Genomic DNA, 288,358 nt, shown 5'->3' on the forward strand with positions numbered 1-288,358 from the left:
GTAAGCATATTCCTTCCCTTGACAGGCCCCTCTTGGCAAATATTTCAAATTCCTGTCTTTCTCTTTTTACATTTTAGCTTTTCTCAGGATTTTTAGCTGCAGCTCTCTATTATTTGTAAGGGTGGCTCTACTTGTTAGTACATGATGCAGAATTTCTAGGGTTTATACAGAATTCCTCCTCTTCCTTCAGGATATAGAGGGGTTTGTGGCTAAGAGTAATGAAGTAAGGAGTCTGAAAAAAATCCTAAAGGGAAACAAGCAAAAGTCAGACTGGTTATAACTAAGTGGGAAGGTAAATTTTTGTAGGAACTGAAATTCAACATTTTTAAAATTATTTTTTTGTAGGTCCTAAATCAGGGCTACAAATAAAATACACATTTCATTTCAACACTGAAATTTTGTAATATTAAACTGGTAACATTGAAGCATTCATGCAGTATGAATATCTTAAGGTTTCCAAAATTAATTTTGATCTCTTCAGTCCTTAGACCTTGGAGTCCCATCTACACCAGTCACCTGTAAGGAGGTGTTCACCACCAGAAGCTTTGGGAGTTCAGCATACGTCTGGGGAGCAAGCTGGGTAAATCAGGGCCACAGCTACTACCAAACTTGTTGGGCTTCCACCTATATAATCTCTGTGTGAAGTGTCAGTGGAAAACCGTTTCATCCCAAAAGTTCTAATCAACTCTAGCCAAGAGTTTGGTGCAGAAGCTGTGATTAAGAAGTAGACCAGTAAGAGGACTGATAATACTGGAAGGAGTAGAGCTAAGAAAAGGAACCAGGCGAAAATCGGCTGATATAGGTACCTGAAGAGATGGGGCCAAGAGTCACGGAATGGATGGGTGGGAGGGAAGGATAACTAAAGGTCAGAATATAAGTCACAGAGGCACCGCGGCATGCATGGAAACAAGAATGCGTGATCATTTTCCTATAGATGAGTATCTATATGCGTCCATTGATTTTTAGGCAGAGAATGCTTTGCTGCACAAGTAAGCATCTGGGGCTGAAAATCAGATCTAATCTATTGACGTAACTTTTGGCAAAAGAAAAGTGGTTTTGTTTGAGGTAAGCCCAAACCATGACAAAAAGGTAAACAAAATAATTTGAATTTTGCTGAGATATTAGCATGGTCTGATTCTGATTTTTTAGGTTCTGATCTTGGCTATATCACCTTAAAATGGCTTGTGTGAGGATAAAGAAGGGGTTGATCCAGAAATGTAGTGGAGAGACAAACAGGGATAGAGAGCTTATCAAATTTAGTTTAAAATATTACTCTTTTGATTTATTTCACCAGAAACAAAAAAGAAGTTGGAGGGAACTGAAAACAAGATTTTACCATAGAGGAGCAGATTAAATGAAGAATATCAACTAGTTCTAGCTGCTGTCTGTCTTTTATATAAAAAGTGGTAGTTAATATTTGTGATGTAGTTCAGAGAATAATTGGGGAGGCTGTTATAAAAATACTTAAGTGTAATTTTTTTTTTATTATAAAATAAAGTGGCAACTATAGAAGTATCTTCCTATTTCTTTTACTAGATTTGTTGTGCAACTTTGAGCAAATCAGTGAAACAGCTAATGCCTCAGTTTCCCCTTTTTGACAGGGGATGGTAGTAAAATTAATTCTTTGGAGTGCCATGTGATTTAAATCAGTGTATTTCTGTCTAAAAAAAGTGTGAGCTTTAAAAAAAAAAATCTGTTATTTTAACAAGTAGATCTTAGCTTTCCTTCAAAAATTTCTATCTGAAGCCTGTTTTATTTTTCTTAAATGTTTGAATTATTAACACTTGTTCTGGCTTTGATTCTTCTTTAAGTGTGCAGGTCGCTGAGAACAGTAATATCTTCTCTCTGTTTGCTGAAGCGCGTTGACTTGTTTCCACTTGTTCCTAGCTGGCTGGTGTTAGGACCCAGAAAAGAGACAGCAGCAACGTGATATAAATAGAGTACCAGAATGGGACAAAGTTTGAGAAGAAAGCATGACATCACTCAGACTTGCTCTCCACCCAAAAAGATCTGGGATGGAGGTGCAAACGTGAGCTGGACAAGCAAGGAGTTAGCAAATCTCTTCAGCTCTGTTTCTGAAGAAAGAGAGAGAGTTTTATGCCCTATGTGCTATAAGGAAATGCACTTTTTTTTTTTTGCTAGCAAAACCAAAACTGGCTTCAGATCTCTGACAACGTGAAAGTAATTGAAAGGAAAAGACAACCATAGGAAGAAAGTTGAAAACAAGATCTTTTCTTTTTGGCACAGATTGTAACAGAAATACTTGACTTCTTTCCATGGAACAGTACAACTTTCGGATCTGATGCACGTTTCTTTTAATTTTCCTCCAATCGTGGTAATTTATTTATAGTTAAATGAAGAGATCAAAGTGTGAAGCAAGCAAATACTACTCAAAGGGTCTGGAAGGATATTTTGCCATCACTGAAGGAACAGACTTCTTGAATCTGCATGGAATATGTCCCTTTTAATACAAAAAGTAACAAAGAAAAACTTATGATTGAAATCTTACAGGAATTTGAGTTCAGCTGTACTTTTAACCTTAAATAGACCATGGAGAATTTATTATCTCTGCTCTGTTGTCGTTATTCTTTGCTGATTTTATTTCAGTACAAATATCAGGTAATATTCTGAATATGGTCAGTATTGAGATATATTTGGATTCCTCTTAGCAAGTTTTGCCTCACTATGTCTCATTCTGTACTGTTTTATGTGCAGGTGTATGGAAACTATTCCCAGCTACCCAAACACCCAGGTAAGGAATATTCTATTTACATGTGCTTAAATATTTATTTGCTTTTTCAGTTCGTATTTTTCATTTTCTTAGTAGCTCTGAAGAAACTGTGGTCCTACATTTGAATGTCAGCTCTGTATTAAAAATGTAATAAAGTCTAAAGTGTCAGGCTGTCCCAGTCACTTTAATTTCAGTAACATACCTACTCAATATTCTGCATAGAAATATATCTGGAGAAAAATGGCTTGTATTTGATACATAGAAAAATCCTATACACACAGTTTGTTTAGTTTTACTTTTTTTGAGCCCGAGTTTCTGAATCAGACCTCTACACAGACTGTTTTCTTTTTTTCCTCTCGATGTCTTAGCGTTCAGCATTTTCAGTTCAATGATTTACAGTTAGATATGCCAGCTTGTATACTTTGTAGTACTTTGGCGTGGCTTCAAGTGATCTACCCTCCTCCCAGCCTTCATGCTTAAGTTTAAATCAGTTATAGAGCATATTAAGGATCTCTCATCTGTTTTCAATGTAGAAAATCTTGCTCAAAGCTTATTTGGAGTCTGTGTGTGTAACTGCAGAATTCTTCCATTTATATAAATAGTTTAACCTCAAGCCTCATGGTGGTGTACAAGCACAATTTTAGTGCTTTACCAATTCATGTATGGCTTTTGCTTTTAAGCTTTAACCATATGTAATTATTTTCAAAATAAAATATAGAGTGATGTGGAAAAGCCGTGTTGTCTGCTATTGCAGTAGCTTCAGCCCATTTAGGTTTTTTTTTTGTTCTACCTTCACTCAAAAATAAAGAAATACAGTCTCATTTCCTATAGATGAGCGTGACTGGCTTCTAGTTGATGGAACAACGGGGGGGGAAAAAAACCCTCCCGTAATGAGGGGGCAAGTTCCACAACATTTATTTTGCAGTACAGTGTATGTGAGGAAGCATAACTGCAAACAATGCTTTCCAGATTTGAACTAGGCTGTAAACACGTCCTGTGATTTTCTTCTAAATGCAGAGTAGTTACCTATTGAAAGGATATTACAAGTTGAATTTTAGGCAACAGGTATTTGTTTTCAGAGCTCTTCTCGGGGGTGACTGGCTAGAAGTAGGGTAACAGCATGGCTTTACATAGTTCAGAACTGGGAGTTGGGTAAAGCCACTGACATGCAGCGTGGCTCTAGGCAATTCGCTTAGATATATATCTATTCCCCTTCCCAGCTTTTAAATGTAAGCTCCTTAGAATATAGCTGCTTCTTATGAGTCCGATGCTAGACATAGCAATGCCTTTGTTGTGATGCTACTACTACTGCTAAAATACTTGTGCCACATTTTAACACAGGTTTTTGCATCAAATAATTTTCTCTTGGGATTTTTCTATTTTCTCTTTTTTTCTTTTCTACCACCTCTCTTAACATTAGTCCCTTTTTCTTTACCTGATACAAAAGGGAGATGTTAATGGGAGCAAGATATTTGCATATAAGCACATGGTGAAACAGCAGGCATGTTCCGTGCTCTGCAAAACAGAACTGGTAGTTTGATGAGAGTTGGATAGAGGTACGTTAGCACAGGTAGCCTATGTGGACGCTCTTAATATCATAGACGTTTATAGCTTCCATTTCTTTTGCAGCAGCCAGAATATGTTCTTTGAAGATAGAACTAAGGACATACTGAGGCAAAAAACCTTGTCCCTGTATCCTGTTTCCTCAGCGTGCTTTGCCATGCTCAGCTTAGTTGAATTTGTGTTGCCTGGAACTTTCAGATTGGGTTTTGTATGTGCTTATTCTGTGTCATTATTCTGTTATGTTGGCGGTAGCTTTCTCCTTCTGTTAGCAGTTGTGCCTTTCTCTGTATCTTCCCAATATTCAAAGGAAACGTGTTGCCTTAGAATCTCATCCATTTCTCTAGACACATGCCTATCTTATCTAGTTATACCAATTTTTCTGTGGGAAAACCTCTATGACTGCAAACATTTCTAGTTAGGCAGGCCAATAATAATAGATCCTGGTCAATTGTAAACAATTTGTTAGATATCTTTGGTATAGTTCAGTTTGGAACCAAGTTTGAGTAGTTGATGTATCCTCACAAGATGCAGACCTGCTTTTAGTTCTATGCTCTCAATCTACCATTGCTTGTTTTGCTGCTTAGCAATTTTACCAGCTTTGCACTCTTATTAAAAATGTCTTAGGATCTTCTCTGTGTTACAGCTCTGAAACTGTACCATGAGGATGGAGGACATCAAACTGATCTCCACAGTGTGGGCTAGGCAGTTTATGGATGCAAATAAAATTTTTGCACCTTCATCCATGCAGGATATTAAAATGATAGAATAATTATCAAATAGGCAAGCTGTTTTGATCTCAAGAGTGAAGAAAGGTGTGGGATAAATTGTCCATGTCAAAGGATACTGCTTGTGATTTGTTTTGATTTGCACACTAGGTGTGGGGAGCTTTTGTATGGTGTATGACAGCTGAAGTGGTTTCTAACAAACTTATCTCTATCAGCTTTGCACCTCAGGTTCTTGAAAGATTGCTTGGGAATGAAAGATTATTTTAGGGCAAAGCCCTGCAGATGTGGTATAATATAAATACTTGCTCTCTCTGTACCTGTTTTCTGTTGTGCCATTCCCCTCCCACTCCCAAAAGAAAAGATTAACTCTAATAGGATGATATGCTGTGATGGTGAACAAAACATGTTCTCATTTATGTTCACAGAAAAATTTCTATGTATCTGTATCAACCTTCTAAAACTTTCTTAGATATAGGAGATTATAAATTGATTTCGGCACAGCTGGTTAAATTAATTATTTTGAGAAAAATGGGTTTCTTGCAGCTAACAAGATAATAAATTACAATTCATGTTTTCGTACTTATTAATGCTCTACCCTGAAAATAGAATTGTTATCTTAATGCAAAATTTGATTGTTTTGGGCAGCCCACTTCTAGTCAGGTTGAATAGTCACATCTAAAATCTGTTCAAACTCATCATTTAGTCTGTGCAGATAAATCTGCCAATGGAAACCAGCAGATGTTTTGCTTTTGTCAGCTTGTCCACCTCTTGCTAAGGAGGACATTCAGGAAAACAAAATGTTCTCATTAGCCACAAGGTGTTGTTCTGGTTTTAGTGTAGTGGAGAAGGTTCTGAAGGAATGGCTAATGCCATATAGGGAGGAGTGAACCCTTTTTCCATAGGTTCCTTAATATTCTGGACCCCCTTCTCTTGAGGAACATCAAATTCCTTCTGTTAAAGTTAGTTCTGCTGTATCAGTCTAAGGTGAGAGTTATCTGGAGACATTGGGAAGGCTAAACTCTGCAGTAACAACCATGCAGGCACCTATACTCTCATCCGTGTTGCAGCTTCTCCACTGTTGAGCACTGCTCCTTGCTAGTGTCTTTCCATAGAAAAGCAAAGGTGAAAAATGCTTGGATTAATATAACCTGAAGGTGTTGCACTTGTTTTCCAGTGGGTTTTGGAGAGAGGATAAGATTCCTGGGAACTTTTTAGCATCTTCTCCTACTCCCTTAACTGCACAGAGCTGAGTTACCTATGGAGGAGGCAGGAGCAGAAGTAGTATGCTGTAGAGGCTAAACATTCCCCCATGCATTCCCTTCTCAGTGCTTTATACTATCCACTGTGCATTTAAAATTTTGCTAAAATCTTGTATGACTGATCAGCTGTTACTTCAATGAATGCTGCCTGATACGCTAGCAGAGATTTAGTCAGAGATTTTAAGTTACACATTTTAAGTGCAATTAAAATAAAAATCAGTTGAGTTTATTTAAAACAGGTTTCCTGCAGTGGTCAATCAGATATATGCCTTTAATCTACTCTGCCATTTTGATTTATGATCTTGATTGTGTGCGATTTACATACAATAAATATCTTGTTTCACTTAACCTCTTGACCTCCTTTATTGTTCTCTTCTGTGGAAATGTGTTACACTCCTTGGTCCTTACTTTAACCTTTTCATCTGTGTTTCTTGAAAGGGTTCAAAGTTCTCGCATCGGCTTCCCATTACTGGCCGCTGGAAGATGTGGATGGAATTCATGAGTTTCGGGATACAAATGGAGGTAGACAAAGCATTCATTGACAATGGCAATAACATAAGTATTTGTGGCAGTCTGTAAGTAGAAAGGGAACAGGAGAAATGGAAGGGGTTAGCTTTTGTACCACAGCAGTTGAAGATATTTTTTTCCCAGTTAATGTTTTTGCAGTGCTCCGATGTCCAAATGATATTGTATTTGTGAACTGATTTTTATAGAGTATTCTCAGCTATTTTATGGGCTGTCTACACATTGTTAAGGTTATAAAGAGAAAAGGTTTATGATCCAAAGAGTCATTGAAATTGTATTGTTATTAGCTGGTTTGGTACATGCATAGCATGAACTAGTGCAGTCAGTGGCTGACATCTCTGGCTATGCCAGCAGTGAAGATGCCTGCTTCTTTTTGCTTTTTGGAAGGAATTAAATGCCCAAGTTCTTCAGGCACTTTTCAAAATTGCACGTAGTATCAATAGTAAGAGAAGTGTTAGCTCTTATCTGATTACTTCTTACTCATTTTTATATCTGCTTTTCGATATTTCCTAAAAAGCAGTATTGCAGCATTAGATCAAACGTTTTTTCCAATTGGGCAAACCCAAGAAAGGTTTGGTAAGGCACAATTCTCACTGATTTGAAAGAGTCAGCTGTCGGGACTGTAGGATCCCAGAGGGAATGGTATTAAAAGGCAGACTGATTGGATTCAGCAGTTTTCTGGTTCTGACCTTTTTCATCAGGAACAAAAAGGGTGACTGGGCATCCTGGGGATGTGCAGGTGATGTAGTTAATGGAGCTTCGACTGAACTACTGTATCCCATCGCAGCATCATGGGCTTGCAGGGCCATTCCTTTGACACGAAATTTTCAGCTACGCTCTGCCTCCTTGAGACCAAAAGGTCCCTTAGTAATTTTCACATGAATTTTCTCTCTTCTGACGCTTTAGCCAATTCCAAGTTGGGCTGATGTATATTTCCCAGTACTTCTCTCGCTACGGCTGACCACATTGGCAGTTGAGCTCAACTGTTTTGTACTAGTGCAAGGGGTAGCTGCTGTGTTCCTACTGGTGACTGGATTATCTTTACCCAGCAAGATCACTGCAGAAGATGAAATCAGGAGTTGGAGGCCTTTACAACCTTATGTGAAAAATGTTACAGAAGTGCAAAGTTGTTGCTCTTTATTACACAAAAATGGCAACATCAATCTCTGTTCCTATTGTGAAAAAGACCCATAAATATATAAAACCTTTTATTCCAGAGGTGTTCAAGTATTTTAAGCTTAAACTTTGATCCATCTTTCCACAGTTTCTTGAAGGAATGAAATCGGCTGACCAGAAATAAATATGGGCAATGTTCCTTTCCTATTAGAGGCTAATGGCAACATTCCCATTGACTTCAATAGAATCATAATTTGGCTTACAAAGAGTTACCAGATGAGTTCTCTGACACTGTGTTAATTTTCTGACACTGGACTTTATGTGGTTCAAGAGGACTAAAGCATTCCATATCTAGCACATTTTTGGCACTCGTGTTACAAAGATGTTGTTTTGAAAGTGCTTTGAAAGGGATATATCAAATATAGCTCTTGGAAAAATGACAACTGATGTTAGATTGTTTTTCAAATTATGTTAAATTACATTATTTCAGCAAAATTCAGGAATCTTTTCAGTGGTATCTTGGAAGAGATAAAGCAGAATATAAAAAGTTTCCGATCCTACAAAGCTTCACTTACAGGAATAGGACTGGCTCACATGAGCAATCTCCTTTGACTCCTATTATGACATTGTGTTAAATAACTATAAATGAGCCAGCTGCATGACTTCGCTGAAAAAAGTTTGGAGGGCTTTGTCTCACTATTATTTTCAGATGGTGTTGATAGCCAAAAGTCTTTTTCTCTGCAGTGCAATTCTGACAGTGTTAAATTCTTTCCTTAATGTTGTAGTGGATAATTCAAATTCTTCTCAGTTGCTTGTATTGTGTCTTACAATACACAAATATTATTTCAACTGCCTCCAGCAGAAGTTTTATGTAGCTATCTGATATTGGAGCTTGATATACAAGAAAAGCTTTCTTTATTGTGGTAATCTAATGCAGGTGACAATTTGCTTGTTTTTTATTCCATTCTGATTACACAACTCTTCTGTTTATTGCTAGAGTCTTTCTTGTTTTTCCACTCAACATATCATGCAATTAGTTTCATTCCATGTTTCTCCTCTTAAATCCTTGAAGCATCATAATCTGTCCGTCATGTTAATCCATTTTATTTGTTGAAGTCATTGTGTGTGAAGCCAGATTTATATCTCTCAATGTATTTGTGTTGTGAGAGAGTGTCAGCAAATTAATTTTTTGGTTACCTCATCAGTAGAAGCAACTGAAGGAAAACAATCAACTTATCAACTTAAAATACAGCAAATTAAAAAAAATATAGTCATGTTGAAGGAAAACAATCAACTTATCAACTTAAAGTATAGCAAATAAAAAAAAAAAAGTGGTCATCTGGCCCCCCATGCGTGGTTTTTGGTGCATGTGGCCTTTTTTTTTTTTTGAGCATTTGCCTTTCCCTTCTGTGAGCTCAGTTGGTCTAAAGCACAAATCAATGTGTGTCTATTTACTTTCATGGGCTTTCCATCAAGCTCTATTTGCCTGCCCAGGGTAAATAATTACAATGTGCAAGATACTTGTAAATTATCAAAATAAGAAAAAAATAATTAGGGAATAAAATTGTGTTGTCAGCTATAAAAAATGTTGAGGTTTTATCTTATGTTTAGATGGAGAATTTTAATTTGTGCCAATTGCCTCTTATCTGTTCACTGGATACAACTGCGGAGAGTCTGGCACTACCTTTACACCTCCCCTTGGGTGTTTATACATATTGATAAGATCCCTGAGCCCTCTCTTCTCCAGGCTGAGCAGTCCCGGTATTCCCAGCCTTTGCTGGACTTGCTCCAGTACGTCCATGGCTCTTCAGTACGTAGCAGTTGAACTGCCCATAATATTTGCGCCACTATAATGATTTTTGCTATAATTCTGGAGTTTCTTACCAGCATGATTATATTTCAGAGCCCTTTATCTGCAGTTGTATTTTTTTAGTTTTTTCTCCTCAGTTACTGTAAGGAAAAAAAATGTTTTAGTGATACAGTACTTCTGTAGTTAAAGAATGTAAAAGTCACATTGCATACAAGTCCTTGGGAGAAGTGGTGTGTGATAATTTTAAAGGCCGCTGACCAACACCCGTGACTTGTGCTATGTTGAGAGATATGAACTGGCCGATTCATTACTGATTGTGTTTATTCATTGTTTTGCTCATTTGCTTATTTTCTTTTGTTGTTCCACCCAGCTCTAAGAATCCACAACTTCACTGTGCTTCCTTCCCATAACTCTACCTTTGTATATACCAATGACTCTGCCTACTCTAACTTCTCTGCAACTGTAGGTGAGGATTTACATATTTTTTGTTCTGCATTTGTCAGGCTTGGATGGTTCTTGTAACGTTGGATTCAAAATTAACACTGAGTTTTGGTTCAAATGGTCACGTGTTAAAGGTCTATTTATGCTTACACCGGCATACATCATCGAAAAAGTATTCCTACAATATTACCTGAATGACTCTGAACTACTGGGAGAGGCATCTCCGTGCTAAGCAGCCTGCGGGAGGATGAGCCCCAGCAGTCCTCCAAAACCTAAAATATTTGTATTAAGCGTAAAAGAAACAGAGATGACACTTCAGAGAATATATAAGAACAAATAGGTTGGGTTTTTTTCTTCCTTGTCTTTCAAGGCTAAAAGGAAAGAGAAGCCATCTGTTTTTCACCATTTCATAGTAATTTTTGAAGGACGCATTAAGACAAATTGCAAGTAAATTTGCAAAGCCTGGAAGAAGTAAGATCCTGTCAATCGTGACATCTTTGATTAACATAGTTTTTTGGGGGAGTGGGGCAGGTTGGTGTTTGTTTGTGTGTTTTTTGTTTATTGTTTTTTTCTTTAAAGCAAGCAAAAATCTCCATATATTTGTCCCTTTAGTGATTTTTTTTTTGTTTTGTTTTGCTTTTACATCAACACACCAGGAGATAAAAAGAAGAACAGAAAATGACAATTCTCCAGGCGGAAACCTGACAGATCGGAAACTAGTTACATCTACATCAGCATAAGCTTAAATTCATTTAATTTAAGTCACTAGGATTTATACTTGTGTAGGTGCAATTGAAATATGACCTCTTGTCCACTTTACAATTAGGTATTAACTCATATCTAGTTGTTGGAAAATCTGACCTATGGAGAAAGATGGAAATGGTAGAACTGTCATTTGGGCTGCTCATATACTAGGAGGTTTATATTAGAATACTTAAACCCGCTATTTTTCTACTCTCTAACAGTAAAAGTATGCTGGCAAATGTGAACTCTATTAATAATGAACTTCAAATGACCCTAATTCTCTTCAGTCCTTGCTTATCTGCTTTATATACCATTTGCATAGTTCTCACATAATAAGATATATTCAATATGAACATTAAGAGGAGTGACAACTCTGGAAAACATAAGGTTTATTCAGATGACTTTGAAATAATAATTTTGGGGTATATGGGTTTTGTCAAACAGTCTTAGTTAATCAAGAATCTGAGTGATGGATATGAGTATAATTGTATGGTTCTTTAAAAAAAAAAAAAGGAAGGGAAAAAAAACACAAACAAAAACCCAAACCACCAACAAACCCCTGCCAAACTCAAATAAAAACCAAAAAGAAAAACAACAACAAAAAAACCCAACAAAAGCAAACCTATAGTTGGGACAAGATAAACATATGAGGTGTCTGAGTCTGTTAAAATCACATCTCAGGAAGTATTGATTTACATAAATGTTAAACTATATTTTGCTTTTCGTTTAGATATTGTAGAAGGAATGGTAAACAAAGGAATTTATGTCACTGAAAAGAAAGGAGTTACCTTTCTCTTCTTTGGAAGCTATCAAAATTCTTGCATTAGTAATCCCGAAGTTTGTGGACCTGAAGGTTAGTAAATTCATTAATTACTACTTGCTTTTCTTTTGCTGTCAAATTATGTAATTCAATAATCATTGTTTCTTTCCTCATTGGAATGAACTCTCTAAAATTCTAGATTGACACTTTTTTTATTGACTTTTAAAACAATTATGTGTTGCTGAAAACTTAGTCTTTTTCTAACTGAAATTTAAATTAGAATTAATCCCCAATTGCACGTATCAATGATCTACAGTAAATTAATTCAAACAAAAACAGAAATAAGCTTACAGTGCCCAAAATTTTACCTATGGCACCAAGATTAATTCCTACAAGAACTGTAGTTCGACAGACAAAGAAGTTGTCCTACGGGTTTCAAATTTAGGAGACAGTTTTTCGGTGTGGCCCCTTAGCAGGAATGATTTGTTTGTTGTGTTGTGGTTTTTTTTTTATTTTGAATTTATCTTTGGTGATAACAAAACTTTTAAGTTTCTGGTGTTTTGGAATCCATTTGTTCTCATAGGTACTTAAATCTCTTTGTTCTATTTCTCTTCCTTTTCTTTTCTTGGGCTAGGGCCACAAAATGACAAGTGGAATGCCAGGAGAAAAGGTTTCATAATGTGTTGATTACAGAAGACAACTAAAACTGTGTATGACTGTCAAACCAAACATACAACTAGTCACTAGCATAAAACATTCACTAGAGATATAAAATTCAGTAGAAATGGAAGGATCAGTCAAAACGATGGCTTTCTATGCATAAACTCCAGCAGTCTCTCTAAGCTTACGTAGTATTGTTAATATTGAATTTTTTCTTGTTTTTTATTGATTTTAGGCCATTCTTCAAATGGGTAACATTACCTGAAATAGGATTTTTTTTTTTTTAGCTGCTATAGCAAAAGCTGCATATTAACTTTTTAAGAAAGTAGGAGAAACTTGGAGAGCAGATGGTATGCGGCTATTACCTGAGGGTTTTGGAAAAAGTAATTCAGTATCCCACTGTAGGCATATTTTCTGATACATGCTGTATCTTCTCATACTTTTTTCATACCACTGGGAAATAAAAATAATCAGTAAGTCATATTATTTCTACATCTATAGCATAACATAATAATCAGAATAAATTATTTTTATGGTACTAGAGCACTCCCAGTATCTCACAAACAAGAACATTAAAAACATAAAACACTGAAATGTTCAGCAGATAAAATGTGAAGAGAAGAAATCATATAAACAATAAATACTAAATCACTGTAGCAAGTATAAAAAAAAAAGGGGGGGAAAAAGCCAGCACTCCTTTATCTAAAGAGAATGACTTTGTTTTTGTCTGAATCAGATAAAACCTGTGTCAATGATAAGATGTGATTTTATTCAGGCCTACCATTGCTTAAACATCCCTTGATGTTCGTTGGTTGCATTTGAGTGAAACTGGTGTTAAGTACACTTAAGCAGGGAATGATTCCTGAAAGGGTCTTGAGATCTTTTCAGATGAAATATTACAACCTATGAAACAAAAATACCCGTATTTTTTCCTAGCCTAAATTGAATAACTTTTCAGAACTGTTATTTTGACTTGATTAGAACAATTCCCCCATCTTTCTTTCTCAAGTAACTTTTAAATGATGGTTTTCTCTAAGTAGTTTTGGGCTCATTAAAGTGATATTTTTGGGCAAAAGAAACCTTTGTGAAAGATGCAAGAGAATGTTCTCTGAATCGTTAGTTTGAACACAGTAGGAGAAGCTGGATTTAGTCAACAGCTGTGAAGCCAAAATTTAAAAAAAGATAAAAAAATAAAAAGCAGCCCTATGCACAACATAACATTTCATGAAGCTGTGTGTTTTCTATGTGCCTTACTTTAATTTTTATTTTTAGTTTCGGCATTTTGTGAACCAAAGTGTACATAAAGAGGACTTAGATCCACAGTTTTCTTGTGGCTACAGGACGATCAGTAGCTACAGGGTAGAACAGACAGTCAAAGACAGGGGAAACCGGCTCCACTGCAGACATGCTGCATAACTCAAACTTCATCTTTCAGCCTGTAAAGAAGGAATAACAGCACTTCCATACCTTTCAGAAGTGTGGCGGAGTGCTGGAAAAAGATTGTGAGACACTTTGACAGAGGAATCACATGAAAAGCAGTAACAGATTAACATGATCAACCTTGGTGGCCCTTTCACCAGGGTGGTGAAGATTGGTGTCCAGATCCAAGGGCAATGCATGGCTTTCTGGAAAGAGGGTTGGGTCAGTGTTTCAACCTGTTACTGGTGCGGTAAAGAAGCCGAAATATGAACTCGGGCTTATCTGCTGATGAAGGTATTGCAACTTGCTTACAACAGACCTCAAATTCTTCAGTTGGCAGTTCACAGCATTTATAGCTTTAAACACGTATCCATTAAGATCTAGCAAACTGAGATTGATGATGTTCATACACTGATTGATTTCTAAGAGGCCGATAATTGATTATCATTTCCATGGTGGTTACTTTATCATGTATAAAGCATTTAGGGAATGATGTGTAGATTATGTAAATTGATGGGTGCTGTCATAAGGATAAACAGAAAGATCAGTTGAATGGGAGGATACTACATAGTTAAATTATTTATTGTGTGGTAATATAACTTTTAACTTTTGTTCTAAGTTAATATGACAAAAAGAATATGTGAAATATAAAAATATATGTTCCGGAGAGTAGTGGGGGGGAATATTTCTGATAACTGTAGTGACCTGTCTGAGGCTTTTCCATCTTTCATAATTTTATGATTAAACATATAAAAAATTAATCTATGGTTTTAACAAGAAATGTACATAATAGTTTGAGAGCTTCATTAACTTGTGCTGGGCTATCTGGTAGCAAATTGGCAAAGTTCGTGCTGCCTGGGCGGCCTGCAGAACTACTAACTACAAAATCATCCAAACAGATATTTTGACTACATGTCAAAAGAGCAGAGTCAGCAGGTTAAGGGCAGTGATTATTCCCCTCTGTTCAGAGTTCATGAGAGTCTATCTGGCATACTATGTCCCTGCACATGGCAGGGGAGTTGGAACTAGATGATCTTCAAGGTCCCTTCCAACGCTAACTGTTCTATGATCTATTCTATATTTTTTTGTCCCCTGATACAAAAGAGATGCTGACAAGCCAGAGTAAGTCCAGCAGACGACTCCAGGGACTGGACAGTGTGACATGGGAGGGGAGGCTGAGGCTCTGCCTTGCACCATGAAGAGAATGTTAAGGGCTGTCTTCAACTACCTGACGGGTAGTTATAGAAGCAGATATATAAACAGTCTTAGAGATGCACAATGAAAGTGTGACGGGCAGCGCAGGCACATTATAGCACAGGAAATACTGATTAGATCTAAGGAAAAAAGTTTTTTGCAATGTGGATGGCCAAGCACCAGGATGGCTTACAGAGAGAGGCTGTGCAATCTGCTTCTGTGCTGACAGTAAAGTCTCATTTGAGCTCTGAGCAACCAGATCTAGCTCTGAAATTGACCCTGCTTTGAGCAGGCAGTTTAGACAAGGTGATCTTCAGGGCCGTTGCCAACTTAATTCATTATGATTCTTTGTGGCAAAACCTTTTCCATTTCTGTACTTCATAAACTTTTTCTCAACCTGCTCTGAACTCAAATTTTACTGTTAGCACTTTGTACTATAAATTCTGAGATGAACATTTTTAGGAGCTGTTTAGTCTTTGTAAATGCTTTTGACTGTGGAACCTCTACAGCAGAGCCACTGTGAACTTCTGAAGTGCAAGGGAGGTTTGATTTGCTACTTGTGTTTCAGTGAAGCCTTTTGAGGTAACTGTTATTAAAGAAACAAGCCAACTTACATAAACCATCTTTCTTCACCAATGTGCAATCTGAAGAGTGCTTCAATTTTACAGTATAATAGTAAATTTTACTGTGAATTGAACAGGATTATTTGTGGATAAAGTTAATCGTGTGTTTGCTTGCAGGATTGCACTTGCATTTTGGGAAGAATTCTTTGATTTTTGTGTAAGTGGTGACCTCAAAATCTTGACTGTGGCTCTGCATATGTCGCCATGCCTGTCTTTTACATTGGTTCTTTGCTTTCAGCGATTATTGGAGTGCTGAAGTGTGAAAACACAGGTAGTAACATGCTCAGAAGAATTAAAGTGTAGTTAGCAATGGACACTACTCTATAAGCATGGGCATGCTGGCAGCCAGTTAGCACATCAGTTGCTTGGAAGCAGTCAATGTACTATTTCTGGCTCTGATGGCATTTAGGGAACATCAAGAAAAGATGTAGATGCTGGTGGAGGATATGGAGATATGAGAGCAACTTGTGTTTTGAAATAAGCAAGGATCACAGGAGGAAAAGGGGGTCATCACAGGAGGGTGAGGAGGCTGCAGAGATGAGGCCAAGGGAATGGAAGCAAAACTCTGTAAGAAAAAAGGCTTCATTACATTTGGTGCTCAAAGAACTTTAGTTTTAATTGATAGAAGCTGCTCAGGAAGCAATGATTACTGCTGTGGCCTGGGTATGCACGTGTGATGTGAAACCAAGGAAGAGATGTTTATTTGGTTTAAACTGTTAGAACATTGTTGATCTTAAAAATGCTGTCCTTGTTTATGCTAGCAGATGATCTGTCCTCAAAAGCATTCCCACTCTCTGTATTCTACAGTATTGGAAATTTTTAATTGCACTTGGGTTTTTTTTCATTAAAATCTCCTCTCACTTGCTTTCATCAGGAGTAACATTTTCCTTTTTCTGGAAGACTCAAGACCAGCAGGCTAAGTTTCTGCCTGCCTCTGGTGGACAAGTAATTTCCAGTGGTTTCAAAATCTGTTCAAATGAAGGTGAAGGCTCAGTGGAATTTTACACCCGGGGGAATGCAATGATGAAGTGGAAAGCAAGCTTTAGTCCACCAGGTAAATTTTATAATTTTTTAAAATTAATTTATTTGTTATATTTTACTTTATTCTTGCAGAGAGATGTAGTGGTAAGAGAACAACTTCAGGAAAGAGAAGTGGATATATAAAAATAGCTACAGACCTCTGTGCTTAAAAACTCTCTTGATGTGGGGGGAGAGAGAGAGAAACTATGAACTGAAAAAACAGTGATACTGTATTATAGAACACTTGTCATTCAGTAACAGTCCTTGGACCCAATTTCCAGTTGTTTCTGCAGTGGAATTCTTATTGACATCAATAGATTAATGAGTGCTTAGATGGAAACACAAGTGAAGAATGCAGGTCAATCCTTGATAGTTCTCAGTATATTCTAAAACTGGATATGTGTGCTGTCCTCTGCTGCCTCCTAAATTAAGACTTTATTTGGTAACTATCTAACTGGGTGTTTAGTCCTTTGGTCATTTTGTTATCTGTTGAGTGTCAAGTTTTGTATGCCATGGCATAGTATTAATAAACATTTTGGTATATCACATATCTTACTGCTTCTATCTAAACTGTGTATTGTTCGGGAGAGGTATTACCTAGTGACGGGAACAAATTCCTGTCTTTAGTAGTGACAGTGACTAAATCTTTTCCTGCCTTAATTTGACTACCTCTACATTGGTAAAATAGGACTTTCTCACCTTGTAGTAGCAGAGTTTTATAAAGCTTAATAAATCAGTTTAGAACTCTTATTTTAAGAGAAAAGCTGCTAAATTGTAAGAATAATTCATACATTTGTAGATTATCCAATCCAAGTGAAAAGTAGTATTATTTTTTCAGCCTCTCAAGTATAACAAAGGAACTGTGGCAACTTTTAATTAGTCTATTTGCTTGTTTTCCAGTTCTTGCTGTCTTTATGCAGTTCTTGCTGAACTGAGTTTTGAGAAAGTATTGAAGAGACTTCAAATCTTGGCCAATAATACTTGGCAAGTGTAATATATGAAACTGCAGTGAGCCCAAGGAAGAGTTCAGACAAAAGCTAACAGGCATTCTGCCAAAGTATGGGCTTCCCCATGGGTATAAAGACTAATATACATGACATCAGCATTCCATAATTCACTCTTAGCACTTCCTATACAGCTCTATAACATTGCACAAGTCAGCAAAAACTTACTGAACAGGAAAGACTCTAAATGGAATTGATTAATGGATTTTGCTATGAATTTTAATGTTTTGCAGGTCCTTATTGGACTCATATTCTCTTTACTTGGAAATCAAGAGAAGGACTAAAAGTCTATGTCAATGGAACTCTAAACACAACTGATCCGGATGGGAAAGTTTTCTATGATTACGGAGACCCCAGTGCAAATCTACTGACTGGGACAGAGGGAGATCAAACTAAGCGCTACGTGAATGGGGCATTTGACGAATTCATTATATGGGAAAGGGCTCTCACCCCCAATGAAATTGAGCAGTACTTTACTGCTGCCATTGGTGAGTATATTCAGTGTTGTCATAATTCATCTTCTGTAAAGATGCTGACTTAAAAATATTTAATGTGTAGGATTTGTTAATTTTACCTCTTTTGGCTATGGAATGTCATTTTTAGAGGCAGAAGTCAGGTATGAATGTCACCAAAATGCTCAGCTGTCTTTTGATGTGCAGTCTTTTCATCCTGGGTTCTAGCTCTGTAAAAATGTCATTAAAAAATTAACCAAGATCTGAGTTATCCAGCCTTTGTTAGATCCCCTAGAAGGGTCAAGAGAAGACATAATTAGACGTAAGGCAGAGAACAGCATTAGGCAAGACTGACTCCGGATTTCTAACTTGCGCTCTGGCTGTTGTGTAACTTTGAGCCAAGTCACTTAGTGTATTCCAGCAGATGTGGATAATAATGGTTATCTCTCCAGTTCCTGGAACGATAATGACGTATTAACTCATGTATGCTTGTGAACTAACAAAAAATAAGCGGCTGAAACGTAACATAAAAGGCAGAGAATCAGGATGAGAGCAAAGACTTTAGAATACTGGCCAGTAACCCCTGTCAGGTATTCTATGGATCCTTATAATAAAATTTTCACTACAAGAAAGACTGTTGCTATTAAGTGCTTGTGTGTAAGTAGCAATTAGAAAACATCCATCTTGGGGAATAAAGCTATGGGGCACCTGGAATATTTGGCTTTGCCGGTGGTTTTCCTGCTTTAATTTATTCTTACTAGGTTACTGAGAGCTAAAGCAGTTACGCCCATAATTTCTTGTGCTTTTAAACCCATGGGAACCACTTTCACAATGGAAACTGTGTGAATAACATAGAACTTCTGATGCATGCCTGGAAATGAGAATGTATATGTTTGATTATAGGAATCAACTATATACAAAATATATTTTATCAAAAGTAAAATATAAACTAGTTTATGTAGAATTGAAGTAGCTGAAAAAGAAAATTCTCCATCTGGTATATAATGAACAATCTATTTGCTTTGCCACACAAATAACAGTAATTGTCCTCAACTCTTTTAAAGTAAAACCTTCTTATTTTAAAAGATGACTCTTAAGAAAGTCTTCAAAAATTCTGATTGGGAGACTCTTCATTTGATACAGAAAATAGTTTTAAAATCTTAAAAAGTTTAACTTCATAATGTTCTGGTCTTGTTAGAAAAATGCTTTTGTATTTGGCTGTTGTATCTTTCACAACAATCTAGAGTTACTATAACACTATCCAGCTCAAAGCTACCATAAATCACATTCTTTGATTTGGTGTAACTCGAGAAGAATGTTATGTTGCTAAACTCAAGAGCAGTAGATTTTCAAATTGACCTGATCCATCTATATGTGTGCCCTGTTTCACTGTCAGAGAAGTATGACTTGTATAAATACAAAGAGAACTCTGTTTTTTTTTTTTTTTTTTTAACCCCTTGAGTTCTTGTGAACTCGCAGCAACTGTCCTCTGAAGCCCTCTACCCTCCCATCTTCACTCTAACAAATAATCAAGGCATCGTGGAAAGCTCTTTCTATGAATGCAAATCCTGTTCAGGACTTAAGTTTCTACTTCTTTCCTCTATATTTTGGTTTGGAAAGAGCCTTACTGGGGTTCAAAATATCTGATTGCTAGACGTTAATATTTGTAGCTAGCTTTTGATGGATGAAGTTAAACATTCTCATAGGATATTGGATAGTACAATGCTAATCAACATAATAAACAAAAGTTGTTCTTGGTATCTATTTATTGACCTTGGAGGGGTTGAAGCTGGGCTAATGTGGTTTGACGTAAGGAACTTAATAGGACAGCCTGTTTTATAATAGAATGAATAATCATGTTCCTTTTGGATCCATGTGTAAAATGTGTCCTATGTATGCAAGTACTCTTTGATTGTGCTGAAATACCACACTCCTCACAAATATAAATTCTTGGTAAGACACAGATGAGAGGAAAATGTTATTTCTTTATCATAAATGGCCAATAAATCCCCTTGCACAGAAAGGAACCAATATTTTTGAAATGGAGCAACTGGAAACTATCCAAAATTGAGTTTCTTCTTTCTGTCTGGACAAATCACTTATGACATGCTCATACGGTAATTTTCAATGGATACAGTGCTAGTGGGTGACTTTTATTAGTAAAGCCCATCTGATTAATACCAACCTCACTTTGCTTGAGATCAGCCTACTAACAGCTAATAGAGGCATTATCTATAGTATACTCAAACTGCTAATGGAGGCTGTGTTCTGACTCTTTAACCCCTGTTATTTGTTTTAGGCAAAACTAGCATGTCCCAAAAGCCTTAGTATAGCACCGTTTCTACTGATGTTCTTTTATTTGAGGGTGATGCCTTATTTTTGCGGCAAGCAACAAAAGTATTTCCATTGGCTGTGAATATTTCTTACAGAGGCTTTTAATATGGAAAAGTGTTTCTGAATTTGCCTTCATGGGTGTGATTTTTATTTGGCACACAAGCAATTTGGGCTCAAGATAGAAGTAAACATTAGCATTTGGAGATCATAGTTGAGACTTCAGTCTCACTTTTTCCAGTGTCTTTATGTTCCCAGTCATAGTTTATCACGTATACAGAAATACAGCAAGGTCATACATGAAATTGTCAGAAGTGCCTACAGATTATTTATTTCTGATAAGACATAGGATTTTCTTTTAAATTTTCCATAAATGCTTTGCATAAATGCTGGGGGAAGAGCTACAGAAGGAAAATGGATGCCAACGTTTTAATTGTACAGTTGTCCTTTATTTATTGGGATATAACACTTGGAATTTCCTGTTTGCAAACAAAGGTTTAATTTTAAGTGTTTAAGACTTAAACTAAATTGCATGGCTCATGTATTTAATGATGATGAAGTAAAATCAATGAGAAAATTAGTAAATGAAATGCTTTAAACAAGCCTGTGTAGCTTGTAAGTGAACAAGTAAAATGCATAGAACAGCAAATATGTTACTTTTTGTTAGAACGGATTCAACCTGCAGTGGGAATATCAGATTTGTTAACACTATCATTCTTATATGTATTTTCCCTAGGTGTGCAAGTTTTGCTTTCTTCAACGCTTCCATGGTCTGTGATGACAACCACCACAAAACCTGTGGTAGGACAGTCCTCTTTAGACAGTAACTCTTTTCTATAATGCCAGAATGTGTATATATTAGAGTTACGGACCCTGCTCACTTCAGAGTTTTCATTGGTGGCACTTATTTTAGTGCCCCAATTATAAAAACTTTCAGATATGCATAGGGAGAATTTTTAACCACTATGGGAAGATGACAATACTACAGAACTCTTAATGTAGGACAGATAAAGGGAATTCATTGTTAAATAAAAATATTTTCTACATTATAAAAAAGGGAAAAAAAAATGTAGAAACTTCTGAAATATGTCAATGAACTCTGAAGATGCAGGACATTTAAAAACATTTTGCTAACTTTTCCACTTGTTTCCTTTAAAATTAGAGAAAAAATCCAACCACAGTAATGAAACTAGTTCTAATCTCTTTAGTAAATGCTTAATGAAAAAGGTTTAAAATAACTTTTTCATATGCAGAATACATACAATTAGCTTTAGTCAGCCTACATGCCATTAGCTGTGGCAGTGTGTTTTCACTTTCTTGCTATCTGCAGTGTCAAGGTTTTATTAGTTTTTCTTGTTCACAGAGACTTTCAGAAAACCGTGGCAGATAGGACCTGAATAGCTAATGAAAAAAATGAAGCTGTGCCTGATATTCTGTTTATGCTATTTATCTGTCCATGTGCTTTCCTTTTCCCTTGGCTTTTGTAGCCTCTTGTGTGTAACCACAGCAGTCTGCTGTGCCTCAAACTCCCTTCTGGGCTAAAGCAAGAAATATTGACTGCTGTTTGGAATAATTTCTGATGGGTTGTATCTCTCTTCCTTAGCTCTCTACAAACGCCTATCGTCCCATCATAACTAATCTGACTGAGGAGAGAGGGAACTTCCACTCCCCTGACACCATGCTGGGCTACCTGGAGAACGTGTCCTCCAGCTTGCCCAACAAATCCTTGTCAGAAAATACTGCTCTAAGCCTGACAGAGGTAAGCACCCTTCACATCTGTGTGGGGAGCCAGATGACCTTGAAATTTCTCCAGAAGCTGGAATATCGAATGTAGCTTTGAAAGCTTTTGCTGATTGCAAAAAATACATAAGGAAAAAGCAGTAGCTATTTTACAGAGTAGCAGAAGGTGAGCTTCAACCAGAGAAAATAGTTTAAGGGTCTCATTAGTTCTTGGGGTTATTATTTAATGCATAAATTATAAATACCTGGAACCATGACCACACATCAAAAGTAATTATTTAGTGGAGCAGGAAATAGAGTAGGAGAAAATAATTTGTTAATTTTTTCAGCTGCAAGTGTATCCAATGCAGAATATATAATTCTTAAAAAAAATTTTCAGCATTTCTCTGCATGGCCCAGCTGATTCAAAATGCAACAGATTGACAGTCACCTGACAGGTGCAGGACATGATGATGCTGTAATCAGAGTAGTGACAGCAGCAAAATGCATGAGTTAATAGCAAACTAACTAACTTGGATGCTGGGAGCACTCTAGTTGTGGCTCTATGCGTCTGGCCCTGAGTACCTGCCCAAGGTTATCAATTACTGCTGTCTGCCTGACCTTTCGTTAGCATTTATTGCTCCTGTAGTAAGCTGAGGGTAAGCTGTGCTATGGGTTATTCTTGCTGGACTCTGAAGTGGCAGAGGCACACATCCCACTCTGCTGTGGGAGGTAGAAAGCTGTGGGAGAGGGTCTGTCTGTGATGAGGGGTGTCCTTGGCTTTTGTGAGTTGATAGCTTTATCTTGCACTGGATTCCAACCACAGCCAGGACTCCTGTGTAGACATATCACAAATTGCCACTGAAACCAGTTCATGGTAAGATCTGGTCCAAAGTTTAACAGAGTAATTTATTTTTGTTTAAGCTAAACCACAAATTAAAAAAAAAAAAAAAAGTGTTTTCTGCAGTCTGAGCTGAAGACAAGGGGTCACGTTCTGCTAACATAAAGTTAGCCTTCTGTAAAATGATGGGCACCTAATTCCCTGATTTCAGCAGGCTAGAAAGCTATTATTACAGTAATCAGCTCTGGTCTCGCTAGTGATTGTTTCTTTAAGCCTACGGGTAACACCAGGGTGACAAGGATTATTTACTCAGACAAACAGTATAAATAAATGCTTCTGAAAGCTACATGGACAGCAATTGGTGGTTTATGTTAAAAGCTTAGCATTTGCAAACTGTAAAGCTTTGATTTCATGAATCACATTTTAATATGTAGCAAAAACCCTTCTAAAAAGCTCTAATACAACATTTTCTTTGTTTTCCTGAAAATTTTGTGTGGGCTCTGAATCGAAAATGGAACATCAACCCGTCAGCTATTGTACCTGTTTCCCACATCATTTCAGTTGCCATTTGGTTGCTCATTCATGCTATCTGATGCTGCTTTGTGTGCCATGAAAGTGATTTGCAGACAGAAATGTGGGACATGATTATCTTTAGCAAAGCTATTTTAGGAAGTAAACACAAGAGAGTCCTGATCATACATGCAGACTCTGTCATTTGTCTGATTGATGATTAAGCTTTGTATTGTCTGCAGCTAATTCCCTGAGAGACAGGCACTGAGCATGCACACTATTTTCTGTAAAGTTATCTCTGTCCTGATTGTCACATGCCTCACAGCACAAGAAAATTTGATTTAAGTGATATGCAATAAACTTTCTGATTACTGGCACGCATTTATAATGCGTTGCTTCTCTCAAATCTGACTTGTGTTTTCTGTTATAATGCTGCTCTGCTCAGTAGCTACAGCATTTCTGCTTTCCATCCTTTTCCAGCAGTCTAACACATCCTTTTTGGAGTAACTCTGGAGTGATGCTGTGACCTGAAAAGTGATGCTCGCTGAACGCTCAGGGCATATGTGAGGTCCTGGGTTTAGGATAAGGTCTGTGCATGCCAGGTAGAATTCTGCACTGAATGTTTGACAGGGGCTGCGAGGTGTGTGCTACCCAAAAGTAGGGTCATATAGCAAAGCTCTGGGATTACCCTCTGTATTACGGCTTGAAAAATTATGCTCAGAAAAGTATTGCAGCTTTCTTCCATGTTTCTCAGTGGAACTTTTCTGTATTCAGTTGATGCTTTTAAGGCATTTTAACAGAGGAGTTTGAGCAGGAGATGTGGGGTTTTTTGGTTTTGGGTTTTTGTTTGTTTGTTTTTTTTAATTTTCTGTGCTCCCTTTTCTACTCCTTCTATTGTCTTTATCAGCAAGACTCCTTAGGACAGGGACTGTATCAGGCTGAGAACTTGAACAGTTCCCACCATGACAGATCTTGACCTCAAAATCAACATTTAAGTGCAAAAGTTAAGCAGATAACAAATGGTACTAGTGATGGGACCCAGACATTTATTTAGTGCTGTTGAAATACCGTCATCTAAGAATAAAAGAGGTATTAATGTCATATGAGTTTAGATAAAATGGGAGAATAAGTTCACTCTAGTCTTAGTTCCAGTGCTCTCACCTCAGCTGTAGTATAATGATTGCACTTCAGAAGTTTCACGGTGGTGTTACTTTTAATAAATAAACTATTACTTTAAAGTGTCACCATACAGAACAAGATGAGAGTGCTGGCAGGTAGAGATGAATCTGTGACCCAAATGAAAATGGGCTTGTCATCTAAAAATAAACCTAAGAAAATCGTAGCAGAGATCTGCCTTGGATCCTTACCAGGAGATGTAGCTGATTAATAAATAATCAAATAACATAGTGTTATTTATCTTTTAGGCATTTTTAAAAGCTATTGAAGACTTTCTGTTATTGCCCAACTGGATGGATATACCAGAGGTAAGACAAATGGGCTCAGATTTGAAGATTACTTTGGTTGCATAATTCCACATAGATAGTAACGAAACTGGTTGCCTCTATTCTTCTTGTTAGGACTTTTTGGCAGAATGGCTATTTACTTTCTCATATGCCACTTTCATATTTACAGTAAAGATCCACAGACAAAACAATTATGTCACTTTCTTTTAGGATGTATTTTTGAGGGTTAAAATAAGGGAACTTTATCTGCTGCTATTTCCACATATTTCAGGATGAATAAGACAAAACTGTATTTATAAAATAACAGATACTTTCACTAAAGTTAGTGTTTAATCACTACCATTTTAGCACTGAACTTTGATATTTAAAAGCTTATATTTGATTTGTAGATTGATGTCTTTCAATGCTCATGCAATATGCAGTAGTGCTTACCTGTTTAGTGAACTGAAGCTTTGAGAGAGATTAAACCTAACATAGGGAAAAGTAACCTGTATCAATATTCTTTCTCTTATAGTCTACCTTCTAGAGAGCAGAGAAATACTTGCAGGAGGAGCCAAGATTTTTGTTTTAAGTCTTAAGGGAGCACAGATTTCAGAGCAGAAAGCTTTTAAAAACTGAGAGAAAGAGAGGCTAAAGTAAATTAAGGTCTCACTGAAGCCTAAAAAACCTTTAAGACAAAAAGATGTCTAATTAATTAAAGTTTTGAGCCTAAAATTCTTGATGATCTCTGATAAAAATAGATCCCAGATAAAATAGATTCATTTTTCACTGAACCATGCATTCACTCTGAGATTTCATAGATCAAGTTTCAACATGGAGGGTTGTTTTCCAGGGGACATATAAATGCTTTGAAAGTAGCTTTGTACTCGGGACCATTTTAATAAAGATGATAGAAAGGCCAAACAGTAGTGTCTCAGCTTATATTCCGATAAAGATCTGATACCAGTCTTTATATATTGTCAAAATTATTTGCTCAGTTCTTGTCCTCATTCTGCTGAATCCTGAGTATAATTGACTGTCAAATTCTGGTGGGAGCAGAGAGTCATTTGGAGACATTCTATAAAACCTTATTTTATAAGGTCAGGCTCTGGGTGGCATCAATTTGTGTAACACGTTATCCGCTATATGTGGAAAAGGTTGTGGAGAAAGTCATATTTGACTTTGGACGATGGTGAGTTGAATGATGAGTCACACAGGAATTTAACATGGCACCTTGGCATTTTGTGCTATGAAGTGCCATTTCTTTTGTTGTAGAGCCTTCTCTTTCTTCTTCCCTCAGACTGCTCACGTATTTGGAAGTTTAATTCAAACTATTGACAGTGTGATGGCTCACATGACACGCAACCTGGACGAAAGCTCGTTACCTTTATCTGTTGAGGGCACGTCATCTGTGGCAGGTAGGATTTAGCAGAAATGTTCTTTCTGGACTGTCTGGGTGTCCTAAATGCTTCTGAGCTTGCAGCCCCTCCTTTGCCAACATGGAGGAAATCAAACCAGTGTTTCAGTTGTAGAAGGACGACTGTGCAGTTAATTCAGAGGTAATCAACTCTGACTGTACTTGAACCTCCCTGAGGTTATTTGGAGAAGGTTTTAGAATATGAATTCTATGAAATGAATCTAGTAATACTATACTAATAGGCAGTTAAAGGGCACAGAGCTCTTATGCAGCACTTTAAAGTTGCAGATCTCTGGATGCTACAAACTGTAATTTTGCAAGGTTTTTGCAAGAGATTGCAAATAATAGGAATAGTTTTGACCTTTTAGGAGAATTTTATTTTACTATTGTTTAGCAGCCTAGCACCCTAATTGCATCTGTGCCTTTGGATGCTACAGGTAGCAAAGGTAATTTATCTGTTCTGGCATTCTGCTCTGCTTTGAGATCCATGCGAGGTGACAAATAACGTGAGCAGTCACCAGTGCCATTAATCACTGCATGTGCTCTCTTGGCCACTGGCATTCTCAAATAAAGCACTGGAGGTCTGAAATAATGCCTTCAAATGTCAGTGGAAGTGTGTGTTATCAATCTGTCTTGCTTGCCCTGGTAAGCTCAGTATTTGAGCATGGGTGAAGTGATCCATGGTATACTAGCAGTAAGGAGTCAGATATAAAAGGCAATTTTATACTCAGGGAATTTACTATATTTTCTGCAAACATCAGGGGTTTTAAACTTGAGACTTGCAGTAGCTATTAGGGAAGTCTAGTTACGTAGTCAAGTAGGATGTAGAGGCTATGGATTTTATCATATTTTTGTTTGGGTTATCACACAGATTACACCTTGGTCAAAATGCATCCTCAGACTCTGAATTTGTCCCACTATCGATTCCCATCTCGAGGACAGAGTTATATTTCCATTCCTAGTGAAGCTTTTCATGAAAAAGGTAAGAAAACATTTAAAGGGAGGAGCAGAGTCATGTAAACAGGGTATCCAAAAATTATTTTGCTTGAAAACAGTTTTGGTTTGCTTTATTTTTCCAAGAAACTAGATTGATCATCACTGATCGTACTGGCTCTAAAGAACCAGCAGTTGTCCTGTCGTACTAATAAATGATTAATGTGGTGGAATTTTCATATTACTTGAATTAATTTTGAATAATACAGCTGGGCCACAGAGAGTGAAGCCATTTAAATTTGACATCTTTTTATACCAGAGAAGCCATACTGTCATAAATTATTCTTAATCATGTGAACTGGTTATTTTTAAGAAATTCCAGGATGCCAGATCAGGTATTACTTATCCCTTCACGGAAAATAACTCTTAAAATGTTGTATGAAATTAAACTATAAAATGTCAGTTTTAAGCAATAGCAACTACAGAAACAGAATGAAGATATAAACTACAGTCAAGGCAAAAAGGCAGAACTCAGAAATCCATACCTAGGCTAAAATTTTAATAATCTCAAAAGCAAGGTACGGCAAAAATCTGAAGCTTTAGTAAGGACTCTAAAATAACATTGTTTGAAGTTAATTATCCATGTTTTAATCAGGGATTGAAGGAACCTATTTACAGAAACATTTCCCTGCATCTTCAAATCTGACCTATGTGCCCTGAATTGCAACCCGTGGAATTTACACACCTGGAGACCTTTCCGCAGTCACCTCTGTTGAAGGAGGGTCGGTCCCTTATTCATAAAGTGCGAAGTCAGCTGCAGATAACCTGCAGTGAGAAAGACTCTAATAATTACTGAACCGTCTACCTGATTTGTGGTGACAGCTTTGTTTCTTTGCACTGGCAGGGGGCTCTGTCTGGAGACTTCACTGCAAGTGCTCTGAGGCTTGAATAACTGAATTGCAAACCAACTTATAATGCCAAAAATAGCATGTGGGGGGACTTTTTTCCTTTCCCACTTATAAAGTCTCTCACCATGCAGATTGTTTTTTTTTTTTTTTCTTCAGAACATTATTATGGTTGGTATCCTGAAATGATCCAGCCCATTAAATGTTTAACTCTTTTTTCCAGCTAAAGTTCGCTTCTGAGTAATTTCATCCTTCAGGCCACACTTGTTGCTGTCCAAATGAGCTTACCTAAAAATTTATTATTCCACCTCAAACAGTTGACACTATAAATACTTGGAACCCAGCAAAAGGGATAGTGAAAGACATCTGTGTGGCTGACACTTAGAAAATACGCATCTCTCTCTTCACTCAGATGATGGAGAACCCATAAATACTTGGAATGCAGGCAGCAAACAGACAACCAAAGTGGAAAATGGTTGCCTGTGTCGGAGTTTCACAAATTGCCAGTTAACAGAGGTGGTGAAATAGCCTTGAGATTACTGTAGCTACCATTGAGATATTGACTCTGGTATGTCATATGACCCTTTCTGATGCTAGGTGGGGGATTTATAGCTGACAACTGATTACTTTAACAACTTATTTTGGAACTACAGGTGCACAGGGCAGGCATCCTTACTCTTCATATCTGTCTCCTGTGCCTTACTGCAAGGTGTTCATACTTTTTCACATACTTGAAAGAATAATCAGAAATCTGTGAAAGCAAAAAAATGAAAGTTTACAGAAGTCAAGGCTCTTAATTAACACAGAGTTTCCAGTCTAGGATAGAAGTGTCTCTTGCTTACAACTATTGCTCTGAGCAATAACTCCTGTTCCCTTTTCACAGCTTGGATTACCATTGTTGGCCTGCTTTACCATAACATGCATTATTTCTTTCATAATATCAACCCTGTGGATACCAAGTAAGTATCTCAGACCTCTAATGCTCTAACAGCTTGTTTATTACCTTAGTGATATACTTTACCACAGACATGTCATTATCGACTGTAAATAAATTGTGAGCCATAATCCTGATTCTGCAATATTGAGGACATGTAGTCATTAACTAGAGAGAGATTAGAGCTTACATTAGATGTTTTACTTTATGTTGTAGTAAAATAGATTTCCGTAGCGACATGTTTATCTTTCTTTGTCTTCTCTTTCCATTCATCATATCTGGTATTAAATTTCATAATTTTAATCTCTCATAAAAGGAAATCACATCTTTTTCTCCTGACACATATAAAGATAAAGCTTGTGCTTAAATGAAACAAGTAAGAAAACATAACATCCCTCTTTAGATAAAATCTGAATCCTAATCCTAGAAACCAGCAAGGTAATTTTACAACAGGAGACAAGGCAATGCTTAAAAGACTTTTTGTTTTATATGCTGCATCAATGAAATCATTAGCAGATAAGATAAAGTAAATGCAGAGCTGTATTCCTCTCAGCAATACAGTTCCCCAGGGAATTTTGCAAGGCCATTCACGTAAATCATTACACTTTCCTTTTAATCTAGTATGACTTTATGTTTTTATTTCATCTATACTGGGGTACATAGATTAGTTTACACTTTTTCTCAGTCTTTTCCAATCTGATTTTCAGTGTGTTGTTTATGACAGCAGAAGGAAAGATGCAGCATCTCAGCTGTCATGAATGTCAGGGATTGCCTCCCGTTCTTTACATACAGCTACACGGAAGGTCACGATTGCAGGAACTCACTTGTGATCTTCAGGGTAAAAAATCATGGTTTATGACCAGACTAATCACACTGAGATATTCACACAGCTATTATTAAATAGCATTTTTTAAATCAAGTAGCAACTTGTACTGTTGTTTACCTTGCTTTCAAAAAAAGGGAACTTAGTAGGTGGCTGTAAAGGAACCATCTCATTAATGTGCAATAGTTCTTACCGACATGAAGAAATAGAGGCAATAATTTATGACAGCTTATGTTTTTCAAACAGGAGGATCAGTGCAATTTATTAAGATAATAAGATATAATCTCAAATTCTCGGAGAGAGAATGAGAATTAATGTGGTCTTGACTTAGTTCAAAGTTTAGCAAACACAATATGATTAAAGACGCTGCATGTCAAAACACTGTTCTAACGCATTGTCATGGAGTCCACGCTTCTAGGAGTCTGATACAGCAAAATAAAAGTTATGTCAACTTCGTGAACATTCTCTGAACTTTGTGGAATAGGAAAACCTGGAGACTCATTCCTGTTCCACCAAGTTGTATGTATTTTTATCCCTCATTTTTGAGACGGATGGATCTTTAGAAGGATTTTGAGAAGGGAGGATCTGGCCCTGCTGTAATGCGAAACACAAAGACACTGAAGAAGATACATCTCGTAGAGTTCTATAACTAATCTAAACTACTTGAACTGTTGGCAGTCTGTAATGCACTACAGAATCACATCTATAAAATTCTAGATGCAGATCTGTCCAAAAAGCAATCTAAAAAACTAGTAATACAAGGAATGCTTGCTTAGTGATTTTCCTCTGCGGAATCAAACCCCAGGTATTCAAAAAATGTTTTAAAAATAAGTATCCAGTTCTCTCCTGCTTGGTTTTCTTTTTTATGCTGTACTGCTGTAACTTTTTTGCTTATATTTCAGTAGAATAACAGCACTTTCCCAGAGTAGTTTGTTTTAAAGACCTTCTTTTATGTTCCTTCTAGCACTGGGATACTTGAACACCTGTAATTTGAAGCCTGTCCATTTTCTTTTTAAGAGCATTTTTTTTCCTTTGTGGTGGAAAGCTAAAACCAAAACTCATGGAGCTTTTGTGCTGTACAGACAGATGACTTCTATTTTCAGACTACATAAATAGCAGTTTCTAAGGGGAGTTAGTTTTGATTCTTTAAAAAAAAAAATCAAAACAAAAGGTTTTGAGCCCAGTTCTGCTCCCGCTTATTCACAGTTTGTGTAAAGCTGTAGTAATCTCACTGAAGGTAATCGGCTGACAGACTCACTGCCATCTAACATCCAGGCCACAGTGAAGAAAGGCTTGTGTATGCAAGCACGAAACACAAAACACTGTTTCTTGCTCGTGGTGAGGTTTTTTCACACCTCAAAATTCATCTACCTATTTAAAGTTAAAATGGCAGATTATAGGCATGGAAAAAACGTCCATCCTGTTAATTTGTGTAGGAGAAATCTCAAAATGTCAGATAGCAGTCTTAATGTTACAAGTCCTTCTCTAAACTTTTCATATAAGAGTAGCAAAATCCGCCCTAAGATTAACAAATTCGAATCACATGCTGGTTACTGGGAGCAGAAGTAATCTCCAATACTGATGTTTTTCCATGGTTAGCACTAAGGACTGGTGCTTGGGCTTGTGCTCTATGAGTTCTGTTTTATTTGACCTTGCTGAGGGACCGAACAAAGTTATTTTAATGTCTGATGCTTTTTTTTTCTTTTCCCTGAAAGAAAAACAAGAAACCATTGCAAACAGGTGGCAGATGTAAATAAGATGGGTTTTTTAATGTGCTTTGTAAATTGGCTCTTTCCAATGGTGTGCTATGTTTGGAAACCCACACTGATGGTTAATTTGCCATGGCTCATGTTTCTCATAGTGAATGCCATTCTTTCACAGAGTGAAGAGGTGGATGACAGAGACCACTTCACTCCTGCGCAGTTTCTTACTGATGGTGTAAAAAACTTTACCCTACAGCCAAATAGATCTTAGTTACTCCTAAATGTGCAAAAATGCCAAAGTCATAAGTTTTAGCTGAAAGCAGAAATAAAAGGGTTCTTACGTATTGCAGAGTTACTTCAGCCTAGAAAAAAAACATTACCTGGACTAATCAGACGTTTAGTCAGGTTCTGCTGTTTGTATTGTGACCTGAGTTACTCTCTAACAAACCTAACTGGACATAATCCATTTTTCAAAGTAAAGCTATAAGTTACTTCTAAATATATTCCTACGTATATTTTTATAGCATTATATCTATGTGTCTTACACACCAATATGTATGTTTAATTAAACATCCTGAAATCCCCCAAGTTTTCTCCTCACTTAGATTGCTTTGCTTAGTTTATTTTTAGATCCCTTACTTCGTAGGATTCTCATTATCTAAAGCACTTTCAGCAAGGTTTATAAACATTTGCAAAAGAGGAGCAGAACGAAGGCATACTTATGATACCAAGTCTCCTAACGTCCCTATACTTTGTAGCTGTTGTTTCTAGTCCTGTAGGATCCTTTGGGGCCAGATCTTGCTCCCCTATAGAAATTAATTGACTTGAATAGCAAAAGGAGTTCCTGTGTTCCTGTTGGTGTGGGCGTTGTGGGTAAACAAAAAAATGTTGTTCTACTTCCTTAATATATTTGTTTCTTTCCAAGGATTACTGAAGCTGCTGCCTACAAGGGTTATATGATCTCAGCAACCAGTTATCTTATCTCTATCAAAGTGGAACCTCTGCCCAAGCTGTCCCACAATCTGTCAGGATCTCCTCTTATTACTATCCAGCTCACCCACAAATTGGTAAGTGAAATGGAAACTACCAGTTTAGGCTATTGTCAGGGCTGTTCAGAACTTCAGCGTATATGACTACTTTGGGCTTGTCTTATAATTTTTGTAGGTATTTTTAGTAGCAATTCAGATGGCATTTGTGACTACAATATTATGTTTTTCTAACCATTACGCTTCAATGACTTCTGTTTCCATCACTGCAAAAGTCTGATTAGTGCACATGTTGAAAAAGAAGGTGAAATGACAAGTATAGCTTTAGGCATTTCTGTATGTATTGTTCTATGGATGTGTTTGTGCAATCTAGAATAGGATGGTATGAATTACTGCTTTCTCATTAGAGCTGTCAAAAACAAGAACTCACTCATGGTTTTTGCTTTTTGGTCTTAATCCACACTGAGATAACTGAGGTGTTTTGAATGTTCTCATGTAAAAACCCAGAGAAGGAACTCCTCCAAGGGCAGATACAAGTACGATGGGCAGAACATCTTCTGGGGTAGGAGTGGAGCAGGTTCAAATCCCTATCCTAGTGTGAACTGCCCTTTCTAGAGAGCAGAGCATTCTGAATCTGAGAAACAAGAGACAAGAAATATGAAAATCTGAGAAAACTTGGAGACAAGTTTTATTCAAATTGATCGATTACTGTAAGACATTTCAGTTTCACCAAATTAGTGTATTTCAGGAAGAAACTGGGAAAATATCTGGTTTTGTTTGCTCTTGGAGAAAAAGGCAAGGCATCTCTCTGTCTTGTCAGTGGAATGGAGAATAGTTGGGTTTCCTAGAAATCATCTTAGATGTTCTTCTGAATATTTTATCATATTTTTCTTTTAACGGCTGTTTTCAAACCAGTTTATCTTTCTCCTGTTGGGCTTCTGATAAAGATAGAGTAGGCTACAGAAAACAAATATATGAAAAAACCCTAAGGCATAGAAATGAAAAGTGTTGTTTTGCTGACAGTTTTTCAAACTAAGGACTCTCCTGAATGTCCCTAGTGGCCTCTTAGAAGACTATATTTTGTGTAGATCATTTATAAAATGTACTTTGCTTTCTTTATTCAGGTACCTCCTCATGCTTCAATATGATGATTTACTAGCAGGCTGTTAAACAAACCTGTGTCTTTTCCTTTATGCCTGTTGACTTTCACTGTGAAGATCACTGTGATCTTGGTGTATACAGATAGAAATTCTACGTTTATCACCTGTCTCTCTCTCTGTTTCAGTTAGCAGAATCCATGCGAAAGTGGTATGAACACATCTGTCTAACATACTGTATGACAGATACAGGTTGATTGGGAGTTTCAGGCTCTACCTAGAGCAGTGTGTGCTTTATACTGTGCTCTTCCAGAGCTCTTATTGCTAATTGGCAATGCATTCACAGCTGGCCATCTATTATGTACCATAATATTTTTACAGTTACTTCTATTTTAGGGAGTGTTCAGGTCTTACTAATCCTCCTAACCCCTGTTCAGATGTGACTTGGTTTTGGTGTTTGAGATTTTTTTTGTGTGTGTCTGTGTTTTTGTTTGGTTTTTTAAATTTATTTTATTTTTTCAGATCCTCGCAGGAAATGGGGAAATTTATCCCATTGTGTTAACAGCATTGAAAAAGTAGCTTAGTGCTGTCTGAAATCAGTCCATAAATACACGTCAATGCATTTGTGTTTAAAGTGCTGATAATTTTAATTGCAAGGGGGGAAATATTAGAAATATTTCTAAATGTGCAGTGAGCATGGTCTTAAACTCTGCTCACTAAACTGTACTGGGATAATAAATGTGCTAGATCTTGCTGTTACCCATACAAGCCTGAAAGGAGACGGATAAAGCACAAGCCGCCGCCCTCTGAAAGGCTAAAAGACTCTTTACCCGCTTGGTTACTCGCTCCAGTAATAATCTGTGTCTGGCTTTTACATCTTATTAACTGGTACCGTCCTGTTACTTTGAGAAGTTTGAGATATAATGAAGTTTTCCTCTACAAGTATATTTAGAAAATTCATAATCTCATTGTGTTTTTTAACCATGAACAATTTGTGGACTTGAATTAGAAACTGGCCCCATGCTGGACTAAATACCTATTTCTCCAATGTTTTTCAAATCAAAATTCAATTCAACTGTGTGAGATACTTCTATCCTTCTTCCAGAACCTAATTTCAGTATTATCTGATGATGAAGCAGTTTGTATATCTCCTACCTTGGCTTCTAAACTTCCTTTTAAAATTCCAAATCACACGTAAAAAATGTAAATGCTAAAAACTTTCAAATACCAAAACTTTCTGGAATCAGAAAATCTGTTTTGACGTGATAAAATTTTTTTTATTGAAATTTTTTGTTTGCCATATTTCATTTATATTGTTTTCCCAGTGGAAGGGTGTAATCTAGAGTCAGAATAAGTGTTCAAAAGGAGAAATAGGTGTAAAAGTTTGTAAAGAGAATTAGCTTGAGATCTGGGCAATGGGGAATACATCTAGTTATCTGCTCTGCCTTTCTTGGACTTTTTGTGTTGTTGGTTTGAATTTGCTAAGAAAAGCTATTAATCAGTGAGCAACAGAACCAACACAAATGACACTGGGTATCTTACACATGGACTCCAAATTCTGTGAGTAATCTTTAGAAATAAAGATGTAGTGTAGATGGAAATACACTGAATATTTGTCTGTGGGGAAGGTGCATAGTAAGGAGTTGAGTTGAATGTGTGCAGCTCTGCTGAAGTGGTATATATGTTGAATTTGATAGGAATATACATTACATTCACTTGCTTATGGCACCCATGGCTTTGGGAATATAATTTCTCTTCTGGCTGTTAATTAGTGGATATGTTTTATATCAGGGAAAGGATTGATAGATGATACCTTCCAGTTAAGCACAGGTAAGGCAACAGTGGGCCAAAAGTGTTCTCTTTTACACTGCTGTAGATTTTTAAAAGGCTCCAATAAATTCCATGGAATAATTTTAAACAATATAAATTTAGACAATTTACTTGTGAATTTATTTAGATATATTACTTAAGCAAATTCACACAAGTAAATTTAAGTGAAGTTACTTAAGCAGATCGGGAAATGACTGCATGTCTGAAACCTTTCATAGGATAGCAGCACAGGTCCTTTCTATCATATTACGTATTACTTGACTCTGTCATTCGGTTGAGTATGATCGCTCATGAAATAAAAGCAGAATTTAAAATGTGTAAGAATTTCTGTCTGCAAGATCACTGTGTTAAGTATGTAATTTAAAATAAAGAATAACAGTCAAGCTATTTATGTAACTTTATGATTGAATATAATGACTAAGCCAAGAGCATAAAATCTGGCTTAGAAACCTGTTTCATCCATTAAAATACTGCTTGCTTGCTTATAATAATGAGAGAAACATTTGAAGCGGATACCAATTTCATTCTTATAGCTGCCTGTTTGTTCCACATAATGTTCTCAGTTTAACAGAGAGGGAAGTAATAAGAAAAAGTAAAAAATAAAACGTCCAAACAAATAGTTTTTCTCTAAAATTTAAATTTGAGTCTGAATTTTTTCATAGTATCATAGAATCATTCAGTTGATCTGATTTAGTTGTAGCTACTCCAGTGGAATCTACTGGATTGCACAAGTAGAAAAATGAGGTGAGAAAGGAGAATATGATTTCATGTACTGATTGTAGTGATACTTGGCACAGCGTAATAAAACTTCAATTCATTTTCTCCTCATGTACATAGGAAAAATGCCAATCATTGAGCAACAGGAAAAAAAAAGGGAATAAAATAAAACATGTCTATTTTAGGAAATAGTTACAGTGAGAATGTCTATGAACTGAATATCACCTCTTGATAAATGCTCTGTGAAGTTTTGATTCATTCCACAGCCGAAGTCACTGTTAGTTAAATCTTCTCTTAGGCAAGGATTCTCTGGGTTTCTCTGGAATTGTCTGCATTTTTTATGTAGCTTTTAGGAGCTTGTGAGATGATTAAATTTCTCTTTCTTTTTGAAACATAAGACAATACAAACTGATGCTAATATTTAATCAATTATATGTGCATGCAGGGAATATTTATAAATGACGTGATAATGCTTCCTTTTCTAGAGAGCACTATGGGGCAGTGGGCACCGAGGGCACAGAATAGATGGCTGCCCGCCCTGGGGGATGGGCTGGAGACTAAACTGGTGCTGTGGAGCACAGGAGTTAAGTCCCCGTATACGTACACTCTTAATTTCATGGGTACAAGGACTAGGGAGACTAGACTGCAGACTCACCTCCATCAGAGAGGACATAAGAAGAGGGCATCAGTAATTACAGCCATTGGATCTTGATGTTCAGGCTGGCAGCTGGATTCTTATAGGACCAATATTGCTGGTTGACATTCTTTCTACCAACAGAGCAGGCAGAAAATTTTCTGGTCAAGCTCCTGTTAGTGGAAAATAGTTTTCTGACTTAAAATAGAAATTCTCATGAATCAGGACGAATAAGTCATCCCAATTTTTCACAGGATACAAATATTACTTGCTTAATTCTTTTTAAGTAGTAAATACTCCCTGTGGATAGGATAGACATGTATGTTTTACTACTTACAGTATTTTTGTTTTGTCACTATTTTAATAACAGTTTTGGTTGTACAATCCCTGAAACCGTTTCTTTCTGTTACTCTTTCTTTTATCTTACGAAAATATTAACAGCTTTAGAAAGATTGCTTTGCAAGAAGACTTCATCAAGGACTTAAAATTAACTTCTTTGTATAAGAACATAAAATGATTGTGTTATTCTTTCTGCCATTCTGACGCTCTGCTCTTTCTGCCACTGCTCTTTCCATCCATAGTGTGCACTTTTATAATACAGTGACATAGCCAGGAGTGAAAAGCAATTCTCATTTTCCTTCTCTGTAGATAGAAGATAGCTTTCTAGTGATGTTTGGGGATCACTGAGGGCCTCGTTGCTTGAGACTTGTTACATATTGAAGAATTACATTCATGGATCTTTTTAATGACTGTCCCTTCTCACTGCTTAGAGTATAAGATGAAGATGAGAGAGAAACAGTAGTATTTTGTGACACTGTAGACTCAGATCTATTGCCACTCTGTTAAGCTGTTTTATGAATAGTGGGATTTTAAATGTCATTAAATATTTTATACTGTTGATTCAATGTTTGTCCTAATGTAGTTTTCCCAGTCAACATACACATGTTCAAAGAACGTGAAGAGCTTGCTCTCTGTATACTTATTCTTTCTATAGCTCACCTGAAAAACTATCAGACAAAGGCTGTAATACAAGAAAATTATGTTCATTGAGAGCTAGTATTGCCTGTAATTGCAGCACATTCAGTGTGAACACACATTTTCCTCTAAACTTACCAGCTCCCTCGATATGCCTGCTGATTGCGTCAGGTTGTAGCATGTAGTAGTCTCTATTGGTCTGGAGACTGCAACGCTTCCAGCCCTTCAAGGAGGATCAGAGTGAGAATAAGGGAAACAGTAAGAGGATCAACAGTGTTAACCATGGCTTATCTCTAGAAAATGTGTCTTATGGCTGAGAATCTGACAGCATGGTATTTATGGGAGCCCTTGATGAACTTGAACCAAAAGAAAAGGCTATGTTCCTACTGGATAGCTACGCACATCAAACTCACTGTTACAGCTTGGTGACCTGTCCAGATGTTTTGTAATGAAGCAACGGTACACTTCGTAAAATCATTATCCTCACAAAAATTCTGCTTCTGGCAAGATGTTTTTCATAGCAGGAGCAACTACAGAAGAACTTCTATGATCCAAGAAATTACAGTACATGGTGGAAATTTAGAAGACCTGAATGTCAAGGCTGAAATGCATACACAACATGCCCTGGCAAGTGTCAGAAGAGGCAATGGGGCAGAAATGGTGGAAAACTGCATCAATATTTTGTAAAATCCATGTGGCTATGTAGCATGTACCTTGATATTTGACCACACTGAAGTCACTTTGTCACTGTTGTGGGGAAAATGTAGCTATAAATTCTTGTCTTTCCTGACAAGGCAGCTGACCATCTTTCAGCACGTAGAAATACCAGCTTGGTGTAAATCCAGGCATATTTGGTGCAGGGAGGGTAAAGGACTGGCTAAGGTGACGAGACGAAAGGGGAACATTCATACCCTGGATGATGCATCAGAGCACACTGTGCTCACTGCTCTGTCGATCCCTTACTGTTGACTGGTCCCATCTCGTATTCTGTTGTATGAGTTTCTTAAATCTCCAGAACCAGGAGTCATGTGAGAGCCTCAGCATTCATTATTGTAAGTGCATCCTGCGCGTCTGGGAAGTGCTCTCTTGGGGAACTCCTTTTGGAGATGGTAACGCACAGGGAAAAGATGGACCTCCTCTTCTCTTAACTGTGCTCCCATTATAAAAAAGTGCTGGCTTCTCTTGCAGTTCAGGCGGATAGAGGTAAGGTTAAGGAACACTTTCATTGAGCTTTTAATGAGGCAAAGGGACTTTTGCCTCTAAAAGGTACCGAAACAACAGCCTTCTCTCTGTTGTCTTTTGCCTGGCTAGCAGTGTGCCGTATCGCCAGGTTTGTTTAACATCATTACTGATAGGAAAATAAAATGGGAGAAGAACCAATTTCCATTTGTACACAAATATTAGTGCTACTATGAGAGAGACAAATCAATGTGGAGCCAATTTATTTTTATGGCAAGTTAAGTGTTGACTAATTCATATATCGATCGAGGAAAAACAATGACTTTTGCCCACATCTGCAGAACAAAGGTATAATTTTTTGATGGATGGACTTTGCCAGAAAAAGTTGAATAAAATACAATTAAAGCTGTGACTCTTACAGAGTGCACCACAATGAAGCAAAAGGAGAAAATAATAATAAAACTTGTAATTTAAAAATCAATACAAAGTTCTGCACTTTGTTACGGAAGTTAAATCCTTGCTATAAAGAATACAGAAAATCCATTGAGTTCAAATGAGAAATGAACATAGTTGCAGCTAATTTTTTTGACCCTGGGCAACCTTAAAATACCAATATTCAGTAAGATGATATACAGCTTCTCTTAAAAATACAATAGTGCTGTATTGTTAATATTAATGGAAACATCCCAGGACATATTTTCTCATAGAAATCCATTCTAAAAGCCTAGAAAGGCACAGTAACCAAAAAAAAAAAAAAAAAAATGTAGATTTTCATTAAGCCCATTGACGATTATGAATTGTAAGAATCAGGATTTCATTGGAATAAGTTGTAATTCATAGAAGGTTTCATTTCCATGTCAGAGCAGACTTAAGCCTTTGGAGGCACAATACTTTCCATGTGTTATCACTCATTTGTCATGAAACAATTCCTCTTTATAAATGAGTCCTTTGCCTTTGAGGTGGCTATTGTAACAGGACCGAGAGTATCATGAAGTGGTTGAATGTTTTTGGAAGTGTAGAAGTAAAGGTTGCTTTCAATTTTAAGTTTAGTTGCTGACTTTTATTCTTTGGGTATGTGGGTAACTTTATATGTTGGGTTCCACTTAGTATCTATAAAATTACCTCTTTCCTAAAGAAAATAACCACTGGTGACTGGAACCAAGTGTTATCAATCTACAGCAAAAAGCTTCTGCTTTTTCTCTTTCAAATTTCTGCTTGCAAGTGACAGTGCACCAGCAGTTGGAGGTTAGTCAATACCATGCAATAAACTTTGAGAAAATCTTGCTGACTTATAAACCCAGAACTGAATTCCAGAGTTATCCTATTTTACTGAACTGAGGCATCTTGTGCTACTTCGCACTCTGCCTTTGATTGAACACTTGTCACAGGAGGAGAAGAGAAAATTACGGGGTTTATATTTGACATGATCAAATCTGGTACAGTGATGTAGAGTTCTGTCCCAGCCGTGAACGCAGTTTCTAAATTCAATTCAGTTCCTCTTGTTTAAGTTCCTCATCAGTGACTACATCCTCAAAACATCCTTGCATGTGGTGCTGGCTTATTGCAGCAGTTCCAGCTGCTTGTGCTACATTTAATGAAATGTCAGGGTTTCTGCTATAAAACATTGTTTCTCTGCACAATGTTAATACAAATATATACGTATTTCAATTTTATGAAAAAAAGTTACTGCAGAGGGGAAGTAGCCAATATGCAGATGTTAATAACCTCGATGTTTAAAATTTTAAATAGAAAAGTAATACCACCAGCCCTTAATCCCCACTGTGAGAATGGATCCTGTAAAATCTCTCTTGATGGCGTCAAGCTGTTTTGAAGTGGCAGAGGCAAACTGTAGAATCTGAAATCCCAAAAAGCTGCGTTTAGCTTCAAAATGCCGAAATTATTATTTTTAAAAAAGGTCAGAAATAGTTTTGATGATTTGAGAATTTCAAATTCATGGGAGTCAGATACTTGGAGAGACTGTGTTTTCAAAACTGTTTTGTAAAGAGATATATTAAATACAAAGGGTAAGGTTCTGGTTTAATTACAATCCTTGGTAGAACTGCTGACTCCCATTGGGCCAAGCCTTCAGTCCTCACTCTAACGGTGATCTAATGTTGTGTTCAGACTGGTACAACTCCATTCTTCATTATTCATAACAATTTGAAGAGAAAGCAATGTATTTGTTTCAGGTAGTTTGTCTGTTGATTGTACTCACAGCCAGTGTTTTTTAGTGAGTAGAAATCTAATGTTAATGCATTCCTGTCTCTCCATTAGTAATATATTGAACAATCCATGTAATAGCAAAAAGAGAAAGGACTTTCCGGATCCTGTGGATGCATTGACTTAACCCTAGGCAGGTTCAACTCAGTTTGTCTTCCAGATCAGTGTAATTAGGTTCCAGATAAGTTACTGTGGTGGAGAGAAGTTTAAGGAATGTGTTCTCTGTTTTCCTTGGTTTGTTACAGTTTGATCCTTTGCATATCAGCTGTGTCACATTGTACATTGTCTGGGTTCTTACTGAAAGTCTCACACTGGCAAGCTTTTAGTACCTAGGTTTTCCTAAACTACTTGCAATCCTGTTGTTTTTACTATATTCTCCCATATGGTGGGAATTAAATCAGAATAGACCATGTGCCTAAGTGCTGAGAATTGCTCTTAAGCCAGTTTTCTGTCTCTATCATCCTATGTGTATATGTGAGAGGCAGAATTGCCATGATACCACTTGTTGCACGGGATCAATCCTAGCAGTTAAGTGGGCCTGTATTTGAGGAATACAGCAAAGGCCCTCTGTACAAATAATTTCTGAAAATGCAAAGTTCTGTCAGCAGTTATATTAAGTAAATAACAAGTAGAAAGTTCACTAGAAAATTTCTTACTAGTTATTTCAGCTGAAGTGCCATCTGCAACTCTATGTTTATTTAATCTAATTTATTTTTTTATTGCATTCAGTAGTGTGGGATCTGAATAACCTGTTGCACATTCTCCCTGAGATACTTTGCTGTAGCAGTTGCAGTGGTGGTGACTTCAAAACATTAGCATTAAGTATTTTGGGAGTTAAGCTACTTTTATTAATTGTGTGTAGTTTGAACTCTTTGCTTATGCTCTTTTGCCTATTACATTGTGGGTTTGTTTCTTTCTTGCCAATCCAAGACATTATCACATGCTTGTATTCGAGTTCTTTAGACTTCTGGCATGTCTGCCCATGTCTCTGTAAAACCTCTTAAGCTCTAAGGAATGATTTATGTGGCATGAATGACCAATATTTAAATGTGTATAGACAAATGATGGTCCAGAAAATGGTAAATACAGTAAATCTATTTTTGTCTTCCTGATGCTGCCTTGGAAACATACGCAAAAATGTACTGAAAATGATAAGGTAATGAAAGGCTAACTGTTGTGAAGATGGAACATGATTTAGAAAGAATAAGGTCTCTGCACGTACTCTGGTTTAGAACATTGCTGTGGAAAGACCACACCATATTTATTTTTTTTTCAGTCCCTTGAATCACTTGTTAAATTTTTTGGAGGGGTGTGTGTCCAAAAGAGCGTAAGATCTAGAAGGGCATGGATGGTAACTTATTTATATGGATGTACTTCTAAATCATAGAACACTTAAGGCTTTTGAACATGAAGCTCATCTATGTTGGCCTGCAGTGAAGAGGGATCTGACTAGGAATTTTGGTAAGCTGCATATTGGCACATTGCACACATCAGACGTTACCGATGCAAAGGAATTCAGTATGGTTTTATGGAACTGAAAGAGCTTAGTTTGTGATAATAAGGGTTGAAAAGTTGTCTTCAGCTTTTCTGGTGTTCTGAAAAACAGAACACCAGTTTCCAAATAGAATGAATTTATAGTTAGTAAGAAGAAGAATTGCAAAACTCTACAAGTCCACTGCATGCAAATTGAATTTTTTCCCTTCAAATCATAGAATCATAGGGTTGGAAGGGACCTCTGGAGATCATCTAGTCCAACCCCCAGCATTTCTGCAGAAAAATGCTGTGAATATTGCCTTGGACCACTGAATGAGAAAACTAGAATATGATCCACATCCAGAGTGGAGCCTTACAACCATAATAGAAAAGTGGGTAAGGTTGGGGGAGAGATACCACTTATACAGTCTAATAGAGGCAGAGATAATTGCTCTGCTGCTGGTGATTAATGGCATTAGTACAGAAATAAATGCACAGATTTTGGAAGGAAGTGTGCTCTTTTTATTATGCTCCTGAGTTGCTGCATTTAACCAGCAACTGAAGAATAAAGCACCTGCTCAGCAGTGGTGAGAGTGATCTGCCGTTGCCTTTCCGCGGTGGTGTTTCTTCTAAAGCAAACCCGAAGTCACCTGATATCGCACTGTGGCTGTGAGCGTGCTTATTATAGGGCAGCAGTATGGCTAAGTATAGGCTCTCTTACAGTAACATTGCCACTCTAAAACAATGCTTGTATTTGGTTTGCACAATATAAATAAAAAGTTTGGCTTAGAAAACGGTGTTAATTTTAGCTCGGAAATAACAGAGGAGTCATACTTTAGAGAAATCTGTGGATGGTAAATTTCTGGTTTTGCTTGTTTCAGTCAGCATTTTAACTCGACTCCTTCTGCTTTGCAATGGAGCTGGTAGATAATGATATTAACAGCTAGTAATAGAAACTTGGAGTTGTTTTTCTAGCAGAAAATGTGCAGCTGCTAAGGAGGGATTTTCCCTTTTTTTTTTTTTTTTGTTTAAAAAAAAAAAAGTAAAGTCCTTCCCAATTTAAGACGCTAACACAAGCTGGGTCAGCAACAAGATTCCTATCGGACAGGGCCAGCCAAGAGGAACTGCATTTCAGTGACTCACCCTGAAGCTGGCTCTGCATACCTTCCTCCTCTGCAGCGACTCGCAATAAATTTCAGTAATCTTGATCTGTTCAAGCTATCATTTAATGACTAACATATGCTTTGGAGGGGAAAGTGCACTCCAGACGAAGGCAGGGCTTATACGATAACACTTCCAGTATGATAGCCAGGGCATCACAGTTAGGAGAGAGAGCAAAGAATGTAGCAACGTGTTTTACAGGGATTACTCGTGATTTGAATCAAGCACATAGCTGAGTGCTTTGCTGGAGCTGGGTATTAGACAGTGCTAAGCAAGGACAGAGAGAAGATGTGAAAGTTGTAAATAAACAAATCCCATGAACAAATAAAATGAAATAGAAAGAAATGTAATTAATTTGCAGTAAACGAAGGTTGGATAAGTTTAAAGTTCTAATTCAGAATATTAATCTCTTCTTTTAAAAGAAATAATTCCTTACATTCTCCTCTTTAATTTCTTTCTGTTTTCCTCAGGTTTTTAATGTTCTAAGCACTTTTTCCTTTGAGAATTATTTTCCTCAGATTATTGGATTTTGATGTTTTGCTTTTATTTGTTCTTACAGGGTTGAGCATAGAGATGTTTCCTGCTTATAACTAACGCAGTGGGCTATAGAATATGCTTTATATAGAGATCAGTTTGGAAATCCTTATAAAGACAAGTGTAGAAAGTAATATTCAGAGGCACAGATATTTTTAGTAAAAAAGCTAGTGGTTGATTTCAGAGAAAGAAAATAGATAAGTATTTCCAATATTGGTTGAAATAAATTCTCAGGTTTAGTTACAGCAAGTCTAATCTGGTCAACTGGTAATTATTTTTTTGTCTTGCTATATCTGTATCTATATATCTATGTCTGTCATAATTTAGTCATCTTATAGCCTGCTATTCATATGTATGCTTAATGTTAATATTAAACTCCATATTGCTGAAAAATAGGCAAGAGCTGGAGTGCTGCGCCAGGTAATGCGGGGCTTTAACAAAGTCTGAGTACTCTGCTAGAAGGAAATATAATGCTTTCATCCTAGAATTAAACCACTCCTTGTATTTATATTATATATGGTGCACTGTAGAAAGAACTTAGGTGGTTAGGCTGATGAAATGTACTTTGACAGATCATGTTAGGATTTAGGGTGGAATTAATCCCTAGATGCACAGTTTATCATCTAGTGAAAAGTCATTAACTACATTATTTTGCATTCATGCTAACCGAAGAGCTGTGAAATAAATTAAACCTCTAGAGTATCTTTTTGTTCAGTGTAATGATGTAATAACTGGTGAGACTACCAAAAGTTTGGAGATTCTGCTGTGAGCTACCTCAGGACTCCCACTCTGTGTAAATAGGAGGAAGGGGAGAGGTGGTGTAAAGCGTCAGAAGGCCTATTCTCCGTGCATTGGAGAGATTGTTATGCCATGAGTTACAGATTGGTACAAAAAGCATCCATAAGATCTAACGTTTTTTTCCAATGCACCTGGGCACTGTGGATGCTTTCCTTTCATAGTCTGTGGCTATAAGGCAGAGAATTGTATGAACTGGATGCTCAAGGAGATTTCTAATTAATAGTTACAAAGGAAAAAATATGCTGTGGTACTTAAGAAATTGATTGGTCCATGTAAGACTGTGCATGAATTGTGCTGCTCTTTGGCAACAATTTTTACAATAGACATCTTATTACCCTAAAGACGTTTTAAATAATTTCAGTGGAGATAATTTCAGGAGTACTGCTGTCTGTATTTTCATTCCTTGTTTCTGTCTGCTGTGATAATTGATGTCAAATACAGCTTGAATAGCCAGCGAAATAATAAATTTGGAGAAAGCACCAGACACAGCAGGGAATCTGGTTTTCCTGAGCGATGTTTGTAATTATTTAGCTATGCTGATGAAATATTACCGGTTTCCACTTGTTATTAGAGATGACAATTCTGCCCTCAACAAGTTGGGGAATTTCAGATTTGGGAGAAAGATTTGTGTGGTTTTTTGGTGGTTTTTTTCTCGTCAACCTAAAAAGAAATTTTCTTGATTTTTGCATATGACAGGCAACTGATAATTTTTCTAGGAGTATTAAAGGCCCGCAGGACTGGATTGATTTTTCTTTGTCAAGAAAGTTAGCCTTGCAATGTAATGGCATTAATTATGCACTCCAACTAATTGAAAAGCTAGAACAGTATTGAATTTTTATTCTAATCTGATTTCTCAGTTTCACTGTCTATGTAATGGTTGTGTTGTGATTCACACAAAACTTTTCCCCTAGACTTAAGTCATTGTTAAAGTCCTGATTTCCATTGATTTCAATATATGAAACTTTTTTGTGATGTGGTGATGATCTGTTTTCTAGTCCAGTCCTAGTCTTGTTTGTTGGTGAAACTGGGGAGAAAACATGGTTATAGAAACTGGCTAAACATTTAGTGGGACCGGGTTCTCAGATGGAGTCAATGAGCAGGCGTTCACAGACATTAATAAAATGATGCCAGTTTGTACTAACTTAGGGCATCTCGTCCAGGAAAGACATTTTCAGACTCAGCCATAGTGGCCCCCGGAGCATTATTGTACAGCTATCGTACTTCCAAAAACTGGTAAAATTTGCACCAATGTGACTACTACAAGCCTGTTGAACACTATTAGTAAAAATGTGTTTCAGACCATTATTTCAGAGTGGCGTATAAAAGCTTTGAAACTTAAAACTAACTCTTAAACTGACATTGTTTGGTGAATGGCAGAGCACACTTAGAGAGGAGGTGAAAATGTTCTCTTGGTCCTGAGAATGCAGTGTTGAGTCGTCCTAAACTGTCACCAAGCAGCTGTGACAACTTCATGCATTTCTCCTTTGCAAAGCAGGTGGGCTTTATCTAAATTCCTTCATTGACCAGAAATATTTACATTGGAAATCTGCCAAGAGTTAGACAAAGTGTTAGTGGGGGTAAAGGAGGTGTGGGCGAAAGAAGAAAATCATCCAGGGAATAATTTAAGATAGCAGAAGAAAATATAGCACAAACACCATTTCTGTTTCAGAGAAGCATTACTTTGCTCTTGGGAACAGTTGCCAGCGTAAGAAAAATAGGCATAAATTCAGCATCCTCTGCGGGACTGAGTTCTCTTGCAAAACGGCCGAGTGCTGTCAACTCATTCACTTCAGAGCTCGGCATGTGATAAGGTTAGATTAACTCTTAATCTTTCGGGTCAAAGCTTTTACTAAGTGAGGTTCACTTAGATGCGCAAGGCCCATTTATTACTGAATTCATAGCTCAGCTGGCAGGAGCAAGGAAGGTTTGTACCCACACAGGCTGCATTCGTACAGCGCTGCGAGGGGGTGCTTCTCCGTCCAGCCACCCACCTGGCACGCGCATGTTTCTGCTTGGAGCAGTCGGAGCAAGTGTGCACAGGTCTGGGTCTGACAATGAAATTCCCACCCTTAAATCCTAGCTAGAGGTACGTAACTTGTCTATCAGCAAATTTTCTGCCTTATTGTCTTTTTGTAGATTTGTCTTTAGCACTAAAGCATACAGGGATGAAAAAGCAGCATGGGAATGATGAGTTGAGAGGGGTGAAATGGCATGCTGTGTGCAAATCATTCAGTGTAAAAGTCCTGCACAATCCCTTGAAGGCAGCACGGAGGGAACAAGCTCCTTATAAATGTGGTACTACACCTCATTATATATTTTAAGAAACGTGTAACCTCACACTTATCTGACCACCTTGGAGTATGTGATGCTGCTTTAAATCACGTGTTTCTCAGCGAACCACGGAAACATCAAACCCACGTATATCCTGCGAACGTCAAACCTGATGGAACGATAGAAATATTTCCAGTAGAATTTATAAAAAGAATTGCAGGGACTTAGTGCTTTATTGTGGTAAAGCCTGTACCCAAGGGAAGAAAAGCACAGCTTCAGTACATGGTATTTTTCTTTATTGTATATTTCCATTCTTCTGGCATAGTCTGCAGACTGTTGATTAGCTTTTTACTTCCCTCAACATGAATATTTTGTATATCCCACAACAGACTTTACATGTTTTAACTCATTCTTTGGCTTTCTCTGGAGGAAAGTTAGAGCTCAGTAAATATTATTAAAAAAAAAATAAATCCATAAATATTCTTCCACTTAAGAAAAAAAGAAAATAAAGTTTGCTTCCTGCAACTATCAACTAGCCAGCAGAAAATAAATGTACTGGCAAGCATATTTAGCAGAGCAGCAAATTTTGAGTAGTTACTGCAGACTGTTTCTGGAAGGCAGACTTGAAAAAGCCAAATTTTTAACTGTGGCTCTTGATGTAATGTTGTGCTGCCTCAAGAAAGAGAGAAAGAATAATCCATGACTTTGGGGATCATCAAAGGTACTGCTGAAATTCTCAAAACAGTTGTATATTCTGAAAACCCGTACAGTAAAAAAAAAAATAAAAATACCAGAAAACCTAGCCAAATCCTGAATATAGAAAGAAAGTTACTGGGTAACTTGCTCATTGCTTCTTTGAAAGTCTATGAAACATCTCAAATTGGTTCTCTTATTATGCCTTAAGATCAAAGGTGGCGGCTGACCAAGCCACAATTCTCTCATGTTGTTTGGACCTTATGCTGCCAGCCTGCAATCTTCTGTCTCAGTGGGATCAGAGTCCATGGAGACTCCTCATTCAGTCTGAGGTCTAACAAGATTTTCTCCCCTGGTGTTAAAGATATTATGTATAATAACGTTCTTAACCAATGCATAAGTATTTTTTTAAAGCAGAGGTACGATGTGTTACCGAAAGGCAGCTTTTCTAGTAGGCACACATATCTAAACTCAGTGTAACATCTTCAAGTTGTGAGTAAGTAGAAATGCTGAATTTTGTATTTCTTGCAAGCTGTGACATTTCTTCCTAGGTATCTACTATTTCTTGATGTCTTACACGTATTTGCATGAATCTGTCTTCACTAATAACATGTCAAAAGCCCCAGAGGTTTACTGGATTACAGATAGTGATCAGTTGTATAAAAGCAAGTAATCAATACAGTGACTGTGTACCTGTGCTACTTCTAAAAGAGATGTTTTTAGCTTATGCTTTCTTACATTTCATCACTATCTTTGGTGTGCAAGTCTTGTACAACATAATATTATTACTTGATATTTAAGCTTCTATGTCTTGTCTTATGTTCTTTCAGATCACCAGGGAATTTTACTTTCATGCCCCAGCTTTTTGGGACTGACTTTCGCAGTGTGCATCCTAATGCTAGCAAAGGGTTAGTTAGCTTCTGAATTGTAGAATATTAAGCCAAAATGTTAGACGTATATTTGCTGCCCTTCACACCAGATGAAGAGCAGACAAAACTCTTATTGGAACTTGCAAGGGTCAAGAGATAGGAAGAACAATCCCGTGACTGTTCACTGACTGGTATTCCAGCAGGTCCCTCTAGCAGTTCACAAAACGCACAGGGCTAGATCCATACAAGTATTTGGATATCCACTTACCTTCTATTTGAATGAAGCTTACACCCTGTTTGCATTTGAAGCCCTGGGTCTGAGTGTGTTTAAGTAAGACTTTTGTATTTTAAGATTCTGTATAATTGACACCTCCATGTTTGCTCACCAGCACAGACTATCTGTGCAGTCAAGAAGAGGTGTTAGTTCTTCCAGGATATGATCCATTTCATGCCAAAGTATTTGTTTAAAATGTATTGGCTGAATTACTCCTATTTGTCTCCACTGATATGAAGGGAACCTGGAGGGATAAACATGTAGAGCAGCTTAGCTAAAGCCCACCCTATGTGTCTTACTTCACTGCAAAGTTAATCAGATCAGCACTCACCGGGGAGTTCCCTGCTGTGGGCAATATGGTGAGGGGGGCAACAGAGACACGTTAAGGAATTAGAGGTACCATTTGTGCTTAGTAAAGACTGTACAGATGAGATATGGAGATTTAGATTTGTAATGACTGAAGACTAAGTTTCTTGCTGAGAAGAACTTGCCCCATTTTGGATTTTCTGTAGTGTGCAATTTTTAAGCCTATGAATGCATTTGGAAAGATAGAGAAAAAAAATTTAAAAGGTACTGAGACTATAAAAGTCTTTTATTTTTCCTTATATTCTTTCTTGCATGACTGAACCAGATTTTATATGTTTTGATGACACCACAAATGTGACATTTCCGCCCAGAGCTATAGAGCCCTGAAAATAAAAATGTGTCTTGAAAAACCACTGATGGATCACTGACAAGGCTGGAGCTTCCAAACTAATGGGAAATGATGCCAACCCCTGCATACAAATTAATTGTTTCAGTCTGAGCTGCAGTCTTTCTCATTTGTCTGACAGTATTCTTTATACGACATTGCCTCGTAGCGCTGGGTTTCTGAACAGGGGATAAAGATGCATCATCTAGCTGTAGTTTGTTCTGAGTTACAGGATCCAAAATTTGGTATTAGTTGAGTTACATAACTCCTGATGAATGGATCAGGGCTTGGATGCTGTTTTTTTCCCCCAAAGTAAAGGACTGGATAGGAAGCAGACTGTACCTATGCTCTCAATTGGCTTCTCCTTTTGCACCGGCTGAGTGTGGGTTGGCACGGATTGTGTTTGTGTTATCTTAAGGGTTTATGGCATGTGCCTGCCCGCACCCCTCGGCTCCCTGCAGAGGGGGAAGGCTCTGCCCCCTGCCTGGTGCCACCTCCCCACACTCCTGCTGTTTCTGTGTACCAACTTGGCTGGGAGATGGCCCCGGCACGTTCAGTTTAGGAATACGAGGGACAGTACAGATATTAATATTTTCCATTTTGTACACAATATCTCCTTCTGTCACAGAATGTCTGCCAACTTCAGGAAAACATTGGCTAAAAATAAGAGTAAGTTTCAGAGTGCTTGAAAAGAAAATTATGCAGCGGAAATATATGGCTTGGTGAGGATCTAAGTATCTCATATTTTTAATAACTAAGAATATTCAAGTATACTGTACTTAATTTACTCCAAGCTTGAGAGTAAGGCAAAACTAACTTTGGCTAGGCTTTGGTATCTACTGATGAAAAATGGCATTACATTTTTGTTCTTATTGTCAGCAAGACAAATGTGATCAAAACATTGTCTGCCTCTGCAGTTGTATTATGATCAATATGTGACGCAAGAGCTTTCTGCTCTGCCCCTCTCTGTCTCCTGCTTTGGATCCATCCCTCGTGAGGAGGGACACCCCAGGTGACACTGAAGATGAAGGTTGCAAAGGGAAGCAGTTGCCCATGCAGCTCTTTCAGAGCAGAGAGATGATTCTGGCTGCCATCCTAGCTGACCCGTAGCTGACATGCAGATCAGTAATTTATACCACAGTGATAATACGTTGTAGTGCCAGTAACTTTTTATAACACTTATAAAATTCCTTATTCCTGCGGGGAAACATTCCTCCAGTGTGGGCAGTAAAACGATCAATTTCAGATGTCAGTGTGGACTCTTACATTGATATGTTGCCAACTGTATATTAAGGTGACCAGAGTTTCTAGGCACCAAGTCAAGAAGAGGTAGTTTGGAGCAATGGAAGGGGGAGGAATGTAGACCCCACCTGGGATCATACAAGCCTTCAGCCAGGCCAAGAGTCCCCTCCTCTTTTTCACATCTACCACCTACTCCTCTGCATATCTTGAAAGTCAGGTACTAAATGACCATATCAAATGGTCATCACAACCTGCTGTGTTATTTCATTTAACATCACTTCAGTTTATTATTTAATCCTTGCCCTACATTCCTTTCGTATAATCTGCGTAAGTATTTTCCAGGGTTCATTCTGTCCTGCTCATGCCAGCTACAAAAACTCCAGACTTTAAGAAAATGTTAGCAATGAGGCAGTGCCTTCCAACACCACCGTGCCGGGCAGTGCCGTGTCAGGCCAGGCTGGGGAAGGAATGTGCTTGATGGAGCACTGGGCAATGGAGATGATTTGTCTCCTGAAAATGTTATCACTGGAGATGTGATATTTGAGCTGCGTTTCGTTTATTCGACACACATCTGCTTAACTGTTGCAATTCCGCAGTAATGGTCGCCTTCAGCAAAAGATACTGGCACATCTAACCCTTTAGTACCCTGGTTGGTGTGTTGTTTTTGTTTTTTGTTTTTGTTTTTTTTTTCCACTTTCTTTATGAACAGAAAGTCTCTTTTGAAATCCTTTTTGTTTCCTAGAGTAACAGAGTAAAACCTATTTGTGAAAACTCTAGGTTTTGTGCATGGAGGTTATAGAAGCACAGGAATCTGCCTGCTCTTAAGATTCCACAGTCAGATAGTGCTTTGAAGTTTGCTCTTGTGCTCTCATTTTATGATATTTTTAAGGTGTTTGTAAGCTTTTTTCTAACATTCTGCTAAGTGATTTCCTGTCTCTTCCACCTGAAAAATAAACTACTATGATATTATTATAATAACAGATGTGCTTGTTCCTACAATTAAAAATTGCAAATAAAGAAGCAATTTTTACACGGAAAGCCTACAACTACCTATATGTTATTTCTTCTAGATAACTGATACCTTGGAGGGTTATGGTCTTGATTCCAAGCTCCAACCAATAATATCATTCCTTCTGCTGGGTTTGATCAAAGATGGTGGGTGGGCTGAGGTTGACTTCAGATGATTTGATTTAAGCTGTTATGGATACATAGTTTTGGAAACTGATGGGAATAAGATCCATGAAAGAGAATTGTGATCTATACGTAAACTATAGTACAGATTATGGAATTAAGAAAGGGCTTTTGCAGTGTCATTTGAGTAGACCAATACACAAATAATGCAGCTAGTGTTCCTGTCTATTACTATACGTGTCAATTCCTCACAGATGATTACAGGTTACGCACATTTCCTTAGTGTTCCTCTCTGTTAATGGCATTTGAAAAAGCAGAGTGTCCTTGTGAAAAATCTTGTAATATACTGTGCTTTGGTTTTAATTAAACTTTGAGTAACCTTTATCTTCTGAAAATCACAAGTCAGACATACATGATGTTTAATTTTAAATAGAACTAGCATAATTTTAGCATCATCTGTTTAAAGATGGATGTACGTAATTCTTTATGGGGATAAAAATCTAAGTTAGTAGTTTGTTGGATTTTTTTTCAGATGAAATCTACGTAACGTAACTACTATCAGACATCAGTTAGCATGCTTTCTGAAAGTTAAGGACAGAAATAGATTGAGGAGTACAGCTCTGAACTGGCTTTATTTTCATTCATATATATATAATGTTTCTTGCAAGCCATTATGTCGGAATCTCTAAGCAAAGAAAAACTTGACAAAGGAGACAAGAACTTGATTTGTTAATAAGTCTTTATATTCCAGTACAACTGGCATTAAATTTCTTTTAGACAACAAAAGCAAGTTAAAAAAAAAAGTCTTTTTCTACAAATGCTATAGAATGGAACTAATCTCAGGAAACAGCACATCATATGGCTCTTAAGTTTATTGGACGTGTTCATCATGAATGGCCATTGTGCAGTGGCAGTCACTCAAATGTAAATTAAAACCAGATCTTCTGAAAGAAGTGCCTTGCCTAAAATACAGCGTGAACAGAAACAAGATGCTTTTGTAAAAGCAATGAATATCTCAAAAGGAATAACATAGGTATATACTTAAACATGTCAAAAATTTCCTGAAGTTGGGGGTACTATATTTGTGGCTGGAAAATATTTCCATCTGTTTGTTGATGGAAAATACAGCAGAGGGTGGAAATAGGGCTGAAAATGTGGATGGGGTGGTATTTTCAGCCCAACTTTAGAGCAACCATGTAAAGAGACCATTTCACTGTATCCGTTTTCCATGTTAACAGAAGAACTGCATGAGAGACTCAATGGCTCTTAATCCTATAAATTCTTGTTTAAGGTACAGGAAGATTTTCTCTGGTTGTGTGTGGCCGAAACATTGGCTGAAGGTCTTTGTTCTGTGGGCACATTCCATAAAATGCAGAGCCTCTTCTCATCAAACAGCTGTTGCTTGTGAAGAAACAAGAGCCTTGTAAAATCTGTTTTAGGAAAAAAAAAAAATGAAATGCAGATGCTAAAACAGAAAAATACCTTTAAAGTTATATCAGTTGCAAAAGAGAGAGAGAAACTCCCTTCCAGGAATGTTCTGTCTTTGTGGCGGGTGGTAGCATACGCTGCATGCTATCAAAATATGCTCTTGGAGCAGGAGGTGTAAACACGGACTGGTGAGTCAGCCCTGAATCTGATGGTCTGAATCTGCTCCCTCCAGCTAGAGGTGGAGGCAGGCAGCCGTGCTCTGGTACCACTTAGAAAATATGTCAGCTATTGTTTGTCATTTGCCATGGTATAGTAGGAGACCAAGGTCAGCTCCAACTCTTTTCTATTTTTGGCTGCTTTAAAAATTAGATTGTTTCCCTAATTTAGAGAAAAGATCAGTTCGGATGTTGTTTTCTGAAGGGATACTCATTAATGGTTGTGTCTCACCTTACATGGATATATTACAACTCTAACATGAAGATGTATTTTCCCAAATTTAATGTGACCTAAAGCAGGTTGGTGAAAGCTTTTCTTCTTATGAACTTTGGCAGTGGACAGGTTGCATGAGAGCTAGGTCTTTCCAATTAGTTATGCAAAGAGATATGGCTTGCTGGGGATGAAGCTATAAAACAAAGCACTTTTCACTGTGATATAATCCTGCCTTTTTACAGGTTTCTTGGACCACCCACTGTGGCTAGAGAGAGTCTTAGATGGTGTATTGGAACTGCAGTCAGATTGGGCTAAAACATCTGGAAAAAAAAAGGCCCCTGGATAATTATTGAATTTTAAATAATTACCCATTCCATATTCCACCCGCTTGAACTGTAACAAGAGATCATCTCAAAGGTACAAAGGATTTTAAGATTTCCAGTGGTTCAGACATTGCAGGATGTTTCCAGGATGCTAGGTCTCAGGAGGTACTTGGTTGAATGTGGGATGGCAACAAAAATTGTAAGATTTTTTTTTTTTTAATCGGTTTAGGAAGGACAGGGAAGGCAAGTACTTAAATAGGAACCTGGGAAAATAAGGGGGAGCATGCAGCCTGGATGATGGTGTGGAAGCATTAAGTCATAAGTACTGCAGTTGTTAGTTAGTCTCTTAGGGTATATGAATCTCTTGACTTTCCAAATGGGCACTAAAACATCTGTCGCTTCCTTGTTTATCATCTGTATTGTTCATCCTTCAGGTCAGAAAGAAAAACAAAGAGGGCAGTTTTTCTCAGCCTGTTTTCATTTTGGCCAAATTCTGCCTTTTCTAGCCCTTGCAATGAGAGACTTCTCAACTTTCTTTGAGAAGGAAATCCTAAGAAGTATTACTCTGAGATGTCACAGAAATGCACCCTGACTGGCAGTAACTTAAACATCTGACACTCAGGCATGCACTTCACCTTTTTGTAAAATTGGCACTGGCTCTACTCCAAGTTCTTTTATTGCTTGGGTTTTTTTATCCAGGTGCCAAAAAACTGGCAGTTTTGTGTAATATACAGATATATCCACTCTAGTTCACCTGCAGATGGGAGGACATCCATCATCTTTCCTTTTACTTCAGGCCAAAACAATCTAAGTAGGTGTGGCAGAAATTCACAAAATACCAGTCCCTGTTTCCACTTAGGTAAGAAGAAGTATTTAGGAAGGAAGGCCTGTCTGCATCTCCCAAAATGTGCCGTCATGGAGGCTGTGGGACCAAGCTCCAGGAACTGGAGAAACCAGTTTTGTGATGAAGGTGTTCGGGCCCGGTGCAAGGAAAGAATTGGAAATATTTGCAAATAAAGATGTCAGTTGTTCACTCAGTCAACTATTTGCTTGTGGCAGAACAGAATGCAATCTGTTTCGTACATTAAAGCGCCTGTTCCCAAGGCGCCTCACTCATTGTTTATAAGGCAGAGCACATCTGCAGAGCTATACTGGCCCCTGGATAGCATGATTTCATCAGGAGCGGTGGAGGAAGGCCAAATGGGCGCTCTTGTTCTGCAGTCAGCCTGCGACTGTCCTCTTGCAGATGAGTGAATTCAGCTCTCCCAAGTAAGCTATAGGTTAGCTCTTTCAGGTTTCTCATGAAATCTTTCTCATTTGATGTAACCAGCCACTTTCAATTACATCTGCACCTGCTGTGTAGAGCTCAACAGCAAATATACTTCAGACAAAAAGACAAGAAATTACTCAGAAGAGCAATAGCCTGTCATGTGCAAAGTATATTTGCTTCTTTACATCTCTCCATGCGCTAAAACATTTTGGGGGGGATGGTTTCTGTCATTACAAATTATAAATATTTTCAGGGTATTTCTTAGGAACAATTCTTTAGAGAAAGGGGTTGCTTGCTTATGCTAAAGTAATTTGCTATGTCCAGAATACATTTGTTCTATTAAGAGCGTTTCCATAAAAACCTTTGCAGCACAATTTTGATGGAGATTGATGATATATTTTGTCTTTCATGAATTTTACCTCAGTGTACTAACAACTTAGCTATTTGTAACTTCTGTTTTCCCTGTTGTCATATGTGGACATAGTGATAAAGAAGGACAAAAAAAAATCCACAATACCCAATTCAGTACTGCCTGCAGGACTCATTTATATTTGTGAAGAAGGGATGTAAAACATAGTACCCTGATTTGCGCAAATGCTCCATCTGTTTTTTGCAGGTGTAAACAATGGCACGTAGAGTAAGATTTTCAGAAATGTTCTATACTGGTCTGACTCTTCTCAGTATTTGGCTTCTACTGACAAATATAGAAAATCTCTTTTTTGGTGCAAGGTAGAGAATTTGGACCATGTCTCTGCCCCAGACAACGCGAGGTTTTTTCTTCCATTCCTCCCTCTGGAAAAAGTAAGCTGGAGAAATATTTGAGAGTAGTCACTGGGGAATGGTATGGGCCAGGTAACCAGCTCTTCTGTCTCTGTGCCGCTTCCCTGGCAGGAAAGTTACGGTAGAGTTAGCATGCAGGTTTATTGTAGGGGAGAGAGGTGCGTTCCCTTTATACCCGTTTGCCTCTGAGTCCACAATTCATCGTACAAACTGTACAGCAAGTCAGCAAAATGAACGTGTGGCATTAATTCACGCGGACTGATTCTTTTCGAAGAAACTGGATTGCGCTTTAATGCTTCCTTAAGAATTATCCAAAAATGTTAGTGGAACTGGCCAAAGTCCAGCTCTGACTAAAGTGTGAAGTTAACTGAATCACAGACCATTTCCAATAAATTCTAGAGCACAGAAGATGTGCTTGGTTCTCAGAAATGTTTGGGCCAGCACCCCCCTACCATCATTTGCTCTTTACCCCAAACAATAACGCTTGTGCAGGCAAGCCTGCCTGTGTCAGTGCAAAAACAGTCTATGTCACTCAGGGACCTGGGTTTGCCTGACTGACAAATAATTTGGCTGGTATAAATGATATCCCTTGTCTACTAAGAAGTTCTTCTGCTGTCAGCGTGTTGGCAAAGCCTTTCCAGTGTGAATGAAGTTGTCATCCCCAAATTTGTGTTTACTGTGCTGTTCTTCATGCCCTGAAGCCCCTGGGGTGAAGTAGTTGACAGAAGTATTTAAGAAATCTCCCGGAATTATGTTTCTCTGTTTCTGTTGAGGCTGAACTAAGATCCCTTACTTAAGTTGCTCAGATGAAAGTAGCTGCCTTCTTAAAAATTTTTTTAAAGGAGTAGTGGACTTGCAGCTGCACTGTTTTAACAGACTCCAGAGATCTTTTCCTGTCCCCTCTCTTTAATAACAGAAATGGTATTCCTGACCTGAGAGGGTGGGTTTTGGAGCCAGATGGTGCTGCACTGCCCTGTGCTACCTTGCACGGGAGGGGAGTCAAAGCAGCAGGACCAGGGTTGGCCATGCAGCACAGGGCTCCTGAGACAGGCAGGGTGATGCAGAATTAACCGTGCTGTGTGCTGAGGAATGTTTTCCTTAACTACTCCTTTATTCACTAAACTCGTAACTTTGGATGGGCTGCATTAGGTGTCACATGTGCTGAAAGTATTGAACAGCTTTGGCTAAGAATTTGTAAACCTGTGTAGTATTTTTAAGGTGGAAACATTTTATTTCAGTATTTAAACATGGAATATATATTCTCGTTTTAACATGACATTGAATTTGAATTTTTTCAGATTGTTTTCTGTTTCAAAGATGAAACAAGATTAAATGTTTTGTTACGTTATGTTTGTTAAATGGATTTTTTTGACAGCCCAGATTATGTCAGCACAACTCTCCGGCCTGTTTGCCACTTTGATTGCTGTAACCAAACTCCTCAGCTCCTTGCTACACTTTGGTCAACGCCTGAGGTACCTTCTACTGGTCTTCAGGAGTTCCTGCTACTTTTCTGTTTCTTGTTGCATGAGTAGCAACCAGAGAGTGCTTGCTGCCTTTAGAAACCAAACGCGGGCAAACATCTCTGAAGGGCAAAGTTTTCAGGGTGCGTTTTGTATTGTGATACCCAACTTTATAAGGATGAAATTCAGTAGGTATCTTTTTAGATTACTTTTGAAGTGTTCTTTGTCAGTTTCTGACACTTTTGGGTCTGTTTTTTTCTTCCGTTTTCTGGGAATTATGATGAATTTAACTGAAAGCTCTACTGAAACAAACAGTTTAGTAAAGTGTTTCCATAGCATTTTTTATCCACCTCCAATTCTTCTTGTCAACCCTGGGACAGCATGTTTGAAAAGACAAAATTAGTCTATTTGTATTCTCTCTCTTGCTGTTCTATATAGAAAATCAGTGTTTTCTGATTTTCTTAATAGGTCTCTGAAAAACAAACTTCAGTTTCTGTACTGCATACCAGGATCTAGTCTGTATCAACAATGGCAAATGTATAACATAACTTGATTCTTGAATTAGAAGGCAGAACATAGAAACAGTATCTATATAGGTAAATAGTGAGAACATAAATACTGAAAGTCTGTTCATAACTCTCTGTAGGACATACACCAAATCTACAGTCTGAGTTGTTTATCTTACTAGAATGTTTGCGCAGAAAGATACTAACCCTCTTTTGTCTGACAAGTACATTTGACATCTGATTTCATACTAGCAAGAAGAGATTCCACACTTGGAATGCAAACTAAATGAACTGAGCAGTTATTGTCTTATAGTCCTCGTTGGACGTAGCAGACCATTACACAGTTAGAGGGATAAAGTGGCAATTCCGTTGTGGGAGAATTCTTTGGGAACATTTAAGTAAGCCAGATAATTCAGGAGAAACAGGGGGTATTGTAATCAGTCCCTGCTGTCAAGAAAGGAGTAGGTTGATTAACTATGAGGTGGATCAATCTATTCAATGCCATGTGTATGAAGTTACAAGATGGATAGGACTGAAAGAATAATAGAATGGAAAATAAAACCCGGTAAGGTGCAGCAACTGTACAAGGCCAAAACTTTGTGAAAAGATACATAATAAAGAGAAATGTACGTGGAGGCCAGCAGTTTAATATATTTCCACAGATCAGTTCTCATATTTCTGTCTGGAGTTTGCAGGTGTCAGCAACTTCAAATGTATTCACCTTCCTGTACCCTCTTTAACAGGCTGAAACCTGTATGTATGCCTTCCTTTGGAGGCAAACAGGATATTTAAGATGTCATCCCAGAACTGACAAGCAGGTCTAAGGTGTTTTAAGGCACCAAAATGAAAGCTAAAAAATTTGCTGTTTACTAAATGCATAAATAAAAGGGTGAATATTAAGTGGATATTTAAGGAGTAAAATAATTTAGGACTTTATGAAAAGAAAACTGTCTATCAGAGCTGGCAGATGGAATAAACCAGGCAAGTTGAAAGCTGGGAAGAAACTAGGCACTACCTAAGGTGTATAGAACAGCAGGCTATCATAGAAGGTGACCTGCTAGATCAGGTAAAGGTATGTGGACCATACCCTTAGAAGGCTATTTTAGAAATTAAAAGCTGGTGAGAAATCTCGTGTAAAAGACATAGTGGGCCTGTTTCTTCCTAGGAATAATCCAGTTTCTCTTAAAGTATTATGCTGGGGTTGGTTTTGTCTCTTCCTCTGTATCTTAATGGATATGGATTCATAAACTGCTTTGAAACGTGATTTAAAAGAAGAGCAAAGAACAGTTACTGACAATTTTCTGGGCCCCATCAACCTTCTCCTTTTCTGTCTGTGTCATCTATCCCCGAGACGCCCTGCTATTACTCCAGCAGAATTGCTTTGTGTCTCCTCTTATGAACAGTTCAGTTAATAGCATAGCTTTAATTTTAAACAACACTTCCTTATTGTCATCAATGTTTTTTTCATCAGAAATTGGTCATGTCAACTGTTAATTTTTCAGGCAATCATCAAGAGTTTTTAACTTTCGGTTCCCTCTTTGAGACTTCAATTCATATGTAGGAGTAAGTGTCTGACATGGGGGTTGCTAACAGAGCACCGGCTATCACTACTATCCCCTAACAATTTCTGTTGTTAATAGTTGTTCGTTTAATTGAGGTGGTGTTCTCTGTGTCTGGATGGTTATCAGCCTTATTTATCCACATAAAGAAGATAACCAAACTAACCTTTTTAATTATCATTCTCTTTCACTCCTTTCCACCTTGTCCAAGACTTTAGCACAAATCGTGCATGGGCAGTGGTAATTATAACGTACTTGTGGCTGTCAAGCACATTTTCTGCCTTTCTGCTTTATAACCCCTGAGTTCCGCAAGGGCCATCAGAGACTTTTCAGTGAGCCCTTTCTCCTAAAATGCCAAACATTTCAGTCAGGTTTATCAGTGAACGATTTTCAGACCTAAACACAGCAAAAGCATTTAGCCTATGCTCACAATATTCAGGTTTTGAGGGACTTTTGTGGTTTTTTTGTTGTTGGGCTGGGGTTTTCTAGGGCGGAAGTGTTGCATATCCTGTGAAAGATTCTTGGATCTGTACTTTTCTGCAAGAGAAATGACTGTTGTTGTGCTTTGCTGTTACGCTGACTCCTGAATCCACTGTCCAAGTTTGATGAGAAGCAGGCAGTGGCCCTTGTTTGGGTGTGTTCAAAACCCTACACAACAAGATTCTGAAATGTTCTGACCTCAAAGAAGAACCCAAACAGTGCTCCAAGAAACAGTGAAGAGCCTTGGGAATCAAGAATGCAAGGCTTTTCTGCTCTCAGCATTTCCGATTAGGCAAGTCTTTCTTTTTTCTCTATCTCAAATACACATGCTCTAAGTGTGCTTTCATTTCTGGTGCAGTGGCTCACTCCTTGGAGACAGGATTCTCCCTGATGAAAGAACTCACTGGACATCAGTGAGTTTTGTATAAAACCTTATATAGAACAAGTCTTCTGGGCTTCAGTCAGGCAAAACTAAAACTGCAATTTAATGATATGAGGAAGTAGTGCAGGAACTAACTGTAACAATGTAAAAAAAATTGTATTGTCTTATTTTATTTTTATTTAATATAATACCTTATGATATATGATTTGGCTTTGGAGGTGTTTGTATTGCAGCTGACTTGGATGAATCTTGATTCCAAAGAAGAAATGTAGTGGATTGTACTCAGGTAGGGGGGCCCTGAATGGTGTACAGCTTCTCAGGCCTTCGGAAGGCACATGCAGAATCCATCTCCATGGCCTTCTTTCCTCCTTGGCCTCTGTTGGGCAGCTCGTGCCTGCAGAGGACCATCAGGAAAGGGCAAGAATTTTGCAGTCTAGACATGTGGCACCCGTTCCCACCACTGGCAGTATCAGAGGGAAATAACATTTTTCATGAATTGTGATATTTTGTGACTTAAATCTGTTAGAGTGCATAATTTATCCTATATTGTTACTGTGTTTTTTCTTCCCTTTAAGACCTTCCAAGATCCTCTAAGCCTTAGCTTGCTCAGTTGTTCCCCTGTTGCTGCTCATTTTAAGAACCCATCCTAAGACTACATTAGGGAGACTGAACATCAGTCCCTTGCGCATGCATCTCAGGCACAGCTGTGAATTTAGCCTTAGGTCTTCCTTCTTCAGCTCCTCATCCTTAGCATGAGTATAACTAGATGAGATCCCTGGTTTATGTTACAGGAATTAAATGAAATAGTAGTTCTGAAACGAAGAGGATCTTTTAAATAGCTAGGTCAGGTCTTTCCTAATAAGAAGGCATAATTCAATAGCAACGAGAATGTTGAATTCACATTGCACAACATTAGAAAATAAAGATCATGAGGGAGACTAAATCCCCCACACCCTGGTCTTAATTTATTTCAAACAGCAAAACAAATGAAACCCAATTAAGCTCGTAAGTCATGGTGTGAACAGAATCCAGAAAAATGTCAGTTCCAATAAATATGACAAAATTATTGGCATAAACTCCAAGGATTTATATCATTGGAACCACAATAAGGCTGCTTTTAGTTGATCTTGAGACATGACTCAAAATGTGAAGAATGAGAAGATAAATACAAATAAAGGGATTTTTTTTCTCCTAAATGCTGAAAGGGTTATTTTTAACACAGTAAACATTTTCGTTTGAAGTTAATGTTAGCCAGTGCAATTGGAAGGACTTCTCAGTGAGTTAGCACAACCAGCAGAAGTATTCAAGATAATCTGTACTGAACTGTCATGGAGCTGGATAAAATAGATTATTATACTAATCAGATTATAATAACCAAGAGCATGGTTCACAGTCTGCATAATCAGCTCTTGGTAATTAGTTCTGCATTACTGTTCCTTAGATATAACATTTCTGGAGAGAGAGAATTTATTGTTCGGAATATAAACTCCACGCTCGTATTTTTTTTTTATTGCAATCTAGGCTATAATAGCGGAGTGATTGATGCACCAAGCTGCGGGGGCCAACTCACAAAGTTTGTGACTGAGTCTTTTCTGAGAGCCGTTTAGTATGAGTGAAATACAACCCATGCAGATGAGTGCATCAAGGAATTACTTGTGCTGTATCAAATTGCTTCAACCTGCAGACCCCATAGTTGTCCTTTCCAAAAGATATCACCTTTCTGTGTAGCTGTGGGCTTGCTGTTACAAGGTGCTGCACTGGCATCCTGAAATCAGTGAAAGAAAATCAGCCATGGGCTTGGCTCCGTGCTTTTCCCTGTGCGTAGCTCCATGAACATCAGCAGAACTACTTTTGAGACCTCAGACTCCAAAGGCTGAAAGGCCCATTCTAGAAAAGTACAACAGCATATATGTAAAACTACACCCATTTCAATGATTTTTTGACCTGAAGTACCTGAGATATTTTTTATCCTTTAATTAAGTAACATCAGTGTCCAAATAACAAATACTGCCTGTTGAAAGAATACATTTACAGCCATTCACGTGCTCTCCACCAGAATAATTGGCCTAAAATCAAGCTGTAATTTGCACTTTCAAGTAGATTGAATGATCTAGACTGATTTAAAAAGTGGAGCTCCTTTTATTTTAGAAAATAATAGATGTTCATTTCACATTCCATATTTTTAAAAATAATTAATCGTGAAATGTCATTCAGCTAATCTGAAATAGCTTTTGACAAAAATAAAAGCATTTGGAACATAGCTTTAAGTTTATACTAGTGGATGTTAGAAGTGCATATGTGTAAGTTAATCGTAGTTTCTGTAGCCGTATTTACAATGAGGTTTGTCTTGTCTTTGACTATTTCAAACTATATTGAATTTTTGTATCCAGGAACCTAGCCACAAGGTAAATTGCTCAAAGTGTCCACGCCAGGCTGCCTTCTTCATTTTCTGGTGGTGATAAATTCCCTTATCCGAATCCCCTTATTCCTACCCTGATGACTGGTAATTGATAGAAGCACCTGGGGAAAATCCCCAAGCAAGAAGGGTCTGTAGTATTTTACAAGATGAATTGCCCTGGGGCCAAGGTTCTCAATGACCGTAAACTGCTATAAAATATGCTGAATTCAGAAGAACTTGGATTTCTCACACTGAGTTGAGAACATGGACCTTATATTCCATTGCCTTGCGCTTCGTGGAGCCATGTACAGTGGCCACTGGTGCAGTTCTGTTCCTGTTCAGTAGCATTTGGGGCTGGCCTTGCACATATAAAAATGACTAGAAAAGGCTCTGGGTATTTGTGCCTTTGCAATATTTGGTTCATTTTCAGTCCTGTAAATATCCTAACCTTTTTTTTTTTTTTTAAATCTGCCCTTTAAATTTCTGTTTAATCCTGATTTTTATTAAATCTTTGTTATACAAGACCTCTCTTCAATAGATATCTATTTAAATCAAAGTATTTAATTGGAGAAAATCATCCTATTGTGGTGATCCAGAACACTGAGAGCAGGGAAAAAGCTGACGTACAAATGGCTGTCTAAAAAGCTCGGAAAGGTACAAAAAAAGATACATAGAGAAGAACCTAAAGCAAACAAAAGATTTGGCCAGCAAGCTAAATTATAAGGGTAAAGTTTAAACCCAGCTGTACCAGCAAACCTTGAAGGTTTTGTGGAATAAGGCAACTTCTTCAGTCCTGAAGGACTGACTGTAAGAACATAGGAAATTTGAATAAAATTAATAAAAATGAAAACTATGTAAACCTTTGCTCAAACTCTGAACCAAACAGTACCTGAGTTTTAATGACAGTCAAAAACATATTGCTAACCTAAAAATACAGTGTAAGACTATACACTTCTTGATTTGTGTTTGAACTGGACGTATATGTTATGAAAATAGCTTTTCATGTGGCAATTCTGGTTTGTGGCTAACCAGGCACTGGGGGGAATCTCATGCAACTCACTCCCATGAAACTGAAAAAGAAGCCGTTTGTGGGCCAAGTTTCAGATATGCTATAAGTAAACCATGCAGTTTTGGAGCAATGTCCCAGATTTCTGAGCTTTCTAAAGTTAAAATAAGAAAAAAGACTGGAAATGATCTAGTTCTGGTAGAGTTCATCTTTCTGCCAATGGGCTGCTGTTCATTATTATCCCTTTCCTATGATATGCCTGCTCCAATTTTAAATAGGGCTTGTGATATAGTTGGATCAAGCTGAGCCATCAGAAAATCTGTCTTCATCCTGTGATACAAAACCTGACACCTGGAAGTTCTGATTCCATGGGGGAAATTCAGATGCTTCGTATCTTTCCAACTAAGCATATAACTTCTCAGTCTCTTTAGTTTGTTCTAACTCTTAGAAACAAAAGCAGTTTTCTAGAGTGTTGCTGAATTAATGTATAAATTGCTTATGTTCATAATTGCAGTTCTGAATATGTAAATCTGCTTTCTGCAAGGATAAATATTAAGATGACTCTATTTGCATAAGAAGCTTATTTTCATATATTTCCTCCATCCTTTTACTGCCTTTAAAATCCTTATATATGGTCCCTTGATTAGGGATCCTGTGATACCCTTGATCATTACAACTGCAATTGTATAAAATGAATAATTGTAATTACAAAGGGGGAGTGAAAAGGTAGTTTTACACTGACCAAGCATTTGATACCTCAAATCAATTTCTGAATCTGGCATAATGTGCTTCTGTAATTTTGAGCAAAGTACTTAAATGTAGTTGGTTCACTTAGATGAAATAAGAGGAAGTATGATGAATTATCTCAAGAAGGGAAATATCCCCTAGTAATTCAGTGCCTCAGTTTTCCCATCTGTGAAACGGACACGGTGATCTTTCAACTTTTTTCATAACCATACTTTTCTATTTAGATATTTGGCTCTTCAGAGCTGAAACTGTGTGTGTGCACAGTGCTTGGCATATTGGTGCTTAACACACATAAAGACTTGGAACAGAGATTTTTAGGATATATGGCTGCTGGATCACTGGTTGAAATTAACTGGAAGTTAATTTATGATGTTGTTTTTGAGAAGTCTTCCTGTTCTAATACATACATTTAACAAGAAACAAACAACTTCCGACCCCCACCTTTCAGATAAGATCTGAGGAAGCCACATTCTGGTTCCACTAAATCAATGGTGAAGTTCTCCCTGACTTCAAAGAGGCCAGGAGTTGGCTGTTTATGTATAGATGGTTTTTTTTCAATAAAAGTAAGCAAAGCTAACTGAAAGCAACTTGAGCAGCTCATGTAGTTGCTGGTTGCCATATGCCACAAATATTTTACTATTTGGTTTGTGTCCATTTCTCATCATGAATTTGAATCAGACATTTATTATTCAGCTTGCTAGTAGATCTTTGGAGAAGAAACCGTTACGCAAAATAAATCACTAAGTTCTGTCTAAAATTATTTTCGTAATGATTTCATGTTTTTAGCTAGATCTCTTATATACCATGTAATGTGATAGGAAATAACATACATTAAAGAAGCAGCCTCTATTTTCCTCAAGCGGCTATGTGTTTAGTTTCTGTGATTCATATAGGATTCACATATGTTTTACTTTATTATTATTATTTATTGTAACTTTAGTCTCTTGGAGAAATTTCAGGAGAAAATTTATTTTTCTGTTGAAATCACCACCTCAACAGAAAGATTTAACTGAAACTGGAAAAGCCATTGCACTCCTACTAGTTTCTGCTGGAAAGATTTATCTTCTTTTTCTCTTTCCCAACTGTTATTTACCCAGATAAAGAGCTGGTATATTTTTATAGTGGTGACTCGTTCCTTCTTGAGCTCTCTGGAGAGAAATCTCAAGCGCAGGAGTTTCAGAGTTAGCAGCCCTGTGCTGTGGTCTGGGACTCGGGCTGCTCGGATCTCGAAGCCCTGTGGGAAATGCTTTTTCTTCACCACGTGAATCTCTGGACATCTGATCTTACTGCGTGCCCGCTTTCATTTTGACACTCAGAACAGTTCACAGGGAAGGCATTAGTGACCAGGTGAGCTGCCCAAATTAATTTGTTTAGTTTAACTCAATTTTACGGGAGATAAAGTCCTAGCCAGCCACTGAACCGGGGGTGGAACCTTTCTCCAATCCAGAAGTTTACAATACTACTTATTTTAGTCCTTTTTACTGCCACAGATGAGATTGTTTGACTTACAGTTTAAGAGATGTTTTGGGAGAAAAAGCACTATATATAAATGAAAGATATTATTATTACTATTACAGGGTTCTCCATAACTTTTATAGTTCATAGGCTGTCAGCGTTTTCTTCAGAAACCCTGTATTTTAGGTGTCTACAGTTTGGCCTTGAAGTTGTCCTCAGAGTTAAAAGCTTAAATACTAGAAACAAGCTCAAAGCAGTGTTGTTGCCCTCCTCTTGCCTTTTCTCATATAATGAAAGCAACCTCTTTAAAACCTTTACATCATAAGGACTCACGTAAATAAATGACACTACCGGCTTCAGGCTTTTTCATGCTCTAAAACTAAAAAAAACCTGGCAACGGCCTCCGCCCCCCAACCAACCAACCAACCCCAAACACATTGTTTCTCTTTTATTTCAATGAAAATCTCTGGAAGTCATCACCCCAGTGGGACTGATCTTGTAGTATACATGAATTTGGTGGGTTTGATCCTCTTGCTGCCAAAATCATCTAAACCCTATACTGGATAAAGCAGTAGGATAACAGTTAGGGGAAAGGTGCAAGAAGAAAAATGACACGTGTGTCCCTAGAAATGTAGGTGATAAAAATGCCTGCAGGCTTTTTTGCTTATATGCTATGGGGAAACATGTTAAGCAGTTATGTTGTCAAACTTCGGACTGTGATAATGTGTAACTCTGAGATACCAAGATACGTATTCTGGACAAAGATTTTGTATAATTGAATTCAATAATTTGCTGTGTTATATACAGGCTGAAAAACAAGAGAATGTGACCCAGAAGAGAAACAGCAAAATGTTTTGAAAATGTCAATATTTTTTATTACTCATTGATTTCTCGGGGGAGACGGTATAGAAAATTAGGACTCTTCAATATTTTAAATTTTAGAATTCCATGATAATTTTATTTTTCCAGCCCCACATTACAGCAAAAATGAAAAAGCTGAACAAAATTTAAACTACCCCCCCAACCAAACAAAATGAAGAGAGGAATATTTGTTTCATGTAAAATTTCAGGAAAATTAAGAAACAATTCTCCATGAATCTTTGAGTTTTCTGTCCGATGAATAACTCAGCAATGGGTAATTTCACACTGCAAAACAATTTCATGGACAGGCATATATGTGATTTTTTTCTTCTTTGCTGTCTGTGTACGAGAAATACATCCAAATCTCCCAAATAGGCAATTTGATATTTCATCAAGCTTCTGACTAGGCTGAGCACAGCCTCAACACTTGCACTCAATGCACTCAACATTTGTAGCTGTGGCTCTTTTTTGGATGTGATCCTTTTTACTAATAGATAAACTGGAGTCTAATTTAATCTAATCAGAGAGAGTTTGCTCCGTGAACAGAATGTATTTTCTGAGACTCCCTCTCTTGTTCATCCATGTGTTTGCGTAATTTCTCACCACAGTCAAAATATTGCTGGCATTGTCCAGAGAATGTATTTTAGTTTGCAGTTGTGTGCTGTGCCCAAAGACATTATGTTTCAGCTTGAGAACTGAGTAAAAAGAAACACTACAGATATATGGGGTTAGAACTAGATGCCAATAGTTCTGTTTGAATATTATCCACCCTGTTTCAGCCTAACATGGAAGTATTCTCTCAAAGAAATTTTTGTGACCTTGAGGAGTGTAGGGAAACAATAATTTTCTGTTTTCATCAAATGTCCCTCTAAAAAAAGTATGTTTAAAAGCCACAACCAACCAATGAGATAAAATAAGTTTTTGTTTTTTTTTTTTTTTTTTTTTTTTTTAAGGAAAGAAAATTATTAATGTTAAAATCAAAATGAATAGAAAAAAGCATTGCTTTTAATTGTGGGAAATCTGCACGTGTTAGTTTTCTTGAAGATATTTTAAACCTTGCCTCAGCCCTCAGCACGCCAGCAAACTGCTTTATATAGCTTGTGTCAGAGGAGCTGTCTTAGTAATTGATGCTGGGGAACTGGAGCCTGCCCTGTCAGAGTCTCGTGGTTGTACATTTGCTGCCCTGTGTGCATTATTAACGGTTGGATAGCAGTCCCCTGGTGTAACATACATTAAAGGCTGCTTGTGTTAATTACTAGGAAGAAGCAAGCGAAAGTAGGTATTTGGGATGTCACTTTTTGTCAGCTGAAGTTGACGAATCCAAGTCTAGTGAGCGCTGTAACCTATAATATCCATGTACCGCATAGTTGTATGCTGCAATTTGCACGTCTACAGCCATCTACAGCAGTTCTGTTACATGGGCTATGTTACTATGTATGCTTTAATTTATCTTTAGATATTTCAGTATTTTACTGTGTTCCCACTGAGGCAGAGGGACTGCTAGGCACTCAGTGAAAAGAACAGAGAGGAGCCCCGCGTTCCCATTCTTCAGCGCGTGGTTGATAAAAAGGTGCAATCTTGCTGCAATCTCATTTATATACAATACGTCAAGGAGGAGAGTAGATTACTGCTGTCTGGACTGCCCAGGGCTGGAATTAGTTTCACTGTTCCTTCTATTAAATTAGAAAATAATGCGATTGTTGTTATGATTTCAGTCCTTGAGGGCAGGGAAGAAAGAGGAGCTAAAAGCAGTACAAGTGGCATGTGGATTTAGGGAAAAACAGTATTTTAATAGCCTCGATTCTTCCAGCATAAGACATGTGTCTGCAATACAGATTACATCTAATAGCCCTCAATATCGTGTCAAATGGCTACTCAGTACACAGGAATGTTTACATTTTGCCTTCAGATGTCTCCGCATGTGTTTTATCTTTTTTTTCTTCCTGTGCAATCTCTTGTGATGGTTATGTTGCGTCCCCTAAATACTTCTACTAACAGCAAATGAGAAGATCCTTACAGTGGTGCAGACCAAGGGACTTGAATAATTTTGGTGCCTGAGTAGTCTCTTCCTTTCTTTGGGAGACTCAAGTGGGAATGATGCTCAAATCTTTATGTGATGCAGGATCAGTGCCCAGGTTTCTCTTCTGCAATGTGCAATGCCAAAGCTCAGTGCAGACAGTTGAAATGTTCTCCAGCAAGACTGCAAACTCCTCTTCACAGAAAAGTAGATTGTACTTTTGGGAAGAGCTGTACAGCTGGAACCCACGGACGAGATCAAGGAGTGGGAAGGGCTATTGCATACAACAATTGCTTTTCTGTCCTGAATATTCCCTTACACAAATTTCTCCTTTGAATGCAGCAGCTCACATTCGTAAGCATTAGGACAACCTGTACGTGGGTCAACCAAAACCAAAATACTAGAAAGCAGCGGAACCTGGAAAAACAAAAAAAGAGTAAAATGTACCATTGAAGCATCCCCCACCTTTGTGCTGTAAAGGGCTCTGGTGCTGGAAGGCCCTTGTTGGTCTGGCAGCACTTTCCAGTAATGAAATCTGGCAGAATCTGAAGTCTCTGAGGGTGTTAATGAGGAATTTTGCTGGCCTTATAATGGAGACAATGATCCAAAACTCCTTTAAATCCAAAGACTGTAACTGGCTTAAATCCATTAGGGATCAAGCCATAAATTCTGTAATGATGCTCACTTTGTAGGCAGATTGGGTTGGACATATAGACATTTGTTGATTTATGTTACAGCTCAGTCTTGGTTACAGCTGCGCTCACCCTGAAGCTCCTTATAGGTCCAGTGCCACATAAAGAGGCTAAGCACAATGATGACAAGTGCCTTTATAAAATGACATTAAAACCCCTTCCATTAAAAAGTCATACTTAACATCCTTAATGACCAGATTCTTAAAAGCTGCTCTTACAGACAGCAGACGTTAAAGGTTAGATACTTCTGAAACACACTGACCCACGTGAGACATCGGATGTGGCCTTTTGATTTTGTTGCTCTTCCCGCTCTCCTGAGGTTGAATGTGGAAAGGAGAGTTTGCCGAGGCAAACAATGAGAAGAGAAGTAGGAACAAAACTCCAAAAAAAAAAGTCTGGTTGGATCAATATTTTGCTGGTGGGAAATAAGCAGAAATGAATCACTACTGTGTAAAAAAGTAGTAAGAGTCCTGGCTGTGCTACTGAGGTCCTGCTGCAAGTGCTCGGAAGGTTCCCTGAGCTCCTCTTCACCCTCCACTGTGTGCACTTAAAATGTACCTAACGTGTACTGGGTAGCACCAGAGGTAGCTGGCTGTTGTGCAACACAGTTTGCAGAGGCATCAGTGATAATCCTGCTGGTAAATAATGTTTCAGGTGGGGTTTTGCTACTTTTGAATTTTGTATTTTCTTTCATTCCTTTAATGTGAAGTACTCTTAGATGGATTACGAACTCGTCGTACGCATGGCTGAGCCCAAGAGAAAGAAAGAGATGTGTTTTCCCTTCCCTCTTCCCATCTTTCCGTTCCCCTTCCCCAGGCTCTTCTGCTTTTTGATTCTGTGTAGCATGAGGAGACCATAATGAAAGGCTGGCCATAAACGAGAAGATTGCCTTTAAATTCTATTCCTTTTCTTTGTACTGAGGCTCAAGGCTGTTTCACTCTGGTGCTTTAAAATTCTGATTTATTAGTGGGCACAACCTGGGCTATCCCCTACAGTGATCACGGTCTCCACTAGGCAAATTGCAGCCTTATGGTACAGTTTTATGGGAGTGCTTGTCTGATGTTCCCGTTAACTGCAGCAAAGCCTTTTGTGTGCAGGACAGTCCAAGAATTCCAGTGATAGCGCTGATGCCCCGATAACTTACTGTGCTGAAGAGACTCTAAATACATCTCCAGGGAAGGTTGTTTTTCCTCTTTCTCCCGCTCTCCATTTTTAGAAATACTTGATTTTGAATTACTTACCACAAGAGTTTGTGAAAGAGCCTCTCATCTATGCAAGAAATGACTTTGCATTTTTTTAATGAACCACTTTTTAAGTATTCCTAAATAAGCAGTAGATGATATGGACATGGGATAGATATGCACAGCATGTGTCGTTTTTGTTTATGAGGATACTAAAAGTTCTTAAGTTATAAGTAATGGTTGGAAGCACTCTCTTGACTTATTTGGACTGTGTATCACTCTGTGACAGGTTAACCATCATCTGTTTTTCAAAAAATACGTTTATTTTTAAGGCTGTCAGCCACTTATTAAAGTATTTATAGAGTATAAAAAGGAGCTCTTAATTGGAAGTGTTGCCCCATTGGAAATATTCCTATGAACACTAGCAAGAATGTTTCCAAAAATAATGTGTTTAGCAAAAGAAAGAAATCTCCATACTTGATGGCATAAAGCATCCTGAACTAGCACTCAGATGACACTGAAATAGTTGCTGTAATGTTCTGAGACACTGTGTTCCTAAAACTAGACCATCTTTCTTTTTAATAACTCTTAATCACAGCAGAACAGGAATATTGTGCCTTGTACCTACTGAGGTCACTGGGAGTTTCCCTACTAGGTTCAGTGGGAACAGAACGGGTGCCTCTGAGACCTGTAAAGCTACTGTCATGCAGCAGTTTGCTGACGGCTTTTGATTTTTTGGGTTGTAATTTTCTGAAGTTCTATAGAATTATCCTAGTAAATTAAATTGTGCAGTCAGCCATCTCTCTTTGCATATGATTATCGTTTTATTAGATATAATAGCATTTCCCCTATTTACGTAATCTATCGTACTTAAAAAAACACAGAACGAAAAGATACCAATTGATTTACAGGGTGCCTGTGTCACAGGAGCTTACTGCAATGTGACACTCTGATATGCTGCTTAACCACTGCCCACCATCTTGTTGAGATGCTTAAAAATCCAGGTTACCACACAGTGAAATGTCGCTGAAGTGCAGGAAAGGAAAGGGGTGAAGCAGCATTGCCATTGAAGGGAGTACGTAAGATTTCTCATTCCTTGCCCATTTTAAATTGTTGTACTAAGTAACTGACAAGCGAGTTTGGAGCTTTTGCGAAGCTCTAATGACCATAGCTGCATTCCTCAAACCATTAGCTCAGTTTCCAGAGGGACCCATTGCTGATTTTGGGAATCGCATGGAAAAACTAAGCTCCAGACAAACAGTGCAAACTGGGAGCTGAGTAATTATGGAGGTACTCAAATTTACAGCAGAAGATGCCTTTATGTGGCAGTTTTTGATATACCCAGATGAATCAGCCGGCAGGCAGTAATACCTTATTGGGCCGCTTGTTTCTCTTCCTGAGCTTGCTGCAGTGCGCTTCGGGTTTGCTTCGCCCCCTCTTTTGTACACCTGCGCACAACTATTTTGGTGGAATGTTCGTGTAAATTTTCAGCTGAGGAAAAAGCAGAAAACCTGGTGTTATTTGCAAAGTGGTGAAAGACTGAAAGATTGAATGTACCCCTACTTTAAGACTTTCATCCTGGTTATCCTGAAAAAAAATCCCTGTATACTGAAAATTCAGAGCTCCAGCTTCTCAGGAGTGCTGTGTTTATCTCACTTCTGCAAACACAGCCTTGCAGTTGCCTTCGTGTTGCTCTGCAGCCCCACGAGCTCCCTGGCTGGCAGAGCGCTGTGGTCCATGGGGCGCCGGGCGGGTGGCTGTGCCAGCGCTGCAGCCTCCTGGCACTGTCCTTGTCACAGCACAGCCAGGGGCCCTGCCTTTACTTGCAGTTGGCTATTTTTCCGTTGCTGCTGCATCAGCAACAATATCTCTGTTATGTCTAGAGGCATACACAAAGCTCTGCTAACTTCCATTTTCGTAGAATCATGGAAAGGTTTGGGTTGGAAGGGACCTAAAGATCATCTAGTTCCACGCCCCTGCCTTGGCCAGGGACACCTCCCACTAGACCAGGTTGCTCAAAGCCCCGTCCAACACCTCCAGGGATGGGGCATCCACAGCTTCTCTGGACAACCTGGGCCAGTGTCTCACCACCCCCAGAGTAAAGAATTTCTTCCTAATATGTAATCTAAATCTCCCCTCTTTCGGTTTGGAACTGTTCTCCCTCATCCTGTCGCTACACTCCCTGGTCAAGAGTTCCTCCCCATCCTTCCTGTAGCCCCTTTAGGGACTGGAAGGGACTATGTGTTCTCCCCAGAGCCTTCTCTTCTCCAGGCTGAAAAACGAACTCAATGGCTTAGTCTCATATTACTCAACTTTGTAGCTGGAGTTAATGGACCAGGCCTAATTCCAGACTGGTTCTCAATTTGTTGGATGTGGCTGATGCACAAATCAAATAGTTCTGGCACCCTGACACTTCCTGTGAATGAAAAATGACACTAAACGAAATAGTTGTGTGAATTTCATCCCCATTCATGCAACAGACTAAAAGACAACTCATGTTTGGCAAACGTACAGGAATGGGAGTAAAGATTCAAATCAGAAGAAGAAAAATGTAAATGTTCTTGAGAGAAGTTTTTTTTTTCCCCACAATGAAAAGAGGGGGGGAAAAAAAAAGGCAATGGAAACCGATGAGCTTAATCCTAGAAAGATCCTGTCAGGCCAGTGTAATATCTTAATGGGATATTAAGGTCTAAGAAATAGAGTCTTGCAAGAGGGGGTATTCCATCTCTCTGCTGCTCAAGAAGCATTACAGAGGAGTGCTTTTGTCTCAAGATGAGGATTAATGTTAGACCCAGCTGGGTGGAGATCTGGGTTGTATCCGAACAGAGCAGTCTTGCTCCTGTCCTTGTCTCCCTTGTCATGGATTCCTTGTCTCATTTATTGAGTGTACTGCTTAAGACAGCAGCTGCACCTTATTAATGTGATAGAAAAATTTGTATTTTGTGTTGAGGTTTTCTTTTTTTCAGATCATTTTCACTCTGTGGCTGTATATTTGCTAGAACTGGAATAAGTGGAGCAGTGGACGTGTATCTCCCCACCTGGAGTTTGGGCAGGGAGGTCAGGGGCAGAAAGCCCCTGGGTTCACCGGGTACTTAAGGAGGTATTCAGATGATCCACGGCTGTTATCAGAAAATGCCGCAGTATTAGGCTGTGTTTGAACACAGGTGTCTACAATGGTGTCTGCAGACTTTAGCTTGATTCCCACCATGCAAAGCATAACAAGATACGGGAGCAATATTTTAGACGGAAACATTACAGACTAAATAGGTAGGATAATGAATGTGAAACGAAACACAGAGAGACAGGAAAGAAACTGTGAGAAGTCACATGGGGAAAGTGAATTTGGGAATAAGACTAAGTGTCCTGAATCCAAGTGATTTTTTTGATTACACAGAATAAACATTCCCTTATCTCACCTAGTGGGCCTGAATATCTTGGCCTTAAGCAAGCATAAATTTTTGGTAATGTTTTCCAGTCTGATTACAACAGTCTTATCGTAGAAGGACTGTGCGCTGTATCTTTCTGAAAGTCTTTGTCATAAGCTGTGGCATTGCAACTGGAATGTTTATTGTACTCTGTCGTTATTTATACTCCATCGCTTCCATTGACTGCCTGTCCCACCCGCTCCCTGGAGATTAGCAGAGTCAGGGAAAGGATAAATGGTTAGCAGCTAGTCAAGGGATGTAAGAGCTGAAAGGGTCAATATAAAACAAAGGCTGCCACATATAATTCACAAAGAATGTGAGGCATTGCTTTTCAGAGGCAGCATTCGCATAGCCAGGATTTTAATGAGAATGGAAACTGCTAACGTATAAATCCAGTCCTAGAAAAAAATATTAGTAACAAACCTACTGAGTGGTAAATATTTTTACCATTAAGCCTGGTACTCTGTTTCTGACATGAACTATTAAAACTCCTCCTAAAGCTCTCTCTAAATCACATCTTCAAAACACCCTTTAAAACATGGTCCTTTGTTGGGAAAGAGATGTTAGCAAAGATGACTCTACAAATGTACAATGATAAACCAACTGAATATCTTACAAAATCTTAGTTTTTTCAAAGCATGCAACACAGACCTGATTCAACTCTCACTGAGGTATTTTCCTTCAGGAGTACAATTTTATTCATATTAACATACCTACGTCATAAACCAGAGTCCCATTAAATTCCAGTTGTGCACACACAAAACCACAGGATTTTTGTGCCTGTGCCTTGAAGGCCTCAATCCTTGGGTGCTCACTTAGCTCTTGTTGCTTTGCTGTCACCTCTGTTCCTCCTCACCAAGGGTTGCTAAAGCCCTTGCTTACGCGGGTGTGTACATGGGAGCCAGGACTGCGCTTCCGCTGGAGCCCAGGGTAGAACCTCACTGGCTTAACTGGGGTGCCAAAGGAGGCGCAGGAAACCTTCCCCAGGACCAGCAGCCCTGGCCCCCTTGCCATTTTCCTATTCTCATGGTGCCCTCTTTCTTTGTCCTGTTTCATGGGCGGTTTTTGGCCATGTCGGACCTCTTGCATTCCCAGAGGCCCAAAGCTATCCATTCCTAGAAGCTAATTTTGTCCTTGGAGGTGAAGTGCAGGGCACTGAAGTCTTTATAAACAGATAAATGCATTATTCCAAATTATTCCATAAACAATCCATTATTCCTGTTATTACCATGCAGAGCCCATGAAATTTTAACATTTCACTGCTGCAGGCTGTCTGGAGTCCTTGCGCTCTTCAAAAATGAGGACGTAGACTTTGTTTGGTCATTGTGCGGGAAAATTAGGACATCTTTGTACTTTTTGTATTGGTCTACTTAGAAAAGGTAATGCATGTTGATTCTTCACTTGGAAATCTATCTTGGGCTAACTACTATGTGCTCCTTGTGTGAAAAATTGCCTAAATAGTCTCTAAAGCCTCCTCCATGGTAAGTATGAGGGAATATTGATTGATTTTTCTTCTAATTATGACTTTAAGTCGTGTAAGAAACAGAGATGTTTGGTACTTCAGACTTCGTTTGTGTTTTGACAAAGTAGTGTGTAAAACTGAAACCAGAAAGTGCCAGTGAGACTTGCCATTGCTGTTGGGCTTTGTAGCTTCATGTTGGTTTTAGTTTGGTGCAACTTCTTGCTGTTGCTGATGCTTGTTATTTGTAGGTACCAAACCTCTGTTTTATGGGGTTTCAGTTTCAGCTGAGCTTTGTGAAATCTAGTTATCAAAAACCAGGCATGACTTGTTTGGGATATGGGTGGCTGTGCTGCAGAAACGGGAGCAAACCACTCGCAGACACTGACCGCCTGTCGACAAAGTGCCCAACCCCTCAGCTAGTGCTGAGTTGTCCCAGTTTCTTGTTTCTGGTTTAAATTCTCTCTGCCCCAGTAACGTGGGGATTATGAATCACAACTGCAGTTTAAATGTTAAATCTGAGTGTCTTGAATGGTTCACATCTGATGCAAATGTTTCTCCTCTTAAAAAAAAAAAAAAAAAAAAAAAAAAAAAAAAAGAGCCATCAGGAGGAAAAGTCCAAGCACTGTTTTGGAAACTAAGAATTGTGGAAATATTACCTAATAGGAAAAGTATTCCTAAAACTGATCCTACTCTGTGCATCCCTTTAAGGGATTATGCTTTAAGCCTGCCTTCTGGTCCCTGTCACAGCCCTTGTCATTGCCTAGACATTGTTTCCTGTTACAGAGCTCTGCATTGGGCCTGGACAGTTGTATGGCAAAGGGAAATATTTCTGCCTATGTCAAAATACTGTAGGTGAACGGTGGAAAAAACCAGATTTGTTTACCTCTTTCATTATGGTTCTGTTGGATTAGAAAACGTGTTCAATTTTAAACAGCTTTTTCAATATCAATCAGACCAATTGTTTTCCTTTAGCGGTACTTTCACAGGAGTTAAGAAAATTAGAGGAGATTAAGAAAGGGTGTATAGGAGGAACATCTGCTTCTTGTTTTAGCAAAGCGATACATTTTTAATATAATAATGCAGAGTAGCAGAAAAAGGCACAGCAAAATGAAAGAAAAAAACCTTAACAAAAGACACTGTCATCTATTTCACTAAGCAGTTTTGGAAAGTTGTCATGAACTTGGATCCGCATGACCAAGCAATCTACTTTATTATGCCGATTATAAGGGGGGTGGGGAAAAGCTGCAAAGATACTTCATTCATGTATCCAAAAAGGCCTGTAAGCTTCTAGCAGTGTATGTGACTCGAATTTTGCAAGGCTGGTGGCTGTTTTGCACAGACAACTTTATAAGTATTTGACTTTATTTGCATTAAAAATAGTGTTTTCAGGGAGCCTGGGAGTGCAGAAGCAGCATAAAGCAACACAGTCTTGGACCAAAGGAATGAACACAACACCCAGTTGCATTAAAAGCCAGCCTTGGCAAGTTGTATCTCACAGAATTACTTCCTGGAAGAACCAGGCCAAATGCCCGGGTTTGGGGTAGTTTTGTATTTTTAGCTTTGCTGCATCCGTGTTCAGAGATTACTTTCAGCCTGGACCATGTAACCCAGATGTGTTAAAACAGGCCAGAGCATAAAAGACATAAATGAGATCTTGGCTAGGGGAGAAGGGCCCCATGGGATTTGGTGTGTACGGCCTCTCAGCAGTCTCCACTTCAGGTAGGTCTACCAATGAAAACAATGATAGATTTCCTTTTATTTATTTATATGCTAGTCGGACAAACTCTTCTTGAACCCTGACAATCAAGCTGGGTTTCATCTTCTGCCTGGTGTGAAGTTGTGGTAGCCCAGAGCGCGTGCTGGGTGGGAGGGGAGATGGGGAGAGCAGAAAAGCTGCTCTACATTACGTTAAAACAAAATAAGGTCTTTTAAGCAATGAGTAACTGCTTCAACACGGGCACCTTGAGTGAAATAACGTGCATTTTAAATTAGCTGATTTAAATTAGATCTGTTTGGAGCCAGACTGCATTCACTAATTTTGGAGAGGTAGTGTCTAGTTGGAGGTTATGCCCCGAGTCGGCTGGAGGCAATGTGGAGTGTCCCAACAAGTTTGATGGCCCTGGCTCTGCATAAACAATTCTATCAATAACATGCTGGAAAGGAACTAGCTCTCGCTTGCTCTCTTGTTTGAATTGACTTGCGAAAACTCAAAGAAGTGAGAAAACATGTTCCAGGTTTAGAGGGCTGTGTACGTACAAATGTCTTTCTTACATACGGCTATAACTGTTTAACTGTAAGGACATATCGAAACCATCTGACTGCTATATTGCTAATTACTTAAATAAGGCTATTTCTAGAGAGAATATTAATATTTTCACTTTGTCGTTCTGTGGAACAGAACTGTGCTTTAAGGGGCATGAGAAATAATTTTTTCACTTAAGCATTAAGGCAGCTTTTCATACAGATCATTAGTTCAATCCTGCGTTTATTGGTGCTCACAGAAGGAAAGGCTGCCACACTGAGCCCCATTTCTCACTGACTGGCATTTAAAATTTTTAAACATCAAATATTTACTGATGTAACTTGCTTGCTGCCCAAATTGAATTTCAAAGGTCCTTATCCTGCAGTTTCTATTTGTACATCCTTTCCATTGAAATCAGCTCCATGCATCTCTTATGAAAGTGAACCACCTTCTCTCTGTGGCTATTTTTCAGCCTTTCTGTGCTTTTCATTTATTACCATGATTTACAACAATATTGTGAGTATTACTAATCCAGATTGCAGTCAATGGGAGTTTGGCATGGTTTTACACTGCGGTACTGCATCTTCAATAGTTTTGGCTTCCAAGCTGAAAGAATGTGGCATGCAACTACTCGTCACTGCCCAGTGTTTAACAAATACATACAAAACACTCACCGTGCCCATACGGACCCGCGCCAAAGAGAAAGACAAAGGGAAGACACATATTGTAACATATTTGAGATCTTCGAAACTGAGGAATGTATGAAAGCATAGTCCATAGAGGATACGTGGCTTAGTGAGGCTGAGCAAGGTACTTTGTGCTCAGAAATTCCTGAGTCCAGGCCTCAGCGCTGGCCCGCTGGTGCTCTGCTGTGTTAACTGCCTGAGGGATCTACGTGAATGTAACTTCTGTGTTAGGGTGGGAATTTTTTAGCTGTAAAATTGAAGAAAAGCCATTTGGGAGCTGTGCATGTGTTTTGAGGGAGATTATAATTTTAACTCAAAGGTTGCAGTCAGTTTCTGTTGCCAAAATTGTAGCCTTCCTTAAGCAGTTTGTAAAAAAAATGACTTTTATTCTATTTAGCACCCAAAACCAGAGAGAAGAGCTCTTACACTTTCAACACTGTCATGACATTGCACCTAGAGTACATTCAGCAATCTCAGCCCGCGCTGAGATCTGCAAGTGGTCAGATGTCTTGGCAGCTGTTGGATGAAGCCCCTTTTGTTCAGTGCCATAAGAGAGATGCGATCCTGTTAAGAGGATGGCATTTTTATTGAAAGGGATGTGGACTTGCTAGTCTAAGAAAAATAGCAAGATCTTCTGATGCTGTACACATTCAGAAGTAATCAAATTTTTTTGCTATGCACAATAATTAAAAAAAAAAAAGTACCAGGACAATTTCCTCATCCATTTCCTCCTCCTTTTCTTTCTCTCTTTATAAAAATGCTATCTACTAGAGCAGCCAAGACATTTTTGAGTCAGTTGCTCATGGTTTTTTTCATTACTTTTTTTGTTCTCACACTGCTTGCCCAATACAGCAGCTGTTAAATGGAGAAGTCTGAGAACCGGGGAAGGCCATTGGTATAGCATTCGATTAACAATATTTTTGCAGAAAAATAATACGTCAACTATTTTTATCCTCAGGCAAAGGAAGGATAAAACCCAATCCATATTCAGTTACATGTGATAACCTTTTCTAATTTCAGTTGCTTTTATAGCCTCTGATATTTCACTGTTTTTTTCCTTAATATAGTTGTCTTCCACCCTTTGCCATATCATGGATTTTTTAACTGTACGATTGTACCATTATGAAATGCATTCATCAGGCTTTCATGTTGACCCTGAGTGCCTGCAGTATTTTGCTCGTTGCTTCATTAAGTGTGTGTTGGCCTAGCTCTGTTGACAACAATGGAACAACTAAAGGTTTGGCTTTTATAATTCCCTATTGATAAGCTAAATTCATTTTTTTACGATTTGTAACATTTTTTTCATTACATATGCTAGTTACACCTTAGGGTGAATCAGTCAAACAGACTCTAAATTAAAATAGTTGGGTGATCTCAGCCCAAGGTCTGTTGAAATGCAGTTTTCTCACAGCTTGGAAGATAACAGCCAATATAGCCACCGTAGAAATAGGTGATTATTCTTTCTTTCCCTTCCTTTCTGTCTGTCTTTTTCCAGGGAACTGAACAGATGAATGTACCTTAAAGTTTTAATTTTCTAGCTAATTAGGAGAAGTGGATCGTATAAGGTGGAAAGGAAAGTTAATAAACCGTGTGGTCCTGGATAGGTCATGCTAACAGTCAGGATGGTGCTGTAAGGACAGGAAATCCTTCTATTAGAAGCATCATTTTAGTCTTATTTAATCCATAACTCAGAATCAAAAGTGCATTTGATTCATACACCCGTAAGAATATTTCAGTGAGGCTGTGAACTACACAAAAGATGCAAGCGTACAGACAAGAGGCTTGTTTGTCTTAGTGCCTTCTCTTGCACATTCAAAATAATCCATGGTATTTTTGGGGGTTGAGAAGACAGGGCTTCAAAATCTCTGAATTAGACAAAATGCTGTATTTTGTAAACAGAGACAAGCAAACACCATATTGAAATTAAGAGGGTAAATTATCATCTACTTTGGATGAGAGGAAGTCCAACATCCAGTACATTGGGCTTGGAGCTACTGAGTTTGGATCCATGGCAGATCTGACCCACAGATTTGTCTTTCACATTGGAGAAAAATACATACTGAATTAGAAGGTGCACACCCTCCTCCCTTGGTGGCCACCACTGTGTAGCTAAATACTTGCTTTTTAAATTCAGGGGAGGAGAAACAAGCTAATCACAAAAAGGTTCACCCCACCCTCTCTTTGGCTTCTCTCCCTTGGCAAGCCTTCCCAGCAGCAGCTGGCTGACTGTTTTTCTTCTGCAATTGTGTTCACGACATTTCCTGCCACTAGGTTTTTCTGAAGGTTTCCAGCAGTCCTTTCAGCCCCCTACCCCTCTGTTTTGGCCTCTTCACCCTCTAACCATGGCCTTGTGCCTGGTTCGCAGCAGTGCAAGTAGCGTATTCCCATCGCACATCCATGCATATCCTCTATATGCTCTCAACACATACAGGGAGTTTCTGTGGTTTGCTTGTAAATCTGACTGATCTACTGGGTCAGTGGTTAGTGTACGGGAGGATGAACAGAGACAGTCCTGCCCCAAAATACCTGCTCCATCAGACAGACGTAGAATTTGCACTGTCTCTCAGTGACAAGAGGTTGTTTTCCTCTTTTAATGTAATTCTTTTTTTGAAGAAGGTGCACGTACCCCTCTCCATGCAGAAGGACCGATAAAAAGAACTTAGGTTATGGAGAATGTATGCACGGATCCTAGATTACTTAGCGTGCTGGTGCTTTCCCTCTCTGCACTACTGAAAGCTGCATAAACTGTCCTTTCACAGGCTTTTATAAACACTCAAGTGACTTAATCTTTTAGTGTAAAAGCTTACTTGTATATTAAGCTTTCTGTTATCAATGTCATTAAATCAATATCCCCCGTGCTCCAGGATCCAAATCACATATAAGCTGTCACACACAGTTTAACTCAAGAAATGCAGTATTGAGGTACAGTCAGTTCATTCTTCATAGATTAGAAAGTACTTTGAAGTTGAGCTGTTCAAGATCAGAGGGTTTATTCCTCATTTTAGCCAGTTTCTTGTATGTTCAGGGGCTTTCTATTCTAGTGATGGTTTTGTTGCAGAACTTCAATGAAGTCTGAGAAGATGAGTGTTTTATGGAGTTACCACAAATGCCACTGGAAAGCCTTGGGAGACCTATGTCGTGTGTGTTAAAACATGGGATGTTTTAGATGTCATTAGGCAAATTGGTATGGACCCTTCTTGTATACGCATTATTTATCTATTTTTTTTTTCATGTGGGCACGCATACAATTCTGGACAGCTCAGAGACTGTATAGGCTCACTTGGTGTAGTTCTTTGTCAAATGAGTGACTCTGTGTTTAGAGTTAAAGATGGAGAAAAACAATAATTTGTCTCTTGCCAGAGATACTTAATTGAGGGTAAAACATACATCTGGGATTTATTTGTGTAAAAAGATACACAACTGAAGTGCTATGTCTTCTTCCAACCTGACCCTGCAGTGCCCTTTCCATTTAGTGTATTAAGAATTGAGGTTTATCTAGAGGTATCTTACAAATCAGAAATGACAGTTACTGTATGATCTTAGCTGTTATTACAGCAGATCTCTCTCTCTCTCTCTCTCTTTTTTTAGCCACTGTTTGTCTGTCATACAAGTGAAGTAATTTGTAATACAAACTGACTATGGATTCTCTTAAATTGCTTACTTCAGGAAAGCTATAGACATGATGAACATAACATTATACAGGATAATGGGCAAACATTACGCTACGTGCCCTTACTGCCGGTAAACCAGAATGAACTCTGCCAGCAAAACTTTAAATTAACTGAAGTTGCAGAAGGCTGTTTTCCAGCCGCGGGTTATGGATCATCAGTCTTCTGCAGTTTCTGAGCTAGTGCTCTTCAGGAATACTCTGAGCAGCAAGAGGTGGGATTAAGGGAAGGAAGCAGTTTCTCAAAGACACTCCATATTTCATAGGTGGTTTGTGATTTGGAAGGTGTGCAGGACCCCTGCGATTGTTAAAGGTGAGGCTTATGGTGGGGCACTTTCTGAAAGGAATGGGAGGTTCAGTATTGATGGATCTAGCAGGGAACATACCAGTTTGATCCTGAAGCCTTGCACGGAGCCTTCGCAGGGCAGCCAGCAATGGGGAAGGGCTTTCACAGGTGAGGAAGGACTCCTCTTTATTAATTAATGTCATATACTTGGTTTTACTACATCTCTCTCACCGCTCCTGGAAAGAAAGTGGTATGAGCAGATTAGGGGTTATATCAGTGAGATATTTCCTGGTGATGGGGGACATGAATCTTTTCTGTTATCACTTCCCAGTGTGGCACACTTGTAAGAGTGTGAGGTTTTACCATTTGCTTTGCTCCCCTCATGGAAAAAGGCTACAGGATGTCACCAGAGTCAAAGGGGAAAATAGACACCCTTGGCAGATACGTGTCCATCCTTGCTCTTCACAGAGGTCTGCTCCTGTGGGTCCCTGACCTGCAATCTCAGCTGTTTCTATGATGAAGGCTTAGGGAAAACAGGGTGAGTCGAGGAACTAGAAATTTTGTCTAGAAAGATAAGAAAATTCCATTTATGTTATCCAGATATGCGAGTTAAGAAGTAAATGACCTTATCTACAGCATAGCTACTTGTGGTATGTGGAAATCCAGTACGAATGTGTGAATGTCCTGGGTTAAGCAGAAATGCTTTATTATCGCTAGTAAGGAGGGAACTGTGCTACCTTGTGCCTGACGCTGGTTGTTGGACTTGTGGGTGAGGAGAAGGAAAATTGCATCAGGGACTTCTTGTTCTTGGTTGAGTTTCAGCATGATGAGGCGGTGGGGTTTTTTTCCTTCTTTCTCTAAAACAAGGAAAGCAATACTTGGTTATCTTTCAGCTTGACAGCAGGATTGTGTTGCAATAATCCGAGGGCTGTTAATTCACCAGCGATTTGTTTATGGTGAAGGCTCTTGTAATTAAAAAAATGCCTTAAGGTAGGGTCTAACACAATGTGGACTTTGGGGTTTTATGTATTAGAAAGGATTGAACAGATTCTGGAAATCCGCTAGTTTGCATATTTTGTCTATAACAAACTATTATTTTTCGCTCTAATATAATTTGAATTATTTTGTCAAGAAACTGGTGTAACAGAGTGGAAAATGGGCTCTTAAAGCTTCCTGAATAGAGAAGATTGAGTTAGTGGCTGAATCTGTTTATAGAAGATAGAAATTAATGTCATCATAATGCTAAGGTGTGTTAAAATAAAATCTTGAATTATGGCATTGCTCTTTCAGTTTGACTGTATGTTTTAAAATAATCACTATTGTGGAAAGAAAAATGTCTGTGAGCTGGTCATTGTAATGCACATATTTCAGTGTTATTAATCCTAAAATGTGAGATTCTTATTACCCAGTGAGAAAAAACCACAATGGAGCCAAATATATGCGGAAGAATAACGCCCCAATTCTGCAAAAATTAACACACATATTTGTGCTTATATACAATAAATAATCCTGGTTTGCTATTTACTTAAACGGGACCCAGATCTCTCACTCAAAGTGACGAGTTTAATCCCAGTGTGCAAAATTAAGAGTGAGTACCAGCCTTCGCATGTTTGGAGTTTTTGTTAAAGCCGCGAAGACTGACAAAATTTGTTTTCAGTTTATGCTATGTTAATCTAGAATAAATCTATTGAAGTTATTATAACAACGAGAATTTAAAGTAGTTGAATAGTGGAATTTAGTCCTTTTAAACATTCATTCAGTGTTTATATTTTCTTTCTTGCAGACTCCCAGACAATACAGCCAAGCACTAAATAAGAGTAACAGAGTTCATCTTTACTGTGCATTTCTGGACTATAGGTATGTTGTGTAATTTCCAATTATTTAACTTGCTTTAATTAAATTATGCTTCAGTTTGTGATGCTATATACTACCTGTATTCTTCTTGTTCTCTTTCATTCATGGAAATAGTTAAAGAAATGGAGCCACTGGTTTACAAAACACACGATCTCATGGTGGCTTCTTACCATAAATAGGAGACTTGTTATTCACATGTTAGGTAGGTAATTGAGAGACTGAAAAATTTTGGAATCAGAACTGGGGACTGATACAAATCATGCTTATCTTGGTTTATGAGTATGTCCACTTGGGCAGATGCTTGGATGTTTTAAGATGGCAAACCTCCAGCAGAGCCATTGTTTTTACTGGACCTGTGCCTATGTCACAACACCATGTGCGAGCAGTATTTCAGAGCTGTGAATTTTGGACAATGCATGGAATGAAGAAATACTATGCCTCTGAATGAAAATGAGAACAAAGGGGCACAAATATCACCTTAAATTTCACTCAGAAAATAGAATCTATTGAAAAGCAGTAGCTGGTGTTTTTTTTAGTTCTGAATATATTTCTTCTGGTTTTGATTTCCAAATGTGCTGCTCTTACTGAATCATTTCACAACGAATACAAATACTGAATTTTTAATTTCATGAGGATTACCAGTTTTTGAGCCGTAAGGGTGTAAGCCTGCAATGCTGGGATCCCTCCTACCCGGCATGCACATGGGAAGGTCACTGTAATTGTTTTACTGAAGTTTTGTTACAAGTATGTTGAACTGTCCCAGCTGTTGGCAGTTACTCGTTGTTATGGTTACTCACAAATTACAGTAAATGAGAAACAGATTTTACTGAAGCGAATTAATATGGTTGGGGCATTGTTCCTGTACTGTTTTCCATTGGGGCTTGGGCCCTCGAGGCTTTGCCTCAGGACAGAAACCGAAATATGAAAGCTGTGCTTCCAAATGAGTTTTATGTCAAGATGGTCTTATTCCCTAGTGCATGGTAGTTAAAAAATAAGCAATTGGTTTTTGCCCTGTGACAGACCCTCTTTGAGAACTCAAGGAGGTCCCAAAGGGTGAGGTAATACCTATCTTTAAAATAAGAGCCAAGAAAAATATAGATCACTCAGTCTAGCTTCAGGACCCAGAATAATATCAAAAGTAATAAATGCTTAAGAAGCAGGCAGTTTGGGTGGGTGACCCACGATGCCTGAGCCCATGGAGCCCCTCGAGATGTGTGGCTGTGGCTTCTATGTTCCCACTCCACTTCAGGGCTGTGATAGCACAGGGGTTTGTGGGTGTCCCTGGCTCCAGGAAGAAGCAAACTCATGAGGATGACTTTCCTGCACAGCCCTGGGACCGCGCCACACAGCCAGCCCGGCCATATCCTCAGTGGAGCAGGAGCTGCTCTTGATGCCCCTGGGGATGAAGTGGCGCAACCAGTTGGCACGGGTGGGTCACTAGAAATCATGCTCAGTCTGAATTACATACTTTGACCAGATGAGTGGGACAGTGGACAAGGAAGAGGCAGCAGATATGATACGCTTACTTTTTTGACTTTTGCAAACTTATTGACCTGGCTGATACTATAGTTCTCAGAACAGACAAATTTGGGTCTAGGCGAAGTGCCATAAATGGGTTGCGCGATGTAAAGGAAAAATGTTATTGATCACTGGTTGTAAAACTGAGAAGACGTCTCTAGAGACGTTCATGTAGGGGTCTGATCTGGGCTCTGTTCTGGTGAATATTTTCCTTAACTATTTTCATGGTGGAATTGAGAAGACACTAGCAGTATTTGTGGATACTCCAGCCTGAGATGGCTTTCAAACCTTTTTATCTCCTGTATAGTTCAATACATGTGAAATTAACCTGATAAGACGCATTTTGATAGAGGTCATGTTCCATTTTTGTGTGCTTTGCAGTGATGGAACTGGTGTTTGGTCTAATGAAGGTTGTGTGCGTGAGAGTGGGGACCTCAACTACTCAGTGTGTCTCTGTAACCACCTCACTAACTTCGCCATTCTGATGCAAGTGGTGCCTCTGAAGGTGAGATAAAGCAAAGGAGTAAATCTGTCTGTTAAAATAAATACATAAATACATGAGTTGCATCCTCACACCACATCAGTAGGTGATTGGAACTGGGCTCATTTTTGCCCAACTCAGATTTATTCCACATCTTCCTTTCTGGGATGATGTTTTAATACTTCTTGACTATATTTTCGAAAACTTCTGGGAACTGAATGAAAAGGAGCATGAAATGAAACACATCTATGGTAGGTGGGAATTCTCTTTACCTTATTTTCACCCTTTTGGCATGATTTCTTAAAGTAGTAGGCAGGAAAAGCACTAGAGGACATTGTACAGATGACCCTGGCATTTATGATTCATTTTCAAGACAGAGACAGCTGAGATTTGGCTGTGTGAGGGTTTGGGTAACTAGACTTGTGGAATATGAACAGCCGAGCTTGAACTCTGTGTGAAGCAAGCTCTGCTGCCAGCTGGCCCCCACCGCTGTCTCTGCCAGCTTTCCAAGTCCCTGCCTGCTGCTGTTTCTTCACCTTGTTGCCAAACAGGGGCTTGTGTAGAAGGAGCGTGAGAAAGAAAATAATGCTTTAGAGTTGAAGAGTGAACCCCTTATGTATAGCTTTCTCTATGCTTAGTTCCTTTGTCCAAAGAGTTATCAAGCAAGCCTCTTTTCAGCTGGAATGTGCCACTTTCCCTGTTTACCCAGGACCTTATGCTTGCTGTCCATACTCATCACTGTTTTCCGATGAACCTTTGATGGCAAATGTGTTGCTCACCTCAATAGACATGTTCTTCTCTTCATGATACCTTATGATGCCTTGAGATTTCCTCAGAGATGGGGCAGAGTGTCTGCTCCTTTAAAGGGACGTACTGGTTTGTGCCTGCTGAAGGATTCCCTCTACAAAACTCAGCACCAGGCATGGTCAGCCCCATCCTGGATCTTAGCAGACAGCACTGCCATGAGCATGAGAAGTATGTTTTTATTGCTTAATTTGGGTGTGCTACTGTCAGGGAGGATCCAATGGAGATAGTGATGAAGCCCTGCTCAGACAACCCTCAGTTAATAAATAATGAATGTATAATAGAAATAATTTACAAACCATACATTTAAAGAAATGTATACTAATTGTCTGACAAATTTATAATCTCTGGCACATTCTCAGCTTTCTACGGACACCGTCCTAATAATATAAATTAACAGACTGAAGAAGAGCTTCAGCAGAATAGTAGGAGTCCTAATGTCATATTTATCGCTGTGTGCTGCTAACAAGCATGGTGTCCTCTGTGCTACAGCTAAAGGGGTTTCGTCAGCCCTGTTGGCATGGATGCATTGACTGTATGGCCATGTCTCAGGTCCTGTCAATTGGTTTGAATGATGGGTTTGCTCCTCTTTTAGACAGTTTTGCTGAGACAGCTACTGCTGCAGGATGGGCTGCATGTGCTCCTGAGGGCGGCACAGAGCTTCTTGCAGATATATACAAAAATGGGCTTGCAGCATAAGGGAACTGTAATTGGGGTTATACCACGGAGCAGCTCCAAAGTCTTTTCAAGGAATGAATCATCTCAGACTGCTATTACAAGTTCCTGATTCAGTAACACAACTATTCACATGGTAATCCTGGTTAGATGGTGTAATGCCAACAAGTCAGGGTCACAGCGTAGAACAAGGTGGTCTCTGCTATCCAGAGAGCTTAATTAATACCCACAGTCCTTTGTATTAGTCTAACCATTTAAAAATGGGGGTGTCTTGTTCAGGCCAACCAGTTTTTATCTAAATATTTTTATCTTCATTACTTGTAAAGCACCTGGTGACCCCAGCTGGTTTCCAAGTATTATTTTTCTAGGAACTATTCATATTCATAATAAAGTGCAGCTTTACCTGAAGAGCTTCCCATCTAGTGAGACAAGAGTAGAATGGGAGAAATGCACCATTGTTAACCCTGTTGTAAAGAGCAGTATACAGGGATTGAGCCAGGATTAAACAGGTTGTCCATCAATTAAATGCCGATGAAAGATGAGTTGATTTTCCACTGGGGAATAGTTCTGAAAGGTCTAACTTTCAAATAAACAGATTTGAGATTGTCATGATTAATGACATGCTGCAATAAATTCTAATATTATGAAATATTAATAATTGGAGATCAAAGGTATTTCATATCAAAGTCTTTGGAATCAAGCTTTCCTAAAGAGATCTGAAATAACTAGCATCATAACTAGGAAAAGCTGGACATGAATGGACTGTCCAGTTCCTCACAGTCATTTAATGGTTCTTTTTTTAATATTTTCTTCCTTCTTGGTGCAATGCATTTGCATCTGCCAAAGTTTGTGTGGAATGTTTTTGCATTGATTTTTTTTCTATATGATAATTTAGAAAGAAAAATGGAAGTGCTGCTGAGACATTACATGGATGTGTGAGACACAGACCAAGTCACTCTGATGGATAAAAACATTCCCTATGTGACATTGTACTGTAAAAGTCTGTATAAAATAGTTTTGGGGTTTTTTTTAATGAAACTTATTTCACATAATTTTGACCCCTTCTACCTAAAATCCCATTTCTAAACAGAAAAAAGAAGGGAATTTATAGATTTGTGGCAGGAAAAGTGAAATGCTGAAAGGTGACAGGAGTATTTCCAGAATATAGTCCTTGTGTTCCTAGTGCCAGTCCATGAGAATTCGTAATGCTTGCTGCAGCTTTCAATGAAAGATTGTGCAGGCTAGGTAGAAAATATGCATTCATTTCTAACCTCTTGAAGTTTTCCTAAAAACAATTTTTGCATGCACCTCAATTGGCACAATTTACAAATGCATTGCAGCGTGGAGAAATGTGGGTGCACTGGTCTGCAGAGCAATGAACCTGAATGATGCCTCGGCGCGGCTGCTTTGCCCTGCCCGCCCGTCGCCTGCAGGGGCATGACATTATGGTGAGGTGGCAATGCGAGTGGGCCCATGGGGGGTCTCAGGTAACACTGCCCCTAACAAGCCAATGAAGGATGTCATCCCCTCAGCGTGCTTTAATTCCAGTTCCTCTCATTTGGCTATTTCATAGTCCCTCTCTCAGAGTTCATCAGAAGATCTCATCCCAAATCTTTGACCAAGATATGCCCTTTAAATTGACTGTTTAGGATTATCTTGTGGTAGTAACTTTCTTAACCAGTGAAAAAAATCTTGTATCTTCGTTGTGTAACTGGCATGAAGTTAAGATTCAAGCTACGACAAGCTGCCTGGGTTTTGAGCTATACAAGCAGAGTACACTCAGTTACAAATTCCTAAAACATTTGCTAAGTATTTGCTTCACATGTCTAAGCAATAGCGCCTACTGAATCAACTAGGCAATTGGAAACTTCTCCCAGGCGTCCTTGGAACCCTGTTAAGTAAATGTTAAAATGCTGTGGATTTCAAACACATATACATGTTTATTCACCATGTTCTGAAATTCGTGAGCCAAGGTTCAAAGGGCCCGTATAAATCACCCGCTGGAATACTAGATTGTCAGTGCTCTAAGAAATTGTTGTAATGATGTTATGTTCGATCTTGAACTTTTGCATATTTTATTTTGCTTTTCATAAATGGAATTCACAGACAATATGAGACAAGAAAAAGTGAGGGTGGGAATATGCAATTGCCCACATTTGAACAGTTCTGTTTATATAGCTATTATATATCTGTAGCTGTATAAATAGAACTGGATGAAATTTTTCCACATGAACACTATTTTTGACAGACTGTTTATTTTTTTGGCTAGATTCCGTTTCTTACAAAAAGGGGTCTGCTTTTCATGAAAAATGTAAATAAATTATTGGAAATGGATTGCTTGAAAACTGGAGAGGTTTTCATCAAAATCTGTATTTTGGTTCAAAAAAGTGACTTCATTCTTCATGGGAATTCTACTTTGTGTGCTTTATACTTTCATTCTCCTATGGAAAGTATCGTTTCCTTTTCTCTCTATTGTACTGATAAATGCAGTTCTCAGGGTATCACAAACAGGCACAGATCCGCTCCAAGGGCACCGTAACAGCCTTTAACCTAATGCACCAGTCAGCAGGTCAGTAAAACCAGGTATGAATAGTTCTACCACCCCTTGCAGAAAGGCAGGCAGATGCACAGAAAACAACTTTAAAAAGAAAAGAAAAAAAAAAAAGAGTGGGATATCAACAATTCTAAAGAGATGCAATACAGACCAGTATGTATGCAGCAGCTTCAGACCTGGGAGAAGATCCCTAGGGAGAATGCTGTTGATGTGGAAATCCATGAACTCTTCAGATGAGTTCACTGCGATAAGCGTTCTGACTCTCCCAGCTCCTCTTCATGAGACTGAGTTTCTTTTTGCTTAAAAAAAAAAGAAGCAAAAATAAAAAAGAAGCATAAGCTTTCCATTAATGAGACACTGCAGTTTGTTAAAGAGTTTGCGGTTCACAACTGGAGAGTTCGGCATACTCTCTGAGTTCAGACAAAGCCAAGGCGTCTCTAAGCAACAAATACTGAAAATAAGTGACCTTCCTCCGAAGTAACCTGCCACATGAATACTTGTGGCGAGCATTTCTAATGACCAGAGAGCTGAGCTTGTATGATAACTATCTGTCAAGGATGGTGACTTTTTCTTCTGAGTTATGCTAAATTCGAGAAAGAATCTCCTTGTTTAACTCATTCTTTTTGTTCCTACACATGGTAAAGCCTAGCTTTTTCCACTTCCAGAACAATAGCATGATCCAGACCTTGTCAGCCTCAAGACACCATGAATCTGCCCCTGTGCCTCCCTTCCTTCTAGCGCTGGTCCAGCTCATTTTCACACCTTCCCCAATATCCAGCAGAACTCTCTATACATTTACAGAGCTTGCGCATTTCTTGTGGGCATAAATGCGCTTATATATTTTCAAGATTCTTTATCGTCGCAATTTTATTAGAAAGGAACAGAACTCTGTTAATAATTCATGCACCTGGCTTGGGGAGGAATTGCAATGCCTCACATGGATTTCATTTTGTTTCAGTGAGACGTCCATAGGAACAAAATTGTAGGGTACCTTGCATCTGACGGTGCTTTCTCTTGAATACTTGAAGTATTGTGAGATGAGGAATGCTGACAAATTGTTAGATGTTTATGGAGCAGGCTGCCAGGTGGGTCTAATTTCCAGGGAGCATAGAAATGCAAGGAAGTTCTTAGGAACAAGCTGCGAGTTCTTGATTTTTCTTCTTGATCTTTACGCAAAACAGGTTAGATTAATTCAGTCACTATTGTACTGTATGCCAGCTGGAAGTAATCTCCAGAGACTGAAATCTGCTGAGATGAAAAAGCATTTTTATTCCAATATTTCAGAGAAAGAAATGGAAAGAGAGGTCACAAAGAAAAATTTTCAATTCTGGAATTTTAACTTAAATGTGACAAAATGAACCTCCACTCTGATATATGTGTGCTATACAGCAGTGTGTGAAGAAAAAGAACGCTGAATGCTGTGAATTAGCTAAAACCAAGCTCAGATTACAAGTGTAGTTGAATACTACTACGGTTTTTATATTAGTTTCAGTAAGAGCTTGAATGCACTAAAGTCGCAGTGATTGCGAAAGAATGGTACGAACAATACTGCTGATTAGCTTGAGGTCCATGGATGCAGTCTGGCTGCTTTTGGTGATGCAGGGGATTAGTGGTTGTAACAAGTTTATTTCAGGAATGAAATAACCATCTTGGAAAAACTTACGACCATGTGGTGCTCAGATGTCAGCCTGGCACTGACCTGTTAGCCTGCTGATGAATTGGCCCACGTGGAAGGCCGAAATTATTTGTGTCTTTATCACTCTGCTGTTATGTCTGTATCATGGCTGGCCCAAATTCATGCTTGCTTGCTGAGATTCATTTATCATATTGGTTTTAACTTGAGGAATGACACCATTTATTTGGAGTTTTGGAGATTAGTGATCATCAACTGGTTTAAATGAATAAATAAGTTAATTGAAGGTAAAATGTGACCGAAGATGTGCAGAATGTTCCTGAAGGGACATGCTCAGCCCTTGATTGCCTTCCTGAAGTTGCATGGATGTAATTAAGGTCAGCACATGATCAGAATTTGGAAACTCTGTTGAGAAGTCATTTCACAACTCTGATCAAGGTAGTAAGATTGAGAATTTTACAATTGCATCTCCCCAACAAAACCTGTGAGTGGGGCATTCTGAGAGGCTGTGCAGATATTAACTAATCCATGTACCCCTCCTCTGGGAAACTCATTGCTCTGATCAAGCTTCTCTTTCTGATGGGGGAAACTGAGGCAGAGTGAAAAAGTCCCTCCCAGCAAATCATTGCTAAAGCTGTGCTCTTGGGGGTTCTTGTCTGTCTCTCTCCTTCTGTGACCCACAGAACAGCGTTCCAGCCTTTGCTTCATCTGGTGCAGTCAGAACAAACCCATACTGCCAGCTGCCCTGCAGTGTTATGGTTAGGGAGACAATGGTGCATTAATATAGCTGCGGTAGAAAAAAGAAAATAATCCATTTAGTTTGATGTGTTTACACTGGTATATGTTTGCTTCTTCTGGAGAAAGTCCAAGTAGAGGGCACCCAGGGTGACATGCTCCCTGTGGTGGCTTTCTTGTAGTACTGTAGTATGATGGTCCTCCGCTGTGCTGCAGGCTTGAGCCTGGATAGGAACAGCAGAAGATGGGAGAGGAGATGTTCCCTCAAGTGGGCATCCTCTGCAGCCGCAGAGCCTGGGGAGACCTCAACCTGCAATGCCACCTCCCGCACCAGCACCCAGCGGTGCCTCGCGCTGGAGGAGAGACGGCTGGTGGAGCCATCCCCTTCCTGAGCCGGGGGGGACAGATGAAACTGGGAGGAGAGACGTCAGCGGAGTCACACAGAGGGATGTCACAAGGTGCTTCCTAGACAGCAGGAATCAAACCCAACACGGAATAAGCCGCATTTCAAAAGCACTCCAAAGAAAATTCAGACGCTATTATTTTATTTTGGGCAGCTTTACTTCCTCTCATCAGTCAGTGGGGCCCTATGCTCCTGCCAGGAAACATGCCAGCCATCTGGCAGTTTTTATTTTTATAGTGATCCAACAACTACAAAGCATGCCAGGCTATTTGTACCATCTGCCACATAAATGTCATTTCATCAAAAGGATGGTGGACACCTGGGGACCCAGAGTTCAAAAATCCTTTTAAAGGGGAAATCATTGTCTCCCACAGCAAAATAGAGTTTGAGGGTTGGGTCGCCCTCCCCCAGGTGACCAATGCAGGACACAACTGTAATATTTATGGCTACTAGACCATTCTTTTAAATTGGTTTTTTTTTCCACTGTTTTTTCCTCTTTCCATCTTCTCCAACTGTGAGGGTATAAAAATGACTACTATAAAGTTCACAAGTGGATGGACGTTTCCAGCAAAGTAATAGTGCTGTACAATCTGTGGTAGAAATTGTTCAAATTTTAAACACGTTTTTAGCATTTCTAAAGCTAGAAATGACTTCATTTTTCATCCCGTTTGTAGCTCTTGTTCCATAATTCAGAAGGGAGGATCAATCAATATAGTTCAAGCTGCCCTCCAATGGGCTTGAAAGCAGAGAAGCATTTATAAAGGGGAAAATGTTTAAAAACGTCTGATCTTAGAGCTGGAGCTATAGAGACAACCCATAGCATCCTTAGGGAGCCCGGGGTTTTGAATAGGCTTGGGGATTTGGCTGCGAGGTTCTATTTACAAAAGGCAAGACATCCTGAATTCCTTCTTTGGGGCAATATGTGTGTTTTTATTTTATTTTTCACTGTTATAGCTGAGTTTGACAGCAAGTTTTGACAATGTATGGCTGACTGAGAACAAAGTACATCTATTCACGTTTATAAAGGCTGTTTTAAAAATGTCCTAATATTGTGAAATGCTTTAAAAATATGGGGGATAGGTGTGTAATTTATAAGTTTGGAGCCCTGTTTTCCTAAATCTAATATTGCAGTTATTAATCAAACATTGCCCTCAGGAGGCATTAAAAGAGCAGTCTGAAATGATAACCTTTTTTCTTAAATTTTTCAGCCAGCTGAGGTCCACATTATGTACTCTAATAAGACAATGAAATGGAAATAATGCGGCATTCTCCTATTTCTGCTGTTTTGTAATTTTAATATAATTACTTTTCTCAGCATGCTTTTCATTGATGGGAACATAAAAAAAATAATGCCTTAGTCCAGTAATTTTTCTGTTGTGTTGCATATTTAAAAATTGGATAGGCATTGCAATTTTTTTGGTCCTTGTTTATTACCATTGACAGTTTATTTAACTGAAGAGATGTCTACAGACAGTTTAGACAGCCCTTACCCATCAGATGAACAAAGATAAATCAGCCTATGTGTTTATTCTAGCATTGCTTTGTAAACTTTCTTTGCTCTTTGTCACTCTCTCCGCTTCCCCTTCCATTTTATTGCAGCGAATGTTGTCCCCGTGGAGAAACACATCTCGCTGATGTGTTCACGAATGATTGTGCATCATATTTCTTTTGTCCTTACTATGCTTATGCTCATCTTTCCTGAAAATTGAGCACTGATCTTGATTTTTAACTCAGAGCCATTTTTTATTCTTTTGCTATTCCACTCCTATGCCAGTACAGCTCTGTTGATTTTGATGGGAGGAAATGGGAGACTTTCTGGTTCTGTCCTTAATCCCATAGAATTGCACGGAAAAAGTTGGACTAATGCTGCAGGATACTAAACCCCTCAAATTCCCTAGAGAATTGTTTGGCAGTTACTGAATTTCACTCAGCAGAGGAGAACAAAAAATGATTTTTTATTTTGGAAAAGCACAAATATTTAAGAGTGCTATAATGGTCAAAAGAACCTTTTTGTTTGAGGAGCATGAAACAGGACTCTATTTTAATCAGAATACTTAACAAAATAACATAGACTTCCTTTCCATGGTGAAAACGAAAGCACCGAGCCATTTGGCAGCTAGGTCTTCTTGCTGACTAAAGGATTTCCCCATGCAGTACAAAAATGCTGTGATACTGCACCTTTATCCATCACTGCTCTCTGTTGAATGTCTTTAAATTTAGTTCATTCTGTACCCTTGAGTTCAATCTGTCTCCTGTACTGGCCTTTTTATGCCCTTTGTCCCCAAAGCGTGGTGTAGGGGAAATTCAGGGCTGGGTACCTGGACGCTCTTGGCCACGGTGCAAGCCACGGCTAGCCACAGCCCTGCATCGAAATGGACGTTTCTGAATCAAAGCCCAAGCCTGGGATAAGGGAGGCAGACATACTAATTTTCATTGAATTTTACTGGGAGCTGGGTATTTAATTATCCTCAACTGCTTTGAAAAAACTCAGACTCAGGGTCTGGCAAGAGACCATCGTTTCTCTGCCTGTGAGAGCCTGCGGGATCCGGGCTGGGTTTTATTCTGCCTGTAGCCTTCTGATGGACTTTGGTTCCTCTGTTAATTGGAGAACAGGATGAGTCTGCTCTTGCTGGAACAGAAAGTAAATACCAGATGTACAAGTCTTAGGTGTGCGGGGAAAAAGTAGATCCTTCAGTTTCACAGAGGATAATCTGCTGTAAATACAGCATTTAGCGTTTCTTGAGAAACACTGCAAGCCTTGGGCCTGAAATGAAGGCAGAAAAAACACGCTGCTTTGTGTTACACAAACAGAGGAAGCGCTTGCAAATATCTGCTTTTCTGATCCCCAAACTTTATTATCATTTGGTACCACTTCACAACTTGAGTCCTTGCTCCCTGCCATGCTTCCTTCAGGCTTCATTTGAAGTAAAAACTTTCTGTGTGAGATTTGTAATGAGCAGATTACCTACTGTTTGATGACATCTTGCCCAGAACTACTTTAAAAGACGACGTGGGCTTTTAAAATTACTAATTAATACCTTGGCAGAGATATTTGGAAAATTTTTTCATGTCACAGTGAAAAATTTTAAATAAGCAGCTACCAGGCTGGGCTGGCTGTAGGAAAATATTCCTTTAATCCTGAAAAGCCCCCTTCGTAGCACTTTATTGCTGATCACCAGGAGTTGTGGAGTTAATAGAGAATGGGAATTCAAAAGCAGTTCTGCTGGAAATGGCTGATAAAGATGATTGTGCTGCAAAGCAGGACTCTTGGAGGCCTTTTTTCTCTAAACTTGTGGTATCTGATACATTGTGGCTTGAGTAAAGAAGTCTCTGAATCAAGTTAGACCTTTTTATTCTGCGAGTAGTGATTGCGCAGTGCCATTGGGTATGGCCCCACCAAAATGGTTCTTGTGGTCTCGGTGAGTAGACTGAGCCTCCTGAACCAAACACAGATGTTAATTTGAAAACCCCGTAATGTTATGTACCTAACAAAGTGCTTGGCAAGCTGAAGGAAAACAGAGATTTGTATTGCTATTATTATTTAATATATAAATAAAGCCCTCACTGGACTGAAATTGAATTTCAGCAGCCTTTCTGGAGGCAATTAAAACCATTAGCTTCATCAGCCAAGGCCAGCGTTTTAATGTCTCTGAAACACTCAGGCTGCCAAAGATAATTATTCATCCTTTTCTTAATTGGATTCAGATTGCATTTTAAAGGTGCAGCTTCAATAGGGTTGGCTGAGCCTTAATTTTTCACCCCTACCTCTCCTCCCTTCCCTCCCCCCAGAAATGTCTCATAAGATGTTGTTTCAGGCCTTTGCAGAAGGGTTTGAGAGTGGATTTCAGCCCAGGCTGATCATCTCATGGCAGATCTCAGTCTGTTCGATAAACAGGGTAAAAACCATACATCACTGTAAGTAACTTCATGGTAGGAATGCTTTTTTCGAGCTGGAAAGCTTACCAAAAGGGAGACTAAAATATAACTTGCTCTTACGTTTGGACTTAGGGCAAAATACAGTTGTCATGTCTTACATTTCCACCAGTAAACAAATAACTTTGGTTTCATAAAATGTATACACTATATAAGCAAATGCAAAAATATCATATTTTGTGTGCTACTGGTAAGTAACACCAAAATACAAATGATAGGTATGATATAGTCCTTAGATTGCAGGGATCATTTTTTAAGGCTGTAAAACTTTTTTTGGTTCAAGAACTTGTCTTTTTTTGGAAGAAGATGAATTGCTTTTCAGAAAGGAGATTTCAAAAGTAGTTTAGACAATGAAATTACTACTTTCGGTGGTGAAATTGTGAAGTTGTAATTTGGTATATGGACAAACCCTTTCAGGATCAGCTATGACAAACCTTGTTTTAAGCATTTGAACTCAGCCCTTTGTCTGATGTGTTGCCTCTAAAGGCAGACATAAAGAGATATTTTGCAGCATGTAAAGAAGAAAGTTTTAGATTTGTACTTCCCTAAAATGTCCCTTTCTCTGGAGAAAGCCAAAAGCATCCCTTTTGCAAAGCCGAAAACATGCAGCGAGCTGCCTGCGAAATGAATAATGAGAAGAAGGGACAGGAGTGCAAATTTCACACGACAGAAGGGGGCACCTGGAAGGGGACGCTGAGCAGGGACAGCCCTGTGCTGCCCAGACAGATGCTCTGATCTGGCCAGTTGCTAGTTTGTGTTCCTGTAGCCCATCTAGCTTTTTGATGGGTTGTTGTGCTGTGTTGTATATACAGTTGATCATTAATGTTACATAAATAAGTAGGTTTTCTGTTCTAGATACAGATCAAACCATTTTTCATACATTGCCTACTGAATAAGTCTTTCAGCCTCAACTGACCTTTTCCAGATACTCCAGAGATTAAAAGTACCGTCCCATTCTAGTAATATATTTTCATCGTCCTGCGCAGTTAGTTTTAAACAGAGGAGTTAGATGTCACTCATTTTCTTGTTATTAATAACATCATAAAGGAAAAATACATATTTGGAGTCTGAACTGGTATCTTTCCAGGATCATTTCTCAGGCCATCCAGTTGCCTGTGAGTTCCCAAAATAAAAATAACGAGCAATGGACTGACTTCTTTTATGTGGGAAAACAAGGGTAAGACAATAGACTATAATATTGCAGTAACTACTGAAACCGTCACATCTTTCTCCATGCTATTAGTGACACTTGCAAGGTAAAGGGTGTTACAGCCTAAACTAAAAGGGGGGGGAGTTTTATATTTTTGATTTGTCTGTTTGTGAGAGCTGAAACTAAGAAACATCTGTCTCCGTGTTCATGATTACTAACATTCATGACCGCATGAGCACTTTTCCTAGCTTTTCGGCTTGCTGCAGAGTAAGAGAATGACCTTATAAACTCAAGGAAGCAAAACCTTTTAGAAGAAAAGAATAATTTAATGTAGATTGGGACAAGTGTGAGAATCAGGCTCATGGGACTACTTCACAGATTGCTCAATGTTTTATTTGGTACTTTTTAATGCCATTTTCCTTAGTAATAGCATTACAGCCTGATTACCATTTTTGTGCTGACTACAAGATCATCCCAAATTACTGTCTTATATTTCACATCGTGCACGAAGTCTAAACATTTTCAAAAATACAAGCCAAGGTAAGATGAAATCAGCTCGTATCAGAGCATGGGAATTTATAGGACATTGTTTCTTAATTGATGATGCACAATGTTTTGACAATCCAGGTATTTCTAAAAATCTGTATGCTTCTTATTCCTTACAATATGAACAGAGACGCACAACATCGAGCTGTGCCGTAATAGCTGGGTTGTGAGAAGTTAGTATTTTAAATACAGGTTCTCTTCTCTCCCACACCATATACCTGTATTTAGAAATGAGGCCCCACGCCCTGGGAGTCATTCCAGGCCTTCTTTTCACGCTGTTTCCTTCCCCCTGCAATTCAGATCACCCACAGAAAGGAGCTGGTTTCACTCTCTGGAGCCGCTGGGAACAGGGACCGCTCTCTCGCACCCCTCCAACCCCACAGTTCAGATTGAGAACAGCTATCGCAGGCTTCGCCTGTTCCTTAATAAACAAAAAATGGTTCAAAACTACATACAGGCTTTCTGTCCCTCACACTAGGCAAGATGAGAATGTGAGCTACAGTGATGTTGCTTTTGAAATAGTTGTTACCAGACTAATGTGGGTATTGATTTAGATGCGTCATTCTTTAATGCATCATCAGATTTTGGTTGCGTTTGCCAGAGCAAGAGCAATTTCCAGTTCATAGATGTGGGGACCTGTGTAGGTTATTTCAGGTCTGAATGAATCTTCTACATTTTGTCGATAAGAGATTTTTTTTTTTTTCCTTTTTCGTTTCTAAGTAATACAGCCTCCACTTGGGAGAACTTGATTCATGTCTTCTCTTGCCCTGCAGGAGTTTCTGGAGGAAGACTGAGCTAAAACCCAGAGAAAGACTTCCTTAGAGGCATGTTAATTATAGTAGAAATTTGTTAGCAAAAGATGTTTTTGTGATCATTACCTTCTCTTGGATGTATTATGGGAAAAAACAAAGGCTTTGATTTTTGCCCATTTCCACTAGATGGATCCCCTGTATCTTCTGTACTTGGATGTGATAGTAAGACATTACCTTTCCTTGGCAGATCTTACCCGCCTTTGCCAATGCAAACCCTGTGATAGATCACTGTAAATCTAAATGAGCAGGGAGCAGCTTTGACCTCTGTAGGGAAGATTTTCTGGCTGCAGGTGTTGGGAGTGAAAGGAGTGAAAGAAAGCCTTGAACTGCTGAGAAATACTGATTTCAGAGTGACTTGAAGCTGGAAAAGCTTCCTCTGCTCCCCTCCTCCCTCTGTAGAACTGCAAGCCACCTGTAGCTAGAGAAAGGGATGTGTATTGGAGCAATCAGGAAATAAGGCCCATGCATTTTGGACATGAATATCCCTGATGAGGAAATCACTTTCAAACTGCCCAATTTACCACACAAGTTATTCCTGTTTCAGGAATATCTGTGAAGAATGGCTTCACGTGGCTTCTCCGGGGGATGAGGAACGACAGGAGCTCTTTTATAGAAATTATGTGGACCTTTTAAACTGGTCCAGCACACAGAACCCTTTTGTTTCTGTAATTGATGCTACCCAAGTCAGGAAAAAGAAATCTGTCTTTGGCTGAAAGAGAAAGAAACGCTAAAGAGCTGCATCATATTTCCTAGGAACTGTAACACCATAGCAACAGTTGTCTTTCAATGCCACTGCTGCTGCATCACTTAATAGTTCTCAGATTGCTGCGAGAGCCGCCGTCTCCTCCGCTGTAAAACTTACTGCACGTGAGCTGATGCTGTTTGCAGATAATTACACGAAAAATGTACATACACAACACATCATTTTTGTCTGTGTTTAAAATGATATTTTTTCCCCTCATAACCACATGGCATGTTATTTCTTGCCTTTAAAAGGAATTTTAATGGGAAGTTTATTGGTAGAACTGGTTGGATTTGATAATCTCAGATGAAATACTTTGGGGGTGAGTTTTTATTGTGTGTGTGGAAACTAATAGAAAATCCCAAACTGTGAGAAAGGGTTATTTTTTATTAGATAGAGTTACTATGAAAAAATTGGTAAATATATTGTTCCTTTTGGTTTTTTTTTCAGAATAAATATTTTGAATGAGTTTTTAGCAAGGAATTTATAGTGAATGGATGTTGAAATAAAAACACAGTATTTCAAACATCAAAATTAAAACTTTTTGATTGACTACATTGTTTTTGTTTTTTCAAATGTTCAGTTTATGGAAGTGTCAACTCCATCCAGATTCAAGTCAGGAAAAATGTTTGAAAATTCTTCTGAGATGAGAAAATTTTTTCCTGCCTAGTTCTGTTCTACTTATTATACATTAATACTGCCTGGCTCCCTTTGTTGGGTGTGGCGCTTTTGTCATTCTTTTATGAGAACTTGCATGGAAAATTAAAGCACGCTTTCTGATTAATTTAGGATGAAGGGTCAAAACACACCATCCCTCCCCCATTGAATCTATCCTGGTTTAACGTAGATCCTAGTGACGGGCACTTTGGAGTTACAGATTGAACGTGCATAAAAACTGAATTACTTCTACAAAATGCATCTGTAGATAAAAACAGAGGCTGAGAGGAGAGGCTTACACCCTGACTGCTCGTGCTGGGTCTTTTCTGTGGTTTTCCATTCTGTAGTGTCAGTCCAGCTTCTTCAACAAGCACTGAAAACGTGATACATTAAACAAAACAAGTGGGCTATAAATGGCCTGTGATTTATGGGTCATCTTGGTTTGTCAGTTCTCACTGCTGTGAAGCACTTCTGGTATTTGCACAGTGATGTAAATTATTGCAGCGTGAGAGCATTAGCAAAGCGCCCTGCGAGCTGTGAAAGATCCCATTGCTGACATTGTTTGTGCAGCCCAATAAACTGCTCTAATCTCAGACTTGACGATATCACAGCACCAGAGACACTAACTTAATCTGAAGAAATACTGATTTATGAAATAAAAGAGAGAACTAAAATGTGGATGCCCTGGCTACGTGGCAGACTTTGGAGTTACCTCTTCATTTCCTGTATTAGAAACAGCAGCGAATGATTGTGAACATCAGCTTACATACGGGCGGATGGAGGAGGAAACGCTGTGTGCAGGGACGCTGACCTGTGGTTCTGTAGTGTAATAAATCAATTAATAGTTTTTATTTCGTTTTGTTGTTGTTTTTTTTTCTTTGTGTACAGCTAACAAGAGAACACCAGGTGGCCCTCTCCTCCATCACTTACATTGGCTGCGCTCTGTCCATCTTCTGCTTGACGATCACCCTGGTCACGTTTGCTATATTGTCGTGAGTAATTTTAACTTAATACCTGCAGAGCAACTATCATGCAGCAAGCCAAGCAGTGCATTTCAGGCCACTGGTAAGGATCCCTTCAGGTGCTCAGGATAAAACAAAGGCTATTAATTCTACAACCTTCCTTAATTAGACTCTGCACATCTATTTGTAACAGTTGGTTGGTTATTTCTAAATTACTTTAATTTCCTGAAATGGGGTGGTCTTTATACAGCAAGCTATTTCCATCCTACGAGGGATTTTTTAAATTTTTTTAAAACTGTCCATGTTTTGCTATAGTTCAGGAATCTTGCAATGAGGCTGTAGGAGGGCTTGGTCTGGAGCTCAAGGCAAGTGCAACATGAGCAAGGCTGGCAGGATCGCCGCCTCTTCCCCCCTACATACATCTTTGGATTGCCTGGAGAGTACAAACAATGCTTCTTTCTGCTTTTCAGTTGTCTTGTCTGTAAGGCAGTGTGTTTATAAAGCCAAGCAGGTGTGCCCAGAAAGGAAGGTTTGGTCAACATGAGTTGTCTCGTCTCTGTTTCGTACAGCTTGTGCACAGTTACATCACGTAACTCCCATTTATTTTCAACTATCTGTTAGGCTAGTTCTCTAACGTGATGCTTTAGTAGGATGAGGGACGCTATAGGCACTGTGAAATTCACTCCACGGCTTATGTTTAAATCCTCTGGATCTCCGCAGCACCATGCCTATCACACAGCAGCGCCTTTGAGGGCTCTCAGCACTGGGAAGGTTTCTGCCACGAGGCACTTATGGGCTTTATGGCCGTTTATATTCCAGTAGCGACAACTGAGTTGGAGGCTCCGCTAGGCTTGATACAAACATTTCTGAAAAAACTTCCATAGCGTTTTCTGTCTAAATAAAAAGTAGAAAACCTGACAAAGGGTGAAGTAACTTGTCTGAGGTTGTGCAGACGACTGGGAGCACAGCAAGGGATGGGATTCTTGTCTCCTTTTGCACACTAAACCATGTTCTTCCTAATCTAGAGTTCAGTTTTTTATTTCTGTGCCTAAGCATGTCTTTTGGACATCCTGTTAGGAGACCAGTTTCTAGGAAAAAGGACTTGCTGAAACCCAGCAAACTGATTGCAATGTCTGTTTGTTCCAAACCCCATATTATTTCCAAGTCTGAAGATCTGTGTTGGTCATACTTGGATTAAGTGCGTAACGCATGGCAAAGTCTAGTCTAAATAAGTCCAACGTCTGCCTATCTGGCATTGCACTGTTGGCATGTTTAGGCTAAGGGGAATATCTGCTCCACTTTTGTCTGAATGAAAAACTGGATGTTACAGTGTTTAGAAAAGAAAAAGGAGCAAAAGGAGCTGGTATTGCTACAGCGGGGCTGAAAACTCCTCAAGGAACTGGAGGCAAACAGAAGACTTCTAAAGAGAGCTTGGACCCAGCTGACTGTCACACGGTTAAGCACCCCACCTACATACAGGATCATTCAAACTGCCAATTAAAAATAATTTTATTAGGTTTTCACTGGAGAGCCAGGCCTCATTAAACAACTGAAGTGAAATTTTGCAATGTAGTGTTAGATGACCATGAGGTAAGTGGAGAGGAATCTGGCAAGTTCTTTGATACTCCACGTACTGGCAACAACGGCCGCTTCCCAGGAGGGCAGTCCTGATTGCCTTCTGGGTAACAATGTTCCAGTTTGCGACTACATGAAGTTCCTTATTAGAAAGTCATTGGCACCAGGCAACGCAACCCGTCTCTTCGAATTACTTTTAGGACATCGATACTTCTTGTCATCTTCCGCTTTGCTCCCTTCTAATGGAGCCCTGGCTACAACAGTGCTGGAGGAGCAGGGCTGACAACAAGCTGTCGTCTGCATTGCCCAGCCCATGTCACCCTGCTGCAGGGGACACGCACGATGTGTCACCAAGAGTCATCACCATCCAGTGTGATACAACAAAAAGATGGGAGTGTGTCCTGTTGTGTGGCGGAAGCACTGCCATTCTCATAGCCAAACAGTCCAGGTCTCCTGAAACGATTAAAGCTGACCGTAGGGGCTGGCAGGCAGCATGGATTGAAATAGAAATCCTGTTATCATTAGTACTGTTCTTTGTTTTTAAAGAGAAGAATACAATTATGCGAAAGGCCTGAAATGTTCAGATAAATGTTTTTGTTTTCTACTTCCTATTTCTGGATGAGGACAGAAACACGAGGTCAGAAGACTCCCAGGAAAGCATGTTCTTGTCAGATTTCCAGATGGTTTTTGCGAAGCCAAGAGAGATATGTTCAAATGATGTTGTAATCAAGGTCAGGTCTCTGTCAAGATAGGCACTGCCCATCCATATAAATAGCTATAGTTCCTGTGCTCAAAAGCTGATAATAATAAAAAATTCCTAACCAATGTCTATTCATGTTCCCTCAATTCTAATGCAGGCAAACACCAACAAAATAAAACCAGAAACTCTGTGGCACAGTGTGAGCTAGATGGTGCAAGGTGCAGTATGCTTTCTGTGAGGTGCAGATCTGACTGCCTTGACAGCGCAGCACCATTCAGGATCAGGCCCTTTGTTAATATTCTATCACAAGTCATCAGCAGAGCTAGTTAATGTGCAAATCAGTCTTTCTGCTACCTTCAGGACGGCAGCAGAATACAAAAGAAACCAGTAAGGTACCTCTCCGTCCTGGTGGAAGGAGTGCTCAAAAGATACCATGATAACCCCATCAAAACGAATGACCAAAAGCCAATCAAAATGCTTGCTGATAAATTATATATACGTTCATGCTTCTTGGAACGCTGTTTTATTCATGTGTCTTTCTATCTTCTGCCAGGTCTGTCAGCACCATCCGCAACCAGCGCTATCATATCCATGCCAATCTGTCCTTTGCTGTCTTGGTGGCTCAGATCCTGCTTGTCACCAGCTTTCAGTTCAGCCCTGGGACGGTAAGCACTAAAAAGAGTGATTGTGGTTTTTGCGAGGCACCTCCATGGAATGAATGCCACATGCAAGGGTCTTGACTGTGAGATCTCCTATTTTTACCATGCCTTAGCCAAAACTTACTTCCTATGACACTGCATAAAGCCTTTGGTGCATTCAAATAGTGTTATCATAGTATCCGGCCGTGTCTGGATGTTTGCAAAACTGAGAGAGGTATGCACCCATCAAATGGGAAAAATCGCCCTGCTACTGGAGTACATTTGTGTGTCCAAATGGCATGGCTGCCTTGGGCCTGACGTGGCTAATGCTTTCTCTCATCCATTCTCTGTATTGGAAACGGTAGGAATTCTGCATTGGAGAAAATGGTATGAATTTTGTATTTAGGTAAGGTATTTGTATTTCTGTTAGGGTTTTGGGTTGGGTCTTTTTTTGGAGGGGGATGGTGTTTTTTTTTAATTGTTTGTTCTCTGCTATAGTACAGTTTGCCTTTTTTTTCCCGCATTAAAAAGTAATTTTATACTTCCTGATGGAGCTGTGGCAATTTCTTCTGCTTTCTTGGAGGGCAGAACAGGTGGTCTTTGTTTTTTGCTCATAAAGTTTTATTTGTGTGGTAGAATACACTGTTTTTCTGAACAGCAGATTTATTGATCATGATCTCTATTCTGGAAACTTAGATGATTTTTAAGTGTCATTCATGTTTATTTGACCTGAGTAATAATCAATGAGAAAGATATAGCAAGTATTCCTTATTAGCCAGAGGTGGCAGAAAGCATTACCTCCAAGTATTGCGGTGTAACAATTTAATCCAAGATCCTCAGTACAGTAAAACATGTATATACTTCTCTGGGCACCTAAGGCAAACACTTAAGTAAATGACAAACCTCTTCATATCGCTTATGTGTACTTAATCTCTATGCAGGCATAGGCTTTTTCTGCCTGATCACATAGAGCGGACCTTGAAATTACAGTTTGATTTTATGGATCTGCTACTGGAGTTGGGAATTCCTTATGCAGACTACCAGGATCTAAACCATTAAAACTGGCATCTAAAATGTCCGGGATACATTAAGATGAACATGCCAAGTTAACAGTATCACATACCAGTAAAACCAATTTGTTTCCACTGTTGTGTTTAAAAAATGCCATTTAAAGTAACATAAGGTCTGTTGATGGAAAGTCCGACCTGCAAAAAGCAGAAACAAAACCTGATTTTATGACAGTCTTCCAATGTGCTCTGGTTTTGTAATGGTCAAAACTTGGCTACCTTGGTGTCCAGCTGTTGCTCCATATTACTTTTGACGAGCAGTGAACAGTTTCTATTAATCTTCTCTTCTTTTTATTCTCAGTACAAGTAAATATGAGGTTTGCACACTCTTTATTTGGCCAATGCAACAGCTACTTAAATTTATATTCAGCTCAAATGAGATCCCTTGGACTTCTGTTAAATTTATAAATAAAAATAATGTCTGGTTTTACATAGGCTATTATTACCTGAGGATGCGAAGGCACTTTGTAAAACTAAGTTCATACTCCCTTGCCATTTAACATTCAGGTAGGTCCTGAAGGAGTAAAATAATGTGCAAGGGAGAAAATGTAGGGAATGGTGTAGAAGGGAAATGCAATGGAGACGGTGGAGAGCAGCAAAAGACATAACTTGAAACTGAAGACAATGGAAACCAGGCATTAAAATAATCCTCTCTGAGTGAGTATAGAGCTAAAACACTGCTGAAAGGACATAGGCTTCAGGGCAATAAAAGGTTCACTCAGCGTAACAGGGTGTCTTATTCTCACAGTTTTTCCTTTTTCATCCATTCCAGATTTTCAGACAATGCAACTGAGTCACTTCAGAGAACACGTAAAAGCCTCTTTACACCTTATCAAGGCCAGCATCACCTCCAGTCTTTTTAAAAAATATGAAATCCTAGTTGTATTTCCTGGTTTTAGTTGGATGTAGGTAGAGCCTGTGTTCTCCAGAGACCTGTCCCGGTGTCCACCCACCTTTGCAACGTGCTTTGTCCACACACAGACGTCTTGCTTGTTTAGTTAAGCAGATGTAGCTGAGCTGCTGAAACACTCATATAGATTTAAATTGCTGTTTAATAGGTGTATGTTTTCATGTCTCTTAAACCTGTTCAAAACTTACTTTAGCTAAATTGAAACAATAGCACACAGAAAGCAAGACCTGTTTTACACCACAGGCTTTCTGGAGTGAAACACTTTCACATTTCAGCCCTCTCTCCTCTGTAACAGCAGTAATTATAGGGCACAATACTGTAAAGATCTTAAAGTTGAAAAGTATGATGTACATACCATCTGCTACACTTTTATTTTTATTGTTTGAACCTCTTGGGATCAGGGGTGTTGTGATTCATCTTTTTATTAGTCTCATGTCCTTACGTTCTGCATGCTCTGCTCTCACTAGCTTTGACGTCAGTTTTAATACCTTTAATTGCTGCTTTAATTGAACTGCTAAATGGTAGTTTACAAAAAGAGGGAGGCAGTATTTACACTAGAAGATGTAAATTTCTTAATCTTCTGCTTCTGCCAGAAATGGGTGTATCCAGTGCTTAACAGTTTGTAAGTGCCCTTGCTGGAGAGGACAAGTGGTACCAGTTTGCTCGAGGAAATACAGTGCGATGGGGAATGGCACCGTAGAAACATCACCTTCTTGCACGACTGCCTTTAGGCTCCATCCTCTTCCCACTCTGTCTCTAGGGATATTTCGTTTTTGATTCCAGATACGGTACACAGTATTTCCCTGATAATTTCAGATGTATTATTTAATCACTTAAAATTTATACTACAGCCATTTCCCTTTTGTAGAGTAAGAGTATTTTTAATCACAAAACTATTTCCATGAATAGGACTTTGATCTTCTAATACATCCAAGAACATATTTTAATTATTTATTTTTTTAAAAGCTGGTCCTTGATACCTAACATCACTAGTGCTAAAACAGTAGCCCTAAATGATCGTGGCATATTCCAGAAGGCAATTATTCCTGAAACCAGGATATCTTTCCTCTAGAGAAAGAAAATATCTTTGCACACATCATTTTCTTCCTATACTGCCAACTCCTGAAGATACCTTTGCTTTCTGCATGCCGGTCTAATGACTTCCCTTAGACTTTCAGCAATAGATACATTTGTTTTTTCAGAGAGGTTTGCTCTTAGTTACTCTCTGCTGTAGACTAGAGAGCACCATTGTTCTTAACAGAATCCCAAACAGCAGTGTCGGTTTAAAAATAATGAACATCAACATTTCTTTAGGCTACTAAAGCCTTCCAAAGACCTGAGCATGTTTGTGGGAGAAAACTAAATATTAATTAGACATACGAAAATGAAAATTGAAGTACAGTGGTTTTTTTCCCATACAGCTGGAAAATTTAATGTGTCTATTTGCAGTTACTCAGTGTATTGAGCCGGTTCTCACTCAGTACTCGTGTATGGCATTGCTTGAAACACTTCCAAATAGAGAGATGGTACCAGCTACTTTTGTTTATGATATATGTACCTGCAGAAACTCAAGACTGTGTATCAAAGCAGCGTATAGATTGCAGGGAAAGACATTTTCAGAGGGTTCTACATTATGTGGTAAGATTGCCACTTGAAAACACTATTACAAGTTGAATTTAGAAAATGTATGCAAATTTATGATCTGTTTTAAGACTGTCCTCAGTAAACAAATGGCTATTATTTTCTGAGAGTCTGCTTTACTTTCTCGATCACTATAACACGATAAGCCTTGCTACTGGCTGGACTGATTTTTCTGTTTCCACAGACTCACAATTAGTCAGCTGTAGGAGTAACAGTAATGAGACCTGTCTTGTTACAGGTATTCTACGGAAAGTCGTGTGCATCACGTGATACAGCAAGGGAAGCCTGCTTGTTTTTAACATGTAAAGTCAGCTTTTCAATGCCTATTTTAGGAAGGCAATTCTGTCATTTAAGAGTATCTTCAAAGTAATAATTAAGTCAGAAATGCAGAATGAATAGCAACTTTGCTATGCATTTTATGTAAAAATCTGCAACTCGGTATTGTACAAAATTCTGTACGGACCAGCCTCCTGCTACTTCACTATGTCTCATTTTTCTGTTGTTTTGTGATTCATATTGTTTGGCTACTCAAAAATTGGAAAGTATCCGTTTGACAGAACTAGCTTGTAAGTCAGCTTTATGTTGCGTTTATATTTTTGTGGACTAATCTGGTGGAAATCAAAAGGCATAAAAATGGATTTCATAGCCTTACGATAAAATTAACTGGAAAGGTTTTTACAGTTTTTGTCAATAAGCAAATCTGGTTTAGTGATATGTCACCAAACATTGCGAAATACTAAAACACTTACAGATCTCACTTACATGATTTAAAACTAAAGTTATTGCTCTTTAATACATCTAGTCATGGTGAATTTGCATTAGAATGTCCTTGCACTAGCACAGAACTGGCTGAGTACGAGTGAGAAGGTACAGGAAAGCTTCAATTTTCATTATACTATCCAGTCCCAACATTTTAATTTTCATTAGTGTACAAAATCCCGAACCATCAACAAAAAGAACAAAATGCCAGCACAGGGCCACTAAGCTAATGCAACAAAGGGAACTAATGATTACCATCTGCAGACCACTGCGGCAGCAAACTGGTTCCTACTGGCGATGCTTCCTCAGCACACAGGCTCCACCTGCCCGGACACCTTACTGTGACTCGGCAGGTGAGGAAGGGAAACTTGAAGAAGAAAAAAACCAGATCTTCTCATTTACATGGACTGCATGCAAGCAACCCCTCTGAAATTCTGTAGGTGTCACAGAAGGGATGCTTCAACTACGGAGCAGAATGACCATCATCAGTATGCTACAAGATGCAAAGCAGAGATATAGCTGGGACTCGGTCCAAGACCGTGTTTAAAATGTGCCTTAGCTGAAAGCAAACCAAACAAGGTTATCTTGTGGTAAGATCATTGGCAGCCACATCTGTTCAATTACTGTGTGATGAGCGAAACCACTTGTGGTGAGACATCCTCGAAAAGCAATTAGTGGTGAAAGGAGAATGTGCTGTGTGAATACGTGAGGAGTGGGGAAGAAGAAAGGATTATGTTTTCCTGTTTTCATAAGGTAGGCTAACAGGAGACTTAGAGAAAAATGTAAAGACCTTTTTGAGGAGCAATTTAAGGAAAAGCCAGGTCTTAAGCCCAGTCTGCATTTCCTGTAGCCCACAGTGGGCCATAAGCACCGAGGCAGGTGTAGACAGGACTCAAGAGGGTGTTTTCACTTCTTGCTGCATTGCCTTAGTCATGACATTCCTCTCTTTTGGGGCAGCATTTGTTTCACTTCAAAACATGTTATAGTTTAAATTGAAACAGATAGTCCAGTTTACAGCAGGTGGGCTCACTTTCTAGGTGGTATTTTTCTGTTGCTTTGAATTTCGTATTAGCTCCTATTTCCAGAATCTTGATAGCACGCAGTGAATAAAGGCCTATCAAGGAGTATTCATGTTGTCTGTAAACACCCTACAGAGAAGACTTTTGGTTCTTTGCCTTAATCTCTACATGTGTTCTTGTCAAATATGACTTCATATACAGCTGGTACGTCAGACTACGGGCAATTGAGAATTCAAACAGGCTGGCAAACTAGTTGCCCACCGTAGAGCAATTAGGACTCAAGAGCCAATGATAGCTTGCTATAATTTTTTTGCAGTGTCTATATTAGTACTGCTGATGGAGGAGCATGTGAGACTTTTACAGCATTTCTAATCAGGACAGACAGACACTGGAATACAATGTGGTTTAATTTCTGCATTGCCCTACTTTTGATATGAAGAGCAGCAAAGTAGAAAAGCCACATGGCGGAGTGTAAATCAAGAGCAGCTTTCACATTGCACCTTATTTTAAAATTTCCATGTTTCACTCGAGCTTAACTGATCCACTGACTTTCTACCAGTTCATCATAGAAAATGAGGCATGAACTATGCTGGTTTTTCTACCGTCATGGAGCAGGGAGTACGGGACAATGCCTGTACCCCCACTTCTTTGACTCTCCTGTATTTCCTACAGGCTCAGCAACAGGATGTCAACCCTTCAGTTTTGAATTCTTAAATGTTTTGTAGACTTTAGTAGGAGTATTGTTCCTACTATTATAAAGAAATAATCACTTTGGATTTCCACATCATGTTTGGGAATATTTTTTTTATTAAAAGGTAAGAGGATTTGTTACTTTGAAGATACCTGAAAATGCTGTTGAAAAATTAAATTCTCTAGTGCTTTGCTTTTAAGACTAATTTACTCCAGCAATTTAGCATTTAGCGTGTAAATGTATTCAGAAATAAAAAAGAAATTGGAAAACCAATATGACTGCATCACAAAGAAGTAATGTATTAATTTTTGTTCTTAATTTAGGTGCCTTGCAAGATCTTGGCTATTCTACTTCATTTTTTCTTCCTGAGTGCTTTTGCATGGATGCTGGTGGAAGGATTTCATCTTTACAGTATGGTGATCAAAGTATTTGGGTCAGAAGAGAGCAAGCACTTATTTTATTATGGAATTGGATGGGGTAAGCATTTAGTAGCTGCTTGCTTTAAGTCTCCTCACTGTAGGACAAGATTATATTCAGAAGCATATGTAAAATTGTCATCTTATGATCATAGTTTGCCTTACTGAGAGTAGGTCTGTTGGATAAGAAAATGCATAATTTTTCTGACTGTAATCATACTTTAAAACGTATAGTCCATTAAATTTAATTCCACTGCAGTGAATTCCATGACCTCACTAGGCCACATCAGATCCTTAATTACCAAATCAATAGCAGGAGTGTCGGAGGGAGGTGTCACTGCACAGGTATGTTCTTTTTTTGGTTCTAACTCACAACACTGGATTATTCTATCCGTATTCTGCAATCCATACATAAAAAATTTGGCACAGTAGCACAGGAGTATCACAAGACTTCATTAGTTGATGTTTTGTGCCTTGAAATCTTTAGATGCAAAAGGTTGCACAAAACCTCAATATTAAGAATAAAAAAGTAGTCCTATGACATGTTAATCTCACAGATAACAATTCACAGGTTTTTAAAGGCACTAACGAATGCATAATCTGTGTGCCTATTGAGGAATCGAAACCGAATATTTTGTTCCAGACTCTTCACAGCAGATGAAAGCTACCTTGCTTTCCGTGTCCTGGAAGTACCACAACGATGCTTGACAAACCTCCACATTTAGAAACCTCATCCATTGAGTCAAAAGAAGAGATGTAAAAAGATAGCAAAGGAATACCTATGTAATTCCAGACTAATTTCAAAATATGTTAAAACATGCATTATCTTTCCCCCCACAAATTCATTTGGAAGGTGAATGAAAACCAATTATAACAATAATACAGACCGTCTGCAGTCATAATTGGAATATTCGATACCTATTGCACCACATAGCTGGGTGATAGTAATGCTGTTCACTTATATATATGTATTTCAACAGCCGCCTACTTGTCCTTTTTTATTTTATGGCCTTTTTATTCTGTACGTCATTTCTTACTCGTTTTGAACTCTCCTTAGCAGTTCTGTCTAAAGGCCATCTGATACAGTCCTCTGGTGAACACGATATCTGCTAGATTGAGGGGACAAACTGCAGTTCGGTTAGATTTTTTCTTTGCCCTCATTTTTTCTCTGTGACAGGTTTAAAAGTAACACATACATGTGTCCTTATCCTGCATGTTTAAAATATTTTTTTTCTCTTAAGGGAGGGCCTGCATGCCAACACTATGAACCTTAAAGCTTCAGTTTCTGAAGATGTTTGAAAGCTGTGTAGAAGATTTACAGACACACACACACGCAGACCCCCCCACCCCACCAAGAACCACTACTCAAAACAGGCTCATAGCTCAAGTGGAGTAATTAATCTTTTTCCACATAGTCCCAAAAGTAAGGGAACCTAGACAGGCTGAGAGTTGAAGACATGGAAGATTTATAGATTCTTCCAGATTCAGTGCTAAATGTAGAGAAACCTGCTGATGTTGGAGAGGTTTCTTGTGTATTTATTTAATCCGGAGCTCATGGAATACAAATCCAAGTGCATCAAACCAAAGAAAATGTTCTCATAAACCCCTGAGAACTTTCTCCTTCAGAAATATTATGTAAAAAGCCACAACAGTTAATAAAATAATTAAGAACTGGCTTTTAATTCACTGGGGTATTTGCTAGCAGATGTGTTGATTAACTCAATTTACAATCAATCATTAATTAACTTATGAAAACAAATTAATGATTTATATGTGCCGCAATGCACCTTTACCCTTTTTTTCTGGCATTTTGAGTAAGGTTTATTTATTGTAAAATGGCAGTGATCTCCAAAGTGATTTAGAAGACACAAGGATAAACATGGCACGTGACTAGTACTAAATGTTGCATTCTGCCTCATTTTGTTGCAATATGATTGCTATCACTCAATTAGTAGTAATTAGCACAATGAGTACATAACCTATTGGTACATAACCTGATGGGATGTTAAATGTGGTCACTAAAAAGTCTCTTCAGTGGTATTTTGAGCTTTGGAGGATAATCCTTCAGGCCCAAGAGTAGGCATTTATCATCAAAATAGATGTATATAGCAAAATACAGGAGGCACCAGCATTAGAAGTTTCTATATCAGTTCTTCTAGCAATGTTCTTTTTGTCAAGAATTGTGTAAGAAACCCAGTGGCAAGCTCTGTTTCTTCAATGCCGCAAAGTGCTGTTGGAGATAGATAGTGGAAGACATTATTCATATAACAGTAACACGTTTCTCTGTGTAAACCTTTCAAAAACCCTTTTTTGACAAATAGTTTGATTTTGGAAACCACATTCCAATTATTATTCCTACAATGAGATGGAAAAAAAATATATTCTGAAATCCAGTAAATCTCCCAAGTTGCTGGGAAAGTAATTCGTACTTCTTTATTTTTTCTGTATAGCTCAAAGTATTTACATTTGAATTAAATGTTGCATATCCTTAATCATATCTGACATCACGTCATTGCTGCAAATGTGTCTAAACATCCCTGAAGCAATTTAACTACGCAACTGCATTCCAAATTGTTTATCTCTCGATAAGGATCAGGGCAACCTTCATTCAGTCAACAGCGTCGCAACTCACTGCCTGGTGTGTAACTCTAATGCTCATTCAGCTGGTAATAGATGTTGCTGAAGAATGATGTTTTTGAAGAGAAAATCCACATCGCAGTGTTCACTACTTAAATGCTGAAAAGGACACCCGGCTCTGTCAGTTCCCAGCTTTCTCTTTTGTTGGCATATTGGCACTGAATATGAATAGAAATATTTAATTAGAGATCGAGCATCAGTACTGCCTTCAGCAGCAGTGTCTGCTCGTGTCCTACAGGGTAGCGTTTGGGTTGTTCCTTCATGAACTTGATGAAAGTACACCAGAGAGAAGTTATATATATTCTATAAAATTCCCACATCTAAACAGAAGTCTTGCAAGTCTGGGGAAAAAGGCTAAAAAGGTTTTGTCCTGAAATTATTTTGATTGGCTCTTAAAATGAGGGTAAATTTGCATTGAATGCAACTGTCAAAAGGAAGTCGAGCATTCTTGTGCCATCCTGAGACCACAATACATACGTACTTTCCAGTATCTAATAAAAATGGCCATTTTTTTACACTTTTGCTTAGCTAACTATTATACTGGCCAAAGATGATTGAAAGAAGTGGAAGACAAGGATGTTTCATCTCACGTTTGTCAAAACAGATAATTCATTTCTTCATTCTTTGCTTTTAATTGAAGTGTGAATTCATTTGACTTTTGCAAACTCGTAGTTCCTGCAATAATGACAAACCTCAGCCCTGAATTTAAAAACCCAGACTTGTCATTCTCATTTAAGCAGAAATACTGGGCTAGGTACATGTGTAAAAGTTTGCAAAGTCTAAATTAATGACAAATCGAAACTTGAGGCAATGAGAGGAGACAGGGACAAGGAACTCTACACTATCACTGGTCTCCTTACATCTACTGAGTTTTCTGAGAGATATTACTCCTGTAAAATGAATTCAACAGTAATCAGAGAGACAGGATACCAAATGTGCAGAGTTGATTGAAGCTCCTGTGTATTATCTTTAGTCCCAAGGGTGCTAAAATTACCTCAAAGACTGCAGTTGCCAGGAATTCAAAAGACAAGCAATTTGAGGGAGGTGATAATATCCTAACTTTGAAACCACCTTGGGATTGACTGGGGGAGGAAAAAAAATACTTAGTTGCCTTGGTGGTTCAGCATAACACACAGATTATTGCAGCAAAACTTTTCCCACCCACCTATTTGTAGGGTGCTGATGATAGTTTGTGATACTGGAGATTTTGCTGTGGCGCTTAGGCCTTAACACGTTTTCCTATTTCAGACAATTTCCTTTCCTTTATAGGCTGCCTTAGAATGAAGATTTTGTTCTAAGCTGTCAAAAGACCTAAATTTCTCTATTTGCTGTTGCTTGATGTAGTCCCAGACTTCTGCATAGATATGATGTAACATAACCGAAGAAAAAGGAAATATTAGAAAATTAACTTCTACTAAATAAATGGGAGAATGGACTTTTCCCCATCAAGAAAAGTAGACCTTTTCAGTGTCAGAAGGAAATATTCTTTCATTTGTGTCTAATGCTTCATCTTTCTCAATAGAATTGAGATTTTAGAATTAATGTCCTAAAATTGCTTCAAATTGTCTGCTGCAGAGTTTCTATAGCCTGTCTGGGGTTTTTTTGCTATGTATAGAAGACACAGAAGCTTTCAAAATACAGCACACAGATTTACAGGCATTTCCCATTTTATTTATCATTAGTGCCTCAGAAACATAAAGCAAATGGATTAGATATGAAGTTTAATGCTGAAGAAGAGGGCCTAGCTGACATTCATTTTAGACTTCACCCTAGCGACTGTATTTGGGTTGAATTCAGGGAGAATTTTCTCTGAGCAAGGACTGTGTTATTGGGCTTCCTGTGCCAGGTATTACGAGTTTATGCCTGCTCTGCAGGCTGTATTTTGATGCCGAGTTTGGGAGGTAGCTTTAAATTAGCTGGCTTGGGGACCTGGAGAGGTTGAGCTGCAGCAGCACAGGGCTCCGTGTGGGTTGACTTACCCCATTTGAACGTGCTGCTCTATTGCTCTAGGGCTGCAGAGACACAGATGACACCAGCGCCATAGATCAGCAGCCGGAAAGGTGTGCTACAACATTTTCATCTGATACTGTGCTCTGGAAAGCATGGTCTACTGCATGATAAATTTGGCGATTTGGATTAGGGTTGGTGAGCATATTTGTAGCACCTGCTAACTGAGAAAACATTCGGATACAGTAAAAAACCATAACCGTAATTCTTTCATGGATGATAACCGGTGCCAGCACAACGTTAACGTTACCTGTTGTGGGTGGAGACTAAACTTCACAGCTCCTGTGTAATCATTACTGACAAAAGATTAAGCAAACACACTTACTTTTGTGTGTAATATATAATCCATACAAATTCTTCAGCCGAGATCAAATTTTGCAGTCCCCTTAGGCTAAATATATTTTTTTTCAACCTCTATAGAATTTATTGAATGGTTGTTTCTTAAAGGAAAAATACTCCAATTTCACTGTAACAAAACCTTGATTCTGCCTCCATTGCTATTATCCGTTTAATATCTTGTTAATTTGAATAAAAGGCAAACACTGCACTATAGGCTGTAGACCATTTTATTCTCACTGACTTAACAGCTCTTTTTATGCAGATGACTGCTCTATGTTTCATCTGCGTAAGTTTTATTATCTTCAAAAGGAACCCTGTATTTAATTTTCTTCTTCACTGCCATTTAAAATTGATAAAGAGTCATCCTAAATGCTTTGAATATCCAGCATTTGACTTGGAAAAAAAAGGCAGCTAAAAGTATAAAGGAGAGTTAGTTGGGCACAGGTATTTTTGCTTATGTGACAAAGTCCCTGCAGTGGGAAGACAGCCTACATCAGAAGACAAACTGTGCCAATAAACACCATTTACTCGGCAACCAAAGACGTGATTGGGAATGTGTAAACACACCTGCGGGACCTGCAGTCCAGGTATATCACGGCAGACCAGGTTTCAGCAGATAGGCTTATGTCTGTGCTTAACTGCTGTGTTGAATATAATTATTCTTGACTTTGCTCAAATATGTGTAGGATTTTCCTTTCTTAAATAGACAAAAGGCATAGTAAACTAAAATCTTGCCTATACTCACGTCTTACACAAATATTACATTTAAGGGGTTATTCCTGATTTGGACAAGCCTGGGAGAGGAGAATCAATTTCATGGGATATTAAACTCCACCCTGCAGAATGGATTTCAAAGTCTGTGACCTAAACAATGCCTGTAGACACTGCAACTGCCTCTGAACTACCAAGTATCTTTCTTACTTATAAATACAAGACACTTCTAGCCACAATCACTAAAGAATGAAAATGCTTCTTCCAGAATTTATAGTTCTGCCAGTACAGGAAAACTTTACAGAATTTAGTGAGGATGATATTAGTAAGATTAAGCAGAAATTGCTTGTCAGAGAATTTTGTAAAAGCCCCATGCAGAAAACCTGAAGAATCCAAAAGAAAATTGAAACTTTAAGCTATCATGTCTAATACTCTGTCTGGGACCTGGTTATTAAATTCCATAAGATGATAAAGGCCCAAGCCTTCACATTTTATTAAATCATACAGGAATTAGCAGACAATCATTTAATATTTAAAAGGATGAAGCTTTGCTATATTCATAACTGTTGGCAAGAAAACCCTCGCTTCCTCTCCAGCTGCTGGCCTGGGGGGCTGTGCTGAAGTGGGACAGCAGGACGTCGGGGTGCTGGGGGGCCGGAGACACGCAGCCCCCTGGCAGCAGGACCGTAATCGTCTGCCTTTGTGTAATTGCCGCGTGGTCCCGTAAAGTGCTCCTCCGCCTCCCAGGATGCAGCACACTGGAACTGTCAAAACCCATCTGGAAACATAGTCTACTTTAAACGCAGAAATCTTGTACAGCTATTACATATTTATGTCAGGGTAACTCCGGTGGTGCCTCAGAGTGGGATCTGCATTTGCTTCTGTGTGTTCGTAACTGCCTCTCGTGATGCTGCAGGTAACGACATGTCGCCACGTCTGTCCTCTCGCCTGCTAATCACGCACCCCTGAGAGAAACTCAACTGTGTTTTCCAGGTTGTTTTGAATTCTCGAATAAGGTGCACTTACGTGGGGAAAAGTGTTTAAAATCAGCCTGCTCTTGCTCCACAGGGTATCACTGCTTGAATAGCAAGAGACAGAAATTACATAAACAAAAACCAGGATGAAAAAGGACTCTGGTTCTCAACGAAATTAGCACTAACTCAGTTTAACTGTTAAACTAGTGCTTTACTGAAAAGTCATTGAATAAAACATGTTGTATTACACAGCTGCAGGAGGATGTCGGGTTAGGCTTAATTCTAAAATTACTCTGAGCTGTTCTGTTGTCCGTGTGAAATTCAGCTGAACTTGCAGAGTTTACTGAAGACATACTTTTGTTACTAATAGTGCCGCCGGCTTTGCCTTTTTGCAGGCTGCCCACTGGTGATTTGTGTAATTTCTACAACATCGTCCCTAGACAGCTATGGAGAAAGCGGCAAGTGAGTATGAAACTGTCTTCACTCCGGGTGCAGTAAGGATGAAAAATCTGATGGGGAGAAAAACTCATGGATCTGATAACAGGGCTGAAGTTCTGCCAGATCCTGCTGAGGGGTAGGGCAGATAACCTGAAAACGCTCAACTGTTGTGTAGGCATATTCTTAGACCCAGAAGCCTCAGGTTTGCTTTTCACTGCTGAGATGATGCACAAAAAGCTCCCGAGATGTTTTGCCTGTTTTTGCCTTCTGCTGCGGAGGCGCAGGGCCTCCTGTGGCGAGCTCCCTGCCTACCCCACGCACAGAGCAAAGCGCGGGCTGAAACATTTCTAACAAGATGAGAATAATCTCTGATTAAGGACATTTAATCTTTTGAAGAAAACTACATCTGAATATCTAGAATGGGTATCATTGAAAATTTTGAAAACTAAGTCCCTTTCTAATTTGGAAAAAAGAAAAGCAAAGTTACCTGAGAAAACACTGTAGGATTCAATCCTACCACAATGCAAGCAAAAGATTTGGAGGAAGGGTTGTTTTCTGTGTGCGGTGAACTAGCTTGTATCGTCACGGCTGTAGGGGAGAGGTGTGAAGCTGACAGCGTGTCTCCCAGCCTCCTCACCCCCCGCCAGGCAGGGCAGGGACGGCTTCAATTTGTCTCTTGCTACAATGACAGTGCTCCCAGCCCCGAAATGACTGCCTGGGATACAGGATAGAAGAACAACAAATAGCAAATAAAACCTTTCCTTTCTTCCCATCTTTCCGCCCCTAATGCTATTTGAAGGCGTGCTGGGGCAGACAGCTGTCACTGGTGCTCTGCAAGATACAAATCAAAATGAGATCCTGCCTCAGATTCCCCACGTGCGAGGGGAAAAGAAGCTTCTTATTGATGCTCTATCAGGTCCCTTGCTTTTAAAATTCATCAGTCTTTTTGCACTCTCTTCTAGTCTCTTTTTTAATTAAGAACATTACTAATTAAATGACCGTGTGCTTCATCTAAAATCATTCTGATTTTTCCCTGCAGCTGCTGGCTTGCACTAGAGAATGGAGCAATCTGGGCTTTTGTGGCGCCGGCGTTGTTTGTCATTCTGGTAGGTAAACCCACGGCTGCTGCTGTTTTCTTATTGCCCGTCTGTGTCAGCCGTAGGGCGGAGCTGGCTGATGCCTGACATTGGGCCAGGCCTGTGAAACAACAGAGACAAAGGGTCCAGAATTCTTTTGTGCCTCCTCCGATATTTGTGTTTTACATGGGTGTGTATTAGTTTATGCATGTTAATTCTCACACCGTTCATTCCACTCTTCCAAGACAAAAGTACAACCTCAAATCCCGGGAGAGCCCTCTCCTGAAACAGCCCTTTTGGGGCTGTTAATAACTGCATAGAATTGAGTAATCTTGTGAGTTTTAATTCTCAGAAAGATCCCCCAAAAAAACAAACTCTGTGGTTTGTGTTTCATATGCACCAGTAAAAGTTGAAAGGCTGATTCCGCCCCACTGGTATTTGAAGGTTGTGCTTGCAGAGAGCTCACTGTTCCCGGTAAAGCTGAGTGCCCTCACTAAAGGTGACCATCGCAGTCATCAGCTGGCAGGAATGGGTTAAAACAACAGCGTGAGCTGTCACCCTTTGGGTGAGCTCTGGGGAAGGTAACAAGCTGCACCTGCCTTCTCACAATGACAAGGAATTTGTGCTATTCCTCTGGTTTTGGAATTCGACATCAGGTACGGCAGTTTGCTGATGGAGGCAGGGCTGTTAAGGGGAGTTTGCCGGGTTCAGGTGGCTGCTGCAGACGCCGCTGCCAGCTGTAATGAGTGTCATCTTTCCAGGGGGAGTGCAGGTTCACGGCTCGGACGCTGCTACACAAATGCTCTGCAGCAGTTTAATTATGCTCACACATTAAATTACGGTGACTTGTAGTTTACTTACTCTGATTACTTAAGTACCCAGGGGTGTTTGCAGGGATTAAATGGGAGATTATTGTTTTCAACACTGTTTCCAATACTTTAATTGATCAGGTTATCTACAATTTTTGCTGCAGGTTATAATGTCAGAGTTACAGTATGAACATGGAATAGACTCACTGATTAGCGAAAACAGGTTGTCTTTAAAGCTTTACTTAGATTTTAAAGGCATGAGCCCAAATCTAGACTAGAGTCTGCCTGCTGTGGTCTTTAAGGAGGGTCAGGTAAAATAAGGTCCTGACTGCTTGCATGGACGAGTACCAAAAGGAGACACTGACTGTACCTTGTACTTCTCTAAGAAAACTAGGATTTCCATGGAACACACAAAGAAACTTCCCCAAATTTCATCACACACAAAACCCCCACAAATCCTGCTGACAAAGGAAGGAAGGAGAGCTACACGTACAGAACCGCCAGTGTTCAGCATTGCATATCTCTGTAACTATTTGGCAAGCAGAAGGTGGCTCCTTGGCTGACCTTCTCTGTCACAGGCAATTTTACACTGCAGCTGAGTGGACATCCTACCATTTGCCTGGGACAGTGAAATCAGCACATCTTCTAGGCAGCCCAGCCCAGTCCAGCATCTTCCACCCAAGGCACAGCCTCTGAAAAACTAAGCTATATAAACATATATTAAGAAAACAATGACAACAGTTGCTAGATTGATGTGGCAGAAATCGTCTCATGTTAGCATTTTAATCAAATTATTAATGGCAACACTGTAAAGTCCCTGTGCAGGAAGGGCAGAATTTCTTTTACCTAAGTGAAAGCATAAACATGTAAATGAGAAATGTTGGTCACTGGGTTAGAGCTGGCGAAACAGCTCCGGACTTTGTTCCAACAGACTTAATTTCTTGTTGGCCTGTACCTTGGAGCTTCTGTATGTGCATTTATATTAAAAGATATGTAGATATTGATGATTGGAGAGCAATTAAAATAATAAACTAATATTCAAATGTCTCCTTCTGACATTAGCACTTTCTCGCTGGCCATTGTTCAGCAGCAAAGGAGGAAATGAGATGCAACCAGTAAAATCAAATCTTTCCCAGCTGCTGTCCAAAGATGTTATTAATCAAAACATGCCAGATAGTGAAGCGCTTACTCACCTGAGCGAGCACAGCCTTCAACAATTTGCACGCGTAGCTGCTTGCCAATGAAAGTACAGTTTTAACTGTCTGGCTCTCACTTATGATATATAATATTTGTGCAGCTCAAGTTACATTCTTGTAGGGATAAAAATATTTTGAGAAAGAGAAAAAATGAGCTCACAAGGTTGATCCACGTAGAGCAATTTGTTAAATAGTCTAAACCCAGCTCTGCCCAAAATAGCAGCAAGCTAGCTGATAAATTATTCTCTCTGGGCATTGAATATGCTAGCTGAAAAATGTGCTAGTGCCTATAGGGAAATAACAAGGCTAAACACTATTCTGTGTGTGCGTGCGTGCCTGTGCTCTTTAAATAACAAATTAGCCACTAGTTGCATGAACTAGTGTTTAGCCCTGAAAATACATCTCAAAAAGCAGTTTTTGACTACTTCCATCCACAGTTTCTCTCTGCCAAGGAAAAGGATTGTGCTGTGAAGAAGGCAGAGGGACTGCTCTTTTCAACTCCCACTCCCTAGAGACGAGGCAGACACAGTCTGCTTTTGTCCTGCCACAGCCTCGCAGGCAATATCGGCATCACGGAGCCTTAAAAAAGAATGATGTGGTGGGAGTGTGACTGGGAAAAAATACTCACACATACTTTTCTAGGGAGTAATTCACAGAACCTCCCAGCCCTACTTGGGTTCCCATACCCAAACTGCTCTTTTCTTGGGGTTTGAGTCAAAGGATGCGTAGGTATTTTGGCTTCTACCTGCATCTTAAAGTTTCACGATCACTCTCCCCACCCCTCAAACCACAACACCCAAGCCTCTATAGCATCCTCTTAAATCAGCTTTGCAAAAAAAAATATGTTGCAATTAATTTGAAAACCAAAACTCAGCCAAAGTGGGCCTGGGACATGTCTTCAAAGTAAAAAAAACTTGACAAAGCACCTGAATTTTTGGAACAAGACATTAAACTTTTGGCAGAAGGCTTTGTTTGTTATCAACCATCTGCTGCCTTGGTGTGTTTCCATAGATATGGCAGAATTAAGGAAATTCTGTGGAAAGCATCTGTGTACACGGAGCAGTGGGTGTGCTGCAGACACTGAGCAATACGTTGGGGGGGAGATGCTGGGCCGTAGTGGCAAGTCCTTTCTATTCTCCCTGCAAGTAGTTATTCTCCCAGTGATTTTTCACAAGTCTTTGAGATAAACAACATTTTTATGGAGCTAAATGATTTTCATTAGCATATTGCTAACAGTTCTGTGCTGTGGGGACATCAGCTTTGTAACCAGCATCTTCAGATGGTACTCTGTGGAACTTGGGTCCCAGGCTGAGATTGCCATCACTGTCTTCACTTGGTACTTGCTTATGAATATTCAATGTATAAAAAAAAATATTCTTTCCCTTATACCTGCTGATCATGCATGATTTAGTTCTGATGCCTCATGGTATTTATTCGTACCTTTACGTACCAGTGCAGAATTAGCATCATTTTCGTATGTTGAATAGTATCTTACTCTGCAGGTAGGCCTGCTGATTGAAAAGTGACAATTTGTGTCCCTTATTAGACATCACTCATCATGGGAAAAGGTGACAGAATTGGACCCATAGTGTTTAAAGGCCCTGAAACAGCAGGATTCCTCAGAGTCATTGAGACCAAGTACGTACTTACGCGCTGTGGTGGATTAGAGCACAAATGAACAGACCACAGCTGCTCAGCTTCTCATTTTTTCTTGTTAGCACTCAGTTGTGAGCACTTTTACTGTTTTAAAATTAAATTCCTTCATTATTTTAAAATTAAATTTCTTCTTAGTTAACAAACAGGAAAGCATGCAACATTTTTTCAAACAAGGGGACAGACTGTAAGAAATTAAAAATTAAGGATATTATTAGGAAAGAGTAGAAGTCAGGGATCTGTTACACCTTTTATTTATTATTTCTTTTGTTGTTTGTTGTGCATTTCCTTTGTAACCTCTCAGTTTTGCTCTGATATTCAGCTCTGACTGGTGTGATACCGCATGCATTAGCATGAAGTCATGTACACAGAAGTCTAAAATAACTCAGTTCAGTCCATTCCAAGTGCAGTTGCTCTGGGATAGCTAAGGGTGGAATCAGGCTTTCCAAAATCATTCTCCTGGATTTCAACATCGATCTAATTTAATCAACTAGCTGTCTTTGGAAATGCATAACACCCAGTAATGATTTTTGATGTGACCCAGCAATGGGCTGCAACTGCAACCGCGCGCAGCCTTGGTGTGCTCCCGATGGTGTCATGCTAAGGATCAAATTAACCCCCACCGTGAGAGCGTACGGTAAACCTCAGATTGGAAGAGTCAGTTATAACTCCCTGTACCATTGCCTGAAACTGAAGTGGAGCCTAAAATAGTTTGTGGTTTTAGAGGAAAGCTGGTCAATGGATTTAATTAAGGCAATATGTTTTATACATTTATTTTTTTTTTTAGTTCCTCTGTGCTGCCAAGCCTTTTCTTGGCTAGGATGTAACACACCACATCAGAGGGTTTTACACATGGGATTTCTGCACTGCACTAGAGAAGAAACAAAAATCTCATGAGACTTGCAGGAAGTCTAGGTGAAACCTCTGCAAAAAAACCCGAGGGAAAGAATTTGTCTCACTGTATCTGGTCTGACAAATTTTTGATGAGATAAGATATTGAAAGAGGTACTTTTTACTCATTTAACGCTCTTCCTCATCTGACAATTTTTAGTCAGATGAAGTTGTCACTGGAGTGAGCCAGAGCTCCCTGATGTCATTGGGATCTTTCCATGGGCTCTGGTGGGCTTTGGATCAAGCCTACAATAATAGGAACTGGCAGCTCCTGCTGATTTCGCAGAGACTTGCGAGTGCCTGGGGTTGGACAAGCTGCCTTGAAAGGAGTCCTGTGAGTGAGGAAACAAGCGCTAATATTATTAGCTATATTTCCTTGAAAAGTAGAGTGTGGCCAGTACCTGCGAGCAAAAATATCCTGTGTAATTTTTAGGCAAAATAACTGCAACTGTCAGACAATCGGGCCTACAGTTCCTAAATGTTTATTTTCCTAGTTTGAACATTCTGATGTAGGTTAAAGCATAATGAGTGTTTCATCAACTAAGCATTCTCCTGTTGAGATCATTGGCAAAGTATTTACATCAGAAGCCAGAAAAAATCACTGGAGGAACAATTCAGCGGCTGTATTTTGGTTTCCCGTCATAAGGGCAATGGAAATACCTCCACACTTTACTTACTGAAATATTAGCAAAGGAAGACAATTGTAACTAATCTGTTTGTTTAGGCTGTATGAGATTAGTCTAATTTCTCAAAATACCAAAGCACAATTTTTCAAGCGGTTCAGGAAATTTAAATACAGAACTTTGGGACTCGAGTGTAATGGTTCATTGCTAATTTTACAAGTACCTTGCTTTTCATCAGCAGTGAGATCACAGTGTTTCCTTCTCATCTTTTAAACATACTACTAATGCACAAGGTATAGTCACACTGACTGCGCAGGAGGAGAAGCTCAAGGCCTTTTAAAATTTCTACTTTAGACCATGCAAAATACCTAGGAAATTAATTTCCAATTTAATTTCTTTTATATAAAGAAATAAAAATTCAGCTAGAAATGTTGAGCAGTTTGTGTTTTAGAAAGCCATCTAAATTTTCTCCTTTGAGATTATCTTGCTTGTGCTGTCTTCGTGACCAGATCTTAGGGTTCATATCCAGTTTGAGTGAGAGTTTGCAAGATTCTGAGTATTCAGTTGTTGGTGGTTATCATTCATAATTTTCACTGACCTTTGTAAGATGTAGGAAATTCAGAATTTGAAGAATAAGGTTTTTTTTTTTATGTAATTATTTTAGGGGGAGTGTTTGAATATACAATATTTAGACATATTTTTAAAAATGCTATGCAGAAAGCAAAAATCTAGGAGTCTCTAAAAGAATGAGGAATGGAAGATCGCATTAGGGTTAAGGGCTCGTGAGGCTGGCAGCAGTGTGCTGTTGTCTGCAGTCATCCGAGAAAGGGATCATGGAGCAACTCTGCCAGGATGAACTTGAACTGTCAGTGAGACATCCACAAGGCAGCGTCAAAAGGGGAGACTGATGTTTTGGATGCAAGACTAAAAAGGCTGCTGAAAGATAATGTGTCTGGAAAGAAGTTAAAGGTGCAGAGAGGCATTTTCTGTGCATTCCCATGAAAAGCTGGAGTAATGGTGATGATCATTTGGTGGACATGCAGTGGATAATTGGAGAGTTTGGAGGAGAAAAAGAAGAGAAAGTGTAACTTGTTCATGTTCATTGTTTGCTGGTTCAGTCAACATGCGTATTTAGTGTAGAATTGGGTTTCTCAAAAATGCTGGTTAAAACCTCAAATAATTTGTAAGAGATATTTACAAAATATGATTTGGTGGGAATGGGAAAAATGATCCCAAGACCATTGAATTTCACCTCTTACTCATCTCTGTAAAGCTGACTGAACAAGTAGTACACTTGTCATTGAAGAGCAGTCAGGTTCCACAGGACACTCTTTGGATGAGCTAGAAAGCCATGGCAGGAACGAACTATCATAGCTGTGCTCCTATTTACAACAGGTGATGATCTGCCCTTAGAAATCTAAAATCAGAAGAGTGGTCAGAAGATTTAAAAAATACCAAGGAAATTATTATCATCAAACAAACATTTTTTAATTCACCCTCTCATCCTCAGAATTAGAATATTTATGTTGAAACAGAGTATGATTATTGAGTTTTAACTGAGGAACGGCACTATTTTGAAGTCTTCTCTTTCTTTTTGTTCTATAGTTCAGGATAGTTTTGTTCTACCCTTGTTCTTAACTTGATGCTAAATATCAGCTTTGTAGCTGATGTGTAACTTTGGACAGGAAAGGGGAAATACATCTTTCACCTTCACATTCTCTCTTCTTTTGTTCTCTTTAAACCCAAGGTCTTTGCACAGCAAGGCGGTCTTTGCCACATTTCCTTTAAGTGGTAAAGATTTCCTTCTTTCTTCACCTGTGACTCCAGAGCAAACTCTCTTTTGTTAGATATTTTCAGTGTTAGTCTTTTCAAGATTTCCTACTTTTCTGGGAGTTCGTGTCATTTTATTGATGTTTCTGCTGGGCCTGACATAAAAAAGAGCCACGCTTTTGAAGAGCAGAGTTCAGGTTTAACATATTTTCCTCATTGCTGTTTTAAAATAATCTTGTGCTTAAATTGCAAGCAGACTGTGGTAGGAAAGAGGAATTGTACACTGTGCAGTCTAGCGAGAAAGGTGCTTTCTGAAGTCCGTGCACAGGCAAGCACAAAAACGAAGAGTATGCAGACACATGCCCCTGTTCACTGAAGTTTTTGTCTAATTTGTCAGCTGGCAGTGGATTATTAGGGTATTTATTTGTACAGTGGGGATCCTGAGCGCTCCTTTAGCTGTGAAGCAATGTATCGATGCAGATTTATCCTAAACAAGCAAAGGCTGTTCCTTATAGAAAGAGAGCAAAGGGAGAACGACCCACTGTGGGGAGAGCAAAATCCACTGACACGGGTCAAACTATACTAGTCCAAAATTGGAAACCTCTTATGACAAATAAATACAACATGCAAAGTTCCTCTTTTCCTCTAGGGCTGTTTGCACCTCTGACGCAGTCAGTACTTGTTCTCTTGACCAAGTCTCATTCCTTCTTCAGGTCAATATTGGTATTCTCGTTGCTGTCACAAGAGTTATCTCAAGAATCAGCGCAGACAACTATAAGGTCCATGGAGATGCCAATGCCTTCAAGTAAGTTTTTGTCATTCAAACTATATTATCACAAGTTAATAATCTCACACTGGCAATGTTATATCATATCATAGAGACATGTATCATGGACTTCTCCCAGAACACTGCTGTCATTCCTCTTTAGTAAAAAGCAAATAATGGTAAAGGTAGCATATCATCCTCTTGAACGTAGCCGGGTAACCTATATTTTATGAAAAGCTGAATGCTACACAGGATGAAACCTAATGTTCAGCGTGAACTAAAGTGTTTTCCTGCTTATTACGGTTTCCAGAATTTGCTGATTCATGATTTTCCCTTTTATTAATGGAGACTTTCCTCTTCCTGTTATATTCAAAGATAAATCTCACAGAGCATCATTAATCTGTACTGGGGTATTGCAACTATTCTGCTCCTTCAGAGGATAAACCTTGAGGATAAGCCCCAGTTCAGCATAATATTTAGGCATATGCTTATATTTAAGACTTTTTTGATACTGCAAAATACACAGACTTATGCTGGAATTAAATGTGTGCGTGTCACACATTTAAATTCAAGCGTGTCGTTATATTAAGGTGCCTTGATCCCCTTGGGATGGTGGCCGCTCTGGGAGTGCATCGTCTTTAAAATACTGCACTAGCAAGGGTAGAGGGGAAATGTAAGGTAGACACACGGCTACATCTGAATACACAAGGACAAATTCTGATTTCTCAAATCTATAGGATCACCTATGAGTAGCTAAGAAGATAATTTAATATACTGGAAGTAAGATGCTGAATATTCCATTTTGTGTTTTTTATCTCCTAAAGATGCTTTAATCGAAATATAAAAAGGACACTGTATATAACTCAAGGAATACGTAACTTAGGTGGAAGAAAAATGTGATGATGGTTTGTTTAATGTTTCTGAGCCACAGGCTATTGTATGATAAGGATTTGGTGCCACTGCTCTGAAATGGTATCATAAAGAATAATTTTTATGCTTGGATTACTTATGTAATTTAAAAAATGGCATTAAGTTTTAAATACTGGTGACAGTTACCTAATTGAAGTTAGTTTAGTTCTTGTATACTTATCCAACAGGAAAAAAAAACAGTAAATAAGTCTACACAAAAATCTATAAGATAATTACATTGTAGTGAAATTAAAAGACTGGGAATTAAAATGACTGTTTCAGGTTTGGCTGAGTCCCTGTGACCTTCAGAAATACAGGGGAAATATAGAAATGTCAATGCCAATTTGTATAAACTATTAGAATTATGAAGACAAAGGAACAACCTCCGTAAATAGAAGAGGAGCTTCACAGATTGCTCTGTGTACTTAGATAGTTCCTTACTTGTATCACAAAGAATTGATTCAATACACACTGTACCCCGCACACTAATATATATTAATTTTTTAAAAGAAAACTATGTGTGTGTACATAAGTAAAACAATTTATGAATGGTTGGTCTAGGAATAAGACTAAATGCATTTAATCAGGAGTATATGTTCTTAGTTCAAATATTATCAGCTGTAGGTTTGGAATGGTGGAGCTCTGTAATGAAAATGTGACTTCTCCAGACACCCTGGCTAAGAGATGCCCCTTGTGCCAAGTAATTTTTAAAACACAGTTTTAGGATTTGACCTAACAAAAGTGACGGTGGTGGAGAAAAATTATTATCAGTGGGAAGACATATCTGGAAGCATTCAATCATTGAACTATTGGTTAATCAGAAATATGCTTTGACAGAACAGCTTTCCTTATAGAAATAAATTAATTCAATAAAATATAATTGAAGGTAAACAGAACATAGAGAATAACTCATTTTCTGTAGATATCATTACAGAAATGGGTCCAGAATAAATTTGAAATGAGAAAGTCATAAATAGCTGTCCAAATCAGATCTTAGAGAGTATTCAACTCTGATTCAACATAGTGGTGAGGCATGATGAATTAGAGTTTCATCTACAGAGGATGTCATGGAGAAAGTAAGTGGCCTAGCGGAAAAAAGATAAATATAAGGCCTTTCCTACATCGGATTTCATTTTCTTGTCATCAGTCTTCCTTATACAGGTGAGAAGTTTATATGCCTAGTGTGAAATCATTCTGTCTGTGGTACGGTTTTCCCAAGAAGAACAAAGCAAAGAAGGGTTCTGTTCTGACAGCTGCATGGGAAATGTTTTTCATAGTGAAAAGAAACACGCCTCCAACCTCTAAAGGATCCTAGGTGTTGATTAGAGGTTGTTAACGCGTGAGAGTGGATAAGCAAGCAAAACGAAATCAGTGGCAGAGAGCACAGAGAGATCAGAAAAACGCGATAAGCTCTGTAGTTTCTGTCAAGTTGCTGCCAGCAAGGGCTACAGGGTAGTTTTTGAACCAACAAGTTCACTTGGCTTAGGGAGGAATCACTGAAGACTGCAAAAAGCTTTGTGTAATGTGAGCCTTACATAAAAGGCCTGTCAGGCATCCATCTGAATAGTGCCTTTATTTGATATTAGCTATGGGGGAAATTGGAACAAGTTAGAAAAAAAATTATCAAGCACTTAAAAAAAAAGCTGAATTAAAAGGTCAGAATGTGATTTTGATGAGACAAGAAAGCACCTTGTCACCATGCTGCAGTTGTCTGCTGCAGTGAAGTGCTACATAAGGCAGAAGTGGTTTTTTGAGGGCTATGTTCATGGTTTTAGAAAGCCAAAGACAGACAACGAGAACTGCAGTACAAGGAGCTGTGCAGGGGAAGCCTGCTCAATCCAATAAACTTGAGAGGGAAAAAAACATAGATTTCAGTGCTGTCTTTTCAAGCTGGAATGAAATTTAAGTGGAAAGCACAATGAGAAACAGTAAGTTGCTGTCTGCAACAATTTGGATGATAGTACTTAAACAGCAGGGTTTCGAAGTTTACAAGTGATAATGAACTGAAAGGCATAGCAAAACTGGCTGGAGAATAACAGAAGTGCCTGTGGCAGACGCGCGAGGGAGGAGCCAGTGCCAGCTTGCCTTTCCTTGGTAACTCTGGCCAATATTCCTACCTGCCTTGAAGCACTGGACTACGAGACCTCACACTGGCAGCTGCTGTTGCGTTCAAATACGAATGGCCGCTGTAGTCTGAAAATCCCAGTTTACAGGTTTTACAGAACAGGCTCGTCGTCAGGCTCGCCTCTTGCCAGGCTTTGCTGCCAAAGGAAAAGTTTAATTGCACTGACAAGGACTGGCTTCCGTTTCTGCTGGCAGCCTGGATGGGAGAGCACCTGCCCTGGATTCATCTCCCCTGGATTTAGATCTCAGTAAAGCAAACACCTCCACCTGGACTCCTGAATAATGGAGAAATGGGTGTTTCTACCATGCAGTTGATCTCATCTGTTAAGAGTCCATCTCACTTGCCTTTGCCCCATCCCTGGAGGCGTTCAAGGCCAGGCTGGATGGGGCTTTGAGCAACGTGGTCTAGCAGGAGGTGTCCCTGCCCAGGGCAGGGGGTTGGAATGAGATGATCTTTAAGGTCCCTTCCAACCCAAACCATTCTGTGATTCTGTGAAAAGTTCTGATTTCTCCCCAGATACTATGAGGGTAGCCTAGACTGCACAGCTTGTACTCAGATACCATCTCTGTGCACATCTCAAGCCAGGTGTGATAACTCACACCTCTGAGGCCATCGAGCCATAACAGAGTAGAGATTACCTTAGGAAATTGTCATAACAAAGATGCAGTTATGAGTCATGATGGTATCAGTTAGAAAGGATATTTATTGTTAGAGAAATGCTAGTACTGGAGAGCATTTAGTTTCCCTAAAGATTAAGTTACTTGGCAACGCAAGTGGATATTACCAACAAGACTTGTTTCTCTTGGCAACAGACAGCAATAAACTGATGTAATTATTTAGAGTAATTGTTCCTGATTTTCCATATGGCAACAGGTCCTCTCAAATGTGACTGCAGAGTATGCACTGGGGTGAGCCAGTGCCCTGCTCTGAAGGCAGTGTCCATCAAACTTCATGTTTAAAAGCCAAAACAGAAAAGAAAGTTGTGAACAAAATTCCTTTTTTATCATAAAATTAATTTATTTTTCGTCTTCCCCATTCACATTTCACTCAGAATAAAGTGCAGTACATTATGGGCTGATTGACCTCTGCAGGTTCAGATGTTGCTTGTCACAGTGGAGATATCAGACAGCATCTCGCTGAACATTTTACCCTGGTTTCAGAGACACTGATGTGGACATGTGGTTTTGTTTGTTTGTTTAAAGTAAATAATAATAGCACCCCCAAAATAAAATACATCATAAATTGAAGGAGCAGCATAAAAAGTAAGTTTATATGATACATAAACTGCAAAATAACCAATAATTGAAGGCAAAATTAATATAATTAATTAATCAGTGTATGATCAGAGATGCTGATTGTGCATAATAGACTCCTGTGAGAGTCTGAGCGGTACGTATTTGGTTGTTGTACAAATTTTTGTATGTGTGTGGAAATAGTCACTTTTTTAGCATCTGAAACTTTTAATTCTGCAAGAGCAGTTTGCTGGTAAGAGCTGAGCAAAAAAATATTATCAGCTCCTATTTATTACTTGAATTTACTTAACATGCTTTTTGTATTGATTTTTGATGCATATCAAACACATGTATAAAATATGAGCTGTTTCACTTAGTTGTGGTTCGTTATATTTGAACCTTTTAGTAGATGATTACTTATTGACTCTCAGCAAAATAATTTTGTGTAATAATTCAGATGTTGCTTTCTGAGAATGTTTTGTATCCAGGGAACAGATTTTCCACCAAAAAGTTAGTTTGAATGGTTTAGTTTATAGACTGCTGAATCAAATACCTTGAAACATTTAAATGCATACATACATTTGTTTGCATTATCCATTCTTCTTGACTGGGCCCTCTTTTAGGGAAATAATTAATCATATGCTTGAGTTTAAGCATATGAGTAGTCTCTCTAAGCTTAATGCAATTAAAGCAGATTAGTTAATGGAATTGCTCGCGTGCTTGAAAAGGCACATGATTGCATTTCTGACTTATGGACCATTTGAACTTTCCTTGTTACTTATTTCTGCTGCACGTAAAGTCTTAATTCCACTCGGTGCATTCAATAACTCTTATTAGGACCTAAATATCTTTTTTCTTGCTGCTCTAACCCTTCAAAATCTCGTTGCTGTGTTTACTTGGGAAGTTACTTCTCTGTTGCAGTGAGAAAAGATACCTAATGTGACAGCGTTTTAGAAATGTGCACATTTCATTACCCGTGGGGAGAACTCTTCCCTGATTAAGTCTTATCACAGATAGTCGTTTGATTACGCGAGTTACCTGGCTCTGGGTTCACAAGGGTTAAAGTATGATACAATTTTCAAAGATCTTAGTTTTGCACTAAGAGTAATACTAATAGCAGCAGAGGAAGAAATGCAAAGCATGTCTCTGTTGCAGGAATAGTAGTTTTAGTCTAGAAACTTTATAAAAAGATACCGTGCTTAGCCATACCGCGGCACCTCCCCAGCTAGTGCACTTTTGTATCGTATTGTCCAGGAGAGACAGTTTCATTAACTTTTCTTGAATAAATTGCCAAGTCCGATTCTTACTGAATACTTTCTCACTGCTTGCTCTGAAATGGTCCAATGAGTTGGAAAAATCTCTTTTTTATAAAGTGTACACTTTAGAAGCTGGTGGACCAGAAGTGATAGCTATCGTAATCATCCACGGATAATGCAATTACGCAAAATCAGAAATATTTCTGAGCTTTTTATCCCATTCTTTCTTTCATTTTACTCATTTCCTTCATCCCTCAAAGCTTGATCTTCACTCAGTAAAATAATAAAACAGCCTCTTAGTGCTCTATTGAGTGAAGGAAAAACATTTTTTTTGTTTAGTTAAATTAATGAGTGAAAATTGGAACGAACGGCAGTAGCTGCAGTGTATGGGAGTAAAGCAGGGCTTCAAGGAAAGCTCAGCAGGGCAAGCAAGTCATGTAAGCTGTTGTGTTAGGTTGTTCCGCATTTTTTTAATGTAGCATAAACACCTTTGGAATGGAACTGAAAACAGGGTTATGTAGGTTAATGCAAATCCATTCCTTACTTTGGTTATTTGAAGAAAAAATAAGCTGTACAGAAAGATTTTCCCTTTGACAGATACAAATACAAGAGGGTTGTCCTCCAGCAGCTCATGATGCTGCAGACATCTGTATGGTTTAACCGTGTAATTGACTGTTCCAAAGCACTTTGCAAAGCCATCTATTATATCCCTGCAGCACACTGAATGCACTGTGGCAAATTGCTCATCCGTTTAATCAACGACCCATTCCACGCCATGACTCTGCATCAGTATTTTACTTTGTTTATAAACATGCCGCCTGCCTTTCAGCCCAGTCACCTTTTGTCTCGGATACCAGTCCTCCGCGTTAGTGCCGATAGCTTTGGTGCTTTTGACATTAGGCGTTATTCTGCAAGATACTGTGTATTTGTTGCACTTTGTTCTTGCGATTCCGTTGCGGTTTGCTGTCCTTTGATGTCCAAAGACTTGTCCTTCTAGGGGTTATTTGCAGCTGTTCATTTTCACAAACATAATTGTCAATCACGGCACCTACTCGAAGCTCTCATGAGAGCTCTCCTGCCAAAGGAGGTACCGTAGTCTCGCACCATAACTAAATTCTAACCCTTTGTGATACCATTAGAGAATTTCTATTTCCCCCCCCCACCACCCCCCCTTCCACAAGGGGTGAGGAGCAAGTTACAATCTGCAGTCAAACTCTTCTGAAAGTCCATGCGGATTCAAGATCCATAGCACTAGAAAATCCTTCCTGTGGGTTGCTGGGTGGCAGACGCTGCAGCTGCAACCCTCAGAGTCACCGAGCCCCTGCTTTTGTGTGTTCTGCTGAAAAAGGGAAGAGCTTTTCCCATTTGCTGAAGGAGAGGCATCAGTAAGAAAGAGCAGTCTGGCAAGTCAAATCTGCTTTCAGCAGTTTCTTTTATTGACTATTTCTAATTGTGTGTAAGGAATCATGTTCACTGAACACAGCTTCAAACAGCATGAGCAATGTACCTCATGGAAACTCTTGGAAGGAGGAGAGTGACTGGCAATAAAGGAAACAATTAAAATGAAAGTATTAAGCACTGACAATTAGTGAGCTGAAGTGCTACTGCCAATGATAATGTCTTCAACATAATTAAATTTTTGGCCCATTGAATATGACAAATACAAATGCAGTTTGGGTATCTCCTTATTAGACTCAGGGTTTTAGACTAAGAATACATGGGTTTGAATGTTGCCAATGAGAGTATTAATGAGGAAGTGCTAATCTTTTAGGAACCATAATGACAGTAATGGTAGTGCTTTCTTTGCAGCAGATGCTGAGAGTCATAGCACTGGAGAGAGGTTCCAGGCCATGTTGTGATGGTTCAGGCGCATTTCAGGCATATTTTGGGAGGAGTAATAAAAGCTTAAAAGTATGTAAAGCATAGCTGCAGAGAGGAGCTTACTCTGCGAGACCACAGGAAAAGGGACAAATATCTATAGGCTTAAACTGATGAAAAAAATCAAATATCTTTAAGCTTACAGTAGTGGGAGGGGAATGTCAAAGCAATGGAGTTGATCACCTGAGGAGCTGCTGAGATTCTGCCTGAACGGCTTTCAGAAATGTTACACAATTGTCTCTCAGGGCTAATTCTGGTGCCTGTCTCCTGGCTGAGCTGGACAAGATGACATTGTGAGTCCATCCACAGCTTATTTTTTTGTTAGTTGTCTCCTTCTGAGCCAAAATGGTCCTTTGTGGGAATTGTTTTCTGTTTGTTGTTTCTCCTTAAACAAGATTTACTGTTCCAGGGTGATCAGGGCCTGTTGATTGTGGACTCCAAAGAGCAAGCAGCTCTGATACTCGTGTGCCTATTTCTTTCTTGTATGAGGAAGGGCAGTAAGACACAACGTATAGGTACAAAATATACTAGGAAAACTTGATATTTAAGAGATGCTGGATTTTCTGAGTAGGAAGATCTAATACTTTTCATTAGAGGTGCTTAGTAAAGTTTATTTTCATATCTGAATGTCAGGATAGAATGAGGTTTATTAAAACTTGGTTATTAAATTCCTGTGATGAAACGTTGCACTTAGCACTAAGAATCAGTAATGGAAGGGAAGGGTATGAGAGAAGGCGCTGTATCAAGTCACCCTTCAGCTATTTCTCATCTTCAGGGTCTAGGAGCCGATGCTGTCCTCATTGATCTACGGTTGAATCGATTTCTTGATTCCACCCTAACAGTCCCTGATAGACGCTCCGAGCAGTTGCTGCAGGTGAAAGCTGTTCTCTGCAGGAGCTTGAGGGTGCACTGTGTTGAGATGGGGCTTCCTTAAGTCAAGTTGGGATTTATACGGCATTAATGAGAACAAAACTCTCTGCCTAAGGTCGGATCATTCCTGACCACTCTTTTGCAGTATACAAGGTGCCAGCATACAGAGGAGTTGGGTCAAAGAGGTTGTTAGCGATATGATATTGTGACATATGGGAACAATGCAGGTGTGGTGTTGCCCCCACCTCCACCAAAGCTGTCTAAAGAATAGCATGTTGTCTTTACTTTAGAGTGATAACAAGAGAAAGTTTCAGCTTTTGTAAATCTCCAGCAAAAAAGAGCTTTAAAGTTCATGTTCTTTTCTTTTAAAAATTCCCTAATTGTTTTTAGGTTTCAATCATTTAATATCTACTTTTAAGCCATGAAAATACCGGTAGGAGGAGGACAGTGTTATGAGTCATAGCTTTATGCCTGGTACCACAGTAACAATTAAATGCTGGTCGTTCATCATGAAATGGTACAATTCACTGTGAACAGCAATAACTTCAAGAGTTTGCTTGAACTGCTGTATTTACATCCTTGGTCCAATTTATAATCGTAGAAGTCTATGTCAGCTTTATGCAGAATAATAAGACAAATATTATAGTTATGCCATCACATAAAGTAAATGCTTATTTAAACATGCACCTTGTGCAGAGCTCTAGGCGACCTTGTAAATCACTACCCAGTCTGACACGGCTCTTAGCTAAGTGTGATTTACATATTTTCCCGACAATGCTCTCTCAAAATAAAATTAAATAAATGAAAAATATGAGTAATTACAATAAAGAAAAGGTCCTATTTTAGAATCATAAGTCCTTGTAAACTTTTAGGTACTAGCTTCAGGTAAGTAATAAAACGCCATTAACTATAGATATGTTACATGTGTTTTGGAAACAAAAATTGGAAATTCTGCCCAGTTCTTTTCAATTGAAAAAGATGTGAGGCAGAAACACATATTTTAGTGAAAGAATCTGAATAAAAAGGATATTAGAAATAATCCAAAAGGCAGTTAGCTCAGATGATAATTGAAAGCATGAGAATGTCAGGAATAGTGAGATTTTCGAAGTGAGGTGCTGTAATCGCCCCATGAAGAGCAAGGTTCTTTATCTGCACTGCGTTTATTATCCCCGGTGAGTCTCATGTAGCTTCTCCAGCCACCCTCCCAAGTTATCTGCCTTATTTTAATAAAGATATTAAAAAACTAGGGAACATCTGAATACAGTAACAAAAGAAAGAAACCTTGTGCGTCCTCATGTGAGTAGAGATAGTAATGATTCAGATTACTTGTTCAAATTCAGGTTTCTTGTCCAAAAAAGTAAGCAGCAATAAGACAGACATAAATATGTGTGGAGCCGCATAAAGGAGCTTGTCATGAGCTATTGTCTGAGCCCACTGTACACAAGAGAATCAGCAAATCCTCAGCTCAGAAATTAAAACAAAATAGATGACCACAGAATCTATTTTTCGTTTTCATAACGTATATGGAACTGCAACCATACCCAGTACTGCAGTTTGTTACTAAAGCGAAGGGCTTGAGAGGGTTCCAAAAAGCTGAGCGGGCCTCAGACACAAGCGCTGGCCCTGGGCAGGTCCCCAGCAGCCCCCACCCCACCAGGCAGCCTCCAAACCGGCCCCTGGAGACCCCACGGGTATCGCAAAGAGGGGCTGAGGGGGCAGAGAGGAGGGGGCCAGAGCCTGGCCCGACAGGGCCTGGGTGCTCTAAGGAGGTTAGTAGGGAAGAACACAGGTTTTTCCATATTTTCCATTTGCAAAGCAGGTCCTTGGGAGAAGGCAGGAAACAAACCAGTTAGTAAAACATTTTGATTTTGACAAATTAGAAAATATTTTCTTGGAACTTCTGTGACTGGGCTTTCCTTCAAGTGATACCGCATCGGCTATGACATTAACTTTGATAAACTTGATAAAAGCCGTATGTCGCCTGGCTTCTTTAATGCCAGTTTAATAAGAATCAAGTTCCTCACATTACAGCACTGCACAGCTGAATGCCTCTCTGCAGCCTGTGTTATCCTCTGAAGCAGCAGTCACTAGCAGTTTCTAGAAACCAGACAGCAAGGCAGCGTGATTGTAGCTGTACTTCAGCAATTCTTTTTTTCCCCTTATGTACATTTGAGACAGGCGATCAAGCAAGTATACGGCTATTTATTTGCCACTACTGCAGTTAAAGCTCATATGAACCATTACACAGAAAATTACTTTTCTTTCTCAGTTTATACGCCTGACCTTGATAGCTTTGCTGTTCGCTGGCACCGTTGCCATGGAAATGGGAGAACGATCTTTCTGTTGATATCATTGCATAATTAAGGGTCACTGAGAGTGTTTAGGTCAAGAGATCATTTTCAGAGCTCAGCTCCTCAGGGGGTGAATATTATTCCACAGAAATTTTGCGTATGGGCTGATGTGACTGTTACTTTGTCATCCTAAATTAAACTACGGGCCCCACTGACTTCAAGCTAAGAGCCAGAAATATTTGCCAACCTACAGATTTCCAATAAACCCTGTCTCTGACTGTTTTTGCTGGGTGTTCCCAGGCATAAAGAACTACCAAGCGATGAAGTTCATTGCCGCTTGTCAGCTGAACAGTGGTAACTGGCTGTGTAATTGCTCCCGACCAGTTTGAATTGTGTGTAGAGCACAATCACTTACACCGGTAAAAGCCTCTGGTGATGGAAATTTGAGTCTCTCCAGGCTGTAGCTAGCTCAGAAGTTTTTTTCCTAATGACTTCTCTTAAAAAGCTTGACGTTTCTACAAGGGCAGTTTAAGAAAGGACAAATAGGAGCCTGTCCTTCTCCAGTGGACAGTGACAACAGTTTCTTTCTTTCCCTCCAAACTTACATACTCAAAGCTTGTCCCATTTTTGACAGGCCACATTTTCACAATTGGTCAGGCCACGACTGGTGATAGATCACCAATCATTTTTGTTGCTTGCTTCCAGTCTTTCTAGAGGACCACACTTTTCTTGAAATCTGATACCCAAACCCCAATGTGATGCTCCAGCTCAGGCACCACCAGCACGGAGCACAAAGTAGGCCCTACTTCATATTTTTAACATATGTTGTTCCTGGTTTGACATCCCAGAGTGAGGGGGGAAAAAAAAAGTTGTAATGGGGTTACATCACTGGCTGCAGTTTTATAAATCTTAAAAAAACCCCAGTTTTATAAAATGTATTTCATTATCATTACCATTAATTAAATGAAGCTAGCTCCATGTTAACACCTAATCATGTGCTTTGGACAACACTTGAGTTATTTAGGGATAAAAAAGCCCCATCCACATTAGCCTTCTTGTTTGGCAAGCCAAAATAGGCGTATGCTGCCATACTGTTCCCATTTCCTTTGCCTTTAATTTTACACAGAAATTTTTGAAAGGTCTGTCTGCCTACAGTTCATGGCTCTCTGAGCAGGTCTACATTTTTGATATACCCTTTCTTTTTCCCTGAATGTCCTTTCTAAGCAAGCTGTGCCCTTTCATATCAGTATTCCACTCATGTGAATTCTTCCCTCAAATCTCCCGTAATGTAAGGAAAAGTGAACACTACGAGGTTCTTTTCATAACATCTGTAATTTGACATTCCCTCTTTATTAGCACTGAGTCTGTCATCTTGGTTTACTGCTGGGAAAACAAAGATTTTCACCGCGTGATATAATAACTATAAAAAAAGATAAAGATGGCTGTAAATAGTGCGATAAGACTGATTTTCAGTATATCGTTTCAAGATGACTTGCAGACGTTTAGCCAATTAAAAATAGTAAGTGTTGGGCTAATGTAGATTCATGCCTCACACTGGCAATATACCTCGGGATAGTCCGTACAGAAAGCTGTCGCGAGGTGGAAGATGTCCTGCATTGGGAGCTTTGAAAATGGATAAAACAATAGAGACTGTAGTGGAAGAAATAATTACGTGCAAATGTTGGAGAAAAGAAGTAGATGACATCTAGACTGGTCCATCTGGCACCTAGAGGCAGGATCTCGCCCTTTGGGACATTTCCATTGCCTTGTCCTTGGAAGAGACAGGTAATGAGTTTTCTGGGAATAAGCTGTCGTAACAAATTCCTTCTCCTGGGCTGAGTCCAACGCAGAGCTAGGAACTAGGTCCCTGTTAGAAGAAGGAGGGAGTCTGAAGGAACATCTGTTTTCACATATGCAGAGCGTCCAGAGCAGCCAAGGCTAGATTATCCTAGTAATATATTGCTCCTATAACTAACTTTATGGTCATATTTGGCAAGTAATTATTTGATATCTCTGTCTGGTCTAGAGACAGAAGTAATACCATAACCTTTTTCAATCCAGGACTAGCTCATGGCTAACTGTCTATGGATAAAACCAAATCCTTCTGCATAGTTTTTGTTGTCTGGTTGTGAGGAAAAAAATGCTGATCTTTTCTTGGGTGCTTTCTCTGTAAGGTGCAAACTGAAAAAACAAGAGGGCTGTTCCACTTTTGGAAACAAACTGATGCTTAATAACAGCATGCTGTATAAAAAAGACCTAATCCATTAGAATATTGCAATTTATTTCCTTTTTAAACAACAAATTAATCCCTCCGTACTTCCCAGTCAATCTGCTTTTGCGAGAGTATTAAAGAAGCCCTGAAGTGGAACTGGCGTTTTCCCGTTGTCTTCTTCCCCACCTCTTAGTTCTTTTAAAGTAACTCCAGAATCAGCTTTTAAGGAAGAACCAAACACTGTCAGAAATAGGGAAGCGGATGACTTGCATTCACAAAATCTGTAAATCTTCACTATTGTAAGAATTAGGGCTTATTGTTTTCCTTTTTCTTTTAAGTTGCTTTCATTTGCCACATGGTTTTCTGAGAATGTGATTATTTTGGCTTCTGTCCGAGATGATCAGTACCACCTGCTGGGAAATTTGTTCTGTCACCCATTACCGTAGTCTCCCAAAACACTTTTTCAGCAGCCACATTTTTTTTTAATGTGTCACTGCAACAAATAATCAACCCTTTAGTCTACACAGATTTTAAAGAAATGCACCACTGGGGCATGGAGGGCTGGAGCCCCTCTGCCGTGAGGATGGGCTGAGAGAACTGGGCGGGTTCAGCCTGGAGAAGAGAAGGCTCCGGGGAGACCTTAGAGCCCCTTCCAGGCCCTAAAGGGGCTCCAGGAGAGATGGGGAGGGACTCTGGATCAGGGAGTGTAGAGACAGGGGAATGGTTTTAAACTGAAAGAGGGGAGATTTAGATTAGATATCAGGAAGAAGTTCTTTACTCAGAGGGTGGTGAGACACTGGCCCGGGTTGCCCAAAAAGTTGTGGCTGCCCCATCCCTGGAGGGGTTCAAGGCCAGGCTGGACGGGGCTTGGAGCAACCTGGGCTGGTGGGAGGTGTCCCTGCCCAGGGCAGGGGGGTGGAATGAGATGATCTTCAAGGTCCCTTCCAACCCAAACCATTCTGTGATTCTATGATTGTGAATTTATTATGATTGTACCCAAAAGGGTTGTATCATTACTTGCCTATGATGGTACTCGACAGATCTTAAGTGATCATCTAACTGGAAATATTTATATTGCATGTTCTTTTAGGGGTTGTTATAGGAAAAGAGAAAACATACTCTGTTACACTGGAGCTGTTCCTGAGCTTCAAGTGATGCTCCAATAGAAGCAGAGCATGAAAGGAAGCATAGAGAGACGCAATGTTTTGATGATTAAAGCACAAATATGCAACAAGACCATTCATTAGCAAAGGCTGCCAGTCATCTTTTAAAAATGACGACTCCACTAAGAACAGAGAAGCTTTTGGGTGTCTCGTAGAAATTACACGTACAACTGGGTGTCCTGTGGTAGAAAGCCTCTCGGTGCAGGTACTGTATCTCCTCATCCAAACCCAAGCATTAATACTCCTTGGTTGGCTGTGGAACATTCTTCTACTGTGAGAATAAGCTCTTACTGTTTTCTCTGATGACTCAATGGCAAAGTTCAGTGGAAAATTAGCTCTAACCTTAGGGCTTGGGGATCGAGAAGCGGAGAATGCTGTCTCAGCAGCAGTGTCAAAAATGTTGGAGAGAGGAATTTTAGAAAGAGAATGGAAAAATCCCACTGCAAATTCAGTTTCCCTGGGAAAATCGTAACCACTGAAAATTCAGCTTGCATTTTAATTCTTTATATTCTTTTAATAGCTTGCATTAAAGACAATGAGAAGTACACGTTTTAGTTAAGTACTTATTACTTTTTTTTAGGAAGTATTTTTTTTTCTTTTGTAGTTTTAGGATCAGGAAGTGACGGAGGTGATATGGGACTTGATCTGTGGGAGGCCTTAGCAAGGCACGGATTCCTAAATCCCTGGTTAGGTGCTGAAGTCAAAAGTCAATGCTGCTAGCCCCCGGAATTGCCTTCTCAGCGTTAAAATTCTTAAGGTACCTCCACGTTTTGGTCACAGTTATTATTTTGTCAGGCTTGATGAGGGTTTGAAGGGAGACTTAGATTTCAGTCCCTGCACCACTGAGTATTTAATATAAAATAAGGAATCTTAATAAAGCAAGGATTAGGTAGGGCTCCTCTCTCAGGGAAGTGCCTCACGACTGATCTGTGGAGTACACCTTCTCCCTCTGACCCAGTGAATATTTAATTATCTAATGTAAGTGGAACAGGTCAATAGGTGAGAATGACCACCAAGCAGGGAGTCAAAATGTTCTTCTGGAAAATAGGGAACTGCGGTGCCTTAGGCAGAAGAGTGGTTTGAGCCCAGACCTCCTATACTCTGGGCAAACACTATTCTACTAACACCAGCTTTAGCTTTTGGGGAGACTTACGAGAAGTGCCACTGCTTTGGCAGCACCTGCCTTCTCACGAGGCTCTGTGGCGAGAGCACTGGGTATTGTACACTCAGCGTAACGGAAGAGGAGTAACGCCACCCCCCCCTCCCCCCACATGATAAAATTCGGTCTGAATTTACTTGCTGTTGCAGCCTAGATTTTTTTTTTCATAGCTACAATACTCTTGACTAGCAGCATCTTCCCTGGATTATAAATGGCACACACCAGAAAGCAACAATCTGAAGTGTCTGTAAATATTTCTTATGCAATTTCACAAAATGACTTTGAAAGGGCAAATAACTTTTGGGAATATGGGAAATAGCATCTGCAGTTACCAGTGGTTTCATTTTTGGTTTGTTTTTTTTTTTTTAAATTTATTATAGTTGTGCCTAGAATCACCCGAGATTAGGCTAGGAACTGTATGTGTGCTAATTAAAAGACATTCCTTGTGCCATCAGCTTTATTGTCTACATAGCTGAGACAAAGCGTAGGAGGAGAAAAAGGTGCATGTATATTTGCAGAAGTTCACGAGCTACTGCTCAGTGGCAGGAGCAGAATTAAAATCCACATCTTTCCGTTCTGAGATGAGAGCTATACTTGTTAGATCAAGATGTCTAGCAGAGTTCAGAGATTAATTTCATTTCGAAAAAACCCCAAACACCTACTTTCAATGCCACTTGCATGCAGTGTGCAGAGCAAATTGGTTGCTAAGTTAGAAGGGGCCCTGAGGGATTGGAATGAAGCCTGTGCTTTGGCTACTCTGCCGAGCTGCTGGTACCACCCACAGCACATTTCTCTGCTGAGACTTGGCTGTTCTTTACCGAGGAGTGAAAAGGAGTTTGATCCTGAAGACTCCAAACAATATCAGTGGCTTTGGATCAGCCCCAAAGGCTGTGCGTATGTTTTCATTGCTGTTCGCTGCCTAGTTCACTAAAAAACGTGAGCTGTTATCAGCGTTCTTCCATTTGTCTGTTTGATGTTGGCGGCGACTCGCCACCTAAATCACTTGGTATTGGGTTTGCTCCTTGGAGAACCAGGTCACAAAGTGAGGAGCAGCACGCAGCGCCCCTGAGTGCCGGGGGCAGAAGAGCTGCCCCTTCTCTGACGGCAGCCGGGGGGGCAGCCCGAGTGCTGGGCAGAGGGGGCAGGCGCGGCGGGGGGTGTGTGGTGGAAGCACTGCGGAACTGGAATGGAAAACGTTTTCGTTCCCGGTCAGAATTGCTGCATGTGCTTTCCCAGCAGCTTTCCAGCTTCCAGCTTCGACGTTAGTGAACATTACTTGTAACAAATGGGAAACTGGAGCAAAATTCAACCTGTCCCAGCATTAGTCTGAAATCCTAGTTACTGACTTTTGGATTTATTTAATTGTATTTATAAAGGATATTGCTGACAGTGGCTAGTGAAGAGTTTAAGAAACAAGAGAGGAAATTCAGTTAAATGGCCTATTTGTCAGGATAACAATTTTCATGAATTGTTGTGAAGGATTTTTCACTTTTTTTAGGTAGTGTTTCCTCCAATTATTATATAGTCTTGGCGTATGGGTCTGAATTTAGTTCTTACTTCAGCAGGCATCATGACTGAAAAGTGGATGTCAGAAGTCTTAAAAGGATTAGTGCTCCATATATAACCAATAAAATTGATTTGTGAATTAGGGGTCCCCTTCACAGAAGTAATAAAGTTTCTCCTCTGAAAGCAGTGAAATTTCTTTCTTGTAGCTGTCAGTGTAGTCGTTCTGCATCGGTGTAAGATATCGACAGTGTGCTCAGGGCAACAGCAGAAAAGGGCAGAGATTAAATAAGGGGAAGGGAGCAATCTCAATTGAGTAGAGCTGTTCCAAACCAATTGCAAATACAATAAAACTGTAAGGCCCAACCCTGCTCTTGGAAAAATGTTCCCAGTGACTTCAGTAAGAGTGCAATGATTTTATATGCTGTTGGTAATGAAAATACGCCTCAGAGGTCCTGAAACCTGTACTTTTTGCACACCAGGACTTCAATACAGCTCTGATAATTATCCAGCTCAAAAAGCTTCCCTTCCTCTATTGACTGATTGGCGCACACTTCAGGATCTCCACTGGTGTAAAACACTGGCTATCAGGCTGTCTCTGAGCAAGATACACAGAAAATATCAAAATCCCGCACTGAAGTGAATGCAGCCAAAAGCAGCCAAACAAAGCCAATTGAAGAAATTTGGAGTGGAAGATCTCTGGTGAGCAAGGTTTACTCCTCAGGAATTAGAATTAAACTGTAAGAACAGGAAAAAGGAAGAAAAATGCTTTTTTTCAACAGGAGATTTAAAGGGTGAGTGCATGTTAAATGGACAGCTTGATTAACAATTAATGAATAAAGTTAACGCTGTTCTTGCAAGAAGCGTATCAGAAAGATTTCCTAAGGATTTTGGAAGGACTCCACCCCGTCCCCTGGCCGGGCGCTCATCCAGGGGTGCTGGGACTGTGCACGAGCCTATAAGGACCGGCACGGTCTGCAGAGCCCCTGCGGGGCCGGTGGCCGGGGGGGTGGTGCTGGGCAGTGCTAGTTCCTTGCCGCTTGCTTTTTGCAATACCCCAGCACGCAAATCCGAAGGAAATCAAGCCGTGCCGAAGTGGTTCTTGGTGAGGGGTGCTCCAGAAGCCTCTGCAGCCCAGCTGAAGAGATTGTTAGTGCTGGGGCAGAGCGAGCAACGACCTCCACCGTGGGCTGAATGCATAGATAGGCTATGTACAGCTATCCCAAAGGCTATTCCATATAACATCATAGAATAGTTTGTGTTGGAAGGGACCTTTAAAGGTCATCTAGTTCAACACCCACTGGATATAAAAATATATACACTGGATATAAAAATTTAATCAGACTCAAGATATTTTTGTATTTTCCAGAAGTTGTCTATATTGCAAAGTAATAACAGGTATATACTTTAAAAAATATATATTGGCAAAAGGAAACAATAGAACGGAAAAAAGAATTTTTTTGTGCTAGTTTTGCTTTGTTCCAAATGAATGAATTCCAGGACGAATCATTCAGCGTATATAGAGGCAGAGAGACAAAAAGCTCACCAAACTTAATGCTATTAGACTGCAGAAGAGTAACGATATTTGAGCTTTTAAAAGTGTATGTAAGAAACAGGCTGTCAGGCTGCTTCTAGTTTCCAAGGCCAGAGCATGAGAAGGGGCACACAGGAGAAATTCAGAGGGTCCTTTGTAAGGCAGTGGCTATTCTGTTTTCTGACACATTAGGGTACAAAGACAAAGAAAGATTTTAGCAAGGTTTATGAAGTCCTGGTGGGGCTGGACCTCAATATCTGCAAAGTAAGACCTGCCCCTGCCCCAAAGTATTGCTTCTTCCTGTCACCAATTTCATGGACAATAAAAAGCTCAAGTGATGGTAGTGACTTTTTTTTAAGGTTGACAGTTTAAGTCGTGCAGTATTCCTTCTCCAAAAATGACACATTTTTGATTGTGCTCTGTATCTTAGTGTACTAGAACTAATCTACTAAAATATTCATGTAGCAAAGAAAAATGGGAATAAAAAAAAAAGTATGTGCAGTGTGTTGGAATTAATGTGCCTAGTGGAACATTAACTTTTGTATTTCTAAGATTTTTTTAACCTTGCCACCTTAATGGTGCTCTGACACAGCATTTTACATTTAGTATTTTTCTTCTTTGAAGTTCAAAGACAAAATGAAGTAAGGATGGGAAGGGAAGGGGTAAGTGGAAGAAAATAAAAGAGGGTCAAGAACAATAGACCTGAGTCCTTTGCTTGGTGAGTAAAGCTCATAAACACCTTGAACTAATAATTTCATATATAGGATGAAATCCAGAGCATCCAAGCATAGAAAGCCACGCAATAATTAGGCAAAAAAAAAGACATAATGAGATTTAACTGATACGTATGCAGAGCTGACCCTTAGTCTTAAATGAATTTCACCCTCACATAGCTGCTCTTCTAAATGGATGTGCATGAAACATCAGTATGTTGGCATGAAAAATCCCACATCTGTATTTTGTTTTCACTTTTAGCTATGTATTTCTGCTCCTCATGTGCTGAACCTTGTGCTTAATAGTGAGCAGTCTTTATTAATACATTATTTTAAAAAATACAGAAGGCATTTGTGATGTTAAAGGCTACTGAAAATCCAAACGGTAAGAATGACTTTGAAAACAAATGAAATTGAGTACCTAACTCTATTCTGCCCCCAACTACAAATTATAGATGAAGCTTTTTATGCTCTGACTCAAAAAGAAATAATCAAAACTTATTTTTGGCAACAAACCAGATGGGGAAAATTATATTCCAAACTGCAAATTTTATAAAAATTGAAAGCGTGAGAACAAAAGAGAAAAGGAAAAAAGGGTGGTTTGTAATGAAGACGTTTACAAGTGTAGCTGTGTTGGGCATGCTAATCACCTGCTGCATCAGGTTAGAGAGGACATCTAAACCGTCATGGAATCTGAAGGTACCTAACCCATCTTCCAGGTGTTTGTGCAGCCTTCCCCCCCAGCCTGCCCCGCATCCGGCACAGCTGCCCTTTCCTGAAGGCACAAGGGCTCTGTAGGATTACACGGGTCTTTCTGCACAAAGTTGATTGCAAGAGGTGGTCTGCTGGCAGCTCCCCAGTGGAGCACGTTAGAGTTGAGGTCATGAACTTTAATCTTTAATCAAAGCATCCTTGGTTCATGAAGATAAACTTGTATCCGTTGTTTTGAAATTGTATCTTTTAAAATGCATTTTTGAATTAAATAGGAGAGCTCAAGCTTTAAGGTATTCCTTCATTTTATGGACGGAAAAAACTTTTTGCAGAATTAAATTGAATTGTGCAGAAATATTCATGGCCAAGGACATAAATATAAGAATCAATACAGAAGAAAAAAAAAAGAAGATGCCAGATTCTTCCCCGTCCCAGATTCCCTATAAACCTGAAGCCTATGCAGTTCTTCAACATCCACTTTTAATCAAGGATATAACAAAGTGTGTGCTCAGGTCACCGAAATGAACAAGATGTCTTGTCTCTAAGTTTAATTAGAAGATTTCTTCATTGAATTGTGTTGTACAAAATTCTCATTTATTTTATGTTTGTTGTAATTACAAGCGGTCTCTTGTCATGCAGCTCTACGCGCTTCTCTCCTGAACCTGTCTTTAATCTGTACGAGGGGGTGAAAGGCACAAGTAGGACATTAATCTCCCTAAAACAACTCTCTCTCTTGCATAGGTTTCCAACTAAATAGAAATCTGCTAATTTCTGAAAAATGTAGCTTTAGTGAGCATGGACTGACTTTTAGTTTCTCACTACCCCGTTCCATTTACTGCCCTCTTGGCTTCTTTATCTATAGTTGTACCATAGACTTAAATTCACTGAAATATTTTAAACACACATTTAATTGTAAGCATGTGCTTAAATCCTGTGAGCTACAGCAGGAATTAAGGGAGTGTTTATAACTGCTGTGGTAAGTAGGGATTAGATGTATGTGCTGTGTTGGTTCAGGATGTTTTCAAATGGGGACAGGTCCCTTCTTCCTGCTTTCTGTCTTGTACCACCGAAATTGTACTCGGCTGCCCAGGAGGACAAGTGTGTCCTTTGATAGCTGTCATTGAAAATGTGGTGCCTGGACGTGCAAAGGTTCGACATCTATTCATCCTTGACAGGCAAAATTGTACTGGGCTGTCTAGTTAGTAGTCTCTTGACAACATGAATGTTTTGCCCCGTGGGATTCATGGGGGTGTTTGAGTGATGACAGAGGGGACGGACATCAGGAATGCTTTTGAGTTGCCCAGTGCTGGGAACTAGATGTATAGCACTTACTGGGAAAAAGAGAGTGATGACTTATTAACTCCCTTATTGGTCACCTGGCCCTCTCTGTTTTTCACCTGCCTTTACTGGGTTAAATTGATGTGAAAACAAGCTGTAGAGGTGTTTATTGTTTTAATCAAAAGACAGATGGATTAGGCTAAGAACAGAAGGACTGCCATCTCGGATTAAACCAGATGGACTGGGGGCCCATCCAACCCTCTATCCCCACTACAAAGGTCAAGCAGAGTGATTCTTCTCCAAATACATATTCCCACCTTTCTGCACACAAAAGATTAGGGACTTCTTGCACAAGCGACTGCATCTGAATTGCCACATTTAACAATCCACAAACAAACTGTCTTTCATGACCTTACAGGAGCCTTGTTAGATGTCCATAGCATCCTGTGGCAAGGACTCCCATAGACTAATCCGGTTGTCTTCCTATTTTTTCTGTGATTACACTAGAAACAGTCTGTAGGGCTCTTGCTATGACACTCTTGAAGTCAATATTGCAGGGTATATGCAGACACAAAAGTATAATTCTTTAGAGCAATTCATTAGCATGAATCAGAGATGATGCTCTCAGGGCTTCATAAGAAGACAATTGTGTGGGATAAGCAATAATCTTTGTGAATTAAATTTCATCAATTGTGCCCGTCTTTCTTGGAAAGGGTTGAGTGGAATTCAATTGCAGAAAGAGATATTAGCAATGCTTATGTCAAAGCAGAAAATGGATGCAAGAATTGCCAATGCCTCTTCTGCAGGGTTCCAAGTGCTCAGTGAGGTTTGGTTGCCCTTAATTCCTGTTGTAGATGAAGGAAATCAGCTCCTTGTGGAAAGTTCTTTGGTCTTTAATGTAGAAGGCTATGAACACACTGAAGAGACGTAACTGCGATCTTACAATTCTAAGTGCTATGCCTTTGTTTTCTCTGTGGTTCCCTTTGTTTACTCTTTATATAAAATTTGGTCCATAGAATTCAGCTGTTACAGAAAACTTTCCGTGATCATTTAATTCTCTAGTATACCACAATTTCTTTTCATCTACCACTAGAACAAACATATTGTACAGAGCTCATTAAAGCAAAACCAAAAATCCCTCTTATTTTCTCAGTGCTATTAGTTTTTCATCTGTCGTATCACCTTTTATTGAAATTCTGCCAAATACTTCAAGCTAAGCAGAGTGAACGTATATCAGCAGGGACCTCTGAGAAACACAAGCTATTTCAATATTTGGCATACGTTTCTCTGAATCAACTCTGAACAAAGCAGGGTGGTGGCAGAATAATACCACGGCATTAGAGGGTTTGCATTTTGCAGAGGTACATTGTGGTTCTTCCCATTTGTGGTGATTAAAAATCCCAAGTCGCTGTCTAGAAGAGAAATACTGTGTTGTCTTGACTCAACTATAGTGCTGAGCAAATGTATTTTGGATATACTAGATACAGTAGTTTTAGTTTTCCATGTGATGCTGCCTTTGTTCTCAGTTTCTGCCCTCTGTTTTTGACTCTTACACTTGACTCCTCACTGACAAAATGACGATACTTCACTGTAAACTGAAGATCTGGCTGCTGAAGTGATAGGACCATCTCTCCATCTCTTGCCCTGCACCCTCAGTTACTGACTCTTGATCTGTATTTATCCCATGTGATACCGGAGTTCTGTTATCCCCATTTTCACAGACAAGGAATGAGTAATTAAAAGACTCGCCCATTAAAAGAACTATATGGCAAAGAGAGTCATACACCCCCCACCTTGCTGCCAGGACATAACTGATATCCTCCCTGGTGTGGGCGCTGAAAATTGCTTAACTCTCTCACCACATTTCCTGTTTTCATTTTCTTTCAGACTAACAGCTAAAGCCGTCGCGGTTCTCTTACCAATCTTGGGAAGCTCGTGGATCTTTGGGATTTTGGCTGTCAATGCCCACGCATTAGTGTTTCAGTATATATTTGCTGTTTTCAATTCACTACAAGTAAGTACCTGGTGGGAGAGTTTATGGCTACCAAACTGCTGCTGAGATCCAATAAGCGGATCATTAGTAAAGTTTTCATATGTTTGTGTCTGCTGGATTTTTTCTGTTTTTCTTCCTCTGTCTTTTAAGTCTGTGCTGACCATACAGTGCTGGCAATTGTTTAGTCTTTGTATGAACAGAACTTTTATCCCACTCCTTAGTGTTTCCAGTAGCAATAATTAAATAAATGAGACAGTGAGCTTGGGAAATGGAATTCATTCTTCCAGCACCGTGTACCACAGGCAAGATTCTTTAGTAGAGATATCAGAAGAGTTTTTCAGTGTCAGTTTGAGGCTTCATTACTGAGACTAAATGAAAGCAAAAAGAAGTTTGTGGGAATGGGGCAGCAAAAGGAGAAAAGTGGAGCTATTCTGCATTCTGCAGAAACCAGCATGTGACTCCTGCCTGCAGGCAATTACACCCTCCTCTTCTTAAGACACCAATCCAGAAAAATAGCTGCATCCAAGGTGGAATGTAAGGATCTGCTTAGCTGTAAGCGGGTGTTTCAGTAGAGGCATTAACCTATATCAACAGGGTTCTCCCCATGAACTGATAAGAAAATTTCCAATTTTCATCCAAAATAAAAAAACCTAAGTTTGACTGAATACTCCCCAAAAGAAAATAAATTTATTTTTGGAGGGAAAGGGGATGGGACTTTTTCACATTCCATTGGACAAAAAGCCCAAGTATAGCAAACTTATTTTGTGAAAGTTTTCCTAATGCTAATACCCTGGTTTTCTAATGTGAAAAATAGTGATTTGGTGTTTCCCAAAGAGCATTTCCCTCTGCCTTTACCTTTGCAAGCACAGAGAAATAGTTCTCTTGTTGTCATGAGAACAGAACTCCTGCTTCGTTTCAGCTGGATTTCTCCTCTAGCACCCCAAAGTTTAGGAGATGCTGTTTTACAGGAAAAGGTCCGGACAAGCCTCATAGTAACCTAACGCTGCAGGTTTCTCCAGTTTAACATGGGGCTCAATTTGGCCTGCTCTTCTGTATTTATAGATCTCCAGCTACTCAATACCTGCTTTACACAATACTGTGAGAAATACATCATTGTGTCTCATTCTCCATAGTCAGTCTTCACCCTTCTCCCTTTTATTTGTTTTCAGGGATTTTTCATGTTCCTGTTTCACTGTCTTCTGAATTCAGAGGTATGTAACCAAATCAGGTTAACAAATTTGACGTTACCAAATTCAAGTAACATGAGTATAAAACAATAAAATACTTTATTATTATAGTTGCCTGCTACGCCAATGATTTCTTTTTTCTTTCAATTAATACGTGATTGTCACTGACTTTATGACTTATGGCATTTTGACAAATGCTTGACATTTATTTTATTTAACATAAGAAAGGTTTTTTTTAAAAAGAGAGAGAAGAGAAGAGAAGGCAGCTCAAGACTCAGGGAAGAAGCACTCCTGAGGGCTGGAGGGGCTGCGCAGGGCACGGGCTGTGCTGCTAAGGGAGGATGCTTAACAGAGGCAGCAGGACTCGCTCTGGCGCTCCCCGTTGGGCACCTCTGGCTTTGTTACATCTGCAGTTCCAGAGAGGAAAAGAAATATTTTCCCCAGCAAAACAGGCTTTTGGAAGTTACTCGTGCCATCCTTAATGGGAAACCAAACACAATAGAACATATTCCAGGTATTTTTCTTGGCAGAAAGTTCAGGATTTCATAGTGGACCAAGAGGCGTCTTTTTCCATTAAGGCTGTCTCAGAGCAACTGGGGTAAAGGCAAGACAAGGCTGATGTAAATGGGCTTGTGGAGACCATCTCTGCTGGGCCTGGAGCTTGCAGCATCCACTCCTCCCACAGCGCGGGAGGATGGGTCTGGGACCTGAGCAGCCTGTCCCACAGCACGCGTCCGACGTGCCAGTGTCACCCCTGACAGCTCAGTCATCGAAGCCCCTCAGCTTCCCTCAGCAATGTGGCTCTGGGCCTCGCTAGCCTCCCTACTGCCACTCCTAAATTGTAGTTTTTGTCCTTCTTACTGTTTTAGCTACTATGTTTATAAAGAGTAGGTAATTCCCTTCCTTTCCACAGGACAGGGAAGACTGTAAGACTTAGCCTGTCTTCCCCCAGTCTCTTCTTTGGCTTAAACCTAAGCTTCTCGTAACGTGTTTGTGTGACCTGTGATCATCCTCACTGCTCTCTCCAGGGCTGACTCCTGCTGGTCCCTGTTTTTCCTGGGATGCCAGACACAATGCTATAGCTGAGGCCATGCCAGTGTAGAATAGGGAGGAAATACTACTTTGTGTGCTTTGCAGACTATGCTCCTCCCGACGAGATGTTCTTTATCACAACATCGTAACGCTGGCCAATCACTTCCAGCCAGTAATCCTTGATAAATCTCACCTACTTGCCTAAAGAATGACTGTCTCACCATCTTTTCTTTATGCAGCTGATTATTTTCGCCTTGGTGCAGAATCTTCCTACATCTATAGGGAAATTCATCCAGCATGTTTAAGGAATTTCAGTTTTCAAAAGGCTGGCAGCTGGCTTACATCCTCATGGCATCTGGATACCACCAGGGCTGCACGAGCTCCAGGGAGAGCCTGCCTGAATGGGGGAGCTTGTGGTTCAGCCTGGGGCTGAATATTTAGTAAGAAAATGTGAAAGAGTCCTAGTGAGCTGGTGAAAATCACTATAATGGCACCTTATGAACTCTTTCAAACCAGGACTGCAAATACTGGGGATGTATGCTTCTATGCCCTGCAGTTTGGGGTTTCTGCTTTGATTGTTTTTTATTTTTCACAAGATGAATGGTAATGCAGTCAGACCTTGGAGGTATGACTTGGAGGATGGAATAACATGAAAATGTTGCCAATGAAATGAGACATAAGTGAGGTTATACAATGCTTTGTATTTAAAGTACGGACACTTGAAAAGTAAAGTTAAATTTTAAAATAAGACCATAAATACAAAGGAAAATGTAGGGGCGGATTGTTTGTTGTTTTTTAGTACAGTGACGTTAATATGGAAGAAGGATAATGGGGAAATGATCGTAGGCTGCACCTGTGAAAATAAACACAACTTTTTCAAAAGAAATCTTCTATCTGGTTTCATTCTTTTTCCCAAAGGTTAGAGCCGCCTTTAAGCACAAAACCAAGGTCTGGTCCCTTACCAGTAGTTCGACTCGCAACATCAATGTGAAACCCTTCAATTCAGACATTGTGAGTATTCCTCTCTTTTTTTTTTCCCTATTGAACTTGAAAGTGTTCCACATTAAATTCTGTTGGAAGGAACAGGACACAAGTAGGCACATGGGTATTTTTAGTACCGCCCCTAATGCATGGTGTAGACAGGTGGAATCAGCAAGTATTAAGTTGCAGCTACAATATCCGTTTTGAAAGCGAAGGACAAAATTCTACTTCCTGGTAAACTATCAAATAAAAGTAAACAAAGGTTTATGAACTCTGGAGTATGGTTCAATGAGACTATTCCCACCAGTCGTAATGGACTTCATATTACGCATTCAAGCAGCATTTTGGCAATGTATTTGTCTGATGATGATGGCTTTTTGATAGGGCACTTTTACATTTAAGCCCGAGGAATAAAATCTTAAATAAATCAAGAAGTGAATATGCTTTTCTAGCTCTCCTTAAATTGTCTTGAGGCAAAAGACATTTGTTTTTATAAAGAACCAGACTTCTGAAGTGATAGGTATTATTAAGTGATCGTTGCCAATCACCTTAGATCCTGGCAATAACTGTTTAAAAATCCTTTATAGCATATGCTCTCAAGACACTGTGACAACACTGTAATGTAAACAGATGCTTTCAGGCTTTTATTTCATCCAGACATGAGTGGTTTAGCAAAATAAATAAATCTATTTTCAATATTATTTTGTTTTCCAGATGACTGGGAATAGGCCAGGCGCAACCCCCACAAAGCTGAACACCTGGGATAAAAGCACCAATTCAGCCAACCGCATTGATTTATCAGCGGTCTGACAGTAATACCAGCTTCTCAGTGAAAATCAAGCCATACATCCAGGACCTCTGACACAGTGTCCACCAGTTTTTTTTCTCACTGTTAATACCAGTAGAAAACTGCTTTTCTAATCACTGCCTAATAAATTGGAAATTGCCATATTGTTTTGTTGAGTAAATAGCCCTCATCTGCTTGCCTTCGGGACTGTAACGCATTCTACCACTTGGCTATTAGCAATGTCTGCAAAAATAACTAGCACAAATATACACTGGATGGTTTTGTCAGCAATGATGAAAACACTAGGTACACAAAAAGGGCGTATTGCTATCTGAATCATTCCAGCTCCCAGAACTGAGGAAAGGCAACGTGCCTCTGGAAAGATGGATTTTTATGCTCTAAAATGAAATGCTTCCCATTGTGATGTTGTCGTGGGGCTATTCTGGTCTTGCTGTGCACTCTCTGTTTACATTTATTACCTTACAGAATCCGTTTATTGAAGTGAAGCTTATTCAAAATACATAGTGTGGTGATTAATTTAAATGCTACAAGGAAGCCAGGACTTGAGGGAGAAGCAGGTTCCAGCTACTCAGCTCCCAGCACAGGCGTGGAATTAGCAAAGCTAATATACTCATATGTCTCTATGCACATAAACAGCACATGTAACATGTAATACTCCTGTATGTGACCTATTAGTATTTTGGATATTCCTATTTACACCGTATCTATAAAAGGTAGAAATGGCTAAGGTTGTCCCATAGCAGTCCACAGGATTCCTGTCGCTGATTTGTTTCTGGTGACGTATCGCAATACAAAGTATTTGTATTGCTTTGCCTGACGCTTTTGGATGCAATCAACTATCCGTCAAGTGCATTTCACAAACGCGCTGTAGCTTTTGGAAATCAAAGCCTGGCACTGTGACGTATCTGTCTCCTTTCACTGGTCAAATCGAGACACTGAATTCCAACCACAAAAATGTAACACAATGATATACTGTGAAGACAGCCAGACTACAAATAAGTCTATGTATTGTTACCTACAGACATCTTTTAGATAGGCCTCTGCAGAGTCTTTTGTGGTTTTAAACTGTGCTCAGCACTTAATAGCTTCTGCTTTAGTACTGCCATGAAGTATCTTTCAGGAGTAAAAAAACCACTGTAATTTTTCTTTTGAAGCAGTGTTTGGAGCACGAGGGGGTGCAATCTCGGCTGCACCGTTCCAGCTGGGGGTGAAGCAGAATACGAGCCCTGGAGTGGTCAAAGCCCCTCGAGGTGTGTCTTGCTCTTGGATTTTCTCAGCAGCCAGGGCCTCCAGGGCAGTTGCAAAGACGAGCCCCGCTCTTTGCAGGTGGCTTTGCAGCCATGGCTTTGCATCCCCAGCTCTTCCCTCTTTGCAGCACCTCTCTCCCTAACGCACTGGGTATACTGGTTTGCAGGAATTACCGAGGTAATTATATTGGCTTTCCTAATACAGTGGGCTATCAAAATGCTACAAAAGGAGGGAAATACGCAAATCTTCAATCTCGTTTTTTGCTAAGTGAATCTGCTATTGATTTCTGAGAGAAAAGGTATTTGCACCCTAATGTGCAGGGTGGAAATTGCTTATTGGATAGTAAATTTGTAAAAAAAAAAAAAAAAAAGTAAATTGATCTTTAGGGAACAGGAACCATTCATCAATTAGGACTAAATTTAGTGAAATGTGTCATCCAAAAGAAATGGAGTTGAAAGTTTAGAAAACATCAATGCATTTCATTTTTGATTGATCCAAAACAAGTTTTCTCCCTGTTTCCTTCCTGCACTAAGAAAAAATGATCTGTTTCAGTTTGGACCAATCTTTTCCACCTCCTGTGCCTTCTCCCCTTCCTGGCCAAGACTTGTTGGTATGGGCACCAAACTGAAACCCCAGAGTTTGTCTGTGGCTACAAATTAAAGCATTGTACAGAAATTATCCTAGTTTCATCAGATACATGCTGGCTTTATGCAGCTACAACAGAGCAGACTGTGACATACTGCATATCACACATATACATGCATGAAATATATAAGCTTCTACTCAATTTCCTATTGCTAAATAACTCAAGTTGTTGACAGCTAACTCTAAAAGGCGGGGCAGTAAAAGCCAAATATCTAAATGGCTATGTCTATTTTGGCTTTTGTCTATGGCTTTTTCCGAGCCATTTCTACATTGGACTGTCTTACAGCTGTGCAAATATATGGGCTTCTCTTGTCCTGAGAACGATTATTTTTTCCCCAAAGGACACAGTAGAAGGAGCCCTTGGAATGTATGGAGGAGATTGTAACAGAACAGTACTGTGATAACAGAGTTCGTCTTTGTATTGCGTGCAGACAACATATTTAAACATATTTTTTATACTGGAGCATGTGGGTTTTGTTGTGGGTTGGTTGGTTTTTTTAACACTGTGATCATGGATATAGATTGAAACCCTCCTTGATCAGCCTCTTCTAATCATTGTGTTATAGCACAAACAGTTCCCAGAATGAACTAGAGGACGTATAAAAGCTTTTTTTTAAAAAAAAAAATCTTAATTTTAAAGAACATTCGCCCCTACAAAATTTTCATTGCCTGCATTTCCTCCTGTGTGGATGTATATTTGTCACCTATGGCACTACCCACGGTCCATTTGAGAAAAACATGCAACATACAAATGAGAGTACCAACGACAGTGGTATAAAGGGCTACATCTGTTTTTCATCCAGGTATACCATATTTTAAAATTGTTCACCAAATATAGGAAGAACATGAAAATGTTTTTGGTTTTATACATTAGAATGTGCCATAGATATATTACATATTGAGGGAACATTCATTATCCTGCATGTACGGAGATCCACTGTGGATAACCTACATCCCATGCTTTAACTTTTGGACGGTACTTGTGATGAAGCAGTTTATCTTGTTGTTCATGTCACACGAGGTTAGGAGCTAGAACACTGTATTTATAATATTAGGTTGGGGATGGGATTTCTTCTGTTTTTTTTATAAACTAGTGAAAAAACCACAAAGTACAAATGTGTTCCATTGCCATCTAAGTCCATTCCTATTGTTTGATTCAATGTGTTTTTGTTGTTACTGACTGCAGCAAATGTACTGAATAAGAAATGCTCAAATGAATCTTTAAACGATCTCTTCCTGTCCTCAGTCTTTTGAAGCCTGAAAATCTTGCAGTTTATTTATGGGCTTGTATATAGCAGCGTTTGCAATATTTTTTTTCAGGACAGCATCATTTTGTCAACGGTATGAAATCTTAATTGAATGAGATGTGAGTTTTAAAATAGGTAATGTAGCAAGAATGACTTTGCCAGTAAGTAGTAAAACAATTTAGTTTTGTTGTTTTTTTCCCCCCAAATAAATAAGAAATCTTAATTTCCTAAAAGAACTTTGTATTTGTTCAAATTATTCTTTTGACATGGGTTATAAATAACAGCACAACAGTTATGGCTTCCCATGAGTACTATTGTTGTGATTAAACAAGCAGAGCTTTACTCATATGAGAAGTCGTACTATATGTGTCAGGTGTGCCTAGGTAATGTGCAGAAAATATTTTTGTGTTAAAATTTATACCCACAGAATATACTGAGGAAAGTCATTCCCTCCTCTTTAAGAAAGGAGTATATTTTATGAAGCAGCTGCTGCAGATCATTTCTTCTAACCCAAGTATTCCAGCAACCTGGTCAAGGTCAGTTCCTAGGTGAAAAAATGACATTTATGAATACGACAAACAGATTCTGTCTCAGACTTAGAGGGGAAACTTCGCATTCTACCAGATCTCTGAATACGGCAGTGTGTTACATGTATGTGTATGTATTTATATATGTACACACACACTTAGAGTTAGATATATATACACACACCTATTTTATATATATAAATATATATATATATATAGAAAAAAATACATCTTTCAGAAGTCTCTTTCTGTCACCACACCAGCATCTTCTTCTCCGCTATATTCTGTGGTTGGGGCCAGAGAATTTGCTGGATGGAAGAGGGGTGCACATGCAACAACTAATGTTCTGTGGCACTTTGCACTCTCCTGCAGCCGAGTAGCTGTGGCAACTATCGACTGCCACCAACTAGCCATGCTTTGGATGCCCAGGAGCGCAGGCATGGTCAGAAAGGTGTTTCTGAAATGCCAGGGGTTTTGACATTGCTCTGCTGTTACCCTGCTGCATGAGCTTCAGCAAGTAACTTTTCCTGACTATGTGTTTATCCCATCAGTGAAATTAAGACGATACTGTCCTCTTTGCTAAGTGCTTTGAAACTCACAGTTGCCAAACAGAGCATTTACTGTTAAATACTAATGCTACACGGTTATTTCATTCCTTCACCTGTAGCTGGCTCCAGTGCTGAGGACAAAAGCATTGTACGGCGTGGCCCCTAGCCCTCACCCTGGCCCCGCAATCACTGCGTTACGTGCTCTGCTGGCCCCTGTTACAATGGAAAGCATTAGGACAGAGATTTCTCCATTTTTTCTAAAGGCTGCAGAGACGTCCTTCTTACCATAGCCGCAGAGTCTAATGTACGCATGGGAGCATCCTTGCATGTGAAGTAGGGCTAGCAGCTCCACCTGCCACGGACGCTGCATCAGAGCGACAGCAGGGAATTACTTTGATGGTGCCCCAGAGCTGCATCAGCCAGGTGGGATTCCTCTGGCCCTTCAGGACAGCCAACTTGTAGCCTTACCAGCAGAAAGAGATCTTCTGGGATTTAGTACAGCCAGGGCAGAAAAACAGGACAAGGTTCAGGCCTCACTTCAGTGGCTCAGAGGAGGAAGCTTTGGCTCTGGGACTAGTTTCACTTGATAGCAGGGCAATGGGTCATAATAAAGTGTATTACAAAAATTGTGATTTTTTTTTTTAACTAATGCATATTGTATTCAAACTTCATTACTACTTCACTTTTATCTGAAAATGATAACGTAAATTCAGAAATGTACCATCTCAAAGAACAAACAGCTCTAAAAGCGTATCAACAGAGGGGTGCAAACCTGTAGATGATGTTTTCAAGGTTAAAGCTACTTCTATTATGATTAATGGGCTGCCAGCTGCCTCCTCTATGTTGCATAGCTGTGTAGATGTGGTGGGGTGATGATGGGAAGTTAAATAGGAGGGGAATTATGTGATGAAGAATAACTAGAGTAATTATATCCTGAAAAATTAAAGATTGGAATTTAGATGAGAAAGGTGTTTCGTCATCTTTCAATACCCTTTACAAAGAAACCTTCATCCCTTTGTATCCCTCCAAATCACGCAGCAAGCACACATAACGGAATGCTTTCTTGCCAGTCTCTGAAACGTAGAGGGTATTTTTAACATTTATCAGTCATGACAGAATAATAAATTAGATAATTTTGGCACTGGTTTAGATCATGTTTGCCTTTAAAAATATTTTCATTATATCTGTGTTATGCTTGGATGACTCAGTGTAGTATGTCATAGATAGTTATTGCTATAATTGCCCTTGTTCACACAATTTTCTTTCTCAATAATCCCATATGTTCTTGGAATTCAGAGGCCATATTTCATCTTGTCAAGGGTGATTACAATACTAAATGTACCACTGACATCAGCATCTTCACCAGGTACTGACACATGACAGAAATATTGAGTCATAAGGGTGGCTTTTAAGCACTGTTCACTGCATTTTTTACTAAACAGCTTCCTCCACCAGTTGCTAATTTGCTAAGGCAAATTCCCACTAGAGCAGTTCCAGGCTGCCTAATTTACCTATGCCAAAGGCAACTGAATTTTTCTCTCCCCATGTTATTTTCTGTTACCGTACAAAAGCAGGCTTGACTGGGCATTGAATGTGTTCCTTTAAGCATTCTCCAAGCTAAGAATTTACTTATCTCTACTTACAAACATGGAATAATGCATAAAACACTTCAAGCCAAAAAAAAAAAAAATTGAAGCACAATGAGAAACCCTGTCACTGCAAAAGCGTTACGTTTTAGTTTGTGCTCATAATATTCTGGAGGAAAATGCACAATAAAAAAAAAAAAAACCTAAAATTTTACCCTCCGGAACTGTCTCAAGTTAAGCAGCAAAGACGGAATGCTCCTCAGAAAATCTGGCCCTTTTACAGTAGGATTTTGACAACTTAAAATTCATATTATGTTGACTATAGCATGTTTCCTTCTGGCATTTTTGTTTCAGATTCTGCACAGGTCAACTAAATGTGAGCACATCTTCTCACTTAGCCAGTCATATGTCACTAATTTGTCATATTTTACCATCTCTGAAAAAGAAAAAAAAGGGGGGGATTGCATGGGCATGTGTCCATAGAGGAAAAAGGGCAAAGCTCGGGCCTCGTACTGACCCATGGGGTCTTTCACACTCTCTGCTGACGACTGGGTGGGAGGCTTTAGGATCTGAGGCTTAGCATCTGTCACTATTGGCGCAGACAGCTTTCTGCAGCAGCAGCAAAGAGCATAATTATAAAACGAAGTATCTGTGGACTATGTTTCACAATTGGTGAGCTGACTATTGTGCATTTAGATTGTATATTATGCATTAAAATCTCTGATGTGTAGTCAATAGAATACACTGCAAGTTTACCTATCAACCTCATGATGTAGGGATATTTTTCAGTCTTATGCTTTTATACGCCCAAAAGACTGCTCGATGTTGCCTGCTAATGACAGCAAGTCAACACACACCGTGCAAGAGGTCTCCCAGAATCGGTTCTTAAAAGCCAGACTATCTATTATTTGATGATGTTATAAGTAGTTTCTTATACCTTCAAACTAAGGGCATATCAAAGCTAGTGGCTGATTATCATTTGGCAAAAAGTTAGTTTAATGTTGGAAACTCTCTAAGCAGTTTGCCTAAGCCTTTACTGCTCATCAGTTGTTAGGAATGGTGTTCATTAACTGCCTGAAAAAGAAAAGTTAATTTAAGATGTCACAACTTCTGTGTAGGGCCAACGGTACACAGAGAAGTATCACCATGCAGAAGCTGTACATTGTGCGGAGAAGAAAATAGTTTGAGTAAAATGTTAACACCAGCATCTAATAATTGACTAAATCATTCTCATGTGAAAGAGCCATCTCTGAAGATCTCACATCCGGAATGAGTTGATAGGTGCTCTGGGAATACTGACAGCCAAATCTCCTTGGAATATTCCATCTTTTGAATATGGTGGTTATACACACACACTAACCTCTACTGAAGAGAATAAAGTTTTGACTAGATATACCCCTTAGCTTCAGTGGGTCTTTGCAGCAAAGGCTGCTGTAGAAAGCATCGTGCTGCTTTGGCTTGTCCCGGCCAGCTGGGGAGGCCCTGATGGTGGCTGCAGCTCCCAGCGATACCTTCCCACATCCACTTGCATCACTCTGATGCCCCGACTGCCCAGGCATCGGCAGCAGATCCCGTATAAGGGCAGACATTCCCACTGACCTCCCACGTGCCCTGAGCCAGCGAGCATGTGGCACAGCACGGTACCACACCGCGTTTCTCACCGCGAGCCCCTGAGCATCACAGCTGCTGTAAGGTCAGCACAAACCCCCCCGAGACCTTCCTGCTGCCAGCGCTGGACGGGGCTCAGCAGCACCCGAAGTGAGCTGCTGCAGCCGCTGCGTTGCCAGGTGGGCACACACAGAGACGCAGGGCCAGACAGGCAAGGGCAGATGGTGACACCCCCACATTTGTATCAGGAAATGCTTCATCATTACCTCCTTAAATGTGCGCTCCTCATGTGCAGAGCTACGTTTTTATTCACTGTATGTGCATGGTATGTATTACATTTACTGTATTGTCCTATTTCTATCACTGCTTATCTTCAGGAGAGACCCTCCCCCAGTTAAAAAGAGAGATTGCCGGACAGTAGATGGAATTTCCATCACTTACATTTTGCAGGGAAGAGCACAGCATTTCATTCTACAGCACTGCTGCACAGGCAGGATAGATCACATGCCTTATAGCTCCTCTCTGCCACAGTGTAGTTGCTGCTTCTTTCCGTAATACTGTCAAGGAACTTCCTCTATCTCTCAAACCCATTAAGGAAAATGAATAATCACTGAAAAAGTCATGTCAATGCATTTATCACAGAGAAAAAGCCACACCAGTGAAGCAGTGCAGTCCTTTCATTTTTTTCCAGCAGGGGAGCAGGAATCACCCAGAGTGTCACAAATCTGGATTTCTGCATTCTGTTTTACAATGTGGCTGGAAAAAATGTGTGAAAGCCACTCGCTGCTTCTCTGAAGGGTCTCCAGTGTACAAGGCATTTCTGTCAAAATCAGTTATTATTTACACTTACTGAATTGCCTGTCTCAGACACTCAGTACAGGATACATTTGTGCTGCAAAATAAAATAACTCGTGCTGTGCTCTGCCATCTTAAGAGCAGAGCTTATTTGGCTCGAAGTGGCCACTTAGGAGGATTTCAGTGGACAGGAAAGGGTAATATTTGTGCCATGACTTCAAGAAAGTCACTTCTATGAGTAATTTCTCTTTGAATCCACAGCAGGTGAAATCAAAGGAACTTCGGAAATCAAACTTATTTTCTAGACTATCAACAGACTAGACGCATGAAAGGAGCAGGCGCTACAAACCCAGGCACTGAAAAGCCTGAAGTCCAGGACTCGCTGCCTTCTGCAATTGCAGCTCTGCTCTGGGGCTCAGACTCAGCAACGCCTCCATGTCTGACAGCAGTCCCCCCACAAAAGCTGGCACACCGAGAGGGCTTTGCCTAAGGCAAATGGAAGACAGCGTGCGGCAAGGAAAAAATCCTTAGTCCTGTTTGCTGCAAGCATAGTAGCCTTGTGTGCAGGCTGAAGCAAGGCCCCCACCTCGAAGGGGCTGCCCAGCCCTGACGCGGTGCCAGGTGCCTGCTCTCCTCCAGCGTCACCAAGTGCTGGAGCATCCCTTGCTCACCCACAGCCTGTATCCCACTCTGCCCTCCTCTTCCTTCAACTGCTGAAATCCTTCTGCAGAGCTTGTGCGTGTGTGCAGAGCAAACTTCGTGAAGTAAGAGTCTGTCTTTCCCCTGTAACTGTTACATTAGCCATAGCTCATAGTGACAAACAACAAACCATTTCATAGAGCAACTTTTAATAACGTCTTCCCGCCAAGAAAATGTTCGGTCCTATGAACAACTAACTGTTCTTTCTGCAAGAAAAATACAGTCCCTCCTGGATGTGCATGAGTACAATAATTTACCATGGACAGAAATATCAGATAATTTTCTTCCTACATATCAAAGCTCTGCATTTAATAGAGCTATTTTTCGGATAACAGCCTCAGTAATGGCACAACAAGAAATGCTCATTGGAAGCTGAAAACAGCTAAACTCTAGTTTCCTTCTGCGTACTATAATTTGTGAAACATTGTACTTTCCAAGATGAGAAAGTAAAAACTTAGAGATGCAGTTTAAGGAGAAAAAGGGGGGGAAAAAAAAAAAAACAACCACCCAGAAAACTGCCATGCAAAATGAGTAACAGAAAGGCAGGCTGCAGCCTTATTCTTTGTTTGAGCCAAGGGCCATAGACAGCAACTCACTTTGTTCTAGAGAAGTGATGTACAAAGTACACTCTGATATGCACTTCTTCAAACTCTCCCTGGTTCCCAGCACAGGAGGACCCCAACCAAAAATAACTGATTTCAGTCAAGAAACATCCCTGCAGAACTGGTGGGATGCAGCGGATCTGCTCATGGGTCAGGGGGCACATTGACCCCATCCTCACAGGCACGGAGCTACTGCCTGGGAGGGGAGTGCCAAAAGGAGCAGTATTTACTCTTCTGCTAAATAAGAAATTCCCATAAACCACTGTAGAGTTGGTCATCTCCTGTCATGGCCAAAACCACTATTACTCTTTCAGGTTATTCCTGCCAGAAAACCATAAAATTCCCATAGATAACAGTGATACTAAACCATAACAACACATCATGTCTATAACCAGGACCTCTGCTTCTGTGTATGATGCCAGAACTCTATCATCCATGCTGTAACTGTTTCTAAACCTATTTTATTTCTACCATTGATACAGCTTCAGTCAAATGGAGAGATCCTGCGCACTGCTGACTTTGAGTGAGTTGAAAAGTATAAAAAAATATGTAAACGGTGTCTCTTTGTGCCAATAAAGTTCCAACCCATGTTAAGCCACCCTTGTTTAAGCAGCTTTCAAGACCGAGTGCTGTTAAAGACCTAGTACCTTGGTAGTTGCTGGGAACTAGGAAACTTTGTAGTAAGAAAAGCTGAAAGGTTTGGTGTGGTCCATGTTACTTTGGTGTTCCTCACAGCTACGTGAATTACTGTGCTGATTTCTCTGCAGAGCACGAGGCCTGGACCAGAGCTATGGCCCCTTGTTTCAATTGCACAAAGGGACAGCACCCTGGGTTTGAGAAATTTGAAACCTGAATTTCTAATCTGACCATTAGTTGCAAACCTTTTTTTTAATCCTTACTGCATTTTCAGTTTGAATCTTATTTTTAGTCCATGACATTTTAAAACAAGCATATTTTAAACTCACAAATTCCAGTATCTCATTTCTTTGGCAATTAACGTTCTTTTTAAAGTGCATCACTACCACTAGGCACCTCCCACAACGCTTTAAGAACAATATTTTTTTTTTTAGTCACTTGTGTAGTCACTCCCCAAACCCTTGTGTTTCACTTATCTGGCATAATCTAGTCAAGTGAAGGCAGAGCAGATGTCATCAACTATCGGCATTTCTCTCTTACGTGGTCTACAGGTACTGCTGCTTTTGCAGTATTAATTTTGAGACTGGCATAGGGAACACTTCTACCTTCTGCTGTTTCTTCTTACAGATGGTGGGTTTTATACAATGAACTTAATTACAAGTCAAACTGTATTTGTCTAGGATGTGTGAGGCAGCTGGTCTCTGTTTATGGTAACCAAACACGTTCACAGGTCTTGCTCCCTTTTTAATTCTTTCAAGCTGGTGACTTCCCTTCCCATAAAGAGCTCTTCAGTTTATTTAAGTTCTCGGGCATTTCTTACTTGGTCTTGCCAGTGCTTGCAGCAGACACTGTAAATGTTCATTTCTGCAATGCCTACATTTCACTTCTTCCCTTTAACATTTGCATCTGACATTGCTCTGCCTGGCTGGGGAGACTGAGGTTATGTGATAAAGAGAAATTTGTGGCTATCTATAAACCCCAGGTGGTAAGTGGCTTATTTGTAAACACTCATTTACAGAAATCCATACTTGGCCAAGAGCGTTCTGAAAACATCCTCTCCATGAGCCCAGAGGGCTCTGTGAAGTAGATCCTGAAGTGCTGTGAATTGCTGTCAATTAAGTTATGGCAACTCGTGCCACCTGAGGGCCTGTCTCCGGCTGACTTCTCCAGCAGCTAACAACCTGCAGCCCTGCTGAGGGCTTTGATTCTGGTCCTTACTTCCGCTCTCTGTTTTCTGCCCCCTCTGCTCCCTGCTGCTCTGGCTGGGTGTTTTGATAGGCAGCTGCTGGTTGAACATCACCTCTCGGTGCCTTACTCGCTCTTCTGTTTGAATTTGGCATAGGATGGGTGTTGGGCCTCTGAAGATACCAGTTTCTATGGAAGGTATTTTTCCCATACAGATAAATCAAGGGCACAAACTTATAAGTAGCTGGTTTGAATTTATTAAAACTGGTTCTCTAACAATAATTAATATTGCAAAAATTATGCTTTGCCCCAGAAGTTTCTCAAGCCCTTTGTAAGCAGGAGCACAGAAAGGCCGATCACTGGGTCCAGTTCTCTGCTATCCTCAGTGCCACGCAACGGGCACAGGCAAGGGAAGATTAATAGACTCCCATAATGGTTATTTCCCCCTTTACCGTTCAAAACCCAGCAGAGCACTCTGGGAATGTGGCCTCATCCAGGCCCTGTTCTACATCCTTGACCTGAGGCAGGCTCTGCTCGGATGCTTCTTGCCACTACTCTCCAACTGAATTTCTCTCTCTGCTATCTCATAGTCTGCAAGGGTGCAGCGAAAAAGGATTTATCTGAAGCAGAAAACCATTGATTCTGAGATTCATGACATCTGGATTTACACTGCCTCACTCATGTGCAGCTGCAATTTGCTGCGTTTTCATCCAAGTCACAGAACATGCTCAGACACCAGTGAGAACAGAGGGCTTGCTCCCCAAGTCTGCCTTGCTCTATTGGCAGGTCAGTGGTCTCCATGGCAACCCAAACTGGGAGCAGCACTTAAAATTGATCTTATTAATAAATTCATTGGCATTCAAGAGAAATAAAGAGGCCCCTTACTGAAGGTTATGTCAGAGCTCCTCTGACATAAGCTACCAGAAAAACATCTTTTAATTAGCGGCTTGCCCCAGGCCAGCAGTACTCCACCTCCTCTACTAGTTGGACTCAATTGCCTCCAACTGCTACCAGAGACTGCGACTTTCCTGGTCTCATCGTAGTCCTCTGTGAACCCCAGTCGATAAGGAATTAAGTTTCGCTGTTCTAGGAGCTGAGGTACCATAATAATAAGCATGACAGAAACGCCTTGATGGATGTACTGGCTGATGAATGCAGTAAAACCCTTCGCATCTCGATCAAAATTTCACTCACTTCCCTTTAGCAATTGAGGAGATATCAGGAGATTTAATGACAGACAAGTAAACTGTGCCCTGATCTGTGAAAAGTATTCTCTTGAGCAGTTTTGTGTGCGGTATTTACAGTGCTTACTTGTAATTCATTATTATTATTATTATAAATACAAATAATACTGTTGATGACAGTAGTGTTTAGGGGCTAACAAGAAACAAGGCTGCATAAACACAAAGCAATAGCTGTTCTCCTCACTGGTAAGTAGGATGGATGTGGAAGGGCAGCACACAAACTCAGTGAACAATAAACTGTAAAAGCTTTCTTTTGTGATACAGCTCCCCTTGAATTTACTTCCTTCTCCTTGTGCGGGCACTGTGATTAGGAAGAGGCTGAAAGTGGCTCTATAACCTATTTCTATTAATTGCAAATATTTATACAATGTAAGTGTCTAAAGGCCAGAATCAAAACCAGAGACCCATGGTATTGGTGGCTCTATGTACTCTTGAACTTTGGGTCATTTTCCAAGAGAATACAGTCTAAAGGGATGTTCACACTGCCACAAGAGATGGAAAAGGTGACAGGAATCCAGACCCACAGAGGAAAGGCTTTTCTTCATCCAGCATGTTAATGATATTGCTTGAAAGAAAGAGGTTTTTATCGGGAGCGGGGGGGGGCGGGGAGGCGCGAGCGACAGGTTTATATACAGATATTAATATGCAGGTTTTCCTGCTTAATATTTGGGGCCCTCTTCTTTCTGTCCCCATTCTCAGCATCCTTTGCCCAAAGCAGCTCTCTGCGCAGTCTGTTTCAGACCCTGCTAATATCAGTCTTGAAGGAACATTTGAGCATCTTCTTTTGAAGCTGCTTTCAGGAAGAGCCTGAAGCCAGGAATCCTGCCCAAAGACCCGAATTCCTCACTGCACAGTAAGATTCCCAGCCGTATTCAGCACCGGGGGAAGATGAGAGAAATCTTTGGTACTAACAGCAGTAAGCTTTGGATCAGGCCTTGACTCACACTAGGATCACTGAAAAATACCTCTCTAATTTTTAGTAAAGAAGGGAAAGACAACATGTTAAAACAACCAGACATAGCAGTCAGAAACGAAGAGGATAAAAGGCTTTTGTTTCTGCTCTTTCTCTAGAATATGAATAGTTACCAAATCTATTTTGAAGCATCGAAAAATTCAGAACAAAAGATGAAAAAAAAGAAAAATACTGTCACAATTTACCAGCCATTATATTATTCAGTGTTCCTGGAAAAAGACAGTCCTGGTTTATGATCCAAATTACGGATAAGAGCTGGCAACAAAGCAAATAGCATAAGAAATGTTATTTTATATAAGGAAAGTGGGAGAAAAGGCACGTGTCTGTTATCTTGCTCAGAGCAGCCCAGTTCTCTGTCAGAAAAGGCGATATTCACAATCAGCCTTATGAGGAAAAGTAGATAAAAGAGAAAAATAACAGTCGAAAGGTGGTTGAGGGGGAAGAGACTGTTTCTCCCTCCTGTCTATTTGGAAGGCCAAACTGAGGAAGCTGCTATTCTGCACCTAGCGTATGTTTAATTTTATGTAGGCACAGGTTTGCTAGAGGAGCTAAGGAAGCTATAGCCCTTCTCTGTCTCCCAACTATCACTGCCCGGCAAAGAGCGCATCCTTTGAATACTGTGATGCTGAAACAGAGACATGCAAAGCAACTCCACCATCCAGACTAGAGTAACATCCACCTCTATTTTCTAACACGTACTTAAATCTAATTGACGTTTAGACATTCACTCAATGCAACATGAAGACCTGCCTATTCCAGAATAAGAAATGGTTCTGGTTCCCACTGCAAGAAGTTTCTCACACCGCTTGGTAGCACCTGAATGTGTAAAGCTAAGCAAAGTGCATACTCTTGGGTACCTGCAGGAACGCTATGCCTGTAGTGAGGCTAGAACGTAAGAGTAGTATCCATTGGATAAAGTGAAAATCTACCTATATCTTTCACTGAAAGATCTGATTGCATCAAAAAGCTTGTGTAGCTATTGGTCTTTGATAGGATACTCTTTCTATACAAGTCACTCTACTCAGGCCAAAAGGTGCCTATTACTCATCCTCAAGTGGTCCAGCCCACAGACCAAACTGTTTATAGAACCCAATTATAGAAATACACCAAAGAGGCAAAAGTTGCCTTTTTTTTTCTCCACCAGATAAATAAATTCTATGTGATAAATAGACTGCAATAACTCAAATGTTTATTATTATTACACTGGGGTTTTTTTCACTATTATATTTATTCCTGATAAACTTGCAACATTTTTTCTAATTTTCTAATTACTGCCAGCTATAACATGGTAGAAATTTCCCTTCTTAAAATTTACATCCTTAGGGTATTTGTTGCTGATGATACTCTTTTCCTTACAGTTAAGAAGAAGAATTAAAGACTTACATCCAGCTGAACGTAAATGAGTCATATATATCGCTGTCAGAGTCTGTCTAAGGAGTGATTTGTGACTGCCCTTTCTCCGCTTCTCATTCAGGCAGAAATCATTAGAAAAGATTTAATCAAGAAAGAGTAATGAACTTGAGAGAAGCTAGCCAGATAAATGAGAAAATCACTTGACTTCTGTTAAAAGATGCTGTATTTTTTGAGTTAGACCCTACATTTTTTATTAAGTTAATGTAACCTCAGATGTCTATTTCATCTGAACTCCTGTTTCCCGACTATAAGTCAAATAATAAGTCAGATGCAAGTCTGCTATTCTTAGAGATCTCTGTATGCACATAGGTATATATCAATATGTATACAGACCTTTAAACTTGTAGATTTGAAAATCTGAGCTATTTTGGCTCTAATATCAGAATTTTTTACCTGCAACCTTGCTGCAGACTGCAAATCCAGAAGATCAGTCGTGGCTTTGAAATGTCAGGATGCCTATGAAAGCTGCCAGTACTTAGACATTCGTGACTTTTTCAAAGAAATGAATCTTAGAACGATCAACGACCAAAGAGAAACCACATTAACCAGCACACCACAGCAGGGCAGCCCGGGCAGTATTTGTACCAGAATGGGCACCCATTCAGGCAATGCCAGAACTACACTTTTTTATGAACGAACTCAAGAAGGGTTCCCCCTGAGAGGGTTATACCCTTGCGTGATACCAGCAGTGTGGCTCTTTTGCCTCTGGAGATGCAAGGGCTGTCCTGGTGCATTGAGGACATGGACGCGGCCCACGTAAAATCTGCTTTGAAGCAGTGGAAAGAACCCAGCCTAAGAAATTTATCAACTGTGGGCAGTTGATACTACAGCTTTGAGATACGTCAGTCCTTGAGTAGAAAGGGCAGGTGGCCCACATTCTGCTGAGTGACAACAAAGTTTCTGAGATGCCAAATGTTATTCAGAAGAGCCTGGTAGAGATATTATAAGGCTAATTTCACATTTAGTAGGAATATGGGCATTTATCCCAGAGGTGAAAAGCCAGTATTTTATCTGAAAATTTACCCTGTTTACTTTTCCAGCACCAATGTATCTCTGTGCTATGTGGACCTAAGCGTATTCAGTACTCTTACAGTACCCATCTCACCCTGCTTAACCAGAAGCACTCTCTATCTAGCTTTTGTGTTCTAATTAGGAAGTTTACTGGTCAATTAAGTATTCAGGAAGGAGCATTTGATAGGTGAGTGAGGAATAATTTAGCTGCTGAGAAATGCCATTTAACATACCCTCCCACTCCATTTGTTTTCAGGAACTGGAATGTACAAAGGTGTAGGCCTGGTTTGCTTCCACCTCATTTCTGCATTAGCAGCATATGCCTGGTGTAACCATTTAAGATCATCACTGAAAGTGAGCAGGATTTTTTGTGGGGCAAAATAAAAGTAGAAAAAACAAGACAGGATTTTTAGCACTAATACCAAAAACTATCTAGTCAGTTAGAAAGCTACAATGGAATGACAGAAGCTGTTCTGTCATAACTCAGTTTTAATGGTCATAGAAATGCAACAAGGGTCCAATACTACTCTTGTGTAGCAGTACAGATCTAAAAATAATTGGTTTTATATGAGCATTTACACACATTGGAATCAGATACATGAGAATGATAAATATTTCCCACATTAAGGGAACTTGGAATCTACCGTGTTTCTTCCTCTGAAGTATTGGTATTCCTGGATGGTCTACAGCATGGAAATTCTGATGGTAATATTCTCACGACCATGATGAGGTTATGGTATCTTATTTGAGGAACTCCCCAAATCTCAAAAAAACCCTCCTAAAACTTGGCTAGAATTCTTATCTTGCATTTGCATTATTTTTAATTTTCTTGTAACTCTTATCTTCCAGTTCAAGAGCAGAAGGTGATGCAGAAAAAAAAAGGATGTCATAAGACTGTCATAATTTGACTGGCAGTTTACAGGATGAGGAATTTTGGGATTGAAAGATTCTGCTCATAGAAAGGCTACAGACATTTTGAATAAGTATAATCTGTGACATTAGTCAAAGATAAAAAAATATTAATAATATGCTACAAATAATACAAATAACTGAATATCATCACCTTTTAGTTGATGAATCCTCCAATTTGAAGCCTAATGGAGTAATTAGTCGAAAGACTTCCAACAATGTCAGCAGGATTTATGTCATTTCTTATTCTGGAACTGGATGAGACACTGACATTTATTAACGACTTCACAGTAACTATCATTCTTCAGACTGTTTGCTAAAATCCTGTCACAAATGTTCATAGTTTGCCATTCACATGTCATTTTTAGTTGTATGAGTCAGGTGGAATGACTAATTGCAAAAATATTGAATACTTACAAAAATGGAATGCTACAATAGCATATACATTGTGCCAGCTAGAAAACATTTAGTCACTTCTTGGGTGTTTCCTCATTTGATAAAACATGCAATGGACTAGAAAGATGTGTACCAAATTTTGCTTCTGGCAAAAATTCCGACATTGGAGTGAACTGACCCCACACTTTCATGACTACTTTTTGTGTTTAGGTCAAACACTTGAATGTTCCTGGGAAACAAGACACCCTTCAATCAAAGTTTGCTGCTGAATTCATGTAAATAATGGGATAATTTTTGTTCCTGTTGTTCACTTCAGTATATATATTTGTGGTTCACTAGTCACCAGCAACAGTCTAGAGCAAGTCTTTATTAAGACATCAGTTTATAGTACGTGCCATTTCACTTCAAAAAAGAAAAAAAATACAGGGCCTTTCTAGAGAAATGCAATTTCCTAATGGAAATGTAAGAAGAGGAAGGAAAACATTTGCGGAAAGCAAGCACAGATACTGTATCTTCAGAGTATTTCTATTCCACACATGAAAAGAATTCCTTTCTCTAGCTCAATATTGTGTTTTCACATCTCCTGGTGTGAATCTTACTCTGGTTCTGTGCCACACTGATCCATCCACTCTCTAATGAATACATTAGGGACATTACCAGGCAATCTGGAAATACTGAGGTGAAAAAACTAATGTTTTGCAGCAAAGTATATATTCTCTGAAGTACAACCTCTTCCTCACACTGCATTTTATCCTGAAGAAAATTATGCTTCAGGAGCAAAGCCTTAACTTTTTCTAAAAAACCCCATGAGTTACACAGCAGTCCATCCGTGTTAAATGATTTACCCTACTCTGAGGAATCTGTCTGGAGAACTATTTAAATGAAATGTTTCCAATAGAAACATGAAGGGTACGACTTAAAGGCAGGACTGAGAGTAGTATTAAGAAGGTCACTCCTGCCCCTCTGTTCTCACTAAACTCAATGCGAAACAAAGTGAACCGAACAAATAGCATCAGTCTGGCATAAAGATGATTTTCTGTCAATGAACTGTACCATTCCATATTTGCTCAAATTCAGATGTAAAATTCATCATTTTGTCTTTTTTTTTTTTTTTTTTTCAAATCCAAAAGATGTTTTCTATCAACATGAGTGCTTTTACTTATCTCAGACTTGCATGGTCCAAAAAAATACACATAGACATCAGAGACCAAATGCTCGGTGGTAGTTACCCTCACTTGTCAGTGTCTTTATTTCCAGGGCAAACTGGAAAAAAACCCCACCTTGGTCACACTACCCTAGCAAGATGTTATGAAACAAATACACACTGGAGACTTGCCCAGTCCAGGACATTCTGAAACAAAAAGCCAAGAGCTTACAGCCAAGAGCTGTAAAAACTTTGGAAAAGTGGGTACCTAATGTTGTTACAAAAAAATCTAAACTGAAACACCTCATGGAAAATAATTTCCCGTCTGCCCTTCTACGACTGCAAGGCTTGTGAGCCCAGTGAGAGCGATTCATCCACAGGTCACATTTTGTCTCTCATAAGATACAAACGTGCAAAAATAATTTTTATAAAAAGTAGGAATTGAACCAAACTGCCACATTTAATGATGTCTGCCACATACTATTCTTCAGATTGCCCTCCTTCTCTTATATTTATTAATTTTATCCCTCTCTAGCACCTAGTTTTAAAATGCAAGTATGCACTTTTTGCTAGAGCATCAAATGTTTACTCTGCATATGTACGATATGCACATTGTACTCCAAATCCAGAATTCTTCTTAGTGCCTTGTGGTGCTATTGTACTACAATAGTACAGCCAACCGTAATATCGGAATAATTACAAAAGGACATTAAGAATGTATCTCTAGAAGTAATTGTTATTGGTAGTTCATCCACAGTTTAATAGGTCACTTAATTTCCCCTAAAATCACCGCTGCAGGTCAGGTAGGAAACAGAAGAAAGAGAAAGAACTTTACACTAGCTCACATATTTGAGTCAACTTTAGGAGTTTTATCCTCCTAACGGTCTTGTAAAATGCAGTCTCATCTAACAGCTGAGGAACTTGGAAAACCCACCTTACTCAGGGTCACACACTTAAAAGAGTAGAGCTGAGATTTGAGCCCCGGTCTCAAGAAAGGCAGGTCTGCTGCTTTCCAGGAAGCAGCCCTTCGCTCCTCACTGCCCCTGTGCCGTGTGCCCTCCCCAGCTCCACAAGTGCCGGGCGCCAGCTCACCCGCTTGGCCAACCTTGCCCCAGCCAGGAACACACTGCCAAGGCACGCACGCAGGCTTGGGCCATTGAAGTGGATATGAACATTTCCGAACACAGGGAATTTAGACGTGGAGGAACCTTGAAAGCAGCAGATAGTGTTTGGTTTGGTTGTTTGGGTTTTTTTTTTTTTGAAAAAACAAAGGTAATAGGTCCTTGGAAAAGATTCCTCTTTGGTCACAAATGGTTTGCCTTTCCCTTCCTCACCATGCTTAAGGATCTTCCATCTGACAACACTGGCATTTCTGAAGGTTATGGCACCCGTGTGTGACATTATCAAAAGATCTAGAAAGGATAAAGTAGCTGTGTTAACACTTTGAGATTCATTCAGTTCCCTAATCTCTTAATAGGCTTCAAGCAATGGATGGGTTTCAGTTAAATTTTTGATGGTGCCAGAGAAGCTAAATTTCAGATGTTTTATTAAAAGGAAAGAGAATTACTGACAGCTTGCATTAGTTGACAGACACTGTAAAGGAATGCGTTTATTTACCCACTCAGGCTAGATTTCAATTTACATAAAACTTCAGGATTATTGTCAACATTTAAAAATCTGACTCAAGCAGAGAGAGAGAGAGACTATCTAAATCTAAACAATAAAAAAATCAAACCCTTGTCCAAATAGTGACAAACTTGAAGAAAGATTAGAATAAACTCAATCCAATCATTGAACACTGATCACTCCCCTAGCATTAAAAACTGATCCAACTCTTTTCAGATTAAGAGCGTGATTCTCAGATTTTAATAGGTGACTGTGACCTACATCTCCAACTAGCCAGGTGGCTCTGAGTCACAAATGGTTATTTGCTTTCTTTCAAGCCCCTGCAAAAGGCCTGAGCAATCCATGGGAAGCAGAGTATGAGAGTAGCAGTGGAGTTTCTCCCAACTCATTCAACAGGTCCCTGCTTCTCATTTCTATTCTAAACAAAAGAAGGGGGAAAAGCACTAAAGACTGTATGTTACACTGCAAAACACAAGTATACTGAGACGCAACCTAGAGTTAAAAAGTCAAGTGAAGTCCCGCTCAAAAACCTTTAGAATAAAAGCCAACCTCTGCAAACAGTCAAATGTTAACAGAACAATCTAAAATCTATTTACTACTGGAGCAAAGAGCAAGCAGCTCCCACACTTCCTGACATTTTGGCTGGAGACCCTTCTCCCAGGTAGGCAGGAGCAACCTGTTACCAACAACATGAGCTGGAGAACTTGCTCTGACTCTTGTAACTGCTCATAGCAGGGCAGTTAGAGTTGGAGCACAATGTGTAGGATACAGGGTGATCTGCTCTCAAGCACTGCAAGCTGCTCAATGGTGTACTTCAAAAGAGCATGAAGAGCTAGTCTCTTCGTGCCTCTTATACGAGACACGAATGGGTAGATTATCAGGTGGTGGCACTGGACAGGCTCAGGAGCACAGGAGCTGTCACACAGCACAAGACAGAGCATTATCTTTTTGGCCTGATTATTTTTTCTGAAGGTACTTTCCTGCAATTATACACGCATTTCAGCACAATATACAAGCAGAGAATCATTCCTCATTGACAGAAGGACAAAAGGCATTTGATCGCTATCTCCATATGCTAATTAGGCCCCATTCAATAAACAGCATGGCCACTTTTGTGATTTTTGCTTAAACTGAATTCAAGCCTAACCTGTGTAGGCACTTTATGATATGCCGCTGAGTACTTAGCTGTATCTTTAGGCAGCCAGGTTCAGTTTTTTCATGCCATTGCACTAAGCATCACAAAGTCTAACGGATTTGAACAGCTAAATCCTGCTTTCATAAGCGACTAGGCAGCTGGAAGCCCAAGTAGCAAAAGGCATTGAACAGGCCTTAAAGTCTAAATCACATAGGCACAGACATTAAAATATACTTAACTCCTCAAATGTAAATGGGTACCTAGCAAAATGTTCAAAAAGCAGCTATAGTTCAACTTCTACTTCCAAGGGATGTTTTTGAAGATACAGCGATGTGGTTTTGGCCCCATGTCTTTTAATGATGTGACTTAGACTTCTAAATCAGCCAGAACCTTTCACAAATGTTTTCTTTTTCCTTTCTGTAAAATGCAATTTATACTAATGTTTGGGAGGGGTGTTTCTAACATAACAGGTGTCACTTATTCAAACTTCCAATATCTTATGTCTTTACATGATTGCATATAGCTATAGCTAGGTAGCAACAAACTTCCCATTATCAGAGATTTCATGTAATATTTTTGTATGCTCTTGCATTTGAATTTAGTCTCTAAAAAATAATATTCAAATTATTTTCAGTATTCTCTTTGAATCCTTGCAAAAGGAAAAGAAATCTCATTCAAATAAAAATGTTTTTTATAGTCCATTTTTCTGTATAACCGAAACCTACAGCAACTAATTTCTCACATTAAACTGATAAATTAAGATTGCCTCACTAGAATCCTGACTATTGCAAAAACAGGCACTAAGGAAAAGAGATTTACTGAGGTGAAAGAAATCTCCATCTTAGCTACATTTTCATTGCTCCTTTGGTCCGAATGAGCTGACAGTTATCAGAATCCAAGATAAAGATATATGATGTTTAGAAATGGCATTCAAGTTACTATTCCAGAGAATGAGCAGAGTAAGTGTGTTATCAATCCTGGGTTCTTAGGCCAACTTAATTGCTGTCAGTAAATCAGTAATTATTTATGTAGCTTCTTTACAGTGAATAACTAAAGGATTGAAATTATTTATCACACAGTTGCTCGCAGAGTAGATTCAATAATTATTTTTTGCTAAAATATAGTCTACAAAGGGTACATTTACTTGGGGAGTTGTGTTGTCATACAGTGCACTATGGTACATTGTAGTCTATGTTCAGTACAGTATTTTGAGTGAATGTGATAGTTACCGACCAGCCCCTGTTAATATGAACTCATCTCCTCTTTGCATGAACTAGGCAGAACAAATATATAAATATAAAGCTGTTTGCATTTAGTACACTGCAAACCAGTACGGATAGGTTTCATTTTACATTAGAAAAAAATTAAGCTTTAATTTGAGAGGTCAGAAAGTGGCTTGGATTCATTTGCCAGCCAGAAAATCTTGGCGAACTTTCTGCATTACTATTTCCATGCTGGCTCCAGCATCACTTGGCTAAAGTGTGTTGCAACCAGCCTGAGCGCTCCCGTTCGCTTTGCATTCATGGGAAAGCCGAGGCCCAGCATCGCACAGGGTCCCTCCCAAGAAAACCTGGTTGACAGTGTTCACTGTAGAGTCACCATCACCTACTTTTGTGGTTGCAACATCTTGTCCAAGGTTGGAGCCAGTTCCTACTGAGATAGGTGGATCTTCTATCTCTATTTACTTGCCACCAGCAGCAGCCAAAACAAAACTGAAGAACCTGTTAATCTGACAAGTTTACCATATACAGGATTAAATTCATAGCTCTTAATCACTATAAAGAATGAATTGTTGATACTACTCAAAAGTTCTCAGTCTAGGGATATCCATGCAAGTTCAGAATATCAAAAATAATGGGAAATTCAGCAGGAATCAATATAAATATTTTTAATGTTATGTCACTAAAACCCATTTCTACACTTATTAATTTGAGCAGATATATGAAATAAGGAAAACTCCAGACTGGCCAAGGCTGAAGGTGATAAAGAATTGAAAGGTTTTTTTGGGCAGATGAATTAAACAAAGAGACTGTAACAAGAACCTGTAACAAGAACCTGCAACAATTCGGACAGCCAAGATGACCCTTTTTTTTGCAATCCCAATTTTGAAGCTATTTCATAGAAAAGAAAATCACATCAGAAACTTGAACATGTTCAAATCTCATTGCTGAAGGAGGTCAAAATAACTGTACTGTTATTGCTTACCCACCTTGATGTCCTCAGGTATATCCAGGAGATATACCAGGGAGAAAGGCATAGTTGTACCATAGGTACGTGTAACAGAACTGTTGACCTGATCATATCTTCACCTTTTATTAAAAAATTAACATTTTCTGATTACAAAAAAACTGCCTGGATACTATATAGACACGAAGTACATCAAAACCCATAATGACACTAAATGGAATGTCCAGAATAATATGTAAATTTCCAGCAATAAAGACATTACAAGTATAGTGAACACCTGTGAATAAACAGCTGTACGAAGTATAACGTACTAGAGGCTTTGAAGACACGAACAAACCTTCTTATTAGCTCTAAGTCTGCAGCAGTGATTTTCAAGTCTGTTTAAAACCTCTGCAAGCTTTAAGCTAAAGAGACTCCCTGTTGTCCTTCTTTTCAAACATGCAGTTTATTCCAATCAAATGAGGCCAGGAACTCCTGAAGAGAGTCTGCCAGAACCCAGAATTGCTGCAGGAACTAAGGCCTGCCATTTGCTTCGATTTTGCTACTCATTGCGAAGAAAGTATTAGAAGGCATTAGTTATGCTCTGCAATCATGGAAGCTATTTTCCAGCCAGGATTTAGGAAACCAGCAGCATCTTGCAGAAGCCAAGCTGGCATAGCTCTTGGGAAGGCTTCCTGAAGGCCATCGAGATGGAGCAGGGAGGGAGGGAATCTGCAGAATATCATCTGGATCTGATTAAGGAATTCAGATGTGGCAATAAATGAATAATAACCCCTACAGAACATAGTAAATGAATAATTCTGCTCTGTGCAAAATCCTCTGTGTGTCTGTTAAACATTTAAACACTATGTACTTTTAATTTACATTTAAATTAAACTGGAGTCATTCAGTTCTGAGGCAAACATCCATGAAAGTTGTTGAAAGAGTTTGCAGTACTTCCAAATGTAAGATAATAATAGTATTGTCTTGCAGAAGTACTACATGTTCCTGGAAATGGCAACCGACTGTGATTTCTTTAGTGAGCTAATTGGTATGCCATTGCCTCTATTATTTCATTTTGCTCAGTGTGAGCATAACCAGATGCTGGGTTTTCAGAACAGAAAAATGATGCATTAGATGTGTGTTGGAACCATGAAAAAAAACCAATTCCCCCAGGAACTGGTGAGAGCTCAGACCAGAGAAATTAAAGTTAAATGATACATGTAAAACTGTTGTCCTTGAGGTAGTGTACAAGCCTGGGGAACCATACTACAGCCCAGTCAAAACTGAGTTGGATTTAACATTCGTTACAAACTGGAAACTCAAAAGAGGCTAAAAATGTAGAAAAAACCCTAATCTTCTTATGTTCAAGGCAACAACGTCCATTTTCATATAAAATACAGCTCCTGAATGACTATACAATGAGAATAATGTGATAAAAGCCATGGTGTCACACAGAAATGTTCGCAAATACAACCAAAGAGTGAGCCTATTCACAGAAATACATTTGGTACTAACTGGGAGTAAGGCAGGAATTTGAACCCCTGGATCCGTTATTGTCTACGAAGAGCAACCTGTTCACACTTCCGAGATAGGTTACCTCAGTTAACTACTAGCGTGGTTCCCGGACTCTTGTGAGGTCACCAACAAATGCCATGGACTTCTGGAAATTTCCTACTTCAATTTTTATTTCAATGCTTACAAATCTATTCACTTCGTGGTTTCATTAGCTCAAAGAAACAAGGATTCTTCCAAAGAAACAAGGATTCTTCCAAAGTAAATATGTAACATCAATGTCTATCTGCAATTCTGAGTAGGACCTATAATCTGAAGGCTGTGGGGCCAGGAGGGACACGTTGCTTCTCTGCTATCAGCTGGCCCGGAACAAAACTGTTGTTTTTCAGCTACCAGGAAGCAAGAGAAACTATTCTGTGGCCATGTATAGCACCCGGTCCATATTTCACACAGACTCAACTTCAAAACTGTAGCTAAAATCAGAGTCATAGCTAAATTCAGGAGGAAGAGCAAGAGGGAAGAGGAAAATGTATACAATTACATGTTATTTTAATAAACCTCTGTGGTTGTAAATTTAATTAAAATAATTATAAATACTAGTGAATAGGCATAGCAGTAAACAGAATGATCAAATGCAAAGAATGGTGCCATATCCTACCTGCTGCTGAGAGCAAAGGGCTGCAGACAAACCGGCTGCTGTGACCACTGGGTCGGCTTTTACCTTCTAACCCAAGGTCTTAAGCTGCACTAAAGCATCTCACATTAGTGCAGGCTACGTATTTAACTAATTTATCTGACATTTTATTTTAATTTCTTTGCTACAAGATCAGCTCCTATTGTTCCTCTGTGCCACCTGCAAGAACAAAATGTTATCCTGTCTTAATTTTAATTATCGTAACAAGCCCATTCCTGGTATAAATTCTGGCAAATTTTCAGATCTTTGCAGAAGGCCAGAACAACACTTACGGCCAAGTTAAATCTCACTTAAACTTGGTGAAGTTTTGAATTGGATTTAACTGTGGCACAGACAGTCTGCTACACCCTCTGTTCCGAGCAGACATACGTTGCATGGGATTCTACGCTGATGCCCAAAGATTTCCTATCTCATAGAATGGATCAATTTTCATATCTAAGGTATATACTCTCACATCATAAACTTTAAAATAAGTTGATTCTGGAATAAGCACAACAATTCTGGCTGCTCATTACTCCATAATCACATACAAGACAGCATAAATGCCTCATGAGGATATGCAGATACGGGGAAACTGGCAGGGCACTGATCTGATGATTAGCTGGCTGTAATCCTTGCGATGTAATCATCAGCTACTAAAGCATCCATTTTATGGAATGGTGTTGGTGGGCTCCTGTTGTGATTTCATACAGATTTTCTAATGGAATTTTTAGTCATTCAAGGTGAGGGTTTGATTCATTGACTGCTGTGATCCTTGAAGGTTGGAGCAGCTCAGCGTCCTCTTTCAAGCCCCATGTCCCTTATGTAGCATCGGTACTCCTCAGCTTGAGTTACAGCATAGTCACCTGGAAGAGATCCTCCTGGTGCCATGACTGTTCCCAGCAGCTGTCCTTGCAAACCAATGTGTTTATTACAAGGTAATTTATTTAACTATTTTATTTTTTGCTTCTTCCTACCCCAGTCAGCCAGCAAACTGAATTTGTTCACAAAGAAAGCAGAGTTTGTGGATTATCTGTAAAGTTTAAACCTATGTATCTAAAGTGGTGCCAATAGCTGTACAGACCGGCTAGTATTGGTGTAACTGGATTCTTTTGAATTCAGCGTAAGCAAACCCCGAGGTTAGCTCTTCACAGGAAAATAAGTGGCAAACAAGCCCTTTGAACTGTCTGAACTCTGCCCATCTGAACAGGCGCCAAAGCTGCTCCAGTGCAACTTTCCCATCAGCTTTTAGGTAACGGTCATAAACATACACAGAAGTTATAGCCGTGCTAATTCTTCAATGAACTCGTCTCTCCTGCTGGTGGACTTCCCCAGAGGTGAACATGCACTCTCGAAGAGAAACCTACAGGTTTTATGAAAATTTTTATTCAAGTCACACAAGGCAAAATGATCTGAGCAAGAAATAAAATCTGATGGTAGGTGAAGGCTTGCAATGTGCTAGATCACGTAAATTGCTTAAACTACTATGATTAGCAAATAATTCTATAGACAATTCAAAGTACACTTTCAGACAATTCGCCAAGGACTATAATCACACACTGAGGTACTCAGTAAGTTCCAGTCTGATCTGTTCAGAGCTTTCTACAAAGAACATTATCATGTTATCTAAGCCATATTCTTTTAGTTCTCAGTCCTAAAGCTCTTTTTCTTCCAAATCTAATTCTCACTGTTATAAGGGTTCACCTCTGTCTCTCCACCTGCAATTATAGTGTAATAAAATGTATTTTATTTGATCAATATCAAGAAACACACTTTTCTATGTATTGCAAAACAGGAAGGAATGTTATCCCCAGCTGTATTATTCCCAAATGCATAGCATCAAGCGCATTCATTTTGTCTCTGATTTTATATGAAGTTAAACCTATGTATTTCTTCATTTAAAAACATAACTAACCAATTTGCATGTGTAGGCACCTATGCAACCAAATGCACATTTTAGCCTAAATAATCGGGAAGTCATCACATTTCCAGGCATGTCAGGGAAGAGTTTGTGAACAGATACAACCAGGACTTACCCACAAGAGCCCTGGAAAAATCAGTAGGATAAAACGCTCACACAATACGTAAACATCGCTGCAGGTTACCTCTAAATTGTTTGAAATGTGCGTAATACTGCCACAGTGTAGAGAATTAAACCGACTTGAGCCCCAGCCTGCATTCCTGATGGAGGCAATTGGCACTATCTGTTCAAGGGTATCTGTTGGTACAGGGTATCATATCGACAGGTACAAAGAAGCCATTTAACCTTGGCTTATGACTTTCATATGTAAATTTAAAGAGCAGAATTGTTTCTGTTCACATTTCAGGCACTAGATGCAATCAACAGTATTTCTTCCTTACAGATTCCCAGAAAAAAAAAAAAGAAAGAAAGAAAGAAAAAAAAGCAAAACTCATGATACCTCGCAGGACACCATTATTGGTTCATATTTGGCTTCCCCATGAAGAAGTGATAAAAGGTTCATCTAAATGAAATTTTCTGATCAGATGTTAGTGATTACATTTTGACGGAGCAGAGGGAAACCCTATGGAGATATGCATAGGACGGGAAAGATGCATAGCTGGATGTTGCATGAAGGAAGGGGCTTACTAGAACCATGGCTCTATATTTGGCAGCAAACCCAGTTCTCTGCAAGCTAATATAGCGATGAAAAACATGCTGCTAAACACTCATCATTGCTTTATAATTTAAGTAGCAAAATTTTATTTCTACAAGTTGCCTGATATGGAAGAAAGAAATTTCTTATCTCTAAAAAAAGCAAACAAAACCAACTTTCTGATGGACAAAAAGACAATGTGTTTATGTTTCAGATCTGGCGATTTTGTTCTCCCTCCTTCAGTTATCCATAATCCTCCCCCCACCTTTCAAGATAAATGGAAGCTTTTGATTTTACAAAGATTTATGTTTATACTTGATCTCCAGCGGAGAAAGGCACCTGTAGCCCTGACAAACATCTCCAGGCCTCACTAATCAGTGCTTTTGTTTTCTTTACAGCAAATTTAATACTAAGGTCGAAGGCAGAGTCACGGAGACTGATGACCTGCGTTTAATGACAAATAGGAACAACATCGGGAGTACCAGCAGAGGCTGCTCCTCACTGATTAAACAACATGCTCCGAGCCCAGCTGAGGTAGCTCATTTGTAAGGGTGAGAGGTGAATCCAGCTTTCATGTCCATTTAGTCTTTGATATGTCTACCTAGCCTAAAAGCACAGGCTCCAATTAGTGACATCAATCATCTATCCCGCTACCATTATTTCACAACAACCCCCTCATTTTTGATAAACCACAGAACAGTCCTAGCTGGTAGCAAACAGATTGTCCTTTTTGCATTTGGAGTATGACTTCAAAATAATATTTGTTGTAGCCAAGAAGTATTTTTGACAGATATATCTGACAAATGATCTGGGGGGAAAAAAGTTTTAACTGTTGAGAATAAAGTGCTGAACCTATTAATTAAAATGGGCTTTGATGGATATAATCATTATATATGAAATGAAGGTGCATAACGAGAAATGAAGGAAAGAGCGAACACTAACTGATAAAGCGGAAAGACTGCTGTAACTAAAGATAACTGATCCTAAAGGACTGGGTGCCTTCTGTTTATCAATATGGTTTTGAACAATTCTGGAGAGAATAGCACTGAAGATAAAAAAAAAATCAAGTTCCTCAGATTTGTTTTAAAAAACCTATCCCTTAACTTGGACCACAGGCATTTGTGTTTATTACGGCCACTTCAAATCGTATTTTTAAATTATATTTACAATTCAGCATCTTTTCTCTTTTCTTCCCTTTCCTTCACTCCAAAATAGAATAAAGGATATCTGGAACATGTGTTATCCAATAAGATACATCATTTATATTCACTGATAAATTCCACTTAATTTTATCATACTCTAATACTATTTCCATTAAGTTAAAAATTTGCAAGACAAAGCCCTTAGTTCACACTCAATCTGATTTGCACTGGAGGAAACGCTGAATAACTTACATCACAACAAAACATACATCAATCTGAAAAATATGTTATCCAGTGAAAACATAATTTTTTTTTTTATTTGGGAAATCAGTACACAATAAGCAAAGCAGTTACTCCACTGCCCTTGCTGTCTGAAGACAAAAATATGCAAAGTGCACAGTAAGAGAGCCCCTACTGGAAGCTAACGAGTTTACTTGTTACTGTAAATTCATGCCATCATGGTTTTTTGTAGACCAGCCAGGAGAAATGCTTCATGATATGGGCTTATAATAAAATGCCCTAGTGTGTATTACCGAAAACTTAAGAAACCTGATATTACAACTGTGCAGATTATCTAAACAAAAGAGCACAATGTGTTTTTCAAAAGCAGTGGGACGTGTTCCCTCCAGATCTAGTATATTCCAAAATGTTCCTCTGAACTCTTTAATTTTGAGACAAGGGGTTAGACTGGCTGAGAAACAACATGCCTCTCCTCCCCCTTCCCCACTGTCACCTGCACGCAGGGATGTGTCTTGCCGGCACATTCCTCTCAGGGACAAAGCTCCCCTGTTCAATGAAGGGGTTAGCGTCTCTTCTTTTTTTTTTTTCCACTAAAACCAAAATGCCTTATCTCCTGGGTTTTTATTGATCTTATTTTTCAAATAATTCAGCCACACGTTAATTATTTTGAAATTACCTAACCGCAGACCCCTTTGTTTTTCTTCTTTTATGTCTTTGATAACTACAAATATTAATATGGTGCACTTTACACTCTTTCATAAGCTCCATAATACCAAACTGTAATGAAACTCTGAAAAACAGTTGTCAGACCTCAAAAAGCAAAACCTTGCTGGACCTTGGCATCAGTCTGGCATCAGGCTGCTAAAGGTACTATAGGGAATGCCAGATGATGTCCCTCCTGCCTACTCAGTCTTAACCTTCAGGTCTCCTGCACAGTGTTGAATCCACGCTCCTCCCTTAATGACAGAAGAGCTCATAATCATGTTAGAAAGTGAGGGCTGAGGAAGCCCATTATAAAGCACAAACCACCATTCACTGCTGCACATCATCTCTTGGTAACTAACGCAAATGAGTCCCCAAAGATATATTTACTGAACCAGGCAGCTGTACGGGAAAAGAAATGGCAGCTTATAGCTTCTGCCCATAGGTGATGGTAGAAATGAGTTGCTTTTCATAATTATAGTAGCGCAGATGTAAAAGAGAGGAGAAGAAAAATGGTTCTTTGGTAAGGTTTAAAACCAGAGATTTTAAAGCCTTTCCCATCATGATGCTTGGCAATAAGCCAGACTAATGAGAAGTGATACCTAGTTCTGTAATGCCAGTCTGTACCAATGGCTTTTCTTTAACACAGAGAGGGTCATCAAAATGTAGTTCATCAAATCAACCTAATTAAAAAAATGGCAAAATATTATAACCCATTATGCACAAAGTAACCAGGCCCGTATGCCTGTAACACAGCTCTTTTGCAGCGTAAATGGCATTCACACAGCATGGTGTCAAGCAGCCCTGTGTTGTAAGACTTAGTGAAACCTCAAAGCAAAGTCTTTGCTTGAGCTATTCTCCATCCCCAGAACAAAGCGTAAGGAGGTACACGGGGAAGAGAGCCTTTGCTCTTTGTGTATCCACCACCTCTACTTGCTCTGTGTCAGAGCACTTGAGCTTAGTGGACTAAGTTCTCTGTGCATCACTTCCAGTGCTGCAGCTTCGCTGCCTGGTGTAGATAAGATACAGCTGTTAGCCCTCTTACGTGTACTGAATTTCTAAGGGTGGAAAAGTCATGTCTTGCTGGGAATAAACTTGGCAACGTTAACCTTACTGAAATATGTAAGGACTGAAAACTAGAGAGTTACATATGTCATTGCTTTAACACAAATATAATGATGATAAATTATTTTCACGTATCTTTCAAAAGCGCTTTTCATCTTCTTGGCCTCCAAAGTGGTTTATGAACACTGATTGTGACTCTGATTGTATGAAGCACTTAAACTAACACTTAGCTTTTAGCACATTGCAGCTCACCTGAGACCGGCACAGGCCTTTGGGACACGGTTAATGTTCACTGAGGCTGATGCTTTCCTGCATTAGACTGAAAACCTTCAGTGCTTGAGATCACTGAACCACTGCTAAGACGCTGAACATAATAAAGAGGGTGTGGGAAAAGAATAGAGACTGGACGAGGCACAAAACTGGCTAATACTCTGCAAGTATTTCTCAGCTGGGGTTTCACTGGACTTCTTCCTTATGAATTTTCTAAATAAATTCCCACTCTGAGCCTATTCCTTGCAGGAACCCGTCAAGATTAATAGCTTAATGCCTGGCCTCTAACAAGTCTGTGTCAAACAGTTTAGAAAGCATCTAGACTTGTACAGTTTAGAAGAACAAATAAAACCTGTAACCAATACACAATGTTTAAGCAAATTCAGAGAGAAAAATGCAAAACCTATTATTTAACATAAGTATTTAATGTCTTTAACACATCAGTGCCAGCATTCAACATTTACTTTTTTTTTTTTTCTCTTCAAGTTTTGGCTTCAGCAAATGCTAGAAACCAGCTGTGGATCATGATTACATCAAATTATTTTACTGAGTAAACACTGGGTCAATCCATTTTCCAAAAATGTCAACAGAAATTTTTCACATTTCTTTTAGGGACTACCAGGCTGATTCTAAAGCAATTACAGTCATGACAATGATGCTCCAACTGTATCTCATATTTTATTTTATATTTTTAGCAGCAGTTTGACTGAACAATTCTGAAAAATCCCCCAGGCAACTTCAAATACTCCTCTTCTGACCTTATTTTGCCAAACTTAATTAAAAACAGAAAGCAAACTGTTACTTATTTCCATACTGGATTTTGTTCTTGTCATGTACTAACTTAAAGACAAAAGGAAGTTGATGCTTCAGCAGTCATAAATCCTAACTCACTTCATCAACAAGTGCTTCAAAGTCTAGCAGCTGATCTGAGAGTAGATTCAGAATGAGTGATAAAGGCTGTGTGTCATTTCCATTTTAACAACAGCTTTGTCTACTGATTTTTAATGTATTTTGTGGAAATCCATTCTCTGAACTCCTGTAACTAGTTTTCCCCTTCTTTTCCCCAGTTGTTTCCTTTCAGATCCATTGCAATTCTCCTGACTTCACTAGCAGAAGAAACTCAGGCTTTTGAGCTATAGGATGGTAATTTTGGAAGTCCCAGTCTCTGAACAAAGCAGGTGGGAAATAATTTTTGAGTGTGTGAGTGAGAAGTATCGCTCATGAAAACTAAGGGGGAAACCCTGAGGAAACTTGAAGATGTTTTTGAATAGGAGTTTTTGCTGATGGTCGTCTCCAAGACAGATGTCTGAATTTGGCAAACTGAACTGTACAGATGGCAGGCAGAGCCCTCAGGTGCAAGGAATTGTTTCTTTGCTAATGCCATGCTGGACATAGAATTGTACCCTTATTTATAATGTAAATAATGTCTTAAAACAGGCAGAGGAAAACAGATCTACTTACTGTGGGAGTAATTGGTATGCATTATAAAGAAAAAACCCTACATTTAAAATATAATTTCAGCTATCCTACAGTTTTTGCCTCGGGGGAAGAAAATTCTAAGACTTACATGCAATTTACGTTAAACATCCCCTTAAATTGAGGAATGCTTCATTTTGGTTTCAAAATTATTTGCAGCCCACGTTAATCTGGTGGGCTCTCGGTTTTATTGCTAAAATGTAGTGACAGTAGAAATAGCCAGGGAACTGCGTTTTGCATGTTCCAGTAGAAAGAAATGGATTGGAAGTTTCCTCAAGTTTCATTTCTCATATTTTCAGTTTTTGATTCAGCTTTATAGGCATTTAATTTTGACTGTTGCTTAATCAATTTAATTAGTACTTTCCATTCTTTCCAGACTTTTGAACATACCTTTAGCTTTTTCTGAAGTGCCAAAGTCCAGTTTCATGCATTATGAGCCTGGCTACTTTGAAGCTTTAAGCTCTTGTGGACACATCTTAGAACATTATCATAAAAAATTCATCCAGGCAAGACAGTTGAAATTTTGTTGTTGCAGTTACTGCTGTATGACTGACACAATGCCAGCATACACAACATCTTTAACAGAGGAACAAGAAAGGAAAGAGAAGGGAAAAAGCCTAGTAATTGCAAATGCAAGATAAACTGATAAGGGTATTCTGTCCTTGTATGTTCAAGACACCTTTCTTACTATTGCTCAGTATTTGGCAAGCAGGGTGTATATTTAGCTGAGAAAACAGTGTTTAGCCACAGAGTATTGCACTTTCATACCTTTTTTTTTCCTTCAAGAATTTATCTAATAATATATATGAATTCTGATGGAGTAGGAATTTAAACTGCAAAAGGGATCCCCAAACAAGCCCATGACAACACTCCTTTTTGGGACGATGACCACTTTATTCTGCTTGAGCTGAGTCCACTTCTGAAACAGGGCATGGAAGCACATACCTGAATTTAAATATCTGCCATGCAGAAACCAGAATTTGTGGCTGAGATTCCCCTTACGGTCACGGGAAAGAAACCAGTGTTTGCTATCTGAGCCTCACACGGACCTCTGAGGTGTGCCAGGAGAATTACGCACTAGGAACGCCCCTCTTGCCGCTGACTACTTAGATGACTAGTTCAGATGCAAACTCCTATATTGTCACACATTTATAATTAGGTGACATGGAGCCTACCAGGGAGCCTGTAGACAAAATTATTCAGGAACAGTTGTCTTTCAATGAAAAATGCTAAAGGCAGACATGCCCTGAGATCTGGGAATAATTAGAGAAGGAATTGCCCTCGTGCAAAATCTGCTCCAAGTTTTGTATTATTTATATTTATACTCCCATGACACTCCAGGAGTTTAAAGGTACATCCTTACACTGGCAGTACCATAAAACCATCCTCTGATGAAAATACAGGAAATGTTAATGTCTATTATGATTTACATGACTGCAAAACAGAGAAGAATGCTGGGACAAGGATCATCTTTCTGTAATGGTTTGGAACTGGCCTCTCCTAAAGTAATCTTGGGGAGAATGGGAGAATTACTCAAACAATTCCTTTCTAAATTAGGTCTTCTAGTATATAATATTTTATTAAAAAAAATACAGGCAAAATTCTCACCTTTATCCATTTGGGACTAAACTCTGTATTACTTCTTTAGAGACATTTAGAATATAGCTGTCTTAAACACAAAATCCCTTTCTCGCTATGTTGGCAGTTTAAGAGGATCAGAAAAAAGCAGCAAATAATTTACTCTCAGTTTAATGCTCCTTTAAATGGCCAGAGAAGAGTTTCAGTGCAAACTACAGTCAGATCTATTGCTAGTACCCAGCAGCACATCATGAAAGGAGACACAGCTAAGATTAAAAATAATAATCATAAAAATCATCTATGGGAAAGAAACCATCTAAAGTTGTTATTCAGTAGCGGGCACAGAAAATGCATTCCCTACCTGAGACTAGTAATGACTCATCTAAGCAACCTGAAATGAAAAGCATATAGAAGGGATATTGAAAAAAAGAATTTAGAATCCAAAAATAAAGAAGATGATTCCAGGCAGGTAAATACTTCAGTAGATTACTGAAAAAGATGGGATTAATATCAATCTTATCTCTGAAACAGAGTAGTTAAAAGTACATCTGGCAATCTGCTGCTGTTACCAGTATAAAAATCCATACTAAATGACAGACAGGGGACTCAAAACAGACCTCTTTTTTTTTTTTTTTTTTTTTCCCAAATAAAGGGGATCTGAAAATAAACAATAATAACTCAGGGTGTGAAAACATGGACTAGTAGAAAGGTGAAAATATAAAAAAGAATTGAGGTCTCCATGAAAAATATGCTTATATGTAGGTTTCATTTCACCGCGGTTTTAGAAATTAAGATTAAGGTGTGGGATGCAGGGTCATAGCACTCCGGGTGCTTTGAAGCAATATACTGAATTGCATTGTAGGTCATATTCCTCCAGAGACAAGACAGAAAGTCATCTTCAAAAACTAGAAAGGACATATTAACTAGGCAAAAAAAATGTGTAGGTAAAAAGAAGAGACTATTAATGCGTAGATGCTATAGCCTACATGACAGTGCCAGGGGAGGGAAAGCAATGCCAATGGCTAATTGGAACGAGATGTAGATACAAGTGTGACATATACGTTCTGCAAATTGCAGGAGGTGTAGCCAGAAGATCCCGATTTAACCCACCAGGGAGGGGGGGGATATCAGTAAATTCCAAACCTAAATCCAGGCCCAGACCTCCAATATCACAGGCTCAGGGTCCAGGTCACTTCTTATGTTGAAGAAAATTAGAAAAGATACTGATCATAAGAAAATGAATCAAGATAATGAGAACAACCAACAACTAAGAGAACAAGAGCTGCCCTTCTGAGACTGCAGAACATTTAAATTCAGAGAAGAGAAGGATTCCCAGATGGTGAAATATCAAGGGAAATTGCTCCGTCTGTAGAAAAAGAGGATGAACAATGTGTCAGACAATGGCTTTTCTAAAGGTATGATTATAATTAGATCAGAAAGCAGTATGGTACGTGGTATGACAGACTTGCTAACATCTATCTATGACAGATTCATTTAAATATGCCAGCTGATGTGATGCTGCAACGCAACGGCACCCACCCAGTGCAGAGTCATGCGATGAGAGGTCCTCTCTGGCACTCTGGTGGGGAGTGGGGTGACTGAAGCATTTGCTCAGTGTGAGCAAAGTCCTTTTGCCACAAGCCGAGGTGCTGCAGTTTAGATAACTATCAGACATGGAGCGGTGGCTTCATCCAGCTGTCACGTTAGGAGCGAGCCAAGAGGAAGAGAGGGATGAGTGACCGAGAAAGGCAGTGGGCCTCCGTGTCTTGAATCCTTCTGGTGCGGAGTCATGACAAGAGGAAAGATCTGACTTAATCTAACTCAAGATACTGGGCTCAATAGAAGAGTAACAGAGTGATATTCTATAGCCTGATTTGCAGCGGCTGAGGCCACGGGATCTCAGGCTCCCTTCAGGCTTGAAAATCTATGAGGGAATAATAAGTTCAACCCAAAGGTGGCAATGGCAGAGAAAGACTCACATGAAGTGGTTTTAGCCACGAGAATTGATGCTGGAAACATATTACTTAATGACCTTATGCAGGAAAGAAGTAAAAAGGGAAGAGAGGTTGGAAATCATGGGAAGAGACAACAGAGAAAGATCAACCTGCTACAGGCTTTTTATGTAATTATATTAGATGGGTCAGAAAGGTCTCTAAAAGACAATTCAGTTCATTTGCCTCAGACAGAATCAAGAACAGATGATTTTCAAATGAGAAACAGTGGGACAGAAACATTCCTGATTCTTTTTTATCAGTTTCCCATTTTTGCAAGACAATTTTTGAATGAACTTTCCTGCAGTAATCAAGTAGATCACTTCATGGGATTAGGGCCAAATTTGCAAACCTCTGGATAGCTAAAGATGAACACACATGTCTAGCTGGGTTTGCAGAAGTTCCTGGGTGAGTCAGGTCGACAGAACGTCAATGAGGAGTGAGACAACTGGTAACACACCTTGGCACTTGGCAAATGTCACTCAGTGCCTATCTGAGCCTTCAGGTCTTGAATGCTCTGCAAATCTGACCCCTGAAAACTGGCTACTAAAGCCAGTGATGAGCCTGCAGGAGAGGAAGGCCAAAAATACATATATATCCCACAACCTTACATGACACTGTTAGAATTTCACCCACAGCTCTGGATGCTTTACATTATTTTGAGCTACACCAAAAGTACAACTGCTCTGTGTAGCAGTAGTAGCCTGAAATAGTTCAGCAATGCAGCTAAATCTGGCTCAGTTTATAAAACTCACGGTAGTGAAGTGAGTTGTACAATGGCCCTGAAAGGTTTTCAGTTATATACACCAAAGCCATTCAACACCTAGAACAGCTCGTATGCTTTTGCAACAGACAAGTGAAGTCTTGCTGGAAAAGAGAACAGTTGACCGGTGCACATAAAAGAGCATTCATACATATACTTAAATTATAACATGATATAATCATTATATTACACATATTGCCGTACACTTGCACATACATCAGACAGAAATTATTATTGCATCAACCCCATTATGAAGTCCAAATGTTCACATTAACTTGTCACAAACAGCGTCACAAGAGGTGTCACAAATGGCACCTCTTAAAAGTTCTGTATTAACTCTTAGTATTTCACATAAATCTATTTAAACACAGGTGTTGTGACAGTTCATGACTAGACCTCCAGCCAAAATAATTAAAAACTGTGAATATTTGTATTTTAACTCATAACCTATAACTTCAGAGATATCCTTATATGCATTAAGATTCTATTATATCTGTACAGAATACATAAGTCTGTCTATGACATACAGTGGTAACTTATAGCAAATCAGGAAAAAGGGTAGCAAACATCCTAAAATAACAATTTCTGCAGAAGTACTTCTAATCAACTTCAAAATTCATGCACTTGAGGTATCCTTGAGGAATTTAATGTACTGCTTGTACTAATGATATTTTTTCTGTAAAGTTAATGTAGTAATTTTCACATCATTTTAATGTGTTGCTACTGTTCATTAAAGCAAAGATTAAGCTGCCAGATGATAGCATGCTATTAAGTTAAAAAAAAAAATGAAGAAAAGAAATTAACTATTTTGACACTAACTAGGCATAATTAATGGACATCAAAAGTGGGTTTCCAAATAATAGTACACAGCTTATTGACGGTGGGACCAGAAATTCCATGAGAACAAATGAGTCAAACTGCATTCCAAGCTTGTTAGAGGTTTGTATAAAATATATGTAAAAATTATGTTGATAGAAATTTGAATTTCCAGCTCTCGTGTTTGCACCATGATCTATGTATATATATGTATTTATCAACAGATGTACCAACCAACTGCTAAAGGCTGTTAAGCAATAGGTAGAAGGAAAAACAAATACCTATAGGTAACCCTTGCCCATCTGAGAAAAGAACAGGGCGAAACTTCTTTCAAAAGACTTCATGGTGTACTTGTGAAAACCAGTGATGCCCACAGCATCGCCCAATAGGCATTTTTCTCAGCTACTCTATTTAGAAAAAAAAAAATGTGATAAAATTGTTCTACAGCCAGAACTAAATGTCAAGAGAACTCGATGGGGGGTGGTTGGATGTGGCAGTGCCAGTATTTGAGACAGAAAAGAAACAAGTCCTGATTTTGTTTCAGGCCTGAAGCATCCGTGACACCAAAGACTGATTGCTCCTTTGTTATTTTTAGTGCAGTAGACAAACGTAGATCCATAGATCATGTAAGCAGTTAGTCAGTGCTATGATTTACAATGCAGCTAGGTGTTAATCACACATTCAAATACAAATATGAAACAAAACATACAAATTGGTGCCAATTCCCCTGCTTTTTTCCTGCTTATATTATATAAATATAGGTAAAAATTACAACAATGAAGGTTTCTGAGACCAGCTAACTGTCAGTAGCTAATAAGGAGAAGCCAGGATTTAAGCCCCTTACTATCAAATGTATCAACAAGAAATTATTGTATCTGTCAAGATGACAGACAATTAGCAATGCTATTACGCGCATGGATGATTTTCTTGCAGAAATTCATTTAGGTAGAGCATTTCTTTATTTCAAGTTTTGATACTGAACGTGTACACAAGGGCAAAGAGCCAATGACAGGATGCAAATGATAAGCCTGTATCTTAGAGCACGGTGCATTAATAGAGGAAATTGTGGAAGATACTTGAAGTCAATGGCCTTATACATCTGCTTAAAAATTAATGTATGGGCCTTGGATCTGCATTTTATACCAGCTACTCCGTTCCAGCAAAAATCTGCTCTACAGTTGCCAAACTCCGTACCAGCTTGCATGGCTGGAGTAATGAACAGCACAGATATTGTTAATGTATCTAGGCTTTTCAGCTCCACTTCCATGACATACCGTTTTAATATTTCTTTGAAGTACTAAATTCCTCTTATACCTTTTTTGAACAGCAAAATAATCCATCTCAGATCTATTCATCCTTCTGATTATTCTCCTTGTCAGGTATTTGTACGTCTTTGCCTTTTGTAGGAGTACCACATGAAAGAATAAACTTAATAATAGAGAATATTAATAAATACCCTTGCGTGCCTGGCTTTTTCAGCTTCTCTAATCCACACTTTGTTTGCTCTTTTAAGTAAGAAACACTCACTCACCAGAAACCATTCTATTTAATATCATATAGGTTGGCTTGGAGTCGAAGCTTTCCTCAGCTTCTGCCTCCCTTAACTGACTGGATGATATTTTTTCTCCTTGTAGGAATCCTCTAAGGAGCTCCATCAAATCAAAGGGCCCCTGCGACACCCCCGACCCCCTCCTGCCCCAGAGCCCGATCCGGGGAGGTGCCTGGAGCACACACTGGGCTGCAGTCACACGCTAGTCCGCACTGTAGGCAATGAACGGCTCACATCTTAAATGCTTCATTGGCCTCAGCAGCTTAAGAAACATTTAGAGTTGAAAGAAAGATCTTAGAAACCATCTTTATATGTAAATGTTTTCAAAGGCTTCTGCACCCTCCTAATGGCACTTTGATTTGGATGAGTGTAAATGAAATTCCATGGCTGCGTATTGTAGATTATCCAGGCGTGCTGGTGGTGGTGGTTAGACTGGAAACCAGAGCCTTACCCTTGTCCCTCTCCGCAAGCTGCTATTGCCCACTCCCTGCTGATAGCTCATGGCTGTCACTGCTGCTCTCTGTAAGATGAAGGAGAGAAGCTCTAACCTGAATGTAAAGCTAATCAGAGAATGAACTTAAAAGGAAGTGAAGAATAAATCACATTAAACTGGGAAGCAGCCAACAACTCTTCCAAAACCAATGGTGAAATCTCAGCCCCGCTGAAGTTCCTAGCAAAACTCCCCTTGATTTCAGCAGGATTAAACTCATCATGAATGTAAGTCCTTCATGGCCTATTGTTCTTTTTTTGCCATATGGAATGAGACTCGAAGCTGCATGAGAAGAGAAAGCCCCAGCACACACCTACAGAGACCTGTTTTCCCAGCATACAGAATTATGACCGTTCCTCTAAGGATCCTCGGCTTTATTGGTGATGATTAGTTTTAAAATGTGCTTAGAGAACTTGAAAATAGGCCTCCTGATCTCCAGTTCTCATTGAATTTAATTTCTCCACAAAGTGCCTTAATGGTTTACAAAAGTGTTCCTTCCTAAAATGACACAGGAGAGGAAATAAATGCATTGCTTCCTGGATGGCAAGGGATCTTGGAGGGAAGGGAGGGAGAAGAAAAAAAAAGAAGAAGAAAAAAGAAATGAAAAAAGAGAAAAACCAACCACCACCTCCCCTTCCATTAAAAAAAGAGAAATCAGTACACGTTTCCACGTTTTCCAATTATAAATTTGATTCAAAGGGCCACTAAATTAAAGAAATTATAATTAAAAACAACTCTTCGTGCAATAAGATGAGATAAAAGAAAGTACAAAGCTCTCTGATAGATGAGTTTGTTAATCATCTAGAGAAAACAGATTTCCAAACCACCTATTGTACCTTATGTGAACAGCAACTCACTTTCTTTTACATAATTGGGACATGGCTTTAGAGTTATAAAGACTATCTACCCTTCCCCAGAGGGACTTGGCTAATTATTAGAAGTATTCAAGCTAGTAATACTAATGAATCCAAGTCTGCCTGGCACCGTAATTGCCCTAGGCTATCTGACAACACACTACAGATGTTTTGTGAATTGCTGGAGGAACCCATTTCTTCGTATGCTCAATGTAATGGAGAGATGGGGCTTTTCTTATTGATCTTTGGAAAAAGAACTTTTAATGAAAACAGAACTCTTCTTCCATCCTTTCACAATCTGAATATCCTTCCCTCTGTAGGAGAGAGAAAATTCTCAATTGATTCAGAAAGGAAGACATTTTTATAGGGAAAGAGACACTTTTACCTATCTTTTAGTACCTATTATTCACATCCAGCTGATTGTTATAGCTTTGGTTTCAAGAGGATGGATTATTACTAAATGATTTATACAGAAGCACAGTTAAAAATGGATACTTATTCTAAATTAAATTGAACAAGAAAGATAGACCTATATCTCAGCACTACAGGGGATCTGAGATCATTTCCCCACTATCCCACATATTGATCCGTGCAAGGAATGAAACTGTTCTGTACCTCATTTCACTACGGTACAGGAAAGGTAACAAGCCTTCTTCTTCCTTGCTATTTTTTGCTTCTTACATAAGAACTGTAAATGCTTTGGGATGGTGATACACATACACAGTTCCCAGCAGAGCTGGCCCCAGTCTTTGAAAAAATCTTTGGCATCACAATATGATAAGTATGCATCAGGAAACAAACCTGGACACACTTGGAGAAACCAAGAATACCTTACCAGAAATAAGTTTAGATACAGGTTCTGCAATAATCAAATTCCCTTTGGAAACAATGAGGAGAAAATAGTATTAAAGTATTGTAGCTGATAAGCCTTTTTGCCATAAGACAAATGAAAACATGTATGAGCTTAGTCTCTAGAAATCTCTGTTACAGTCATTGAGCCATTAAGTCTAAACATTAAAGTTGACCCCCAGAACATGTAAACACTATGCCTGTATTAATGGTGATTGTTAAAAATTGATATCTTAATCAGAGTGCGATACAGCTGAATTCCAGTAAAGTACCTGCTTTGCATCGCTTTATTTGGATCAGCTGAAAGCTCCCATCGCTAATGGGGGATTCTTCCACAGACAAAATGCTTTCCTCTGCCATCAGAAGAAGGGAACTGGAAGCTGTGGTACTATGACTTACATGGCTATTTGTTAATATTTTACTAGAAACTCCATAAATGGAAGTTTTATTTGCATTAAAGTATTATTAACCCTGTATAAACTTTCACTTAAAAAAAATAAAATATCACTATTAGCTTCCCCTAAAAACATGGCAAAGAAAATATCTCTCAAAGGTGAAGGCTGAAGGAATGAGAAAAAAATATTGGTAATTTTGGACTATGTAACTTCTGGAGTCAGTATTTAATGAATTCACATTACTTGAAATCCAAGAGAAAAGTGGAATTTTGATCAGCTGGGCACGTTGCTCTATATAATCACCAGTCAGAATCCACCTTCTCCTGGTCACAAAAATCATAGTATTGAACACCATCTAGTGTGAAGTGTGTTAGGGCCTCTTCCCAATAGGTAATTCACAGTCTCAAGTGAAATCTCCAAATAAATTTCTTTTCAAATTTACCATATCCTTTCACCAGAAGACTAATAGTTCTGCCGGTCTCCCAAGGAACCCGAGGCGTCAGTGCAGTCCCACGCTGCCCCTGGTCCCTTCAGGCAGAAGACAGGCCTGTATTGAATCACATTAGTAATCCCATACACGTCAGTATGTGCAGAAGTCTCTGGGGAGTTGGGATTTACATTTTACTCTAGTTGATCATATAATTTCAAAACAAAATAGCATCTGACAAAAAACATATCTTTTCAGGTAAAGGGGGCTTTTTAGTGTTGTTCTTGTTTTAAATGACACTTCTATTTCTTGTCCTCTCTGGATTTACCAAATCATCTTATTTAATTCCTAACACATCACAAGAGCCTGTGGCTGTAGCTCACACTTTGACATTGACTTTATGAGTTCTTAAGCATAAAGTTCTTTATAAATTGAGTTTCATATCCGGGATATGAAAATAGATTCCTAAATGTTAGCCCATCTTTCGCTGTAAAAATAAATATACCAACAACACTGAGTAGAAAGCAGCTGTATTAGACACTCTAATATTCAGGGAAAATAAGGATACTTTAGCAGAACTTATAAATGTCTCAAAATACGGTGTATTTTTTTAAAAAACCCACACACTTCATATCACTAATACATTATACTTATTGAAATTTGTATCTTTTCTGTTTAACCAGTTGTTGAGTACTGGTAATTACTTTTTATTACAATGAAAAATACAATTTATCATCAATACACACCTTTACTATGTGAAAAAACTGAAGTAAAATAAAACATTATCAGCTGGTATGACAGAGAAAGAGGGCCTCAGCAGGATGTTAAGACAGTCCGTTACTTGTTTCGGGTAATGAACGTTTTCCTGTTGCTGCTGTAGTATGGACCACAGCAGGCTGCTATGATCGGCAGAGCTGGATTTTTGCACAAGCATGTGAATGAATCACACTAATTTGTTCATGTCAGTTTTATTGCTAATTTTTGGTCTATAAATGTGGGTAAAGGTCTAGCTTCCTTTGAAATATAGTTTGAGATGTATGCTTAAAATGTCGTTATGAGTTTGACCCAAAGGTAAATGCAAGAATAGCCAGATTTACATTGTAGACTTTGAATCAGAGCTTAAAAGAACTATATTTCTTGAAAATCATCCTCATAATATGAATAACAAAAGAAACAGTGATAAAAATACAGTCAGTTCAGAGAGTGACATCCCAGTTAAACCATTAAAAACCATACTGAGTGAAACCCAAATGGTAGTTTATACATAAATGCCATTACAATGTGTAATAAAAAAGTAGAGAAGAGCCAAATTTGCATTAGCATTTCTCTGGAACTTTATATGCAGTTTTAGCAGCTAACTGAGCTACTGTGATTCTTTTTACATTAAAACTATAAAGTATGTGGTGTGCCTTGTTTCTACCTCCACGTGAATTTGTGGGTGAGTTACAATTGCTTACTACCTTAAAAAGACATTTTGTATGTAGTGTGAACTCAAACCATACAATGCTTTGCTCTCCTTGAGAAGACTGGGCCACACACAGGAGACAAGATGCTCCCATGGGTATCAACTTGGCCAGACCATGCTTTTAAATGTTGAGGCCCCAGGTGCAATTGCCATGGCCAGTGACTTCTGCAGGGGTATGGCGCTGTGTACAGCTCAAGCTTAAAAAACTGAGTGGGTCTCATGGGAGAGCAGTTAAAAAAAAACCACTAAAACTGGCAGGAGAGAAATTACAGTCATTGTCTACAGTTGCCAGTCTGATACCAGCTGAACTCTAGACAAGTTGGAGCTTGTCACTTAACGACTGGCAATAGCAATAACTGTATTTTTCAGATGAATGGGATAAGACAAGATTAATGTTTATCTGAAAATTGGGAAGAAAATAACATTATTTGTTTTGTTAGCTCAGTCTATCCTGTTATAATATTTGCATTTTCTCATGTTTTCATTTTCTCCAAGAAAATATAAAATCTGCTGCAGATGTTAAGGCAATGAGAGGCTGAGACAAGAAAATATTGGAAAGAAGACTATCTTACCATCTGTCCATTGTGGGCTTTTTCCTACATATCCTGCAGAGGCAGAGGCCAGTTTTGGAGCACAGATATTTTGATCCTGAATTCAAAGTTATCTTTGCCTATGGAAAAAAACAGCAGATGTTCTGCTAAGTGATAGAAAGATCCTGAAGAACATATTCAGAGCAGGAGCCACAAAGATAGTTTAACTAGGATGTCATTCACTCTGTACTGAGATGGCAGCCAAACCAACTTAGTTTCAAATATCACAATTTAAATGGCAACAAACTCAACCAGTATAGGCTCTGTTGTCCAGGAAGTATTGGATTAATTTTCTCCCTCATGTAGTATATGCACCATTTTTTTGGCTATAAACGACACCTCCAGATTACTCTTCTTATGCTACTCCATGGCACTACTATGGACAAACCTATTCACAGTAGGGTTACTCTGGCTAATCAGTAATAAACCATTTTTATCATAAAACTTGCTTATCTTATCTTAAAAATTTGCCCTTCATTATTCCTTTTTTTTTCTCCAGCAAAGTCAACAGCTCTCATTTTCTAGAAGACAAAAACAAAGTATCCATTATGCCTGAAAAATGATGACGCTCTTCTACGTGATGTTATGTTATAATTGTCTGCCCACTATTAGTGAACTCTCTCATTTGGATTGTGAAACTCTATTGGAAACAGCCTTCCAAACTAAGGAAAATACCTGTCCCCGAATTATACACTATGTCGTGCTATGCACTAGAAATGATGAGTAATGCTCAGCAGCCAGCCCCCACTCCATTCTCTTGCAGTCTTTCAATTTCAGTCAAGTTCTAAACATAACACCACTAAGATAAGGAAGGTCTATAGTTGCTAAAATAGTGTAGACTTAATTTCAGTCTTTCTCATGCCAGTTTTCTAAAGCAGTTCAAGACACAACGTTGGCCTTAAATTAAGAGGTCTTTTAAACACTCTGGGACAAGTGAGAGAGCTCCCATCACTTTCATAGCACCTTGATCACGCGAGATATACTGCACAGATACACAGGTACCAGTCCAGCAAAGCCTTTAAGCATATATGTATTTTTAAGTTCTGTGTAGATTTAAAGAAAGTCTCTTGCATGAGGCTTGAAAAAAGGAGAAAAAAACCCCTAGAGACTCACTTCTCTGGAGGGACAATTCATCTGTTAGGTAGAAGCGGGCCCGTGTAGTAGAGTAGTCTAAGTGACAGAAAAGAGGACAATATAGAGACAGAGAAATGCTGGCATTACCATAGCAACAGCAGAATCGCAATTATGTGAAATACCATAGACAGTTAGGGGGAAAAGAAAAAAAGATTACTTATTATCATCTGGATTCTCATATCCTATGGCATAGTTTCTTTAGCTCTAGTATCTTTCCCTTTCCCCTTCCAATTCAACAAGAGAATTCACCAAATGCTTAGTTGCTTGAATCACATGGGAAGATAGAGAATGAAAAAGGTGAGGAAAGGAAAGGAAAACTTCATATACAAACGGGAGGAAAGAATGGGAGACAAGCGAACAAAGATGGGAAAGCTCCTCTACTCCATGCATGACGGATTTCTGGGGAGAGGACCTGGAAGTAGAGAACTTACTGGTCTTCCACCTGCAGCTACTTGAACACAGATGGTTGTGGTATCCGTGCAGTGCTACTTTTCTCACTGTTTGCCTCACAGGCTTTGTTTTCAAAGTCTCTGGTCTAGTCTGAGGGGTTTCAAAATTCATTTTTGTCCACAAACAGAACTCTCTGTGCAGTTCAGTTGGAGGACGCTATATGCCCAGGCTGTGTTCTGCTGGCATCCATGCAGAATGGGCTAATCCAGACCAATATGCACTCATCCAGGCCAAACCACATGACCATACCCCTGTGGTATTTTCTAAGCTGACTAATTGTCTGACTTACCACTGGACATCATCTGCCTCGGCCTCCTGAAGCATCTTTACCTGCTCCTTTTCTGTTGCTTTTTCACAGCACTGGGATGAGGAAGGAGACTCGAAAATCTCTCTTCATACTGCCAGATGGCCTCAAGCTAAGTGGTGTTGGGGGCACTGAGTGAGGACAGCTATCTATAAAAATCAGATTTGAGACAATCTCTTAGATAGAAAAACAGGCAGCAAAACAGGTTGGATAGACAGGATTTCAGTGGAGGCAAAAGACAAATTTTGAGGACAGTCTGCAAGACACATAATAGCACATCCCGCAGGATCGGATAGATGACAATATAACGATGATGGTTGTCATGGGTAGTCCCAGTTCAAACACTGGACTAAGAATGAAAGGGAGCAAATAATAGCAAGAAATGAGGTAGAAGGACAAGGGAGAGATCCTGGGCCTGATCTTATTCCCACAGCACAATGACAGTATCTTGGAAAATCTTCTGAAATTAAGAGTAATCACTGGTTATCATGAACCAGTGTCAGGATTGCACTGTCTTCTGCAGGGATTAGTATCTAGAATGTTTTCTTAAATAAGGAATAATACAGTGAAGGGTATTGTACCTATGCAGTAGGAGCTGCTGACAAGAAAACCTCAACGAAAATAAAAAATAAAGAAAGAAGGAAAAATAAAGAGAAAAGTTGCCAAAAAGCTTCAAGTAGGAGTCAAAAAAATTTGCATCTTTGCTTGGCTACTTCTCCATCTCTTCCTTGCTTTGTATCTCTAACTATGTATAAAAAAAAAAAAAGATTAATTTCTAGCAAAGAGTATTTGTATGGGTAGTAAATGATGAATTGTGGTGGCACATGTTGCTGTAAGGATATAGAACAGAGCTTATGCTCATAAACATTACAGTGCAATGGCCAGAAATGCAAGGACAGGAATGGTGCAACCATATATTCTGTTTTATTGGGTACTTTTTCTCATGTTGACATTAGTATTAACATATTCTTGGAGGCAGCCCATATATTATTGATTATCAATCAAGAAATTTTTTTTGGGGTACATGTACAGATGAAAAAATAATGTGCTACTGCATGGTTTTTCAAAGTCCATTTGTGACTAGGTGTGGTGGTACAGAGCCGGAGACCGTCAGCAAGAGATTCCCAGAGCCATCAGAAAAAGCAATATATTACCTCCCATGGAGAACCCTGGGACGGTTCTACCACCACGGGCTGACCTGCTCATTGTGATCTATGCAGAGGTGTTTCATTCTCTGCACGGTACATGCTTTGACTCCTGCCAAACCTAGGAGAAGGCCATTTAGTTTTGACAATATGAATTAATTTCATGTAACTTATAAAGCAAAAGGAGTTGAGTTAGTTTCATTCTAGATAGATTCTTTACTTGCTTTAGACTTTTTATGATCTTTCAACTTTTCCCAGGGTTGCCAGATTGACTGCACTGGATCTGGCCTTTCACCAAGAGCAAGTCAGGTCAAAACTATGCTGGATAGAGCACCTGGATGCCAAAATATAATCACCAATTATAGCTGTCTTGGCCAACATTTTACACCATTGTGATAGTTTTGACAGAACGAGGACATGGAGACATGCAATCCACATTAGCAGGCTGCATTGTACACTCATGCTCATAAGCATCCCTCTAGAAAAAAAAATATTAAGTGTGATGACTAAGTATTATCTTTTTGGATTGATGTTAGGGCAAGTTATGGCCACATATGCCATCAATGACTTAAAATTGCTGAGGATGACGATTTTCTCTAGCAAAGGCAAGTGGATTTATACTGGAATAAAATAGCTATGAAACAGTCTAATAAAGTGATTTTTGCAATAGCAAATGCCTCAACTTAGCTTCAACACTTATTTAACTGGAAAGAGCCTTTTATAGCTAGGTGGATTCCAACACATCATCAAATCACTGATAACTGCTAGTTTGAGCATGAAAAATGATCTCTGTTATAATTCCATAAATCAGTATATCTTATTGTACCAGAACAGGGTTGCAATCACTATTACTAGAACAAGAGGAATGGCACTTGCTGGGTGGAAGTAAAATTGGGAGGGAAATGCCCTAACCAACATCGTCTCCAAAGAGCATTGCAGCACTGCAGGGGAGGCAGGGTCAGGGGAAGGTATTTTACTGTCCTGCTGGATTCATTTTTGTCATTCAACCAGCTATCCAGCAGATTGACCTACATCTATTACTCTTTTTCCTCGTTAAAGAAAAAAGACTTCCAAGCCTTTGAATAACAACACATGAAGGCTGCATTAACTTCAAGTGGAAAATATTACAAACCCTAACCTGTTTAAAACATTCAAACCATTATTATCCACTTCCATCATTCTTCCCATACTCTGTTCTGTTTTTCTTGCCAAAACAAAACCTGTTACATAAGTTTTTATGCCTCATTTTGTATGTTCCTTCAAGTACACTTCTATTAATTGGTTTCCCTCTGCCTTCCAAATGTAGCTGATGCCACGTTTTTTTTTTTTAGCCCAGAACTTTTTGCAGTTTGCTGGTTTTCTGTTTTTAAATTAGTTCCTATTTGATGTTTCCAGATCATCTATTTGGCTATCAACAACATGCATTTTTAACCAACAGCAAGGGAAATAGCCTCTCCCCAGGGAGCAGTGAGGGACAGAGAAGGAAACGCTGCAGCATTTGCAGTGCCCGAGCAGCAGGTTCTACGCGGCTGCAGTCGGGCTCTGTCTCCTCAGACATCCTTTCGAGTCAGTGCCAGTCACACAATACTACCAGCTCTTCCCAACTGCAATACTTGTTTTCAGCCCTTTGGGGTGAACACTGAATGCACTAAAAAAAAGTGACATTAATTAACATAAGTGGACACAGCTGAGGAGCAAGGAGAGCATCACCAATATGCTCATAAATGTTTAGAGTTCAGTCTGGCTTACGTATTTGAAAAATGGAAACCTTCACTCTGAAATTATATAAGCTTGTAAAAAAGATACAGCTTGTGGTTCAGGCACGGACTCTTCTGCCAGAAGCCAGGGGTCCCAAGAAATCTCTTACAAAATTTATGCCTTGGGCTGACACTGTCAACATGGTATTTCCCAAATACCCACCCCATGTCTGTGAGGCAGGAGGTCAGATGGGTGACTTCAAAGAACATAAAATATTTTGTGTCTACCTCTTTGCACAAGAGTTTGAGACTATACTACTAACAGATAGAGGACCTTATGACAAATCCTCCAACTTTGGGAGTAATCCGAGTAACTTTTTTCCCCTATCACAACAAGAATGGGAAGAAAAGACATGAAGTCTTTGAATGTTTTCATATCTTCATAGTGCAAACTCTTATAACACGTTGAGTTAGAGGGACAGAGGTATGCATCACTGATATGTCTGCGCAATTTGGAACTGGGACTAATGGAGATATTCCATCCTGAGTCAGCTTGAATCCTGATTTGGGTTTGAGCACCTCATTTTCAGCAGAGTCTTTATGCAAACACAAGATTATGTTCACTGCAGTGTTAACACGGTCAGCAAAAAGGTCTTGCCCTTGCCAGTTGTGTGTTGGTAAGCAGCTACATCCCAATGACACACAAGTCAACGTTTCCTCTCTGCCTGCTTCACTCATTTATGTAGACATTGCTGCGCTTCATGGAGAAGAGTAATGTGCTGCCGGCAGTATTTGTTTCCCAGTCTGTTGTAGGAAGAGTAGCTATCTCCTCCTGCGGTGGAAGATACAAGTCTCTATCTGGACCCGAATGATTAATTTCACCTCCTCACAAGAGGCTGGGCAGGCTGCAATTACCAGTGAAATTAAGACTTGCGGTAGCCTCTGCCCCTGTTAGTTCAGGTTTAAAGTATCATTCAAGACAGATGTGAGAACTTTTTTATAAATGGAAAAGATTTGGGCATTAAGATTTGAATACAAACCTACACTAACACTGCAGTTAAAATAACCTGTAATTGTTTTGCTGAACTGAGGCCTCAACAAAAGGTTGCCCCTTTTCTTTGCTCGGCATACTTAAATCTTCTCAAAAGGATTGCTGATCATTCTCATAGCATCATTAAAATGTACCACCTTTGTTTCCAAATACGTAGATGTTTCTACTGGGTTTCACCATCTGTCTATTTGTAATTATTCTACATATTCACTCACTGTCATCTTTGCTTGGACATTTTCTTTTTTACAATGCCTACTGCTTTCAGTGCTTACCATATTCCCTGCTACAGGTGAGAACTGAGAGAAATTCAAACACACTAGACTGGGAAACACTTAAAGGCTTATTTTTTTATGCAATCAGATTTCTGCTAACTTCTTAAAAACAAATCATACCCCTTGGTAACACACCACCAACTCTCTGTGGTAGCTAACAAGAATGGAATGAGGTTGTTAAATGAGGGAAGGGTTAAACTGGGTTAAACAAGATTGCTCTGTCATTAGGGATGATGCTATCCATGACAATCAAACACTTTGCAGAGGCTTCATTCTGCAATCGCAGCAAGTTTTTCAGAACTTGCCAGCCCTCCTCAAAGTGCATGAGATCAGCATCTTTCCCAGCATGAAATCAAAGCTGATCCTGTTGTTTCTCTGCATCAGTTACCACTGCAGCACATCCTCCGCCTCTTCTATTTCAAGGACATATATTTCCTCTTGCTGGGAATTCACATTAATGAACCCTTTGGTTTTGCTGAGTCCCTCCCTTTACGTTTCCCCTGGGGTTGTATGTGAGGTTGAGCACTGCAAGGAAAGACCATCCAAGCGATTGCGTTCCCTCTTGGTGAGGAAGCACAGGCTCCACTGTCAAGGTCTCCGTACCACTGAGAGAAAGACACAAAATTTATTGCCGTTACTCCTCCGCCATTTCAAGCCTTTATTTTCTAAGATACTCCATACCTAGCGACTTGCTTTCACATTTATATAACACAAGATCTAATAAAAGACTATCCAGCCAAGAAGATAGGGCTTTTTAACTACTGTCTTGTAGAAAAACACTCTGCAGAGGAGGTAGCGGTGCTCTCACTATGTAACGTTACTTCATCAAACTGGTATTAAATAATGTCTTAGATACTAAACTTACTTACGGGCATCTTTAGTTATTGATTGCTGGGCATTTTTTTTTAACAGCTTTCACCTTTGTACAATCTTTTTTATCTTCACTATTCTCAAGTACCTTTCTCTAAATGATCCCTTCCATCCCTTGCTATTTTTCATTTGAGATCTTCTGTCACTTGTTTGACAACAAAGCAACCAATATATAAAAGTTCTTTTAAATGGAAGTACACTATAAGAGATTTTAGCTCCTCTTTATTTGGATATCTTGATTCACAAAAACCCAGTCTAATTGTTTTATGAGATTCAAAATTCTTTGCAGCCCCCAAACTGCCCAGTAAAACAGTTTGTGTCCTTAACCAGCTGTAAAAATGACCGGCAATTTCTATCTGTATCTCTTACAATAATAACAACAACTGATTAATAAATATCTGCAAAATATGAGAAATTTATCTGTGGAGTTTACAGAAGTATTTATAAAGGAGAGGAAAAATCAGCAGAAAAAATTCAAATGGTACATCAGAAACAATTTCCTAAAATCAAGACCTCTTACTGGAAGAAATCAGGACTCCAAGCTGTTGTATAATGTTTTTCAACCAGGCATCTCAAAGCACTTAAGAAAGGATGTTAATAGTGTCTGTGCAGAGGAGCAAAGTGACTTGCTCTAAGATTGAGGCCAGACTGGCTTCTCATCTTAATATTCCAAAATAAAAATATTTTAAAAATAAAATAAGACCATGAGTGAAACCTGAGCTCCTTAAAGGCTAGTTAAGGAAGCCATGACTCATGGATATGTACCTCATTTTATTTTTAACAGCATCATCTTCTGTGAGACACGGAAACAATATTAATTCACTTAAACCTGACCTGGACCAACAAATGACTATCTGTCTAGTAAAAACAGTCCTTCTCCGGTACGTACAAAATGCAAACAAATAGATTAAGTGTAAAAATACTGAAAAGACCCTGACCTATCCTTCTGCTTCTCTCTAAAGCATGTTCAGCTGTATATCCATCCCACTGTGCCTTCTGACACTTTGAGAGGAGCTGAAATGGGAGAATAGGTGGTTCTGACTGGCAAAGACAGTTCAAAGCCGGAAGTGTCTCCTTCCCTACCGATAGTACCTAATAAAATGCTAACCTTGTCTAGGAAGAAGCAGTGACTTTGCTAGTGTGGCACCTCATGGGTCTAAGGCCTGTTGCTTCTCATTCCTTGGATGTGAGATGACATTAAAAATGTTTGAATGAGGTTGGCTCAATAGGCCATTAATTACCAAACTGTACTCTGAAATAAATAAAAACTGGAGTAAATGTAATACAAAGAATATTCACTATATTAAAAAAAAAAAAAAACAACCAAACCACAAAACAAAACAAACAACCACCAACCAACAAAAACCAAAACAACCACAAAAACCCCATTTCTTTAAACAAACGAACACTGACAAAGTGGTGCAGGCTTGCATGGTGATTTCAGTGATTATCAGAATGTGGAGCAAAGGCCTTACGATGCCAGAAAAATATCATCACTATATGAATGATAGGATCTTTCTTTTAACAGATCCATAATGATAATATTTTATAGTCTCCTGATGCAGAGGAAGTCTTTTGTATTTGAAATCCCTAGCTGCCCAGCATTTGCAGCACTTCATGAGCTGAAATGTAATGTCTACCTGGAGCTGCAGATACAAGCGTTATGCATAGTGGAGATTTAGGGATAGAAAGACTTTATTCTGTTGAAGACAGCCAACAGATCCCTTATGGCCACAAGGAAAACCAGATCAGTTCCTACAGTATCAAAGCAACCTTGATCAGAAGAGTAAACTAGCTGAAATTTCAAAGAGCTCATTTCAGATCTGTTGGGTAGGTGGTCAGCAAGTGAAGTGCTTCACACCCAGAGGCTGCGGGGAGATGACAAGGGTCAGGGTGAAAAGAATAAGCAGAACCCACAAAATTGTAACAGAAATACATTTTGTATAATTTAGAACTATAATAAGATTGTAAGTTAAGATCTGTATAAACATATGGACATTTTCCCAGAGCAAAGAACCAGCTTTCTATTTCATTCATAGAAAAGAAATATATTTGGGCAGCAAATCATTAGGAATAATTAATTTCTATGAACATGCATTGTAATTTATCTAATTTGGCTTTATAGCATTAGCCACTGCAAAACAGCACTCAAATTAAATTGTTCAATTGCAGCTGCAAGACTCATTTTTGGAAAGTACAACATTAAAATGCTCAGAAGGTCAAGGGAATCAGAGACACCTGAATGAGAAAGCGAAGCTTTAAAGCACTTCTCTTGAGGTTGAGGAAATTACACGTCCATTCCCCCCGACCCAAGCATTGTACCTCAAGATGCTTAGGGACTCGGTTTTCTAAACAGCAACTTCAGCTGCCACTCTAAGTAGTACTGAAGTCATAGCAAATGCAAAAGCAATTCTGATTTTCTTTTCTCAAGTGACACCACGTAGCTCTGGGATAAATTACTTTCAGATGCTTTAAACGTAATTTAAAACATATCACTTACAATAAGGAAAACATTATTGTTTATGAATGTTTTATAATGATATTATGGAAAAATCCATCTTTGCTCAGATGATGGCAAAAAAAAGAAAGATTGAAAAAAATTTTTGGAGCGATAATACTTGCCAGGTTACTCCCATTAGGTCAGGAGACTGCAATAACTGCTTTTATTTATACCCAGCAGTACAGTTAGGAAGATGACATCAACTTAAAATATCTTTAACAACTCCAAAAATTATTTTAATTGTTTTATTACAATATTAATAATTAAAACTTACTTCCAAATATGGAGCAAACATAATTTGCATCTCATTTGCATCTCTACTAAACCCTGCAGGAGCTGGGAATATAGACAGAACCAATATGCAAAGAAATTAGACTTAATAAATTTTGTAGTACTTTATTCACCTCAGTGGAGATACTAATAGCACAGATTAGTAATTTATGATGATTTAAATTTATTTCCGGACAATATGATGAAATGGCAGAGGAGGGCAGGCATGGCACAAAGGAAAAGGTTGTGTGCGACCTGTGCTACCAGCCTGGCTGGGCTCCGGGAACAGGCAAAGGAGGTGGTTTATGCGTGTCTGTGCTTATCATGTGGCCCTGGACAGGAGTCCGGGATCCATCCTGGCAGCCTCTCAGTGGGTCCCCAGGACCACCGTGCTGCTACGGGCAAAAGCTCCGGAGGCTCAGGCAGGAGCCCAAAGGCTGCGGCTGTGGGAGGGCCCTGCCTGAGCTCCTCTTCGTGGCAGGATTTGTCCGGTTTAAATCCCAGACCTGCACACACTGACCCAGCTCAGTGGCACCGCGTCCATCACTTGGACGGCGATGAGAGAAAAGGCCTGAAACAGGAGTGGAAGAGGATGGAGCATCAAAGCTTCATGCAGTATGATGCCACAGGTCTCCCTGAGATGCCTAGCCACCCTTTCCTCCCTGTTCCAACAGCTTAATCTGAGAAATATTTTTATGAAAGAAGTAAAGAAAATGGCTTATTATTGAGTGAGCTAAGGAAGAATGATGCAAAGTCTGTTGCCTTAAATATCCAAATTACCTATTTTGAACAGAGGTGCTTTGGCATCCCTGAATTCTGATATCGACCAGTTATTTAGGACACAACATTTGTTTTAACTCGATTTTGTTGGTGTACACACCCAAATGATAAGATTATTTTTTTGTTTTGTTGGTTAAAAAAAATAAAAATAAGAAAGATAATTGATTTGTCAGTTCCCCAGAGCGCGCACACACACACTGCTTCTTTCTGCAGGCTCTAATAGCACAGAAGAATCACGTAGCCTTCATTTATAACTTGATTATGAAAATAATTTCCCTTTTCTTGTATTCCTGAATTATCATCCGACTCTGAAAAATCTCTCTCTCAAAAAGCAGTATTTCCCCTCTTCTACTCAAAATTAGAGAAGTATTGGATCTCAATAGGAAAGTCTCATTTTTGAAAGCATTTCTAGAGAAGAGAAGACTATCATCGGCAAATGAGATTAAGATTTTAAACATTTTCCTGTGAAAGTAAATTTACTTCATCAGGAGGGAAGCTGCAGTGAAACACAAGTTTGCCCTAAGAAGCAACACTGTCCCAGGGCAGCTCTGGTGATGATCTGGGGAAAAACCACAAGGTATTTGGTTCCTTTTCCTGAGGAAGAGGCAGCCATGGGCCTGCTGCTCTGCAGGAGGTGCCTCCCCTTTTCCTCCCCAGGCAGGCTGCAACTAGGCAGAGAAGCCAAGGAAACAAGGGGGAAGATAATAAAACATTGGATCCTATCACCTCCCAGAACAACGGCTTTGTTTATCCTAACGGAGGGCACCAGTAGCAATGCCAAGGAGGATAATGGCATAACACGGCGCCATTTATCCTCAACTTACAGGACGATGCAGGTCACTCGTTTGATTAAAGAGGCAGCTCTGTACTTTATTGCTCTTGATTTCTTTCTTATTCATGAATCTCTGGATAAATTCAACCTACTTTCCAATATCATCATAACAACCCCAGGAACATTTGAGAGCTAAAGCAGTCGCGTGATGTAGCAGAGATACAGCTTTAGCAGCCACAGCTGATGGAGACTGAGTATAGTCATGCCCTTTAAAGCCTGAAGGGAGGAGAAGCACTGATGTTTCTGTTTATGAAATTAATAGGTCCAAAAAGCATAGCATGCTGAGACATCAGGCTATTAGCAGGAGCCCTGCTGGCAGACCACTTAGGAAAAAAAACCAAATCTGTGACAGCAGATTAGATTGAGGAGTTGGGGTTTTTTCGGTTTCTTTTTTTCAATAAGTACACAGAGAAGTCAACAACCTATTTCAGTGGTAGCTTCCTCCAAGTCTGAAAATAAAATACAACCCTACACATCTGTGGTCAGTCAACAGTTCAGGCCAAACACCCAGCAGATGTAAATCGCACAGCTCCCTACCCGTGGGGATAATGTAGGACCTGACCATAAACAGCGTGGTGGCAAGGGGCAGACAGACGGCTACATGGATAAGCGATCACTTAATGTTTAGTTCTCCAGTAGACGAGGCTAAAATTGTGACATTCATAGTCACTTTATAGGACCTTCTGAGGTCTTTCTTTTTGAAAAAATAATTGATCTGTTTATTAATAGATTTTTCCACAGTGATTAATAGAATTTTGGGTAACTGCTTTATGGTAAAGTATCAAAAAATAAAATGAATACACATAACTGGTCAGCAGATGTCACTGTCTCGTCATTCCAATATGGCCAAAAAAATATAAATCGATCAGCAGAAAACAAAAACAGATATACAAACAAAAGGTAGGAGAAAATCTGGAATACGAAGAGACAGACTCCTTGTTAGTCAGCAGAACTGGAAGAACAAGATGTCGCGGTTTACTTTATAACAGGTTTGTCAACTCTGTTATAATCACGGATTTATTACATTAATTTCCTGGGTTCCTGCCCCCCTCCCCGATGGTAAATGTCACTGATTACTTTACAGTAATGATGAGTGACTCTGGAGTGAGCATGCTTTCAAAGAAACCGGACAGATCTTTATGGCCAACATTACAGTCACCAGTTCGACTGGCTTTCTGAGTAGCTTCTTCCATTGCACATCTTTTAGGAAAATTCCAGTTTGTGAATACGTATAACTAGGGTTAGAGGTCTCCCTAAGTGATGCTAACATTGAAGGAGTTTCAGTAGCTTCGTGTCAAATAACACATCAACATTAGAAACAGTTTACAGCTTGCACGTTGCTTTACTCCCGGCTGCCATAGGGTGGGACCACTGTGCTGTCACCTCGTCCTGGGGCACGCTGTGGTTCACAGCACAGGTTGTTCTGGGCAAGGGCAGAGCTTTCTGGGGTTTTAAACACCACTGCCCTCCATGAGAGTAATATTTTCCTGGTAGAATCAAACCCCCAGGAATGTTCCTGTCGTATTCTTTGCAGCATTTTGGAAAGTGTTATCTAATGTTTCCAAAGGCACAGGGCATAGTATAAGACTATTGGACTGAAATCAGTAGACTAGAATGGTGAGTGGATACTTATCTGTAGTTGCTCTTATATTAGATAACACGGTCAAATTCACACTGAGGATTTTTAAAATATCTACTCAGGAAGAAGGTTCTTTGGGGAAAGGAAATGGTCCTTTGCATTACTTAAGAACAGCATGCACCTCAACCCTTTCTCACCTGCCCCACAAATTAAATGATTCATTTTATTTGGGCTAAGAGGTTCTACAGATTCTACAAACCTGTTTTTCCAAGTAGGGGGTCTCTTTATGCTATGTGCTTTAGCAATGCAGGGTAAAGACAGTCACTCTGATGAATACCTTGGAATCTGAGCACAACAGGCAGAAAGAAAGGAGTTTTAATCTTTTTAAAAGAATGAAAAAATACAGCACAGAAAAACTAGTGGTCATGTTTCCAAAAGGGGTCATCAATAAAGAATTCTTTCCTGTTTCCAATTATTTTAAAGTGCCTGTCCTTTAGCAATTTCACTAAGATCACATTGCAACTCCTCGTTAAAACTGACAAGTTTTAAGGGGAATTTCAAGTCCAATAATATGCCATCTACTTTTAATACATTCTTTTACATTTGCAAATCTCAGAATGATTTAAAGCAAAGTCAAAGATTTAACATCCATTTAAAAATGGGGACTGAGTCTTCTGACTGCTTTGCCTACCATGACCTTGAAGACCAAGGACTGCAGACTGAATCCAGTTTTCATGACTCCCTGTCTAGTGGTCTGCTCGGGTCAGCCTTACTGACTAATAATAGAATTATCTTCTGGAATAAATTTGAAATTTTATGACCTTGGAATGTTCTCATGCACAAAAGTACTCTATTCTTCCATAAAGATGGCGCGCGGCTACAATACAATAAACTGTTGAAAATCTCCATGTAAAAACTGCATCTTACAGCTTAGGATGCCTGTGACTTAACTAATGACAATTTTTTTTTTACACTTAAAACCACAAGAGGTATCATAAACAGAGAATTAATTCTGACAGTGTCTCTGCATATATGCTGTCAAAAGGGTGAAACAAAGGCCTCCAAAATTCATCATGATGCACAACAGCATAGCCAGCATGACGAGAGGAACAGCGCACCTCAAAATTAACCAACAAGTCGTGTGCGTTTTCCCCAGTACTACAAGGTGTGTGACAGCATTAGCAGTCAACCTCTGTGAGCGTCCTTCTCTCACTCCTTGCTTTGCTTTAGAGACGTTGTTGCTCTAAGGAAAACTGCAGACGCCTGAAGTGAACCAGAGACTTGATAGCTTGTGCTTGGGAAGCCCCAGCCTTGCTTGACATGAGGTCAAGTGCTCTTAAGGCTGCCCAGTGTTCTACTGGGGACTTCTGCCTCTATCCATTTTCAGCTGCTGCTTTAAAAATTGCTTGAGTTGACTCTTCAGTTGACAGACACCTGTATATATATATATATATATATGTAATTAACTTGGAGACAGGTAGATGGGGATATTGCTTAGCCACTCAGTATGAGCTTGTCTACCTTGGGCTTGCTTTTTTTTCTTCCCCTCCTTCCAATTTATTCTATGGCTCCTCATTCCAAAGGAAACAATTTTGCTGCATCAAAACAAATTTGATACATTTTTATATAGTGCTGATATTGCTTATAGTGGATTTGTTTAATGTTACCCTTACAAATTTTGGACTTGATCATAGATTATCAGGACAAAAAAGAAAAAAAATCTTCTGCTTATTATTTAAAGTTTTGCCTCAGTAACAACTACAGCATCAAGACTACGTTGGAGTTCAGTATCACAATTGTTAGCATAGCTAAAGACTGGTAACATCGGTCCTGTAAGTTTTCTTAGTGATGCCTGTGTGAAATGTTTTCTGACACTAATAAACAGTTGCAAATTCAGCCTTCTTGCTTAGGACAGGCAACAGTCAAGTACTTTTATAAAGGTACTGCACATTACTATAATTCAGAGAAGCAATGATTGACTCAGAGTAGAAGACTTTAAAAAGCTGAGAAGGAGCTTAGACTGTATATTAATTTGAGTTCTTATTCTGGAACAAAGTAAAAGCTTTCTGGCTTATAACTGTTACAGAAATGCATGCAATTAATATTTTTTTTCGTGACAGCTTTACCTCCATTAAAGCTCTGGAAAAACCATCAATATTTGCCAAATGGAAAAGGCTGAAATGCTAGAGAAAAATGTATAAAGCAATTTGATAAATTATGAGGGGAGAAAAGCCACCAAGCTGTTCTGATTATAATTTTACTCTCATAGTAACACCTAGAAATTCCAATCAAGTTACAATGGGCATTGTCCAATAACACATCAAGCGACAGCTCCTGTCCCAAAGAGATCAGCTTATTAATATCACTTGATTTAGAAGATGCAGTAATTACATTAAGTGTGAAATTTGCCCTTAATGCAGCCAAGACTTTTGCATTGATCTCTAAGGAATGAAATTCTGTGCTAGTATTTAGTTACACGTTCTCTGTTGAATGCATTTGCGAACTACGGATATTCATGGTCTATCACTAAACGTAATTTCAGATGACCTATCTCATTCTCAGACAAAAGCAAATGGACTTCAGGAACATACACAAACACTCTTCAGCCTCAGTGTCTCCTACCCACCTCTTTGAAAGTTCAGGGAACCACTGGCTCCCAAAGTTGTTTATGAGAGTATGGGGATTAAATGGATCTGAGTAGACAGGAAGTCATGGCAGCAACCTCAGGTCAACAAAGGATAGTCCTCACTTCAGCAGGACTTTAAAACCTGCTTGGATGCTTTGCTATCTTGGGGAAAAAAAATAAAACACATGGCAGAAGGGGTAATTCTGCATCAAAAGTTCAAATTCTCTTCTCTCATGAGCACCATGGCCATGAGTCCTCTCCACTGGGATACTGAGGTCGATCTTAAGAAAAGTTGGTCTCTTTTCCCTTATTCTGATGGAATGGCTGCTGCTGCAGCACAGTGCTCTGGTGGATGGGAACCTGCTTCTAAACTGCCAATCTGAAAGTATTAATGTCAATATCCATTTATTCTTGTATCACCATTATCCTTCTCTCTCCCTCCATTTTTATTTATACATAGCAACGATGTCCCTGTTCAGACTTCGTTCCATGAGGATGAATGAGACAGCCCCTAGTTTTCTCCTGTATGATCAACTTTCCATTCTCTGAATCATATTAATAATTTTTTTTTCTCCTTTTCTGATTTTTAGCTCATCTTTCTTGAACATAAACTAATAGAATTGCAAAGATATGCCAAAGGAGGCCATAACAACACTTTTTTCAGTGCCTGGAAACTTCCCCTCTTTATCAGAAATTTTTCTCTGTTACGTATTAAGCTTTAATGTACTTATTGTGCGTGATCTGCATGATGCTGCAAATTACCAAGCTCCTTTTAAAGCAGGAAGGTGGAAATTAGTACTTTCAAGAGGATCCAGATGTGGAAAATGGATCCAATGTGCACTATGTTTCCACTTTAACTCTGCTTCTCTCAAAAGAAACTCCCCCATTAATAAAAAATAAAACACACAAGGAAGGGGAGGGGAAGCATGTGAATTCTGGTGTCCTTTAGAAGTACTTCTGAAGAGCATGGGCTACAATGTCATAATATTTTCTTTAACACCATTGAACATTCTAAGAATTCAATCAACATATTCATTGCAATTACATAATTAAAACTCAGAACGAAATAGTATAATTGCTGTTTTATGGCCATCATTACATAATGAGTGGTTTTATAGCGATCTCAGCTAACTCTGGATTTGGGTAATTTTAAAAAGTTGCTGATTTCCACAGTACCACTTATTATTTGATACAGAAAACTTCAAAAAAGAGGAACTCTGTTAACAATGTTGTTTATAGTTCCTTCTTTTAAAAGATTTGAAAGAGGGTTCCTTTTGAAAGGGTTCAATAAAAGCTTAAAAGCTCAGAAAGAGTAAAGTGGATTTTTTTTTTTTGAGAGGCATAAACAGCCAGCTTCGAGCTGATAAAATAATAGAAATGTTCAGCTCAAAGTGATTTTTAATGAAGACGATAAGCCCCAGAAAATAACAATTTATGGGCAATATATAACTTAAGTTAAATCAGTAGCTCAATCATGGAGTCTGCCTCCCACACACCAGATTACGTGCTGTGCATCTCAAGATCTGAAGCATAAGAGACACAGCCTAAGGAAGAGAAGGAAAACAAAAAATAAAATCTTTGTGTGTTTATTGCGCCTCTCAAATATTGGTTCACTTGAGAGGCTTTTTTCCTACAGTTGCCTCTTCCAGCTACTTAGGAGATGCTGTGCAACTCTGAGTCTTTTCTTCTCCTAGTTTCTTGCTGTTCCTCTGCTACAGCCACCAAGCACTGTGAAGGTGGTGGAGCACTGGAAAGTATATGCCAGGTCTACCTCATTCCTGTTTTGTGCGAGTTACAATGGGGCCTGTTAATCCCTGCAGTTTTAGGTCTGTTTTCCTCAAGAATAGTATAAAGAGCTCTGAGATGAATGGTAGCAATCAAGCAATGCATACAAATTCCTATGACAGCATCTCTGGGCATCAGAACAGAAAGAAAAGAGGCAACCAACTGCCGCTTTTATTAGACCCCATATATTCACAGTTGGATAAGTATCCCCATGTTATACAGCAATCAATCTGCAATTGTTGCTTGCGTAGATGAATTAGAGCTAACAAGACAAATTATTGTAAGCACACACAACACCAAGCACAAGATCCCATTGCAGGCTACAAGTCTGAGAAAGGGGGTAAGTTTTGGAGGGGTTAGCTTGCACAGCTTTTATGAGCCCCCAGCCTAGGTGGGGTAAAGTTGGCTAAGCTATGTCTACACAAGCTGAAGTCAGACCTTTAACTGCTGAGCAAATGTATTCTTGGATCTTCTCTTTCATTATCACTTTCCAAAAAAACATAAGCTAAAGTTGCATGAAAATCTCATCTATCCTCATTGCATACACTACAGAATATTCTGATGTCAGTGTTTGGTTTGTCTTTGCCAAGAAGAACAAAATTATAGACATTTCAACCAAAAAAAAAAAAAAAGGTGTACATTACAGAATATGTTACTAATGGAAAATGAAAGCTGAACTCTCAAAGAATATTTATCACATAAGAATACTCAATATTGCAGTACTGAGATCAGCATCAGTGATTCAAAATATTTCTCAAATTTGTTAACACAATAATAATAATAATTAGAAAAAACAGTTCCCTATATATACTCTAGTGAGATAATGCTAATAAGAGGTGTCACTCTCGGGCAATAATGGCAAACCAACATTCTCCAGGTTAACTAAAGCGAATTCCACTTTACAGTGTGCAGATATTGGGGAAGAGAGGAGTTACCTCTTTAACACCACCTGTGTGTCTAGAAGGTTGCATGTATTCTGTTCCTCAAATAAACCATAAAAACTTCCTCCAAATACATTTTCAGTGTTACTAAAAGGAAAGTTTGCCCTGTGGTAGTGGGTGGTAAAAGCTTATTTATGACTGTAAGCTAAAGGTACTATCATCTTCAGAGCATGAGACCTTCACAGTTAAAATAAGATGATTAAGGTTAATGAGTCAATTAATTTTGCACCAGTTATCAGGACTAGTGTGTAACATTCTGCACTTTTTGTCCTAGGGAAGTGCATAACAACCCAAGACCAAAATCAGAGTTATTTGATTTAGAAAAAGATACTGTCATCTCTGCATTTCTCAAGCCTTGAATGATATCAAAGACAATGAAATATTTAGACAGTTGTTTTCTCATGTGTTACACCACAGAATTTTTTTCCCGAAAAAATATCATCACGACTTAGACCATGTGGGTAACATCTGAAGTACTTACTGAATTGATAAAGTCATGTTCATGAATTGTTCGTGGTTGGCACCACAGGTGTGCAATGAACATTTTCCTTGTATTGGCACCCATACAATTCACCCAGTCCTCAGCCTGTATTTGCTATTATAACTGCAATTTTAAAATATCAATTTCAAAAGATTACATTCTACAGGACTAATGGAATCAATACAACAGCTTTTAATTGGATTCTTATTGAATAAAAATTCAATTTCATGGGTAGGGCAAGCCTCAAGTTCTTGCTTCATTCACTATTTTCTTACCTAAAGTCACCATATTTGATGGATATTTATTTGTGAATGAACTTTTGGCCCTTTGTTAAAGAATAAGATTAATTTGTCCATGCCTCTTTTATTCAAAAGCATCATGTATCTGTAACTCTGATTTCTAAACACACCCAGAAAAGAGATTTTAGCAGTTCCTTTATCTAAAGTGTGATTCCAACCTATTGAATGACATAATGCAAATGACATCAGGAGGTTCCATATTCAGCCCAAAATGGAATTCTAGTCAAATTTGTCTAATCTCATTGACAGTAACATACATCAAATCTGGGCTCTCATATTTAAATAGTCTTTCACTGTCTCACCCATTATAGGCAGTTGCCTCTTTTCTGCAAGTTATTTTAAAAGGGTATTAAAAGAGTAAGGCTTTAGATTCATATTTAAAAGGCAACGCTGCTGATGTAAAGATGTAACCTTTAAATTTCATGCTATGTTTGGTCAAACTGTGCATCAGCCTTCAGAACAGGCTAGTTCTCCCCATGCTAATGCTGCTTACCTACCAAGAGATTTGATAAACAGAAATATTAATCAATCAACAAACAATTACTCCATTAAGTTGGTCTTTTTTTACCACATAATTCTGATAGGGAGGCTCCCTGATTTCTTTGCCTTGGATTTTCCTTCTACATTTATAGCGCAATTTCTCCCTTTTTACAGTTTGATTTGCATCACACAATGTACAATACAGGAGTTCTTTCTTCCATTTCGAAATAAAGTTGGGAGGGGGGGGAAAAAGGGAAACCCACAACTCAAAGCCAATATATTTCTTGGAAAGGCACGAAATTCTTCAGTTATCTGACTGATTGCACGTTTCAGTTTTTCCTTTCTAGTTGCATTATCAGTTATTTGCAACACCAAGTTCATAGCCACGGAGAGCAAGATCTCCCTATTCCAGCCCAAAGAACCAGGCCAAGTTCTGCAGCTAAAGACAGAAGAGAAATAAGGCAAAACTAATGTATCGTATTCCACATTTGAACTCCTGACCAAGAGGCTTTTCTCAACTCTGATGATTATTAATACAGATTTAAAATAAGAGCCCCACAGATATTGCATTTTAATCCAAACATGCTGTAGTTTAAGTTCAATGAGTAATTTTGGCTGTGAGGAGATGCAGTAGAGGAAAGCAACAAAGACTAACTGTTGTTCATAACCTGAGTGCTTAGTACATAAGGAGCAGCTGTAAGGATCTGTACTCAGCGTATTTTCCTGTTCCTTTTCTGGACTGTGAACAGTGACTTCATTTATGCTAAAACAATCTGCCGGAACTGTTCATTCCTCAGGTCCATAAACATCCACCCCTCCTCTGGATTTGATATTCTGCTGCTTTTTTTTTTTTTTTTCCTGCCTGCACACGAGGTAGAAACAAAGACTTTTGCATAGCAAGCAGCAAGAAATTTCTACAGGAAAGTTATCATTCAATGCCTTTATGTGCTCCTATTCAAATGTGAACACAAGTGTGTCTTTCCACAAATCTTCCTACCTTTTCTAGCATTTAATCGCTTACTTTTGAAGCGGAGGTACTCTACATAGTGGGAGCCAAAAAGTACATTAGTGAATTCATCTGAGAGAAGTGTGCTGTTAAATAATAATATGTAGACTAATTAATGTAAATGCAATGGTGAGAATATGCTGACATTGTTGAAGTTAATGATCCAGCTGCATTATCATTTCCATCACTGTAATATCGAGAAAACCAAAGAACTTGGCTTTCTGCATCCTGGAACAGCATTTTCACTGCATCTTGCAGAAACAGTTAAACAGTCTTTCTATACTTTAGTAAAGACCACTGTGTGATTTTATCATGGAATCTGGGACAACAGTTTAGCTTTACCTACAGCCTTCAGCAAAATGTGACACAAAGGTTGTATTCTGCCCGAAATAGTCTCCAAAGCCCTGTGATTCAATGACACAGCTCCCAGAGTCCCAGTTTTCCTATCACTCACTTCCTTCTTTGTCGGCATAGCTGACCTGCGCTGCTCATTCTAGAAAATTTTAACATCCTATCTATCTGATGAGTCAGGGGTAGCAGCTACCTCTTGAGATGGTGAAATCAGCACCTGACCCATTTCCGTGCCTCATTACCTCTATGTATACAATAGAAAGAGAATTTAAGAAATGCAGAGCTTTGAGCAAAGGTTAACGGGGTCTAGATGGAACATATGCAGTTGTACAATACAAAACTACCACCTTTTATTGTTTCATCTAATGCAGGAAATAATCCCAGTGTGGCTGCTCAAATGTTTGAAATACAAGTATATGACCAAAATGGCCTACCTTATAATGGAGATAAATTCAGACTGCATTTTAACCATGTACAAGTTTGGTAATTTCAATGGAGCGGTGGTGTTTTACAGGGGTGAAGAGGGCAGTGTATGGTAGATGTTTCTTGGTATAAATACCTTTCAAAAGCACAGAGGCATCTTCACGTGCAACTAAGAGATACTGATGGCATCTGACAGGACTTTCAAATGTAGGCATTGAAATCAATAGGAAGTCAACACAAAAATTTTTAAAGCCTAACAGAAATTTGACATTTTGAGTATAAACTCCTAAAGATTTTTGATAATTATCCTATAACAACCCATGTCCTTTTGAATCTCAATTAAATTTGGGTCAGAAGTAGAAAATTCACCTTTCAAAAAGGGACCCTGACACTTAAAAATCCTTTGGAGCAACAAAGTGGAGCCAAGAGACACCAAGTCACTAGAGAAACTACCAGCTCTGGTAATGACACAGCAGATTTGCTACTTTTGGTCAGCACTGTGTCTAAACTGATAAACTCAGAAGAAACAATCACTAGTTTAGGCACCGCACCACGTTGACTTCCAGTAATAACAACAACCAATATCTCAAACAGGCAGCGTACGTAGCATGAGGACACAGCAGCCTGAGATGGCGCTACCTTTAACACCTCTGTCCTCTCTTCTGCTACTGCACAACACAAACAGCCCACAGATCCTTTTGAGAGGTTTGTCCTCCTCTTTTGGTTATGCCACAGTTCCCTCACCAATCCCCTCACGATAGTAGGGCAAAAATCTTTACCAAAAGACTACTTGTGAGAAACGTAAATGTTGCTACTTTAACATTAGCACCTGGAGCCTTTTCTTATAGTTATGCTTTAAGATAAAGAAAACTAAAACCAAACTTTAGCAGTCCTACAAATGTGGAGAGATAAAGCATAAACCTAGTACATTTCGGAGGTTGGAAGAGATACTGAGTGAAACAAGTATTTGATGTACAACGTTATGAAGAAAGACAGTCCTTTTGCAAGAGTGACCTGGAGCATGCAAAAACAAGTTCTCTACTTTTTGCCTAAGAATATTCTATAGTCAAAACATCGCTGATAGTTCTGATGATGATGGACAGGGTAGAGGGGAATGTACACGCCTTATCTTGGTTCTTTTTTGATAACAGCAGAGGAAAAAAAGCACACATTTTGCCTGTTAGGCAAAGTAAGCAGATATGCTTCAAAGTTTACCGAGGAGCTGTTCTGTTGAATAAATGCTTGTCATTTATGTATATTTACTTTTTGACTGAAACTGCTCTTCAGACAAGGCATAAGATCTCAAGCACGGGCACTTCTAGACCTTTTGTGTGTATGTGTAACAATGAAGGTGACTTTTGAAAAGATCAAAACTTTGCATCAGCAACACGCAATGCTCTCAACGAAAATGAATAAAAGAATATGGTGCTCTAAACGGCCTAAAGAACAGAGCAGCCAGTGATGAGCTTTTAGTTCATTTCAGCAGAATTATTTTTGTCACTAATTTTCATGGTTCAGAATGAGGGGCAGTGCTTTATAAGCACTACAGAACTGCAATGAAAACAATTCAAAATCATGCAGTCGGTTCATATTTCACAAGTCAGAAATCACCACCACATTATTTAAGCAGGGCTAGGATTTGTCTACAACCCTGATTCACAAATGCATTTAGCCACCAAAAGACTTTTTTCACTGTGAAAGTGAAGCTCATCTGTTCCAGCCCCTGTCTCAAGCAGTGTCACCGTATATTCCTTTTCTACTCAAGTATGATTCATTTTACAATTTTAAAATTTCCTTCCAGCTACAAGGCCTGCAAAGGGACTGCTACTTAGAAAGAATAAAAAATGGCAAGCACAGCTGGCCATCTTGCCTAAAGCCACCGAGTCACAACATTTCTTTGAAATCCCAGCAACACGGATTGCATTGGCTTCATGAGAGGAGTGGCAAGGCCCCAGGCAGGCAGACAGACCTTTTCCTCTCCATGGCTTTTTCAATGGCCAGACAATTACTGTGAAGATCAGACGATAGCGAGAGATTTCTAGAGATCTCAGCTTCCCACTAAATTCCAAAATAAATGTACAGATTCCAAAAAAGTGCCCAGTGATGGAAAAATACCACATACAAGAGAAAGCACTACAATAAAAACACATTTTAGGAGAAAATGGAATAGCCAAACTATTCTTTTTCTCTTTTTCCCTTCCTGTTACTTGTGTTTTCACTGACAAAGTCTGTCAGTCAAATAGACACAGGTCTATTTGTGAGCAACCTTCAGCGACAGCCCTTCTGTTGTCATTGAAAAACACTGTCAGAAATGGAGGGATCAAGCGTTCATATTATGAAATCTAGCCTTTCAACAGAGTGTATTTGGTTTCAGAAAAATAGCGACTTCAGAGTTTCTGGTAAACACTCCCCCCTCCCTCCCCAGTATTTGGAAACGATGTTGTGTCATGTCCATGTCTCATGAGCTGGCTGGAATCCCCAGCCATGCCTGTTTCACAGGGGGCGTCACGCTCAGGAACTCCTGTGATATGTCACAGTAATTCAGTAAAAGAAAATAATTTCATGTGACCTGGAATACAAAGCCCAGCTACTGGAAGGGTTTGGAAATATGCAGCACTGAGAATGTTATATCTGCAGATGGGATTTATATTTATTCATCTGTTCAGCTGAAAGGTTAAAAAGAAAAAAAAAAAGAAAAAACTTTTTATCTGCTAGCCAACTCAGCTACACATATGCATTATGTATATGAACAGATGATAAATGGTAAATATATTTACCCTAGGGAATTACTTTACATAACAGAGCAAACACAGACTCTAGTCTCCATTTCACATAACTTTCACAAAGATAGAGAAAAAACCCACTGAATTTCTTAGATCATATAAATAAAGGGGGCGGGGAGGGGGAAGGGGGGAAAAGAGGAAAGAATCCAGTGAATGTGCAAACACTTTTACAAACACAGGTAATTTTCTACACAGTGCTCAGTTACCATGGTGATGGGCATGAATTAGATTAGATAATTTCCCTACTCAAGAAAACCTTCTACTGAAGCCATTGGCAGGTTTTCCAATTGATCTGCAGTGTTAGGTCCATGTTTATTATTTTTTCCTCTGCAGAACAGATTGTATGAAAGATTAAATGGCAACGTGTGCACATGATAACATTATCTAAAGGAAAGACAAGGAGGAGGCTTAGACATTAGTTACAGACTGGCTCAAAAGCTTACTGTAACCAAAAGAAAAACACCTATTAATCTTCGATAACTTCCAGCAGAGCCCCATGAAGACACAGAAAACCTACATGGAGAAAAAAACCCCAAAGGCAGAAAATTAAGAGTGTGGATGAAACTTCTTTCATTTATCAGTATGACTAGATAATTGCAGATCTTGATAATGGCCATCCTCAGTGCCTTGAAGTACCTTTCCTAAAGCAGCAGCTGCCACTTTCACTATGCCTATACAGCGTGGGATTAATGGGGAGCCACCTCGGTGTATCCTGACCAGAAACTGTCCTTCAAATGAGAAGCAGAAGGAAAAGGCTGGCGGAGCATGGAGGGAACAAACTTCAGCGATCTCCTCTTCCAAAAGATGCCATTCAACTATATGCGTAAATCCATTTTTTCCCCTGTGGCAGATGCTATGGCTGTGCAGCATAATGGGGCAGGGCTACCTGGGTTATGTGGGAGGAAGGAGTCGGGGCTCACATTTACTCTCTGCTCCCTTGTCTAGACACACTGTTGAATGTAACCATGTAAGGAATTCCTTCTTCTGTCAGCCTTCTCAAACCATAAGGTAAAATATACTGGCTTAAATTTCAATTATTCTGCTATGAAGAAATAAAAGGAGTTGCCCAAGATCATACAAAGTAAGAGGAGCTGTATGCTGCTCTGAGTCCAATGTCTACATCATTTCAAAACGGTAAGCTTCATGTAAGATGCTCGAGCCATCTGTCCAACTTCTCAGTTCACAGTTACCTACAGAAGCCTAAACAATCATGGATCTTACTGAAATGACATCTCAATTCTTAGCGACTGAAACATTCTCCTTTTCTGAAGGCCACTGAAAAGTCTTTCCAGAGAGATGAACAGAGGATTCAGAAGTCCAGAAAGATTTTATTTCAATTTGAAGTCTACAATGAAAGTTATAAAATGGCAGGTTCGCTTTATTCCAGAAACAACGGCTCACCATGGCTTTGCACATGCACTTCTCTTAGCAGAGTGCATGTGCAAAGAACCTTTGGTAGACTACACAGCAACTAATTGGAGGATACCAACATATCATAGCATTTCTCCAGGGATTTTTTAAGCTGACCCTTTCTTGCCTCTTTGGATCTCTTAAAAGCTAGTGTCATTACAGCTCTGGCAGGAATGTCACTGCGTAATGCTTCTAGCACTCAATAGCCATTGGAAGTGCATTCCCATGGTAACACTTCAAACCCTGATGGCTACATCATTTCAGCACAGTAAGCTTCATATCAGATGCTTGAGCCATCTGTCCGGCTCCTCAATTAACATAGTTAGCTACTGAAACTTGAGCAATTATGGATATTATTGAAATCACATTGCAATCAAGGAACAAATCCGCAACACAAAAGCAGGACAGAGGAAACCCTAAAGCAACACTGAAACAGAGCTAGTACGAGTAAAAAGAGAAGGAGGGACAGTTCATCCAGAATTAAATGCAAATTAGAACTTAATCTGGCTCATAATTTCTGTCTTGAGTCCTCATTTTGTCTGTGGAGCAGTTGGAATCCTGTTCTCATTAGTGTAAATGACTCTGTGGTGCAAGGAAACAGAAAACCAAGCTCAGCACTTGTCTCCTCTATAAATTAACTTAAAAGAAACACCTTGAGACTGAGATGGAAACAGAGTAGCCTAAGGCTAGGCCATGAGAGGGAAGATGTCCTTTTCTGCTAGGTTTGGATTTGAGCTAACTACTGCGTAGTCATCTGAATTTAGTAAAAGGCTGGTAGGTAAAATTATACTGAGCACAATCAAATCCTGAAAGTTGGATCCCACCCTATGGATGCTCCCTTATGCGTGGTCTCTGGATATGGATTACAAATTCTTGTGTTAAAGCAGGTGAACAGGGGTGCTGAAGCGATAGCAAGCGATTTCCCTACACACAGGCTGTCTGAGGGAGACGGAAAGCTGTGCCACATGCTATGTGAGGGGCAGCAGGCCCAGAGGGAGTCACTTGCAGGGAAGCTGAAGAAAAAAATGCAGGAAAGGACCCCGTGGGAAGGGGCAGTGCTGAGATGGCAGCAGCTGGGCAGATGTGGCGTAGATGCTGTCTGCAGCGCCAGCGCCTCTCAACAGTTGTCTCACTGTTTCAATTGCGGGACAGGGAAAGGGTCTCATCTCACCTGCCTATAGATGGGTAAATTCAGAAGTGTTCAAACTAGTTATCTACAACATCTTAATAGTCCTTGGAGAGACACAGGCATTTCTAAAGGATGACTTATATGGCACTTTAGACATTTACTGTAGAATAAGACAAATCATTCCCTATTTCTCTCCATGGACTATAAAAGAACTCTGTACGCCCAGCTCAACTAGAGATGGCTGTACTGCAGATGTCTAAATTAAGGCAGCAGAGTCCTGCCTTGGAGTGCTCTGATGATTGTGGTATGAGGAAGAACTGTTTTCTTAGTTTACAGGGGTCCGCTGTTGATAGCCATCCATCACAGTATTGAGGAAACAAATGATGTTTCCTAATTCAGCTGCAAGGTCTGCCCTGCTAAGTCCTTGCTAAAGCAGTTACAAAAAGATGCTCAAGATTTTGCCCTGTCAGGGACAGCAGCCTGTTATCACACCTGAGCCCAACGCAGCCTTCTTTCTGTTTGCAGAGAGAGAAATTCTGTTCCCAGTGATAAAATAAAGATATCAAACAAAAGAGTATACGTCAAAAGACATTATGGTCACACATGTCAGCAAAAGAAAGGCAAGGCACAAATGAAGATATTTGTAGTAGTTTGTCCCTTCACAGCAAGAACTGCTGCACAGCATTTCATCTTCCACTTCATGCTGGTTTTGATATTTAAGTGTTACTGTTAGCCCCAAGTACTTCAGGTAGCGTTTCCATTTCTTGGATTGAATCTGTTCAGGGAAACAGTGATGCCCAGTCTTCCCATGTGGTTCTTTGTTTTGCAATCTCACATTCCCAGAGCCTCCACCCGCAAGTGAAGAGGACTTCACTTCGCATGAGAGCTGAAGGGTCTCCCCTCTATCAGCCACCACTTCCCAGGCTTTGCACCCAGGTCAGCTCTCGGTCTGCTGCGCACATAGTCTCTCCCCTCCTCATTGGTCCCTCTGTCTGTCTTGTAGCTTGCTACATCCCCTCCACCCAGAGAAATGAGCTCATAAATCACAAATACCACTTGTGCATACAGGAATTGGCCATGAGCAGTCATTTCCACAGAAACTCAGAGCTTTGCCAGTCTTTGGCAAGCTCCTTGCAGCCAGACTTCGACTGCGGGCAGCTTGCCTCCCTTCTTGCTTTCCCCCGTCAGGCTCAGTTCCCATCCAGGAGGCAGAGAAATGATTACAAAAAGGCTGACTGCGACCCAGATTTTGTTGCTTGGCTGGTTCTCCCCTAGATGTTTATCTATTTATAGGTGTTATTCTATTTCCTTAAGAAGAGCGTATCATGGAGTAAATTCAGTTTCTCCTTAGAGAGATACGGGGGATTTTGATAGGACACCAAAGCTCCCTTATGTTCCTCACAGCGTCATGATGCTCTTTAGTGCTGTGTTTTTTGCTGCAAACTATTAAGTATGCTCCTTCTTACAAGAGGCATTTTTCTAACTAGAGCTATTCACAGCACAACATTAATTTTCTCCTCATTTTGCATGAATGTGTTGATTTGACCACAGCTACAACCCATGATGTGTTTTGCTGTTGCTACATTCAGGTACTCGAAACAATATTGCCATGTAATGCAAAGCTATTAACTGCAGCCTAATATCTACCAGCCAGTGATGTGTGATAGAAAACTAGGGAACTATCCCAAAGGGAAAACTCAAAACATGTAAATATAGTTTAGTGATTCAAATAATTATAATTGTTTTCAATAACATTCAAATGCAGCATTCAGATTATGAAGTTAATTCTCTGTACTCACTCATCCATTGGTTTTTCAGTTATTATAAAACCCAGCTATTACAACGTTCTTTGTATGGTTTAACAGTAAATGAGCCGTATGTGCCAGACTGACCTTTTGCCCCATTTTATTTATGAACTCAAGCCTAAAAATAGTACTCATTGCCTCTAACATCCATTTAATGCTGATACAAGACTGTCTACCTTCTTGTAATGAGAAAGATTTCCCATATTTTAATCCTGGGTATCATCAATACTGGGGCTCTGCTATTAAAAAATAAACACTAGCTATTGCACGTTTTTGCAGATCTTGTGGAAGTGACTTGGCTGGAGCCACTCTTCATTTTGGCTGGCTGAAATTGCAATATTGTAGTGCCTTTAACTCCTGCCAGCAACACCAGCCACATATGTTTCTAACTGAGAGAAATCGTTTGTAACGAAAACCTGACTATGGTATGGGTTCACTCGCCTGCTTACAGGATTAACTTTGCCTCTGAGTGCTTTCTGTGATTGCAGCTATCCCTGGGAGAAACACGTGGTGCTCCCCAAGGAGGCAACAGGCCCAAGATGCTGTATTCTGCAAATCAGTTGTGATTCTCCTGGGTCTGGTGAGGCATAGAGAGATGAATAATTAAGGTACTGTCTTTTAAATCCAAATATATTTACCAGGAAGTAGAGGATTTTTGTTGTTGATGTTGAGGTTTTGGTTGTGTTTTTTTTTTTTTTTTTTTCAAATAATCAATATATGATTTAGATTATATTTCCCCTTGCATTTTCACTGAATAACAATCACATAATCAGAACCTGCAACTAAACTAAGAACAGTAATTTGTTAATCCAACGGTACTTCCTTGTGAAGGTCTATAACCATCCAGGATCTCACCTTCTTATTTATTTCTCAGCAGATTGTTATTAAATCAGACAAACATATGCATACATTAAACACTTCAGTGACCCAGTATAGCCTTAGGAACTATACCATAAACCAGCACATGCATAAGCTTTACAACTCATTACAAAGAAGTCCACAGGTTTTCAACAGCAGCACAGTACCAGAGGACAGAGTTCTGTTTGACCCTTCCATTGCCACACAGCACAAGAGCATAGATAGGCCAATAATTTCAGGTTTCAAACTAGCTTGTTTTATACCATTAAATTGTAGAAATACTTATTTTGATTGGTATTACTTTATAACACAAGTTCGACTGTTAAAAAATTTTAAGACTGCTTTAATGCTTCAATATTTTTGCACAGTTTTGTGACTTAATAGGAAGGCTTTTGTAATTTATTAAGTCTCCAAACAGGGTATTTTGTGAAAATATTAACTTTATTTTTTAAAGAAGTAAAAGGAAAGATGAAAGTTTTCATCATGGTAGAAAAAATATTTTAAATTATCAAAATATGTGTCCCAAAGGTCCAAGTAAAAGAGAATTATTCATTTTAAAATTTTCTGATTTTAATCCAGTTTTAAGATCTGTAGACATCAATCATAAATTTAGAACTCTTGGGGTTGCCATTTCTACTCCAACGTGTATCTTTTATGGAAATTGGAAGCCTTTCCAGAGAGACCGGAAAGCCAAACCAAGCCATGACCTGAAAAATGATTTTATGCTACTCAACTGATACAACAGGGTGCAGCGAAAATGTCATTCCACATGCTCCTAACTGGACAGGGCCTTTAAGTATGATGGCAAGCGTGGAAAATAGCAGCCCACTGAAGACAAGCAACTACATGATACATTGCTACTTCTTTTAGTACTTCCTCATATGTATAGTATGCATTAGTGTCTTTTTCTGTTTCACAGTCTCATCTTTTATCTACCCATCTGATCCTTGTTATCTTTTTCCAAACCTATTTGGGACAAAAGAAGGTGGGGGGGAAGGACTGAAAAAAAGCAGCTATTATAAATATGCTGACACCACTGGCCCGACATGTCAGGACCATCTATCATATTCATTGCCTCAGTAAAATTGCTGGTGTGTACAGAATGCAAATTCTGTTACAGTAGAAGAGCCATCTGAGCACCTGTTTGCATACCAGACATCTAGGGGTCATAATCAGAGGATAAATAAGACCATTTCAAGTGTAATGCTGATTGTACTCTACCAAATCTGGTAATAAAACCCCTCCATGCCTGAAAGCCACAGAGCCAAAGAAAATGTGCTTCCAAGAAGAGCTGTAGTGTGAGCTGATTTATAATGAGTGTGCAGTCATGAAGTGAAAATGGCAAGGCAAGTTAACACAAGACTGGGTGAAGTCATTAGAAGCCCTACGAAGCTGTATGCAAAATGACAAAATAAGGGCGTCTAAATTCCACTGCAAATCCAATAGGCTGCACGCTGGAAGCAGAGAAATGAGATGAACAAGGGCTCATCTACATTAGAAAGTTTTACTGCTTTAATTAATCTAAAACCATAATTAAAGCTGTGAAATCTTTCTAGTGTGAATGCAATTTTACTGGTTAAATGAACAAGCACTTGGAGTTTACTATGGTTCAGATATATCATTTGCCTATCCGACTGTACTGTACTCTGGCATATTTTAATATACCCAGTTTTCTTCCACAGATGGTTTTGGTTACCAATCTAAACTTCATAGAGACATATTTATCCTCTAGACCTCCATGGAAGCAGACCTAGACCATGGAGGTGTTCTGGAGATGGCTAGATTAGATCAGACTGGTCGACTAGAGACATGTACTGTGTATTCCTATTTTTGAAGGGGTTGTCCTATGGTTCATGCATTAAATTGTAGTTAAATGCTTTCCCCAGTTCTGCTACAGGCTTCTTGGGAGTCTAAGAACACCAATCTATACTGGTGGTTCTTTGTTTCTAAGGAGGAAAAAAACTTCTTTCTTCTCTTAGGTTGAGAACTGGGAGCATCCCTTACTGAAAGGGTTGCTAATAATTTGTCTACTGCAGTTAAATAACTAAATAAATCTGGCAAGTCATAAACAAACATACTGGGTTTAAATTTCCATATAGCGTGTGCTTTTTATGACACAGTATAAATTCAATTATTCTGATTGCATGGTTTTTTGGTTAACCTAAGCAACTAGCCCAGTGTGGTGTTCTGACATTAGAGATCTTCACACCCCTGACAAAAGCAACAATATTAGCAAATATAGCTTAAACCTTACTGCAATATGTAATAACAAAACGACCAGTAAAAATAAAATCACAGAATATGAAAGTTACAGCAACAACCACACACTTCGGGTTCAATGTGAAATATTGTTTCCAGTAGAACTGGAAGAAGATCGTACATTAAACAGGTTAAAAATTTGAAGTGGAAATGCCCAGAATATTTTTCAGAAACTGCTTTCATGGCATCTTTTCAAAAGTTGTCATTCCTTAATGTATAATACACAGCTCAAGCTTGCATATCAGGTATCATCTCAGACAACAAAGACATTGAAAAATTTTTCACTTAAGCATGCTCCTTTGATGTATGTATCATCTTTTTGTACAGCACAGAAATTTCTCTCTCTCTAGTTTGTATATAAAAAGGGAAAGGTTAAAGTGTTGGACATGTTTAGAATTATTATCTAATGCACAGATAACTCTTACATGGAGTGTACAAAAAGCAGTCATGTTATTGCTACAGAACCTTTCAAAGTACATTTTGAAGCAATAAGACTTAAATTAATTAAATGACATATTACTTTTCTACTAAATTTTATTTAGACCATGCCAAAAGAGAATGCATAAGTCTAAACTAAAATATATATAATTCCAAGCCAGTGGAAGAAGCCAGTGACTTCTTTTTTTTTTAATGGGAAATGTTTTTTATCTTTATGTCATTATGCTCTCACTTGTATTTTCATGAAAAACCTTTCACGTGACTTGACAGCTCTGTCTGCAGGCAGAAAAACTATTGTGACTGCAAAGCTTGGATCTGTTTGCTGGACACTGGGCATCAGGACACCAAGGTACTTCACTTTTTTTTGCCTGCCTTTGTCTTTCTCCTGTTTTTTATGTTGATAGATAATAAGCTCTTAATGACGGAGCTACTCTCACCCTCTCTGTGCTCAAGGACTCAAAATAGTTGTTATCAAAATATAATTCTTCTTACTCATATTGCAATCACAGTTTGTTCATCTCTTTTCCTAACCATCCCATCAGCATTCCGCTGAGAGCACAGGAGAAAACAGCCATAGGAGGTAAGCCCACACTACTTGTCATTTTTTCCACCTACAGATTAAAAACAATTTATCAAGAAATAATTAATTGATTAAAAATTACTGTATTAGCCACCATATATTGTGCACTCTGAAATCAATGCAAGAGTTACCAAGAGTTGGCCATTATGCTTGTTATGATACAAGAATGAATATGCTATAGCTCACTCGACATTTTAATCCACTCTATGAATCAAGACTACTCCAAAACTGAGAAGTCCAAGATGAAAGGAAATGCAGAATAGTGCTGAAATCATATAAGTCCTTTAAATGATCAAGAAGAAAACACTTTACATTATTATTTACAATTGTCACAGTTGTGCTGAAGTTATGGTTATCGTAATTTTTAAGGGTCATTTCCTCTTACTCAACATATAAATATTCTGATTTTTTTTCCTGCAGAGTGCTGAGGTACTAAATAAAGCAGTGAATGTCATTTTGAGACTAACAAGACAACTGGCATATGCACAAAAGTCACAGAGCATTTTATGTTGCTGGTAAATTTAGCAGAGATTCTTTCTGTTGCTGTGCATTCACTTTCTAACTGATCTATTTCAAATTATAAGTCAACCTTCCTCTCCACCTCCATCCACAATAAATACACAATTACCCCTGCCTTTTCTCTTCTTGTCATCATCCATTTATGTTTTAGTTGGGATCACAATAACATCTACAGGATCCAAATGCCCCCAGAATTTGGAAACCCAGATTTCCTGAAAGGACTCGGGCATTGAGCTGACTATGGCTGTAAGTAGTTTTACTTGATGTTTGCATAACAGCTTCCCCAAGTGAAAACCCTCAAGGGAGTTTCAATGAAATAGCATCAATCAGGACTCCCAGCTGACATTCAGGAAATGGAATAGGATGTTATTTATGCACGTGCTCAGCACATTCAATGACTGGCTAGTAGTTTGGACTGCATTCCGTACTGGTGCATCATGACTTGGCTGTCAAGGTAGAATGCACCTGCTACACCAGCGTGATTTTGCAGACTTACGGTTAATGGGAAGAAATCGTAAAATAACAGGCAAACTGAGTTTTCTATCTATGAGTTAGGGGTAGGTGACCTTCCCTCTTTTAGAACTGAATACATAAGCAGCTAGAGTATTTGGTATCTCTTCCCTCCCGAGACTCTGTGGCATATGGGACCCTATTAGAAACACTGAGCAGTCATGTGCTGCTGGAAGAAAAGCAGTCTCTTTTGCCATTCAGGGAGCAAGCAGTATTGAGGGACGTCAATCAGCTCCCACAAGACAGCAACATGGCTAAGGATAATGACACTATCACATTCATGTTCACATGGTGTCATGGTTTAGGCCACAATGAAAGTTGCCAGTGCTTTGGAGAAAGTCATCTGCAGGACCAGACGTTAATTCTACCATCATCCCCCCTTAGTTAGGGGAGAAGGCAGCGCTCAAACTCTCACGAAAACTGACTCAGGAAGGAAATGAGTTAATCTAGGTCTTCCTCACCCTGCTTTAAAGAACCAAATCAACTCTGGATCCTTCATTAGAAGGCCACAATCACTCTGTACCTTCGTAACTTCCCACCTGAAAGATACAGTGCTGTTCCAGAGAAGAGTCATCCATTTATTCTATTAGGAATGACTGTAACAGGAGATTCTGTTACTAGGAAACCACACGTGGGTCTTTAGGCTACAAGAACCCATGCCCATTCTTGGATGCTGAAAAACTAAGTAAAAGAAAACTGGCAAAACAAGCAATTCATGTGTCCTACTGCTTGGACTGGGTATGGCACTCCAGTAAGGCTCTAAAGCAACAGATAGAGCTACTCTTGAGAAATGTCAAGAAACGGCAAACTATTTAGAGAAGACAGGATTGACAGAGTTTATCCCTCTTAATTTGTAAAGGTTACCTGCATTCTGGTGAGGATAGGGTATAACAAATGGAAGAGTTAATATTTCAAACGCTAAAGAAAAGTAATAGTGTAGCTGATGACGGCAGAGCTGAGAGCAGGAAGTGTACAAAAAATTCCAACAAAACTACACCTCAAAAACCCCAAATCAACAAAGCCCCACCCATCAGTTTCAGATTGCTGTGTTGGTTTTTTAAAACCCAGGTAACAACCATGCATAGGGGTACGTAGCATTTATTCAGAACCTTTCAGTCCTAGAGTAAGGAAGGAAAAGAATGATTTGTATCCAAATTTCATTCAGATAGGAAGAGAAGCATTAAATAATTCTAGCTATGACTAACAGATTAAGCACTATGAAAAGCTGCCTCAATTTACAGAAAAGTGGAACAAGGAGGTAGAATTGTTTGCCCAAGGCCTCACAGCAAGTTAGTGGACTAAGAGTTCAGGCTCCAACTGAGCATAGCTCTCAAGCAGGTACTCACATGAAGCAAGAAACACATAATTGTTTCCTTTTCACTCCTGAGCTTAGTCCTAGGGGTAGCCCTGTCTCCTTTTCTTCTAAAGAAACTACAGATATTTCTATTAGCCTTATTTCTGTTTCCTTCTAGGAAACCTGAAATAGAGAGCTAGATATATCCTTGCTGTAGCTTACCTTCTTCATTTAGTGCTCCCATTTCAAGCAATGCTGAGAGAACTCAACGCACTTGGGAGGCAGTGGGAGTCTGAAAGCTCAGTGTCTCAAAGGTAGAGGCAGTGTGCTTGGCGAATAGCTCACCAGCTCCTGAGAGATGTCATCTGTAGACAGCTTCTGTCCCATTGAATAAGTATGTGAGTGCTAAAACTCAAAGGAATGCATGACTACTTAGGACATTTTAGGTTAAATTTGGCTGGTTTGGAACTACCCTAACATGCAAGCTATTCACTCACATTTCTGTTATTCTCTTTTAGCTCTTCCAGCTTTAACTGAAGTGGACATTGAAGATCAAGAGTTTACTTTGAGCATGAAAAATAAGAAGTCCACAATTTCTCCCATTTCTTTGATCGTTTACTGAATACTTCATTCTGGGCAAAATAAAAGGTGTCCAAATCAAGATTACTTGTACACTCAGAAGAAAACAGAGATGGCAATTTGACACACCCCCGCCCTTGCAATCTTCACCCTCCAGCATTTAAATTAATCAAAGAGAAAGTTATTTGACTTTCAATTAAAATCAAGTTTTCTTTGAGCTAACTGAAGAAATATCTCCTTGTTCAAACTATCGTTTCCTAGTTTCAAGAGACAGAAAGTTTGATAAATTACTTACTTTTAATATAAAAGATAATCATGATCTTTAAAGTCCTTATTGTTTTAGAAGCAGCAGCATTTTTCCCACTCCTATTTTCAGGTCCTATTTTATCCAAATCTTTATTCAGAAGCAATAGTATATAAAGGTTGCTTCTTTATGGAGTTGTTTTAATTTGGTGCAACATGCTGGGCACATGATTTCTAACCTTGAAATAATCAACTGCAATTAAGCTCAGGTTCTGCTTTACTCAGAAAAACCATGCAAACTTGACAAAACATCAGAACCATTTCAGGTCTTCAATGAAGAAAGAAAATCTTTGCATATGTTCATGCTGTTCTTCAAAGTCATTACACGGTCTGGGTTTCATACATTATGCCTGGTAGAACACCAAAATTGGTTGCAAGTTAGTTGCTTTTTACTATTGTTAATTAAGTACCTTTTAAAAAAGGTGTGTCTCTCTCTCTATATCAATATATAGACAAATAGATGAACGCACACGCTCCTGCTGATATGCTCTTGAAAACAGAAGCACAAAGCAATTCCTTTGTAAAGTGTCACCCACAATTTATAATCAATGACACTTGATGTCACTAAGTGGACAGCATTAACTGCTTTGTTCCACATGTCCCTAAGGAAAGATTTCATCTAAGAAGACTTTAGCAAGGCAGAGAACATTCGGTAGTCTAAGCAGGCTAATTTAAAGAATGAAGGACAAATCATTTCTCGCTTCTAGTATAATTTTGAAGCCTGTATATGCTGACCTAATATATATTGAGCTGTAATGTGAAACTTTGTTTGAGCTTTTTGCTACAGCACAGTATATTTAAGAAACAGGAATTTATAAACAAAGTATATTAAGAATCAATGCATACATGGTCACTAACAGCCACACAGAGACAGCAATACACTAAGGATTTGAGTAGCACCCTGCCGGGATTCATATGTACATATTGCCTGGGACCAAAACATAATTACGAGTCACTTAGATTTATATAGATCTGCTGGCAGTCCAAATAAAGCCTCCATCAGACAGATGAAAACAAAACAGAACTTTGTATACACGGACTTTCGTTCAGAATTGCTTTTGATTTCACCTAATGCAATGACAGAGTCCTGGAACAACTTCACTATTGTAAGAAATATTCCTAAAAGATGCGGTCACTCCACTTTTTTCTGAAAATAACATCAATTTGTAGCGCTATGCTAGAGTTGCCACTGCTGTCTGCAGTCACACCACTAAATTATGTGTGTTATGCTGAGCTTTTTTTAAATTTATGGAAACCTGATTGAAAAAAGTTACTGAAGATTGATGATTCATAATGAAATCAGAAGCTGTTCTCCCCTCCAAAAAAAAAAAAAGGGAGAGCTATGATAAAGTTGTTTTTGTGGAGAACATGGAGATTACAAAAATCTTTAACTCAAAACCAATAAAATTCCTCTCAATACTTGTTATCGAGTTATTGAAATTTTATGAAAAATTCAAATGTATGATCAATTTGAAATACACTTTATTTTGCGACAATCTAGATATTTCATTCTGAACAAAAAAAATAAGATACTGTTGAAACTTGGATTTGAAAGAAATATGTCTGTTATTTTACTACTTATTTCAACTTGATAGATGAGTTTTCCTCACAAAGACCAGCTCTATCAGGATTTAGTTGTTTAGCCTGGCTTTAATAAACTCACTCAGAATAGTGACAAAAATGAAATATATCCCACTTTGTGACAGTTGTAACTCACACAAAACTACTTGAGAGTGTAAATAGATGTTTTTCACAGTTACAGGCAGATAAGTCAAAATAGGACAAAAACTCTCTCAAAATTAATTGCCCCCTTTTATTTTTCAACGTATTTTCCAGTCTAGTTCCAAAAATCTTTTCCCAAGGTTGGAATAGGTCAAAGTGATTATCATCAATTATTCTATGTGTCTAAAAATGTGATTCAGCAAAGCAATTAAGTGCCACTAAAGAGAGGGTCATATTAGTAGTACTACTACCTTCAGTGAGGACGTAAGCAAATGCTTGAAGTCGAGCACCACACACATGCTCTGTTGCTTACCGTGGGCCCAATTATAATGCCATCTCGTCACTAGCAGGACTTCAGTAAAATCCTCATTATGTAGCATGAGCAAAGTTAATTAGCGAATGGTTCCATTCTTACAAAATGAAGTTTTTAAAAAGCTTTCTTTTGCACATTACAGCAAAGCCAAGGTCTTTCAAAGGTTTTTGTGGATGGGTAGATGAAAGGACAGACAGAAGGAAAAGCCAACCTGAGGAATGAGTGCTCAAGATTAAAGTTTATGCTGTCTCTGATTCAGACCAGTTTTCTCAAATGGAGGCTCTCCACATCAGCCTCCGATTTTCTACCAGTTTGGCACAGACCTCTCTGGTTTTCACCAGAAATCCCATCCTTGAACAGAGATGCCTCTTTGAATGTAAACTTTAAGAATATACGTATGTTCCCACAGCTGAGAAACTACAAACCTCCCAATCAACCTTTCAGAGTGAAGGCTGCAAGAAACACTAGAGAAGTGGACAGCTAAGCTGTAAATTAATACAGGACGGTAAATAAGGATGGTATGCACTCACTTAAATGATATGTAGCACTGCTATAAATCAGCACACGCTGATTTAAGAGACCTAATCATTATGATGAATCCTGGAATAATTCTGAAGTAGAGCATCTCTGGTTTATGCACAGCTGGTGACAGCTGGTGCACCAAATGACAGAAAACCAAACATTAACATCACTATCTTCTATGGGGATTTTTTGTAGTGTGACTGATTAACACAAACTTCATAAACTCAGAGATTTTTTATAAAGACAATTGAGGGTGTTTAAATATAGCAACGAAATGGCCCTGGCTTATATAAAAACAAAAGAAAATTATAATCAAATCCCAATATTAGTACACTAATATTGTCAACCCTAGGAAAAACACTTGCGAAGAAAAGCATGTTTTCCCTGTCTACTGCAATTAAAAAACCCCTACTAACCTATATTATTTAGTTTCTCTGTGGATGTTAAGACAAACCACAATTCATTCCATAAAAACTTCAATAAATAATTGAACTAGATACCAGAATTTCTTCCATAAACCCCACAATTGGCCACATTTACATCATAAGTATTACTGTCAAAACTGAGAAGAGTTATTGGCATACTTGAAGGATGCAGGGCCATGAAGAGTAGGTTTTTCTCATCTAACTAATCCCCTCTGTAGTCAAAACCAGAGATAGAGACTGCCATCCCACAACATTAGACAGCTATCTCAGAAATCACTTCACTCTGGTGTCAGCTTTCTCCCCAAATTTTGACTACAGAAATTAATGCCTATACGTTAATGCATTATATTTAGAAATTGAAATATATAAAAAATTATAAAATATAATAATAACATATATTAGAAAATAAGTCTGGAAATGCCATCAAGTCACACAGTCTATCCTTTTTCCAAAGAAGCTTGAACTATTCCTTAACACAGGTTTTCCAAAGAATTGTTTTAGAAGATGCTGTGATGGAAATTCTACTTCATTTCTAAACCATGTGGTCTCATACTTCTATTTAACTGACATGACAAGAGAGACACCTAAAGCATCTAATACCATTTAATTGACTTAGGGTTGGCAATTCTCCGTAACAATAAAAAAAGCTTGGAATAAAACCCATCCCTCTTACTCTCTTCCCCCTCCTTTGCACACAAATCTAAGCAACAAAACTTAGCGAGGAATCGTTATGCGTACACAAGGAAGTTAGGTGCCCCGTTATCTTCAAAGCACCGTTGAAATTTAATATGTTAATCCCTCAAAACTACTTTGAAAATCCTCATCTGAAAGAATGAGAGTTGCCCAGTCATTAAAGGAACCATTCATTATAACAATATTCACTGTGTATTAATTTAATCCATATACTTACATTCAATTGGAATTTGTTAAATACCTAGCTACCTGCTAAGTATGAACGACTGCGTAAGCGTCAATGAGATTTTCAAGCGAGTGTCACAGGCAAAGCTGCTTGGGTAGAACAACTATACTTTGCCACGGAGAGCATTCCAGACAAAAGGCTAATCACATGAAATACTTTATCACATAAGTTCAATAAAGCAATGAGTTCTAATAAGCTTAAGAAGTTGCTCAAGGAGAGTTTAAACAGGAAAGCAAGGTGGAATTTCACAGTTCAGGATTAATCACTTATGCAATGTGTTATGAGAATTGCTATTTAATAATAAATTTGCTTCATCATTTAAGCATTTCTTGTAAAACGTATTCTAATATAAGAGTGAATTTAAACTCCCTCTGCCGCCCTGGTCCTGCAGGGTTTCTTTGGATCTAGTCTTATACGTTGACTTACTGAGATCAGGGCATTATGTTTTTCAAGCTTTCTTTTATTTAGCAGATATGGTTCTTTCTGCAACATTTTTCTATAATGTCATGAACTTGTGCATTGAATTGTTTTTAGGAGCAATATGAATTAAGCATAAAGCTAACATAATTGGAATTTCAATCATTATTTAGCTGCTTTTCCCCTCTGCCCCAGAGTCTGAAACTCGATGCACAAATTTGCATTGGCAATGCAATAGCAGAAAAAGTGAAATAGTTTTAATAAATTATTCTGAAAGATATTAGATAGAGGTCAATTCCCAATTCTTTTGAACTCCATCACAGAACTCTCATTTAATTTTCTGGGAATAGAATTTGGCCCCAATCACTTACAAAATGGGATTAAATTTCTGGCTTTCTTCCCAGAACCTGGAATGAAAGTACACCTATGAAAATCTGCAGAATCACATAACACAGCTCCCAAAGAAGGGAAAGCTTTCTATGTAGCTTTACGAAATGGAATTTTTAGTTCCATAGATTGCTACCTTCAACATAAGCCATCTTATTCTGTCATTCATAAATTAATTAAAATGCCTGAAGTCAGAACCAATTTCTTGAACTTGCCTTGAATCTGAGGGCTTTCCCCATTTAAACGCTTTTCAGTATGCATTTAAAATCGAAGAGTGAGTATGAGCAGCTATCATTTCTGTAAGACCATAATAAAGGTCAAACATTTGTTAGATTGAAAGCGACATTAATACCTTCTGAATTCTTATTAGAGAAGGTCCGTCATGGTATCATTTTCTTGGAGAGTAATAGGTCAGCTGTCAAATCTATCACCATGTCTGTCTCTATTTTCCTACTTTCAAGCCAGGACCAAAGAGAATAGAAGAAATCGAAGAAATACCCTTCTCAAAAGCACCGATTTGACAACTTTAATTAAAGTCAGGAGTTCAAGCATATGGCAGTCCATTACGTGGAAATCCTAGAGTTGATTCTTCATGGTACACTGACCTAAAGAAATTGAATTTGAGGACAGGACTGCACAAAGCATTTGTATTCTTACGTAACTACCAACTCAAGAAATCTGAATGACTTAACGTAAAAGGTACGAAAGACTCGATTTCAGCCGGGGCTGACTTCTTACTCAAGAGAATTAAAGAATCACCTTCATGCTAGATTCACCCTGGCCTTGGATTCAAACAGGTTATAGAGAGGAGTTATGCTTTCAGCTCCTGGTCTGAAACAGCTGAGCATGAAGGTATGAGTAATAGGGAGAAATCTGGCTCCATTTCACCTTCACATTTACTAATTAAAGAGAGGGAGTTGGATGAGAGGCCAGGTACCTTGCCCCCATACCCTGCGCACAGTGGAATACTTCTGTGGACCTGACATTTACCATTTGCATAATAAATACTGGGTAAATGCTGAGGCAAGGACCAGGTGTCAGAAAAATCACTGTATGCCATTCAAAGGCACGATCTCTCCCCCCAACAACCAGACCTGCAGCTTGCATAAACTGGTATAACTCCTTATAGGAGAATTGGATGTACTATACCTACTATGATGGTTGGGCATCTCAAAGCATCACAGTATTTGATTAATAGATTAGTATATACTTTAAAAAAGTATTTACAATATGAGAAAAGCCATAAAATGAAAAATGCAGTGAAAAGAAAGACATATTTTACCTAATGCAGTCACACTTCTGGTTTTAAATGTCAATGAGAGCTAGCCAAGTTACTTGTGCTTTATGTATTTGTGCGTGTTGGTTTAAGAAGAACATAAAATTATGTAAGTGAAAAATATATTATTTTAACTGCAGGAGGCAAGTCAAGTGAGGAAAAATAGGAAATGGAGGAAACTACTCCTGCATTACTTGTCATTCAGAAGTAAATGCACCTTTTTTTAAATCAAGCCAAGATGTAGAAAAGCTTACAAGAAGAAAATCCATTATTAAAAGAGAAGGGGAGGGAGGAGGGAGGGGGAGAGAGAGAGAGAGAAGACACCAAAATTCATAAGAATTGATAAAGAATGAAAATCTGATGTCAGCGTAGCCACGGCAAATCAGGAATAATTTCCATTTACATAAAAAGAAACTCCCCCAGTGTAAAACACGCTAATTCAGTGAAAGTCTGAGCCACAGACACGAACATTAAGAAATATGAAAGTAATGAAAACAGTCGGGATTCACAGAAGAAAAACATGCTGTTTAAATGGGGCTCTCTCTTCTATTAAACTGATAAGCAGAAGTATACTGCCCCAAGATCAACATTGCTCTTATGGCTTCAGTGGAACAACACTGATTTTTACCAAGTGAGACAGAGACAGCCTTCCTGTCTGCAGCAGGAGTGAACAAAGCTCCCTCCTCTGAATTCCCACATCCGAATCCAAATATAGGTACCAAATTTTGCAGCTCAGTTCCCACCACGAATGCAGACATTTTTAGTAGTGAGTATTCCAAATTCCTTCATATAAAGTTATTTGACAAAATACAGGATCCTGATTTACTGTGAACATACAGTATACCACACCTCTTAGCAGCACCCAGACTCCAAAGTGTTGATAGTGATAAATCTTATAAAGAACTTCCTAAGCTATGGTTAAAAGAAAGAGTCTTATTAAGTGATTTTTTTTTTTTTTTTGAGAAGGGAGGAAGAGATAAAATTTCTCTGTATTTTAGCCACTTGATAAAAAAGATTCTCCCCAAGACAGGACAATGCTGAACTGAGATCAGATAATTTGAAGTGATGGATAGTCATGATTCACAGAATGTACAGTTGAATACATGATGGCATAAATTGTATGAATAAAGGAAAGCTTTAAGGACATGAATGAAAGTTCTGAAGGTGTAGAGAAAAATATTTTCTGTATTATTTAAGCATGAACATGTAGCAAATTTTTTTATCTGAATAACTTCTCGTACTGGTCTAAAATACGTTTGTCATGAGGTCAGCTTCCGCAGGTCTTTCACATCAGTTTCTACAGATACAAGAAGCAAAATGGACATGATGGAAGTGGAGTAAAACTGATACAAGACTGATAAGATACAATTAAAGAGGGAGAACAGACAATCCTAGGAGTATTCACGTAATTGCAGAACTATTTCCTTCTCTGAAGTACTCTCTTTGCTAGTATCCACATATAGCCCAAGAATAGAAGTAATTATTTTTTTAGCTGTTAGATGCAGTAGGTTTGGCATCCTCCAGGTTTATCTCATGCTGTAAGCCCACTACAAAACTTCTGTATCTGGTAAATATTAATATTATGGATTTAGGAAGAGTTTTTCCTGGTTTTAGCTGCCTACTAAAAGAATGTAGACGACTATCATGTATTTAAAAATCCGTTATTAATACCATATTAGCATTTTGAGTCTCTGAGGAGTTAGATGTTCTTGCAGGCTACCCACAAAGAATCTACTTTCAGTAATGAGGAGAGGAACTCTGACATCTGTCAACTGAGTAAATTCTACTGTTTTGTAAATATTGATCAAACAATCATGGTTAATGATACAACTCTGTAAGTGAATTAGACAAATGTTCCCACATGGCTATCAATTTAATTTCCCAGACTAAATTAGCTTCTTTTGTAAAGCAAAACCCTTTTAAGGAAGATAAATTGTTCAGTGACATCAATGTCCATTTCAATTATGGCTTTATTCTGGTAGAGGCTGTTCTGCATAATACACCTGCTGTTTGCCTGGTTGTATTATAAGTATATACAGTGGGAACCACGTGACGCTAACCTTGAACATTTATATCCCATTTCTCTAAAATATGGAATAGCTGATGTAAATAATACCCAAGCAAGTAATTACCTTTTTGTACCAGCCTATACAGTCAGTTGAGCTGAAATCACTGGTATTAGAAAACACACTGATTTAATCCACCTTAGCACAACCACGTTTCAGAACAGCACTGGAGATAACAGCTACCAGCTGCGCACGAGCTAGTGCAAGAACAGGGGGCCAGAATACACCAAAAGGATACTCGCAAGTGGGTAGTGAACATATCTTAGAAACAGACTGATTACCTCTCAGGAGTTATTCATGCATCGCTCTGCAGCCTGCTTCAGTAGAGACAAAACTGCTTGGGGTTTAGCTCAACTGGCCTCTATAAAGTGAGAAGGGAGGGACAGGGAAGGGTTTAAATTAGTCCCATTTAAAGAAGCAGGGAACCCTTTTTCTCAAATCTGTTCTCCCTTCAGATTTGAAATACTGCTCACTGAAGTACACTGACTTCAGTGGACTTTGGAAAGCCTGATATGGAATGCCTTTTTATTTCTGCATGTTAGCCTTTATAGGCAGCAATTCATTAGTTTTAAAAGACTAAAAAGGCTCCTTAAAATGAATCTCAACCAAAGGATCATTTATTTGCATACAGTTTATTTCACAATGTTTATGTTAAAATAAAGTTTTTTGTAAACATCATTGAATTTTAAACTTGATTTTGCAACAAAATGGCTATTAACAATTTCTCCCAAGAGAATCTTTTACTTGAAACATTCTAGATGCCTATAGTGGATGAAAGGAAAAAATCTGAGTGGGTTTTTATTCAAAATTATAACTACTCTGCCTTTTCCCCTCAAAAGAAAGACAGCTGCTTTTAAATGATCTGGTCTGATAGGAGGAAAGAAAAAGCTTTATCACTGCTCTGCAATGTGAGTACATATATGGATTGCCCAGCAGAAACAGAGCACAGCATGAATCCCAAAGCCCTGTTGTTACATTATACAAAAGCAGACAGTAAAAAGGAAGAGGTTATAGAGGCAATTTGCATATTGCATTTAGAGCTTAATGAAGCTCTTTTTTGAAGAGGGTCAGCTTTTTTAGGATATTCAGGTGGTTAACACAATAGGAGTAAAGTGCCTAAATGCCTTTAAATCTCCCTTATGGTCCTCGCTGGCAATTTCATTTCAAGAACAGTGATGTTATCCGAACAATGAAACTAGTCATATTTAGATGATGAGAAAACTTTAATGTTTATTTTTCCCTAATTGCTATGTCTCTTTCTGTATATTTAACCCCATTTTGAAAAGGCACAGTCCAAGGCTCTGTGTAAACAAGCAAGAAGGGAGTTTGCTCTGTAAGCGCAGGAAACTGCTGAACTAAATCTTTTAGAAGTTCAGTTGGGGGCTGCAACTACACCATGGATAAGAGCTGCTTGAAACATCTTTCATACCTTGAAATACTACAGTAGCATCTGAGCTAAGAAAACGCTCATCTCTTACAAATGCCACCACAATCGCATAATTTTGCCTAAGGAAACCCAGCTCTTCCCTAAAAAGTCCATGATATCTGACCTGATGAGCCTGCCTGCTCCACGAATACTTAGTAACAGACCAGTTAAAGGCCTTGCACTGCCATTTTATGCTGGTCTAGTGTTACATGCCTTGGGAAACCATCCCTGACTGTCCTGTCCTATAGGCACTTGGTTCTAATCTATGTGTGTTATGTATGTGCCAGCACATATTTCAACCCTTCCTCTCCCAGCCCACTGCTGACTGTAATTCCGTTATAATTTTTAACAGAACATCCCAGCTACTCACTTGGAATGATCAAGACTTATTCTTTTAATAAGAAATCTCTTATTGACTGTCATCTCTCAGCTGAGGTCATGTTATGTGTCAACCGAGTCCACGTCTGCTTTGTTTGCAGCAGTTCGTGTGTCGTTCCTGAGCAAATCACATAACACGTCTGCTTTCCCCTTCTATTTACTACAGATACCTCCATCAGACTTACAGCGTCATTTGGAAGAGAAATTTACCAGAAGTCGTAAAGTGTTATTGTGAATAATTGATGGCAACCCCAGGGCTGCCCAGAAAATGGAACATCTCCTTCACAACTCATTCCAACATTTATTTTCATTCTGAATGTGAATGAAAGTCAATGAATCAAAATGAATTGTACGAATTCATGTAAACTTTTCCTCATAATAAACATGATCCTAGGAATCATTTAAATGAAAGTATTTCCAGCAAAAGATTGATCTTTTTGTAACCAGTTGTTATCTGGGAAAAAGGTGATGACGAGAAGGCTGATTTATGATCACACACAATCAGGTCACGGAGAGTTGAATGAAACAGTTGCTTCTCCAGAGTGCCAGTCTCACAACTAATTATTTACATGTAAAATGATGCACTGTGTAGCTTTTACAAAGTTTATTTTTCACCTCTGCCAGCTACTACTGCAGAAAGCCCTCTCTGTATGCCTACATACATCACCCCACACACAGATCCCCCACCCCCCAATTAATCAATATTGCTTTTTGACCAATTAAAGATTTGAGACATACAACACCGATGAAGTTTTTCTTTCACATAATGTAGAAATTAATTTTTAGTTAATCATTTGTTTTCTTTTAAATTTTTTAAACCTCCAATCTACCAAAATACTTTGGATCTATGGACTTATTTATATCTTTAAAATAAAGATACTGCGGTACATTACTGCTGGCATTGCTGGAAGCCAATTTAATGTTTAACCTGGTGAAGGATTATTTGATAGTTGGTATAAGAATAAGAAAGTTTTGCTTCTAATACGGACTTGACTGGTGTACTGGAGAATGTTCTCTTTTGGATGGCTTTGCTGGGTCCCATTATTTTTTTTGCTGTTTCTTTCCCACTGAACTGGGTCAATATCTGCCTCATTAAGCATCTTCTGAGATTTGACCCGTTTTTCTCTGAGTACTCCTCTGAGACCTCTCAAAAACAGGGATGAAAGCAGTCCAAATTGCTTTTTTTTTTTCCTTTTTTTTTTTTTAGTTTATCTGAATAATCTGAACAATTATCTGAACAGTTATCTCTATAATCAGGAAGAACTGAATCAAGTCTCACAGTATGAAAGCCCACAGAAAAAGACAGGCAAAGCTTGGCTTTCAGGGGAAGTTCGCAAGACGTGTAGCTGGGATAGGGATAGTCACCTTTGTACAGTTCTGTCCGGGCTCAACATGGGAAAGGTGGCATAAAAGAACACCTGTATGCATTTTGCTATGTGTAGGTATAGGCAACAACTCCAAAGTCTTTTTTGATATGAAGTTGCCATAGCACTGTAATCCGTCAGTGTACAAGGAACACATGAGAAATAGCAGCCTGGTTAGTCGCTATGCCACAACCTCGATCAAAACCAAAGAAACACACTAATACTCTTAATGTTGAAAATTGAATGCTGCAGTTAATATACCTAGTTTCTTTTTAATATCATAAGTGAATAGTAGGCTAAACAGCAAATTTAAAAAGGGGCAATTTTCTTTGATTAATTGAATTGTCAAAACTCAATCAGGATAATTGAAGAAACTGAAAAGACATGATAACATCATTAATTTGTTAACATGGGCAATACTTGGCAGTTGTCTTTCCTGGGCCCTGTTGCACTTATCATGGATTAGCTGCCCATTGGATAAATTCTATGTCTGAGTTTATCCAAATTTTCTGACATCTATAAATTCATCACTAAAACAAATTATATATGGACATATACGACAAGCACATCAAGAACGTATTTTGTGGGACTTTTTTACCACTGACTTTGTTGAACATAGAGATAGCCAATTCTGAGCGCTTTTGCTTATCTGACATGAGTAAACATCACTTTCTAAATTCCACCGTGATATTTGCAAGAGAACATATCTGCACTTTCAAGAATGAAGCTTCATGTCTTGAGACAGCTAGATAGATGTAGATATAAACAAGGAATCTGAGTCACTGAGAAACAGAAAAGACTAATCAATACCAGAAAAAGTCTCTATTTGTGGGACAAGGAAATGCTGGTTTGAGATAAGCAAAATGATGCAGTCATAAATTCTCAGGTTTATCGTTTAGAATTTTAAGGCTAGAAGATTCAAGATCCAATTCAGTATCTATTTTCTTTTTTTCTTTTCTAAAAATCCTACATTTCCTGCAACAGTTTCAGTTTACAGGTATTTTGTCTCATTGTCATAAAGTAAAATTTTCCACATACCCTTCTTCTTTTTTTTGAACAATTTTTTTTTTTAGTTCAATACCAAGATCAATTCTAGCGTAAATTCAAATAACATCAGCTGGATGAGTCAACAGCAGCCAAATGAAGTAAGCATCTTCTACCAGACACTCCTTTCCCCAGAGACAAAGTAATAAACAATGGTCTTTTCTGGCTTCAGACATTTTATGATCTGATTGAATTTGGAAAAATATAGATGATTGTACAGATTGAATGCTTCACAAGTATGCTAAAACAAAACTGGAAATCATTGCTCATTGCAGTTGTTTTTTCTCAAATATATCAAAGTCATCTCTCTAAGTCTTCAAAGGCCCCTTCTAAAAATTGAAACAATTTTAGTTACAGCTTGTGCATTTCCCACAGGCTACTGCTAAGCTCACTGGAATCAGAGTTTTAACTGCACAACTTCTGGGGTTTGGCTTAGCAACAGACATTAATTTCAGCAATGCTTTTGTGTTAATTAGTATTCAGAATTAAACACATTGCTATTAAATACTGCGCTGTGATTGGTTTTCTGATTGTCCCTGGGAATGATGCTTGTGGCTGTGGGTGTTTTATAAATGGCTAATGGAAAAGATATCGGGATATTAATGCTTTGCAGTGGCTGTTGCAACTGACAGTGTAGAAGACAGCAATCCCAAATATCCAAAATATGTATCATTTAATAATTTTAACACTGATGGGGCTGTAACATTTCCAGAATTTAGATGTGGATCCAGATCATAGTTTCATAGCTGGCCTAAATGACTATAATGGCTCAAATTAAAACTCCGTGTCCAAACATCTGCAGCTCCTCAGACCGTGACCTAATGAACCATGACAAATTCAGCAGGTCATGGCAGAATCACAAGCTCTGAATATCTGAACGCTCTGCAGAGATAGAGTTGTTATTTTGTTCTTTAAAATAGATGACTAAAAATATTTTCACAGCAGCTAATTGCGTAAAAATGCAGATTGATTGGTATGAACAACTTCAATTTTTCAAAAGCATAAGGAAAATTACTGAGAAACTATGCTGTGATATTAAAAATAAATTGCTGTTGTGACTAATCAAAGAAATCCAGTATTGGCTTGCAGTATAGCATTTGCATAAGATGTGAAGGGTAAAGAAAAGGTAGGACCAAGGTCACAGAAAACATGGAGTGTCTAAAATCTTACTTGATATTTGTCTATAGTAGAAAGCATGTATAAGACATTTTAATTTTGTTTCACTGCTTCAGTAGAAACAAAAGAAAGTAAAGACCAAAGACACTACAAAGTAGCTGGGAAATTTACCTGAATCCCTTTCTGTGAATCTGTCCAAGAGGAATCAGAAAAGAAGAAAAAAAGAAGTACATAAAGCAGAATGACGGATCTCACCTTAAATAAGCTACACCAGAAAGGAAGCCCAAATATGCCTCATGGAAAATCCATCTGGTTTGAGTATGATGGGTCTGCACCAGGGCTGGTCGAGGAGGAGAATTTAAAACAGGACAAAGAAATAGAGTCAAAATGTCTCCTGACAAGTCTAGCAAAATTGTTCAAATCTGTAAGATATTTGTTCAACTTGTATAATAAAAAGCACATAGCACTGAGTTTTGTAGGATCCTGGGATTTAGGAATGGGGAATATTCAGACTGACCAGAATGACTGTCCAGCTCAGGATCTGAACTAGAGCAGCAATAATTATGAAATCATAGCTGGATTTTTTTTGTGGTAAAATGTATTTCATTGACTTAGTGAAACAATTACAGCTGCAGCTGCTGCACTTGCCTCTAAGAAATATTAGAAATGCCACCACAATCATTAAGAGAAGTTCAGGAACAAATGACATATCACTTTATAGCAACATCTGTTTTGGGGAGGAGTTGGGGAAGTGATGGAGGGGTAAAATCAAGAGAGCTACATTGCATATATGCAATAAATTTCTGCTTGCAAAAGCAATTTATGCAGTCACCGGGAAAGCTGGAGCCGCAATGAATGTCACAGTATAAAATATCACTCCAAGGTGACACTACATGATTTGCAAGTTCAGTCTTCAGAAGAACTCTGCGTTCTACAGACTAATTCTTTTAAAACAAACTCCTGAAAATGTAACTTTTCAGGGGGTATCTGCTCCAGGTCAGTCCCATTTGGCAGGTGTTTGGAAAAATCCACTTCCTTCTTTCAAACAAAACCAACCAATGACAGTAATTCCAGCGCAAGCAATTGGCCATACTTTTTGTCAGATTTCCCAAATGAATAAGGATGAGATTATCGGAGACATCTACGAATTCACGGATTTACATTGCATTAAAAACAAACAGGCATTGGGTCTCCAAATTCCTTTCTAAAGATGTTTGTGTCTCTAGAGGTGTTTCCTGCTTTACAGTCTTGACTGTTCCAAGCAGTTCCCACACTTGTCCATTGGCAAAACGGTGCGGCATGAACAGTGCGTTAAGACAGGCAGCTCCCATGGGACTGAACGTAATGGATTTAAACTCTCAATAAAATGGCCACTTGAGCCTGAATTTAATGATTTTCATGTGCCACAAAATACTGTAAAAATCACCATTCAATGAAAGAAAGCATAACGTTTAATTAAGAAAGGATCCTGATTTCAGTGTTGGAATCCTTACAATGCACTCCATGCGGAGCTGTGATATGCATTCACTGGATTCTTCATATATACAGTCAGCTGGTTAAAACTTTCCGTGTTATCTGTTCATTGATTAAGCAGACGCACAATTCTTTAGCTACTCTTGGTATACTGTTATCTTCTTAAAACACACAGACACATCCCTGAAAATTTTCCCGTTGCTTTGCTAAGTGACTCACACCAATTCAGGGAATAAACAAAACGGCAGCAGCACACGGGTCCCGCTCTCTCAGCCACAGCATCTCAGCACATGCAAAATGTGTTTGATGTAGGCTGAAGTGCAGAACAAGCATGCCATCTACTATGCCTGCATATTGGTCATTAATAATCTTAATAAATGAAACAAAACAATGCATACTGCCTATCTGCTGGCTTCAATCAGGAGTGATTTTATATATTTTAAATTACTGAATAAGGCAAGCTTGTACTGCTCAATTTCTTAATTTTGCAAATTTAGCAAGACAGAAATGACTTAGTTAACAAGCCAACAAATTTTCCAATGCAAGACTGTACCTTATTCTACAATGCTTCAAATTACACAAGCATCAGGATTTCTTAACTGCGCTTGGAAAATACGGACTTGATGTTTTCCTTGCTAATATCATGGCCAAGCTTGCCTGTCGTTACTGCAAATTCACCCTCCCATTTTCCAGAGATTTTCTAAATGGAATAAGTTCTAATATCTGGCAAAATAAAAAACCACTAATTTTAATATTTTTAAAAAATTTATCTCACTAACCGTACTTCCTGTGCTATGGTGCACTGCCAAATCTTCAGGCCTAATTCTACAGTAGAGAGTTCAAGCGCTTCAGAAAGGGCCCAGGAGTCCAGGTGTCTCAAGAACTCACATCCACAAAAGGGAGATTTTCCGCTTCATTTGAAAGAGAAATAAAATGCAAACTCTTTGCCGCAAGCTTCTTTATCTCATCAGTACAGGCTGCAGAGTGAGGTCAGGGTGACTCCTCACCAGAGGCAGAACTTGGATGTCTGTGTTGAAGAGAACACGAACATTTTGTTCGTGTTTCAATAGATTGATCATGAGTAAAAAACGGAACTTTGTTTCATTCGCTTCGGTCTGCTTTTTTAAACTGAAATATTTTCAGAGAACAGGAAAAACATAGGCAAATTCAGCCTAGTTGAGGCAGCACTTTTCATTCTTCACCTGGAGTCTTTGGGCATGTCTGGTTTTTTCTTGTCCTTATTCACCGAGTGATGGGACTGATCCCAGGCTTCACCTCACCCAAGATGGTGGGGACCGGTGATCCCCCTGCCATTGAGTGCATTGCCTCAGGTGAGGGTCTCAAAGGCTGGCAAAGACGGTGGTCAGGATGAGCCTGTACTGCATTTGGAGCAAATGAGCCGGTTGCTACTGTATAGTTTCTAGCAGACAACAATTTTTTTTTAAGACAACAGTTCTGGTTTTCTTTTGAAAGTTTCTGGTACAAAAATAATGTTCTGCATGCTCCTCTGAAAACAATGACAGATTCATTATCTCAGGAGAATCTTTAATGTGTGAGCCTTAAAATAGTATCTAAACTATCTAGTCTCCTTTTCATCTAGTTTTGAAATGCTGAAATGAGCTGGCCTATTTCTCTTGTGGTTGAAATAACGTGTGCGTCTAACCTCACATAAATAAGGGAGAGAAGCAAGTGTAAGGAAGAGCATAGCTCCTAAAAATCCTGAGCACATCATTCACAGCAATTCTCCTGAGCTTTTGAGCGCTGAAAACATGGAGCTGACAAAGGACGTGGCACATACAGAACAAGAGCATTTATCAGCAGCTGTATTCTTTTTCTGTAGCTGTTATGAGAAAATTCATTTTGAATTCCAAGTTTCTTCCATTCGTTTTGCACCTGGGCAGTAAATTTCAAAGGTATATTCTCTTCTCTCTTGTTCCTCCCCCCAGAAGCTGCTGTAGCCACTTCTGGCTACAAACAGGAGAGCAGACCTCCCAGCTCCTCTCAGATATGCATGAGACTTTCTCCTGCAGTGCTGGCAGCTTGTTCCACCTAGGAAGAGAGTGACGGGCCCATCAGTCTCTCAGCCGCCAGATAATCCTCGCAGCAGCATTACTTGCAACGTCACCTCTCTGCCTTCAGTGAGATGTCCCAGTAATGAAAAATGGAAAAAACAGTATTCTGCAACTGCAGAGGGAAGCGTAAGGGAGGAGATCTTAAAACAAGAGCTAGTTCTGGAAAATCCTGCAATGACTGTCAGCTCACCTGCTGGGGCAAAAAAAGTCTGCAGTGCTGTCTACTGTTTAATGCCACAACGTGTGTCCAAAAGTAAATAAATACATCAAAGATAAATTCAGCATATGATTTATTCACAGCATTTTATGAATGAAAAATAAGAAAATTACTAGGAATTATATTAATCCTAGAAAATGAGGAAATTTGGATAAAACTTGTAGTGTTGCTAGTTTTGCAGTAAATTTACTTTGGCTTTTAACAAGTCACATAAGCTCTCTGTGCCTCAGTGTCTCATCTGGTAAACAGGAATGGCACACCAGTATGCATGCTCATTGCACATCTGGCCAGAGTGGGACCTAAACTGTACAAACTCTGAGCTATTTCTTATTTGGGGTCACCTCTGGAGAACCGTTTGGCAAATAGAGATGCTTGCATTGCATCTGCAATAGGGGTTGTAGGTCTGTCCAGCTCCTCGGTGTGGGTATGTGTCCCTGCTGCTTTCCAGTCTTACCGGAGGGAGAAGGAGGCATGACCCAGTGCGCTTTGCCTGGGAGGAACCCCAGAGAGCGGCCCCGGGAAGGAACGTCAGCGCCTTGAACGCTGAGACAGAGGCACAGGACCAGTAACCAGGATACGTGCTGCAGTGATCTGCTATTGGGTTTTGGAAAGTTGCCAGAGAAAAACAGCTTTCTGAGATCCAAATGCCAGGCACAACTGATTGCTAAACGCTGAGAATTTGGGGACATTCCAATCTGATTGTACATACAAAAGCCAATCCTGAGCAATTTGCAAATTTGCATGTGTATTGCGTAGCACGATGGGGCATGGATAACTAATAAAAGTAGCAGTAATAAGAAGGATTTGTAGGAATGTCAGTATCTCACTGGTTCAGAAAGTCCATTAATCACCACTGCGGTAAAGTGAGAAAAAGAAGACATTCATGTGAGCTTGCAAAGAGATGTCAGACAAAGCATTTCCCACCTGAGAGAAAGTGCAGTGCATATGTTGGAGTACTCTCTCAGAGAATACAAGAAAAGTACATCTCAGGCTCTCATTTAGGTACCTTAAGTAATGCCGTGGTGAAAAAAATCAATGTTAATTGCATATGTTTTCAAAAATACTCTAAATTAATTAAAATAAAGACATGCCTCAGGAAATAACTCCTGTTATGCATATTAATAGAGTAAGAGAACTCCTTTGTATTTATTATCTCTTTTTTCTCTGTGTGTTTCCTAGTGATATCTCTGCAATGGCTGTTGGTACAAGTTGACCGTATACACTTGTTCTGTCAGACTCTCTCCATGGTCCAGAGAGACCATGTAACTGGCACTGCTGCAGTAACTTACTCATCATCACTATAGCTCCTATCGTCCCCACACAACTGAAAAAAGCAAAAAAAAAAAAGAAAGAAAAAGAGAAAAAAAGAGAAAAAAACCCAACAAAACAAATGAAAAGGAAGTGGGCAAAAATACACATTAAGATGAACTAATAATGAAAGTCAGACCTGCCAAGTGACACGCACCCTTACCAGAGTTCCTGAAGGCAAAAGGGATGAGACAGCTTTTAATGCATGGTCTGGTGACAGAATAAAGAAGACCCAGACGAGAAGAGGTACTAGCCAAGAGCCCCAGTCTAAAACTGCAAGAGAGGTTGCTAGGCAGCTGCATCTGGGACAGCAGCACCAGCACTGCCGAGCAGCCACTCCAAGGAAGGATAACATCAGCAGTATTAATAAGATTAGCAGGTTCTGGGTTTTTAATAGAGGAAATGATTCTTCAATATCATCTGGTATCCTAGTGAGAAGCTCAAATTAGGAAGGCAGCAACCTCATAAATGAAACAAAACCAAACTTTAGAATACCTGCGTTAGACAGTTATAGGCAGATATAAATATACACACATATAGACAGGATATAAGATATTAGCTGTATGAGATACTTGATGCTCGTGAGAAGCATGAAATGGTCTCTCTCCGTCTCTGTGTCTCAAATGACTGAAAATGCATCACGTCATTGTTTCTGGGAAAGAAATACGAGGTGCTTTGTTGCCAGCATGCTGCTGCGCTGCAATCTACCATTTGCCAGCTCAGGTGAGCCGTGTCTGCCCCTGCGCTCGGTCCTGGCAGGCAGCCTGATGTTAGCTTGCAGCGCTGCCAATTCAGAGCTGCTGAATGGGCCTGGGTCCCATTGTGCATGCTCTGCTTTTCTCATTTGGCAGTGAGTAGTGATAATAGATATAACACAGGTATCCCCAAAGGTAGTGGAAAATCAAGTAGGAACTGTTAATCAAACAAAATTGCAATGTCTACTAATACATTATACAATTGTACATAGTGTAAACAACCAGTACTCCTTAACCTCATTTTTTGGCAAGAGTTCACAACTTTCTTTTTCCTTATCCACATCGCTAAAGTGAATTTCTTTTGGCTTCAACAGACAGACTCGAAACTCACTGTCCCACTGAACACTGCCTTACTTGAAAAGAAATTCAATAGCTGTGTATAGCAGTCAAAAGCTAAAGATATAGATATAAATCTAAATTGTTTATCTAGATATCTTTACAGCTCTAGGACTCGCTTAAAGTGAAATCTAGGACAAAAGAATCCTTATATAAGCCACTTCTCTCTCCCTTATTTGTAATGGAAGTGGGTATTGTCTTCAATTGAATCAGCACATAAAAGCAAACATTATGGAGCTGTAAACTGATAAGAATAATAAAAGTAATTCCTATGAACTGATTTTTGCTGAAATCTAACAAAGAAATAGCAAATAAATATTTAAGGTGGTCCAACTTCAAATGCAAGCCTGTGTATAGAGTCAACTGCTGTTCATGGCTATAAAATATTGAGGACTCTTTTAACTACACTGGAGAGAATAATTAAATCCAGGAAAAGAGCAACAGTTACTCTAACAGCTACATTCATAAATGGTATAATCTAAATTTTTCAGCATAAAGACTTGACATGTCTTTATGTTTTCCTTGTTTCTCCAACAGAAAGAGCGTTTTCTTCTGGAAACTTCTGTAATCCACTGTGTGTAAAAAAATGTTTCCATGCCACCATTAACAGTACCACTTTGAAACACTAAATTAAAATTCCATTTGATTCAATCTATGCTTTAAAGTTCACAAATAGGAATTAGTCACAAAGGTGCAATCACAAGTATTGCATCAGGACACAATTAGCAGTCACAAAGACTCACACCCAAAATAGCAGATACCAACCTTGGTAATGCCTACACCTGTGAATTTGTATTAGTGCTTACTTGGGTAAAGGGAGAAAACACTCAAATTCCTCCAGAACTATTTATCATAGAATTCTGTGTCACGATGTATGTTTCATGTAAATGAAATTCTAAGCAGGTAGACAACGAATGGCAAGAAGGCAACATCAACAAGGTAAGTGGCTACAAGCCAACAGTATGTGACATGAACTCTATCTTTTGGAGCTTTGCCTAGAACTAACTAAACTGTGCAAGACACTTGTTTAATTTTAGAAAAGCTGTTCAATGTCATTAAGAAACAGAGATAGTGACTGTTGTGGTGTTCTATGTAATGTTTTTTCTCAAGAGGTTTTGCAAGGATCAAAGTGCCTGTGAGCAATGGTGGTCAGGAAAAAACATTACACAGAAACTCGAATTAGAGAAGCCAAAGAAGATGAAAGAGTTGGGCCGGAGGCTGGTGCTGTGTAGGGGTCCCTGTAGGAGGGCCAGGCTGGAACAGCCCCTGGCTTTCACTGTGACAGGGAATGGTCTCCATCCCCTCCAGCTCACCTTGGAGAAGAGCAAGAGCTGGAAAAAATGAGCTCTTTTTCAGTGAAGAGATGTGTCAGTTAAAATAAACTTCAGAATGTGAAAAATTCAGATAGCATGCGTCTTCCCATTGCCCTTGAAGTATAAAGATTAAAAAGGAGAAATAATTAGACAAAATAGGCTAATCTGCAAGTGAAGGGAAAAACTAAGAATTAAATATCTGCCTGTAGAAAGGGATACTGAAGTATATTGGAAAGTAAATAGATTTTTCGGGAAAACAGAAGCTATGTGGCTAGAAAGAAGCAAAGTACCTTGACTTGTGTTAAAAAATGCTAACAATGAAAATGACATTTAGAAATCAGAGTAGTGGAAAGAAAGCACATCACATGCAATTCAGAATGTAAATTTCCTGCAAAAGCAAGAAAACCCTGCAGATACTCCAAAGGCAATCAGAGAGCAAAATCAAAATTAAAAAAAACAAAGACAAGAGAACCTCATATGTTCAGAACATCTTTCTATGTATTTTTATATATAAAAATACTTCCACATGCTATTCTAATCTTTTTTAATTTCTGATCTGAAAGTAGGCATGCAGTCTGTGGCAAAATGGGTCCAAGTTTTATGTCCTATAGCCAACAGGTCTGGAGTGCAGCTGTGCAGACCATTTTTTCCACTGTTTCCCTCTTACCCACATATGACCTGACCTTGGGATAGAATTTGGTGTCAGAGTTTGAAGCCAGGTGCGATTACTAGGAATGGAGATTCCTAGATACTATAAAATATTAAGCTAGCATCCATCCAACTACTCTTTGCTAGTGTACCAATACACCTAATAACGTTTCTTACCTCACTGCAGCCCTGCTCAGGAAGGAAGCACTGTTCTTTCCTGTTGGAAAGTGCAGTATATCTATGCTGCAGTCACAGCAAAGACTGTTGAACATACATCTGAGCTGATCTGGGAACGGGTGGCAGTTAATCTGCAGTAGGATGTGAATTGCACACTTTGAATGTCCAAATATTTACCAGACAAATCTGGTCCCTCCAAACTAAGTCAGTTCCAATATGTTGCACTGAAAAGTTCTGCAAATGTTAAACTAACGCTCCCACAGAAGCACCAAAGATTAGGAAGATGGTTCCTAATCCTGTCCCAGACCTGGGATCCAGGGACAAAGTAGGAAATATCTAAAAAACTCCAAAGGAGTGCTCATCAAGACCCAAGATATGCTGCCACCATTTCATATTTTGAAACAAATATAACCACTGCAACATTATTACAGGTGACATCTGAGATTTATGCTGGTGCCCAGATTGCACAGTAGCGTGGTAGGAAAAGCATTTCTTCTGCAAAAGCAAGGTTGGAGATTCATTGCCCTCATCAGTGGAAGGGGATCCATCCAGCTTCACCAGACTCATTCAGCCACCGGGCTACAAAAGCCCCAGGATGCCCTCCAGACCTGCTGTGGCTACCTCACTCTGCAGCCAAGGGCACACGGATTAGGATGGGGGAGAGCAAGCAAGCAAACAAGAATGTGGCCCTGCAGCTGAGACACAAAAGGAGACTGGGAAGACTGTCTTCTATGACTAGTTCTGGCTTTTGGTCCACTTCTGTATAGTGAACAAAGGAGAAGGAGTTGGCATCCATCCCTCCCACATACTGAGTGAGGGCTTTAACTATAAGTATTTCACAAAAAGTGGTCTGTTATTTGCAGGAAAGGAGTCCAGGCTGTGAATTTGTAGAAAAGAGAAGCACTCAGCATGCAGCCCTGTGGGGCTGTGATTGAGACAAACCCCATAGCTGCTGGTTCCCACTATTTAGCAAGTTCTAGTCAGAGCTTGCATCGTGTGCAGGATTCAGGTATCTTATTCTACAATATTAGAAAATTTCTTGACCTTCAACCACCCTGTTTCAGTCAAAGCTTTATTTCTTCAAGTATTGCAACTCCCAAATTGCAGAAGCCCAAGCAGGCTTTCTAGACCTTGCTGCACTCTTGCTATATCCATCATTTAAATGTCATTGAGAACTTCGAGCCCTTGATCATCTATCTTTTAAAGGACATAAAGAAGCAGAAGCAAATTTCTTAGCACAGTTCTTTCATGCAGGGAGGAGGCTATTGAACCTTTGTATTTTCAGTTGTGAACCAATTACAACTTATAGTTCTCTGCTGAAGTGCAAAATTACACACACAAAAGCAAGCACAAGGAATGCTAATTTGTGGGTGTGCATCAGAAATGAATCATTCCACAGTCATTGCCCCTCTTCATCTTATAGTAAATTACTAAAACAACAGTGACACTATTCATTAATTTAATGGCTCAACTTACATGTTTTACTGTATTCAACCCTGGGAATTATGTAAAAGAACTGAATAAATACCATGCCTGCAAAGTTTCAGTTTTCCTGATATAAATTATCACAGCATGAAGCCGACATAAAACCACACATCTTTTTCTCCTTCCAGACTTCAGCTGAACTTTGTATCCCTATAGGGGAGAAAAGCGATAAAAAAGCTTGACTAAGGATTATCGTACTCACCAGGTACACCTGAACCAATGTGGAGGAAAACCTTGCTATGGGCAGGCAAATGATTATTCCTGCAAAAAAACAGAAAGGGAGAAGAGGGTTTATTACTTTTGCTACCTGGTCCCTGATCTGCTTCAGCACAGCTACAAACAGTTCCAAATTTAGGATACCATATTTAATTTCTTAAATACAGTGTGTTGCTCTATACAGCTGGCTCCAGCTAACTGGCTAGCTGAGTGGTAGACACCTTGCTATCCAGAATTGGGTAACAGTTTACAGACACATATCTGTCTGCATTTATATGTTATTCATTTTATCCTTGTGTTATTTTAACCTCTTTGTGGAAGTAAATATCCTTCTGCTTTGAGTTGGTATGTTGCCAGACAAAAAAGGTCTTAGCCTACAGCTGCAATTCCCAAGCTGCACGACAAATAATAAATAGCAGTTACACAAGCCAATGGCACATTTGCCATCCAATGTTCAGAAGAAATCCTACCATGGAATAACAATCCCAATGCATTTTAAGCACCAGGAACACTGACAGATCTCTCTGATTGGCTTCCTCTGGCCACTGCTATCAGTCTCCAGCTTTTATGAACACCTCTTTCTCCTTTCTTCTCTGGCTGCCTTCTTTCCCATCTGTGCTGCTGTTTAATTCCAAATAATGGTGAGGAAAATTACTTTTTAAATTATTTATATTTTGGTAGTTGGATGCGCAAACTTCAGTGCTGCTTGGGAAAAAAGTGTTGGTTTTGATCTTTTGGGCAGTTCTTCATGTGTTTTTTATAGACATTAATACTTATGAACAGAAAGACCAGCTGAGTCACTACAGGGACCAATTTCATAGGGTTTAGAAAATAGATTCAATAGTTTTATCACATCCACCAACATTCAAAACTAAATCAGGCTCCCCTCTATACAAGGTACTTGGAGCACAGGAATCAGCAGGGCTCTTTTTGCTGTGTGGTGTCCTGCGTTTGAGAAACTTCAGAGGGGAACCAGAGGCTCTGCATTTGAAAGGAGGCAGGGCAGGGTGATGTGTAAGATCTTTAGAAGAAAAAAACAATTAAAAAAGAACAGAAAACCAAGTTGCTGCGTATGAATGCAATGTAGCTGCTTTTAGGGATAAGTGTAGGGGCAGAGGATGCAGCTGACTGCGGGCTGTGTACGATTTAACAGTGTGAGCAGCAGAGATCTGTGAATATTTCTCTCCTTCCATCCTTCCTACAAGGATGAAACTCTGACCCTGACAGCTGTGGCCCTGCAGTCTATTCTTGCTCTTTCCACTTGGTAACCGTGAGAAGCAAGGCTTAGAATACATTATTCACATCTAAGACTACTCAGTAACTGGATAAACAACATATATGACTATTATCTAAACTGATGGATAGAAAACCAAGAGTCACTTATATAAAATCAAATACATAGATTCATACAAATACATGTATATAATGTTTGTGGACAGGAAAATCAGCCATATAAATATTTGAAGCAGAAATATAATTTCTGATTCACTTGAACGTCACCCCCACTTTTTTACCTTTTATCCACAATCTGTCTTTCCCAAGAAACCCTAAAGAAAGCAATTTATTCTTCATCAAGGATTAAAAATCCTTAAATGGGAAGCAATTAATTACATTATATAAAAATCGGATTACAGAGAACCTAAGTAACTGGTAAAAAGTGAACTAGAGCTAGACGAATACAAGAAAAAAACTACATGTTACTTAGATACTGGACTGGAATTAAGGAGATTTTAAGCAATTTTCAAATCCTCCACAGCCATCAAGAATGACCTTTGGACAATCACTGTGTTTCAATTCCCCTTTATGAAATAGGGATGACAATAATATTGACTCCCTTTTGCTTCAAGGCTGTCTTGTCTGCTTAATTGTAGGAACACCAAATGAAAGATGACTCATTCTTTGTAAATCTAGCCCTAAGCATTTCCCTCTTTCTCCAAAAAGTTAAAGAACAGTATCATTAAAAGGGTCTTGTATAGACCAAGTTACCAATAAGTAGAGAAAGAGGAAAATCAAGCTCAATTATAGTTAATAAATAAACCCAAAGGACAAAATTGTAAAGTCAGATCTTATTACCAAACTATATCTTGCAAAAAATCTGGAAAATGCAGGCTGCCCGAAAGGCATTTGCTGTTTCAGGGACAGTTTCATTTGTCCAGATGGCAGAGGAAGTTACTCAGGGAACTGGTGCCATGAGTTTGATTTTGACTCGTAAGGAGAAGCTACATAAGGATTTGAAAGTAGAAATAAATTTGGGGGGAAAAAAATCAAGAAATTGTCGGAGTTCTCTATTGCAAATAGCAACGCAATAAGAACAGTGGAGACAACAGATTCAGGGAATTAGTAGGTTGGATCTTTTAGGAAGAAATTCTAAGGGAAAAAGAAGTTCATGAGAAGCAGCAGGTATTAAATGGGACTATATTAAAAACTCAAAGGCAAAAGAGTCCACCGTAGAGGAAAAAAGCTTGGCATGACTCTTTAAAGAACTTAAAAATCAAAAAAGAATACATCATAAAGGAGGGATGGAAAGGTATTATACAACTAGAGATACAGGTATACAATCAGAAAAACAAAGGTTAAAAGGGAGTTATTACTAGCAAGGAATATCACAGATAACAGGAAAAAGGTTCTTTCGGTACTGTGAGAAGGTGGCAAAGGTATAGATTATTTAATAGGAAAAGAGTAAACATGAGATGAAAGAGAAGGCTGCATGATTCAAGGTATTTACTATCTCAGTCTTCCCCCAAAGACCCAGGTATTTTATGTGCTGATTTCAACAAAAAGACAGGCTTGCAGATCAGAATAAGGAACAGTATGCATACCCCAATACACTGGGAACCTGAAGAAATTCATGGTAGAGTAGTTAAGGAACTAGTCAAAGCAATATTAGGACCAGTAGTAATTATGTGTGAGGACTTGTGAAGGGCAAATAAGATCTTAACAAACTGATGAAACATAAATACAGAAACTATTTGGTGACACTGAAGTGTCCAGTTAGATATTATTCATTTCATCGTGTATGAAGCTGACAAGTGTGACTATCTGTGGTATAAAGTGATATTTATTGTCTAATTAAGACCATCAAAACCTTACTTAAAAAACCATAGCACCAGGAGACAAAAAAGCTCAGCTTTCTCTGTACCCCAAAACAAACATCCCATTTGAAAAACCTTATGAAAGAAGAGAGGGGGATATCAATAGTAAAACACTTAGGCAATCTATGTCTTCAAATTTTCATATAAGAAAAGAACCTTCAAAATCAGTTCATGCCAGCTGGGGACTAGCACATTGACCTAACACTTGGTCATAAATGTGAAGTCAAACAAAGCAATCAGTATTTTACATTTAGCTTAAAAATTGCCTTCAGAGGCCCAATCACATCTGATTTTGTACCTAAAAGAAGTTGACACTAAGCCTTTTGCACGGACACAAACATAAATTTAGTGTAATGGAACAGAGGACACACTTCTCCCTGGTTCTTCATTGAAGAACCAAGCTTTGAAAAAGAAGTTAACTTTTGAGTCACTGCAATGTTTAGGTGAATTATTATTTAGCAAGCCTGGCCTGCTTTTTGTTTTCTAAAACACAGAAATGTTTCTACCATCTATTTTTAAGCACAAATTAAATTTTAGAAAGCTTAACTCCCTGGACTCCTGATTTTGTCTATAGACAACGAGTCAGAGCATGAGCTTAACTCAGCAGGACCCTGTCTCTGCGTGAGAAACATATGTAAACTAGTCTTTGAAGTCTGCCTGTCTAAAATTAGATTTTCTTTAGTACCTCACACAACCCTGATTGTGTGCAACTGCTTGCAGATGGGAACTACAACCTCTCTTGAAGCAGCCCTGAATATCAGATATTCTGTTCGTTCTGATGAGGTTGAGTTGCTTTAAACCCACTCTGACAAATGAAAGATGCTTTTCAAAATGTCCTCATTTTTTTATCAAGCAGCAGAAGTAACTGACCATCAGAGCAGATTAAAAAAAAAAAAAAAAGTCATAACTGAAAGACAGAAGTAATAAAAACCTTAGGTTTCTGCTACTTATTGCTTCTTTTTATATTCTGCTTACTTCAGTTTCAGTCTTGGACTCTTGGTGGGCTGGTTTTGACCAGAGATGTTTGGGGAGTTTTTAAGTATTTTTTTTAGGGCTCAGGTTTTTGAAAGGTCAGACTTTCTCAAATTTTTAGTTAGCTGTAGCATCAAGGGATAAGAGCTTTTATCCATTTTTTCCTTAAGGCTATAATGGAACAGAGAGAGAAGATCTATACAACTTTGACTTCAGAGTATTCCTGTCAAGACAGTAGGACTACACATATGCTTAAAAGTGCTAAGCACTCACTAAATTAAACTGTTTGTTTATATTTACTACAATTAGATTGTTGTTCTCTTCTTATCCTTTGGAACCACTCAGGAGAGCGCTTGGCAATGGCCACTGTCCAATCTGGATACACTGAAACTTCAGTAATTCTGTGTTGTATAGGTTCCTCCAAAATATTATTCAGGGGAATAATTCCTGCTACAAGACAGTATCAAAGCATGTCTTTGTCTGCTTTACAGCCATTTAGGGAAAGAAACATGCACCAGGAAGTTGTGTAATTACATGAAGTGATAAAGACATAAAGCCATTTCTCTCCTTCATTATCTATGTTCTAATAATTGGACAGTTATCAGTTAATAAAGTATAGACCAATTTCTGTCTTCAAAACATGTTTTTCCTATTGACTTCTAATTCTGCCATCAGAGAAAACTGTCATTATAATCAATAAGATGTTTGCATATCTGGCAATGCTGCAGTTACTGAAACAGACACACAAGCACAATTGTTTATAAACAATTAAAAATATCAGTACAGAAAGATAACATCACATCTTACATTTTAAGCACACATAGACTTGTGCACCTCTTATGAAAGTCTTTCTCTTAATTCTGACTTCGGCTGCACAGACATCTCTGAGGGCATAACCTAAGGTCCCTGAAAGAACTGACCCTCGAGATTATTATGAGTTACCAGCTGCAGAAATAACAGCAGTCTGGGCAGGGGCTGTGCCTCACTCCCTCAGCCATGGACACAACAGCCTAACGCATCCCAGACGGAGCAGCACAGGGAGTGCTGAACGGGCCTTTGGAGCTGAAAACCGTAGGAAAATAAATTTCACCAAGAATATTTTGTTATTTTCTTTCCCCTGCTTGTGTCCTGAATTTTTTACTTCTGTCTGTAAACCTCCAGGCATAGCACCTTGGTACAGTTTCTAAATATCAGTGCAATGTAAGTCAAATGTATACTTGGTGTTTATTATTGTAACTCTAATATCAATTAGATGTGTCACAAGGGAGAATAATTCTCTAGATTTAACAGAAAAAATCTGCTCTGTATGAATATCTGAATATACTAATAGCCCCATGGTTTTCCTCCAAACAGTTAGAAGAGATTTTATTTTTTATTAAAGAAATCAGTTGTCCATTAAAATATGTTTGTATTTTATAATAAGTGTTACTTCATTTTGCGGGAAGAGATGGGTTTTCACACACACACACACACCCACCCCTTTTTCTTTTTTAAAAGGAACTTAGTATTTTGTTACAACTCAGCACTCTTTCTCTGGAAAAAAAAAGGAACACAGCTCCAATTGCCAGTTGACATCCAGATACCCTTACTAATAATGATACGTTTACTCCCTTAACTGCGGCATTTACTCAATAAGACAGTATATAACTAAGTCAAAATATCAATACGTGACCCTACAAATTTATAGCCACCAAGACTTCCCCAATATTTGTATATATGGTCCTAGATATAGTTTAATCTATGTGCTTATAGTGCAACTTGGAAGAGAATATAAACATCTCTTAGAAGTCTAATGCAAATACCACATTGCAGATACACAACAAACAGCTATTGCTGTGCACCATCACCACCTATTTTTTTCAGAAATGTGGGTGGGGTATAGGAGGAGATGAGTAGATGTTTGGATGGTGCAGCGTGTGTCCTGTTTTACCTCTAATATGGGACCTGTAGCCAACAGATGCTCTTAGACTATGAGATCCAGTATGCTATTTTCCTTGATGATCCCATTCCTGCAAATGAATTTTAGAGACCACAATTTTCATTTTCCATACATTTCTAAATATTGAAGATCTGATTTAAATATACCTTAGGTACTCAGAAATTAAATAGCCATTGGAATGAACCTAAAATTTATTTGTAAAATTCATTATGACTTCTAAGTGAATCACATTTGAGTCTTGAGACCAACACTGCATAAACCAGTAACTTTCTGCTCATCTTCCGTATTTGCACACTGGAGCTAGGGGAAGCATGGAGGAAATTGTACCTAGAAGTGTATATGATTCATAGTGCCTTGGGCCAAGTGGTACAATTTATGCACTATGTCCTACACAGCCTAGCCCAGAAGCTCTGCATAACACTTTGATGAAGATTTAATTTACCTCCTGTAGCGATAGTATAGCCTGTCAGATCAGAATTTAAGTACATTAAACAGCAACTCCATAAAACTTCTCATTTTCATTTATAAGTCAGAAATCATTCCAGCAGAAAAAAAAAAGCAAAAAAAAAAAAAAAAGAAAGGAAGATATTTCACATCAGAAATGAGTTCTCATCTTCTGAGACAATTCTCTTTTGGTTGGAAGCTGTAACAATGACAGCCCACATACTCTCCTCATCCTTTGCTTTAGCGATACTGATAGGCAGCAAGGTAGCAATATATGGACGTTACACTTGGGGCTCCTATCCTAACTCCCTGCGTAGTACAATAAATTAGCACGGTGTGCAAGGGGATGCCAACACATCTGAAACAATCACCAAACATGTTTTCATCTGAGACCTGGTAACTGACTGTCTGGGCACTCCTAGTCCCTCTTAGCTCTCAGCCAAACAGATTAACGTAAATTATCAGAAAACAACAAGCCCTACACGCTTTGCCTTCAAAAAGCGCTGGGACCACTAGCCGGAGCTGGGAGCACTAAGTGATTGTAAGTGATGGACAGATGCTTTCTAGGCAACTTCTTAATGATAATGTTTCAGACTAGAGCTTTGCTCTACCATCTTCCCATCCACACGAGGAGGTAAGAATTAGACTCTCAGATCTGAATCCTGGTGTCCTTTCTCTACCCAATGACTTGTTTTGCAGTGAGATTCTCAGAGATCTGTCAGTAGACCTGGTCAAGGTATAAAGCCCTCACGAAGGCCAAGTGCCACATTGGTATGATTATGTAGACTCAGTCAAATACAGCATTATGAATTCCAGTCTGGCATAAGAAACTCTTAAAAATCTAGTCATAATTTTCCTCGATTGAAATGGTAATGGGTTCTCATTTTCTATGGACACTTTGAGAGGAATATGCAAAATACCTTGAATAAGGGATCACACGCACATAGGTTAAATGGAATTATTCTATGTAAACTCATTCCATTCTGCCCAGAGTAACCGAGACTGGTATGTATATATCAGACTTACAGGCTCATGCCATAGAGTTTAGAGACAGACTTCCGAAAGGGAGGAATTTTTGCTCACTCGCACATGTAAATTGGGTTCACTTAAAATTAAATTTGTGTACACTGTTGTTGTTTTTGATGTTTTTATTGTTAATGACAAAGAGAAAGTACTTGGCTAGACTTGGCCAACTGGATAGATTGCTTTTCAACTCTCATTTTTCTGGGAAAACTCTATCTTGTTTAACAGGAGTTAAGTATTCCTGATATGGATGCTCATATGGGCTGAAAAATCTCTCAGCTCAAGAGCTTCCTAAAGTAGCTAAAGCACCACCTGAAGAAGCAAGAATAAATAGGATAAAATCTGACTTCTATTTCTATGAAGCTTTTTTGCATACATTTGTCTTTTCCTTTTTCTCAGACTGCAATCAACTAGAATAGTTTACTTTTGTTAAGCATTCTCTTCTTCAGTTTCTGCAAAGTCAGGAACCTGTGTGAAGCTTAATCACTAAATTAATAAACTCAGGAGAGGGTGAAAGTCCAGTTAACAAGTTCCATTAATACAAAAGTTTTTGAAATGCAGCTGCTAATAAAATAATAGCAAATTTATTATAAAATGACTTGTAGGTCATTTGTGACCGAAGCAATCTAAATAGCACAAAAAAAATTACCTTTGCTTTGGACTAATTGCTATTAGTGGGAAATATTTTATTAAAAGAAATTAACAAACAGTGCAACTCTCTTAGAGGCACGGCCTAAAAAGATAATTTTGACCATTAGCCACATGTAGTTGATGTTCAAACTAAACAACGGATCTTACAAAGAGGAAAGCTGAAAACATCAAATTACAGCTTGGGAATTTCTTTAACTCAGAACAACATTTCTAGTGATTTCAGGCTCATTCTAATTCAATTGAATCGTCCTTGAAACAATGTTAAAGGCTGTGGCATGTAATGACCATGAGGGAAATCCTATTCTTTGCAGATCCAAAAAGAAATTTAAGTATCGCAGCAGCTGTGTACTTTCTGGACTTACACAGGAGAAACCGCTTAAGAGATGGAAATTCTATGCCTATTTTATCTTTTTCTTGAGTTCCAGTTACATTAATTTTAACATTTTGCAATTTATGTTTCTGTTCTTAATGTAAGTGATTGGTGTCTCCTTTCCTGAATGAAACATTTCTCTCTAATCGTAATGCAGTTCCTAAAACCCATTAGAATCAGAGACACAGTGTTAAAATGTCAAGTGTGTAATTGATGTGTGAAATAAATGGACTCTCAGGGCTATGCAAAGGGTGAACAGGCACTCTGAAGGATACTTCAGATGAATGCAGCGGTATTGTCTGTTCAAATACAATAGACAGGAACATTTTAAGCCAACTTTTACCACTGCCCTTCTTTTCTCTTTCCTGACAATGGCTGTAAAACACAAAAATTCAACAAATGCAGTGTTTCATTTGGGCAAAAATTCTACTGCAAATCTCCCATTTCTCTGAAATAGATGCAAAGTGAGAAAGATTCAGAAGCAGAGCAAGCAGCCTCTTTTGGTTTTGGGTTTTGTGTTGTTTGGGTTTTTTTGTGATAACAGCAGACAATCATGAAACTGAAGTTAGTTTCCAATTACTTTTTTCATGGTGTACTAAAAGATCAGGAACAACCACCACTCACTGATGTCCTAAGCAAAGGGTAAAAATGAGCAATGCTCCAATTAGCTAGAAGGAAACTCTAGAGAAATCTAACTTTTGGCTCTTTCAGAAACTGAGGAATAATTATTGATCTTATTCAAATGAAAATCATATCCATCAAACAAGCATAAGCCTAATCTCTCCTTACACTTTTTAGTTTTTTTTTCAAATGGGATACTTTTCTTCACACTGAAAAGCTATTAAATTCTGTGGTTGCACAAAAAACGTTTCTATGTCTCTACATTTGAGAGATTAAGATATCAGTGTGGATATTTATGTAAATAATATTTACTAATACATATTCATTTTAGAGAAGTTGTGCCATTTTACACAATGATAAAAGAGTTTAAATTATTCTGTAATTCAAGGGCACAGATGAACACCTTTGAAACATCCAAAGAGGACAGATAGCTACAGGGATAGATGTATAGATGGTGGGGATTAATAGAGCCTAACCTTCTTCTAATCAGTCTGAAGATTTTAATTTCCACTACTACTAGCAGAATTTAAATGTGTATTTAATTGCATAAATGTTGCCAAGTATCATACTTTATATTTCTACGGTCCTTATGAATATTCATATGAAAATAATGATTGCAAATAGGTTGTCAATAGAGCAGATAGACAGTCTGAAATGCTTAATAATAATCACCATTATAATAATCGACCCTTGCACACCGTTTCCCATTGAAGGTACATAATGGCCCTTTCTCTTCAAATTAACAAAACTTAATTAGGATACTTCCCAATTGCCTTGGGATACTGCATCGTGAGAGAGTAAAATGAGAAAGATTGGCCTACAAGAAAGAAGGCTGGTCCTGTAGACAAGCAATGAACTGCAACAGAGGAAACATGGAATGAAAAGAGGACATTGGCACACGTGCCAAGCACTGCTCATGGGCAAGTCTATGCACATTTGTGAATCCTGAATAATTTGGCTTCCTTCCCCCTTCACTAAAGTTTACAAGTGGTTTGCAGTTACAATGAATTCAGCATCTCTCAACACTGTCATTCAAGATTTCATATTGTTTCACTATGAAGAAGCTGCTGTTACAGTTATATTTAATTCCTCCTAATAATTAATGAGAGACAATAATCTGATTTTTTTTTTCTTCTGTTATATTTTTTGCTCAGGGGTGACAATAAATGAAAGATCAAAGCCTAATAAAAGTCTGGGACCTATTAAGGATATTTGAGGACCTAGGTATCACACATAGAGATGTTCAAAATATACTGACACACAGTAGTTCTGCACATCCAGATCTTTCAAACTTGATTTCGATATCCTTGGTTTAATAATTATGTCTGTTCTGCTAATGATATACTCTTAAAAATCATGTTAAATGTTCTAGTCCTACAGGGTCAAATGACAGATTACAGACAACTTAAGATATTATTCCTCCAATGAAATAAAGAGTTTGACCTTGTCCACCTTTGCACTTCAATACAGAGCATAATAGAATGTGTTAGCTTAAGCCTTAGGACACTTGCAATCATACGATCATTGCCTTTGTTCTCCTAGATACAATCTGCCACCCTACTCCAAATCTGCTATGCAAGCTTGAATTATCAAGGGAAATTTAATTCCCTATTTGGAGCGCCTCAAGGTTTATACATTCCACTAGAACTGTGTCTTACATCAGGTCAGTCCATGCAAACCAGTATTGAGCAGTAACCATCACTTCCAGCACAATTAACTTCAATCACGTTTCTTAAATGAGAGCACACTTTCAAGCATGTAAATTCACTCCCTCCTTTGAAAGAGTCTTTAGCCCCTGGTAGAGCTGTGTTAGAAAAGTAACCTTCCACTGATCTTTTTTTTCCGTTAGATAGCCACTGATTTTTCTCATCAGATTCTAATGAAACTTGAAATTAACATGTTTTTTCTTTAACAAAGGAAAAAAGTTTTTTAATTAACCCGGGTTTCCTCTGCAAGAGATGAAGAGAAAGCATTGTAGGGACACCCTAACCATCAGAGCCTACGTGCACATTGTTCCCCTGAAGGGATACACATGTACACATACATTTTAGTCTTTTTTAAATTTCTGTTCTTGTTTCAATAAGACACATTTTGGTTAAATCTACCTTTTTAGAAACGGAACGCTTCCATGTAAAGCTTTCCTTTCATGGGTGGACTAAAGTTAGAAGGTAAAGATCCTTTCTGCTATAAATCACCAGAAGTGTGCTGACTTGAATGGAGCAGAGTTGATTTACACTAGCTCAGGACCTGCCAGCAAACATCTGATATACTAAATACGTCCTTTCTCTTTTCCTTTTTTCTTGAAGCCACTCCATTTTTATTACCCTTTGAAAGGAACTCTAAAGTGTTTACTTGTCAAGAAGATAAAATATTTGCTGTTAAAGTTTATTCCCTTAAGTTTTAAAGTGATTGTTAGCATTGCAGGAGTCGTTCTGCTCCTCACAGGAGTTTCGGTGCAGAGACATGAGTTAAAGTTTAGAGGAGAAGTGAGCCCCCAGCCCAGCAAAGGAGGTGTGTGTGCCCGGGAGCCACCGCGGGAGCTGCTGAGATGTGGAGGCTATGTCTTTCCCCCTCTTTCCTCCTACAGCAGTGATTTTTTTTTCACCAAGTTATCCATGAAGCAATCAGATAACAAGAGAAGTATGTCGAAATGCCCACTAGCCAGTTAGGCTGCCAAATCCTCGCTACTCCCGAGGGCCTTCTGTGTGGGCTATTTTTAAAGGCAGAGCTGGCCCAGGTAGCACAAATGAGTACATGGCGAATGGTGCGAAAATGGCAGAAATTAACTGCCAGCGTCAGACTCTCAAGGACAACATTTTTGTAGTGATTCACCAGAACTTGTTTCTAGCAGTGTTTTGAGGGCTAAGACTTCATGACAATTTTGAGAGATTAGGGAATGAATGAAATTTTTAGAATTCTTACCTCCTTATGAAACAGAAAATTAGAAACAATTTAAAAGATTTCTATTTGGGGCCAAACTACTCTGGCGACTCTCTTCAAAGACATGTTCTCCACATTTTATTTTTAGATAAAATTATCCATAGCTTCTGTTAAAAAGAGGTGAAATACAATATTTTTAAAGTAAATGCAACTTCCATTAAACATTAAGTCAGAGAAGATAATTAAATAAACCTCTGTTACGTTATCTGAAATCTATTACATCAGTCCCAAGTTTCAGCTGGGCTAAATAAGTATAGCTCCACAAATCTCAGCGAGGCTATGACATGAAAAGAAAATCTGACCTCCTGTGTTCATATGAATGTACGCCACCACCTAAGGAAATCTAAAATACTTCAGAACTTTTATCTTGTAGTTACAGTTTATAAAGTTAATAACAAATGAAATCTAATAATTTTTAAAAAATTCAAGACTAATTCACTCAGAATTTCAACTTTCTTCCAATATTTTCACTGTTGGTAAGACTTTTTACAGAAAAATACACAAACACCACCGTGAACTGAAGCTGCCTGTAGCTCCTACCCAAGACATTTCATGCACAAGTAGCTGTAGAAGTGTGAGGGCTGGGAAGCAAAAGGAATTACCATGTTAGTCCCTCCCTGCCAGATCCTTTGTTTTCAATAAGCAAGGGACTGGCTCCTACTTTGTCCTTGGAGAACAGCAGGTATGCCTATTTCAGTCCCTCACTGAGTCAACAACACAGCAGGCGATGAATGCGAGACCTCTGCAATACAAACTGCTTCAGACTTCTCAGCACTATCACAATTTAACAATGTGTGTGGAGGCTAATAGTAATATATGAATATTCACATGTATAGATATATACAAACATACAGATGTGCACATATTAACAGCAGATATTTCAAATCAGAAAATGTTGTATGAAGGGAAATCAAATTTTATGGTCTGTCAACTCGGGCATTTGCCTCCTGAATGCTGACAGAGCAGAGTAATGACAAATAGTAACATTTGTAAATATGCAGGAGTTGATACCATTTAAACTTTCAGCAAAGCCTCTATCTAATTTGTTCCATATCTTTTATCCTATTACCATAAGCACTCCGGGTCTTTAGCACAATGCTTTGAAATATTGTGATACTGCTGCCCCTGTTTTGCAGAGGGGAAGCAGAGGTCCAGCAGAATCCATTCCCATATGGAAAGTCAAGGAAGAGGAGAATGACAGAGCAGAAAGATTAACCCAGACTTTCCAACTCGTATATCCATATCAGTGGGCCATGTTTCTCCTTCTTGCACTTTAGAAGTTAATAAATTCTTTTTGAACAAATCATTGCAGGGTGTTCTTTAAGACAGCATTGTCTGGTCCTCTGGATTTGTAGATATACTGCAAGTGTATTCTGGCCCAAACAGCTATAGCAAACAAATCTTTTAACATCTTTTGCTTTGTGTGACTTGCGGGATGGGTAAAGACTGAGAAACAGTCTTCCATTTGAGAAACATTGTGCCATTTTAGGAAGGAAAATTAATTAGCTAGTTGTTAATTAGAAGCAAGATCACAGAAATTACTGACGTAAAAATAATATAATTTCCTCTTCCAGTGAGATGCAAATGTCCAGTGCAAGATGCAAATATAGAACAGGAAAATTCTGTTGTTAAGTGGTTTTGTTGTTGACTAGAAAGCCATAATTTTGCTGCACCTACCAATATTGTTCCTGTGTGGTTCACAGAACTAAGATGTTGTGTCTGTAACTTCCACCTGATTCCTAAAAACGATGGAGCTACAGTCTGAAGTGAGATCTCCTAGATCTGCCATACCCTCCTTCCCACAGTGGCATGTGCAGCAAGAATAGCCATGTCGGCAAACAGAGGGCAAGTCCCTCTCCCTGCAGCAGGGTCCGCTAGCAGATGAGAATTTTCAAAACATTCCTCTCCCTTCGAGCTATCAACCATGAAGTTAAGCAGATCATCAGCCCACAAGGTCAGTATTTAGATGAGAAACAGTCCACTCAGGACTCCATACAATTAAACACAAGAGTTTCTTCTGAAATCGTGGGACTGTTAAAAGAGTTACTATATCCTAAATTAGCTGCAGAATTACAAGTGAATACTTGCATGATTAATCATGTGGATTGCTACTTAGTTTCTCTGAATTGTCGATGTCTATTATCTAGTTTAAGCACACATTTATGCATTGGTATCATTAGGTTTTGAAGCTTCTCTAAACGCAAAACTTCTAAAAAGTGTTTGACCTCATTTTCCAAACGTACATAAATACATAGTTTTATGTACTGTAGGCTTCACATGTGGAAACCCAGCTTTCTTTCAAATGAGCTTTTAACATTGCAAGGACACGTCCATATTTGATAATACAAGCTCAACAGACTCCAAGTGTTTGTAAAATGCTTCCCTCCCTCCTTTCCTTCTTTCCTTCCGTACTTAAATTATTCCAATTCTGGTCAGTTCTTTTAACCTGTCTTTGGAAGTTTTTCACTGAAAGTCCAAACTCTGATTTGGCTTAATGTGTTGCTTTGGGTCAAGGGAAAATCGGGTCAAGGGAAAATCAGGTCGAGAGTAATGTATTTACACAGAATACTGTAGCCTCCAAAGAGACTAACTGTCGAACCTGTCAGCATTGGGATATGAGGGATCTCATCCCTCATGCTTTCACCATTCTGCCAGGTAATTGAGATAAATTCTTCAATTTTGCCCAGAAATCCAGTGCTGGATCCTAGAAGTTTCCCAACAAAGATTTTATTCAACCTAGCACATAGAATTTTTAATGCAGAAATTTTTTTATGTGGTAACGTCAAACATGCCAGAGCATGCGTGATAAACTAAAAGTATTGTGAATGCGTCGAGATTATTGTAACCTGATGCAGCCCAGGTGCCCACAACCCACTAATCATTGAGCATCCAGAACTCCAGAAATCCCTGACAAATTCTTTTGCTATTTATGCAGACAAATTTTTGAAAAAGAAAATAGACCCCCTTCCACACAGGAAGGCAGGCAGGACTTTCAGAATTTGAACTAAAGCACACATATGTTAGCATTTATTCTACTTCCCGAGAGAGCCAGTTTTATTTAACATTAACTCCCTGGACGCTGACTTGACTTGTTTGATAGCCTGAAAAGAAAAGGTTGAGTGTCTGTAAAGCTACATTCTAACATGCTGCTTACTTGATATTTTTAGAGATCATCTCAACACTTCCCAGTTGTCAAGCTTCTTGATCTTTTTATAGTTTGATTTACATAAATGCAAGTGTTTCTTTCCTCCAAATAAACATCCGAGCAATTCAAAGCTTAATTGATTCGCAGCCTGTTGCAAATGTAGCAAGAAAAGGCTAAAGATGAGAAATTATATAAATGAATGACAGAAAGAAAGTCTGTGTTTATCTGAGAAAATATTTTTGGCAGGTTCTCTACTAGCTCAGTCAGGGAAGACTCTATTATAATAATGCTTAGAGACTATCAATCAAGCTTAAAGTCCAAATATTGCATTGCTTCTAAAAACACGAATAAATAGTCCGGTGCCAGTGATTCAAAGTAATCTGATAATAGCTTAAATCATCAGATCAAAAACTAACGCATTCTGTATAACTCTCCGTAACTCCAAATCGTGGTCTCTGTTTCCCATTGCAATCCACAAGGATTCCAATATAAGATACAAATCACAATCAAGCATGATAAATTAGACAGAATATACAGTCAATACTTTCTTAGGCTCTGAGTACAGTATATCTACTAGAATGAATCACTCAGGGAAAGCTTACTGAGGTTTTACTCATTTGGTAGGATAAGCAGACAGATCATGCTCCCAGTACACGGCTCTGACAACGCACCGTCACTGATCTGTAATGCCAATTCCCAGTTTAAGCTAGACCTCAATGCAGTTCTCCCCTGTAGAATTACTCTGCCAATCCAATGTTCAATCTACAGCTCCAGTGGTAGCATGCCGATTACTCTGCTCTGCCAAAATTTATGGTAATTTGATGAAAGGACAGTCACTAAGCCAAAATTTCCATCCTGCAGAAATGTCTGATTCCCAAAACTGTAGTGAGAAGAGGAGGGTGAAGGGGTGAAGCTGCTCTTTGTTCAGCATCAGAACCAAATTTCAGCAGTAAGAAATTTTCCAGAGAATGGAATTTAAAAAAAAAAACCAACAAACAAAACAAACAAACAAGTTGGAAGAATGTAGACAGGTATTTGTTAATATTTCTAGCATGGCAAGGAGAGTCCAGAGTCAACCTGTGGGGGCTGGCAGTGATGCTTGTCAACCGAGCAGTCCAGAGCAAGAGTCACGTGTGGGCAATGAGTGGCCCAGAAATGGCTGGCTGGAAGGTTTCTTCCAGCAGACTCGATCTGTTGGAGCTAATGGAATGCTTCAATTCCATTGAATAAGCATTTTCCAATGGAAAACTGACCTCTCTAAAAAACTTGAACAGGCTCTAAACGCTTAGGCATCACATATCCCCTTTGCTGTTATGACTTCCATGTAACAGCATTTGCAGCAAGTCCTGTTCTATTTATATTGGATATTCCTCTATAATGCTGTATGAAACTATATTTTAGTCTGATTTTCTTCTCCCCTAGGTTGGTAAGAGTTACAGAATTGCTCCCTAGAAGCCAGTGAATACAGTAGGTGTGAAGACAGCCAAAACTCTGCCTCCTGCCTAATTCGAAGTGTGGCGGGTTTACTCTTAGCCTGTTCTAGCTGTTTGCTTTCAGCTGTTATTTGGCATACGAAGACAGCTCACTAATGGCCCATTACGAAATGAAAAAAGTATTTAGTGATGGATTGTATTTATTTTGGGTGCACATTCAGAGCTCAGAATGGTATAATATGGTTATTTTCTATGCATCTTAATGCAATGGAGGCAGGTTGCTTGTATTGCATTTGCATTTCAATATCAATTAATTTTTTTGCTTTGTTTGTAAACACGCATTCAGAAGAATTGAATAGTAGAGTATCACATATAAACAGAAGGGGAAAAAGATTTAATACAAGTATTCTGTGGAACAAAGGCCACATGCAGAAAAAAGATAAAACTAAATGTATTACGTTCCATGTATATTATTTTAAATGTAGTGACAGATAAGCTCCACAGGTCACCACATGTGACTAAGTCTTTTTACCTGAAGAAGTTGTAATGCTTTATGTGTTGAAAACCAGACAGCACATATATTATATCCACATTGAGAGCTTTTTGCCATGGTTACAGTGCTAACTGCACTTCTGTTTATTGTCAGGTAGAACTGTGTTGAGTGCATTTTGTCTGAAGTATTCTATGAGCATGAAGAAATGCTCTACCAAACAACGTTGCTCTGAATTTACGGGTGAAGCATGTGTACAATGGCTTTTTTCCACGGATTATCTAAGAAGTGTTCTTATATTTTTTGCTGCTCGGTCCTTGTTCAAAAATAGTGAAGATCAGCAGCACCGAACCAGATATTACATTTAGAGATATTGCATCAAAACAGTATTGAGTCTGCCTTCTGTCCTCCAAAATTTACTTTTGATTTTTAGACTTTCTTACTTTCTTAAATCACTGAAGATCTAATTGCTGCAGAGGCTATTGATGATTCACGGTGTTTCAAATTCCTCGACAGTTGAGTATTTTATTTTAAGCTTTAAGTTAACATTGTTTGCTAATAGAAAGGGTACAGAATTATGAAGTACTAAGAGGCAGCAGCACAAGACAAATCTATCGTCTCGCAGGACAGTCTGGTCAATACAATTATCAAATCAATGTACTAAGTCTTTTTTTCTTGAGGCATGTAATTTTAATGTTAACTTAAACCAGAAAGAAAATACATTAGTTTTAAGGGCATTGAATTTTCTTTGTCGTATTTTTATTTGTCCTAGCAAATAAATAAACTAGCAAACACATTTATTACATCTTGTCTTCTGTACAGAGATCAGACATTTCTATTAAAAAATGTTTGGTTTGCTGAACAGCAATAGAATCAATCAATTTCTGTTATAATTTGACAATTATTTTATCTTTTTGTGAAGCAATATATTTCTGAAAGAAATTAATCCTAATTCTATTACTTTTGCATCTTAAATTTCAGAATTACTTATTTTTTATATATATATATAAAAATTATATCTGTATTTATATAGGAATATTTTATTCTGTATTTATATTATATATATATATAATTTAATAAAGTCAAAGACTGGAGAAGAAATTGCTCCCTGAGAAGCTATAAGAAATCGAAGACACATGTCTGCACTGGAAAGGAAATATATAGATTACCAAACAGGCTTCTTTCAAAGAATACAGAAGAGAAAGAACGAAATTATATAAATTGTGTTCAGCTAGAAAATTAGGATTTTGAGGGTACAGCATCATTGAAAGGTAGAGCTTCATTGAGCTGAAAGGGAGTTCAAAAATGTCATGCAGTCTATCTTTTTTCTTCCTATCCAGCACTTCATCTGATCATCTCTAGCAATGGCATTAGCCAGCACTGAGCATTCCACAGAAGACTGGGCATCTTCTTTCAACTATCCTTATATTTTGGAAGGTTTTTCAAAATTCCATCCCTCTCAGTGTAAATTAGACCAATTTAGTCCTCTTATATGCTTAGAAAACATGGAGAAGGAAGAATCACCATTCCTTCTACCAGCATTCTAATCTGCAAAGGCTGTTATCACATCTGCTTTCAGCCTTCTTTTTATTTAACTGTTCTAGTCCTCATAATTAATGACTTCGTTGTTTTCTTTAAAACTGTCTATTTCTCTTGTTTTCCTCAATTCTTCATTAAAAGCACGTACCCAAAATGAACAACCAAGATAATGTGATTAATCAAATTCAACCAATGAGATTCTCGTGAAACAAAGGAAAAACTGTTATAAACCTTTTTTCTGCAAATTATTTTTATTTTGGATTACTGCCAGTTATGTACCATATTTCAGAAAGATTATTCTCTAAGAACCTTTAAACTCACTTGAAGATAGCCTTTTATGATACACACTCTTTAACCTTTATTCAATAATTTATATCTGAATATTAATTATTCAGTGGGTTATTTTACCCACACGGTTTTCAAGAAAGCTATTAATTGGATAAATTACGTCTTTACAGTGTCAGAGAAATAACACTCAGTACTAGCCACCTTCTATCAGATGCATTGCTCTACAGGTAGATAAATACCTCTGACAAATGTGTGTTAAGAAGAAGCTTAGAAGGAATTGCATTGTCTAAAGTTTAATGAAATCTTTAAAATTGAGGTCTAAAGATCATCACAATTATTTCCCATCATCTGTTTTTGCAAGAGTTGCAAAGTCAAAACAGGAAGATAGGAGCTTATCTCACAATTAACCTTTTGTACTAAACAGTGTTAAAAGTCTGCAGAAAGAAGAAAATTCCTTCATAAGCATTCTGAGAACATTTACATCACCTTCAGTGTCTAACGGGGTTGTTCTGTTGTCGCTCTGAAGGACACAGTATCTCGGTGGGACATTTGGCAGGCAGTGGAAATGAGCAAAGGCTGCTGTGATAATGTCACCTGCAGTAAAAATATCGTGGTGAAAATCAATATCCTGGTGAAAAATAATGCGCAATTTTTTCAGTTACACATAAAATTGACTTTTTGGTTCAGAGGCAGCTTTTGGCTGTTTAGATTCTCATGACCCATGAAAGAAGCTGTTATTTTGTCTCACCAGCATTACCAGACCCCTTTGATCTTTGCTGAAGAGAAAACAGCTTTTAACCAATCTGTGTTAACAAAGGTAATTCATTAAATGATTAAACCTCTTGCTGGAGTTGAGCCACTTTGTTTTCCACATTTCACTTTGTCTTCCACATTTCACTTTGTCATTACAACTTTTTTATAGAATTGGTCATTTTCAGAGTAAAAAAAAATTACTTGCTGGAAACACAAAAATGATAGAGGCGAATTCATGCAATTAATGAATGCATAAGATGTGAGCACATCTGTCTCCTGTAGATCATATACAAGAGATTCTCATTAATATGAAAACTGCGAAGTTAAGAAATTCCATCTGTCTTCCAATTTAGAAATGTTTCTCTGAGAACTGTCCGTGTAGATGGAGTATGCGCAAATCAGCACATCAGATTTCGAGAGGACTACCACAAAATTTGCAGTTTCACTCAGATCTTTGCAACAAAATCAGTTCTGGGAAAATTATTGCTTCAGGACAAATATAAACAGCTTTTACTTTCAAGACTGGCGGTAACATCACTAGCTTTTAGATATGAGACATGATGCTGAAATTTTTTTCTCTTAAAAGCATCCCAAAAGTATTGACAGAGAATTGTACATCTTTTCTGAAAATCTGTTTTCAGACTACAGCTTTCTTGGATTTAGCATCCTCTGAAGGAAACTAGAAAGCACAGCGATTTCCTCTCTGGAAATTCAAAACAAATAGATAATACGAATGCATCCAGTGGGAGCAATAAATATGACAATAAGGTCAGGTTTTATTTAAGTTGAACTTTCATGTCCACAAAATCCTTGTCCAAGGCAGGATGAAATTAAAGCCTTACCATGCTGCCTAAGGGTGAGAGTAAGCCATGGCAACACCACTGAACACCACTGCCCTGCCTTGATATACGTAAGATAAGCACTAAAAAAAGAACAGCGTCTTCTGATGTCAAGCAGTACCAATGAGAGGAACAGCAGATAGATTGTTACTGGTAGTACTTAAGGTAAAAGCACAGAGAGGGACAGTCACAAAAAAGTGATGCTGATGAGAAGGAAGAAGGATAGAGGGACCAAAGTAGCCTATAGATACGTATTCTCCATATGCTTCATCTTCAAGACCAGTTCACGCTATTATCTTTTGGCCTTACAAATCAAGCAGGGTTATTAGAAACTGCTGCAAAAATACATTTCAGAAGTGCAAAGTGTTTTTTTTCACACAGAAATGATACAAGAACTAAATGTTCATTGAAACCAGAATTCTATTTTATGCTTGTTTTACAACTCTTGCAGCCAATTGAGTATAAACTCTAACAAAATATACTGTTAGTTCAGATAGATAATAGGTTAAACAAAGCCCACTAACGCCTTGGTAGACATTGGTACCTAGAGGAAAAGGCAGCATTTACTCTTAGATGCAAGTTGTAAATAAAAGCAGATACTGGGGGCCTGACGCTTCTCTTCCTCCAGCTGGGGAAGCACAGGCGTGATTCAAATATGCTTCAGCATTCTCATTATTCAAGCTCAAAAAAAGACGTTTCTTTAGAAAACAGAAAGGGTCAAAACACGGGCTACAATCAAATATGCCTTCATTTTTCCACAAAAAGAATCCTAGTCTGTTTTGGACACTGTCTCTTCCCGCTTCCAACAGTCGGCACATCTGAATTGGGTTGCCTTAGCGCTCTTCCTAACCTTTGGAGAACTTTCCTACTTCTGAAGAATGTGTAGTCATTCCTCCAGAAGATGTGAAAGTGGCATGGAAGTCCTTAATATTACGTCTGTCTTACACTTGGCCAAAGGAAAGAAAATGTTTGTTTAAGAAACAAGCAACAAAGCTGAACGGGTAGCCTTCTCTGCCAGGGTAAGTCTCAGAATGGAAGCAAATCCACTCAAGTCAGAGTTTTCCTGTGTCAAGAAGTAAAAAGACTCCTCTATCAACAAGCAATTAAAACAACCCATGTAACTACAAAGGTGAGTTTATCTGCTTTCAATTCAAGGGTAACAGTGAAACAATCCCTGTGTCGGGGTCTGCTGAGGTCTCTATGGAGCCAGGCCACTTTGTTCTCTTCTTGTCAGGTGTTGCAATAAGAATGTTAGACACCTGAACCACACTTTCAGTCTCATCTACTTCCGGATCATGATTTATGGAGCAATCTTCCCTTCTGCTTCGTCAACAGTTTCATTAATCAACATTTCAACCAAATATAATAATAGAAAGATTATAGTTCTTTGGTCACCTTGTGGCATCAATAAGCGTTCACTGAACATCATGATTTTGAATTTAACCCCAGTTCCTTCTTGCACTTAGTGAGTGTTTAATTAATACCTAGCTTCCAAAGCATGACATCCAATTAACTTCCACTAACTAATGTATTAGTAATCTAAATAAACAAAATGCATTAAATTATTCCACTGATTCAATTTAATTTTCCAAAGCAAGGAAATATATATGTATAGCTTGACATCTATACATAGTAAGTTGGTTGCTTTCAGTCTACGTTTAAGGGCAAAGAACCCTCCACTATTAAGGTAGCTTCACTGGTATTTCTGCAGAGAGAAGAGATGGTTTTTATTTGAGGCTATGTTTTTTCTTACTGTTACACAGAGTTTCTACCTGCCAGTTTTGAGTCCCAGAGCAGAAACTAGGTGAGAAGACTGCACTCGGACCTGACAGGTTACTCCTCTGCTGTGGATAAGGTTACTGTAGTCACTCTTTTCGTGAGGCTGCAGTCACTCTTTTCCAGCAATGATTTGAGGTGGCCCATGTAGCCTGCGGTCACAGTTTGAGATAGACTAGTTCCTCATCTACAGCTCAAGACATAACCCAACATATTTTTCCATGGTAATCTATAGCAATCAATTATTGATTCCAAGGAGCTTTAAGTAAGACGTAAGGCCAATCCACAGAGGCATTTGGGTGCCAAGTCACCAGTGAGATGAATAATAGCCAAGTGCCAAAGTGCCTCTACTGTCTTGGAGTTTGATTGAATGAACATACTTGAAACAAAACCTAATTCAAACACAATCCTTTAAAATACAAAGGCTGAAATTTCCTTTAGACTCAATATGAGGAGAATAGCATGTTTTCTCGAAGTTTCACAGAAGGAAAGGAACGCTTTTCTGAAAAAGGTATCTCCTAATAAACAAAAATATAAAAAGAGTCACAGTGCATTTTGGTACTTCACATTACGTTATTTTACGCACAGGAGTACAAATGTGTTCATCTGCAGTAAAATTAAAGCACTAAGAAACATGTTGCAAATTTATAGTCCTCTTTATGATGTCATATTAATGCAATAAGATAAAGAATACAAGCAGACAATCATTATGTTAGCCACCTCACGCAATCAGTTTTCTTTACCTTATATAATTGCATTTTAATCATTCCTATAGACTATCTAAATAACCTGCTTTTCATAGAAATTTACAGATTTTTAATTTTATAGATATCTATTTACACAATTTTAATTTTTATAGATATCCATTTTAGCTCTATGTAACAAAGCTGCTCCTTCTACTGTTCTCAGGCACATGGAATAGAAAAGGAAGGAGACATAGGAAAGGATACAGAAAAAGTACCTGAAAAAGAGGAAACAACAAGACCCTCTCAAGTCCTTCCTCTCAGCACCCAACATGCCATTAAATGCGCCATATTTAGTCCCTGCTGTATCACTAATGCTATGATGAAACCTGTACCATTTTTTTCTATATTGATTCTATTCTGGTATATCATTTTGTGTTGTATATAAAAGACAGGCTGATACTTCTGACAGATCAATTTAACTTTTTTTCTGGATTGTCATGTCATTTATATGGCCTTGTTGCAATACCTGACCATCTCCTGGAAACTGTTCTTGGCATTTAAATCGGATTTAAGATGTTCCCTTACAGTTATCTGTATCCTAATCAGTAAGTCCTTTACTTTTCTGTAGGAATTTATTGCCATCCTTTACCCCTACTGCAGCTTATCACTTTCCATATATCAAGAACGTCCTTTCTCCTTCAGATGCCTATTTACCTAACTTGCTTGTACTAATTTCCTCACAAATCACCACTGCTTACCTGAGAGGCAGCTGCCATAATGACTCTCCTGTATTTAGCTTCAGTGAAAGCCAGCAAACGAAAAAGGAGGACATGGTTTTAAAAAGCTTCTAACGATCTTAACAACTCAATTTTAAAAGGACTGATTTTCAGAAAGCTCCTAGCAATTACTCCCTGACAAGTCACTTTGATTAGGTATTAAGGTGATTGTCTCAAATGTGATTCATTCAAAAGCACTAGTTTGGAAAAAAAAATTAAATTCATAATTACTTGTGATACTGAAAAATCCCTCTAAAATCACTCTGTGATGGACAGTGAGCATTTGTGTGAATTCTTGAGTCTGCATTCAAATAAATAATTGCATAAATAAACAGATGCAAATAAATCATAGAATCACAGAATCTTCATGGTTGGAAAGAACCTCTGAGATCATCGAGTCCAACCACACACTCACACACAAAAAAAACAAAAACAAAAAACCCTACAATCTCTGTCACTAGAGCATGCAAATAATCCCAGAAATAAATAAATTCTCTTTCATCAAACATTAAAAACATATTGGTGTTGAAAATGAACTGAAGGAATTACTGTTGTTATAGAAGCTTCCTTTTCAGGTAACATTTACCTCCTCTGCCAAATGCTTGTGGAGGGCAAATTGCATATATTATGTACGAGTCTTAATTTCTCTGTGAAAAATGATACGTGTGCTCTCCTTTCCTAAATGCATAGGTGAGAATGAGTTCATTAATGCCTACCATTGTGAGGATTTTTTGTTCATTGTTTTTCTGAATGTACTCTAATCAGTATTAGCTATAAACATACTGGTAGGTCATGTAAAGAAACAATTCCTGCAAGTCTTAAATAAAGTTCCTGGTGAAGACAGATAGAATATCATTAGACAAAAAAAGTTTTTTCACATCAAAATAGAACTTGAAGAATTAATTTTGCACTAGCTTATGGTTTGGAGCTTTTTTTGCTTCCTAAATATTAATACTGAGCTAAATAAAATAGGATATGCAACATCTTGTCTATGAAACCTTGTGCTCAATACCTACTCTTTTAAATTGGATAAGGATTGTAAATCAGAATTTAGATGGAAAAAAAAATTATTCCAACATACATCAGGGAAAAAAAAAACATAGCAAGTTACTTCCCCATAGCTTAACAAAATAAATTAAAAAATTTTAAAAAAAGGAAAGAAAAAGAGAGAGACATTTCTTTACAGTCGTATCAGGAAAATCTTCACTCTTACACCAATGGTGGACACAAAACAAACTCCTAGGTGCAAACCTGATGTTACTTAACTAGCAATGAATCACTTGGATTTTGCAAGAGCAATTTTCAGACAGCCGGCAATATTGATTCTATAGCCATTGTTTAAAAAAACGGCTTCTGTGCTTTGATGTTTGATCAGTCAAGGCATTAACTCTGTAGCCACGAACATCTGTCATTTCACTATCCCTCTAATAGCATCCGTATAACACTACACTAATTACCAGAAGAGTAATCCAGCTGAACAGCAACACAATCTTTTGTATTTCTATTAGAAAATCAGTTCTATAACCTAAAGTTTCAGAAACACCCAGCTATCTTATTCTATATCAGGTTCTGACTAGTATTTAAATGGAAAATGGTATCGAGTCAGAATGCTGAAAACTCAGTGAAAATTTAATCAAGTTACAATAGAATTTTTGCTTTTTCCAACTAGAAAATCAGAAAATGACTATAGTAAAGCTCTGACTGAGAAAAATTAAATTCAGAATTTGGCTTTGGGTAAAAATGGTGTCGGGCAGGAAGGCCTCAGAAAAAAGACGGGCTCTAAGAATACCTCCAAAACCTTTCTCAGCCAGTGGAAAAGAAGTACCCATGTTGCCAGAATTAACCAGCTTCAGGAATTACCAAACCTTTTACTTTAGTGTTCAGCAATTAATTGTAGTTTTGGTTGGGAAGAGGTGAAGTTGAACAATTAAAACTGAAGAGACCTGCAGGACGACTTACAAGATGACTCTCAATATATACCTTGCATATTAACCCCCTTGTCAGAAAGAGAATTTTGATTTAGGTATTCGCAGCCCATCTGGGAGTGCCACGCGCCCAACTACCCAGCAATCGCTAAGCAATATTCATGTCCCACTGCCAAACACCATTCAGACTTTCTCTGAGCAGAGCTAGGAAGCATTCAAAAAACTGTCTTGTGCCTTGTACAGATAACTGAGGTTTCTTTTACAGCACGAGAATGATATTTCACTCATGATCTTCAGAAAAAACAGAGTGATTGCTATCAGCAGAAACTGCAGTCACAAGGTCACAATGATTTAGAAATCATTTCAATTATATTTCCTAGGGTTATACTGTTTCTTTTGTGATGTTGTCCTACTGACCTTTAAAGAAATCATACATCTGCAAAAAATAAGAAATGGCTTGAGGAGAGGAACAGTAGCAATGGATTTATGTATTATTTATGGATCTACTTCTCAAACTAACGGAACGAGAAATATTAATATCTTCTCTGCCTGAGGTTAATCATCAGTAATAATACATCAGGTTTAATAATACTAACCCAACACTACCATAAAATTAAATTGATTCCTGCTTTCAACAGCTTTTTTGGTAGCTTTGGATGAATATCTCCATTAATGGCAAAAATGGAGTATCCTACAGCATTTTACTCCTGGCAAAGCTTGGCAGAGGCTGGAGCAATACCTTGGAAAACATTTTATGTGTCCATCGGTTCAGGCAGAGGTAGGTCTGCATACCAACTGTCTCTTCTGTACACAGACACGAAACAAATAGGGGAAAGCCATGTGCCACAATACCATTTGGGCATCAAATTCTCATTGAATTTTTAACTGCAATCAATCCCCTAAGTACATTTGTGACCTAGGTCTAAGTGTTTGCATTCATACCAACAAGATGGTCCACACCCATCATTCAAAAAAGCAGAACACTGTTTACAAATACAACCTACAGATGCTGCCATTACATTTACCTCAAAAAAGTCTGAGAAAGGGAAAATCACTGACCAAGGAAATAGACATCAGCAATGAGGAAAGCTGACAATATTGATGATATGCCTTTGGGCAGGAAAAAGAGGTTCTTCATCATCTTTCAGTGTGCCTTAGGCTTTGAGCACGAAGCGCAGGAAAGAAAGGCCAGAAAACTTTCATTACTGCTTTATACAATGCATTTCCTTTCAGCTGAAAATGCTGAGAGGGACTGGAAGAGCTAGCCCTTCCTGTAATGGATATTTTTGCTATCATCTCATATACATCAACGTAAATGATAGCTATAGTCAAATAAACTGCTGAAGCATAAAATAATTCAGGCCTGGAAAAGAATATTTTTTGCCTGTATGAAACACATTTGGGAGTCTCACCTGAAAAGAAATGTGTATCTATATGCAGGGGAAAATCATGCCAAAATATGGCGTTATATTTCTTGACGGTCTTTTCTGGTTAAACATTAAACATTATGAGAAACTCAAAAGTCTTCAGTTTCAGGGTCTTCTCACTCCCACCTTTACACTGTGACTGTTAGACCACATTTTTACACTCTTTTTTTTTTAGAGGAAAATGCATCATTTGTTTCAATACTGTTAATATGGTGCTTTAACTGTTTGGACATATGTCTTCCCTGGGTATACTACGCATTTTATGATTTTTTTAAAAGTTGGGTTATTTCACCATGTTTAATGGGACTTTAAAGGAGTTAAGGTGTGGTAGTATTATCGTTCTTGTTTTGCTTAAAGCCATGAATTTGGAGCATTGTTTTCTGAAAGTATTGTTTTTTGCTACATAATGGCAAACAGGAACAATGTGCTTCCTTGTAGAGGGAGAAGAGTTATGTTGCTTTTGTAATTCAGGAAGTGAAATGGATTCCTCTTTACTCACTATATGTGGAGGCTATAAAAGTGTCAAAAATGAGGTTCAAAGTCAAATTCCGTAGTGACACTGCTAGTTCAACTGAAATCAGTAGATGTTCCCATTTAGAGGAAGAGTGATTTCATCTCTGGATGGTCACTCTCACCACATCAGCATCAGACATCTTAACCTCTCTGTAGCTCAATTTTCCCACCTACAAAATAACGGCAAATGACACTGATGACGGCCAGTAGACAGTCTGGCCATCCTCAACCTTTCAGAACACCTTGTAAATTCTGCAGAGGAAAAGTATATTTTTAGAGCACAAGACATCATAAAAGTCCCAACATATCTAATGCCACCACCATAGGTAAAATCCCTCTGACTTCAGTGGGAATTGTTCATGCTTGATGAAATATGGATGATGCACAGAAGCCTCTTGGCTCTTTGAACTGGCAGTGACTCATATGCATCTGCTCAAATTTCATGTAGAGAGGAAATAATCTTTTTTTTCTGTGTGTGTGTGTGTGAAGTATTTTAACCTGGATATGAACATAGTGGATCCAGTATTAACTGGAAATCACCTCAGAATTAAAATTATTAACAAATTTCACATTTAAAGACATTCTCCAATATTGAAATTCACTTAAATTACAGGAGGAAAAAAAGAATATTCAGTGTTAACGTAAAGCTAATATAGAGTATTGACTGTTATGTGGAAATTATATTATTTGCTTGACTTTCTTGTACTCTTCCCTAAACATCTGCTGTGGGCCTCAGTTTTGAGGTGGACCTTTGTCTTGATCTAGTACCACCATTCATGTGTGCCATTTATGTGACATAAATGACAGAGGTGTTACCACATGGGTTTTCCAAGTGCGCTTGACTTCAACTTTGCTTTGTGTGAGACTGATAAATTCTCATTTGGTCATGATTTATAGTAGTTGCCACAGTAATGCCTACATGACAGATCATTAAGAAAGCACATACACCACAATTCATTAGATACCAATGAAATGGAAACTGCTCTCACAATGACTTTAAAATCTTGAGGATTACAAAAAGCGTTTGGACCCTTGTAATCTTGGAGAAAATGTTTGTGGTGCTCAACACCAGTCTCCTAAGATCTCAGAATAAAGCGCAATGAATCATTAAGCCTTGAGTAATTCCAGTTTGTTCTGACTTTAAACAGTTCAAATTCAAGGACTTTACATGGCTATTGTTTATTCTGGCATGTAATTTACTATTATATATATTAGATTTCAGCATATTAAGTAGTCTTATGAATGCAAATTTTCTGACCTTAAGATTTTGTAGGTAAAATCCAAGAAAATATGACATTTAACAAAAACAAAAGAAAATAAGTTACTCAGCAGCTAAACCAAGCTCTTCAACAGAAAAGAAAACTTCATGGAAGTTTAAAGTGAATATAAAGCTATTTTTAAATTAAAGGTCAACGTGAAGAGCTCTCTTAGAAGTAAAATTAAAATTCAGCAAGAGCAATAATAAGTTTCTAAAGGTTCCTAACTTGGCAGTATTTTAGCATTAAAAAGGAAAACAGAATGAAGAGAACATATCTTTATGCCTGAATTTCCACTGAGTAAACAAGAAAATGATTTATTGAGCTTTGCCTCCTTCTTAGATCCTGGAATATCTGTGAGCAATGTTTGATCTCTGTGAAGGAATCCACTTGAAATAGACAAAAATGTTCTTACTGTGCAGATTGATTATAAAGAGCTGTCGGTGAGGTTTGCCTTCTCTATGCCCCTCAAGCCATTAGTCCTCTGGACCATCTAGCATTTGTCAGCCTCAGCTGGACTTCACATGCAACCAGCAGAAATTGTTCCAGTGAGCTCTCTGTAGCGAAGATCAAGCCCATTTGGCAGATAGATAAACTTTTCTGCTGTGAAATCAGTATTTTTCAATGCCTAAACATGCATTCTAGATTACATTCTGAAAAGCTCACTTTATTTGGTAAGGGTGCTCACACGAATAAATGTTAACATGTAAATTTGGTTTGGAAACTGAGGCACAGAATTATATTTTTTTATAACTGGCACATGGAAACACAAAACCTAAACACCAGAATAATGTGTGAGAGATGTTCAAAAGC

General features: G+C 38.8%; 1 protein-coding gene across 2 annotated transcripts; it reads left to right on the forward strand.

Moving 5' to 3' along the window:
• The first annotated feature begins 1,778 nt into the window (after positions 1-1,778).
• ADGRD1 (adhesion G protein-coupled receptor D1) lies at positions 1,779-158,056 on the forward strand. 2 transcript variants are annotated; one of them, XM_063351376.1, is made up of 26 exons: positions 1,779-2,619; positions 2,716-2,752; positions 6,717-6,800; positions 10,100-10,195; positions 11,645-11,767; positions 16,445-16,624; positions 17,828-18,082; positions 21,114-21,178; positions 21,981-22,136; positions 24,872-24,931; positions 26,190-26,307; positions 27,178-27,288; positions 29,028-29,103; positions 32,530-32,671; positions 84,905-84,978; positions 86,875-86,998; positions 102,507-102,610; positions 105,409-105,520; positions 111,904-112,057; positions 119,060-119,126; positions 120,142-120,208; positions 127,834-127,925; positions 150,608-150,734; positions 151,883-151,924; positions 153,851-153,943; positions 154,628-158,056. In XM_063351376.1, the coding sequence occupies exons 1-26, from the start codon at positions 2,551-2,553 to the stop codon at positions 154,721-154,723; spliced, it is 2,724 nt and encodes a 907-aa protein (XP_063207446.1). In that variant the 5' UTR covers positions 1,779-2,550; the 3' UTR covers positions 154,724-158,056. The 2 variants fall into 2 exon arrangements, with proteins under 2 accessions (XP_063207446.1, XP_063207447.1); XM_063351377.1 differs by lacking the exon at positions 10,100-10,195 and having other exon boundaries at positions 1,781-2,619.
• Positions 158,057-288,358: the final 130,302 nt, after the last annotated feature.

Source organism: Chroicocephalus ridibundus, chromosome 13 (genome assembly GCF_963924245.1).
Source record: "Chroicocephalus ridibundus chromosome 13, bChrRid1.1, whole genome shotgun sequence".
NCBI lineage: Eukaryota > Metazoa > Chordata > Aves > Charadriiformes > Laridae > Chroicocephalus > Chroicocephalus ridibundus.

What these genes read in the sequence shown, in the direction of transcription:
- ADGRD1 (XM_063351376.1), top strand. Translation starts at nt 2,551, where the DNA reads ATGGAGAATTTATTATCTCTGCTCTGTTGTCGTTATTCTTTGCTGATT. An exon ending in TATTTCAGTACAAATATCAG is followed by an intron (nt 2,620 to 2,715) that starts GTAATATTCTGA and finishes TTTTATGTGCAG; the next exon opens with GTGTATGGAAACTATTCCCA. An exon ending in GTACTTTACTGCTGCCATTG is followed by an intron (nt 18,083 to 21,113) that starts GTGAGTATATTC and finishes TATTTTCCCTAG; the next exon opens with GTGTGCAAGTTTTGCTTTCT.